At 57.1% G+C, this 275,695-nt stretch overlaps 6 protein-coding genes, 1 long non-coding RNA gene and 1 other non-coding gene across 32 annotated transcripts in view; 7 read left to right on the top strand and 1 right to left on the bottom strand.

Annotated features, from left to right (window-relative positions):
* Positions 1 to 19,273, top strand: part of MMP17 (matrix metallopeptidase 17) — a 19,858-nt gene extending 585 nt beyond the window's left edge. The window contains exons 2-10 of the mRNA XM_045886487.3: positions 8,795 to 8,927; positions 9,616 to 9,745; positions 10,230 to 10,513; positions 11,192 to 11,368; positions 12,706 to 12,805; positions 14,343 to 14,425; positions 14,540 to 14,692; positions 18,076 to 18,333; positions 18,948 to 19,273. Coding sequence (XP_045742443.3) covers positions 8,795 to 8,927; positions 9,616 to 9,745; positions 10,230 to 10,513; positions 11,192 to 11,368; positions 12,706 to 12,805; positions 14,343 to 14,425; positions 14,540 to 14,692; positions 18,076 to 18,333; positions 18,948 to 19,273 — 1,644 coding nt within the window. The remainder of the gene's footprint in view (positions 1 to 8,794; positions 8,928 to 9,615; positions 9,746 to 10,229; positions 10,514 to 11,191; positions 11,369 to 12,705; positions 12,806 to 14,342; positions 14,426 to 14,539; positions 14,693 to 18,075; positions 18,334 to 18,947) is intronic.
* A 22,980-nt stretch (positions 19,274 to 42,253) lies between these two features.
* On the top strand, positions 42,254 to 65,211 carry ULK1 (unc-51 like autophagy activating kinase 1). 7 transcript variants are annotated; one of them, XM_064578172.1, is made up of 29 exons: positions 42,254 to 42,581; positions 43,837 to 43,929; positions 44,013 to 44,054; positions 52,281 to 52,313; positions 52,612 to 52,648; positions 53,337 to 53,510; positions 53,593 to 53,666; positions 53,894 to 53,995; positions 55,023 to 55,081; positions 55,172 to 55,254; positions 55,682 to 55,732; positions 55,867 to 55,955; positions 56,661 to 56,814; positions 57,632 to 57,692; positions 57,792 to 57,881; positions 58,347 to 58,469; positions 58,956 to 59,163; positions 59,311 to 59,374; positions 59,696 to 59,964; positions 60,076 to 60,168; positions 60,437 to 60,627; positions 60,925 to 61,034; positions 61,113 to 61,256; positions 61,602 to 61,795; positions 61,884 to 62,056; positions 62,140 to 62,258; positions 62,464 to 62,621; positions 63,495 to 63,630; positions 63,715 to 65,211. In XM_064578172.1, the coding sequence occupies exons 1-29, from the start codon at positions 42,471 to 42,473 to the stop codon at positions 63,768 to 63,770; spliced, it is 3,291 nt and encodes a 1,096-aa protein (XP_064434242.1). In that variant the 5' UTR covers positions 42,254 to 42,470; the 3' UTR covers positions 63,771 to 65,211. The 7 variants fall into 7 exon arrangements, with proteins under 7 accessions (XP_064434242.1, XP_064434246.1, XP_064434244.1 ...); XM_064578173.1 differs by having other exon boundaries at positions 42,256 to 42,581; positions 59,015 to 59,163; positions 59,288 to 59,374; XM_064578176.1 differs by lacking the exon at positions 58,347 to 58,469 and having other exon boundaries at positions 42,255 to 42,581; positions 59,015 to 59,163; positions 59,288 to 59,374.
* A 2,622-nt stretch (positions 65,212 to 67,833) lies between these two features.
* Positions 67,834 to 79,218, top strand: PUS1 (pseudouridine synthase 1). Of its 4 annotated transcripts, XM_054510585.2 has the most exons (7): positions 67,834 to 67,950; positions 68,308 to 68,539; positions 70,147 to 70,284; positions 73,493 to 73,609; positions 74,202 to 74,304; positions 76,885 to 77,576; positions 78,919 to 79,218. In XM_054510585.2, exons 2-7 carry the CDS (start codon positions 68,318 to 68,320, stop codon positions 78,946 to 78,948), a joined length of 1,302 nt encoding a protein of 433 aa, XP_054366560.1. In that variant the 5' UTR covers positions 67,834 to 67,950; positions 68,308 to 68,317; the 3' UTR covers positions 78,949 to 79,218. The 4 variants fall into 4 exon arrangements, with proteins under 4 accessions (XP_054366560.1, XP_064434249.1, XP_064434250.1 ...); XM_064578179.1 differs by lacking the exon at positions 73,493 to 73,609 and having other exon boundaries at positions 67,835 to 67,950; XM_064578180.1 differs by lacking the exon at positions 67,834 to 67,950 and having other exon boundaries at positions 68,086 to 68,539.
* A 4,184-nt stretch (positions 79,219 to 83,402) lies between these two features.
* On the top strand, positions 83,403 to 181,648 carry EP400 (E1A binding protein p400). 14 transcript variants are annotated; one of them, XM_064578160.1, is made up of 55 exons: positions 83,403 to 83,537; positions 93,020 to 93,168; positions 96,263 to 97,629; positions 99,198 to 99,308; positions 109,902 to 109,989; positions 111,333 to 111,440; positions 111,906 to 112,291; positions 114,298 to 114,588; positions 115,325 to 115,510; positions 116,933 to 117,073; positions 117,498 to 117,576; positions 118,313 to 118,362; positions 118,746 to 118,803; positions 119,611 to 119,700; positions 121,962 to 122,069; positions 123,118 to 123,308; positions 123,564 to 123,741; positions 126,551 to 126,687; positions 127,631 to 127,800; positions 128,003 to 128,177; positions 128,259 to 128,395; positions 130,619 to 130,805; positions 132,648 to 132,814; positions 134,133 to 134,302; positions 135,037 to 135,255; positions 137,515 to 137,679; positions 139,127 to 139,282; positions 140,461 to 140,555; positions 141,015 to 141,286; positions 144,912 to 145,114; positions 145,201 to 145,370; positions 146,482 to 146,678; positions 149,252 to 149,363; positions 149,543 to 149,686; positions 152,940 to 153,080; positions 153,288 to 153,371; positions 153,658 to 153,792; positions 154,024 to 154,068; positions 154,149 to 154,302; positions 154,530 to 154,771; positions 154,900 to 155,073; positions 157,107 to 157,243; positions 157,388 to 157,444; positions 160,188 to 160,266; positions 160,351 to 160,602; positions 161,487 to 161,535; positions 161,611 to 161,720; positions 167,352 to 167,559; positions 167,664 to 167,836; positions 169,336 to 169,554; positions 171,395 to 171,590; positions 172,005 to 172,129; positions 174,622 to 174,768; positions 178,109 to 178,186; positions 178,965 to 181,648. In XM_064578160.1, the coding sequence occupies exons 3-55, from the start codon at positions 96,298 to 96,300 to the stop codon at positions 179,235 to 179,237; spliced, it is 9,351 nt and encodes a 3,116-aa protein (XP_064434230.1). In that variant the 5' UTR covers positions 83,403 to 83,537; positions 93,020 to 93,168; positions 96,263 to 96,297; the 3' UTR covers positions 179,238 to 181,648. The 14 variants fall into 14 exon arrangements, with proteins under 14 accessions (XP_064434230.1, XP_064434232.1, XP_064434229.1 ...); XM_064578162.1 differs by having other exon boundaries at positions 109,899 to 109,989; positions 154,536 to 154,771; XM_064578159.1 differs by having other exon boundaries at positions 109,899 to 109,989; positions 161,490 to 161,535.
* LOC123853340 (small nucleolar RNA SNORA49) lies at positions 146,164 to 146,293 on the top strand. The gene has a single exon (XR_006793113.1). It is a non-coding gene; the product is annotated as a small nucleolar RNA SNORA49 (small nucleolar RNA).
* An 11,628-nt stretch (positions 181,649 to 193,276) lies between the features above and the next one.
* On the bottom strand, positions 193,277 to 198,824 carry DDX51 (DEAD-box helicase 51). The gene is made up of 15 exons (XM_045870607.3): positions 198,107 to 198,824; positions 197,932 to 198,023; positions 196,844 to 196,994; positions 196,404 to 196,549; positions 196,239 to 196,310; positions 196,042 to 196,148; positions 195,806 to 195,914; positions 195,575 to 195,720; positions 195,184 to 195,376; positions 194,993 to 195,108; positions 194,779 to 194,895; positions 194,498 to 194,599; positions 194,330 to 194,393; positions 194,110 to 194,244; positions 193,277 to 193,893 (listed from the first exon to the last, which is right to left on the bottom strand). Exons 1-15 carry the CDS (start codon positions 198,822 to 198,824, stop codon positions 193,867 to 193,869), a joined length of 2,295 nt encoding a protein of 764 aa, XP_045726563.1. The 3' UTR covers positions 193,277 to 193,866.
* Positions 198,700 to 204,275, top strand: NOC4L (nucleolar complex associated 4 homolog). Of its 3 annotated transcripts, XM_045870609.3 has the most exons (15): positions 198,705 to 198,939; positions 199,053 to 199,173; positions 199,570 to 199,676; positions 199,925 to 200,032; positions 200,231 to 200,380; positions 200,457 to 200,556; positions 200,645 to 200,679; positions 201,076 to 201,126; positions 201,236 to 201,347; positions 201,540 to 201,600; positions 201,786 to 201,896; positions 201,984 to 202,144; positions 202,247 to 202,329; positions 202,438 to 202,551; positions 202,635 to 204,275. In XM_045870609.3, the coding sequence occupies exons 1-15, from the start codon at positions 198,823 to 198,825 to the stop codon at positions 202,752 to 202,754; spliced, it is 1,551 nt and encodes a 516-aa protein (XP_045726565.2). In that variant the 5' UTR covers positions 198,705 to 198,822; the 3' UTR covers positions 202,755 to 204,275. The 3 variants fall into 3 exon arrangements, with proteins under 3 accessions (XP_045726564.2, XP_045726565.2, XP_064434241.1); XM_045870608.3 differs by having other exon boundaries at positions 198,700 to 198,939; positions 201,984 to 202,329; XM_064578171.1 differs by lacking the exon at positions 199,053 to 199,173 and having other exon boundaries at positions 198,808 to 198,939.
* A 6,767-nt stretch (positions 204,276 to 211,042) lies between these two features.
* On the top strand, positions 211,043 to 250,116 carry LOC129045701 (uncharacterized). Its single transcript, XR_010407376.1, has 4 exons — positions 211,043 to 211,317; positions 241,595 to 241,715; positions 242,155 to 242,289; positions 243,186 to 250,116. It is a non-coding gene; the product is annotated as an uncharacterized LOC129045701 (long non-coding RNA).
* Positions 250,117 to 275,695: the final 25,579 nt, after the last annotated feature.

Genomic DNA, 275,695 nt, shown 5'->3' with positions numbered 1-275,695 from the left:
CAGCCGCCGGGGGCAGTGCGCCCCGCGTGCGTTCCCAGTGGGAGGGGCGGGGGGGGAGGGGCGCGCCCCACCACCCAGGAAAGGTTGGGGCTGCGGAGTGTGGGCGCCCGGAAAGCCGGTGGCTCTCGAGTTTGCTCCGTGTAGGGTGTTGGGGAGCAAGAGAGCCGGCCCCCTGCCCCCCGCTGGGCGTGAATCTTGGCCCTATTCCCTGGCCCCTTCCGCCGCCAGGGCGGCCAGCCTTGCTCTGCCTCCCGCTTGGCGCTGCCTGAGCTGGACGGGGGCCCCCTTCCATTCCCAGGCTCTGATGCAGCCCCACCGCCGTCCCCAGCGCCCCCTCCCGTAACACCAGCTGTCCCCCTGTTTTGGGAGCCGTCCCGGGAGCGGCGGCAGTGGCCTCGTCCCGCGCCCCTCCCCCATTCAGACTCCCCTGGACCTGGAGGGTTGGGATCAGACTTTATGGGTCGCCACCCCCAGGTTCGAGAGGCCAGGCGAGGGCGCGAGGGGCCTTTGGATTGGAACGATCTTCTGGGGCTTCCGCCCCTGCCGCTGCCCTCTCTCCCCGAGACGCGGGGATGCGGGCCGGGGGCCGCGGCCTCCCCACCCCCGCACACGGCCCCCGGCCGGCAGCGGTGCTGGCCGGACCCCTCCCCAGCGCCGTTGGCACTTGGAGGCTGCAGGCGGAGTTCAGGCAGACGGAGGTACTCGGATGGGGGCAGTTGGGCGGCATCCGCAGCTCCACAGACTTGGCAGGACTCGGCCACAGGTTCTGGCTGAGAAGCAGGCTGGGACCACCCCCGCCCAGCTGGCCCAGCCCTCGAAGCCATCTGGGAGGGCGCAGCCACGTCCCCGCTGACGGCATCCCGACGCCTGAGGGGCCCCACACTGGGCTTCCTCCCAGCCGAACTGCCCCTGAAATTGGGGTGCCTCAGTTCACCCCCTCGGGGCTCCTTTGGAGCTGGGGGCTTCCTGGACCCGCTCCTGGGGCACATGATCTGGGGGGCAGCGGGTCTCGGGGTCCACTCTCCCGCTCAGAGAGGCCCAGCTCCCGAGGCTAAGGAGGATCCTAAGGTGCAGTCAGGGGATGCTAGTCCCGGCCCAGTTCGTTTGTCAGACCTGGCCCAGTTCTCAAGTTTTTCTCTGCCTGCCCAGAGACAGCAGGCTGGGCACACTCCTCCCAGCGAGGGCCAGGGCACTGCCTCTTCTCCCTCCCCGGCTCCCCAGAGCCTCCTGGCGCGTGGCGGGCAGTCATGGGCCCAACTCTGTGGGATGCACTGGGGGGTGGGGGGGATGTGGCTCCTCAGCCTGGAGCCCCAGAGACAGCAGGGCCCTGGCATCTGGCCCCGTGGGGGAGTAGCGAAGGGTTCTGCCCCTGACCCTAGAGGCCCCCACCCAGGGAAGGCCAGGAGGTCCCTCCTGGTGTGGCCAAGCCTTCCTGACTCCTGCCCACGTTTGTGGGCGGAGGGCGGTCTCTGGTGGCCTTCTGGGGAATGACACCTCAGAGCCCCAGACCCAGAGGTGCAGGAAGTCTTGGAGACAGGATTTATGGGGAGGAGGGGGTTCCTTCCCACCCCGTCTGTAGACTGCCACCCGCCTCTGGGGCCCACTGACTCTGCATATTCAGATCTGGGGCTGCCAGGGAGGAGAAGGGCCCCTTTGTCAGTGTGACCCAGCTTCTGCCAGAGTTGAGCCCAGCGGGTCTGGAGCTCTGGCTGGTCCCCAGAGAGGCTGGCCCGGCCCAGCCCACCCCCAGCTTTAGTGAGAGGACAAAGCGCTGGATTGAGTCCTGCTGTGCCCAACTGCCGGTGGGCTTTCAGGCCGCGTGGAGCAGGACAAGAGAGTGCGCTGTGCCCTCCTGGGGCTGTCGGCCTCTCGGCCCTGAGCTTTTCATCATTTTATTTCTGGGTAGGTAATAACCGTAGCGAGCTATTCAGGCCATAGGGAAGGGCCTGCGGGAGAAATCCCATCTTCCCTGCCCTCCCCTCGCTTCCTGAGAATCCCTCTGGAGGTCGTCTGGGCACTCCAAAGGACATGGGGACCTGGGCCCCTTATCTCTGGGGACGAGGCCTGCTGCCTGCTGTGCGGTGCCCTGCTGTTTTCCCTTGGAAGTCCTGTCCTGGAGAGCGGTCCATACTGGAGCGTCTGGGTCTGCCTGGTGCTTGGTGCCCGCCCCAGCTCGCTTCTTTGCACGGACGTCACATCCTCCAGCCAGCCCTGGGCACGGACGAGCGGGCTGTTGCTAATATTTTGCTAAGCCAGCAGCAGGGCCAGGAGCACCTGGGACCCAGGCCCGGGAGCAGGGGGGCCTGGTGGCGGGCGTGAATGGGATGCGGTGCGTGTTAGCAGACCTGCCAGCTCGGCCCCTCGAGTTTCTGCTCGGGTTTCTGCTTCCAGCAACAAAGTGCTCGTGGCCCCGAACCACGCGGCATCTTGGCGGATCGTGTGATCTTTGACACCCAGAGAGGTGACTGGTGTGTGGCTGAGGATGGCCGGGAATGAGCAAGGCCCTCCAAAGACCCAGGAGGCCCCGCGGGGATGGGCAGGACGAGGCCGGATGGTGGCAAGGGTGGGTGCGAGCCAGGACCTCACTCGGAGCAAGCGTGAGCCCCGCGTCCCCCTCCTGGGCCAGGGGCAGGTCGCAGCAAGGGTGACAGTCACCCTCAGCCAGTGGCCTCTGGGTCCCTGCTCCTCGGTGCCAGCACACAGGGGAGCCTGTGGGCCCTGCGTGCCCTCGGGCCTGAGGTCACAGACCTGGCTTGGGGTCAGGACTGTCCCTTGCACCTCGAAGCTGCAGACACCCAGGCCAGGGCCAGACTGCATGCCCTCTGCTAGGACAGAGAGAGCGGGAATGGTGAACCTGGGCGTGCGTGCTTTTGTCCTGAGCCTTGGAGAGGGAAGGCTGCTGGGGTCGCCTCCCTGCACCTCTGTGGGAGGTTGAATTTAAATGTGAAGGACCTAAGACACCCCCCCAACCCTCCTGAGGCCCCCACCTTGAGGCATGCTGTCAGCGCTCAGTCCTTGTGCCGGAGCACCCACTGCCTTTGGGGCTGCAGGCCGGTCTGAAAGAAGTCTCTGTGGGGCTTTTGTCCTGCGAGCCAGTGTGGTGTGGGCAGGGCTGTGCTGGATGCCTGTGGTCTGAGCCCTGGGAGTGTGGCCCGGCTGGCCTGGGGGCTTAGGATGCGCTTGCTCTCACGGGGGCCCTTGACACAGATGGGGGTCCAGACCCAGCCTGCGGGCCCCAGGCTCCCGTTTGTAAAACAGGGCTGCTGGGACGTTCAGGTGAGGCCTCTGAAGTGTCTGGCAGGGAGTAAGCTGCCTGCGTGTTCCCAGGGGGAGGGAGGAATGGAGAGAAGGCTGTACAGGATTTGGGGTTTGGCAGGGGAGCTGACGCAGTGCCTTCCAAGGGTGTGTGCTTTTTGCCTGTCGGTGGTGATCTGTTTCTAGTGAGATGCTCTGGGTGTAGGGTCTGTGCTTGGCTCACGGAGGGTGATGCATCTGCCCCACATAAGCTGAGAGCCTGTCGGGTCTCCCGAGCATTGTCCATCTCTCGGGAGGGACAGGGCAGAAGCCCAGCTTCCCCACTCTCACAGACTCGGGTCCCACTCCTTACAGGCGGCTGGCTTCTGAATGCCTTCCTCCTGTACTCCGTGGAACTCCTTTCTCTATAGAACTTGCCAGGCTGCTTCCCGCCCCAGGGCCTTTGCATCTGCCATGCCCACCTCCATGAACTTTCGTAGGGCTTGTCACCTGACCAGCTCCTCATCTTTCCGGTCTCAACCTACTGTCACCCCCCCCCCAAGGACATCTTCCCTGGCCACCATTTAATTAGTCCCTGCACCCTGTCACTCACGTCTCCTCATAGCACAGAGGTTACAGGAATAGGCTCTGAAGCCAGACACCCCAGGCTCCCCAGCCCTGCCCCATGCTGGCTACGTGACTGTGGGTACATGTCCTAATCTCTCTAGGCCTCTGTGTCCCCATCTGTAAAATGGGGATAATCGTGCCCTCCTCATAGGATTAATTTAGCAGGTGCTCACTTGGTGTCTACCGTGTGCCAAGCATGGATTGAACACCACAGACCGTGCACCCTGGCCTCACGTAGCTCTGCCCTGAGGGTGCCGAGAGCATTAAGTGGGTTAGCGAACGGAAGAGTACTCGGTAACTGTTGGCTGTTGGGTCACTTCTGGTAACGACAGTCATGCATGACCCAGTCACGGTCTGGTGTCACTTGCTGTGTTCACTTGCTCATTGCTGTTCTTCCCCAGGACGCTGTCCGCACCGGGAGCCCTGCGTGCAGGGCAGGCTCTCCCAGGCCCCTGCTGCCCCAGGGTGCCCGGTACAGCGAGCGCTCAGCCTGGGAGTGTCAGGTGGATGGACAGGGAACAGCAGGCTGTCCAGGGGGGATCTAGGAGCGTTACCCCCCTCCCCGGGGAAGACACTGGGGCCAACACTGGGGCTTGGGGTCCCCGGCAGCCGCCCGCTGTCAGCTCCCAGAGGAAGACGAGCACGGGGGTCCTGCTCTGAGGACACCCCAGCTCATTTCCCTTCGGGGTCTTCAGCGGCCCCCGTGGCAGAGCAAGCTGGACAGGGACTGCCACCACACCACGGCCCCGCCACTGACTCCGGTCACACGTCTGGGGGCCTCAGTCTCCTGGGCGGTGAGTGGAGGTGGTGGTCACCCTGCCCTCTGAGTGAAGGCACACAGGGCGAGCAGTGAGCCGGCACCGCGTGGGTACGGCCGGGCTCTGCTCTCCTCACTGTGAGTGTTCGGGTCCTCAGGACCGCTCTGAAGCCACTGCCTGCCAGCTCCACGTCTCCCGAGCCACATCGCCGTGGCTGGGGGGTGACCGTCTGCACACGGCCCCACGGCAGCCTCTGAGCCTGGGTTCCCTCATCTGTGCAGCGGGGCTAATGCTAAAGACACCTGTTCTCCATGCCGCCCCCCACGAGGCTGGGGTTCCAGCTGGAGGTGGGTCGTGCAGGGGAAGGGCCCACGGGTCAGCCATCCATGGCCACGGTCCCTGGCAGAACTGCAGACACCCAGGCCAGGGCCAGTCCCAGGCACACGGTGGCCCCGCCAGCTCCGGGCGATTGTGTGTCTCCTGGTCACCACTTGCCACCTGTCCGTGGGGACGGCAGCGGCCACGTGGTGGGACAGCCTAGATAGAGGACTTCATGAGACCCTGCACACAGTAAGCACTTCTTGTTTGCCAGCTTGGAGAAGCACAGAACAGTGAGCCCCGTGCCATCCCTCCATTGGGCTGGGGTTGCAGTTTCCCGGTGCCCACCTGCTGGGGCCCCCCCACCTCCTGGAGCTGCCGTGGGGCCGGGGCCGCGCTTCCCTGTGGCTCTGAAGAGTAGGGAGGGGAGTTAGACCTGTGGGCGGTGTAACAAACTGTTGAGCACACGGGGTAAGACCTGAGGCCTCGTGGGCGAGCCGGGAAAGGCCCGCCGGATGCGCTGCCCTGGGTCCCGCCAGCGCCTGGCACCGGGCCCCGTGTCCCGGCCTCCGCTTCCCCCTCTGCGGTAATGGCCCAGCTCAGGGGTCGCTGGAAGGAGGCAGAGCTCATCTCCTCGGCTGCGGGGCATCCTCCTCGGCGGGGCGGCGGCTGCGGGGTTGGGCCGCCCCTGCTTCTCCCCTCCCCTCCCCTCCCCTCCCCGCGGCCTTCTGGAAGGTTCACCTCCGCCGCTGCAGCCTGGTTGCCCTGGAGACGCGGTCGCCATGACGACGGCGCAGGGGGGGCGGGATGGGCGCGCAGGGAGGGGCCGGCCTGGGTGTGCGCCCGGGGGGGGGGGGGGGGGGCGGGGACCCCCGGGGGCGGGCTTCCTGCGGCGGGCGCCCCGAGTGCGAGGCGGGGCACGTCTGGCCCGGGTTGGCGCCCCCGCCGCTCGCACCCACTGGTGTCCTCGGCAGCTTCAGAATGTCGTGCTGCCCGGGAAAAAGAGGAAGCCGGGCCATTTGGGAATTTGCCGGTGTCCTCCGAGATGGAGATGAGCTGGCAAGTGGGGAGAGCGCTGTCTTCTTAGCCGCCCCCTCCCTCTGCCGGCGGCCACTGTGCCTTCCCCGCGGGGATGGGGCCTTCGGGTTCCAGGCACTTGTTCCTCCACCGAAGACAGGCCTGGGCGGGGCCCCACGGCTTGTGGGCCCAGTGCCACCCCGAGGCCACCCGAGAGCCCCCACACCCGCCAGGGCTTGTCCTGTAGTCAGACCCCCCTTAGGGTTTTCCCCTGGCCAGCTGGTGGGGTGCTCCCACCCCCACCCACCCCCCCCGGGCTGTCCAGGAACGGACCCAGAAGCACCCCCAGGACTGCAGGGGCCCTGGGGAGGAGAAGCGGGGGCTTGAGAGGGGACTGCTTTGTGATGCTAATGTCATTGGGAGGAGTCCACATTGGGGGTAGGTGGGAAGTGTGATTGAGGACACAGACCCCTGCACCCCCAGCCCTTGCCTGCGGGTGGGGACCCCCTGGCCAACCCCGCAGATTCAGCCCTATCTCAGGCAGGGTCTGGGCAGGTGGGAGTGGCCACTGACCTTGGGGGCTGCAGTGCGGGTCCCAGGGCCGTGCCTGCACTCAGCTGCCCCTCCCTTCTGCAGGCTAACCCCGGCCGCCACTCAGACCCGAGGCTAAAGCCTGCTCTGCAGTGTGGCAAACATTGCAAAACCGCCAGGAGTGCCCTTGGCTTCTCCAAAGCCCAGAACGCGAGGGTCTCCAGGCCGGGCTTCCCTGGGGACCCCGGGGTTTGGGGGGCCAGGGCTCCTCCGTGAACCCCACAGAGCCCTGTGAGGGGTGGAGCGCGGGGCTGCTCAGTGCAGAGACCCAGCTGTTACCTCAGCCTGCAGGCCAGACTGCCAGGGGCGGGGGTCCTTCTGAAGCAGCCTGGGTGGGGGGATGCACCCGCTTGGATGGACCCTTCCCTGGTGAGGGGGGGGTGGCTCCCACGCCTCGCATCCTGTTTGTCAGGAGACTCCTGAGGGCATCCTGGAGGAGGCAGCCTCATGCTGCTGAGCAATAGGGCTTTGAAGTGTGTGTGTGTGTGTGTGTGTGTGTGTGTGTTGACATTCAGAGAGCAAACTGCAACATCAAAACTTTGTAAAACTTTTCCCCAAAACGTGTGTAGCCTCAAATGCACGTGTTTTGTGCTTGAGCATCTCCAGGGCCTAGCCGGGTACTCGCCGGGACAGGTCCCCTCGGTGCCTGAGATAGACACACTTTAACGTGTCCCCAGTGATGTGAAGGGAGGTCCTCGCTAAGGAAGAGGGGTGCCAGGGACAGCAAGGATCTTAACTCTGAAGAGGGCACAGTCCGGGGTGGGGAAGTGGGCCTGTCCCAGCCGATGCCCGCCTCATCCGAGCACAGGGCGTCACTCCTCAGGCCCCTCCAATCAGGAGTGTCCACTTGGAATGGTCTCCCGATGGCTGTCCATCGAGGACCAAGTTACTTCCACTGCCTCCGAGGGTCCTAGGTCCTCACACTCTCTCGGGGGGTCTTCTGTCAGGACTGGTGGTTCTGGGCCAGTAAGGGTTTGAGGGGTGGGGGTTGAAGGAACAGAGAAACCCCAGGAAAGACTCCATGTTTCCTGGAAAGAGAGGAATCTAGCTGGTTCTCTGCAGGTGTATGCAAATTGTATGCAAATCATGGAGGTGGCTCCTCCTGGTCAGTTGAAGCTCCTGAGAATTCCGGGAGGGTGGACTCTCTTCCACTGAGCACCTGCTGGGCCCCCTGTGGGGGCAGAGTCTCTGGGCAGGGGTCCTACTGGCAGGGGCCGCAAACTCAGAAGCTTCCGGAGAGTTTCTTCAGTGTCCACCAGAAAACAAATAGGCCTGCAGGTTGCTGCCTATGTTGGAGCCAGGCCTGGGAGGGGAGGGTCTCAGGGAATTCCTGCAACCTTGCCCCCCACCCACCTGCGGGGCCTCCCCCACTGGAGAGCCCACCGCTGTCCACACGGCCCAAGGCTTTCGTGTCACACCGGCCAGGACGTGGGCGTGACACCATTTGGTAGTTGAAGCTGAGAGTCCCCCCAAAGAATGACGTCAGCGCCTCCCTCTCTCCTCGGGCCCCCCACGGGGGTAAAGATGCTGGGACTTGGGAAGGGGGCTCTGTGCCCATGGGGAAGGGTCACCTGCCATTCCGGCTTCCTGTTTGGCTCGGGACCCCAGTGCCAGGGCATTTTCGGCAGACCTGTCCCCTGACAACACCACGTACACTTTGTATACCGAGCGTCTGCGTCAGGCACTGAGCGTTTCCGTGTTGTAACTCACGATGTCCTCACACCCACAGGCAAGGAGACCACCCAGAGGGCTTGAGGGACTTGTCCCAGGTGCCCGGCAAGGAGGTGGCCCAGTGGGATTTGCCCCCAGGCAGCCTGGCTTCAGAGTCCCGGCAGCTCGTGAGCGGATTCCTAAAACCGGAGTCTGAGACTCCTGCCCTCTCAGTGTGGGTTTCAGACCTTGGGTCCTAGGTTGCTGCTTCCCAAGGTGGCTCCGGGCCTGAATTTGGCACTTGCCACGTGTAATAACCTTTTTATATCTTCACCTTCTCAAGTGTGCCCTGGGCGTGTCCTGGCGCAGGAGAAGGGCGCTGCTTAAGCTCACCCCTTCTGAGGGGCATCAAGTTTATTAAGACGGTGCTCCAGAATCTGTCTATAAAGAGGGGGCCCGAGGTGCCCTGTGGGCTAATGGGGGCTGGGGCCGGTGGTGATCAGGGCAGAAGAGGCCTGCCCCTCACCTCAAGGGCAGGCAGCTCTTCTTGTGGGGCTGAGCCCGCCTCCTCCTCGCCTCACTCTGCTCTCTGCTCTCAGGAGTGGCTGAGCAAGTTCGGCTACCTGCTCCCTGCAGACCCCACAACAGGGCAGCTGCAGATACGGGAGGAGTTGACGAAGGCCATTGTGGCCATGCAACGGTTCGGAGGGCTGGAGGCCACCGGCATCCTGGGTCAGTCCTCCAGCGGTGGCAGGAGATGGGGTTTCCCCTAACTGCATCCCACCCCGCCCGCCACCCTTTGGGGCCCTTCGCCCTCTCCAGCCTGCCCGTGGGGGGTGGGCTTAGGGCTGGGCCCACTCTCCCTGGGGACATGGGATCCCGTCAGCACGCTCACCACCCCCAGATGCGGGCATGTTGTGGGGGGACTATGCACCAGCTGCGCCCAGACCCATCTGCACCCCGCCCAGCAGGGTCTCACGCACTTGCGCCATGGGGGCCAAGGGGGCCCGCTGTCGGGGTGGGATCTGCCCACCCATGGTCCCAGTTGATTCTTGTCCCCGGAAGTGGCAGATCTGTGCGGCCCAAACTTGCAGCTTTCCCCGGGAAGCCAGAAATCTGGGGTGTTTGTGGGAGCACCCCGGGTTTTACATATTGGCAACAAATCCCAGGCTTGGAGAGACCCTCCCGTGGGCTGATGGAGCGCATCTGTGCCCAGGCCCCGGAAGAGGGGTACACATCCGTGTCCCAGCAGAGCTGGTCAGGCGTGTGTGCTGCCGAAGTCAGTAAACGCTTCGCATGACCCCTGCCTGGCTGCGGAGCCGTGAGGCCTGGCACGCTGGAGCCCTGGGGCAGGGACTGGGGAATAGGGCCTGAGACTGCTGCCAGCCCCAGGGGACCTAACCCCCGGCCACCCCTGCAGACGAGGCCACCCTGGCGCTGATGAAGACCCCTCGGTGTTCCCTCCCTGACCTCCCAGCTGCGGCCCCGGCACAAAGGAGACGCCAGGCTCCAGCTCCCACCACGTGGAACAGGAGGAGCTTGTCCTGGAGGTGGGTGGGCTGCACCTGCCTGCCTCTCTGGGTCTCAGTGCCTGGGGGCTGCCCAAACAAGCGCCCCCGAGCCGAGCTTCGCGGGACCGGGACTGTGTCCTCAGTTCCCGAGGTCCAGGGCTCGCAGGGCTGGCTCCTTCTGAGGCTCCGTGGGGCAGGCGGGTGGGGGGAGTCCGTCCCCCACCTCCCTGCTCCGGGTGCTGCTGGCCACCTCCGACCCACTACCACAGTCCCCGCGTCTGCCGCCCTCGCGTGGCCCTCTCCCCGTCCCCGTGTCCCCTGCTGTGTCCTCTGAGGACACCTCACCCCATCCGGGAGGCCTCATCTCAAATCCTAACTACATCCGCAAAATCCCGTTTCCCAAGAAGGCCTGGATGGGCAACCCTGGGGAGGGATGTGCCCGGGAGCCCCCCGGGTGGGGGCTGGGGTGGGGGCAGGGCCTGCGCCTGGTGGGTAGACCCCGGGCTCTGACCCCACCACCTAGGGTCCGCACATTCCCGCGGGACTCGCCCCTGGGCCGCGACACGGTGCGTGCGCTCATGCACTATGCCCTCAAAGTCTGGAGCGACATCACGCCCCTCAACTTCCACGAGGTGGCGGGCAGCACTGCGGACATCCAGATCGACTTCTCCACGGCTGACCACGACGACGCCTACCCCTTCGACGGCCCCGGCGGCACGGTGGCCCATGCCTTCTTCCCCGGCGATCACCACACCGCGGGGGACGCCCACTTCGATGACGACGAGTCCTGGGCCTTCCGCTCGTCAGGTGCGTCGGGCTGAGGCTGAGTCCCAGGGACCCCCTGGCTTCTAGGGGCCGGTTCAGGCCTGCGGGGTGAAGAGCCCCCGTGGCCCCGAGCTCTGTGCATCTGTCCCGCCCGTGGAGCCCAGCCTCACCCCGCCGTCTCCGGCAGGGGCGCCTGCCCCGTGGATCTTGGGCTCACGGGCCTGGGATGCGGGCTCACACGGCTCAAGGTGTCTCCCCTCAACATGCTGAGCCGGGTTCGTCCTCACCCTGGTCCCAGCTTCCAAGAGGCAGCGGAAGCTTGCAAGGCCTCTGCAGGCCTTCACACCTTCGCCCCCTTGCTCGCTGAGCCCCACTGGTCTGGGAAGGCACAGGCCCCCAGGCTGCAGGGGGGCCGAGGGGCGCAGGGCACAGATGGGGGCCACTGTGGGTTCAGTCCATGCTCCAGCCCCGGGAGTGGAGCCCGTCCCAGCCTGAGGAACCAGCAGCGACCCCGCAGAGCCTCTGGGCCCTTTGCCATGGTGGGACTCTGGCCCGAGAAGCCCTTGTAGACCCCAGGAGGGCCTCGGCAGGAACTGGGTCGGTACCCCTCACATCACACCCCCTCCCCACGGGTGCCCCCGCCCCTGTGCACGAGCTTGCTCCATCCTGTGGCCGGTCCGGAAGTCCCTCCCCTGATCCACTGCTCGCTGTGGTTCCCAGATGCCCACGATATGGACCTGTTTGCGGTGGCTGTCCACGAGTTTGGCCACGCCATCGGGCTGAGCCACGTGGCGGCCACGAGCTCCATCATGCAGCCCTACTACCAGGGCCCGGTCGGCGACCCTCTGCATTACAGGCTCCCCTATGAGGACAGGGTGCGGATCTGGCAGCTGTACGGTGAGTCCTCCCCTCAGAGTCAGCCACAGGCTCCCCAGGGATGGGGACAGAAAGGCAGGGGACCCCCAGGGCACAGAACCCCCCGGGAGGAGGGTTTTTCTGTCTTGTTCGTCTTCGTGAGCTCAGCATGAAGACCCTGCGTGGCACGCCTTAGCTGCTCCCTCATGCGTGTGGGATGAGTAAACGGGGTCTGTCGCCAGGGTCCCTGGATGTGGGGCCTGCAGCCCTTGTAAGAGCTCGCCCCAGAGCCTCCGAGCCCCGGGCAAGATCCCAGGCCGGCGCCCACAGAGCTTCAGGCGGTGACCGCGGGCATGGCTGGTGCCCCTGGCCCTGTGCAAACCACGTGTGTGCCTGGCGGCACCTGGTCTTTACACTTATGACCGAGGGCCGGCCGCCCCCACTTAGAGGTGAGAGAACTGAGGCAGGATGGCCCGTGGTGGCCAACAGAGCCAGGACTGGACCCAGAGCCCTGCTCAGGGACCTGCTCTGCTGGGGACACATCAGGAACCAGCGCAGAAGGAGGCCCCATCCCGCATCGGGCATGGGCCTGGGCCAGAGGCAGTGGTCCCAGCCCCACGTGTGGCTCCGGTCTCCTGCCCCAACCCCAGTCTGCTCCGCACGGCGGCCAGACCCTGCCTCCCCTTCCTAAGCATGGCAGCCCCTCCCTTGCTCCCGCTCCCCTCGCCCACCGACCTCTGATGCCTCTGGGCTTTTCCTGCTAGAGTAAAATGTACCAGATTAACCACTCGGAGCATCCAGGTCAGTGGCATTTACCCCGTTCACAGTGTTGCCCATCTGCCACTTCACCTAGTTCCAGAACATTCCTCACCACCCCCTCCCCCCCCACCGAGCAGCCACTTACCTCTTTTCTGTTCGTCTCCACGGTGTGGGCTGCTCACGCCAACAGAATTGCACCCGAGTGGCCTTTTGTGTCCGGCTTCTCTCACTGAGCGCCCTGTTCCCGAGGCCACCCACGGCCCACCCACCGTGGCCAGCGATCTTACCTGTCCACTCGTGTTGGTGGACACCTGGGGCGTCTCCATGTTTTGGCTGCTGGGCACATTCACAGACGAGTTTTGGTTGGAAGCCCTGTGTTTTGTTCTTTGGGGTCTGCACCCACGGCGGTCTGGGGGGCAACTTCGTTTAAGCCCTGGAGGTCAAGGAGGGGTCGTGGGGACCCCCGTGTCTCCTCCTCCCACAGTGATGCTCTAGCAGCTGTGCCCGTGTGGGGACCTGCCACCCAGTGGCCGCAGTTCCGTACTGGGGGGTCCCCTGGAGGGGGTGGGGTCTGCAGGGAGGCGGGCCTACTTGTTCAGTGCAGCCTCCTGTCTCCGCAGGCGTGCGGGAGTCCGTGTCCCCCACGGCACAGCCACACACCCCGGAGCCCGAGGAGCCTCCGCGCCTGCCAGAGCCCCCCGACAATCGGTCCAGCACCCCGTAAGCGTGGGCCCCTGGTCTGCACACCATGGCCGGTGCCACCCCCAACAGAGGCTCAGAGCCTCCCGGCTCTTCTGAGAGAAGCACAGCTGTGGGGCCACGTCCCTTTCCTGAAGCCCCCCAGACGCGGAGGGGCACTTGCTCACCCCGGCCCGGGCTGCAGGGGTGGTGGCCCCTCACCCCTTGTCCCAGACATGTGCCCCACGATGCTCCCTGACGCTCTGCTCACGCCTCGCTCTGTCTCGGCCACTCTGGACTGCGGAAAAGGGACGCGGGCTCTGGATTTTTGTTTATTAATTGAAGTATAGTTGACACACAAGGGACTCCTGTTAATGCCCTTTTCTCTCCTGACGCACACCGTTGTCGTGCATCTGCGAGCCCGCGGGCAACGATGTGGGGTCTCCTTCCGGGTTTTGTGAAGCCCAGCTCCTCACAGTGGCTCAGGAAAGGGGGTCCAGCCCGCCCGGGTCTGTGCCCCAGCCGCGGCACCCCCCCTCCCCTGCCCACGCCCCTTCTCTCTCGCCCAGCCCACCCCGGCCCTCCCCTCCCCCGGCCCCCCTGGCCCCCCCAGCCCCCGTCTCTCTGCCCCCCAGGCCCACCCAGCCCCCCGTCTCTCGGCCCCCCGGCCCCCCCAGCCCCCCATCTCTCTGCCCCCCCGGCCCCACCCAGCCCCCCGGTTTCTCTGCCCCCCCAGCCCCCTGTCTCTCTGCCCCCACCAGCCCCCCCAGCCCCCCGGTCTCTCTGCCCCCCCGGCACCCCCAGCCCCCCGGTCTCTCTGCCCCCCCGGCCCCCCAGCCCCCCGTCTCTCTGTCCCACCAGCCCCCTGTCTCTCTGCCCCCGGCCCCCCAGCCCCCCAGTCTCTCTGGCCCCCCAGCCCCCCGTCTCTCTGCCCCCCCAGCCCCCCAGCCCCCCGGTCTCTCTGCCCCCCCGGCCCCCCAGCCCCCGTCTCTCTGCCCCCCCAGCCCCTGTCTCTCTGCCCCCACCAGCCCCCCCAGCCCCCCAGTCTCTCTGCCCCCCCCGGCCCCCCCCAGCCCCCCGTCTCTCTGTCCCCCGGCCCCCCAGCCCCCCGTCTCTCTGCCCCCCCAGCCCCCTGTCTCTCTGCCCCCACCAGCCCCCCAGCCCCCCAGTCTCTCTGCCCCCCCGGCCCCCCAGCCCCCCGTCTCTCTGCCCCCCCAGCCCCCTGTCTCTCTGCCCCCACCAGCCCCCCCAGCCCCCCAGTCTCTCTGCCCCCCCGGCCCCCCAACCCCCCGGTCTCTCTGCCCCCCCGGCCCCCCAGCCCCCCGTCTCTCTGGCCCCCCAGCCCCCGGTCTCTCTGCCCCCACCAGCCCCCCCAGCCCCCCAGTCTCTCTGCCCCCCCGGCCCCCCAACCCCCCGGTCTCTCTGCCCCCCCGGCCCCCCGTCTCTCTGGCCCCCCAGCCCCCGGTCTCTCTGCCCCCACCAGCCCCCCCAGCCCCCCGGTCTCTCTGCCCCCCCGGCCCCCCAACCCCCCGGTCTCTCTGCCCCCCCAGCCCCCCCAGCCCCGTCTCTCTGCCCCCAGGCCCAGGAAGGACGAGCCTCACCGTTGCAGAACCGACTTCGACGCCGTGGCCCAGATCCGCGGCGAGGCCTTTTTCTTCAAAGGTAACCCGGTCCCGGTCCCGCGGCCAGCGAGCGGCCATCGGCGGGAAGGGTGGCCCGCTCCGGCGGCCGGCCAGACCGGCACCCCACGGCCGCACGCCCTCTCTGGCCCCCCAGGCAGGTACTTCTGGCGGCTGACGAGGGACAGGCACCTGGTGTCGCTGCAGCCCGCGCAGACACACCGGTTCTGGCGGGGCCTGCCGCCGCACCTGGACAGCGTGGACGCCGTGTACGAGCGCGCCGGCGACCACAAGATCGTCTTCTTCAAAGGTGGGCGGGCCCCCCGGCGCAGCCCCCCGCGCTGCCTGCAGGGCCGCCGGGGCCTCGGCCGTGCCCCCGGGCCCGCGGTTTGCTCCGAGCCCGGGCGGGGCCAGCCCGCTCGCTGCGCCCGCGGCCGGTGTGTGTTTACTGAGCACCTCCTGTGTCCTCACGCCGTGGCCGCCGTGACAGGCACCCGGTGGGCAGCACGGGCGGAGACCCCGGCCCTCGTCCCCTCGAGGGCCGGCACTGGCCGCTGCGCGAGGCGAGGGCCTCGGTGACGGAGCAGCCGAGGGGCAGCGCTCCGGGCAGAGGGAGCGGCCAGCGGGAAGGCACAGGGCACGAGCCGTCCTGCCGAGCGCCCAGAGCCCCGAGGAGGGCGTGAGGCTGGGGTGGGGGCTCGGGAGCTGCACACCCCGGGAGGGAGCGCAGTGGGAGCCCCGGCCGGCTCCCACGTCTCCCGCATCTCCGTCGTCTGGGGGATGACGGATGACCGGCCCACCCTCCACACCCCGTTCCCTGGGCCGGGCCACGGCCGGACGCCGGGCCGCGGCACGAGCCCCGCAGGTCTGTGGGCGCCATCCCACTTCCCCAGAGTGGAGCCACCCTCCTGCCCTGACCCAGGCTTTCCAGTCCAGCCTCGTGCGGGCTCCACCCAGGGACGCCTGGAACCACAGGCATGGGGGTGGGACCCGCAGGGCACGGTCTTCTCGATTGGGGTTATTTCTCAACATCTGAATGTCAGGAGACCCCCATGGCACCGGCATCGGGCTCTCAGACGGTGTGGCCGCCTGGGGCCTGTGTTGAGTGCAGGTCAGCCACCCCGCCTCGTGCCCCCCGCTCCGGGGAAAGCCTGGCAGCCCTTGCCGTGTCCACGTCCATCACGTGGGGAGAGGAACAGCGGAGGCCCCTAGCCCCGGCCCTGCCTGCGTACCCGCCGGGCTCCGGCCCTCTGTGTCTCGCTGTGCATGTGTCCTCTCTGACGAGGACAGCAGTCAGCGGATGTCGGGCCCACTCGACTCCAGCACGACTTCACTCTTAACTAATTTCCCCTGCAAAGACCCCATTTCTACGTGAGTCTGATGCTGAGGTCCAAGTGGGTGTGAATTTGGGGGAGCGTTGTTCAACCCGCCACAGCAGCTCTTTGAGCCAAAACAGGGGGGACCCTATTTCTTTGAGGAGATAACGAATATTGTGCACGTTTCTCGTGCTCCTCCCCGTCCCCTGCCAGCGCCTGGTTGGGGTTGGACACCTGTCAGCTGTGGGCTGCCGGGGTGACCAGTCAATCACCACTGGCTCCAGTGGGTCCTGTCCCCACCCTGGGGCGAGTCAGGAGCCGGGCACAGGGGGGCTCCCTGTAGGTGGTACCTGTTATCTCAGCCCAAAAAAAGCAAAGCTAGAAGAATGGCGCACGTTCTAGCAGATACTTTCTTACGACTGTAATGCCGTTTGTACTTGATGTTCAGATGTTCACCCAGGGAGGGATGTTCGCCTCGCCGGACGGAGCACTGCCTTTCAAAGGGGGTGCGTGCGCGAGTGAGCCGCTGTGTGCACCTGCCCTCGCCTTCCTCCGCGCACACAGCAGCCTACTGCGCACCCTGGCCGTCCCCTCGTCTCTGGGCGCTCGAGAGGCTCGGAGGCGGTTGCACGTCTCTGCATAAAGAGCCTCCTCGTTCCTCAAACCTTTATTCTGAAAAGTCACTTCTGACTTCCGGGAACGTTGCAGAAACAGTACGTGAATGCCCGCGTGCCCGTCATCCAGCTTCGCTCCTTGTTCACATTTTGCCGTATTTGCAACGTGGACGGTTGGCTCTATGCCTGTGCTCCCCTGAACCCGTGAGGAGTCCGCTGTGCGCACGTGGGCCATCGTACCCGCCCGGGCCAGCACCCCCTCCCGTCGTGCGTGGAAGAGGCTCCGCTCTCCTGCCCTCCTCCCCTCTGCTGGAGGGGGGCCGCTCTGCGGGGGCGTGGGTCTGCTTCGTGCGCCCCCCCCAACTCAGGCATTCCGGTCGTCTGCTGTCTCTGGCTAAGGATTTTAAAAATTATGTTTACTTTTAATTGTGGTAAAAAAGAAAAAACACGTAAAAACTGGCCACCTTAGCCACGTCTACGTGCGCGGTTCGGGGGCGCGAAGCACCTTCCCACGGTGTGCAGCCACCGCCACCGTCTGCCTCCAGAAGGCTTCCGTCTTCCCTGAAACACCGGCCCCCCAGCCCCCCGCGCCCACCATCCACTTCCCGTCTGGATTGGGCGGGGCGCCTTGTAGACGTGGACCCTTGCCGTGCTTGTCCTTCTGTGATGGTCCACTTCCCCCAGCATCGTGTCCTCAGCGCTCATCCGTGCTGTGGCAGGTGTCCCGGCGTCCGTCCTTTTTAAGGCTGAGTAGTCTGTTGTGTGGATGGCCCACCTGGTGCGTATCCACCGCCCACCAGTGGACGCCCGGGGCGCTGCCCCCTTGGCTACGGTGGATGATGCTGCTGTGAACACGGTATGCAGGTACCCCCTTGAGACCCTGCCTTCGACTGTTCTGTGTATCTCCCCGGAAGTGGGATTATTGGAGCCTCTGAGAACCGTCCACACCGTTTCCCCCGTGGCCACCCCGTGTTACGTTCCCTCCAGCAGGGCACCGCTTCTCCGCATCCTCCCCAACACTCGGGCTTTTCAGGTTTTTTGATCGAGGCCATTCTAATGGCTGTGAGATGGTATCTCATGGGGGTTTTGATTTGCGTTTCCCTGATTAGTGACCTTGAGCATCTATTCGTGTTGCCTATTGGCCATTTCAGTATCTCCCTTGGAGAAATGCCTATTCCAATTCTTTGGCAAAAGACTTAAATGTTTTCCTCCTCTTACTTCCCCTCCTCCGTCCTCCCCTCCGCCCTCCTGCTCCCCGTATATGACCGGGCTGCTCATCACCATGCCAGAGGGAGAACTTAACTGGCAGAACAACGGAGTGATGTTTCCAGAGCACAGTCAAGGAGATAGCGCCCAAAATATCTTAAACCTTTTTTTTCAATTTTACATATGGATTTGAAGTTCTTGATGATTTCTAAACGTGTTCCTTCTGTATAAACCCTGAGAGAGGTGCACCCACACGTCAGGGCCTGTCTCTGCCCGTGAAGACGCTGCCGCCCGCCCGGTCGCAGCAGTGGGTGAGGCCGGACAGAGCACCGCGGCCTGCCGGGGGCCGGGCACTCCGTTCCCTGTCCGTCAGAACCCGGGCTCTCAGGCCGCCGGCAGGTGGGCCGACCCCCGGGCCGGGTACAGAGTGGGTGCTCAGTAAATACGCGCCAGGCCCCGGGGCGTGGTGGGGGTGATGGCGCGGGGAGGAGGGGCCAGAGCCTCCGCCCCACGGGGTGGGCTGAACTCTGGCCCACAGCGCTCTCTCTCACCCCCAGGAGACAGATACTGGGTATTTAAGGACAATAACGTAGAGGAAGGATACCCGCGGCCCGTCTCGGACTTCGGCCTCCCGCCGGGCGGCGTCGACGCTGCCTTCTCCTGGGCCCACAATGACAAGACTTATTTCTTTAAGGACCAGCTATACTGGCGCTTTGATGAGCACACACGGCGCATGGACCCTGGCCACCCCGCCCGGAGCCCCCCGTGGAGGGGCATCCCCAGCATGCTCGACGACGCCATGCGCTGGTCCGACGGTGAGCCCCACGCAGCCTCCATCTCCCCGCCTGTGGGATGGGGGTCGTGGCAGGCTCGTTGGGAGGACCCAGGAGCTGACGCATGCACCTGTGCCCCTCGCTGCCACCAGCCCGCCGGGGGCGCCACTCTGTGCAGCCTCCTGCTGCCTCACGTGCCCCAGGGCCTTTGCACCTGCCCTGCATCCCACGGACGCTGCCCAGACGCCTGCTTCAGGCCCACATGGTGCAGCCCCGCCTGGCCAAGGGGAGAGCACAACTCCCTCTCCACAGGACAGCTGACGGGGCCAGATGTTTCGGTTCCTTTCTGTTTTCAAAGCTACGTCCCCAACACCTAGAGCGGCCCGGCACATAGTAGGCCCTCAATAAGCACACCGTGAGAGAGAAACCGAGAGGGCCTCTCATCCATCCCCCTGCCTCCTGGCGGCTCCCCCAAGCTTTCCCGGGCCTGGGAGGCCCTGGGTGCCCACAGTCGGCCGCCGGGGCTGAGACAGACTGACCGTGCAGAGGCTGCTGTCCCACTTGCCCTGGCCCACGCTCTGCCCCCTCGTCCCCCTGCCGTCTGGCCTCACCCCTGCCTGCCGCAGTGCTGCACCTCACGCTCTCCTCTCCCCCAGGTGCTGCTTACTTCTTCCGCGGCAAGGAGTACTGGAAGGTGCTGGACAGCGAGCTGGAGGCCGCGCCCGGGTACCCACAGTCCACGGCGCGGGACTGGCTGGTCTGCAGAGACCCGCAGGCAGACCCGGAGGGTTCGGGCAGAGAGGCCGGGGCCCATGCCCGGCCAGGGCAGCATGGCCAGAGCCGCGCGGAGGACGCCTTCGAGGTCTGCTCCTGCACCTCCCCCGCCTCCCCTCCCCCGGGGGCCTCGGGCCCGCTGCTGGTGGCCTCAGTCTTGCTGACCCCCAGCGCCCTGTGGACAGCGGCCCGGGCCCTGGCGCTCTGACGGCCGCCGCCCGCGAGAGGGCAGGGGGGTCACAGCTGGGCCTCACAGGGCCAGGGCGGGCGCCCCCACCCCTCCGGTGCCCGGACCAAGAGCTCCTGCCACGCCACACGTGGCCTCGGGGCCCCCGCCGGGCGGAGAAGGACGCACTGCCGCCTGCTGGCGCCCCGCGGGCTGTGAGGAGGCCAGCAGGGGGCGCTGCCGCTCAGCCACCCGCCCGTCCTTTCCTGCCCCCACCGCCCGGGGGCCGACTGTCCAGCCGGGCTGGGGGGCTGGGGACCGGAGCCGTCCTTCCGGCCTGCGCACAGCTATCGCCAGAACTCTAGCGATGAGCCCGGGAGGCAGGGCTGGGAGGGCGCGGGGTGGCCCCTCTGCCCCCAGCCTCGCCAGCCCCCGGGACAGCCCCCCGGCCGGCGGCACCACCATCCCCGTCTCGCGCCCAGACTGCTGCCCCTGGTGCTTCCGCCCACCCCCGGGGGGCTCTTGTCCGCCCACCCCCGGGGGCCTGCGGTTGCCTGTCACAGGGCAGCCGCTAACCCGCAGATGAGTCCCCCTCCTGACGCATTTCAGACAAACACGACCTCTCCCTGCTTCCTGCTGGCTCAGCCTCGGCTCCCTGACGCCCTGCGGGCAGGCGGGGGCCACGGGTGAATGTCCTCGGGGGCCTGGAGGGGCCGTGCAGACCTGGCCCCAGACCCTCCTGCGCTTGGGAGGGGCGGGGGCTTCCAGGAAGAGGCTGGTGCCCCCCCGGGGTCCCCCGACCCCTTCCTGTCTGGCACCGGCTGACCCTGCCCGTGCCCCCGTCCTTCCACCCGTTTCCCAGGCAGGGGATGAGGCCCTAGCACGTTTGCCCAGTGCTCGCTGATGGCGCCCCTCCCTGCGTGCACACTCCCTGCCCGGAGTGTACGTGCGGAACGCACCAGTGCCCCTTCTCGGTGAGGCACCTGGGACCCCAGCTGCCAAAACCAGGCAGCCACCCAACAGGAAGCGCAGGGAGGCGGCTGGGAGGCCGGTCGAGGGACCGCCCTCCCACCCGGAGACACAGTGGGAGCCGCACCCCCAGTCAGGAGACGCGGCCTGTGCGGAAGCCGGGGTGGGTGGCCTACCCCCGGCTGCTGCGCCTTCCTCACCCAAGCCCACGCCCCCCTCTGCCCCCGTGGCAGGCCCGCCCCGTCCCCAGAGAGGGGTGGTGACCCCTGATTGCAGAGGTGCTCACAGGCCTGAAGGCGGTGCACAGAGGGCCTGCCGGGCCATGTTAGAGCAAGGGTCCCCAAGAGCCCCGGCATCCCCCCAACCCCCGGAGAATGCAGATTCTCGGCCCTGCCCCCGCGACCAGAGCACGGTGGGCGGGGCCGGCCGAGTGCGTCAACCCCAACCTCTGTATGTGCCGCGCTCTCTCCTGGGGCTCCAGAGAGCTGCCCCGAGCAGGATGGCCAAACCTGAGGGAGGAGTTGGTCATGCAATCAGATGGAAGAGGCAGGCCAGGGAAGGAGCAGCATGTGTGACTGTCAGGGCCGGGGGACCCGGGAGGCAGGCCCAGCCCATGGGGTCCCCCCTGCAAAACAAGGGTCATCCAGTCCCCACCACCCCTTCTCCACCCCTGGCTCTCAGAGGAGAGCATGGGTGCTGCAGCCCCAAGCTCCCCCCCACCCGACATGCAGACCGCAGAGGCGGGTGCGGAGCCCACCCTGGACGCAGATGCGTGGCAGCCCCCTCCGTCCGTCTGCCCTGTGACCTGCGGAGCTGGGAGGGGTCTCTGCCTGTCAGACGGACAAGAGAGGTCCTTCTGGGGAGCAGGCTGCCCAGCGTGGTCCCACTTTGTTCTCCAGCTTTGGGGGAGCCCCCCCAGGCCCTTGTGCAGGTGGGAAATAGCCCAGAGAGGGTCCCCAACCCCCAGGGTGCACAGCCCAGGGCTCTCAATGTGGGCAGTGGTCTTAGTGCTGGGTCAAAGCCAGATGCTCTTCCTTAAAACTTTCCCGCCGTTGCGTGCCACGTGAAGAAGTAAATAGCGGCAGTGTCCCAGAACGATGCTACCCACACGGTCCTTCAATTTAGCTGAGTCACCGTTTAGACACCCGGACATGCTGTGTTGAATTCGGGATTTTCGGGCGGTCTCCGTTTTTACCCCGGGCTGTGCTGGCTCTGCTGGGGGAAGCTGTGCCCCTGGGGGCCAGCAGCCCTGGGACAGTCCCAGAGACCCCTCCGAGAAAGGCCGGAGGACTGGCACCACGGTGGCGAGGACGCGGACCCCGCTCGCAGCACGCGCCGGGCCCAGGTGCTGACTGGCCTCCGCGTGCCCACCTTGTGAGCGGACTCGCACATCTCTGCATGCGTGGGTAGCAAGTTCACAAAACGGTGCACCGGTGACTTCAGGGTCCAGAACACAGCGGCTCTGGCCCCCCACCCCCTTGCAGGCGGGGAAACAGAGGCATGGCTTAGCTCAGGCTGTGCGGCAAGCGCCACGGACGGGGCCCAAACAGCAGACACGGCTCTGGAGCCTGGACGCCGGCCGACGGGGGCTGGTGGCTTCCGTCCCGCTGAGAGCCGCGTCCTGGCTCACAGACGGCGCGTTCCCGCTGTGTTCGTGTGGGAAAGAGCGAGTCCTGAGCTCTGCACGGGGATGCTGGTCCACGGGGGCCCCACCTCTGTGACCTCATCTAATCTCACCACCCAGAGCCCCCCCAAATGCATCCCGCTGGGGGTGGGGCTCCCACCAGCAGACTCGGGGGGACACAGACATTCAGTGGACACACGTGGGAGCGTAGGCCACAGCACCAAGCCTGCATCGTGGGTGCCACGAGGGCCAGACTCAGCCCTCGGCCACCCTGCGCCCTCTCCCGCCACTTTCCCTGGGAGCAGGCTGGGGGGCTTGGGGGGCTCTGGGGGGCTCATCACCCCAAAGAATAGTCACGATGGTACGGTTCTGGTCCTGTTCTGCACTTTACAAATACAAACTCATTGGATCCTCTCCATTTCGTGAAGGAGGGAACGTGGTTGCGTCTGTTTTCCAGAGGAGGAAACCAAGGCTCACAGAGGGGCCATGAGCCGCCAGGGCTGATGGGTGAGGGGCCTGGGGGCGGAACCCAGGTGGCCATGCTCCGAGGGTGGGCTAACCCGCGTGGCTCTCCCTGTGTCCGGTGGGAGTGAATGTGGGGGCGGCCATCTGATGTGCTCGGGCGTTCCTCCATGCCCGGGGAACGTAGCCCCCGCCCCCGCCCGCCGTGTGCCTGCAGCCGGGAATTGGGCCCTCGCGGGCTCTGCTGTCCCTCCCTGAGCCCACGAAGGGTGACAGGACCCTGGTGCGTCTGAACCCACAGCACACAGACGCTGGTGTCCACCACCCCCTCTCCCCGGCATCTGCTTGTGGCTTGCCACAGCGACACCCATTGACTCCAGGCCTGCGTCTGGACTTCCCCGGGCTCGGCCGAGCGATTCTCCCCTGGCGGCTGTCCGGTCTTGCAGCCGGGTGGTGGCCAAGCCCGGGGGGCAGTGGTGCCGGCTGCGGAGGGGCCTCCACGTGCCCATGCGTCCTCACGTGGCGGCCGGCGGGGGGACCACACCACTGCTGTGACCTCGTCTCTGAGGTCAGGTGGGCGCGCTCCTGCCGAGGTCTTGGGCCGGCCTGAGCCACGGGAGGGGACAGACCCCACCTCTTCAGGTGACCGAGCGTCAGTCCACATCCCGCGAAAACCACACGAGACTCAGGAGGTCTTGTGGTGCCCGGCTTGGAAAGTCCGACCGGCCCCACAGCCCCAGCTGCAAAGGGAAACAGCGGGCCCCGAGCCCTCCAGGCCACCAGTCCTGGACACAGACCCCATGCCACCTGCCACTTCCTCAGGCAGACACGTCCGCACCGTTTGGCCCAGTCCTGCCCCACCGTCCAGTTACATCCCAGCCAAGGCCCGTCTGCTCTGCCTGGACTGTTCCAGCAGCCCCCTGACCGGTCCCCTGCGCCCCACTGGCCCCTTTGGAGTGTTCTCCACGTGGCAGCCATGGGGCCCTGTGGAACGCCCCACCAGGCCACGAGTCCTCTCTGTGGCCCTCCGTCTCCCCTTCCCTCCCCGGCCTGCACCCTCCGCGCACACCCGTCTGTCTCCACCGTCGCCTGGTCAGCGACGCCCCTCCCACCGTCGCAACCACTAGTCCGTTGGTGGTTTTAGCCGATATTTCGTTGGGTGTCTCTCCTCCTCATGAGGGTCCAAAGATCTGGCCGCGCCCCAGCACCCAGAACTGTGCCCGGCTCAGCCAGCGTCTGTCGAGTGACTGGAGAGATGACCGACGCCCCGGGCACACTCAGCCGCGCACAGGGGTCTGGCCCAGGACGTGGCTTCACGGAGGGCAGCCGTTTCCTTAATTAATCGTTCGATTTGTCGTCCAGACCGGGACGGAGGGGAAGCAGGTGTTGGCTCTGCCGGGTGGCCCGGCACGGTGGCGTCAGACCTGTCCCCGCTGATTCCGGCGGGAGAGGTCAGCACCCCGTGGTCAGGGAGGTGAGGGGAGGGAACAGAGCTCGGCATGCGACCGGCCCCCCACGGCCCGCCTCGTTGGCCAGCTTCCCTGGGAATAGTGTTGCCCCCACGGGACAGCTGCGTGGTTCGTGAGACATACCGCTGCTTTCCACGAGCGGAGTCCCCGCCACGGAGCCCGAGCGTCCTCAGGGGGACGCAGGCGGGCCCGTGCTTGCCACGATGCTCGCTTCTCCGGCAGGGTGCCCCGCATGGCTGTGGGGACGGTGGCTAGACCGTGCTGACCATGTGCCGGAACCGGGCTCGGGATGCGTCCCGGAAGGAACAGAGCCCCCAAGGCTAGGAGCTGCGTCGGGGCGTCGCTGCCGGGGCGGTAGGCAGGGTCGGTCACCCCAGGAAGGCCTGGGGGTTCCAGGCCACAGCAGTATGGACCCCGATGCAATGCCCTACCATCCGCAGCCTGGACCCTGCCCTTCCAGGAGTCCACCCCCAAACTCCAGCCTCCAGCTGCCCCAACACCCCCCGTGTCCCCAGACAGCACCCCAAGTCACTCCCGCCTCTGAGCCTTCATTCCCCAAACAGCCCCGTGGGCTGGGCGAGCCAGGCCCCCGTTTGCACCCGCTCTTCACCTCTGAGCCGTGAGCCTCGGGGGCTCCCTCGCGGACCCAGCCCCCACCCGTCCCTGTGCACTCGCTCTGTCCAGGTACCGCAGCTCAGAGGAGACCCCGCGGCAGCGGTCATTTCCCATCTGCTGCTTCTTTCCGACGCGGCTGCGAGTCTCCTGAATCAGAGCTTCGTTCCCTGTTGGGGCTGAGCTGGCTCGGCCACGTCTTGTCCTTCCGCTCATCCGCTGACGGACAGCAGGGGGTTCCCGCCTTTTGGCCCCTAGTGTGGACACAGGAGGAGCCCTAGGGGACTCGTCATCGCGTGACCCTGCACCGTCCGCCGGGCGCAGCAGGGCGGGAGCTCAGGCAGGCCCCCCGGCCCCCCCATCCAGGCTGGAGCAGAGGAGTCACCCCCCACCCCCTGGACGCGTCTGTCACTCAAAAGCTTGAACCCATCTAACGCCTCTGCCTTTGCTTCTGAGTTACCCGCCCCCTGCGCTCGCCCTGGTCCTGCAGAGGCCCCTGCAGGCCTGTCTTGGTCCGGGTGGGGATGGGGGGGGCGCCAGGGCTCCCGCGAAAGCCCAGCGGGCGCGTCCTGGACTGTAAGTCCCAGGTGCGTCCAGGGTTGCCCAGGTGCGGGCTGGGCCCGGGGTCCGGGCGTGTGAGGGCTGCCCGCAGGAGGCGGGCTTGGCGGTCGCGGCTGTGGAAGCCACGTCTCCGCACGCTGATTCGGAGCATGTGCCAAAGCTGGCCCTCGTCACCCCATGAAAAGGGTGCTTCTGGGGGTTTGGAGCTTGGAAGGCCAGGCGCCTGCAAAAGCAGATGTCCGGTGTGGACTCGACTGACCTCATGCGGCCCTACAGCGGTTGGCAGGTGAGAGCAGCGCGGGGGCGACTCGGACCCCCTTCCCCAGATGCTGGAGTCAGAACGACACGAGCTCATCTGAGCAAGCCGGGCCCAGGCTGTGGAGCAGCCCCAGCAAGGAGGCGGGAGCCCCGGGCCCACTCAGCACAGTCTCCGGCCGGCCACCCAGCACCCCAAGCAGGAGATCGGGTTTCTAGCCTCCCATCCAAAACTGCAGCAACGGGCCTCTTGAGTGGCTCGTGGGCTCCGCCTCTGGGCACGACAGAAGGACGAGGCGAGGGTAGGACAGACCTCCGTCCTTGCATCCCCCACCCCACGCAGGGGACGTGCGTCGGCCCAGGGTCCCCTCAGCTTTCCTGTCCTACCCGCCCAGCACAGGGCAAAGGTCCCGCAGCCTCACGTGGAGTTGGCTGCCCACCTTGGGCATATACACCTCCACACGTTCATCCGCCTCGCAGGTGCTTGCGGAGCGCCCACTCCGTTCCAGAGGGTGCTGTTCCAGGCCGTCCTGTGGGCGGCTCCTCCCCCATCCGGGCCTGGCCGGCTGGGACACAGGAGCGGGTCTTCCCGAAGAGCAGCCATCCGGGGCTCTTTGAAATCAGCATCTGTCCTGCGTCAAGGACAGTCCCAGGCCAGTGCTGGGGGAGGGGCGGGTCAAGGGGGCTTTGGGGGGCACGCCCCTATCTGCACCCCTTGGGAACCTACATTGGCATATTTTGTAATGCCAAGTCCCCTGCAATCCCACCCCCAGATGTGTCCCAGAGAGACTCATGGGAGGAAAGAGGGGTGAGATGTTAACAGCAGAAGTCCGGACCCAGCCTGCGGGCCGTGGCCGGAACAGACGGCGCGTTCCCGGACAGAGCTGGGGGGGTGGGCAGCCCGGGCAGCAGCGGGGGGGGCGGCCGCGACATGCGCGGCCCAGAACGGAGCTCGTCCACACCACGGTGAATGAGGAAAGCATGCACGACACAGTCCCTGTGCTGTTGTTTAAAAGACGGTCAAAACGGGGAAAATTATGACTCACAGAGCTATAAAAATGAAGAGGTGTTAAAGATTTTGCTCAAGGAGGGAACCAGGCAGATGTTAGGAAGTTGGGAAAAAAATTGAAAGACACCCTTATGGATGAGAAATACTGAGATGAATAAGTGCATGGAGGAAAATCCGGGTTTTTCTGTGGGATGGAGGGGAGATCACGGGAGCCCGGCGGACAAGAAAGAGTTTGCTCGTCTGTCCGTTATGTACAACTCGCACAGAGGTTTGTAAGACAGATCGGCAGCACGGGAGGCCGAGGGGGGGCCTGGTGTGCCTACACCACTGGGACCCCCAGGGCAGCCCGCGGACTCCCCGAGTGCTTCTCTCCTGGGCCGTCCGTGCAGGCCCCGAGGCTCAGGAGGGTTCTAGCTGGCCGCTTGCAGTTAGTTGGGTCTGGGTATTTCTTCCTCCAGCCTCTCTAGGACTCCGGAGGCGTTTAATGGGTTTACGTTGATTGATCTATTACATTGATGGAAACGTAACCCGATCCTGCTCAGTGGCTGGTGGCGCAGGCCGATGGCCGTGGGGCGCTGTCTCTTCCTCTCGGTCTGTCTTCCTCATTTGCTGTCTTCCCTGCTTGTGAACATTGTTTCAACAGGGTTATGCTTTGATTCCTCTTTCTATAGGTATTTTTTGTGGTTACCCTCAGACCTACATATGACACCTTATAGTTACGGAAGTCTATTTTAGGGATGCCTGGGTGGCTCCAGTCGGTTAAGCGTCTGCCTTCGGCTCAGGTCATGGTCCCAGGGTCCTGGGATCGAGCCCCGTGTCGGGCTCCCTGCTCCGTGGGAAGCGTGCTTCTCCCTCTCCCACTCCCCCTGCTCGTGTTCCCTCTCTCGCTGTCTCTCTCTCTCTGTCAAATAAATAAATAAAATCTTAAAAAAAAAAAAAAAAGAAGTCTATTTTAAGTGGAAAACTTATGTTCAACCACACACGAAGCCCGTATGCTTTAGCTCCGGTCCCACACACACATTTTACGGTATTTTGGTCACAGTTTGTATCTCTTCCTACTGTGTATGTTTTAACATATTTATTAGTCATAGTTACTTTTAATACGTCTGTGTATAGCTTCTACACTAGAACTAAAAGTGGCTTACCACCGTCGTTGCAGGAATACAGTATTACCGATTTGTCTATAGATTCACCTGTACCGATGGGTTTCACACTTTCCTGCACTATTGTGTTGTCTTTTTCTACACAATAACACCAGTTTTGACAAATCCGTACGTGTACATATTACCTATGTGCTGGCATTGCTTTGCACAAGCCAGGGGATGGGCGCCTCTGACGGAGAGGATGCTTTCTGAAAGGGGCAGACACAGTGAGCTCTGTGTGACTCACTTTTCTCAAGTTCAAGACCAGCAGCTCTCCTCCGCGGAGAAACGGGCCAGGATGCTGGTTCTCCGGCCAGGAGTGCGGGGGGCACCCAACAGCTCCCGGGGTCTGGGAAAACCCTGCATCTTGCGCCCGGCAGGGGTTACGCAGCCCCACACGTTTGTAACAATTACCGTTAGGATGAGCGCACTGACCACGTGTCAGTGACGCCCGGTTAAGAGTTCCAACAAAGGAATGACGAACACGAAACGGAGGCCACGGCCACCTCCAGTTGAGGGGCTGAGACCGCGGGATGGCCCCCCGGCGGCTTTGAGGATTGCGGTACCCCGTTATGCCTTTTATATGCACTGCACTCGTTGTTTCATGGGTACTGAGTCGTAATAAGAGGGTCTTTAAAGTAAACATGGAGGAGTGCACAATAACAATCGGTATTTTTAAATTCCTCTCCTGCAGCATTTTTCCCTTTGTTATGAACATTTATAGGCTTTAGAGGAGTCTAAGTTGAAGCCATGTGTAGATCCAACGATCGGCAGCATTTCGCCACATTGTTTCCCTTATTTCAGTCTTTGCCAAAGCTGTTTTAAAGTAAAACACAGGGGCGCCTGGGTGGCTCAGTCGGTTGGGCGACTGCCTTCGGCTCAGTTCATGATCCTGGAGTCCCGGGATCGAGTCCCGCATCGGGCTCCATGCTCGGCAGGGAGTCTGCTTCTCCCTCTGACCCTCCCCCCTCTCATGTGCTCTCTCTCATTCTCTCTCTCTCTCAAATAAATAAATAAATAAATAAAATCTTAAAAAAAAATAAATAAAAAATATAAAAAATTGGTTTTTAAAAAAGAAAGAAATAGGGGCGCCTGGGTGGCTCAGTCGTTAAGCATCTGCCTTCGGCTCAGGTCATGATCCTGGAGTCCCGGGATCGAGTCCCACGTCGGGCTCCCTGCTCGGCGGGGAGTCTGCTTCTCCCTCTGCCCCTCCTCCTCTCATGCTCTCTGTCTCTCATTCTCTCTCTCGCAAATAAATAAATAAAATCTTTAAAAAATAAAAAATAAAAAATAAAGTAAAACACAGACACCACAACACGTTACTCCTCGGTACTTTGTACATCTCATGAAGAATAAGGACACTTTCCTACCAGACAACAACCTCACCGTCACATTTCATGAGATTAACCCGAGTGCCCTAATGTCATTTCACTCTCATCCCCAATCAAATCTGCCCCCTTTGTGCCTCCAAATGTCTCTGCAGTGGATTCGTTCAGCCCAGGACCCCGTCCAGAACCACGGGATATGTTTTTGTAAATCTTTTCATCTGTGACAGCCCCCTATTTCTCCCAGGCCTTTACCCTGATGACCAGCTGGGACCCACCCTCCTGTGACGGTCCTGCCGTCACAGGGCGGAGAGCAAGTGGCTCGGGTGGGAGGAGGGCGCCTGGGCTGAGTCCCCGGAGGCAGCCGGCAGAGCTGCCGGGGAGAGCGGGCCCGCAGGAGGGCCCAGAGGAGGACGGGGCCGGCATGGGCCGGGCGGGAGGGGCCGGGCAGCAGGTGAAGGCGGGGCGGGCGGCAGGGCCCGGGGCCCAAAGGAGCTGAGTGAACACATCAGGCGCAGACATTGGGGCTGGATGGCCGCCTGACTCCATGAATCATCTGTCAGGTATGCGCGTGTGCTGGGCGCTGTAGGCTCAGCTCCTGGATCCGCAGACGGCCTATGACTCCCTGCCTGTCCGGCGGGACGGGCCAGGTCACCCACAGTAACAAAGAGCTCCCCAGAGCTCAGCCGCTCAAATCCGTGGGGTGTGTTTCTTGCTCCCACTGCGTGCTCCCTGCCGGGCTGGGGGGGATGCTCACCGGTGTCCAGGTCCCTGATGAGCGTTTGGCTCTCACACTGCCAGAGTGAAGGGCTGGGGAGGAGCCTTTAGAGCTCCGTTCCAGAGGCAAACTGACAACTGGTCAGCCTGAACTGATTACGGGGCTCTAGCCCCCAGGAGGCAAGAGGCCCATGACCATGGGGCCCCCGGAGCTGGGAAGCTGGAAGCTCCGTAGTAGATTATGGACCCATTTTACACAGGAGAAACCAGTTTAAAAAGGATACAAGCAGGTTGCCCAAGGTGTCCCACCTGGTTCTTGGGAAGCAAGGAGGGCTGGTCCCAGGTGTGAGGAGGAGGAGGGGTGTGGTGGGTGTGGCCGTCCAGGGCCCGAGCTCCCACCCAGGACACCTGCACGAAGGCTTTGCCCTTCTGTGTCAGAAGGCTGCAATCTGCCGCTGGACACTTGCTCGCTAACCTGGAGGCCCCCGAGTCCCTGGGGGAGCAGTGCCATTGGTGATGCGGGGCCTGGACCAGGGACTCGGGGCCTCTGTCTAAGCCCCAGCTCTGCCCAGGGCCAAGGGGGGTCCTTTTACCCCCCAGCCTCCTTGTCCCCTGAGACAGATGTCCTGTGCCATCTCTGCCCCCCCACATCCAGACCTGTGAATGGCAGGCCAGGCTCAGGTTCCTGGAGGCTGGTCCCCTCTCCTGGGTTTGGCCAAGCGGAGGCCCCGGGCTGGGGGAGCCCCTAGTCCCCACTTCCACTGGCTCCCACCACTGAGTTCTACAACCAGGGCTCCTGCCCGGTGACCCCCCTCACCGCCCCCCAGCTCCAGCCCCACCCTGCAGGCCTTGCAAGGCCCCAGCTCCCTGCATGTAATCTCTTCATTAACGTCCAGGGAAGCCCTTTGGAGTAGAGCTGTTTCTCGCCAGGAAGCTGACCGATGCAGGGGACTAATAATGGCTACTTCATCGGGTCTGGGAGTGTAGGCAGGGACAGTGCCTGTGACCATTCACACAAGCATCCACTGAGGACTTCCTGAGGGCCGGGTACCAATTTAGGTTCTGGAGAATCCCTTATGTCTTAGAGTTCTCATTCCAGTGATGGAGACAGACAGTACATCGTAGTAAGTAAAACATAAGTTCCGTTAGATGGTGAAAGGTGCCCTGGGGGAGAGGGGCAGTCATGATTCTAAGTATGGAAGTCAGGACCTGGGGGAGAGGGGGAGCTGGGGCAGATCTGGGGGAGGACAGGTCCCTCCTGGCAGAGTAAACAGCTAGTGCAAAGGTCCTCATGCGGGAGGGATGCCCCATGCAATCGGGAAGAGCACCAAGGCCAGAGGAGGGAAGATGGTGTCCATGGGAGCACAGGGACCCATCTCCTACTCTGAGTGACGTGGGAGTTGCCGGGTTTGTTTAAGGAACCCTATGCCTGTCTCCCACCTGGGTTAGCTCTTGTGTTGGGCTGAATAGTATCCCCCCAAATTCATGGCAACCTGGAACCTCAGAATGTGACCTTATTTAGAAAAAAGGTTTTGGGGCGTCTGGGTGGCTCAGTCATTAAGCATCTGCCTTCAGCTCAGGTCATGGTCCCAGGGTCCTGGGATCGAGCCCCGTATCGGGCTCTCTGCTCAGCGGGGATCCTGCTTCTCCCTCTCCCACTCCCCCTGCTTGTATTCCTGCTCTCACTGTGTCTCTCTCTGTCAAATAAATAAATGAAATCTTAAAAAAAAAAAAAAAGAAAAGAAAAGAAAAAAGGTTTTGCAGATAAGCTAGTTAAGATGAGTCATGTTCAATCAGGGTGGTCCTAAGTCCAGTGGCTGCCGATCTTCTGAGAAGAAGAGAGACACAGAGAAGCTGCGTGAAGACAGAGGCACAGATAGGGGGATACAGTCACAGGAAAGGGACTCCCAGAGCCCCCAGAAGCTGGGCGAGGCAGGAAGGACCCTCCCCTTGAGCCCCCAGAGGGAGCACGGCCCTGCCACACCTTGATTTCAGACTTCTGGCTTCCAGGGCTGTGAGAGAATGCGTTTGTCCGAAGCCGCCCAGTTTGTGGTAACTTGCTAGGGCGGCCCAGGGAAACTCAGGTCAGTGGCGAGAAATGGCCAAATTCTGGGTCTGTTTGGAAGAGCCCACAGGGTCTCCAGAGGTGTCGGAAAGGATGGGTCAGGGATGCCTGCCTGCTTCCGGCCTGAGCAGCACAAAGGATGCAGCCGGAACCCCAGAGGTGGGGAAGATCCGGTGACTGGGACCCACAGCTGCTAAGCTGCCGGCCCTGCCTGAGTGACCAGCGGGGACCCGCCAAGACGCCCCGGGCAGGGGCCGTCCGACCAGAGGCCCAACAGTGGGTGGAAATCCCCATCTCCCGACCGGCCGGGACCCAGCCTAGCGACAGAGGGCCAGGCCTGGAGCAGGTGGGGAGCACAAGGGACAGAGAGAAACTGGGCCTCCCCTTGTGCTCCTGGGCCCTTTCTTCCTCCCCGAATAGAATCCCCCAGGCCTTTGCACTGGCCGGTCCCCCTGCCTGGGTCACTTTGCCACCAGCTCCCACGCACGTACTTTGGCTCTGCCTCCCCTCTTCTCCCCCGAAAACCAGAATGATGGGCCGTAGTAGTGATGAAGGATGGTCGGAAGAAAGGCCTGCAGGGACAAGGCCCCCACGCCCACCCGAAGAGGAATCTACTGTTAAAAGGACTTTACATCCTGGATGGAGCCCTCCACCCTTTCCCACTTGATAGAGAGGTGATAAGAACCTGATTGGATGACAGGTGCAGGGAGGGTTAATCAGATTAAAACAGCCAGCCATGGGCGCCCGGGTGGCTCAGTCGTTAAGCGTCTGCCTTCGGCTCAGGTCATGATGCCAGGGTCCTGGGATCGAGCCCCGCATCGGGCTCCCTGCTCGGCGGGAAGCCTGCTTCTCTCTCTCCCACTCCCCCTGCTTGTGTTCTCTCTCTGGCTGTCTCTCCCTGTCAAATAAATAAATAAAATCTTTAAAAAAATAAAAAATAAAATAAATAAATAAATAAATAAAACAGCTGGCCAACAGCCCATAAAAACCCGAAGACTTAGAAACGCCGATGGCAATCGTCTCCGGTCCCTCCCTCCTCGGGATCTTCGTACCGTCGCTTCACTATCACTCAGTAAACCTCGCTTTGCTGCCCACCGCTCATTCTTTGAAGTGGTGCAACCAAGAACCACGGGCACAGAGGGAAAGAAGTCCGGTCATTAGCATTTTTCATAGGGCCAAAGGAAGGAAAAAAACCCAAATACCCATCAACTGACAGTTAAAAGCAAGGGCTCTATCCACAAAGTGGAACGTTATTCAGTAACAAGGGGTGAGGCCAGACGCACCTACCGTGCAGAGGAACCCGTAAACATGCTGCACGAGATAAGCTGCAGAAGGCCGGGCAGTGTCCGATGAACAGGCAAATCCACAGACAGAAGGAAGCTTCAGGTTGTAGGGCGTGGGCGCGGGGTTGTCCATGCAGATGGGGGTCCTCCTACTGCGATGAAAACGTTCTAGAATGAGCAGTGGCGGCGATGGCTCTGAATATACCCAAAACCACTGAAATGGATGCTTTAAAATTGTGAATTTGATGGTATATGAACGATAAATTTTTTTTTTTTAAAGATTTTATTTATTTATTTGAGAGAGAAGGAGAGAGAGCACATGAGAGGGGGGAGGGTCAGAGGCAGAAGCAGGCTCCCCGCCGAGCAGGGAGCCCGATGCGGGACTCGATCCCGGGACTCCAGGATCATGACCTGAGCTGAAGGCAGTCGCTTAACCAACTGAGCCACCCAGGCGCCCCAATTTTTTTTTTTTAACCAAAAGAAAATGGAGTGCGGCCTCACCTGCCTGTGTCCGCATGGGGCGCGGCAGAAGCGTCTGGGGGCACCTGACAGGTGTGGGGTGGCTCCTGCCCCCGGCGCCCAGGCTGGGCTCGCATCCGAGCTCACACGCACCAGCGGGAGACCCTGGGCTGGTCTGGCCTCGGCTTTCTCAGCTGGGAAATGGGGAGAGTCGCCGGACCCCCCACTCAGAGCAGAGCCCGCAGAACCCTCCCCCAGCCCCTCGCAGCACCTCCCCACCCCAGCTAGGCCCTCACTCAGGCCACCCACTTGGTTGCAGGACATGCTCATCACCCCAAAATAAAGCCCTGGGCCCATTAGCAGGGGCTCCGCACTGGCCTCCTCCTCCAGGCCCTGGCAACCAGCAAGCAGCCTGTCTCTGCAGTTTCCCAGTCCCGGATACGCCGCTGCAGAAATGGACCATGCAACGTGCGACCCTTGACTCTGTAGTTGGAGACCACCAGTGCAGGAGAGAGTAAACATGCGTCCCGCGCGGGTACATAATGTCTCCCATGGAAAATCCTAACCGAGGGACGCCTGGGTGGCCCAGTCAGTTAAGCGTCTGCCTTCGGCTCAGGTCATGATCCCAGGGTCCTGGAATCGAGCCCCGCATCGGGCTCCTTGCCTAGCAGGGAACCTGCTTCTCCCTCTGCCTGACGCTTCCCCTGCTTGTGTGCTCTCTCTCTCTCTTTCTCTGATAAATAAATAAAACTCTTAAAAAAAAAAAAAAAAGGAAAACCTTAACCGAACTTCTAACGGCCCGCATGCTTCTTGATTTGCAGTACGTTGTCCTCATCAGCCTGGACCGATTTTATTTCTACTTTGAAAATCCGTGAATTCAGCAGCCCCTCAAGAGCCCGAGCAGGAACAGCAGCTGCCAGCTGCTTCTCTGCCCCCCACCCTCCTTGCCGCCCCTGCCCCCCTGCTTGGGGACGGAGGGCACCGCAGCACAAAGCAGGGGTACAGGAGGTGGCCGGCGAGAACGGGCAGGCACTGGGACACTGCCAGGCTCCCACCAGCATCCGGCTGGAGGGAAGGCAGGAGGGAGCGCAGCGTGGTCCGCGGAGACACACCTGGTGGCACTCAAGGCAGCGAGGACTAGAGGGAGGACAGCTTTGTCCGGTTGGAAGAGTTCTGGAGCTGGGGCCCAGGGCTTGGGTGGGGGGGGGCTCTGAGGAAGCCCCCGGCCCCGGCCCGGCCCTGTCCAAGCCCTGTGGTGACTCAGGCCACCAGGGCTTCTGCATGCCTTGAGGATGTCCTGCAAGGCTCGTGACTCTCTATCCTCCATCAGGACTGTGGCTATTGTCAGGCTGAGTCACCGTCAGCAGGGTGCAAACGCCCCGGGGCACTCTGCTAAGGCCTTCGGCAGGAGCCAGTCCCGGCCTCCCTCGGGAGCTGCTGAAGGACACGGACGGGAACCCTCTGCGGCTGGAAGATGCCAGATAAAGCCTGGGGTCCCTGGACCCAGCAGCCGCTCACTCCTTTCCCCTCCAGGCCCTGGGGGACGTTGGCACCAGACGTGCCCCGGAGGGTCCCGTCCACCAGCCCCCAGCGGGGTGGTGCCCACAGGCAGGGTGGAGACCCGCACCGCAGCAGGCCCTCGCCGTTCCCTCCTCCAGCCCCTGCCACCCACCACCCTGCTTCCGGGCTCTGGATTTGCCTGGTCGGGACATTTCACGTAAATGGAATCCTCCAAGGCGTGGCCCTTGGGATCCGGCTTCTCTCACCTCCCAGAATGCCTTCCAGGTTCATCCACACGCACTGTGTGTCAGTGCTTCCCTTTAAAGTGAGCTGCACGGGGTGTAATTCATTCACAATGAGATGCATGCAGTTCACTGCGTTTTTCTAATTTATTTGCGAGAGAGAGAGAGAGAGAGAGAGAGCATGAGGGCGGGAGGGGCAGAGGGAGGGAGAGAATCCCAAGCAAACTCCCCGCTGAGCACAGAGCTGGACACGGGACTTGATCCCAGGACCCCCCGAGATCACACCGGAGCTGAAGGCAGACGCCTCACCGAATGAGCCACCCAGGCGCCCCAGTTCAGTGCGTTTTGACAATTGTGTGAAGCCAAGTGTCTGGCATCACGCCAGTCAGCCCAGGACACTTCCATCAGCCCCAGGGTCCCCCCTCCTTTCCCACGGACCTTCCGGATCCCGAGCAGCAGTCGGGTTTCCGATGCCCGCACCCCGGATGGCTGAGCCTCGCCAGCCAGCCGATGCTGCCCTCGGCGGGGGCCTTTGCGTCTGGCTGCTCGCCTCTGCGTGGAGTGTTCGCTGGGCCAGGCCTCTGTCCAGTCCTTCTGGGTGCTGAGGAGTATTCCTGCAATTTGTTTCTTCTCTCCTGCCAATGGACATTTGTTTCCAGCTCTGCGCTATCGGCTGTCGTGAACATTTCCCGTTCAGGACTTTGTGTGAGTACCCTGGGGTGGACTGCTAGGTTGTAGGGTAAGTTTATGTTCTGAGTTACAAAACTACCAATTTTCTCTCCCTAGAGGGAGGCAGGTGTACTCTTCCCTCTGGGCTTGGGTTGAAACTGGCCCAGAGCCTCTTTGGAAGCCCTCAGGCTGTCACCCTTCCCACCTTTAGGGAGCCCAAGGGGCAAATTCTCACCCCACCCCCTCCCAGGGGCAAAGTGGGGCGAGGGCTTCCTTTGCTTAAACAAAGTCTGAAGGCCTGAGAGCTAGCCTGTGGCCTGAATTCCCCTGGAGGAAGACAAAGACCTTCCAGAATGAGCTCTAGCCTCAGCAGTGCCTTCTGGGGCAGCTCAAGGGCTGGAGTCAGCTTGGGCCCTGGGGGCAGGGAGGCACCCTGTCCTTCTGAAGGACTCCTCTAGAAGAAGCTGGCTCATCTACATTGTTCTACTTAAGTTTCTTTGGGACCTCTCTCCCATTTTCCAGGGAGGTAACCGAGGTGCCCAGCACAGTGGCGGGGGGAGGGGTCAGGGCTGGAAGAGGGGACGCTGTCCGCAGGCCCACCCCCCTGCCCACAGGCTTCAGTCACATCCAACGAGCAGATCGCCCCAGGTGTTGTGGTGACAGGGGCAGGAATTGAGTGGAGCTCCCGGGGTTCTCCTTGGACCCACTAACGCTGTTGGGGAAAATGACCCACAGCTGCTGAGGAAGGACAGGGGCATGCCCTTTCATTGTCATATACCCCAGGGTCCTTGACCAGGCCCATCCGAGGATTGCTTAGGGTTTCAAGGCGAGGTGGGCAGACGGCTTCCATAAAGCCAGGTGGAACTACGGCTTTGCAGACCACACAGACCGCCCAGCTCCTCTGCTCTGCAGGGGCCACAAGAAATCAGCAAGTGGACGTGGCTGGTTTTATCTAGAGCGTAAAAAGAACTACAACTCCAACAACCCAATTAAAAACTGGTCAAAGGCTTGAGCAGACATCTCTACGGAGAAGACAAACAAATGCTCAACACACATGAGAAGATGCTCAGCATCACCGATCACCAGGGAAATGCAAATCAACACCACAGCAAGAAACAACTTCACACCCACTCGGATGTCTATTTTTAAAAAATAAAAAAATCACAAGTGTTGGTGAGGACGTGGAGAACCTGGAACCCTCTTGCACCATTGGTGGGAAAGCAAACTGGGGCGGCCACTCTGGAAAACAGTACGGAGGTTCCTCAAACGATTTAAAAATAGAACTACCATATGATCCAACAATTCCACATCAGTGTATATGCCCCAAAGAGTCAAAAGCAGGATCTTGAGGAGCTATTTGCACACCTGTGTTCTTAACAGCATTGTTCATAGCAGCTAAAATGTGGAAGCAACCCCAGGGTCCATTAATGCATGAGTGGACAGTCAAAACGTGGTCCACCCCTATAATGGACTATCCTTCAGCCTCAGAAGGAAGGAAAGTCCGACACCTGCCACAACATGGATGAACCTCGAGGACCCGATGCTGAGGGAAATGAGCCGGTCATAATCAGACGCTGTGTGATCCCGCTAACCCGAGGGCCCCAGAGCAGTCGGGTTCCTAGAGACGGAGCAGGTGGTGGGAGCCAGGGGCTGGGGCGGGGTCCGTGTTTGGTGGGACAGAGCGTCAGTTTGGGAAAACGAGAACGTTCTGGAGGTGGACGCTGGCGGCGGCTGACAACGGTGTGAACGTGCTTGATAACCCTGAACTGTACACTTGAAATGGTTAAGATGCCAATTTTCAAGTTATGTTTATTTTACCACAATAAAAAAAAAAGGAAAAGAAAAAAATCAAGAGAAGGGCTGGATTTGGCCTTAGATGTGAGTTTGCCGATCCTCGATGGAGGGGTTCTGCAGGTGCATCTGCGTGTCTTTCTTTTTTTTTTTTTTAAGATTTTTTTTATTTATTTGACAGAGAGAGAGCACAAGCAGGGGGAGTAGCAGAGGGAGAGGGAGAAGCAGGCTTCCCGCTAAGCAGGGAGCCCGATGCGGGGCTCGATCCCAGGACCCTGGGATCATGACCGAAGCCGAAGGCAGACGCTTAACCTACCGAGCCACCCAGGTGCCCCGTGTCTGCGTTTCTGTTGACCATTGACTGAAGGCTCTGGGTCTGTGATATTATCTTCATGTAAACTTGTAGGGTTCTGTCAAGCAGAGGACAAATGATTCCTCCACAGGGGGAAAGATAATCGCAGGTTAAATGTTTGCCCTGGAGAACAAGAAACAGTTTTGTATCTGGCCAACAATCTACTCTAGCAGTCTTCAAATCTCTGCAAATAACCAACTCCTCAAATTCCCCCAGCAACCATCTTTTTTGTTCGTATTTTTTTTTAAAGATTTTATTTATTTATTTGAGAGAGAGAGAGAATGAGATACAGAGAGCACGAGAGGGAAGAGGGCAGAAGGGGAAGCAGACCCCCCGCTGAGCGGGGAGCCCGACGTGGGACTCGATCCTGGGACTCCAGGATCATGACCTGAGCCGAAGGCAGTTGCTTAACCAACTGAGCCACCCAGGCGCCCGCACAGTGCGCACTTTTTTTTTTTTTTTAAGATTTATTTATTTATTTGAGAGAGCGAGAATGAGAGAGAGAGAGTACATGAGAGGGGGGAGGGTCAGAGGGAGAAGCAGGCTCCCCGCCGAGCAGGGAGCCTGATGCGGGGCTCGATCCCGGGACTCCAGGATCATGACCTGAGCCGAAGGCAGTCGCTTAACCAACTGAGCCACCCAGGCGCCCCATGTTCGTATTTTTTTTGTTTTTATTTTAAGTAGACTCCACACCCAGTGGAGCCGGCCGGGGGCGGGGGGGGGGGGGCGGGCCACTCAGCAACCATCTCTACTATCCTCCTGGTTCCCTCGTTAATGAATTAAATAAACTTACAACCCCTGCTTCTTCCGTATTTGTAAGAAGGTTTTTAACTTTTTGGAAGTTTGACACCTTTGAAGTCACGGTGACACAAGAATGTGGCCTTCCGGGCACCCGGGTGGCTCAATTCATGATCCCTAGGGTCCTGGGATCAAGTCCCGTGTTGTCATCGGGATCCCTGCTCAGCGAGAGGGGAGTCCGCTTCTCCCTGTCTGCCCCTCCCCCCCGCTCATGCTCTTTCTCTCTCAAATGAATAAATAAATAAAAATCTTAAAAAAAATGAACAAGTTAAAAAAATGTGGACTTCCGTCTGTTTGAAGGCATGCAAACCACCCCACATTCCCAGCACGCGTGACAGACATTACTAAGTGATCACAGACCCCCCCCCCCCCCGGCCCAGCTCTCGCCTTAAGGCTCTGGGGAGCTGGGCCAGGCCCTTTGAAATGACACCAGTTGGCCATTCCTGATGTAGAAGGGGGCAGTGGCCTTGGAGCCTTGTGTGGGTGGGTAGCGTCTCCACAGCAGGTGGTGGGGTTTTGCAGGTTGAGTGAGGTGGGTCTTAAAGTTCATTCAACCTTCTTTCAAAGTTTCCTTACTATTTGCCGGGCCTTGGGCTGAACACCGGGGGTCGGAGATGGACAGCACTCAGTCCTTGCCTTGGGGCACCCGGGAGGACGAGGAGCACGTGGGTTCAGGGGAACCAGGCTTAAACCCGAGAGCCGCCACTCTAAAGAGCGCAGCCGACACACAGCCCAGCCAGTTCTCGGTCACAGTATTTGTACCCCGTTCACCCCCGTGAATGAGGAACAGGGAGTTAGCGGGACACCGCACTCCAGGGGAGATGCAGGGCTCCGTTTCTGCCGCCTCTGCTCACAACGTCTTTGTCAACCGTTCAGTACGTAATCTGTTTTATGTGTGTTTCTGCTTAAAGACAACTTATTTAACACATGCTGTTGATTCAACCACATCCAACTTACAGGGGCGGAGCCCCTCTGATGCATTTTCTCCCGGAGGCATGTTGCTCGCTGCCTCCTTGCGCTCAGGAACGCGGGACAGCTCTTCACCACGACCCTCAGGCGGCCGTTTTCAACAGCGAAATCACAACCAAAAAGCACAAAAGTGCAAACCGTGTGGCACTAAAGTGACCCAGAAGGTCACTTAGAGTAGTAAGCTGCGGGGCGCCTGGGTGGCTCAGTTGGTTAAGCGACTGCCTTCGGCTCAGGTCATGATCCTGGAGTCCCGGGATCGAGTCCCGCATCAGGCTCCCTGCTCGGCGAGGAGCCTGCTTCTCCCTCTGACCCTCCCCCCTCTCATGTACTCTCTCTCATTCTTGATCTCTCAAATAAATAAATAAATCTTAAAAAAAAAAAAAAACAGAGGGCGCCTGGGTGGCTCAGTTGGTTAAGCGACTGTCTTCGGCTCAGGTCATGATCCTGGAGTCCCTGGATCGAGTCCCGCATCGGGCTCCCTGCTTGGCGGGGAGTCTGCTTCTCCCTCTGACCCTCCCCCCTCTCATGTGTTCTCTCTCTCTCTCTCTTATTCTCTCTGTCTCAGATAAATAAATAAAATCTTTAAAAAAAAAAAAAAGAGTAGTAAGCTGCAACAGGGCAGAGGGTCAGGTGGCCCTCCCGCCTCAGCTGGGACTGTGCGCCCAGGGAAACACCCTGAGGACTGACTGGGAGGTTATAGAACAATTTAGTGAGTACACAGATTTGCAGATGTGAATAAGGAGGATATAAGCGTTGACCATGACAGAGGAGGGCAGGAGCCTGGCGGTGACCCACAGGGCCCACAGGGCGGGAACTGGGCGCTCTCAGCCTCCCTGGCGGGGTTGGGGGGGGCTCTCCTCCCCTGGGGGCCCAGTAACCTCTTCCAAATGCAAATCTCACCTCTACCCACCCCCTCCTAACTTCCCCGTCCTTCCTTGAGTTGAAGTTGAAGATCTCCTTCCCAGGGTGGGCTGGACTCCTGCCCCCAGGCACCAGCTGCATCCAGCAACCTTGCACCCCCTTGTCCCCCCCCACCCGGCCTGCTCTTCACACTTCCCTCAGGTGCAACTTCATGAGCTTTTGTGCAGTCACTGCCCCTCTTGTCTCCCTGCCCCCAACCACTCCTGAAGACAGGGACTCTCTGTGCTGTGTCAGCTCCAAGGACCTGGGCGAACACAGTTGGTGTTGGACAACTGAGGGAATGGAAAGTGACCCTAGGAGTGCTGTGGGCTGACCTCAAACTGGGGGACCTCTCCCCTGAAAAGCAAGGTGCTCGGCCAGGAGACCCCTTGTCCCTTCCAGCTCTGGTGGCCTCTGGCCTCAGTCCAGGGTCAGGAGCCTGCACGCACGTGCTGGGGCTTGGAGAAGGGCCGGGGGGGCAGGTGAAGGGGCTTCCGGAAGATCCTGGGTGGGGTTCCTCCCAGAGCAGCAGGAAGATTAGCCGCCAGGCGGCTCTGTGAAGGCAGCAGGGAGGGCCCTGACCCCAGAGCCTGCCCGTTGGACCCGTGGGCAGGCTGGTGCAACCATCCTGGGCTATTACGGCAGGCTGGCGGCCGAGAGGAGGATTGTTCATACTCTGCATTTACAGAAGCAGGACTCGAGCATGATAAGAATAATTCACGCCAGTACTCAAGGGAGACAGTGAAAAGCACCGACTCTTCCCCAAGCAGCCACTGTTAACAGTCTCTTGCGTGAGAATCTGGCTCTGCCTTGCTTGCCCCCGGTGACTTCAGGTACATTTCTCTGGGCCTCAGTTCTCTCATCTGTCAAATGGCCATAAAATAGCAAGTATCTCATGGAGTCATTGGGGGAATGGATGAGTTACTATATGGACACACTGGCATACAGCAAGGCTGGGTTAGCCGTTCCATCGTGTATGATGTATACATACGTGTATCATACACGTGTACCTACTCGTCTATGGCCATGTACACATCCCGTCCCGTGACTTTCTAAAATGACAAGTAGGAGCCCAGTTCACTGTTTTGCCTCTTGATTCTAAACTTCACTGTTTTGCCTCTTGATTCTGCCCTTTGCACCTGAGCACATGTCTATTTAACACTGTGTCTAAGAATCTGCTGTGTATCATCCCAGTGGAAGGACTTATGGAAACTTTCCCTCTGATTTCCCATGTTTTGGTTCAGTGTGGCAGACAATTTGTTACCGTTGAACACAGTTTAAAATGCATCACCTCAGGTGCCTGGGGGGCTCAGTCGGTTAAGCCTCCGACTCTGGATTTCCGCTCAGGTGGTGATCTCAGGGTCGTGAGATCAAGCCCCGCAGTTGGGCTCCGCCCTGGGGTGTGGAGCCTACTAAAATAATAATAATAATAATAATAATAATAATAATAATAATAATAATAATAATAATAATAAAAAATAAATAAAATGCAACAGCTCTAAAGCAGCCCGATTTATTCTTTGCGGTCCTTAGCCCTGGGGTACACAGGCCACGTCCGAGTATTAATGCGCCTGTGTAGAGACGAGGCAGCGGACAGGGGACGGGGGCACGGTCGCGGGGGGGGGTCCTCCCCTTCCCCCCTCTTCCCTCCCCTCCCCTCCCCGCACCCCCCACCCCGGCCTACCCCGGGGGCGAGTCGAGTGCTGGCCCCGCCCCACCCGCCATGGCCCCGCCCCCGCAGGCCCCGCCCCGCCGCCCCCAGAGCGCGGCCGCCCCGCCAGGCCCCGCCCCCAGCCCCGCCCCCCCGGCGCTCACTGCGCCTGCGCCGGCGTCTCTGGCTCTGGGGCCCGGCGGCCGCGGCTCTTTTGTTTCCCAGTCGGAGTCCGGGCCGGAGTCTGAACCCCAGCCGCAGTCGCAGCCGCGGAGGGATCCGGATCAGCAGCCCGGGCTGCCAGGGCGCCCCGAGCGGCCCGCGGGGCTGGAGGCGGGCCCGGCCTGCCCGATGGGGCGCGCCCCCCGCCCGCCGCCCCCGGCCCGAGCCGCCGCCTGAGCCGCCCGCCCGCGCCATGGAGCCCGGCCGCGGCGGCCTGGAGGCCGTGGGCAAGTTCGAGTTCTCGCGCAAGGACCTGATCGGGCACGGCGCCTTCGCCGTGGTCTTCAAGGGGCGCCACCGGGAGGTGAGGGGCGCCGGCGGGCCCGGACCGAGCCCCAGCGCGGGGGCGCCCCTCCGCCCCGCCGCACGCCCGGGGCGCCCCCGTCCCCCATCCCCGCCCCACCCCCGGGACCCCCGTCCCCCATCCCCGCCCCACCCCCGGGACCCCCGTCCCCCATCCCCGCCCCACACCCGGGGACCCCGTCCCCCATCCCCGCCCCACACCCGGGGACCCCTCTGTCCCCGCCCCACACCCGGGACCCCCATCCCCCGTCCCCGCCCCACACCCGGGACCCCCGTCCCCCATCCCCGCCCCACACCCGGGGACCCCGTCCCCCATCCCCGCCCCACACCCGGGGACCCCTCTGTCCCCGCCCCACACCCGGGACCCCCGTCCCCCATCCCCGCCTCACCCCCGGGACCCCCGTCCCCCATCCCCGCCCCACCCCCGGGACCCCCGTCCCCCATCCCCGCCCCACCCCCGGGACCCCCGTCCCCCATCCCCGCCCCACACCCGGGGACCCCGTCCCCCATCCCCGCCCCACACCCGGGGACCCCTCTGTCCCCGCCCCACACCCGGGACCCCCATCCCCCGTCCCCGCCCCACACCCGGGACCCCCGTCCCCCGTCCCCGCCCCACACCCGGGACCCCCGTCCCCCATCCCCGCCCCACACCCGGGACCCCCGTCCCCCATCCCCGCCCCACACCCGGGGACCCCGTCCCCCATCCCCGCCCCACACCCGGGGACCCCTCTGTCCCCGCCCCACACCCGGGACCCCCGTCCCCCATCCCCGCCTCACCCCCGGGACCCCCGTCCCCCATCCCCGCCCCACACCCGGGACCCCCGTCCCCCATCCCCGCCCCACACCCGGGGACCCCGTCCCCCATCCCCGCCCCACACCCGGGGACCCCGTCCCCCACCCCCGCCCCACACCCGGGGACCCCTCTGTCCCCGCCCCACACCCGGGACCCCCATCCCCCATCCCCGCCCCACACCCGGGACCCCCATCCCCCATCCCCTCCCCGCACCCGGGCCCCCCGTCCCCACCACACACCCCGGGGGTTTTCATGCCCACCCCCCCACGGGCCCTTCCTCCCCATCCCCACACCCCGGGGTCCCTCACCCTCACATCCGCGGACACCCCGTCTCTTCCACCCCCCACCTGGGGCCCTGCCACTGGCACCGGAATCCCTCCCCAGGCGCTTACCTGGCCTGGGGTGGCCCTGTACGGATTCCTGGGTTCCAGGCCCCTGAGGAGCATCCCTGCTTGGTTTTCAGAAGCACGACCTGGAGGTCGCAGTCAAGTGCATTAACAAGAAAAACCTCGCCAAGTCCCAGACCCTGCTGGGGAAGGAAATCAAGATCCTCAAGGTGAGCGGGCTTTGGAAGTGGTAGGGGGAGGGGGTGGTGGGTGAGCTAGCCTTGATCCTAAGAAACTTGGGTTTCTGTCCTAGGAATTGAAACATGAAAACATCGTGGCTTTGTATGACTTTCAGGTAAGGCCCGGGGCTGCATTGGCGGTGGGGAGGGGGTGCGTTACTCTCCCAGGCTGGCCAGTGCACAGCCTCAGGCCCCACGAGCTTGGGTCCCGGGCCAGCCAGGTGCTGAGACCCTGGTCGGTAGGGGAAGGTTCTAGGCCAGGATCTCGTGTTGGGAGGAGGACTGGGCACCCCTGGGTATAGATCGCTGTCTGGCCTGCCCAACTGCGAGGCCTGAGCAGGACCCTGGAGACTTCTCTCTCGCCGGCTTCCTCTGGATATGTGGGGAGAGTCCCGCCGGCCCCAGCAGGGCACCGTGGGTCGCGTCGCGTTCCTGGACTGACGGAGGTCTAGCTAGCTGCGGCGGGGGCCTCGGGGCTGTCTGACCCAGTGGCCCCGACCGTGGGTCCTGTCCCCCGTGCAGGCCCAGGGCAGGACGGTGCTGCCGGCCTGGCCCACCTGTCTGGGCCGGAGGCTTGTTTGTTGACATTGCTCCAACGGCCTGGCATTGGCCAGTCCCTCCCTGCGTCAGGCTGGGGGAGGGGAGGGGCCCCGCGGAGATTTCCTTCTAGCTGGCAGTCGGGGCCGTGTGGCCCCGGCTGCCTCCGTCGGCACGGGGAGGCGGTCCACCTCAGGCCCAGCCGGCTCGGGAGGCCCCCGCCGGGTCCCCTTAGCGCCCCCGGGGCCACAGGTGGAGCCTGGCTTCGGTGAGGGTCCGGGACCCTGGAGAGCCAGTTTGGGGACTGGGAACCTGAGGCGGATCTGCAGGCCAGAGTGCTGACTAATGGTTTTGAAACCTGTTTACTGAGGCCACGGGACCAGCCCCTGGCTGAGGGGAAGTTCCCAACCCAGCTGTCTGTGTTTGAGTGGCCTCCTCCCTCCCCCTTGAGAGCCAGGCCGTGGCCTCGGGGGACGTGAGGTGACATGGGAGGGCACGGGTCCAGTGTGCCGGCGAGTACCTGGAAGCTGGGCACTGGGCTACCGAGACGCGGTGTCCCGGGGCCAGGAGAGTGCCTGCCCCCCCTTGCCCTGTCCTCCCCCCTGGGAACCCAGCTCTCCCTCCTGCCCCATCCTGGCTGGGCCGCACACCTGGCCGTGAGCAGTGCTTCTTCCTGTAGTGTCGGCAGCGATTCGGCTTCCCCTGTTCGGAGGAAGTGCGTGGAGGCCGTGGCCTCTCCCCTCTGAGGCCCCGGCCTCCGCTGGGGCTCTGCGCCCTCACCCCCTGGGGTGTGCAGTGGCCCCCGAGTCCTTAGACTCCTCTGAGACACACAGGACCCTGGAAAAATGGCTTTTAAGGCTAGGTAATACAGGGGGTGCCTGGGTGGCTCAGTCGTTGGGTGTCTGCCTTCAGCTCGGGTCATGATCCCGGGGTCCTGGGATAGAGCCCCGCGTTGGGCTCCCTGCTCAGCGGGAAGCCTGCTTCTCCCTCTCCCACTCCCCCTGCTTGTGTTCCCTCTCTCACTGTGTCTGTCTCTGTCAAATACATAAAATCTTTTAAAAAAATAATAAAAATAAATTAGGAAGAGTCGGGGCGCCCTGCTCAGCGGGAAGCCTGCTTCTCCCTCTCCCACTCCCCCTGCTTGTGTTCTCTTTCTCGCTGTGTCTCTGTCAAATAAATAAAATCTTAAAAAAAATAAAAATAAAAATAAATTAGGAAGAGTTGGGGCGCCTGGGTAGCTCAGTCGTTAAGCGTCTGCCTTCGGCTCAGGTCATGATCTCAGGGTCCTGGGATCGAGCTCTCCACTGGGCTCCCTGCTCAGCGGGAAGCCTGCTTCTCCCTCTCCCACTCCCCCTGCTTGTGTTCCCTGTCTCGCTGTGTCTCTCTCTGTCAAATAAATAAAATCTTTTAAAAAAATAAAAATAAAAATAAATTAGGAAGAGTCGGGGCGCCTGGGTGGCTCAGTCGTTAAGCGTCTGCCTTCGGCTCAGGTCATGATTCCAGGGTCCTGGGATCGAGCCCCGCATGAGGCTCCCTGCTCAGCGGGAAGCCTGCTTCTCCCTCTCCCACTCCCCCTGCTTGTGTTCCCTCTCTCATGTGTCTCTCTCTCTCTGTCAACTAAATAAAATCTTAAACTAGGTAATACATAATTGGGCTAAAAAAATGATTATAAGAGGGGACCTGGGAAAAGGTAACCCCTCTCTCCCCCTGCTGGCCCCCACGCTGACATTGGTGGTTTCTGGATCTCTCCAGGGGCAGGAACACGTTCTTACGAATGGCTTTGCCATCACACCATCCACTTCTGCGCAGTCAGTGCCTTTTTCACTTGAGCCTGTATTTTGGGGAGGGATCTCTGTCTCCCTCTATGTGGGAGACATCCCACCCCTCTCCCGGCAAGGTTCCCAACCCTGAGCAGAGTGCTTCAGAGCCCAGACTCTGAAGCTAGATGACCTAGTTCCAATCCTGGCTCTAAACTCCTCTAACCCTAAACCAGCTGTGTGTCCCCGGATGGGTGTCTTAAGGTGTCTGTGTTTCCGTCTCTTTCTGTGGTAGAGACCCTGCAATTGTTGACTAGAAACAGCCACGGTGAGCCCTGTGTGCTTGTTAGCTGTTGTTACAACGTGGCGATGGGCGTTGTTTGCGGTTGTATTGGGTTCCATTGCCCCACATTCCATAGCTGACCTCGCCAGTCCCGCACTGACGGGACGTGGGTTTTTCTGGGGTTGTGACATGGCAGCAGTATGGTAGTGACTGTCCTGGCACTCAGTTTTGGCCAGGTGTGTAGACTCCTAGGAATCCCCGGGTAAGAGGGACGTGTGCTTCTAGTTTGGGACAGTTGCCAAATTGTGGTCCCCAAAGGCTGGATTGGACTTGCAGCAGGGCTGCGTACGGAAGGGCCAGTCTCCCCACATCCTTTCCAGGAGGTCGGTTATCAGACTTTGATCTTGGGGGAAAATGACATCTCAGTGTTTTTCACTTACTGTGAGTGAGGCTCAGCGTCTCAGTGTGTGAGTATTAGGAATGCCCCCTGCCTTTGGCATGATTCCTGTTGGTCTTTTTTTACTGAGGCTGGATGGCGCCATGGTGAGTGGAATGGGTCCTGAACCATACTGTCTTTCTCTTAGACCAGGTGCTCCATTCACTTACTCGAGTGACTGACCTTGGGCAAGCTCCTCAGTGTCACCTGTAAAGTGGGAGACAGTGACGGTACACCTGTGTGATAGGGTGGTTATGCTGAGAACTGCGTCTGCTGTATAATATATGCTGTGTAAATACTATTTATTGATTTGTAGGAGCTCTTTACATATTAAGGAAAGCTCTTTTGTGATGGCCTGCAAATAGTTCCTCTGAGATTGTTTACTTTTCTATTGTAGTTGTGTGACCCTACGGAATAGGGATGTTTATCAGGTGATGTGGATGCTGGGGGTGGGTTGTACTCTGCCCTGAGGAGGGCCCCCCACCCCGACCCGTGGAGAGGTGGCTGGAGCTTGTGGCCTTCTCTGTGGTAGATGGTATCTGGACATGCCCTTGCCCAGGGAGGGTGGCCCTTGCCCAGGGCAGGAATCAGGATTAGGACTGTGCCCGGCACGGCCCAGGAGAGGGGCTGATGCTCACAGTCCTCGCCGACAGTGACCCTCCCCCTCCCAAGGCCGGCTGTTCCCACAGCTGGACGTGACTCACTCGCAGCTGGCCCGGCCGCAGACAGAGCCAGCCTACCTCCTGCTGACTTACTCAAGGGCCTTTCTGGGCAGTGCCAGTCCTCCGCCTTGCCTTTCCTTGCTGAGAGGGGCCTTGGGCCTGGGGGGAAGGTGGGCAGGATGCGGACTGGGTCGCAGCCCCTCGGTACCAGGTTCCAAGCTGGGGGCCGATGAGTAGGCCTGACGGTCCAGGCAGTTCTGGAAATGCCCGCAAAGTTGCGTTACTGTTGTTTCATCTATCTTTTTTTTTTTTTTAAAGATTTTATTTATTTATTTGAGACAGAATGAGAGACAGAGAGCATGAGAGGGCGGAGGGTCAGAGGGAGAAGCAGACTCCCTGCCGAGCAGGGAGCCCGATGCGGGACTCGATCCTGGGACTCCAGGATCATGACCGGAGCCGAAGGCAGTCACTTAACCAACTGAGCCACCCAGGCGCCCCTCATCTATCTTTTTTAACTTAAAAATTTTTTTGACTTAGAATTTTTTTTTTTTTAAAGATTTTATTTATTTATTTGAGAGAGAGAATGAGAGACAGAGAGCACGAGAAGGAAGAGGGTCAGAGGGAGAAGCAGGCTCCCTGCTGAGCAGGGAGCCCGATGCGGGACTCGATCCCGGGACTCCAGGATCATGACCTGAGCCGAAGGCAGTCGCTTAACCAACTGAGCCACCCAGGCGCCCTGACTTAGAATTTTGAAGTATAACGTACACTGGGCGGTGGGAGACGCAGATCATGAAATGCTTCGTTAAGCACTTAGATGAGGAAAGAACTCCAACGTGGCTGGCCCCAGGAGCTCAGCCCCTGAGTTTCTCCGTGCGGGTGGGGTCCGTTGTGCTGCCTTTTGTGGGCACGTCTCTCTCCCGGTCCACCCGCCTCCGAGCCCTGGACCCCCCCAGCTTGCTGCCTGTCTGTGTGCTCTCGCCACGGCCTTGGGGGTGTGGGGGCTCTGTGGCCGTGTGGTGTCCCGTCGTCAGCCGTCTTGGTCAGTGCCCTAGAACGGAGCTGCTGTGGGCATCTGTGTGGGTCACGTCTGCCGTGTGACCGGTGTGTGGCGACCGGGGCTTGGTGTGTCTCTGGGAGGAGCACGTGGTTTCTGTTTTCCGAGGGATCGTACCGGCTCACGCCTCCCCTGCCCTGAGAGTCTCCCCTTGTGTCCCGAGTCGGGCCGGCCGAGTGTGCGGGCAGGAGGGTGCCGCAGAGGGCGGGCCAGCCTGCCGGCAGCTGCAGGAGGCTGCCCGAGGAAGGAGGGTGGGGCTGGGCACCCTTCCCTCTGGGAGCTGGCTGGAAGAGCCCCGCCTGGGGCGGGGAGCGGCCCTGCTCCTCTGGGCGGCTGTGTTATGGCCCCCACTGGAGCTTTTGCCACCTTCCCGAGCCAAGAGGGCCCACGTCCGAGGGGTTAACTAGGTCAGGGCCCGCCTGCCTACCAGGATCCTATTAGGCAAAGCACCTTAGCGCCCCATGGCGGGGCGGCCTCCTACGTGCCTGGATGCTCGTACCAGGCTGCCCAGCACACCTAGCCGTGACGCTCGGGCCAGCCCTGTCCCCAGGGCCTGTGGGCACCCTGCCAGGGGATGAAGAGGGCTCCATTTTATGTCCTTGTAAGGCTTTGCCTTGTTGTGCACGTCAGGTGCTCAGGCTGGGATTCATCACCCCCTTTCTTGGGGGCTGCACGGTGGGGTGGTCTGGACTGAGGGTTCCCGCCCCGCTCTGCCCCTCCCTTGCCCAACCTCCCGTGCCCCCGTGTGACCGTGTCCTGTTTCCTCCCCTGGGGTGGGCTGTGACACGGACGGGACCCGCCATGTCCCTAGGGCAGCAGGGCACTGCGGCGTGGGGGTAGCTGGCCGTGGGGCTGTGAGGACGGCCCTGGTGCGCTCCTCCTAGGTCACGGGGTCTGGAGGGCCCTTGCTTTGGCCACGTTCACGTTTCCATCTTAACATTATAATGAGCTTCTGAGAACCTGCCACCTGAGGGTGAGAGTAGGCCGCCAGTTCCCATCTGCCTCCTCCAGGAGGGAAGCGATCCTGGTCATTTCAAGTGTGTAGACTGAATCTAGACCGACCCCAGGGAGGGGGCTCGGTGCCTGGAGCCTATGTGGTCTCCGCTCACTCCCAAGGGAGCCAGTGCAAACCAAGTGTAGCTGTGTGGAGGCCAGCAGGAGTGGGACTGGAGGCCCAGTGGGGTTGTGGGTGGGCAGTGAGCTGGGCAGGGGCAGGTCAGCCGTGGCCACCGAGGGAGTGCTGGGGGGGGGCCCGGAGAGCTGGCTTCCCTGGGAGGGATGGGGGCTACCCAGCAGTGATGGACAGCGTGGCCCCAGGTGGATGGGGCAGCAGGCCCTGGGAGGGGCCTGGGCATGGAGCCTGTCTGGAAAGGTGCCCCACCCAGGGGCAGGGAGACATGCTGCCCGGGCCTTCTCCTGGTCCCTGTCAGGGCTGGCAGCCGTGCTGCCGGGCTCTCTTAGGACCTGGCTTGCTGTTGCCACAGGGGCAGGCTGAGGACACACTCGAGCTGGCTTCTCCTTCCCAGGCCTGGGCGTGCTTCCTGACCTCGCCTGGGAACTGGCCCGGGCTGTGCCCGCCAGTGGAGTTAGGGTGTCACAGGTGGGGCGAGAGAGGCCAGCAGGAAGGGGCTGGTCTGAAGCTGTCCTCTGGCTTGGGGTCATGGGAGACCCCAGTCTGGCTTCCCTGGGTCACCCCAAGCCTGAATGCCCCATGCGAGGTTGGCTTGGCTCCCCACCCTTGGCCCCAGCCCTGTTGTGTTCTTTCCCTGCTGGCCCTCTTGTGTTCCACGCCTGGGAGGGCCTGCTGGAGGTGAGGCTGATCCTAGGCCACAGGCGGAGGGACAGATCAGAGTGGGGAGGAGGAGGCTAGGTCCCCATAGCCCCGGTGGCCCTCTGGCCCACTGCTAACGGACTGTCCACTGAGGATCCACAAGCCTCAGGGAGGCTTCAGGGTGTTCTCAGGACAGGAGGCCTTTGGGGAGGCCTGTGGGGAGGAGGGAGGCCCTGGGGAGCACTAGGAACAGTGGGCCAGTGGGGCTGGGGGATGCGCAGGGGCGGGTAGGAGCCAGGGGCCTCTAGGGCCTGTGGGGTGGGGTCTTTGGAGGGAGGGTATCCACCATCCCCTTTGGAAGCCTGCTGTGGCTCAAGTGTGGGGGCAGGGGTGGGAGCAGGGCCTAGGCCCTGTTGGGGGTCCTGCGGGCTCTTGAGTACAAAGGGGGCTCTCGTCACTTCTGCTGTGGGGGCCTTCTTTTCAGGGGAGGCGGTTGTGGGGTCTAGGGCACTCCCACATTTGCGGGAGAGAGAGGCAGGCCAGGGGTCTGCTCTCACTGCTCCCACGCAGCCCTGGCATCTCTGCCAGTCCTGGTGGGTCACTCCCTGGGGACACTCTGTCTCTATATTGTCTGTCACTTTGTCCCTGCCTGTCCTGGCTCAGCGGGGTGAGTTTGGGGCTCTTCTGGACGTTCCTGGCCCTGACTCCCAGCTCTGCCCCTCTGCTGTGTGGCCCAGGGCAAGGGACTTAGCTTCTCTGGGCCACTTGGGACCAGAATGCTCATAGTGCTCCCCGGAGCTGATTGGTGAGGAGTAATTGTGGGGCGCGCCCAGCACAGAGGGCCGAGTGCTGCCCCTCCTAGGTCCTCACCTCCCGCCCGCCCTCTGCCCTCTCCTGGGTCCTCTGCCTGCCAGCGTCCCACTCCCCTCCGGCAGCCCCTCCCTCCCTCCGCGGTGCGCTCTCTGCGTCCCGCCCCTCTGGCCCAGGCCTGTGACCTGGGACTCTCCTGGAGTTGCTCCTGTGTTATCTCTGCCCTGCAGCTGGCCTGGAGGGACCAGTGGGGCGAGCCCGCCCCCTCCCAGTGACAGGCCTGGAACGCAGGGTGGGGGCGTGCTGGAGCAGGTCTGCCTGCCCCGGCCCTGAGAGTGCGCCCCGCCATTCCTGCTGCCCAGGTTGTCTTTGTCCTGGACTCACACCCTCTGCTGGTGGAGCTCTGGGGGGGGTGCTGACATTTAAACATGGGGTGTTCCCCCCCATGGCCTGGCTGGCGCTGCCCGCTGTAATCCTGTTGGCATCCTTGATCCTGGCGTCGGGGGTGGTTCTGAGATTGGTGGGTCAAGGGTTTCATACTTCGACTGTGTCCTTCCTGGGGACCTGGGTCCCCCACTGGGTGGGTAGAACGTGAAGCTGAGCCCTGTTGAAACTTCAGGGCTGGGCTGACCCTGATTTTGACTGGGACCTTGGAGGCAGTGTCCATGTCCACCCCAGACACCCCTCCCGGGACCTCAGCCTCTTCCCCAGACTTGGCAAATAAGAGTGCTCTGATCGGCTGCCGCTCTTGTCAGTCAAGCCCAGTGCAGAGGACCTCAAAAACAAATCACAGCCCAGGTCCTCGTCTTCTGGCCACTCCCCAAGGGGCCAAGCGCTGGTACAGCAGGCCCTGGGCCCAGCCAGCCGGCCGCTGCCCATGCTCCCTGGCCTCGCTCGCAGCCCAGGGGGCGTGTCGAGGGCGTGGGTGCCGAGTCCGTGGGTCACACTGAGGCCGAGAGAGGCTTCCTGGAGCACTGCTGGGGGCGGGGGGTGCTTCTCTCCACGTCTCATTGCTGTTTCTGTGTCCTGCAGGAGATGGCCAATTCTGTTTATCTGGTCATGGAGGTGAGTTCCTGCAGCCCCGGCTGGGAGGACAGGGAGGCCAGACACTCCTGGCTCCCAGTTCCTTGTCACCTGGGGGTTAGAGGTTGGGTGCATGTCCGTGGGCGTAGGGCCACCCCATCGGGAACCCTCGTGGCCGTGGCAGGTGCCTGAGGTGATCAAGCCCCCCACTGACCTCTTCAACTACGGATTGCAGGGGACACCTGCCCCAGGAAGGAGGCTGGGGGCAAGGGAGCAGGTGTGGGGTGGTGGGCGGTCCAGGAAGGGCCACTGACCAGGTTGTGCCAATGGTCTTTTCCAGTACTGTAACGGTGGGGACCTAGCTGACTACCTGCACAGTGAGTGGACACCCCTTGGCCAGGGGGCTGCATGCCCAGTCTCACCCTGACCCAGCCTGCAAGGCAGCCTGACGGAGGTGGAGGGTCTTCCCGTACCCCCAGCACTTGCTGTGGAAGGTGGAACAGCCTCTCAGGACAGATGGGTCTGGAAGGCCCCTTGGGAGCAGGGCCCTAGGTGCTTTGTGGGGATGCGGTGCCTTCTGATGGCCGCCTGGTCCTGCAGGGGGCCCGAAGCACCTGCCCGGCTGCCCGGCAGGGTGCTGGGCTGTCCTGAGCACCCTGGGCCCCCAGCAAGGCCTGGCTGACCACGGAGGGGTGGGCCTCCCCAGGACCCTGCCACGGTGGGGGGCAGGCACTCTCCTGGTCGCTGCCTCCGCATCCGTCTGTGCATCCCTCTGCTCAGGAGGGCGGGCCCTGGGGCTCACCTGCAGTGGGGGTGGGGGCGGCTCCGGAGAAGTAACGGGACCCGAGAGAAGGGGGTGTGACAGGGCAGCGGTGCGTGGCGGCGGGCGGCTCAGGGCCACGAGGACCCCCGGAGCCGGGCAGCCGCAGCAGAAGGGCTCGCGGCGGGCCGGGCGTGCGCCGTGGTGTGAGCGAGGGGCGGGGCCGGGGGCGCGGTGCGGCAGCGGTGGAGTAGGGAGTCCCCGAAGGGCTTGTGGCCCCTCACCCCAGTCGCCTGTCCCTGCAGCCATGCGGACGCTGAGCGAGGACACCATCCGGCTCTTCCTGCAGCAGATCGCGGGCGCCATGCACTTGCTGCACAGCAAGGGCATCATCCACCGTGACCTGAAGCCCCAGAACATCCTGCTGTCCAACCCCGGGGGGCGCCGCGCCAACCCCAACAGCATCCGCGTCAAGATCGGTAAGGCCGGGGCCGGCGGGGGAAGGCGTGCGGGGAGGCCCGGGGGCAGGGCCGCCCCCCTCACGCGCCCCCTCTCCCGCAGCCGACTTCGGCTTCGCTCGGTACCTGCAGAGCAACATGATGGCGGCCACGCTCTGCGGCTCGCCCATGTACATGGTAGGTGGCGCCCCAGCCGCGTGCCCGTGGGAGGCGCGAGTCGTGGGCTCCCCGCCGCATGTCGGCTGCAGCCGGCGAGGCCGCACTGTTCTCGACCACACCCGTGGCAGTCGGGCGGCGGGGGGCTCTGGTCTGTTCCGCTTGGCTGGTGTTGGCGCCCGAGCTCACTTGCCGCCCGACTGTCCCTTCCAGCCACAGGGCTGACTTGTTCGCTGGGTTCCCCGCAGGCCCCCGAGGTCATCATGTCGCAGCATTACGACGGGAAGGCAGACCTGTGGAGCATCGGCACCATCGTGTACCAGTGCCTGACGGGGAAGGCGCCCTTCCAGGTGAGCGAGCCCCAGGTCAGGCGTGGGCTGGCCGCCGCTTCGCACCCTGCACCCGACACTCGGCTCTGGGTCCCAGCGCAGCCACAGAGCACTGCAGGCCCGCGGCCTTCGCTCACGAGAGGCAGGTGGTCTCGTGGCTCCCCACCACGCGGTCACGTGGGGCCCCGTCCTGCCGCAGGCCAGGCTGGAGTCGGCGAGCTCCGGAGCGCATCCGTGTGTGCCCACGTGCATGTCTGAACCCAGCCTTGTGCCCTCCCTCCTGCCGTGCCCTGCCGGCGTGAGGCACTGAGTGGGTGTCAGGCCCCGGGGAGCACCACCTGTGAAAAGCAGCGGCCTGCTCAGCAGTGGGATTCCGGAGGGCTGGGGGCTCTGAGCCTTCCGTGCTGGGCTGCACACCCCGTCGGGACTTCCTGGCTTGACCACGCAGCGCTCAGCTGTTGCCAGCTGGCTCCTCGGCTTCTTGGCTGGCCCCTAGCTCCCTGCCCCCCTCCCTGTCTGCCGTTTCCTCCCTGCATGAGCATGCGGAGGGCTGTCCCTCACTGTCAACCCCGGGAAGGTGGGGCGCTCTCTTGCTCTTGGCTCTTCGCTGGTGCCGGGAACGGTGCCTGGAATGTGGCGGTGTGCGGTGAGCGCAGATGGCTGACCACACGCGTGCCCACCAGGTGCTCCCCAGGGCATGCGGTGCCCGCTGCGAGGGGAGAGCTCATGCTGCGGTCCTCTGCTGGGGGAGGTGCATGGACTCTTGTTTTATTTCAAGAAGCAAACATCCAGTCACACCGGACACCCAAGATCACCCTGACTGGTGTGCCCTGGGGGGCAGGGAGGCCTGGCCGCCTGGCTTCTGGCCCGACTGGCTGCCCTTTTGTGGTGCCTGTGGTTTACAGCCTGGACGGGGGCAGGGGGCATCCCTGGGAGCCTGGAGGGCCTGTGGTGCTTGGCCGAGGGCTCTGGCCTGCCGGCGTGGCTGGGGGGCCTCGTACAGGGCTTGGAGGCTCTGAGGGGCGCTCACGCTGCCGTCCCCCACCAGGCCAGCAGCCCCCAGGACCTTCGCCTCTTCTATGAGAGGAACAAGACACTGGTACCCACGTAAGTGCCCGGGTCCTGCCCGCCCCCGCCCCTCGCTGACCCTGGGTGGGCGGGCGGGCGGCGGGTCATGTTGTCTCTGGCCCCGCCCAGCATCCCCAGGGAGACGTCGGCCCCGCTGAGACAGCTGCTGCTGGCCCTGCTGCAGCGGAACCACAAGGACCGCATGGACTTTGGTGAGCGGCCCCCCGGTCACACCGTGGCCCACAGCGTGTAGCCCGATGTCGTGGCCCACAGCGTGTGTCCACTCCTGACGGCCCACTGGGTTGGCGTGCCGCATCCTGGCTGCATGCCCCCTGCTCTCAGCTCCCGGGTGCCCACAGCGCTTTCCCAGCAGCCCAGGCTGTGGAAACCCCGGTTTTGCAATGGGAAGTGCCGCCGCTGGGAAAACCCATGAGGCGGGGGGGCCCAGCCAGGGGAGGAGAGGAGCTCCCAGCTGGGGCCGTCTCCCTGCACGCCTGGTGCGGTGCCGGCCGGGGCGGGCGCCGAGGCCTGCTGGGGCTCAGGCCCCAGCGGCAGTTGGGGGGGCGGGACAGCATCTTTGCCCCAGGGAGCCCTGGGGTCAGGGCTCTGCTCAGGCCTCTGCTGTCCTCCCTCCCGCAGACGAGTTCTTCCGGCACCCTTTCCTCGATGCCAGCGCCACCGTGAAGAAGTGTGAGTCCCCTGGGGCTCCTGGGGCCCCGCGGCCACGGTGGGGCCCACGGGGGGTGAGGGGCCGCCCCTGCTGCTGCTGGGCTGGCCCGGCTGGGGGTGGGGGCCTCCCGCGCGCTGACTTGTGCCCCCTCCAGCCCCCCCCGTGCCTGTGCCCTCGTACCCAAGTTCGGGGTCCGGCAGCAGCTCCAGCAGCAGCTCTACCTCGCACTTGGCCTCCCCTCCGGTGAGTCTCCGCCGGGCCGGGCCCCGGGCTGCTCCCCCCGGGGCTTGGCGCTGCGTGCAAGTCATGCGGAGGGCTGTCCCTTGCTGTCAACCCCAGGAAGGTGGGTGCTCTCCTGCTCTTGGCCGCCCCACCAGCTGCGGACAGACACGTCCAGACCCTCAGGGTGAGCAGGGGCTGGGGTGGGAAACGTTGGAGCCTGACGAGTTGGCAAAAGCTCTCGTGGCCCCCCACGCCAGCGCTCGCATCCCGGAGGCCGACCTGCCTGGCGCGGGTCTGTGTGTGCTGTGCACGTGTGGGCAGGGCAGCGGGGTGGCCCTGCGTCCGGGAGCCCGCCCCCCAGCTCGTGTCCCCAGCCCCTCGGCAGGGGTTGGGCGAGGCCTGCTGGGGGTGCACACAGAGCTGGGGTGCCAGGGCCCGTGGTAGGGAGGACCGCCGTTGCCCACGCCGAGGGCAGACGTTGGATGCCCTATGTCCTGAGCGCAGAGCGGCCCCCCTTTCAGGCCTTCGCGGGACTGATGGAGCCCGGTGGGAGCTGGGTGGCTGCATCTGGTGACTCGCTGTGGGGCCCAGCCCGGGCCTGGCGGGCGGCAGGCCACGCAGAACCTGATGGGGAGGAGGGCACGCTGAGCCCTTGGTCAGCACCCAGCAGCCCCGTTTCCCCCGACCCCGGGGCCGAGTCTCAGTGGCCTCCCCTCTGACCCCCAGTCCCTGGGAGAGATGCAGCAGCAGCTCCAGAAGACGCTGACTTCCCCGGCCGACGCCGCCGGCTTCCTGCAGGGCTCCCGGGGCTCCGGCGGCAGCAGTAAGGACTCGTCCTGCGACACGGATGACTTCGTCATGGTCCCGGCCCAGTTTCCAGGTCGGGGGTTAGGGGTTGCTTTGGCTGTGAGCTCTGTGTGTGTGTGTGTGTGCGCGTGCTCGCGAAATTCTCCGCCTGTGTGCCCTCAGGGTGGTTCTGGCAGCTCCCATGCCAGGTCAGCTTGCCTGTGGAGTCAAAGCCACATCGTCCCAGTTATCTGTGGCTGGTCTGTGGACTGAGTCCCTGTGCTCGGGCCTGCCCTCTGCACCCTCTGGAGCGTCTGCTCCCAGGGAGGGCGTTGCTGCCAGCTTTGTATTTGTTGAGCACTGCTTCTCAGGCCTCAGGGACAGGCCCAGCACCACCCAAAACTCCGTCCTGGGCTCTAAAGTTTCTCTCGTGACCCTGGGCTTTGATAGTTCCTTTTGCTGCCTGTGGCCATCCCATGACTCCTGGGACTCAGGGCTGAGTTGGAGTGGCCCTGGACCCCCAGGGCAGGGGCAGGAGGGCAGTGAGCGGGAGACAGGGCCGTGAGAGAGGTTGATGGGGCAGGTGTGGGACCCAGGGTCCCAGAGCAGAGGTCAGGCCCAGACTGGGAGCCCTGGGCGCCCGGCCTGGAGGTGGCTGAAGGCTGGGGTATGGAGAGCTCACTCAGGGTCTCCTTCAGAGCCCTGAGGTCCGGTCAGGTTGGGGGACAGAGGTGGGGACTTGGGAGCGCTGCCTTCTCCCCTCCTTGCCTGGAGCCTCCCCCCACTGTCTGGAATTGAGTGTGGGGCCATCAGGGAGCCATGGTGGGTGAGGTGGCCTAGGAGCGTGGAGTGGACGCTTGTCCTGATGTGACAGGTACCCAGGCCGAGCCTCACTCATCTCTCGTCCACAGGTGACCTGGTGGCCGAGGCGGCTGGTGCCAAGCCCCCCCCGGACAGTCTGATGTGTAGCGGGTGAGCCCCCTGCCCTGCCCGCTCCTGGTTTGGGGAGAGGGAAATGCTGGTCCTTGCCGGTTGTCCCTTTGCCTTGTCTATGTTATCTGTCCCTGCCAGGAGCTCACTGGTGGCCTCCGCTGGCCTGGAGAGCCGTGGCCGGACCCCATCTCCTTCCCCACCCTGCAGCAGTTCTCCCAGCCCCTCAGGGTGAGCAGGGGCTGGGGTGGGACAGGGCCGTGCAGGGCCCCAAGCTAGGGTCAGGGCTCTGAGCCCCAGGTTGGGCTTTGCAGGCGGTACTGTGTCCGCAGGTCCTGTCCTGGTTCAGGCCTTGCAGGACACTGGGCTTCTCGTGGGTGGCCCAGGAGGGGGGGGCTGTGGCGGGAGGGATGTAGACCTGGGGGTGGGGTGGGGGGGAGCTGCGGGGCCGGGTGGGCTCGGGTCCCCGGAGCCGAGCGGGGGAGCAGCCCCAGCCTGGCCTTCTACCACACGTCCCTGTGGCCCGGGGTGCGTGGGGCGGGCGTGGACAGTCCCGGCTGCCTACATGGTGGCGGTGGCCTGTGCAGAGCTGAGGAAGCAGGTGGCCTCGGGGGTGTGTCCTGCACTGTGTCTGGGGCTGGGCCTCCGCTCAGTGCTCTGTTTCCATTGACCCCCCCGCCTCTCCTCCCACCGCAGCCGGGCCGGCCCCTCCAGCAGCAGGTGCGGCGTGTCCGTCCCCATCCCGGTCCCCACGCAGGTGCGCAACTACCAGCGCATTGAGCAGAACCTGCAGTCGCCCACCCAGTGCCAGACCACACGGTCAGCATGGTCCCCCTCACCTCTGGTCCCCCCGTGAATGTAGGGGTCCCCTGGGGCCAAAGGGCATGCCCTGGAGAGCTGTAGTGAGAAGCCCCTGCAGCCTCCTTGGAGTGGTACAGGGTTGTCCCACATGCACAGTTGTGCAGGCTGTGCACTGTGTAAGTCTCACCGCCCCTGCTCACGGATGTGCGGAGGTCTTAGGTTTATTAGGACAACTATCTGGTAGATGTTAGTAAAGTATCATGAATTTACAAAACCCAGTGTTGATTTTTGATGAGTTTCAACAAACATAGCAGGAGGAGAAGCCTCCCTTTTCTTTTCGTAATTTACAGAAGATCCTGTGGGCTAGTGGTTGTGACCTCAGGCCAGAGGATGCCCAGGGGGAACACTGGGGTCTTCACTTCTTAGTTATCACTCTAGGCAGGAGGGTGAGTGGTCCAATCTTCCTGGAGGCTCCTGAGTGAGACCCGTTATTTGAACGGATAGGGACGAGCCGTCTGGCGTGGCCGTGACCCTCATCTCCTCGTGCCTGCTCCTGTCCCCAGGTCCTCCGCCATCTGCAGGTCGGGCAGCACCAGCCCCCTGGGCTTTGCCCGGGCCAGTCCGTCACCCCCATCCCACGCCGAGCACGGAGCTGCCCTGGCCAGGAAGCTCTCCCTGGGTGGGGGCCGGCCCTACACACCGTCTCCACAAGGTGAACCTGAAGGCCCTTGGTGGGAGCTTCTGACGAGGGACTGGGCATCTCCCCGGGCTGGGCTGGCAGGGGAGGGGACTTGGCTCTGTCGGGGCGTGACCCTGGTGACTCCTCTCTCCTCAAGTTGGAATCCTCCCTGAACGGCAGGGCTGGAGCGGGGCACCCTCCCCCCAAGGAGCCGAGATGCGGGGTGGCAGATCCCCTCGTGCGGGTAGGTGTGGGCATGGGCCAGGGGCAGGGGCCAGCTTCCTGCTCACGACGGTCACTCGTATGGGGAAGGGAGGGTCGGGTCCTGGGGCACTGTTGACAAGCTCAGGCCTTGGGCTGTGGAGCGGCACTTGGGCCTCAGTGTCTGCATCCGCCGTGCGGTATGACCTGCGCCCGTTTGCTCAGGCGCACCGCCGAGCAGCCGGGGTGGGGGGAGGAGCCCAGACTCGAGGGCCTCACACACACGCTCCTCTTGCTGCTGGTGGCGGCTGGGCTGGGCAGGCCCCACGAGGTAGTGACCAGGCCTTGTCCTGTCCTGCTCCAGGCTCCTCTGCGCCCGAGCACTCCCCGCACGCCGCTGGGCTGGGCTATCGCCTGCACAGTGCTCCCAACCTGTCCGACCTGCACGTCGTCCGCCCTAAGTTGCCCAAGCCCCCCACGGACCCCCTGGGGGCGGCGTTCGGCCACCCTCAGTCCAGCCCCCCGCAGCCAGCCCACGGGCTGCAGTCCTGCCGGCCCCTGCGAGGCTCGCCCAAGCTGCCTGACTTCCTGCAGCGCAACCCCCTGCCCCCCATCCTGGGCTCCCCCACCAAGGTAACGGGGCCACAGAGCTGGGGGGGGGGGCAGGGAGGAAGTGACCGGTCCTGGGAAAAGCCCTCAGAGTGTGGCTCTGTGCCGAGGACCCCTTCCCATCCACCTGCCCAGGCTGTCGGCCACCCTCCTGGCAGGATTCCCGTGCGACACGCTTCGGGCCCCGGAAACGCAGAAGGTGCCCCACAGGCTCCAGCACCGCTCCGGGCAAGACACTTAGCTCAGTCCTTGCTGTGGCGTCCTTGCTGGTGAAGCGGGGCCGGGCCCGTTAGCGACACAGGCGGCGTTTCCGAGGGCGCCCGTGTGCCTGGGGGTTGGCATGTGCGGGGCCTGTATTGCTTTCCTGCAGCCAACAAGGCCTCGTGCCTTCGCTGCAGAGACCGGGTGATGGAAGCGTGGGGCCGCAGAGGTGCCAGCATTGGGCTGCTAGCGCCCTCATGGTGGTCTGTCTGAGCACCCCACCTGCTCCTCCTAGGCCATGCCTGCCTTCGACTTCCCCAAGACCCCCAGCTCCCAGAACTTGCTGACCCTCCTGGCCCGGCAGGGTGTGGTCATGACACCCCCCCGGAACCGGACGCTGCCGGACCTCTCCGAGGCAGGACCCTTCCAGGGGCAGCAGCTGGGCCCCGGCCTGCGGCCCACTGAGGACAAGAGCCCCTTCGGCAGGTGCGTGGGAAGGGGCTCTCCCGACACGCTTGCTGGCTCGCTGTCTGGGAGGAGAAGCCGGGAGTAGACCTGCGTGTGGGTAGGGGCCCCGTCTGCGCCTCCTCCCTGTGTGACCCTATCTGGGCGCACTTGGCCTGTGTGATAACGGGGAACACTACCTGCGGCCAGGGTGGGCAGGAGACGGCCAGCCGATGTGAGGCCCTGTGTGTGCCTGGCGTTTGGTGAGATGGGGCAGGCGGGCTGGGCGATGCGGGGCGGGGGCCCCGGGCCGGCTCCTCACGGCTCCTCACCCTGCAGGTCCCTCAGTACCGGCCGCCTCACTGATCTGCTCCTCAAGGCTGCGTTTGGGACCCAGGCCCCTGACTCGGGGAGCACGGACAGCCTGCAGGAGAAGCCTATGGAGATCGGTGGGCCGGCGGGCTCCCGGCGGGGCGGGGGGCGGGCGCCAACCACCGGGCCCTGAGCCGCTCGTCCCGCTCTTGCAGCGCCCTCTGCTGGCCTCGGAGGGAACCTGCACCCGGGAGCCCGCTCTGGGGGGGCCAGCAGCCCGTCTCCCGTGGTGTTCACCGTGGGCTCACCCCCCAGCGGGACCACGCCGCCCCAGGGTCCCCGTGCCAGGATGTTGTCAGGTGAGGACTGCACGGTGCTCCTCCAGGCCGCAGGGTGTAAACGGCGCTGCAGAGGGGCCCGGACAGGTCAGGGGCGTGAGGTGGCCTCGTTCTTACACGTGGGGCGTGGGTAGTGCTCACAGCAACCGTGTCTGCAGCCGCCCCGGGCAGGCTGTCCTCGTCGGGTCGGGGTCCCAGGCTCAGGGCTCGGATGCGCCCACGGCTCCCGCCTCTGGACCGGAGGGCCCCCAGCGGGGGGGCAGGGCGTCCGCGGTGGGTGGCAGGGGAGGAGTGTAGACCGAGGCATCCAGACCTGGCGGGAAGGGGTTTGCGTCCTGAATCGCTGCCCCCGGCCTCTGCCTGCAGTGGGCTCCTCGAGCTCTCTTGGCTCGGTCAACTCCCCCTCTGCCCGTCACCTGGCCCCCGGGGCCTGTAGTGAGGCCGCCCCGGAGGTCCCGGCCCCCGGACACTGCTGCAGCTTCGCCGACCCCGTCACCGCCAACCTAGAGGGGGCTGTGACCTTCGAGGCCCCTGACCTCCCTGAGGAGACACTGATGGAGGTGAGGGCCCCCGGCTGTGGGCGGCAGGTCCTGGGGCGGGGAGGGCGGGGGGCCACGGCCGCCGCCTCAGCAGCCCGTTTCTCTGCAGCAAGAGCACACGGAGATCCTGCATAGCCTGCGCTTCACGCTCGTCTTCGTCCAGCACGTCCTGGAGATCGCGGCCCTGAGGGGCAGCGCCAGCGACGCGGCCGGGGGGCCCGAGTACCAGCTGCAGGAGAGCGTGGTGGCTGACCAGATCAGCCTGCTGAGCCGGGAGTGGGGGTGCGCGGGCCCTGCGGGGCCGGGGGGGAGGCGGCCTGGGGCCCGGGGCCTTGGCGTCGCCTCACGCGTCCGCCGCCCTCCAGCTTCGCGGAGCAGCTGGTGCTCTACCTGAAGGTGGCCGAGCTGCTCTCCTCGGGCCTGCAGACCGCCATCGACCAAATCCGGGCCGGCAAGCTGTGTCTGTCGTCCACCGTGAAGCAGGGTGAGTGCCGCGCCCCCAGGGGCAGCGACGGAGGCTGGAGAGCGTGGACAGGCAGGGGTGGGAGGGGGCCGAGGAAGGCCCTTCCTGGGGGTCGCCTGGAGCAGGGCCGACCCAGCTCCCGGCGACGTGAGGGTGGCCGGTGGCCCCGGGGGGCGGGGGTCCTGCGCTGATGGAGGCTGCCCTCGTCCCCGGCCCCTGCCCGCAGTGGTGCGGAAGTTGAACGAGCTGTATAAGGCGAGCGTGGTGTCCTGCCAAGGCCTGAGCCTGCGGCTGCAGCGCTTCTTCCTGGACAAGCAGCGGCTCCTGGACCGCATCCAGAGTGTCACTGCCGAGAAGCTCATCTTCAGCCACGCGGTGCAGACGGTAGGCCCGCGTGGCGTGTGGCACGGCGGTGGTGGGGGCCGTGGGGGGCCGTTGACGTCCACGGCTTGCTGGACTGCGGGCGGGGGTGTGATTTCATGCTGCCCGGCGGTCAGCGCTGACCCCCGGCCTCCACAGGCCCAGCCCGGTGCTGGACGCCTGTCTGGCTGCTGGGTCCAGGCAGGAGGCCTGGTTCTCAAGCCTTGTAGTGGGTGAGTGTTCTCCAGGAGAGGCCGGCGCAGGCGGCCCCTCCGGAAGCATGCAGCTCGCGGGCGGCGAGGCCGCAGGGGGCCCCGGCTTTCCGCTTCCATGTCTTTGGGGACTTTGTGCCTAAGAAGCGTTGGCTCTGAGGTGGTGGCTGTTTTTTTTTTTTTTTTAAAGATTTTATTTATTTGAGAGAGAGAGAATGAGAGAGAGAGAGAGCATGAGAGGGGGGAGGGTCAGAGGGAGAAGCAGATTCCCCGTGGAGCAGGGAGCCCGATGCGGGACTCGATCCCGGGACTCCAGGACCATGACCTGAGCCGAAGGCAGTTGTTTAACCAACTGAGCCACCCAGGCGCCCGGTGGTGGCTGTTTTTGAGAACGTTCATTTGTGTAGCATAAATGTGCAGTCTGCACAAAGGTCTGGGGGAGAGCTTGTCTCCTCCTGCCCAGCGGTGACCGTTGTCTGCCCGGGGCTGCTGGTCCCCCTGGGGCAGTGTCGGCCAGCTGGCTGCCCAAGGCCGCATGAGTCCCTGTTGAGGCCCGCGGCAGTGTTCCCGCGTGCCACACCCCCGATGTGTGTGCCGCGACGGCCGGCCCCCCGGCCCCCCGGCCCCCTGTGCCTGGTGTGGGCTTCGGGGCAGCTGGCCTCAGCCCCTGGCCTCCCTCGAGCAGGTGCAGTCGGCCGCCTTGGACGAGATGTTCCACCGCCGGGAGGACTGTGTCCAGCGCTACCACAAGGCTCTGCTGCTGATGGAGGGCTTGCAACACATCCTCACTGACCAGGCGGACGTGGAGAACATTGCCAAGTGTGAGTGCCGCCGGGCCAGCCAGGGGACGGCTCAAGGGAGAGGCGGGTGGCAGGGTCCTGCTCACAGTGCCGTTCTCGTTGCAGGCAAGCTGTGCATTGAGCGGAGGCTCTCGGCGTTGCTGACCGGCATCTGTGCCTGAGCTGTGGGGTGCCTGGCTCACTGTGCCCAGGGGGCTGGATCTCCTCTGCCGATCCCCCAGGCTGGGGGTGGCCAGCTGGCCAGGCTCGAAGGGACAGGCCTGTAGCCTTGGTGCTGCTTGCTGGTGTCAGGGAGGGAGCGGGGCTCCCGAGCTGCAGGCCTGAGCTTCGGGGCGCTGGGAGGGCTCCACACAACCCGAATCCGGCCGGTCGCCCTGCCTCACCGATGGGCTGAGCTCCTGGCCTCCTTGAAGGCGGGTGGGCACCTGTGGCCGGCCCCCAACCCCAGCCAGACCCCGGGGCAGCCCTGATGCCGGCCGCCGTGCTGAGGACAGGAAGAGGCCCCGAGAGCCGCTCTGCCCAGGAAACGGTGTGGCCTCCTGGCCCCCCTCCTTCCCCGAGACCACCCACCCAGCTTTGTGAATCACGGAGCACTTTATGCAGGCGCAGTCCCCTGCCGCACTAGGAGGCGCGTGTGCATACCTACATACAGACGCACGTATATGAACTGACAGGCTCGCGTGTGCGTGGGGCCTGCTGCCTGGGATCCCCCGGGGAGACACAGACATCTTATTTAAATGTTCTTTTAGGGACGGACAGTACGAAGCACCAAGCTTTCTGAACCCAGAACAGACGTTGAAGTCTATTACACTTTACTCCTGAAACGTGTCTTATTTTTCTGCAGCTTTTTTTTTAACAAAAGAAGAAAATTTGTAGGAGTTTAGGATGTTTGTTTAGGAAGGGTGGGGCAGGGCCAGGTGGGTGCTCAGCGTTATGTGGATGTGGGTGGAGGCAGGGGTGCCTGTGAGGGCAGCCCTCCCCCCCCGCCCCCCTTCCCACCTGGAGGCAGTGGGTGGGCAAGGGGGCGGTTCCTGCAGAGCCTCCTATCCAGCCTTCACGGTGGGTTTGATGCCAAAGTCAAAGTCGTGTGTTCCCCCCTCCCCCCCCCCCCCCCCCCCACCGCAGGCTGGGTCCTGGCTGCTCTGGGGGGAGACTGGTGGGGAGAGGGCAGAGGAAGCCCGCCTGAGTCCAGGCGCCCTGGGCGAGGGGTTTAAGGTCTTAACATCAAGACGTGGGCATCTTTGTGTTTCTTTCTTTGCAATACTTGAAATATTGCCCCTGTGCTTGGATTTCGTAGCAGCCCTGTGAGTCGTTGCCTCGTCCGCCAGTGACTTGGTTCCTTGCTGCACGGAACCTGTGCATATTTATTGCTTTACGGTCGGCTGGGACCCAGGCCACCGGGAGGCTGGTGCCACGGGAGGGGGCTCGTGCAGCGGGCCACCACGTGCCTGCCTCCAGCGTGTGTGCTGCCAGCTGGTCTTGTCCTCCACGAATCCGCACCCGACCCTTGGTCTACTTTACAGGAGTTTTGTGTGATTCCCCCCCCCCCCATTTGCATTACATCGTGTAATACCATTGAAGGAAATAAACCTTTGGAATTGAGCAGGCGTAGCTGACGCGGGTTTGTCAGCATCTCTAACGTCACGCACTGCGTCCGGGGACGTGCAGCGGCCTGCGTGTGCCCCCCAGACCGCCCACCCAGGGCACACTGGGTGCTCCAACGTGCATTCACGGCTGCGTCCACCCCCGCCACCAGGGTCGCAGTCTCAGTCCCGGGGGTACACCTGGGAGGAGGGTGTGGGTTGAGAGGGGAACCAGCTCCACGTCCACCCCATCTGGGGTGCAGGAGGGCCTGCTTCCTCCACATCCTCCCTGACGCGTGGTTCTGTCTGGATTCTGGCTGCTCTGGGGTTTGATGCATGATCTCCAGCATCCTCTCGTGCTTACTGGCCATTTCTAGGTCGGTTGAGTTGTAGGATTTGCATTTTTAAAACTACATACTGTTTCTGCGAGTTATTTCCTTACCAGAAAGGCTAACCGCAGTATTACATGGAAGCGTGCGGGAGGTAGCCTTAGAGGCAGTGGAGTGTGGGGCCTGGGAAGGCGGGGCCCGGGGGGTCAGGCCCATGCCTGGCTTCCTGCGGTGTGCAGGTGGCGTCTGCAGACAGGAAGGGCTGTGCTGGTGGGGAATGGGGCTGGGAGGCGGAGCCCCTTCCACTCAGTGGGGCTCCTGGTCTATCAGTAACTGGAAGAAATGCCCTGAGGATTAGGACAATCATGGCATTTTGTTGCTAAATTAATAGGCTTCAGAGTTCCATATCCTCCTTTCCCCTGCCCTCCCTCCGTCTCTCTGAACACCTTGCGTTGGTGGGGGACATGAGCCTACATGGACACATGCCATCAGCCTGGTCCGTAGTTGCTGCTGTCCATTCTTTGGGCTGGACACCTGTATGATGTTACGTGTCCACCATCATGGTGTCACACGGAGTAGATCACTGTCCCCAATCATCTGTTCTGCCCATTCCTTTGCTCCCCCAACCCCTGGCAAACACTGGTCTTTTTATTGCCTCCATAATTTTGACTTTTCTAGAATGTCCTAGAGTTGGAATCAGTGTGTAGCCTTTTCAGACTGGCTTCTTTCACGTAAGACACATCTGAGGTTTTCCGTGTCTTGGCGTAGCTCATTTCCTTCTGGCTTTGAATAATACTGTATTATTTGGATGGGATGGGTCACTTTATTTATCCAGTCACCAACTGAAGGACGCCTTGGTGCTTCCAGATTTGGGCAATTACGGCTGAAACTGCTAGAAAGGTACCTGTGCAGGAACTTGGTGGTAAGCGGTGGGCCCAGGAGGGCTGGGCCTGGGGTGTGGCAACTGCAGGAAGGGCTGGCTCCTGCCTTTCTGTCCGAGGACCTCCGATTCCCCAGCACATTCCAGGCATGTTCACAGGTGCCCAGGCCTACAGGGGCCCTTGGCCAGGAGGACCAGGCTTAGGCTGGCCACTGTAGCTGGCGGGGTCTGAGGAGGGAGCAGGAGTGGTGGTCTGCTCCCCACACGACAGGTCACAGGGAGCCTCTATCCCCTGACAGTGGAGCAGTTTTAACCTAGCACAGTGCTTACCTTCCTGCCCGTTTCACTCCTACCAGGATCCTGGGGCAGGCTCCTGCAGGGACACGTGCCTCCATCCTTTCTGCCTGATGTGGCCTGGCTGGGGGCTCCCCAGCAAGGGGCTGCACGTGGCACAGCCTGGGGTCCCATGTCCATTTCCTTGTACCAGGGTGGGGCCCATGCCCTCAGAGCTGCTAGGGCCCGGAGGGAGAATTCCCCACAGAGGGAATCTCCCGGAAGAGGGTGGTGGTGCCCTGTGTGAAGATTGGTGCTCTCTGTGGAGATGGCTCAATGCTTCCTAAAGCTGCTGAGCCCCCAGAGCTCCCCAGGTCACCCGTGACCATGCCCTTTTGTCAGCCCTGGCACATGGGGGCTGTGCTCTACCCTTCTGCAGAGGGGAGGGCTGTCCTGGGGGTCGTTCAGCACAGGTGAGCTGTCCCCTCCCACCTGCATGATCTCCTCAACCCATCCTCACTTTTGAGCTCAGAGGAGTGTGGTGTGGTGTGCGGAGACCCTTGTCAGCAACACCAACCCACTTTCTGTGTCTGGGCCTGCCTGTCGTGGATGTTGCGTATGAATGAGACCCTACACTCCTGGCCCTTTGCGTCTGGTTTCTTCCACTGCGGGAAGACTCACATCGTGGGCGCACCAGTACTTCGGTTCCCTCTGTACGTGGCGTTCAGTACTTTGTGATGCCCTATCTGTTCTTCTGCTTGGTTGGTCCCCGGGCGTCCCCGCACGAGAACGGGAGCTTCCGAGGCATAGTTTTGTCTTTGCGCTTCCTGCCGCCTCCCAAGCCCTCCCGCGAGGTTTTCCCGAGGACCGCGCCGTCCAAGAGTGTCGCGTGAGCAGACGCCTGGCCACCACGGATGTGGGAGACGCGGAGTCTGGGGAGGCGCTGGCGTGCTCGCCCCGGTAAGGCCGGGCCCGCGGCGCTCGGCGTGCGGAGCACCGGCGCGCACCTGCTCGCTCCCGGGAGCCGCGCCCCGCCCCGCGCCCCGCCCCGCGCCCCGCCCCAGGCTCCAAGCCCCGCCCCAGGCTCCAAGCCCCGCCCCAGGCTCCAAGCCCCGCCCCAGGCCCCAAGCCCCGCGCCCCGCCCCAGGCCCCAAGCCCCGCCCCAGGCCCCAAGCCCCGCCCCGCGGGGCTTCTGTCCTCGCCCGGCCGCCGTCGGGCGCGCGTCCCACTTCCGCCTTCGCCCACGTGGTCCGGCTGCGGCTCAGTCCGTGGCGCCGTGAGTGGGGCCGGGTGGGAGCGCGCCCCTCCAGTTCCGGCGAGCGTGGCCGGAACCTCCCGGACGCCCGAGGGGGAGCCGGGCGGGGCGGGAGGGCGCGGAGGGGCAGGGGCCGCTGCGGAGGTCGGCCGCCGGCCGCGAGGGCGCCCGGGGGCGGGGGCCGGGCCGTGCCTCCCCGCCGCGCATGGCGGCCTCCGGCCTGCGGGCGGCGGCCGGGGCCCTGCGGAGGGCCTGCGGGGGAGCGTGGGGCCCGCGCCCGGGACGGCGTCTGTCCCGGCAACGCGGCGCGGCGCCCGGGCCCCCGCCGTGCAGGCCGCGCGCGCCAGCGCGGCGCTCACTCGGGCCGTGTCCTTGCAGCTCGCCCCCCATGGCCGGGAACGCGCAGACGCCCGCCCCCGTGGGCGCGGCGCGGGAGCAGCGCCGCCAGGCCCGGAGCGGCTGGCCGGGCGGGGCCCGGGGCTGGGAGGACGCCGAGCAGCGGGCCAAGAAGCCCAGGAGCAGCCCGGACGGGGAGCCGCACAGGAAGCTGCCCAAGCGCAAGATCGTGCTGCTCGTGGCCTACTCCGGGAAGGGCTACCACGGCATGCAGGTGAGGGCCCGCCGCTGCCTTCTCCGGCCGGCTGCAGGCGGGGCCTCCGGGCGGCAGCTGCCCGGCTGGGGCGCCCGCTCCCGCCGCTGCCTTCTCCGGGCGGCAGCTGCCCGGCTGGGCCGCTCCGGACACGGGGCCGCGCTCTTCACCCGGAGTTCCGCGGCGCGGTGCGTCCGCCGGGGCAGGGGTTGCGCTGGAGCCCCGGCTGCCCCGAGCCCTGCTCTGGCCCCGGTGTGTGCGGCGCCGGAGCCCCGCGCCGCTGGCCAGCCTGGGGCCGCAGCACCCGGGACGGGCTCCCTGTGCTCTCCCTCCCGGAGGCCGAGGGGCGGGGAGGGCCCGCCGCCCGCGTCTGCCCTGCGCTGGAGCTCGGGCTGGGGGGTAGAATGGGAACTCCGGAGAGCCGGGCGCACGTACTCGGGGCCCCTGCGGGCTCCGCGTCGCGGGCGCTGTGTCCTGTGAGCCTGCTGAACGAAGCTCGTCTCAGAGGACGGAGTTGGGTGCCGAGCCGGAGCGCCTGGCCAGGGCGCTCACCGGGGGCTGCAGCAGTTCTCACCGGGAGCCGCGGGAGAACTGGGGGTCTTCGGGTCTCCTTTTAGGGAAGAGAGTAGGTCACACGGGGGAAACTGATGTCGCGGTGTGGGGTGGACCGACTCCTCAGGAAGGGACGGACCAGCCCTGTTGCTCTGCGTGGGCGACGGAAGGCTTTTGTGACTGATTTTGAGGAGGTGCGTTTTTGCTTTAGGCGCCGCCTGGAGAACTTTGCTGTGTCTCGACAGCTTCTGTGTGCCTCAGTTTCCCCGTTAGGGAAGTGGGGGGTTGGAGAGTGACGGGCTCACCGTGCTGATGGGAGGACGCATTGGGAGCCTGGCACTCGGCCGCCTTCCCCGCTGCTGCAGCCCTGCCCCTGCGTGGGGGTGTTTGAGCAGCATTTATTTATGACCTGATGCTTGCAGTGGGGACCGTAGGGTAGACCTTGGGAAGACCTTCCCCTGGGGTGATCTTGGCAGATGCTCATCCGCCCTCGTGTCCCTGGTGTGGGGGGGGTTTTCTCTGAGAAGCGCCGGAGGGGGTCCGTGACCTCATTGATGTGCGGGGTCCTGCAGGCCCTGGGTTGTGCTTAGGGCACCCTGAGAGGATAGCGTTAGGACGCTCTAGAAGCAGTGGGTGTCGTACAGGCTGGTCTCATGAGCTGAAGGGATACCAAATCCAGCTCTGGCATCCTGGGGTGGGTTTCCTGCTTTGAGTCAAGGGGTCTGCCTCCCCGTGTGATAAGGGGGGTGTCCCTCTGCAGCCCGCTGCTGCCGACAGATGGGTCTCTGGCCAGAGGGGCGCTGGTTTCAGACCTGACCAGGTGGGAGGAAACTGTTGGGTGATGCTCTCTGTGGGCTGTTTGACCTGGCTGCCCAGGGTGGGCTGTTTCTAGAGACTGGGTACTCTCAGGTGACCATCCCAGTTGCCACGGGACGGGGAAGAGCCACGGTGTATTCCCAGGGCCGCAGATGTGGGCCCAGGACCCAGGCACCCTGCGGGGAGCAGCTCAGGCCCAGGGTTCCCATCTGTGGGCAGCGACTAAGTGAAGAAAACTGGTTTTCTATCTGTTCCTTCAGAGGAATGTTGGGTCCTCACAATTCAAGACCATCGAAGATGACTTGGTGTCTGCCCTGGTCCAGTCGGGTTGTATTCCTGAAAATCACGGCGAAGATATGAAGAAGATGTCCTTCCAGCGGTGCGCCCGGACAGATAAGGTAGGCGCCATCTCTGCCCCCCCCCCCCCCCCCAGCAGGTTCGAGCGGCACCTGAAGCTCCTGATCTGTACGTCCTTCACACCACACGTCAGCGTCTTTATTCGTCAAGACTCTTGGCTGTGAATGACAGATGCACAGACCGAACTAGCCAAAATGGGAAGAAAGCCGTCACCTCGTGTCACCAGGAAGTTCTCAAGCATTTCCAGTCCAGGTGTGGCTGGACCTGGGTGCTCGCTGCGGGCCAGACTTCGTGTCCGTGCATTCTCCTGCGTGGCCCCTGTAGGTGGCCGCACGGTGGTCACGATATCCACGCAGCTCAAGCTTGCCAGTACACAGAGGATTGAATGTCCCGTTTTCCAAGAGGGGAAAGGAAAGAGGTGACCCGGGTGTGAGTCATCTGTTTCAGCTTAGTTTGAGAACAGTCTTTCGTCACAGTGTAATGGGAACACAGGTCCCGTTGTGTGTGCGCGTGCACGTGTGTGCGTGTCCCGGCTTGGCAGTCCGCTACGTACTCCACACTCATGGTGCGTCACCACCACACTGGCCGCGGCTCGTGGACCAGGGAGCCCCAGTGGCTGTGGCCCCGTGCTGTCCACTCGGTCCCAAGATTGGGTCTCAGCACACTTACTCACTGCCTCACACGTGTGTCCTGGGCTCAGTCTTGCCCTGTCGTGTTCCTGGGTGTCGGTCTGGCATGGGCAGCAGCTCCCCAAGGAGAGTGGAGGGGAGCTGGGCAGGCGGGTAGGGCAGAGGCACAGACCTCAAGCTCTTCTCCGGTAGGTATGAAATGCAGAGTGCACTGCATGCCTTTTGCCCCCGCTCTGCAGCCCTGACCCTGGGATGCTTCTGTGGCCACCTGAGGTCCCTGGGGATGTGACACAGACACGGGCTGGTCAGCGTCCTGAGCAGCCAAACAACGCCCAGGTCCACAGGTAGCAGATCCCCTGGGTTCACGCGCCAGGTGGGGACCACAGAACTGGTGCGTCGTACAGATAGCGGAGAACAGACGCGGGACTGTGGGTTTGCGTCTCGTAGGTGACGCGGTAACGTTTCCCACGGCTCAGGCGCGAGTCCTGTGGTTCCTACAGTTTCCTTTTTTTTTTAATTGGCCTAGTGACAGTTTTCTGCTAGTTTTCAAGGCAGAAGGCAAGCAGATAACTAACGGAGAGAGCGTTTCAGAGCGAGGTGCTTAACCCAGTGTTGTTGGAGATTGTTCTGTTCAGATGTTTTTCCCTCTTACGGTTTGGGGAACCTGAAGAAACCCGACACTTCCGACACTAACATCCCAGCTCATCTCTCCACTTGTGCATCCAGCCCTGTGGATGAGGAAATGATAGCATTTTCTTAGTTTTTATTAGATTCTTTAAAAAGCAGCTTTATTTTTTATTTTTTTTTAAAGATTTTATTTATTTATTTGAGACAAGATGAGAGAGAGAGAGAGCACATGAGAGGGGGGAGGGTCAGAGGGAGAAGCAGACTCCCCGCCGAGCAGGGAGCCCGATGCGGGACTCGATCCAGGGACTCCAGGATCATGACCTGAGCCGAAGGCAGTCGCTTAACCGACTGAGCCACCCAGGTGCCCCATAAAAGCAGCTTTATTGAGATACAGTTTACTCCTTGCAGTTTGCCTGCCCAGTGTGTGTGAGTCAGGGGATTCTAGTATGTTCGCAGAGTTGTGCGGCCGTCCCTGCAGCTGGTCTGGGGACACTTTCATCTCTCCAGCAAGGACCCCAGGCCCCTTAGCCATCTCTCCCGCCCCAGAATGTTTTCATTTACACACATGATTGATACAAAAACAGCGGTGTTATTCATCTCCGTTCCTTTTTTTTTTTTTTTTTTAATTTTGCTTTTTAAAGTAATCTCCACACCCAGCATGGGGCTTGAACCCACAACCCTGAAATCAAGAGTTGCACGCTTCACCAACTGAGCCAGCCAGGCATCCCCATCTCCCCAGTTTTTTACTGGGAAAAATGTCAGTCCTGCAGATGTGTGGGGAGTATCGCAGTGGACGCCGGACCAGCCCTCCCCTCGATTCAGCAGTGATACCGTTTTGCCACATTTGTTTCCTCTTTACGCCCTTTCTTCCCCTTAAACCGTTTGAGAGTCCGTTGCGGACCTCATTCACTCCGGAAGCCGCAGGCCTGAACGTGCAGGGATGGCAGCGCCCCTGGGAGTTCCCCTCGGGCGGTCCAGCGCTGCCGGGGTGCGGCTACCACAAGCCTCGGTCTGTTACTGACCCAGCACCTGAGCCGCGGTCGGCCTGCGTGCTTGCTCCCGTCCTTGGCGCTCCCTTTGATCTAAGATGGTCTCCTTGTCGCTTTTTTTTTTTTTTTTTTTTTGGTTTTTCCATGATGTTTTTGGACAGGTGAGGCCAGTAGTTTTTTGTTTTTGTTTTTGTTTTTTAGATTTTTTTTATGTGAGAGAGAGCGACAGATAGAGCACAAGGGGGGAGGAGAAGGAGAAGCAGGCTTCCCACCGAGCAGGGAGCCCGACGCGGGGCTCGATCCCAGGACCCTGGGATCACGACCTGAGCTGAAGGCAGACGCTTAACGACTGAGCCACCCAGGCACCCGAGGCCAGTAGTTTTTGTTTTTTGTTTTTTTTTTATATGATATCTTTTTTTTTAAGATTTTATTTATTTGCGAGAGAGAGAATGAGAGACAGAGAGCATGAGAGGGAGGAGGGTCAGAGGGAGAAGCAGACTCCGTGCCGAGCAGGGAGCCCGACGCGGGACTCGATCCCGGGACTCCAGGATCATGACCCAAGCCGAAGGCAGTCGCTCAACCAACTGAGCCACCCAGGCGCCCCCCGAGGCCAGTAGTTTTGACAAATGTTCTCAGTCAAGATTTGTCCGATTGTTGTCATGACTGGATTTGGATAAAGTTTTGGGCAGGGATGTTAGGTGTGGTTCAGTCCATTTCTTGGCACGGGTTTGTGGAGCGTCTTCCGATGATGCGTGTGCGGTGATGTGGGTGGTGCTGAGCCGCACGTCTGCGCGTCTGCGCCCAGGACGGCACCCTGCCCCCCAGGAGCCATCCTGTCCACTTCCTTGTCCCCACACGGTCCTGTCATGCTGACCGTCCACACAGCTGGCTTTTAGACAAAGGCCTGGCGTCAGGGTGGGGAAGCGTGCTCACCCCGCTGGGAGTTGCCTGTGTAACCAGCTCCCCTTCGCTGTCCACGCCGTCCCCCCGTCCCTGTTCCACAGGCTAACTGCTGTCCTGACTTAGATGGCACAGTGGTCCCCCCCCGGTTTGTGGGGGACGCGTTCCAGGACCCCTGGTGGATGCCTGGCCTGTCGCTGGTGCCGAAGCGCTGTGATACGGTGAGCTCGTAAACGCGGCCCGGGAGAGATGGGCAGTGGTCGCTCGGGGCAAATCAGGATGATTACAGCTGGGCGCTGGCCTGGAAGTTGGGCGAGCGTGGGCTCTCAGAAGGCCCCTGGGCTGCACCCGTTGTCCGCACGACGAGGGGAGACGAGATGGGGGATGTGGATGGTGTGGGCTTGTGCTGGAGCGCGAGGTGGAGCGTCAGGGGCGCGGGTGAGCGGGCAGCTGGAGCAGGGGCAGCGACACCGTGGGCGAGGTGGGGCGACCGCTCTTCCTTGCCCGGCCTCCCATTCTCCTAAGGAATCGCTTGCTCTTTTCCCCACATCGTGCGGAGTCCGGGCCGAGGGGGCCTTCGTTTCCTACCTGCATGACGTGTGTTTCGCAGGGCCCCGAGGCCATCGGTGATCCTTCCCCGGTTGTGCTCGCCTGGCTCTTTGGCGGACTGAGTGCCATCCTCGGGTCTCACCAGCCCCTCAAATGCGTTTCTAAAGCCAGAACTTGTACAGGAAACGGTGCAGCGGTGGCTGGTCCTTGGTCCAGGAGACCATCTTTCGGAGGGTGTGCCTGACCCTTCTGCTTCCTTTGCAGGGTGTGTCTGCGGCCGGCCAGGTCGTGTCCCTGAAGGTGTGGCTGATTGACGACATTTTAGAGAAGATCAACAGCCACCTTCCGCCTCACATTCGGATACTGGGTAAGCGCAGCAGGGCAGGGCCACGTGCCGCGTGGTGGCTGGTCTCGCAGGGATGTGAAGCCTCACCAGATTTGTCTGGTGTGGAATCAGGACGCCGGGGCGGTTGCTGAGCGGTTGGTAGGAGAGGTGGTGAGTCAGCTCAGAGGTCGCTGTCCCCTCCTCCGGAAGGCATGAGCTGGACACACGCTTGGGAGCTCCCTTCATGGCAGCGCCTTGTTTGAACCAAACACTGGACGCAAAAGTCCCGATTCGGTAAAGCTGAAAACGGGTGAGGATTCCCTTTTATAACAAGCCTGACAAACAGGATTTTTAAGTCTTTGTTAAAACGATTCCATCTGACTCTCTTCTTTTGAGTGGCGTGCACGGGCCGGTTGTTTCCTGTGTTCTCGGGTTGGTTGGTTGGCGTAGACATCGCCGTCTGTTGCTTTTTGTCTCTTCTGTGCTCTTCTTTTCTTCTGTTTATTCTTTTGGATTAATGAACGTTTTTCATACTTCCATTTGATTATCACCTCGGTTGCCTTGTAGGTGTAACAGGCTGTGGTTTTTTTAGTGGTTGCTTGGGGGGGTTAAAGCAGGAATTGGCAGACCCTCTGTAGCAGGCCAGGCCGTGTGGCTAGCTGACCTTGATCTCGGCCCCACGCGCCCCTTGACTTTAACTGTGCCCTGCCACCCCGTCTTTGCAGACGGGCTCTTTGGTGGCCTTGGTGGCCGTCTCTGTTAGAACGTCTTTCTTACCTCGCGTTTTGTAGCATTCGAAGACGACGGCAGCGTCCCGCCTCCATCCCCCCGGCCTTGCAGCTGATGGGGGCCTATTGTACGACCACGTGTGGTACCAACCACGCTGCGTTGTTTCCTTTAAGCAGCCAATTGAAAAAATCTTTTGAGATGTAACTGATGTATAATGAAGCCCGTATTTAAGCGCACAGCTTTGACGTGCGCACGTATGTGCACCCACGCCTGGGGAACCATCCCGGGTAGGACCGTGAGCCCCTCCGCCCCACCCCCTCCTCACGGGCCACCACTGATCTGCGTCTGTCGCCGTAGGTTAGTTCACGCTCTTAGCGCTTTACTGAACAGAATCAGGTCACACGTCTGGCTGCTTTCACGGAGCTGGTGTTGTGTGGACCCCGTCACGCGGGCCTGCTGCTCGCGGTTTCTTCATGTGCCCCCGAGGGCACTGGGCTTCTGCATCGCCACGGACAAAGCTGCCGTGGGCATCTGGCGCAAGTAAACGGAGATTGTTACCGTGAAGTCGGTAACGCTTCCTAATTACTTTGTCTGCTACTGGACATCTGTGTTCGCACGTGACGTGGCTTTTGTTTGCTCTGCTGGGGTCTTTCTCTGCCTGCAGGGAGGGTCCCCTCCCGGGACACTCCTCTTTGAGTAAACTCCCCTGAAGGCCCCTTGATGTGTTTGCACCAGAAGGTCTTCCATGTAGTCCACAGATCGGGCCCCAGTTTTGCTAAAACAACACCGAATCCTGTACAGTTACTGCGGCGTCGGCGCTCGTCATGCAACCTGGCATGCGGGGTGGTTTCCCTCGTTGCGGCCCCAGAGCGCGGCCATCAGGCAGCCCGGGTGCTGATCCCGGCAGACGGCCACCTGCACGACGCATCCTGGCGATGCTCGGCGCAGACAAAAGTGAATTTTCAATGCCAGGCGACAAGGAAAACCTGAAATTACCCCCAGATGAAACACGACAGCAGAGTGAGAGCAAGGAGGGCAGGAGCCCTGGGGCGGGGCCGGCTGCAGCTGCCCGTGGGGCCCTGGTGCAGCTCTGGCAGCACCCCTGGTTCCGGGTCCTCGCCCGTAGCTGTGTGTCGTCGGGGAGATTCTCTATGCACACGTACACTTCTGTGCTTCTCACGCACGAGTAGAGCCCTGCGTGCTTCGTTCTGTCTTTATTCTTTCTTTTTTTTTTAAAGATTTTATTTATTTATTTGAGACAGAGAGAATGAGAGAGAACATGAGAGGGGGGAGGGTCAGAGGGAGAAGCAGACTCCCCGCCGAGCAGGGAGCCCGATGCGGGACTCGATCCCGGGACTCCAGGATCATGACCTGAGCCTAAGGCAGTCGCTTAACCAACTGAGCCACCCAGGCGCCCTGTCTTTATTCTTTCACTTCCTGGTTAGTGTGTTTGCTGAGCACCTGCTGGGTCTGTCCGCTCTCAGGGTGCAGGGCCTCTGGCATTCGGGGGCTGCCTGCTGCTTCGTCCTGCCGACGATCTGGAACGTGTGTGATCGTGTTTCTCTCGCTGGACTTCTAAGTTGTCTGTAGTAGTTGTTGTTCTTAGCCCTGCTGCTGCCTGGTGGCCTCGCGTAGGACAACCCATAGGGCATGCTTTTGGGTCCGCAGTGGATTCCGTGGAGAGCTGTGCAGGGCCTGAGCATACGCTTCCCTGCCCCTCCGTGAACCCCAGGTTTTAATAAGCCGCCGGTGTTTCTGATGAGTTGGTTTGCGTAACTCTGCCGTTGAGCGTCAGGCGCGTGCGGGCTCGGTGCATGGAGGCCGGGCCCGCGTCTGGTGCAGGTGCTCGTGGGCAGGGAAGCGTTGTCCTCACTTGCCTCCTCTCCCCCCAAGGGCTGAAGAGGGTCACGGGCGGCTTCAACTCCAAGAACAAGTGTGACGCCAGGACGTACTTCTACATGCTGCCCACGTTTGCCTTCGCCCACAAGGACCACGACGTGCAGGACGAGAGCTACCGGCTGAGCGTGGAGACGCTGCGGCGCGTCAACGGGCTCCTCGCCTGCTACAAGGGCACGCACAGCTTCCACAACTTCACCTCGCAGAAGGGGCCCCGCGAGGCCAGCGCTCGGCGCTACATCCTGGACATGTTCTGTGAGGAGCCTTTCGTGCGGGAGGGCATGGAGTTCGCGGTGATCAAGGTGAAGGGGCAGAGCTTCATGACGCACCAGATCAGGAAGATGGTCGGCCTGGTGGTGGCCATCGTCAAGGGCTACGCCCCCGAGAGCGTGCTGGAGCGCAGCTGGGGGGAGGCGAAGGTGGACGTGCCCAAGGCGCCGGGGCTTGGCCTGGTCCTGGAGCGCGTGCACTTCGAGAAGTACAACCAGCGCTTCGGCAACGACGGGCTGCACGAGCCGCTGGACTGGACGCGGGAGGAGGCGGGGGTCACGGCGTTCAAGGAGCAGCACATCTACCCCACCATCATCAGCACCGAGCGCCACGAGCGGTCCATGGCCCAGTGGCTGAGCACCCTGCCCGTGCATGACTTCAACGCCAGTGCCCACGCGGCCGCCGGCCCAGGCACCAAGGTGGGCGCTGGGGCCGTGGGGCTGGAGGCCGGGGCTCCCTTTCAGGCTCTCGGCCAAGCTTCTCACCTGCCCTACACTGGTGTCCTTGTGTCCATTGTGCAGACGAGCAAGCTGAGGCGCAGAGAGGTGCGTCAGGCTCTTGGGGTCACACAGCACGGATGAGCAGGGCCAGGGCGTTGGAACGGGTGGCTGGCGACCCCACAGTGCTGCTTTGTGTTTGCTCCCCACTCTGTGCCTAGTGACCTCGGACAGAGGCTGCGCTCGGGGGCCTGCCTTCCCGACCGTGGGACAGAGGTGTGAGGACGAACACTGTGAGGTCCTCAGCGTGTGTCTGTTGTCACACCTGCTCTGGAACATGGGGTCCCTTGAGAGGCACGTGGCGTGCTTGGCGCCCGCTCCAGGTGGTTGCTGTCTGATGTGCCCTCCTGCTAGGGCCATGGCTCCCGGCGGCTCGTCCCTGCCAGGGGAGCGTGTTAGGAGGAGGGCACGTGTGTGAGGCCCTGGAGCTAACCGTAGTCTGCAGCTGGAGTCTTTCCCTGGGGTGGGAGACGTCCCTGAGCCTGGGTTCTCTGCTGGCCCAGCAGCTCTCCACGGGCGCAATCCCACCTGGAGCGCTGGGAGAGCGCTTCCCGTCGCCTTCGCACCCAGAAAAGCATGCTCCTTCCCGCACACTTGGGGTTGTAAACCCACCCACGCAGGTAGGGTAAGCTGGCCAGGTGGGCCAGGTGTGGAAGAGCAGGTGTGCAGGTGCGACGACGAGGGGCCGTGGCGTCAGGGAGGTGATGGGGATCGGACCCCGGCAGGCGCGAGCACTCCTGCCCCGTCTCACGGCCACGTCGAGGGGAGGGCCACGCCGGGAGAGCTGAAGCTTTCCCAGGAGACACAGGCATTCCGGGATTTTATGTGGAATCTTCTAGTCTGTGAGTGTTGATGGTGCCGAGTTCTCCCAGGCACTGTGAGGCCGGGTGGAGTGTGTGTGCAGATTGGAGCTGGGGGCCAGACGTGCCCTCTGCTGGACTCCCGCTGGGACAGGCTCCCGCCTCCTGCTGTCTTCACACCTGAGGGAGGGCCTGCACTCGTCCCGCTGGGAGTAGCCCCGTTTTGTGTCCCCTGAGGGGATCTGACAGAGCCCCGTGATGACCCCCTTGTCCCCAGCCTTGGCTTTCCCTGAGCAGGTCAGGTTCTGGAGCTGTTGGTGTGGGGGCCAGGAGTCGGGCTGAGACCAAGTGCTTGCCCGTGTGCCTGATGACTGGCCGGGCCGGGGGGGGGGTGGCCCCGATCCCAGCCCCTCGCGGACAGCCCCCCAGGGGGGAAGCACCCACACTTTGCTCTTGTTCTGCAGGTGCCTGGCCCCCCAGGAGACAGTGACTGAGGTGGTGGCCACCCGCTGGAGCGCCTTCAGGCAGGCTCAACGTGTGCCGGGAGCTTTCGCCGCCGCCGCAGGCCGACCTCCCGACATGGGGGAGCCGCACTGCCGCCACGCAACCTCAGGGTCTTGAGACCCGCGTCACGTTGGGTTTCCTCACAGGGAGGACCTGCTGCGAATCCGTTCTCAGCTCACGCATTAACCGTGTACACCTCAGCATGTAAAGACACTATTTTTTTAAAGGTTTCTTACTAAATGAGTACAAACTTTGCTAAAGTCACGCCGTTTTTTACCTTTACTTGGTCTTTGCTATGCTTGTAGCCTCCAGAGAGGGGAGGGAGGGAGGGAGTGCTGCGTGCTGTTAGGGACAGAGGGGCGTTGGTGGGCGGAGGCCAGAGCAGGTGGGCGCAAGAGGCTCCTACGGGACTGGCCGTCAGGCCCTCAGGACCGGGCTTGGTGGCTTGGCTGCGTAGCCCTTGCTCCTGGTCACATCCACCCCAGCCTTGCCCACGTCCCAGGTGGGAGGAGGGGGACAGACGAGAGGACAGACGTGGCCCTCGGCGAGCTCTCCCAACAGAAGACCCACCAGTAGCTTCTTCCCCTCATTGTCCAGGGCATGTCATGGGGTCCGGTCTAGCTGCAAGGGATGCTGGGAGATGCCTTTTACCCAACGCTGTAGCACAGCCCAGAAGTGACCTGTCAGCGAGGAAGGGGGATTGGGTGACGGGCAGGCCCTGGGCATGTCTGCAGAAGGCACGGGCGGTGTCCCGTGGGGAAGTGGTGTGTTCTGTGTGTGCGTGCTGGTGTTCATGCGTGGGCATGTGAGCACATACCTAATGATGCGTGCACGCACGAGACGTACGGCGTCCATACCCTGGGTACGCGCGTGTGCTTGTGAGTACACGGTGCCTGTATGCACAGCTGTGTGCACGCATGTGGCGTGTGGGGGCATGCGTGGGCACACCCATGTGTGCCCGGAACCGGGCAGATCTCTTCCAGGGCTTCTTCCGGACGGACAGACAGGATGGCGTGAGTATCATCAGGAAGACCACTGAGGATGCTGGTGGTGGCCGGGGTGAAGGGGGGGGCTGTGTGTGCAGAGGGTGAGTGAGGTGTGTGGGGCCAGAAAAGCAGCTGGGCTTCCTGCTGCCAAGGGGATGGAGGTGAGCACAGGAGGGAGGACAGAAGGCTGCCTTGGGCTTCAGGTTTAAGGGACTGAGGACCTGGGGCCGTTAGCAGATGGGGCCGCTGGGGAAAGGCAGTCTGGAGGAGGTGCGGAGATTGGCATTAGGTGTGGTAATGGGCTCCGGGATAACCAAGGCTCTTTGCTAAGTCATTTCCAAGGGCAGAAAATCAGCCCAGATAACTGCTGGGACCACCGCTTCTCCCATGAAAGGCTGCAAGAGCTTGGTTTGAGCATCAGTCAAACCTCTAGAATACATAACTCCCAACTGTGACTCCAGGTAGTGAATGGATGACCTGTGTAGCCACCTTGGAGGATCCCTGGGAGGGCAGCATTTTTAAGTAACGAATATGCTTGCAGTAACAGTACAGAAGAGAGAAGCCCTTCCCTCACTGGTTCTAGGGCCTCTCGCAGAGAGCTCTGTGCATAGATGAGCTCATCTGATCCGTCTCTTCACACAGATGGTGGCTTACAACGCACTTGACTCTTGCTTGTCCCAACGTAGCATGGCTTTGCGGCCGTGAAAGTCTGCATTGTTCTTGCTGGTGGCTCACTATCCATGCTGCCCCGCGTGCTGCCGGGCCTTTGTCCGGACCATCCCTGTACGTCCTTGTTCATGTGTGTGAGTAGCTGTGGATGCAGAATCAGTGGTCTGATGGGTTTCTAGTGGCCACTTGGCTTTGATGGCTCCTCCCCTCCATAGAGCCCTGCCGACATCACATGACGGTACCTGCCCCTCACTCTCTCCAGAACCTCAGGGGAGCAAGCCTGACCTTGGGGCCAGCCTTTTCCTGGGTTGCATGATCCTTCCCTGGGCATGGAAGGCGCAGAAAGTTAGGGCCGGGATCTGCATAGTCAGGGGGTCACATGCCAGAACGCAGTGTTACCCCAAGGACACAGGAGAGCAAGAACCCTCACCTTCTTTCCCTGCCCAGCTGCCTGCCGGGTCCCCATATTGGCCAGCATGTAAGATGGGCACGAGAGTCAGCACCTGGGAAGCGACGGGAAATCTCGTGAGCTGCTCTCATCTGTGTGTTTGGGACCACGCAGGTGTCTGGGAGGGAAGACCTCACTGGTTCTGTGTGTGGTTGGGCAGATGTTTTCTTCAGCAATTTTGGGGTTTACAGATTGCTGGGGGTGGGGGGGCTCAAGGACCTGGTTTTGGACTGGACCAGATCCCCTGGAATGTTTCCCAGAACAATACAGAACCGGCCCATTGAGGCACCTGCTCCTCATGCTGCCTCTGGAGCTGGGGGGACCAGAGGACCCCCCCCCACCACGGCCACACACCTGGAGCAGCTGAGAAGCTGCTCAGAGCTGTGGCCCAGGGGGAGGGGCTCATGTCAGGAAGCCACCAGAGTGTCCATGGCTCCATGTTGACGGCCACCCAGCACTGGGCCTCCCTTGCAGGAGAGACGTTTGTCAGCCCTGCTTTTGGGCAGCAAGTGCAGCAGGAAGGAGGTGGCCTCCTCCCTCCACTGCCAGTGTTGCACAAGTGCAGTGAACAGAAGGGCCTCACTCAGCTGGGACTCTGGCAGATCGAGTTTTTAACTTCTGGCTTCACCAAGTAGGAGGGTGGCACGAGGGTTCAGAGCCAGCCCCCACCCAGGCGATTCAATTGGACAGAGAATGTTCTTTTGACCATGGCTCTGGAACAACTGCTCAGTGCAACTGCCCACTCCTGCCTCCTTTTTACTTTTTATTTATTTTATTTATTTTTTGACAGAGGACACAGTGAGAGAGGGAACACAAGCAGGGGGAGTGGGAGAGGGAGAAGCAGGCTTCCTGCTGAGCAGGGAGCCCGATGCGGGGCTCGGGGATCATGACCTGAGCCGAAGGCAGACGCTTAACGACTGAGCCACCCAGGCGCCCCTCCTGTCTCCTTTTTATAGCCAGGGTTTGTTTTTCTAAAATTTTCAGTTTAACATCAGAGGGCATTTGCACCTGCACTTTGCTGATGTGCTTTATTGCATTAGTCTTCTAATTTTTCTTTTTTTAATTTTTAAGATTTTTTAATTTTATTTTTAAAGATTTTATTTATTAATTTGAGAGAGAGAATGAGAGACAGAGAGCATGAGAGGGAGGAGGGTCAGAGGGAGAAGCAGACCCCCCGCCGAGCAGGGAGCCCGATGCGGGATCTCAACCCTGAGATCGTGACCTGAGCCAAACGCAGACACTTCACAGGCTGAACCTTACCCAGGCACCTCCCCTTTATACTTTTTTTTTTTTTAAAGATTTTATTTATTTATTTATTTGAGAGAGAATGAGAGACAGAGAGCATGAGAGGGAAGAGGGCAGAGGGAGAAGCACACCCCCTGCTGAGCAGGGAGCCCGATGCGGGACTCGATCCCGGGACTCCAGGATCACGACCTGAGCCGAAGGCAGTCGCGTAACCAAGTGAGCCATCCAGGCGCCCCTAGTTTTATTTTTAAAGTAATCTTCACACCCACTGTGGGCCTCGACCCCACAGCCCCAAGATCAAGAGTCCCACACCCCACCGGACTGAGCCGGCCAGGGGTCCCTACGCTTCATTTTTTTTAGATGAGTTTTGTGTTGAGACGTAATTCACATGCCATAAACGCATCCTTTCAAAGTGCACAGTTCCCTGGTTTTTGGCACATGCACGAAGGTGGGCAACCACCGGCGCTACCTAACTCCGCAGCACCTTCCCCAGCCCCAAGGGCAGTCCCGCACGCAGCCAGTCAGTCCCCACCCGCCCCCAGCCCCCGGGCCGCGGCTAACCTACCGTCCCCTCTAGGGCTCTGCCTAGTCTGCCCATTTTACGTCCGTGGGACCCCACGGCGCGCGGCCTGCTGCGTCCGCTCGCGCCCGCCGAGCGCCGCGTCTTCAAGGTGTCCACACGCAGCGCCCTGGGGCCGCCCTTCAGCCGGCGGGTGGACAGCGGGGCCCCTCCGCCGCGAGCCGGGCCGTGTGCGGCAGGCGGTGGCCGCGTCGCGGGTTCGCGCCCCCGCGGGCCGCGCGGCCGGCCGGGACAGGAGACCTCCGTGCGGACCCCAAGTCCCTCATCCATCCTCCCGCCGGCCCGTGGCCCGGGGTCTGGTCCGCAGACGTCTCCTCCCGTCCGGGGCCCGTCTTTCCCCGGCGGCGTCCCCCGCGCCAGCGCTCTCCAGGCCGACGCTGTCCGCGGGCCCGGGAGCGCGCAGCCCCGCCGCCCTCCGCGGCCGCCGCCTCGCCCCCGCACGGCCCGGCCCGTCGGCCCGCCCCGCCCGGCCGCTCTAGCCCTCCGCCCGTCTCGACGCCTCCCGCCGCGCGACGTCACTTCCGGCTGCCGTAGCGGGCGCGCCGCCGCTTCCTCCGCTCGCGGCCCCGGATGCGCCGAGCGGAGCGGCGCCGCCTCGCCTCCGGCCCGCGGCTCTCGGCCGGACGCGGCGGGAGTGCGGCCCAGGCCCCGGTAGGTGAGGGCGCGGCGTGGCCGGGGCGGCGGGGGCAGGGTCCGGAGTCGTCTGGTGCGCGCCCCGGCCTTTCTGGAGCCCTCGCCCCCCGCCCCGGGCCGTGAGGTCGGGGGCCCGCCGGGGTGGGGGGGCGCTGCCGGGCGTGGGGGTTGGCGGTACCGGGGGTGGAGGGGGCGCCTGCGCGGCGCGGAGACGCGCACGCGAAGACGGGAGCGCCGGGACTCAGGGGTCGGCCGGGGGTGGGTGGGGGGCGTTGGGGCTGTGGAGGGGGCGCTGGCGCGGCGCGGAGCCGGGGCCCGCGGAGCCGGGGCGCCGGGGCTATGAGGAGCGCTGATGCGGAGACGCTACCCATCGGGACGGGGCGCCGGCGGTGGGTGGGGGGCGCCGGCGCGGAGACGCGGCCCTTGGTGATGGGGCGCCCGCGGTGGGTGGGGGGCGCCGGCGCGGAGACGCGGCCCGCGGTGATGCGGCGCGGAGGTTGGGTGGGGGGCCCGCGGTGGGTGGGGGGCGCCGGCGCGGAGACGCGGCCCGCCGTGACGGGGCGCCGGGGTTGGGTGGGGGGCCCGCGGTGACGGGGCGCCGGGGGTGGGTCGGGCTCAGGCGCAGCGCAGAGACCCCCCGCGGCGCGGCGGCCCGCCGTGACCCGGGCGCCGGGCGGGGGCAGCTCTCCAACTCCCAGTGCGGGCCCGGCTCTTCATTTTGGTTTGGTTCTTGGGTCTGTGTGGCCAACGCCTTCAGCAGGATAGGCGTCCCCGCTGCCTTGGTCCCCTGGCGCGAGGCGTGCCGCCTCCGCAGGTGTGCAGAGCGAAGGTGACTTGTCCAAGCCCTTCAGTGGGGGACAGCTGGGTGAATTCAAACCCAGCTCATTTTAGCGCTGCTGCGCTCTGTGCCACACCGGGGTCAGAACGAGCGGGGCTCACAGTCTCTCTGCGTAGCCTGCTCGGCGCTCCCCGGAGGGCTCAGCCTTCTTACCGCCAGGCCTTTGCGCTGGCTGTCCCCTCTGCCCTCGGCACTTTGCCACGGAAATCTGCAGCCCTCGGGTCTCTGCTGGGATGTCGCGTCGTTAGTAGAGAAGGACAGCGCAGCCCAGTGCCGGTGGAGCTTTTCCCTGCGATTGTACGTGTTGGAGTCTTTGTGTACCTTGGGATGGATTGTTGAAGTGATGTATACAATAAAATGGTTTTGGTAACTTTTTTTAGTGGAACCAGTAAAACAAATATGCTTTCTGAATGGTTTCAAAAGATGTAAAAGTATATGTACATATATATATATATTTTAAGATTTTTTATTTATTTATTTGACAGAGAGACAGCGAGAGAGGGAACTCAAGCAGGGGGAGTGGGAGAGGGAGAAGCAGGCTTCCCGCCAAGCAGGGAGCCCGATGCGGGGCTCGATCCCAGGACCCCGGGATCATGACCTGAGCCGAAGGCAGACGCGTAACGACTGAGCCACCCAGGCGCCCCTGTAAAAATATATTTTGAAACTAAGTCATCCTACCACCCAAAGATGAGCACAGTTAATGTTTTCATGGCCCCTTGTTTTATCCATGTAGTTTTTTTTATTATTGAGATTGTACAATGTAATTTTTTGTGCTTTTATTTTTTTAATTAATTTATTTATTTAAAAGATTTTATTTACTTATTTGACAGAGAGACACAATGAGAGAGGGAACACCAGCAGGGGGAGTGGGAGAGGGAGAAGCAGGCTTCCCGCGGAGCTGGGAGCCCGATGCGGGGCTCGATCCCAGGACCCTGGGATCATGACCCGAGCCGAAGGCAGATGCTTAATGACTGAGCCACCCAGGCACCCAATTTTATGTGCTTTTAAAAACAGCTTGATCACGTGCTGTTAGGCCCTGTAAGTAATTGCTGCTAGTGCTGTAGTATCCACAAAACATTATTTACTCTTTTGTATTGGATCCACCGTATCTTGTCTACTCTAGGCCGTGGCTTTAGCATTCTTGTTTTATCTTCAGTTTATTTTCTCTCCAAAGTACGCTTATCGACATTAAATTTTCCAGCTACTCTTTCTAGGTCTTAGCTTCCTTTTATACCACAGTTAGAAAAAAAAAAAACCATGTACTCCCTGTCAGCCTTTTCTCTTCTCATTTCTTTGGACCAACTTCAGTTAAGCTTGTGGTCCTCCCGCCCCCCCTCTTCTCTGACACCGCAGCCTCTGACCTGGTGGCCCGTGGTTTCCTTGAAACACTGTCTCCTCATGGCACAGACATGCCACTCTGTTGGTTCTCCTTTTACCTTGCTGGTTGCTTCTCATCTCCTTCACCTGTAAATATTCTGATGCCTCGGGGCAGTCCTCAGACCTCCTCTCTGGTCTGTACACCCAGGTGATCTCATCTTGTGTCAGGACTGTCCGTCATATGTCAGCATGTCCTGAATGTGTATCTCCTGGCTGGATCTTCCTGTTCCACTTGTGTGAGGCCTGCAGCTTAAACACTGTTGCATTTCACTTGCGGGCAGCTCCCCATTCGTAGTTGCTCAGGTCAGAACTCTCCTGTGATCTCTGCTTTTCTTCCACATCCTAAATCTGATCTGTCCCCACTTTCAAAATCGAATTCAAACCTGACTGCTGCTCACTGTCTTCTTGACTACAGCTGTCCTTCAACTGCCGCCCCCCCCATCTGTTACCTGGGTTATTCCAGTGCCCTCCTCCCTGCTCCACCTGCTCACGTGAGCTGTTCTGCACCTGAATCTCAGCACAGCAGCTGAGTGATGTTTTTAAAACAGAAATCAGATTGTGCACTTCTTTGCTCAAAGCTCTCCATGGTTCTCATCTCAGAAAAAAAGCCAATGTCCTTCAGGCGGTTTATGAAGCCCCTCGTGAACAGGTCCTTACTGCCCCTGTTGCCTCCTGTCACTACCCCGCGCTCCTGGTCCCCTGGCTCAGTCACACCTGGCTGGGGGCCCAGGCACACACTGGCTCTGTGTGCAGTGTTGGGGCCTTACATGCCGTGGTCTGACTCTCTCTTTTCAGAAGCCCCTCTGCAGAGAGGCTGCTGTGGAACTCAGCACCTTGCCCACGTAGCTCACTGTCTCCGTCCCTCACCTTGCGAGAGCTCTGCCGTTGCCCCCTTGTCTGCCATGCACTGCTGTGTGTGCCTGGCTGCCCCCTTCTGGGGGCGGGGACTACGCCGTGTTTGCGGTCGTATCCCCAGTGCTTCAAAATAACGCTCGGTGGAGTACACCTTCAGTAAGTGTTTATTGAGTAAATATAATAACCAATTCTTTTCTAAAGCAGATGGATTTGGTAGGAACCTAGGCGTACAGGGGTAATGAATGATTCCAGGGGATGCTGAGGAATAGAATTCACGTGCTTAGAAGAGGGAAGCTGGCTCTTCCAAGAGGACAGACGCATGCAGGGGGCGAGGTTGATGTGGGTAGAGATGAAAGGGAGTCAGCTTGGAGGTGGGAGGGCGTGAGGCCATTCAAGGAAGGAGTCAGTCACCTGACCTTGCATTCAACATGAGGTTGGGCATGGCATCTCTTCAGGTGGACCGTCTGTGTAGCCTGCCCTGAGTGATGGCAGTGAATTCTGTCTGTCCCCCGCCCCCCCGTATGTCTCGTTGCTCCTCGTGCATAGGAGGGAAGCTCTCCTTTTCTGTCAGGGGGTTTGTGGCTGCCCATCTTGGCCTCTGGGGTCCACCCCTGGAACCGGGTCTTCCAGTTCCTGAGGTTCTGCAGTCCCCGTGTGGAGGTGGTTTCTGCTTGGCTAGTCTGCTCCTTTCCTTGGAGCCTAGGGCAAGCCGCTGGTTGTGGCTGCAGCCTGTGGCAACTCGAGCCTCTTTTCACAGGTGGACGAGCAGGGTCTTGCTCAGGGAGCCCGGCTCTGCTCCTTAGCCACTTGGAGAGGAACCATGTGCCCGTTGCCTGCAGGAATCCAGCCTGGCCCTCACTGTTTTCTTCTGGGCAGAGCCTCTGTCCTTTGGGCCTCTGTTCTCAGCCCCGCCCCCTTGTGGTTCCTGCTTTCTTTCTAGTCAGTGGAAATTTTTATCTTGTTTTGGTGCATTATTGTGGAAATAAATTTAAAAAATCATTTATGTACTGAGTGAAGGGCAGGCCTTTGTATGACCTCACGTTCCTATTTTACCTAGCTTTTTTTTTTTTTTAAATATACTTTACACATCGTACTATTCCCTTTTCTTGGTGTAGAATTCTGAGAATTTTGATAGATGTGTAATTTCCAGGACAGTCAGGATTCAGAACAGTTTCTGGGGCACCTGAGTGGCTCATTCAGTTGAGCGTCTGACTGTTGATTTCGGATCAGGTCATGCTGAGCCCCGTGTTGGGCTCCACGCTCCGTGTGGAGTCTGCTTGAGATTCTGTCTCTCTCTCTGCCCCTCTTCCCGTTGGTGCGCATGTGTGCGCTTTCTCTCTCTCTAAAGTAAATAAATCTTAAAAAAAAACCCTAAAAAACAGCTTCTTCACCCCAAAGAATTCCCTAGCACTGGCCACTCTCCTGAGCTCCTCCCCCTCGGCAGCCACTGACCTGTCACTGTGTTTTCTGTCCTTTCTGGGATGTCAGTTAAAGGAACTCCGTGTGGAGCCTCTTGAGTCTGGCTTCTTTCATGGAGCATAATGCTTTTGAGGTTCATCCAGGTTGTTGTGAGACCAAAAGCTTGTTTCCTTCTGCTGCCGGGTGGGCTGGACGCATGGATGTGCCACACTTGATCCAGTTCCCTGCTGTTGCTGGTCTGCTGATGTGAGCGGTACCCAAGCGATTCACGTTGTGTGCTGTTCAGGTGATACACAAGGACGTGCAGGATGACAGAGTTCCTCTTCGCTCTTTCTCCCCATTCCTGACTTTCTCCCTGGGACTAGCTGATTTGGTTTGCACTTTTCCAGGTCTCTTTCTACACAGTAGAAGCTGCGCTCTCCATGATGGTGCTATTTCTCACGAGGGGCTGGAAATTGGTTCTTGGGAGGAGGGTGAAAAAAATCTTAGATATGACAGTGGTTTGTGGCCTCACAAAGGGCCACAGTGCATCCAGAGATCTATGCTATGGCTGTGGTATTAAAATTTCACAGGGTGTCGGGAGGGATAAGGAGAGAAAGGTCGAAACAGGCCCCTCAGGAGCTGTGGGTAAAAAGTTGAGAAACAGCAGCGAGCGGTACGGTGAGTTGGGGGCTTGCAGCTTTATGGCTTGTCTCTGAGGAAGGACTTCTTCAGTTTCTCTTGACTCCCTCCCAGGCTGAGATCGATCCTGCCTATCTGGGGAGTGCGGGGCTCTCTCTGTCCCGTCGGGTTAAGGACCTGCCCCCACCGCCATGACTGTAAGCTCCTGGTATCGTAGCCTGTTAAGTCAGGAGGGACATGGGGACCTCAGTCCCCGTTTCCCCACCTTGGCACTGTGATGTGGCGCAGTGAAGCCCACAGGGTTTTAAAGCTCCGTGTGGCCCGGTTTATGTCCCTTGGGATTTACATATTTTAGGGATGAGTGTGGAGCCTTCCTAATCTGCTATGAGGGGAGGAGAGTGCACGTTTTTTAGTATTTGGGACTTTTGTTATAGCCTTGGCTTTGTTTTTATTTTTTATTTATTTTATTTATTTATTTCTTTTAAAGATTTTATTTATGTATTTCACAGAGAGAGACACAGCGAGAGAGGGAACACAAGCAGTGGGAGTGGGAGAGGGAGAAGCAGGCTTCCCGCTGAGCGGGGAGCCCCATGTGGGGGCTCGATCCCCTCGTGACCTGAGCCGAAGGCAGACGCTTAACGACTGAGCCACCCAGGCGCCCCCAGCTTTGACTTTGTTGAGCGATATCTGGTATTGCTATCCTATGTGGAAAGTCTTTTTCCTGTAACGTTTTACTATGAAAAATTTCAACAATACACAAAGGTTGAGAGGATTTTACAGTAAACTACCTATGTACCCATGACCTAGTTTCTGTTTTTCAGTATTTTGCTGTATCTGCTTTATCAACCATCCATTTATCCATCTTGTAAGGTTTTGGGAAGCATTTCAAGGTAAGTGAAAGCAGTGTTTAAGCTTCACGCCCTCTTTTTTTCTTTTCTTTTCCCTCAGGCAGAGGTACTTCTTCCATTTTTTTGGTGTTTATCACATTGCTTAGGGGGGTGCAAGACCCCTCCTAGAAAGGGCTGGAGCGCAGGCTTACCAGGGAGGAGAGGGCAGAGAGCATTCTCTGCAGAAAGACGTTTGGGAGGGTGGCAGTGTTTTCCAGGAAAAGAGGGAGGTTTCATGTGGCTCGACATGGGTGTTTGTGGGGAAGGTCCTTGTGTAGCCGCCACTGCTGGGGACAGACTTCAGTCTCCATCCCAGCCCTGGCTCTCCCCGAGCTGCTTCCTCACAGAACCGAAACGTGGTAGTGGCTGGACCCCACAGGCCTCAGACTCGACTTGGCCAACACCGAATGCGTTCCAGCCGCGTGTGGGACGCCTCAGCAGCATCCCTCACCCTGGTCTGTCTCACCCACCTGTGGCCCTTTCCTAGGCCTGCCAGGCTTACCTGTTTGCTGGTTTTCAGGAGTGTGAGTTGGGTGTGCGTCAGCATCTCTGTTTGTAGAGAGTCTGAGTTGAAAGGAGAAGCTTTGCTTTAGTCTTACTCCCTTGACTTGTTTTTAGCCTCAACCTTAACTTCAGGTTGAAATTCAAATAGCATTAAGTGATGGCATGACTGTTTTTTCAAAGATGGATAAGGTTAAAACAGTTGGGAGCCACTGTCCTGAGATCTCCTAGTCTTCTTTCCCTCTGTCCTCCGCTGAGGCGAGGCTGCCTACTTGCTTGTCATCGTGTCTTGGCCCCACTGCCCCCAGGGTCCTCCGTTCTGCTAGGATGTCATTGCCTGTAGGCTATTTCGGGAAGCAGAAGTAGGAGATGTGTTTTAAGGGAAAAATCCATAAGTTCATACTCCTAGTTCTCATCCAGCAGCATGACGTTGTTCCCTTGTCCCTTCCTCCCCTGTTCCATTGGTGACTATGTTGTCCTTCCTGGAGTTCGATTGTTTGCTTCTTTGTACATCGGGTTTTAGGGAGTTTTTTGTCCTTATCGATTTAGTTGTGTTTTTGACTATGTGACTCTTTAAGATGATTCTAAAAATCAAAGTGTTAACAAGCTGGTGTGCTCAGGAGTGTCACTTTCTTCATCGCCCTGTCACTCTACTCACACCACCCCGAGTAGGTCATCAGCCTCATTCGTTTCTGACTTCTTCATGAGTTCCGTTTTTGCAAAGGGAGGCAGACATTTATGGGATGTCAGTGCTTATAGGCTGTTGTAGTGAGCATAACTAGGAAATACGTTTTTCGAGAGAAAAATATATGCAGATTTTTTTTTTTGTAGGAAAGAATGCAGGCAAGATGTATCTATTTGTACATCTGTCTGTCTTTTCCCCTTGTGTAAGGGTAGGGTCCCACGTACAGTCTTTTGCACTTTGTTTATTTTACTTAATTTTAGAATTCTGGAAATCACTCTGTACGAGTTTGCAGAGGGCTTTCTCATTCGTCTGTACAGCTGCGTGGTGCTCCATTGAATGGATGCACCAGGTGGAGTCCCTAGTCTCTGAAATGTGGACGTGTCGTTCATGTCCAGCGTTTTGTGTTTACAAAGAATGCTGTAGTGACTGAACCTCATGTCTCTGCACTGGGGGCGGCTATTCAGGGTGCATTTGTGGTGGGACTACTGGATCCAGCGTGTGTAGGAGCGCGTGCAGTTTCGTGAGGTCATGCCAGACCCCCGTGCGGCGTCGGACAGCTCCCATAGCAGGGCTGAGCCGCACGCTTCCCCGTGGCCTCACCAGCAGTATGGTGTCTGGCTTCTGAATTCTTCCATCTGGGAGATAAGAAATGGCATTTCAGCTTAGTTTTAATTGCAGTTCTTTTATTACAAGAGACAATTTACAAGTTAATGTCCTTGAAAAATTCAGCTTCAATTCTTCTCGGAGTTCTACTTTGTTTTACTGATTTCTGTAATAGGAAATGTCATTTCGTAAGTAAGGGCTGCGAGTGAGTGATTGAGTCAGACATTTAGCTCGTTACTTGTGAGCATCCTTGTAGAGATACTGAGTGTTTTGATGGATCACGAGGGCCAAGTCTAGGCCCTGGTTTTTGCATTTGGAGTCATGGACTGGTCCTTACTTTTATTTATTTATTTTTAAAGATTTTATTTATTTATTTGGCAGAGAGAGAGCCCAAACAGGGGGAGCGGCAGGCAGGGGAGAAGCAGGCTCCTCGCTGAGCAGGGAGCCCGATGTGGGGCTCCATCCCAGGACTCCGAGATCGTTACCTGAGCCGAAGGCAGACGCTTCACCGACTGAGCCGCCCAGGCGCCCGGTCCTTATTTTTAGCAGGCTGGCCTGTCTCTGACAGCTCCGTGTTCGCCAGTGGGGGTGTTTGCTCACAGCCTGCTCTTTGGCTCGTGCTCTGTGTGCTGGACTTGGGTGGTGTCATGGACGTGCAGAAACACTTCCCCACGGTAACGGCAGTGCTCCCTGTGTGACGAGCCGTGCCCGGGTCCTGGCTTTGGCCTGGGGTGTGCACCGTGACCATGGTGACAGTATTGCAGAACTACCTGAAGTAGGGGCCCCTGGCTGGATCTGGGAAAATGTTGGGGCAGAGAGGGAGGTGGGCTTGGGAAAGGAGCCAGGCTCATGGCTGCTTGTTGAAGGGGAAGAAGAGGGTTCCTGATCACTAGCTGCCTGGACTCTGGCTGCTCGCAGACGGGAAGCTGGGAATGGAGGGTGGGCAGCGGGAGCGATTCCAGGCTTCAGCAGGGGGCCCGGGAGCAGCTGCCGGAAGTAGCCAGTCTCTCGAGCCCTCTCCTGGGTTCTGGCCTGGGGACCCCTGCCCTACACTGCCAGCAGGGTGCACGTAGTGTTCCTTAGAGTGGCATTTTCCTGGTGTCTAGATGGGCGTCTTTATGATGTCATTGTCGTCCTGACAGTGCAGCAGGCGCAGGCGGTGGCCTGCGGCCTGCATCCCACCAGCGACACCGGTGAGCGCGGCATGCGGTGACCCGAGGGCTCGCGCCCCGCTCCCTGCCGGGCCGTGGCCTGCTCTAACCTCGTGCGGCCGACGGGGGCCTCGGCCTGCGCAGTGCCCGTGCGGGGCGGTGAGCTGAACGGTTGGCTCCGGCTCGTTCAGACCGCGAACGTAGAAACAGCTACTACCGAGAAAAAGTTGTTTCGCTGTTGGTGGTAGCTTTGCTCGCCATCGGGGTGACTGTGGCACATTTTTGGGGAAGGCTGCTTCAGATAAGCAGTTTCTTCATATCGTCGTCGATTGGGCGTGTTTCTCTAACTTGACTATAAGCTCAAGGAAGTCGGGAAGTTGAGGTATAATTTACATGTAGCTAAGGTCACGCTTTAGTGTGTGGCCCTGTGACGCTGGGCAAAGACGTGCGTGACCATCCCCACGATCAAGTGGAGAAACGGGGCCACAGCCCTCGACGCCCTCCCCGACCTTCAGCCCTCGGGGTCTGTCTAACCTCTGGCTCTGTGGTTTTGCCTGTTGCAGAAGATCCTGTCATGCCCGTGACCAGCGCTGCGTGACCCCTGGGTCTGGCTGGCTCTGCGCCTGGCGTCTCGCGACTCGTGGGTCTGTCGGTACTTCGGCCCTCGTAGCACCGAGGCCGCCCCGCGGTTGGGTCCCTTCGCCGGGTGCAGGTCAGTATTCATGGCTTCGTGTGTCTCGTGGATATAGCTCTTTCATCCCGTCTTTAACAGAGTAGAGCTTGTATCACATAACTGGTGTCCTGCTTTTTTCACCTAATATGTCTGTGCGTTTTTCATTTTTTTTAGAGTCTCTGTCTAGAACTCGGACACTGGGTATTTCTGGCTACTTTTGCTTTTACTGTATTCTGCAGTGCACGTTCTTATGCACAATTTAGAAAAATGGGCAGGTGAATTTCCTCAGGAGAGACTTCCAGAGAGACTAGGACTAGGTCAAAGGTCATGGGGCGAGACGGGGTCGCTTCTGCTTTCCCAGCCCTGCCGCCCACCCCGTCAGGCATGTTCTGGGCTCGAGCCCTTTGAGATCTCTGCTCTGTGTCCCCGTCTGCCTCCCACACCCCCATAGCGGGGTTGGCAGGGCATCAGCTGTGTGACGTAGCATCTTGGCCAAGTGGATCTGGGAGATGCTTATTTCAGTCTGTGTTGCTTTTATTAGTGCTGAGGTTGGACGTTTTCCTTCAAGCTGGTTAAGTAGATGCTTTTTTTTTGTAGACTGTCTCTCGTCCTTATTCCACTTTTCTGTGGGATTGCAGGGATTTCCAGTTTGTATGAGTGCTTTCTCTAGTATTAGTGGTAGCTCCCCGTCATAACTACCCCAGATATTCAGGATTTTGATGATTTACTTTTGAGTTGTTTTTTTTTTTTTAAAGATTTTATTTATTTATTTGAGAGAGAGAATGAGATAGAGAGAGCATGAGAGGGAGGAGGGTCAGAGGGAGAAGCAGGCTCCCCACCGAGCAGGGAGCCCGATGCGGGACTCGATCCCAGGACTCCAGGATCATGACCTGAGCCGAAGGCAGTAGCTCAACCAACTGAGCCACCAGGTGCCCTTTTCTTTTTTTTTTTTTAATTTTTTTTAAGATTTATTTATTTGAGAGAGAGAGAGAGAATGAGAGACAGAGAGCACGAGAGGGAAGCGGGTCAGAGGGAGAAGCAGACCCCCCGCTGAGCAGGGAGCCCGATGCGGGACTCGATCCCGGGACTCCAGGATCATGACCGGAGCCGAAGGCAGTCGCTTAAGCAACTGAGCCACCCAGGCGCCCTTACTTTTGAGTTTTAAACATTTTTAAATTTTGCATGTCTTCAAATCCATCTGTCTTTTCAGATACAACTTTACTGTTTTAAGTTTAGGAACTTGAATTCCCTTCAGAGCTTTAGTAAGTATTCATTTTTGTATTCTCTTTGTATTTCTGTTTTCACATTTCTATAATTGGTATAAAACTTGGGATGTTACCTTATAAGATGCTTCGTTTGTTTTGGTGAGTGACTTGTGGTGAGGATTTAAACAGGATTTTCAGTCTGTGTCTTTGCTCGTGCGGTGCTCGTACATTCCCCCGGTTCTGTGAATTGTTGTATGTGGGAGAGCTGGTTTCTGGCCTTTGTTCTCTCTCCTTGCGCACCTTTGATGTTCTGGGAACGTATTCTAAGGAAATAATCCTCAATACGCCCTCGTGCGTGTGTGTGTCACGTGTGCTTGTTTACAAGGATCAGGAGCAGAAGCTCGTTCTGAAGGCAGTGGGCGTGCTGGGCCCCCGGCCCTGAGCCGCTGTGCTGCTCGGGGGCGAGGGTGGGAGGGCGCTGGTGGGCTGCCCACGACGGCCGTTCCTCCCCTGACTTCCTGCTAGACGTGTGTGCTGCAGCTTGCCACGATCCTGGGACTCTGTCTTCAGAGGTAGCCTTTAGATCAGACAGCGCCTATTCTGCTGCGTAGATAGGCACTGATTTGTGTACCCCCAGTACCCCTCCGTTCTGTAGCTTCTGATGCCACGTATCCATCTGTCTCAGGACTGGTTCCATGTGTATATGTATTTTCGCACTGTAACTTTTGTAACTTCTGGTTTCTGATGTTTTTATCCCTGTCTTCTGTGAGATAGCTTGTGATGCCCTGAGGATGACAGGGCCAGCTGTCTTGCTTGTTTTGGGGGCAGGGTGGCAGGAACACCAGGACATGGGGAGTGAGGTGTGTCAGTTGACTTGAGACTTTCCAGTGGAGGAAGGATATTTCTGTCCCTGTGACCCTGCCTCAGTGGGGAGTAGACAGCCCCCGGGGCCTGCAGGGAACCTGTCCCTCGCAGACACCGAGACTAGTTGGGTCTGACTTGGGGAACGTTCCGGGGCCCCACCTCAGAACTGGCCTCCCCCTGCTCAGCCCCATCCTGAGAGCTGACCCCCAGCACGTCTTCCACTCCCCCCAGCACCTCCCTAGGCCTCTGCACAAAGCACTGTTTGGGCTGGGAGCCTCTTTGAAGCTATGGTACCAGCTCCAGAGAGTTTGCAGACCTCTCAGGGAGACTCTCCCAGAGCGTGGGCCCGAGTCCTGGCCATTCTCCCTCTCTGTCTGAGGTTCGAGACGCCTTCCTGTTTTGTCCTGGCTCTTACTGCAGGTCTAAGGCGAGGCTTTGGCGCCCAGGCCCGGGCTCTCTCCCTCAGGAGCTTAGGGTCTGACACGTAATGGTTGCTCTGTGTGTGTTTGCAGTTGGTGTAGCCCAGAGGTTGGTGGGGTGTTCTGTTCTGGTGATGGGTGATGGCAGCATACAGCCTGTGCCTGCATTTGGCAGCAGTCACTGACTGCCTCCTGGTGCCTGGCGGCGAGTAGGGTGCTGTCCCTCCCCCAGGACAGACAGGCAAACAGCCCCCCTGCATGTGGGAATGGAGCGGGGCCACTAGGCTAGGAGAAGGCTTCTGGGAAGAAACGTACTGGTCACAAGTGCCAGTGCTCAGTTCAGATCCTGCTTGGCCTTGAGCTAGCGATGCTGGTTACCTTTCACGGTAGCTGGCCGGGATGACGCACCTACGGGTCCCAGCAGTGACCCAGAAGGACCTGTTGCTCATGTGTGTTGAGGGGCATCGTGTCCAGTGCCATCTCTTTCATGGCTCGATAAGAATTCATGACTCATTTGCGTCAGATGCCGGTCGGAACGTACCTTCAGCCTCTCTCTCCAGTGCTGCTAAATGGTACTCGTAGTAAGTGCTGATCAGATGCTTACAATTGTCTTCAAGTAACTTGATTTTAACTTTGATTTTTCAGGAGAACATTAAGTTGGATTAAAAAGGGGGGCGATAATGCACCATGGCAGCGGCCCTCAGAGTGTCCAGCACCAGCTGCAGAGGTCCAGGGCCTTCGCCAGCAGCGAAGGAGAAGAGCAGGCCCACCCAAATCCACCCCAGTCCCCTGCCACGCCCTTCGCGCCGTCGGCCAGCCCATCCGCACCTCAGTCTCCTGGTTACCAAGTTCAGCAGCTGATGAATAGGAGTCCCGTGACCGGGCAGAACGTGAACATCGCCCTTCAGAGCGTTGGCCCAGTGGTGGGAGGAAACCCGCAGATCACGCTCGCCCCTCTGCCGCTCCCCAGCCCCACTTCTCCAGGTTTCCAGTTCAGTGCCCAGCAGAGGCGCTTTGAGCATGGATCTCCGTCGTACATCCAGGTCACCTCGCCTCTACCCCAACAGGTGCAGACTCAGAGTCCCACCCAGCCCAGTCCCGGGCCGGGGCCGGGCCTGCAGAGCGTGCGGGCGGGCACCCCTGGCCCTGGCCTGGGCCTTTGCAGCAGCAGTCCCACCGGGGGCTTCGTGGACGCCAGCGTGTTAGTGAGGCAGATGAGCCTGAGCCCGTCTAGTGGCGGGCACTTTGTGTTTCAAGACAGCTCGGGCCTTGCTCAGATGGCTCCGGGCACCCAGGTGCAGTTGCAGCATGCAGGGGCTCCCATCGCGGTCCGAGAACGGAGACTGTCACAGCCCCACGCACAGTCTGGGGGCACTGTCCACCACCTGGGGCCCCAGAGCCCCGCGGCTGCGGGTGCGGCCAGCCTGCAGCCCCTGGCCAGTCCCGGCCACATCACCACGGCAAGCTTGCCACCCCAGATCAGCAGCATCATCCAGGGGCAGCTGATCCAGCAGCAGCAGGTGCTGCAGGGGCCGCCGCTGACCAGACCCCTGCTCCCTGGGGTCGGGGTCGGGGTCGGGGGGGCTTCGGCCTTTGGGATGACCTCCCCACCGCCCCCTACCAGCCCCTCCAGGACTGCGGTGCCCCCGGGCCTCTCCAGTCTTCCTCTCACGTCTGCGGGGAGTGCAGGGGTGAGGAAGGCCCCCAAGAAGTTGGAGGAGATCCCCCCGGCCTCTCAGGAGCTGGCCCAGATGAGGAAGCAGTGCCTGGACTACCACTACAGAGAGATGGAGGCGCTGAAGGAGGCCTTCAAGGAGTACTTGATTGAGCTGTTCTTCTTGCAACACCTTCAAGGGAACATGATGGATTTCTTGGCTTTCAAGAAGAAGCATTATGCCCCGTTGCAAGCTTATCTTAGGCAGAATGATTTGGACCTGGAGGAGGAGGAGGATGAGGAGGAGGAGGAGGAGGAGGAGGAGGAGGAAGAAAAGTCTGAGGTTATCAATGACGAGGTGAGAAACAGCAGTTTAATAATTAGAGGACCATGCTTTGCAGATTTGAGTCTAGGCAACCGTAAATAAAACATAACCTAACCTATGAGCCTGGGGTGTTTCTAGGACGTGGTTTCATAAGGATTTGATCCAGGAGTAAGATTGAAGATGTATTTTGGTCTTTTCCTGCACGGAGGGGAGGAGCTGCTCTGGATGTCGGGAGGAAGGTGCAGGACAGCCCTGTGAGCAGTGCTGGTCCAGGACTGAGCACTTTGATCCAGAGCAAGGCCATCCAGTTTCCAGAGGCTGGCCTGGCGTGACCCAGCCTTGCCCGTAGTCAGATGGGGCTGTGGGTCTCGTCCAGCTCTGAGGTTGGAGGTGTGGACACCTTATGGCTGCTTGTGTAGACTTCCCATTTTACTTAACACTGGTCCACCACTAAAAACACCACACATGTGGTTTTTAAACAGGGATTGGAGTCACTAGCTTTTTGTAGTGTATCAGTCATGACTCCACATCACTAGGCATGTCTTTGTGGTGTCTTCATGATGGAAATACAGTTGTTACGGCAAAAACTGGGAGAATTTTTGCATTTTTAGATATACTCTCCAATTTGAGGTATTTTGAACTCACATGTGTGCAAATACCTACTGAGTGATATTTAACGTAGAATCTTTTTTAGATAGTGAAATTTTGGGGTGCCTGGAATGGGTGCTTCATACATCCCGCATTTGAGATTTTTCAATACTGTAGTGATTCCTAAGATCCTTCTACTTGTGTTTCCTGAAAAAGGAGCCACTCAGCCAGGGCAGTGGTGAGGGACACCGTAACGCACTGTATTTTGTGCCTTTGTGTCGTGTAGTCTGCAGTATGTTGGTGGAGCTTACTTTGTTGTACGGTACAGCTAAAGCAATCTGACTCTTCGTCAGCTCTTCTCCTGCAAAGAAATCAGCCTTTGCTGAGCAAAAGCTGGTCTCTTTGCTCTGCCGTCCTCATTGAGATTTATGGACGTATCTGTGTGGCTTTGCCATTTTGTGTTTTCTTTAACACCCTTTCCAGAAAGGATCATTTTTATTTTCCAAAAAGTTTATGTGATTATTTTGAGGATTACACCTCTGTTGCCATGAAATAGTGAAATTCAGTTCTCTCTCTGTTTGTACACAGTTTTGTCTGTAGGCTCAGTCCCCCTCATCTGTGCTAATGAGGAGACCTGACTCCCCTTTTTTGCACCTTCCTGCTGAGATAGACCCACACACGGCAGGCAGTGGGGTGGCTGCCGTGCAGATGGCCTGTGAGGGCGTGAGGGCTTTGCTGCTCAGAGACTGCCTGCCGTTCCCTTGTTTATAGTTGGAAGTTGCAGAATCTAAGCTCACGTTGGAGTTCCTGCAGGATGCGCACTGGAGTTAGGTCGTTAGGTTGTAAATCCACCATAAGTCAGTTCGGTGTCCTTTTACAGGATTTCATGCAAAAAAAAGCTTTCCATTTTTAAACACCAGACGTCACTGAGCTATCAGCATTAAAATTCTGACAAAATTTCGAGCAGTCTTAAAAATTATGTTGCCTTTTTTTCTCAAAATATTTCCTCTCAGGTAAAAGTTGTGACAGGAAAGGATGGGCAGACTGGTACTCCTGTTGCTATAGCAACCCAGCTTCCGCCAAATGTTTCTGCTGCTTTTTCATCCCAGCAGCAACCGCTTCAGGTACTTTTCGATGGTTCTCAAATGTAGCCTCATCCCAAACTTTCCTTCATCCAGATATTTTAACCTTCAATTTTACTATTTGCTCTCCAGCATTTTTTTCCAGAGCCCATTCCTTATTTTTAAAAAATGAAAAAGTCTTCCTGCATATAAGATGATAAAATTAAGTTGCATGAGTAAATGACAACACGGATTTTAATGCATTCTTACTTTTTGTGTTGAGTGTGATGCAGTGTAGCCTTCGCATGCCTGTCACCTAATACTTAGAGTCCTGTTGAATGTGTACTCAGGATTCCTTGTGTGCTGTGTTTTAAATGTTGGTTCTTTCCTGTGTCTTCTATCTGTATTTTTAAGAACAGTGCAACACGAAAACGAAAAAAAAAAAAAGATCTAAGCAGGTGGTAACTTGATATTTTCCGCAGCTGGAAGAAACGCCGAAGTCAGGACCTTAGGCTCCAGCCGGGTGTCCACTGAGTGCAGACTGAGTAGCGTTAATTGTTTGGAAACGAAATCATTCAGTGTTACATCAGTGATGCCAAGAACCTGAAAGGACAGGTCAGATTCTCCCAAGAGGGAATGGATGGTTCTTGCTTTGGAGAGTAGTTTCATCTCATGGTGATACATTTATTTTTTTAAACTCTTTTATTTTTAATTTTGCTGTAATTTCAAACATATGTGAAAGTTGCAAAAAGAGTTTTCCAAAGAACTCCCTTTGTGCCCTTTACCCAGGTTCACCAGATGTGCACTTTTTGCCCCCCTGTATTGTGTTCACTCTGCTGTATGTGTATACACACGTCTCCCCCAAACTGGGCGACAGGCTGTTGCAGATACCGCGTCACGCACTTTTATCCGATGCTCCGCGTGCCTTAGGTGAGAGTATTCTCTTACCTGACGCGATTCAAGTCACGTCAGGACCACGACTAAGCCAGAGCTCATACGGAGTTTTTGTGTCTTGACCTGATGGTGTCCTTTATAGAGTTGACCCTTACGGAGTGCAGGGGCACTGTCCCCACACACGCCACGTACAACTTTTGACTCCCCAAAAACTTAACTCCTGTTAGCCTGCTGTTGACTGGAAGCCTTACCGATAACCTAGTCGATTAGCACATATGTTGTCTGTTAATATGTTTTATATACTGTATTCTTCCAGTAAAGTAAGCTGGAGGGAAGGAAATCATAAGGAAGAAGAGAAAATACATTTACTGTTCCGTATGGAAAAAAATCTGCGTGTAAGTGGACCTGTGCGGTTCAAACTGGGATCGCCTGCTGTACATAGTTGTCACGCCTCCTCAGTCTTCTTTAATCTGGGCCGGCTCCTCAGTCTTTCATGACCTTCACGGTTTTGAGTTTAGGCTAGTTATTTGATAGAATGTCCTCTGATACTGGATTGTCTGACGTTTCCTTGTGTCTGACTTGGGCCCTGTATCTTTGAGCGAATACCACAGAAGTGACGCTGTGCACGGCTCGTGCTGCCATATTAGGAGGCCATGAGGTCAGTGTCCTGTGACTGGTGATGCTCACTTTGACCACTTGGTGAGGCTGGTGTCCAGCAGGCTTTTGCCGTGGAAGGTTCTTAGTTTTTCTTTGGCAAATGATAAATAATTTGGGGAAGATACTTTGAGACTCTGTAAATATCCTGTATCTCATTAAACTTTCAGCCACTAATTCCACCATCTGGCCAGAATCCGTTTTCAGAATGGATTTTCTAGCTCAGTTGTCCCTAATGCATTGATTGGTTGGCATCTTGCTGTTACCAGTGCGCTTTCCTTTTCCTCCACTTACATAGTCATATGTGGATTTTTATTTCAATCATTGGGTTATGTCACTAATAGTATTTATTTAGACTTAATTCGGTAAAACTCCCTCTTTTTCGTCTGTAGTTCTGTTGAGTTTTGCCAGCCCGACAGTTGTGTAGCCACCATTGTGGTCCAGAAACAGCTCTGTCCGCCTCCCGGAGCCTTTGCTCTCTGCCTCTGTGAGTGTGCCTTTCCCAGAATGTGAGGAGTCTAGATGGAGTCGCACCACATGTGGCGTCTGTCGCCATGCCGTGTGCCGAGCGGTGTTCGGCGGCCTGGGTGTGCCTGGTCGGTCTCCGCTCACCCGTTGAAGGTCAGATGTTGTTTACTTAGGAGTAAAGCTGTGTCAGTGTTCCGGAGAGGTTTGTGTGTGTGAACCTAGGCCTTTGTTTCATCTGGGGACACACCTCGGCAGCAGATTGCTGGCTGGTGTAGGAGGTGTAGGTTCGAGGTGACAAGAAACCGCCAAACCCGCCCTGGCTGTGCCCTGCTGCGCTCTGCTGCCCCCAGTGGAGGGGAGGCCCCGGTGCGTCCTCCCTGCTCATCTCTGGTCTGCGACCCGTTGCGGAGGTTGCTGTTTGCGTATCCTCTTTGGGAAGGTCTGAATCCTGTGTGTCACTGTTAGATTTGAGAGCCCTTCGTATGATGTGAATGCAAGCTCCTTGTCACATACAGATTTGCAGATGTTTTTTTCCCATTCTAAAGCTTGTCCTTCTCTCTCTCTATGTTTTGATGCGGTCTATTTTATCATTTTTTTGGTTTTATAGATTGTGCTTTTGACATCCTGTCTAAGAGCTCTTGGCTCAGCCCGAGGTCACAGAAACCTGTATTTTCTCCTGGAACTTGTATGGTTCTGTGTTTCACATGTATGTCCACGATCCCCTTTGAGTCAGGTTCTGTATTACATGGCAGACATACGTGGAGGTTTGCTTTTCCGCATGTTGATTTCCAGTTGTTCCAGCACCATTTCTTAAAAAGACCGTTCTGTTTCCATATATTGGTCTTGCATCTTTGCTGAAAATGAGCTGATTCCTGTCTCTGTGGGTCTCTTTCTAGACTCTCCGGAATTCCCTTCATCTGTTTGTCTTGCTAATGCCACACGGTCTGGGCCACTGTAGCTTTGTAGTAAGTCTTGAAATCAGTGTGAGTTCAACCTTTTTCTTTTCTTTCTTTTTCTTTTTTTTTCTTTTTAATTGTTTTGATCATTCTAGTTCCTTTCCATTTTCATAGAGATTTTAGAATCTGCTCTGTCGATATCTGCGGAATTTTGATTTGGATTGCATTGAATCTGTTGACCACTTTTGGGGAGGAGTGATATCTTGACAATATTGAATCTTCCAGTCCGGGAATATGGCATATCTCTCCCTTTATTTTGGTTGTCTTTGATTTGTTTCATCAGTGTTTTGTAGTTTTCAGTATGCCAATTCTGTACATATTTTGTTAGATTTATACTCAGGTATTTTCCAGTTTTTCTGTGGTATTGTAAATGGTAGTTAAATAAAAAAAATTGAGATGTTCATTGCAGGTATGTAAGAATACAGGTGATTATTTGAACCTATATTCTGCAACCTTGGTAAACTCGTTTGTTAGTTTTTGGAGCTTTTTCGTAGATTTTATGGGATTTTCTACATAGAGAATCATGTCTGCCAAGAAAAGCAAGATTTTTTTTTTCCCCCTATCTATATACCTTTTATTTATTTTTGTCTTTTTGCCTTATTGCCCTGCCAAGGACTTCCAAGTGCGCTAAGTGGAATGGTCAGAATACTTATTCTTACCTTCTTCCTAATGTTTGGGGGAAGCATTTAGTGTTTCGCTGTCAGTCAGGTATGATAGTAGCTGCCCTTTACCAGGTGAAGGAGATTTCTTTATTTCTAGTATTTATCATGAATGGATATTGAATTTTGTCCATTGGTATTTCTGCATCTGTTCGCATGATCATGTGATTTTTCTTCTTGGGTCTGTGAAGAAGGTGAGTTTTATCACATCGAGGTATAATTTATTGGTGGGGAAGGCACAGATCCTAAGTGTTACAGCTTGTGGACTTTGTCAAGTGCCAGTGTAGCCCACTCCCATCAGGTCTCCTTGTGCCCCCTCCATCATCTGCTGCCCAGCGCCCCCCCTTCTGTTACCATGTGTTTTGACCCAGTGGAGGCCTTCAGTCTGGTCCTCATGCACTGTTGACATATCCTGGTCACTCTCTGAGCCCTTCCTTACTTGCTGGCACAAAATATTTAAGGTTCGTCTTGTGTTTTCCTTGATCTAGCCCAGAATCAGTCGGTTCTGCAAGGGGCCTGGTCCCCTTTGGTGGGGAAGAATAATTTGAGCCTGATATTTAGTTGCTTCTTGTGATGAGTTTGACACAATTGAAGATAAGATCCTTTACATTTGAGATTGTGAGAACATGTATTGGCGGGGCATCTCTCCTGTTAATGCTTCATGGAATGTGATGTATTATTGTGTTTCTAGACCATGTCGGTAAGTATCTGCCTAAGGACAGTGGGACAGTGGAAGACAAGGGGTACCTGTCAGCTTATGAAACAGATGTGTGGCCTCCATGGTGACACAGATTAAACCACTGTGACTTGCCATCACACTCACCAGATCACCAGAAATTAAACTGGACAGAATCTGCAGATTTAGGTCAGTGGGATTCTCATCTACTTTCGATGGGAGGGTAGTGCGGAGATGTTTGGAAACGTTCTGCCTGACCTGGAAGAGGTGAGCACGGGCAGGCCCTTTGTCCCGACAGCATGCTGTAAGAAGTTCTTGAGTGTCTCTGCCGGAAACCAGCCATAGTAGTCTTCCTGGCAGCACTGCTTGTAATAGTGTTACTGGAAAGAGCCGGATGTCCGCTGGCAGGGAGAACAGATCAGTGGATCGTGCACATTCGTACAGAGGGATGTCGACGAGAGCCATCAGTAGGGAAGGGGCTGGCCACAGTGCCAGCGCGTGGCTGTGTGCGGGGCTCGGCCAGACTTGGGGGAGCAGAGGGGCGTGCGGGGAGTTGTCTAGGAAGCAAAGCCAGAGGAGATACGGTGTGGAGATGAGTCTGCAAGTGACAGCATCCCCAGATGTTCACACACAGCTCAGGAAGTGGGTGCCTTCGTGGCGCCCAGGGTCTGAGGCACGGGCAGCAGTCTGTTTCCTGAGCCTGTGACGAGTACACAGGCAGCTGCTTTATTTTTATTTTGTTAAATTATTTATTAGAGAGAGTACAAGTGGGAGGGACAGAAAGAGCGGGAGAAGCAGGCTCCCCGCCGAGCAGGGAGCCCGACGCGGGGCTCGATCCCAGGACCCTGGGACCATGACCTGAGCCGAAGGCAGACGCTTAATGACTGAGCCGCCCAGGTGCCCCTGTTATCACTCTTTTAAACTTTGTGTATTTTTCTACTTTTCTTCTCCACAGTTTATTATGAAGAATTTCAAACAGAAAAGTTGAACAGTGTTCAGTGACAGCTTTGTTCCACTATTTAAATTCTAATAATTTTACTGTGCATTTAAAATCACATCCATATGTTTTATAATTTCTTTTGTATGTATGATATATTTCATAATCAGATATTTAAGAGGCTAATAGAGGAAGACCAAGGGTCTCCAGTTTGAATTACAGATCTTGGAGGCAAACACTAGTGGGTTTCTCAGGAAATAGGAGAATGGAGTCTGTCAGAAAAGAGTTGAAAACATGTCCTGGGACGCCTGGGTGGCTCAGTTGGTTAAGCGTCTGCGATCGGCTCGGGTCATGGTCCCAGGGTCCTGGGATCGAGTCCCGCATCGGGCTCCCTGCTCAGTGGGAAGCCTGCTTCTCCCTCTGCCTGCCATTCCCCCTGCTTGTGCTCTCTTTCTCTTTCCGACAAATAAATAAATAAAATCTTTAAAAAAATATTTTTTTAAAAAAGAAAGAAAACATGTCCCTTGTTTTCCTTGGAAAAAACATCTCAGTGTGAGTTTTATTTACAACCCGTTGTAGAATTTTTAAATTGACCAATCTGTATTGACTAATGAAATGCTAGAAGTAAGGTCAGAACTTTCTGTATTTCTGTCTGCTTCCAGAAGATTTTGAGGGAGTACTATTGAGTGCAGGTGTTCTAGGTAAAGTAACGTGTATGCAGATACACATGTATGTATGTGTGTTCATTTATAAGAAAATCCATCATAAGTAGCGCCTTGCCGTGATTTTTCTGTTAGAGAAAATGAGTAGTTACCCATGATTCCATCCTTCTAATGCAGAAGTTTTTGTTGGCTTGGTTTGTTTTGTTTTTAAGTAATCTGCACACCCAGTGTGGGGCCTGAACTTACAACCCTGAAATCAAGAGTCACGGGCTCCACCGACTGAGCCAGCCGGGTGCCCCAAATATCTTTTATTTTTTATTTTTTTATTTTTATTTTTTTTAAAGATTTTATTTATTTATTTGAGACAGAGAGAATGAGAGACAGCATGAGAGGGAGAAGCAGACTCCCCGCCGAGCAGGGAGCCCGATGCGGGACTCGATCCCGGGACTCCAGGATCATGACCTGAGCCGAAGGCAGTCGCTTAACCAACTGAGCCACCCAGGCACCCCCAAATATCTTTTATATTACATCTGTACCAGTTGACCGAGTGTATTTATACTTTTTGAAAATGTTATTTCATTTAACAAATAGTCCTTAGGTATTACTCACTTTTAATAATTCTCATTCTAGCAGCTCCTAATATGCCATAATTTTGAGGAACTGCAATTCAGTAAATTACTTTTCTAATTTTAAGTTATATCTTTTTTATTTAGGAAAAACTCACAGGAGCGGCATTAGTGAATCAGGAAAGTCTCAGTATCTTTACGGTACTTACTATATATTGTCACTTTGTTTTTAGGTAAAAGCGCTGCTAGAAATACGCAGATGGTCCCGGTGTTATTTTGGCCTGGTCAGCACCGTTGTGCCTTCTGAACAAGAGTTTAAGACCTATTCTCAGGATGAATTTCATTATTTGTAACTAGTTAAAGGACTTTTTTTTTTTTAGATTTTATTTTTTAGAGAGCAAGAGAGCGAGAAACAGCATGAGAGGGGAGAGGGTCAGAGGGAGAAGCAGGCTCCCCGCTGAGATGGGAGCCCGATGTGGGACTCGATCCCAGGACCCTGGGATCATGACCTGAGCCGAAGGCAGATGCTTAACCATCTGAGCCACCCAGGCGCCCGTTAAAGGACTTTTAATAGTAATCTAATCAGTTGCTAATTAAGCTCTACAAATAAATATAGAGTTCTCAGTTCATGTGTGTATTACTTCATTTCTTTTTTTTTAATTTTTTTAATTTTTTAAATTTTTTTTAAAGATTTTATTTAAAGATTTTTTTTTTTTTTTTTTTTTTTTTTTTTATTCATGAGAGACAGAACGAGAGAGAAAGGCAGAGGGAGAAGCAGGCTCCCAAGGAGCAGGGAGCCCGATGTGGGACTCGATCCCAGGACCCTGAGATCATGACCTGAGCCGAAGGCAGACACTTAACCATCTGAGCCACCCAGGCGCCCCGATTTTATTTATTTATTTGAGACAGAGAGAATGAGAGACAGAGAGCATGAGAGGGAGGAGGGTCAGAGGGAGAAGCAGACTCCCCGCCGAGCAGGGAGCCCGATGCGGGACTCGATCCCGGGACTCCAGGATCATGACCTGAGCCGAAGGCAGTCGCTCAACCAACTGAGCCACCCAGGCGCCCTCTTTTTTTTTTAAAGATTTTATTTATTTATTTGACAGAAAGAGAGAGAGAGAACATGAGAGGGGGGAGGGGCAGAGGGAGAAGCAGACTCCCCGCTGAGCAGGGAGCCCGATGCGGGACTCGATCCCAGGACTCCGGGATCATGACCTGAGCCGAAGGCAGTCGCTTAACCAGATGAGCCACCCAGGCGCCCTATTACTTCATTTCTAAAAGCCTTTGAGGTTGTATTCTGCTAGAGTGCAGTTGTATACAAAAAAATACTATTTTATTTGTTATTTAGATTTTAAACAACCATCCTCATTGGAGATTACTTTTCAGTGCTTATGATGTTAGAGAAAATGGATAATTGTAGCTCTTTGACCTTACCCTACTAATGCTATCTTTTTTTTTTTTTTAAGATTTTATTTATTTGGGAGAAAGAGAGAGAGAGACAGAAGGAGCAGTGGGGAAGGGCAGAGGGAGGGAGAAGCAGGCTTCCTGCTGAGCAGAGAGCCCAAATGCGGGACTCGATCCCAGGACTCTGGGATCATGACCTGAGCCGAAGGCAGATGCTTAACGACTGAGCCACCCAGGCGCCCTCAAGTTTATACTTTAAAGACTGCAGTATGTTTCCCAGTAGAATACTCAGGAAGACAGTGTAAGAGAAAGCAGAGTCATTCTGAAGGCAAGAGTCCGGGGGCGGGGGGTGTTGGGGTGGGGGGTGGACCACAGCGAGGAAGGCGGGAGAAGAGAGTCCGGCCCTCCCTGCCCGTGTCTGTGATGAGCATAAGTTGTTTATTTCAGTGACATCCAGTGTTTCGACCTTTTCCTGTGGACGCCTAGTCCCCTGGCACCGTTTTTGGGAAGACTTTCCATCCCCTTTGGGAGCTGTGCAGCCTGGAGGGGATGACTGGGCAGTGTGAGTGTGCGTCCCCTGGGCTCGGCCTGGCTCTTGTCATCTTCCCACCCGTACACGGCGCGACACCGCCCCAATGGCCCAGCTCCGTCCAGGGATGCCGAGTCTGCCCCTCCTCGTCCTCTCTCGACACTGTGCTTTCAGTTCACGGACTTTGTATTCCAGATAGTTTATTTTTCAGTTCTGGCATCTCTATTTGGTTCTCTTTCTTAATAGTTTCTTCTTTCTCTTGTTCTTCTTGCAGTATGTTTTCTTTATGTCCTTGGGCATACTTCTTTTTTTTTTTTTTTTTTAAAGATTTTATTTATTTATTTGAGAGAGAGAATGAGAGGGGGGAGGGTCAGAGAGAGAGACAGACTCCCCGCCGAGCAGGGAGCCCGATGCGGGACTCGATCCCGGGACTCCAGGATCATGACCTGAGCCGAAGGCAGTCGCTTACCCGACTGAGCCACCCAGGCGCCCTTGGGCATACTTCTTAAAGCCACTGTCAGATCCTTGCTGCTAAGTCCAGCATTTGCGTTGCGTGGGGTTCGCGTGCATGAACTGTACTCTGAGTGTGGCTCATGTTTTCTTGTGTCTTTGTGTTTGGGAGAGATTTTGGATGTCATGAATGAGAGGCTGTAGGGACTCCGGTTTTTGTTAGTCTTCTGAAGAGTATTGATCATTTCTGCTTTCGTAGTTAACGTTGCTGAATTTTAGTTCCCCTGAGGTGGAGCACCTGAAATCTTGGTATGCTTCTGTTGGCCTGTGCTTGGAGTCTGTGTGCCCGCTTTAGGGGCCAGCCAGAGATTCGGGAGAGAACTTGGGGCCTCCCTGTGCCCAGCTGTCTCCTGGGGTGATTCCCCCTTCCTTCGGGGTGGTTTCGTGCTCTCTGTCCTAGTGGTCTTCAAGCCAGTGAGGCTCTGTGTGTCTGGTTCTGGGCCAGTCCACACAGCACAGGCTGGGGCCTGCCGTCACGCCAAATGCCGTGAAGCTGTAAACCTCTCCTCTTTCCATTCCTTTCTTTCAGGCGTCCAGTCCCATTCTCCAGAGCTCATGTCTGTCTGGAATATATGCAGTCTAATAGGAATCACTTGGCCATTACTGGACACAGAACCCTTTATCAGTTTCTTTTATTTAAAAAAAAACAACAAAACCTTCTTTTGATTATAAAAGTATGTGTTCATTGTAGGATATTTGGAAGATCTAGAGAAGTGTACACACGCAAATTATAAATTATCTATAATCCTATCCCCAGAGATAACCACTATTCACATACCGTGTGTTTTTCAAATCATTCTTTTCTTTCCTCCCTCCTTTCCCCTCCCTCTCTTCTTTCCTGCCCTCATCTTCACTAAACATAGATAGGGGTGCTTGCTTTCCCCCTCAGTCAGTCACTGCACCTGTCCCCACGGGGGGCCCTGACCTGCGGTGTGGCTGGGGTGCTGGCGGAGAGGCACCCCCCCGGGGGGCGCTTACCTGGTGTTGGCGTGTGTAACTTCGGCACTTAGAGTGCCTGGCTAAGTAGAGCGGACAGAATGGGACCCTGAAAACAGTTAGCAACTAGTGCTTGGCAAACGTCATCCTTAGCACCTAGCAGCCCCTCAAGGATGGTACAGAGATGCGAAGGCGTGGGGCGCCCCGACTCGGCCACTTCCTGTGTGTGCCAGAAGCTTTCCGTGTCAGCAGAGTGCACGTCACCTGGATGCGTGTGACCCAGCATCACCCAGCTAGGTGGGGTGCTCGCTTGTCACAGGTGACAAGTTCATCAGATCGCTGTCTGCCAAGTAGGGCTTTCGTGTCATTTTCCAGGAGGAAGAAATTGTCCACCTTTCTTTTTCTTACTCAGCTTTTGTGTCTTGGGGGGCAAGTGATGACAGGCAGCGTGACTGACAGGGAGGCTCAGCTGTCAGATTGAGGACTGGTGTTTCCCGACACTGGCCAGTCCCGTGCCGTCTCTGTTCATTTCTGAGGGAATGTAGATCTGCACTGATAGGGAGGGACTCCATTTAAAACCAGAGTAAGATCTTTCACGAGTCCTTTTTTCTTCCAGAGGTAAGTTAGAACTTCAAGTTCTTTATTGTGTATAAACATACATCACACGCATTGGGCAGATCACATTTCTCCAGTTAGAGAGTAGGGAGGCCAGTGTGTGGAATAATTACGATAGTTTAGTTCATACCCATTCTTGTAAGGCACCTACACGATCAGAGTCTCATGTTTTCGTTTTCTCTTTCAGCAGCCAGCTCTGGCAGGGGCCCTTGTGGCGGGGGCCGGCAGTGTGGGAGAGACGGACCCCTTTAAGAGGCAGCAGGCGGGGACCCCGGCAGGTACGTCCTGGAGCACCGGCCCGAGTGGCCTGAGGGGACGTACAGCGTAGCGGCCACATGAACGCTGACGTGCTTAGTTTGGGTGACTTTCTTTCCACTTTGAGAATTAATTGTTTTGTGCTGATTATCAGCTGAAGAGAACATGTGAGTGGCTGTATGTGTGTGTCCTGAAGGTGGAAGTTTGCCCACTGAGTGCGGTTTTCTGTGCGCTGGTGGGCTCTTAGTCCTCATGGGTCCTCATGGTAGGATTGAGGGTAAAACTGCCTTATTTTCCAAGTTGTCACTCGTATTTTTTAAACTGAATTTTTTCTTCAAATCATAAAAACACACATTTTATGTGAAAGACGTGGGCAGTCGAGGAAGGTGTGAGTCGAGTCTCCCTCTGCTTTGGTGTTCCCTTCCTGTTCCCCAGCCACAGAGGTAGCTGCTGCTGACGTCTGCGTGCCGGACCTCCTGCCCGCAGGCTTGCGTTGTTCCACACGGTCATTCTGAGGGAATGGGAGTGCGCTTCCTGTGCCCTGTTCTGTCGCCAGCAGTAACTTCCTAGGCCGCCTGCTCAGGACCACAGTCTTCCTGACGGCTGTGCATTCCCCGAGCACATGGGGGTCCTTCCCTCATCACACCCTCGGTAGTCCTTTCTGTTACCACCTTTTTCCGTGAACACGGGATTGAATTCCTACTCCTAGATTTTTTTTGACGTGTTTGTCACCGTATCTAAGGGAGAAGCTCCTAGAAATGGAAGTGCTCAGTCAGAGCACATGGGGGACGCACGTGGCCCCTCAGCAGGGCCAGCCCTTCTTCAGTCCCATCTACGGTTTCTGGTGCTCCCGTGCTTTGGCCAGTTTATGAGGCACGATCACTCTTCTGGTCTTTGTTGATCCGCTGGGTAAACACGAGTCTTCTGTTGTGCTGTGGAGCTCTTCAGTTTGGATGAGGTTGCTCGGTCCCTTGCCGTGTCATTAACTCTCTGTGACTCTGTCCCTCTGCTCAGCCGTTTCTGCTCTTTGCCCGTTCTGTGTTTCTGGTTGCTGGCACTTCTCACGTGAACTTGGAAGAGCTTTCCACGTGGCAGCCCGCCGGGCTCTCGCCCACACGTGTGCTGCAGACACGGCGGTCGCCTGGGGTGTCACTCGCCCTTGCTTTTGTATGAGGCTGCTGCTTACAGGGCGAAATTTTAATGGAGAGAAATGACCAGCCTTGGCTTTTCTGGCTTCTGGATTTTGGTTCACATATGGAAGGGCCTCCCTGTTCAAAGACTATAAAGACACTGACACGTGTTTTTTCTACTACTTCTGTGGTTTTGTTTTTACATCAAACTGCACCTTTTCTGAAAATTATTCCAGAGCAGTCTAAGCGGCCTCGGCTTGAAGTGGGCCACCAGGGGGCAGTTTTCCAGCACCCGGGGGCGAATGCAGGGGTTCCTCTTCAGCAGCTAATGCCGACAGCTCAAGGTAAGGCCCAGCGCGGCACTGACCCTTCTAGCTCAGAAAGAGCGCGTGCAGGGAGAGGCCTCGTGGCCCGGCATCTGGCCGGCACCGGCACGGTCGCGGCAGGCGGTGAAAGTGGCTTCTGGGGCTGGGGCCTGGCTCTGAGCTCCGGTGCGGGCAGGGAGAGGGCCTCTCCTTGTCCTTGGGCTCCCCTCCTCCGCTCGCTGCCGCGCTCGGGGTGCTGGTTGCCGTGCCTGCCCTGCTTGGTGCGGGCTTGCAGGGGCCGAGCGCCTTCCTTTCCTTCTCTGTGTGCTCATCCGTAACATCAGAGGTAACGTAAGAGAAGTTTCCGCCGGCAGAATTTCCCGTTGGAGTGCGTGATGGCTCTGAGTAACGGGTCTGTGACGAGCACTGGGACGTGAGGTCGCCGCGCGGTAAGGTGCTGCGGGCTCCAAACTCAGCGCTGCTGGGGCTATTCCTGTCTTGTAGGAGGAATGCCTCCTGCCCCCCAGGCCGCTCAGCTCGCCGGACAGAAGCCAAGCCAGCAGCAGTACGACCCGTCCACGGGGCCCCCGGTGCAGAACGCCGCCAGCCTGCACACCCCGCCGCCGCAGCTCCCCGGCAGGCTGCCCCCGGCCGGCCTCCCCGCCGCCCCCCTGCCGCCAGCACTGCACTTCCCTCAGCAGCCGCAGGTGGTGGAGCCTCACGCGCAGCTCCAGGTCCCGGCGAAGACGCAGCAGCCAAGTGCCCCTGTCCCCGTGCCCCCACCCAGCCAGCTGCCCGCTCCGCCACCGCAGCCCATGCCGCAGGCCCTGCACGCGCCGATGCCTGGGAAGGCGCAGATGCAGGCCGCTCAGCTCTCGTCCCAGCCGCAGGTACTTGGTGGGCGCCTGTCCCGTTGGTTAGAGACAGAAGAAAAGCCAGGTGTAGGCTGCACGCCGCCCCGCCCTCCAGGTGGCTTGCTGTCCGCTTGGAACCGGCCCGTCGCCCAGCGTTCTTTTGTCCGGCTCTGTAGCCGCCGTTACGTTGTGGAGACACCAGCGAACAGCACAGTTTACTTGCTGCTCGTGGTGTGGCGGCCGTGCAGAGGGCGTCGCGGCCGTTGTCCCAGCTGATGCGTCCAGGGATGCGGGGCGGGTGGCAGGCGCCCGCCCACCAGTGTGCGAGGGGGGCTGTGGGAGTGCGGGGCTGCTCCAGGCTGCATGGCTAAGCGAGCCAGTGGGGACGCTTGTCCAGGCCTGGCCGGCTGCTGGGCCCCCCACGGACGCCTCCCCCTCCTGGGCGCTGTGCGACGCCCCTCCTTCCCTACTGAGTGCTGGGAAAGTGTACGGGGAACTGCTCGCCGCTCCTAAGGAGCGGTGAGTCCCCGAAAGTGAGTGCGAACCACCGGGAGCCCCCAGGGACGGCAGGTGGCGCTCTCAGAGAATTGTCTTGGCCTGTGTGATTGAGTCAGCTGGGAAGGCTTTCCCTCTCCCTTGCCGTTTCCCTCATGAACACGGGGCTTTCCTAGGGGGGCTTTCAGGTCAGGGGCTTTATGGCTATTTGAGATTGATGGCGAGCTTTGACCTTGTGTGGTGGTGGGGTAACCGCATACTTGCCCTGTGCGCACCACATACGGGGCCGCGGGCACTGTGGGGAGACTTCATTGGCATCGTTTTATTTTCTCTGCCCGGCAAGCCTAGGGTGTAGAATCTTTATTATCCCCGTTTTACCGTAAAAAGACCCGAGTGGCTTAAGTAACTTGGCAGGATCATGCAGCCCGTGGCTGGTGGAGCTAACTGCGCCCTGACGGATTCTGGATCCTTCTGTGCAGGCCTGCGTGGCCGCTCTGTGCGTACCCCGGGGACCCACCACCGCTTTGGTTACATTTTTATGGAAACAGTCTGTTTCCAGTACTTTGTCTCATTGAGCCGCACAGCTGACTTCAGGCAGCATCGGCGTTTTGCCTGGGTTCCTTTACTTGCCTTTGTTGTTGAAAGGATCAGCTCCTTACAAAACCCATGGAAACCTGTCCCTCCTAGATTGGGTAGGGCTGGCAGACGTTTCCTGGGAAGGGCCCCAAAGAGGGGACGTGAAAACACGTCAGGCCTGCGGGCCACGAGGTCTCCGCTGCCCTCACTGAGCTCTGCTGTGGATGGCGAGCAGCCCCAGAGGACAGAGGTGAGGGCTCTGGCCGGGTGCCACTGGAGCTTTCTCCCAAGAGCGGGAGGCTGGCCGCGGTCGGAGGAGACTAGGTGAGGGGGAGGCAGAAATGGCACACTGCCTGGGTACAGAGAGTGTTTCTGTCGGTGTCCTCCCCAGGTTCCAGGTTACAGACGTGCCTCTTGTGTTGTGGGTAGCACCTTGCCTTCTCTGCTCTCTGCCCCCCCGCCCAGCATTCCTGTAGGAGCTCAGCTTTGTCCACAGTCAGGGTGGAAGGCAGTCCCCTGCTGTACACAGAGTTTTAACCTGACGGACTGCCTGCTGTGAGAGGGGCACGCGGAATCGGTGTTCACTTTTCAAGGGAAAGGTACAAGATGAACACTCGGTATTTTTCAGTTAAGAAGAAGCTTACGCAGTTAAAAATTCTAAAAAATAATTTAAACAGGAGAAACAGCTACAAAAAGCAAAAAACAAGAAAAGGCTTCCATGGGATAAGACGGCGTATGAAAGCCGGGTTTGTGACGCACCCCTCGTGCCGCTTTGTGGAGTGAAGGGACACGTTACACTCGCGGGCATGGTCGGGCGGGTGCTCGTGCGCTGTGTGCGCCTAACTCCTTTGCTCCGCTGCGGCAGGGGCTCCCCTGTGCGCACCTCTGTGGGCGACGCGGTCTCTGGCGTGTGGCTGCACGAGGGGGGCTGAGGTCTCCTGTTCACTGCCGGCCTGTTTTCTGCCTGCCAGACGGTGGCGTCGACAAGAGCCCCCGTGGACCCTGCCCAGCCCTGTCAGCGGCCCCCGCCAGCGGCCTCTTCTACCTCGTCCGCAGCTCCTGCCGGCGGCTCGGGCCCGTCACCCGCACGGGTCTCTGCAGGGAATAGACCCTCCTCGGCAGCCAGCAAGTCACTGTCTCCGGTCACCTCCCGGTCCCCGGGGGCAGCCGTGTCAGCACCCCCAAAACCACAGAGCCCAGCTCAGAATGCCGCTCCGCCCCAAGACAGCTCTCAGGATAAGGTGGCAGAACAGATAGCGTTGGTAAGCGCACGTAGAATGCCGAGAAGGTTGTCAAACGTGCTGTAGTTCGTGAAGCTTACTTGATTTCAGTTTCTGCAAAGCATGCGGTAGTTTAATACCGAGCACTCGGTAATGAGGACAGTCAGACATGGTTTCTGACCACTTAGAAACCAGGGTTACAGCCGGGAAGCCTCTCCCGTCCTGGTGGAAGTGGGCTTGTTGGGGGCACATGCTTTCTGTGCCGCCCTCACAGGCAGTGAGGCCCGGGCTGCAGGGCGGGGCCGGGAGGACCGCCGAGGCCGGTGTGGCCGTGGCCCGGCACCCCAGTTAGCGCTTGCCGTTTGTGGGGTGACTAAGCAGTTGTTTAAGTTTCATGGGGGGAATTGAACATAGCAAGACCGGTGTTGCAACCCTAGTGCTCCCTGCTGTCCAGTGCTCACTCAGGGATAGTGTGTGGCCTGTCCCTGCCCTTCCCAGTGGTTTTGGAGCAAGGGCCAGGCCTGTGTGGTTCCCCTTGCAAGTGCTCTGGTGTGGACAGTGGCCTGTGTGTTCTGTCTGTGTTTTGGAGACGGGGTGTGGCCATTGCCTCCCCTGCTTCTGGGGAGGGGGGCATGCCTGCTGACCTCTCTAGGGCCACTTTCGAGCTTTGCGTCCAGTCCTGTCTTTGCTACCGAGGCTTCCCGAATTTGGGGTCTGAACTAGCGGAATGCACTTACTAATCCCGTGGGGACGCACCCCACCCCTGCGCTCCTTGCAGGAAAACCAGATCCATCAGCGAATAGCAGATTTGAGGAAAGAAGGCCTGTGGTCCCTCAGGCGGTTGCCCAAACTGCAGGAGGCCCCGCGCCCCAAATCGCACTGGGACTACCTGCTGGAGGAGATGCAGTGGATGGCCACAGACTTTGCCCAGGAGAGGAGGTGGAAGATGGCCGCGGCCAGGAAGGTGGGTGAGGCACGCGCGGTGGCACTTGTGGGCGGGCGCTCGTTCACACTGCCGGACGTGGGAGCGTCCAGGCCCGCTCGGAGGGGTCTGGCCCCGAAACGCGAAGAGTGCTCTGGCACTGTTAGGAAGTCAGTGTGCGGTGCGGTTTGCTTGTGAGGGGCTGTCTGCAGAGCTCCGGCGTGCACACTGGGGGGCAGACACGTCCTGCATTTCGGTGCCGCGTCTTGCCAGCCTCTCCTGGCGGTTGGAAAGCCTGCAGCCCCCAGGCCCAGGCTGGTGCTGGGGATGTTATCATGCAGGAGCCGAGGAGGCGCAGGGTTGGGAGGGAGCAGAGAGTCTGGTCGGCTGGTGGGCAGCTTGGGGGCCCGTCCTGGTCCCAAAGCAGACGCCCAGTGCTGGGGAGTCTCTAGCAGATGGTGCTGCCGCTACTAGGAATGCGGAAAGGGACAGAGTTCCAGAAACCTTAGGTCTCAGAGTACGAAGCAGCTGTCCTCGCGTGCGTGTAGATGGCTCTGGGCCCTGCTTCTCTCACGTCACTGCACCACCGTCTGTTCCTCGGGGCGGAGCTGCTTTCTTTTCATTTCCCTTGCTCTCAGGCCTGGGGAGAGGTCCCGTGTGCCCTGCTGACCACCTCCCTCTCTGAACTCTGCTTTCCCTACGTAGGCGGGGGTCTCAAATCAGATGCATGGAATCCAGAAAAACCCGATTGCTCCTGAGGCATGCTTTCTTTGTAAAGGAGGATGGTCCTGAGCGTGTGGGCACCAGGTGGACGGGGCTCAGCAGCGGTGCTGCCCTCTCTGGGAGAGACTGCAGACCCCGAGCAGGAGGCTCTGTGCCGGGGCTGTGGTTGGGCCAGGATGAGGCCCTGAGGAGTCTGTGGGAGGGGGGCCGGCCACAGTGTCCAACAGGCCCCCCCAGCGAGCCTCTCCCCCGGCGTGGGGGGCCCACGCCAGGCATGCTCAGGCTCACAGCGTGTCTGTTTCCAAGTCCTTCTCAGCACCTGTCTGAGGACTGCTGGTAGGATGTAGGAGCATGGGTCCCGGAAATCGGATTTAAAGGAAAAGCCTTGGAAACCACGACTCGTCCCACCCGACACTTTGCACGCCTAGCGGGTCAGTGCGTCGCACTGCTTCATGCAGTGCAGGGGATGCCTGTTGGAAGAGTTACCCTGCTTGATGGAAAGGTGTTAGTCGTACGTCAGATGAGGAGAGACGATTGTAACACAGTATGGTACGCTCTTTGGAGAAAAACAAGCGTACTTAGTAAAATAACCCTTTGTAGAAAGTCAAGCCGGGTGTTGGTGCTGCAGTGGGCGTGTGTCCTGCGCCCGCCAGGCGGACGAAGGCGCAGCCCCTGCGCATCTGTGCACTTGCGTCCACCTGCCGCGGCAAGGTGCCAAGTCCGCGACCTTTGGTTCACTAGCTCATCAGGACCGCGGTGCGCCACCACGAGGAAAAGAAGCTTCGTGAGGAGAGGGGAAGGAAAGAGGAGCAGAACCGACTGAGACGAATCGCCGCCTCAACTGCCAGAGAAATAGAGTGTTTTTGGTCAAATATTGAACAGGTAAATCCTGGAATTTGCACGGGGTCCTGAAAACCTAGGCTGTGCCTTCTGCCCGTGCCTGACCGAGAGACGCGCTAGCCCAGGCAGGCCGCGCCCGCGGCGGCAACTGGGAGAGGAGCGTGTGCCCGAGGTTCTTCTGTGCTCGTGTTGCACGCCGTGGCCGCGAGCTCCGTGCGGTTGGCGAGGGGCCGTCCAGTGTTTCCTTCGGTGTGAGCGCTAGGCACGGAGGGCGGCTGGTTTCCTGCCGCGCGTGTCCTGGTGCAGAGCACGCCCCCCCCCCCCAGCCCCCGTGGGACTCGGGTGGCACGTGGCTGCACAACACCTGACTACCTGCCAAACCGAGAGTTTCATCTGAAGTGACTTGAAGCGACGTGTCCGTGACGTCCGTCCTCAGTGACGTCTTTATTCCACTCTTTGTACTCAGGTTGTGGAGATAAAACTACAAGTAGAACTGGAAGAAAAAAGGAAAAAGGCCTTAACCTTACAGAAGGTTCCCAGGAGAGGTAGGATACGTTTTTAAAAGCCGTCATGTTCCCGACGGCTCTTTGGCCTCCCTGCTCGCCCGCAGCTACCCAGGGGTGGCACCGGGGCGCTTGCTCGCCCCACCGGGCTCGTGCTCTGCCCGACGCCACGCTCCCCACGCAGCTGCTCAAGCTGTGTGCCTCAGCTCGCTGAGGTTTGCTGGCGGGAGTCGGCACCCCAGGTTCTCTGATCGGCTCTGGGGCCGTCTTGGGACTGGGGCTCCTGTCCCCTGTGGCCAGTGCCGGACACTGAGATGAACTCCCGCAGGCGTCTGCCCCCGTGGGGCACTTCGGTGGTCGGAGCACAGCCTCGGCAGCGCCTCCCCATCACCGGACACCGTGATGCGTGCCAGGCACCGGCGGGAGCGGCTGTCACGGGGCGGGGGGCATGGGGTGTCTCCGTCTGTCGGTGAGGAGGTGGGGGCGGAGCGGTGGGCTCTGCCCAGACTCATACACCCGTGAGATGTAGAGCGCATACGAGATGCACGTTGCCGGTTAGCTCCCCGGTCCCTCTCCAGATCAGAGACGTGTGGGGAGCTGCCAGAGAACTCTGTAGGCTCGGGGCTGGCGGCTGGCGGTTGGCTGTGTGTTGCCATCCCGGTTCCCGGAGGAAGGAGGCGGAGCTCACGCTTGCTGTCTTCCTCCCGTGAGGAGGTGCCCGTGGGGCGCGGCCTACACAGGAGCTCCGGTGAAACTGAATCATGTTCCTTGTCTCTAGGAAAAGAGTCGAGGCCTAAGGGGCTTGATGTGTTGCCAGAAGCTTTCCTGGTAAGTTGAGGACTACCGTACTAGGTAAGAGGGAAACCGTGGAGAAGACACGGTGCCTGATAAAGCAGGGTCCCTTTCTTTGTCTGGAGAAGCGTGAACGTCGTCCGTAGCGTTCTCCTCCGTTACAGAGTCGGTTTACTCTGGGGAAGAAGCTTGGTTCTTAGTGTTAGGCTCCCATAGGGTGTTGATCTGGGGGCAAGGGAAGACATGGTGACTGGATGGAGTCCTACCTGCCCGCTGCCCAGCGCCTCTCCTGTACCCGGCGGCAGTGGGGGCTGGCGTGTTTGTCCCGGGCTTGCCACTGCCTTCCCGGGAGCGTGTGAAATAGACGTTTCTGCTTTGGTTTCCCATTCTGTGTTTGCGAGTTTTGTTCTCTGTTTCAGGAGTCGGGGTTTTCTGGAAGGAAGAGGAAAGCTAGCACGTCTCTGACTGATGACGAAGGTCTGTCTCCTGGTACTCTGTTGCCATCTGCAGGGCGGGCTCTCTGAGACTGCAGGCCCAGTGCTTGCTCCATGCTGTCACGGTGCCTGGTGGCCCAGTGACTTGTGTCATCGGGGGCCAGGCGCCTTGGGGGTTGGGAGGGGGTCTGCAGAAACGAGCCAGACTGTGGAGGAGGGAGAGCACAGGGCTGCTCGTGGACGTTTTGTTTGTGTGGAGGAGTCAGCAGGGAAGGGTGGAGGCAGGCAGGAGAAAAGGCGTGGTCTGGTGGCAGGGCCCCCGGGGGCAAGCGCTTGTGCTCAGATGGGGGGCAGGCCGTAGCTGGGCTGGCTCTGCCGTAGGTTGCCGGTGGGTTCTTCTCACCCAGAGCCACGTCTCTGCTGGAGGTGAGGTACGGGGTGTGGGGCCAACCTAGGTGGAGGTGGTGGTTGCACGGGACGGGAGCCAAGCTGAGGGAACGGCATGCCGCGCAGGTGGCTGGGGCCCCTGACGGCGATGACAAGAGTCCTCGTGACCCCGGACAGCCTGCTCCTGGGTTTTTCTGCTGTGGTGTCAGCAGGTGGATGAGAAGTTTGACATCACTCCGTGTTTTGCTGGAGTAGGTCCGTCGTGTAAGGAAGAGCCAGGCTGTGTTTCACACCCTGCTCACTTAGTACACCCGCACTTCCAAATTTAACCGGAGAAACAAAAAGGTCTCGTTGAGCTCTCTCGTAGCTGTGCAAGTCAGTCTGGAGCCTGATAGTGTTTCATGAGCAGTTGAGAAGGCGCAGTGAGGTCTGTGTCCCTGACGTCTGGTGGTGACCGTTTCAGTGGAAGACGAGGAGGAGACCATAGAGGAGGAAGAAGCTAACGAGGGGCCCGTGGACCACCAGGCAGAGCTGTCCAACTTAGCCAAAGAAGGTAGGCTCTGAGCGTCTCACTGGAGATGCTCTTAGGAAACGAGCGTGCACACAAGAACGTGTGACATCTAAAAGCCCGATAGAATCCTCGAGCACTGGCGTCAGGCGCACACCAGCGGTGCAGGACAGAGTGCATGAGCGCCGCGTGCTGGCCGGTGACCTGCCCTGGGGGCTCATCGTTCCGCTCTGGCTGCCTGCCACTTAGCACGGCCCGGCGCGCCGCTGGGCTCGCCTGGGGACACGGCGTCTAAACGGCATCACGCCCTGGCCTTGCCGCTCCTTCCCTCGGCTCTCCTGGCCCCGAGCTTCGTCCGGCGGTAGTCGCTGCAGCTTTGCCTGCCCTCGCTGCTGAGCTGCGTTCCAGATGTGAGCGTGTCACAGACTCCGTCTTGGGCTGCTGCTGGGCTTTCGGTTGTCCCCTGTTGCGCCCTCAGTGCAGCAGGAGCATTCCTGTGGCCAGTGCCCGCGGACGTGTGCGTGTGCCGGAGCGGAGGGCTGGGTCGGCGCACACGCGGTCCGCTGGGCCAGGCTGGCCAGGCTGCAGGGCTCGCTCCAAGCCCCCCATGTCGGGGCACTGCTGCCCACCCGGTGAGGGGACACGGCGTCTCCGCGTGCCTGTGGGCGGCGCCTCTCTGAGAGCTGACGAGGTGTGCCTCTTTTCCATTATGGTCTGTCTTTTCCACGTCAGCTTGCAGGCGTGCGTTGTGTGTCCCACAGGGGGCTTCTCTGTGGTCACATGCATCACAGCGGCCCCCTCCCGGCACGTGCCGTGTGTTTCCAGTCTCTCTGTGGGGCCTTCTGGGGAACGGGCGTTCTTAATTTTAGCGTAGTTGGATTTATCAGTCTTATTTTAAAAAATCCCTTTTTACCCCAAGGTCATGAGGTGGTTTTCCTGTTTGTCCACAGATTTTTAATTTTACTCGCATATCGATGTCTCCGATCCATCAAGAATAGCTTTTGTCTGTTGTGTGGAATAAGAGTGCAGTTTTTTTTCTTTTCTTTTTCTTTCTCCAAAACGGATCCCAGTCGTCCTGGCACCATTTGAAAGGCCGGTCTTTGCCCCAGCTGGTCCTGGCCAGCTCAGATGGCAGGCAAGTTTGTGGAGCGTAGGCTCTTTCCCGAGCTCTGTGGTGCAGCCGGTCCGCCTGTGTGTCCCTGGGCTCCGTGGTCGTTCCCGAGAGCTGGCTAGGGGGTCCTTGTACCTGAGTCTTCTCAGGACGGCCTTGGCCGCCTCGGGTCTCTTCCCGGTGCGCCTCAGGATCCACTCATCCAGTTTCAGATAGACATCCGTGGGGACTGGTGGCCTGGAGTCAGGGTGATCGCTGACACGTGCATCTTGACGAAGCTGAGCTTTTCTGGTCCCTGATCGCAGCATACCTGCCCGTCCGTCCACGCAGGTCGCCTTCAAGAGCCTCCAGGGACATTTTATGATTATGTGTATTTTTTTGTGAGATTAATATCTAAGTGCCTCGTCTGTTTCAAAGTTGTAGTGAGTGGTGTGTTTGCTGAGTTTGGGAGTGCAGCTCCCGCGGAGCTCACCCCCCCGTGGGCGTGGCCTCTTGGCCTCCGGAGAGCCGCTCTGCCTGTCTAACCGGGGCCCTCTTGCTGCGCTCCTTGCAGGGACGGATGGATTTAGACGTTCTGCTGCGGGCGCCCCGCATGTTTGTGCTCTGGAAGGGAGCACCTCCTCCTGCGGCGGCTGCTCCCTCCACGGCTCCGGCGCTCCTCGGGGCCTCCTCGGGGGCCCTGTCTGTGTTCTTGCTGCTGCGGCTTTCCAAGGACAGTGTGGGCCTCCGGCGGGTCGGAGCCCGTGGGCGGAAACGGAGGAGCCCGGCTGGGAGTCTGCTCGGGCAAGCTCTTTCTGCAGAAGGGATCGCAGCCTTTTTACATGCTTTTTACAGCATTTTTCTGCTTTATTTTTGTTTGACTTTTATTTGATGTTTCCTATTTTTCATATTACCAATTATTTCCCGTTGATGGTGTTTTTATTGTTATATTTATGAGGTTATAGTTTTTACTTTTCATTTATGAGATTATTTTAGAAATCTTAAAAATTCTTTTATGAGTAAAAATTGAGTTTTTTCATGCCCTGTCCAAGATTCTCATATTTATAAAGAAAGTGCCTTAGACCCAGTATCAGTAACGGGCAATAGTTACTTTTGGAAAAAACTAACTGCAGGAGTGCTGCAGCTTTGTTTTCTTCCCAGCTGGTTGCCACTGCTGGTGTGAGCTAACCCCCTTTCTTCCCGCGATCCTTTCCAGCTGAATTGCCCCTAATCGATTTGATGAAGTTGTACGAAGGAGCTTTTCTGCCCAGTTTCCAGTGGCCGCAACCTAAGCCTGACAGTGAGGAGGCGAGTGAAGAAGAAGGTCTGTGTTGACATCTTTCAAGAACTCACCCATAAAGCAAAAGCCAAAATACGCAGAGGAAGGGTGTTCTTACAACAGGATTTAAGTCACCTTCATTTCCTTTTAGTCTGAAGGAAGAAAAACATGCGAGCGATTATGTGGGGGCACCTGGGTGGCTCTGTAGGTTGAGCATCTGACTCTTGATCTCAGCTCAGGTCTTGATCTCAGGGTTGTGAGATGGAGCCCACGTTGGGCTCCATGCTCGGCGTGGACCCTACTTAAAAAAACAAAAAATAAATAAAATGAAATAAAAACATGCAAGTACGTTTAACGTGTAATTTTGTATTGCTAGGGTTTGGTTAAATTCTGTGCTTTTTATTTTCATTTATTAGTTTGGCATAATTATAAGAGCACTTGACTTGTAAACGATGTGGAAATATTTTTCTCCGCATTTATAAAAGTCATTGTTTTACAGACTTAGATCTTTATTATATATATTCAGGGTAGGCTATGTTTGTTTAATGTGCTAGTTTTGAGGAGTTTATTTTACTTTGATTGGATGATCTAAACAAGTACACACCAAAAAAAGTCTATTTTTCCTTGTTTTCGTTCCACTTGTTCTGATCATTAGACACAGATTCCTGTGAGCAGAGAAGCTAGGGGCTGGCAGGGCCAGAGGATGGGCTGGTGGCCTCCTTGCTTCCTGGTCCTTAGAGACGCTTGTGACTTTCCCCTTTCCTGGTGTTGGAGGGGTGGTCACTAAGCCCTTAGATGCCCATCCGTCTACAGGCGGTAGCAGCTCCTGGTTCGCTACAGGTTCTCCATCTTCACCTGAGGGCTTTCCAGAATGCTCCTACGTGTGATAGTTTTGTGGGAGTTCATACCCATTGATCTGGGGAGTATTCTTAGGTACATAAAGTGGATTAAAAACAAAACAAGATGAAAATACTCCATTTGAAATATTTGGACTCTGTCGACTTTTTCCCTTTTATTTCTTTTCATAAATGATAAGTAGGCTCATAGAACTGTTGCATCCACTGCAAATCTCTTGTTTCTCTCTTGTTCACAGATGTGGAAGACGCCCCGGGTGATCGAGAGAGCCGGAAGGATGTGGTTCTCATAGAATCGCTGTTCATCATGGACCAGTTCAAAGCTGCAGAGAGAATGACTATTGGGAACCCTCATACAAAGGACATCGCGGAGGTGACCGCTGTGGCCGAAGCTGTCCTGCCCAAGGGCAGTGCCCGGGTCAGCCCCACGGTGAGGCACCGAGCTGCCACGTGGGGGGCGGTGTCTTTGTGAGGCTGAGAAAAGGCTTGGTACTTCCCCAGAGCTCTGTCCCAGCTGCAGAAGTTGTCAGGAAAAGCAAATACTGGCCTTGCTGCTTCTTTCATCTCTAGATCTTTTCTGTGGTGCTCTAGTAGGCTCGCCATTTGACTGATTCGACTTCGCGTTGCAGAAAAATTTCGGGTGATTATTTTGAGAAGTGCGTATTTGGCCCGTGTGTTGCTGCAGGTGAAATTGAATGCCCCATCTCTGTTGTACGGTGCGCTCAGAGATTACCAGAAGATTGGCCTGGACTGGCTGGCCAAACTCTACCGGAAGAACCTCAATGGCATATTGGCAGATGAAGCTGGGCTTGGTAAAACAGTGCAGATCATTGCTTTTTTTGCCCACCTAGCTTGCAATGAAGGTAAGAGCTTGTCTTTTTGAGGAGTACGTACTTGCTAAGACTGCCTGCCGGCAGTGCATCTGGCGTGAGGGTGGAAAGTGGCCTTTCTTCTTGCTCCTTTGCCCTGTGGAGGGCTCCTTTACCCAGGAGAACAGAGCTCAGGAATACTCATTGCATGAACAAGTGAAAAACTTGTTGGCAGTTAACACTGGATCGAGCAACTCACTGTTACCCAAAATCCAGCACACTGTGAGGCCCACCAGGCTGTGACCGGGCTGTGTGACTCCAGTGTCCCCTGCCAGCCAACACCTGTGTGCCGAGCAGCTCTGGCCACATGTCAGCCTTCCCCGTGCAGCAGTGACATGCACCCCTTGCCTCCCGGCCGGGCTCCACCACCCACAGCACTTCTGCCCCACTGCTGGGGTTCCTTAGTGGGTGCTGTCTGGGCCTTGCTCGGGCCCGGCAGCTGGACCGCAGCAGACGGAGTGCCTGCCTCCCCTGCAACGGGCTGTCCACCCCGGACTCTCTGAGCTCACGTGACATTGGTCCAGGCCCCGTGGCCTCTGTATTGGCATGTTCAGGGATCTGCCCCCGCACGTGCCCTCCTCTGTCTGTGGGCCAGGTGCCTGCCTTGTTTCCTGCTCTGTGCCTTTGAGGGTTGTAGAAGGGCGTGTGCCTGTGTCTCTGACACAGGACAGGTCTTACGTACAGGCGACCCTGGAACAACGTGGTGGTCATGGGCACTGACCTCCCATGGAGATAACAGTCCACGTATAACGCATGCCTTGCCCGTAGCTTAACTACTGATAGTTAACTGTTGACCAGAAGCTGTCCTGATAACACAAACAGGTGACTAATACGTATTTTGTATGTTCTATGCGTTATGTAGCGTGTTCTTACAGGAAAGTCAGGGTAAAGAAAATGTCATTAGGAGTATCATAAGGAAGAGAACATACGGTACTGTACATATTGAAAAAAATCTGCGGGGGCTTGCGTTGCCCCGTGTGGTTCATACTCATGTTGTTCATGGGTCAGCTATAGTGTTTCTCTTGCAAAGGGAGTGTTCCAGATGCAGCCTGAGCGGGCTCCTGGATAGCCGACCAGAAGAGCATACGCGTTCTCTTCCCCTTTGGGGAGTTTCACAAGCCAGGAGGGGACTTTTTAAATTAGGGAGGTGGCATCCTTCCACAGGCCTCATGGAAACCACCGACATTCAGCAGACCTATGAGATGGGGTGTGCAGAAGGTCATGAGCGCCCCCCCGCCCCCGACCCAGGGAAGCTTCTTCCTCCCTCTCCCCTGGCTCGCTGCGCCTCTCCCTCACCATCACTAGCTAGCAGCGCCTCCTTTTGCCCTCTGTGTGAAAAGCTTCATCAATCTCAGTCAGTTTTTATTTTCTTTTACTTTTTGTGTTTTTTTTTAGAAGATTTTATTTATTTGAGCAAGAGAGAGCATGAGTGGGCAGGCAGAGGGAGAAGCAGACTCTCCGTGGAGCAGGGAGCCCGATGCGGGGCTCAATTCCAGGACCCTGGGATCATGACCTGAGCCGAAGGCAGACGCTTAACGACTGAGCCACCCAGGCGCCTCCTCAGTTTTTAAATACAAATGGATTGACATCACGGCTCCTCATTTTCTTGCATTAATTTGTTTCTGTTTTCTGACCCAGTGTCATGAAATTTTCAGAGTAGCACTTTAAAATCTGTTTTAATAGATACAGTTACTTCACACTACCACCTGGCCTTACTGTCTTATTGTTTAGGTGGAAAAGTTGTCCATTACTGTATTTAGAATAGTAAGAAATTGGAAGCAGCCTACACTTGCAAAAACAGGGGCTCTGAGTTCATCAGTTGAACAAGTGAATGCGTGAGTCCCTCCAAGTCTAGGTACTGCCTGGCGCTCGTGCTGCCCCAGGCACCGGCCTGGGCACGAGGGTGAGGCTGTGAACAGAGCAGAGCCCCTCCCTCAGGAGGCCCACGCTGGGCCCCGACAGTGTCAGGGATAAGGGGCCTTGCAGAAAACCAAACGTGGAACAGTGTTCTAAATGCTGGTTTTTAAAAAATCGGGGTTCTCCTTGGGGGGGGAAGGGCATCTGGGGTTGATTTGCATCTCTCTTCTCATGGTGTGCGCCTGCTAAAGAGTTTTTGTCCTCTTGGATCTGTTTACATCCTCGTTCTCGTCCCTCCTGGGTGGTTCTTCTGTAAGCCCCGGAGGCCGTGCTCTGCACACGAGCGGTATTGGCCACGGCCGCGTGTCCTGCGTGTGGCCTTTCCAAGTCTGCCATCTCTGTCTCTCAACGTGGTGTCCGTCTCATTTACGGCACTGAAGTGGAGATTTGTCTTGTGTGTATTCTAACAATTTGAAACATTATTTCTTGGAATACTGAAGGTGAAACTGTCCACTTTGGGGTGGCTTGGGTGTGTTCTGACTGGAGACTGAGCCAAGTGCCTCACTTGGCGGCCGCCCTGGGGGAGGGCTCCAGGCCGGGTCCGAACGCCCAGTCGGCATGCTTCCTTCGCTTTCTAGGCACTGTTCTCATAGATGCGCGTTCTTCCCTGAGCTCGCTGTGGGATTCACTGTGCGTTTGAATAAATGCTCACTTTCCTCAGTCCCCCTCGGCAGCTCTTTGTTGAGCAGCACCTGTGCGTCAGGCCTCCACCCCTCGGCCGCAGGTCTGGTGGTTGCGTGGTAGGGAGGAGGACGCCTCTGCGTCATGCCTGAGGCCTTCCCATGTGCACCTGCCGCGCGTCTCTGGTCAGCATAGCGCCGGTTGTCCGGACTTGTCAGGTGGTTTTGGTTAAAGAGGAAGGTTCTGTCTTTTCTCTCCTTTGTAGGTAACTGGGGCCCTCATCTTGTGGTCGTGAGAGGCTGTAACATCCTCAAATGGGAGCTCGAGCTGAAGCGTTGGTGCCCTGGGCTCAAAACCCTCTTATATGTTGGCAGCCACAGAGAACTGAAAGCCAAGAGACAGGTATTTTATCTTAAACGTGAAATAAAACTGGACAGGAGTGATCTTCTCTGTATGGAAGGCAGGTTTCAGAATGTCGAGATGGGTCTGTTTGTGTACTTGTCACAAAGCCCTGGTTGGCGAGACACTGGGCCGTCAGGGCGTCCTGGTTGGCGTCCTAGGTGTGGAGCCCCTTGAAAGCACAGCCCGCCCTGCAAGGAGAGCCCCGTGCACGGCGCTCCCCCCACGCCCGGCCGTGGCCGCTCTCCTTCCAGAGCCATCCCTCCCACCCGCAGGCCCAGTGAGCGCCACAGGCGTGGACGGGAACTCGTGGTGTGCCCCGAGTTCTGAGCTGGGGTCTCGTGAGGTGCCTCCCACGGGAACACCCCGTAGGGCTACAGGTGACGCGCAGGCCGGCCACGGGAGCAGAGCTGCCCGGGGTTTCTTCTTTCCGCCCTGTTCTGTCCAGCACCAGATTCTGAGTGAAAGTGTATCAGAGGCCACAGTTTTCCATTGAAGATAAACGTTTGCCTCATCGTTAGACCATTGTGTTGAGTAGTAGTTACTGGAGAAGCGAGTACCTTGGGATGTAGTTTCTGTTTCCTTGTTTCTGAAAAGCTTACAGAGCAGTCTGTTGCAGCGCGGATGCTCCTGCTTGTCGTCCCCTTCTCAGTAGTTTCCTTGCTCGGGTTGCATCCCGTGAAAGCTGGTTCCCCTTCATGACGCTCTGGTGACCTGTTTTCCAGAAACCATAGTTCATGCCCCAGAGCAGCTTCTCGGTTTGTGTTCACGAGCCCTGTAGACTCCCTGCAGGACAGGGTCCTGAGAACACGAGCTCTGCTGTCCGATGCGCGGCCGGGAGCAGGCCGTGGCGGGCGGCGCGGTCAGGGGCGGCGCAGGGTAAGCGGCGGCGGGCCGTGTGCCCGGAGGGGGCGCTGCCGCAGGTGAAGCCTGGTCTGTGCTGCAGGAGTGGACGGAGCCCAACAGCTTCAACGTATGCATCGCGCCCTACAAGCAGTTCTTCCGGGGCTACGCGGCCTTCACGCGCGTGCGGTGGCGCTGCCTGGTCATCGACGAGATGCAGCGTGTCCGCGGCATGACCGAGAGGCACTGGGAGGCCGTGTTCTCCCTGAGGAGGTCTGACCCGCACGCCCTGCTCGGGGTCCTGGGTGTGGCTGGCGGAGGGGTGCGTGTGGTCGCTCAGTGTGTGGGGGCCACAGGTCCCTTCCCGGAGGCCCTGTGAGCCCGTCGTTCCTGTCCTTGAATGTCTGCACGGGAAGCGCGCCTGTGGCCGGCTTCCCGGGGTGCCATGGGTGCGTCGCCTCTCGCTCTCCCACAGCCAGCAGCGCCTGCTCCTGATCGACGCGCCCCTGCACAACACCTTCCTGGAGCTCTGGACCATGGTGCACTTCCTCATCCCCGGCATCTCCAGGCCCTACCTGCACCTGCCCCTGAAGGCCCCGAACGACGAGAACCAGGACTACTACCACAAAGTGGTCATCCGGCTGCACCGGGTACGTGCGGGCGGCGGCCGCGGGCTGGGTGTGGCAATGTCATCTGGGAAAGGGGACGACGCACGCCGGTGTTCTTCTCAGGTGACACAGCCCTTTATCTTGAGGAGGACTAAGAGAGACGTGGAGAAGCAGCTGACGAAGAAGTACGAGCACGTGCTGAAGTGCCGCCTGTCGAGTCGGCAGAAGGCCTTGTATGAGGACGTGATCCTGCAGCCCGGGTAAGCCGGCTTCGCGCCTGCGGGTCCTGCCCGGCTGGGGGCGCTGGGCCTCTGTCCTCGCACGGCCCCCTGCGGGGACGGCGTCTGGAACCTGCGCTCGCCTGGGCTCCGTGAGCCTGCCCGCCTTCCCAGGGCTCTGCCCCTGCCCAGCTGACCCAGCCCCGGCCTGGCTCCCGGCCCGCTCCCTGAATTCACGGGTGAGGCTCGTGGTGTTTCAGTCGGGGCTCACGCGGGCCGTACGTGCCGCCTGAGTGGCTGGGTCTCTCCTCCCGGGGTGGCTGCCCTGAGGCTGCACGGGCTGGTCTTGCTGGGCCCCCTGGGCGCCGTCCCCCCCGGGCATCGCATCCTCATGCTCATAACATCGTCGGGACCGTGTCTGCGTTGGTTTTGCCCTTCACGTTGGTTTTTTTGGGTTAGGTTTGGAGAATTTTGGGACAGAACCTAAGTGTGCATTCTTACTCCCTGGTTTGGTGTCTCGGTCCCTGAGAAATGGCATCAGTGGCGCCGCAGTGGCCGAGTGTTTCCACGGGCAGTAGGATCCGCGGAGCCCTCCGCGCCGGGCCGGGCCCGCGTGTGGTGCGAGCAGCCTGCAGCGCGGGCGGGGCAGGCTGTGGGTGCTGGCTGGAGGTTAGGAAGGGCCGGGTCGGTGGAGGGCGCTGCTCTCCTGCGGGAGGAGCCCCGTGCTCATCCGTCGGGCTCCCCTTGCGTTCCTTCGCCAGGAGCGGACGGCGTTCTCAGGATCTCCGGGCCGTCGCTCTTCAGGGCTGGGCCATGGGCACGCTGGGCTTGCCTCAGGAGCGGGCAGGTGCTGACGTCAGTCCTGCCTGTGGATGTGGGGTGCTGGTGACCGCACACCTAGGCTGTCGTGTGGCTTCTGCTCCCAATGGAGCAGCAGGAAGTGACTGTTCCTCTTTGTGTCTCTGGGCCTCTTTTCCCCTGAGCCTGTCAAGTCCAACGGGAAGTGTTGAGCTCATCTCTCCCTGAGCTCACGTTAGCTCCTGATGACGGGTGTCTCTCGCTGCGTGTTGATGTGATGGTCTGGGGTCTTCAAGGGGGCTCTGAGCTTCACTTTGGTCACTGTGTGGTGGCCGCGTCTCATGTTCCTGCCGTCGGGAGGTGCACCCTCTTCTCGGCAGACCTCGTCTCCCCCTCCCTCCTGGGGGCCCCACAGACCTGCTGTGTGAGCCTCTTCCTCTCCGGGGCTTCTCTCGGGGTCCTGGGGCTCACTTGTGCTTCAGCCTTTTGTTCGGAAGCGTGTCCTTGTGCAGACAGGTGTGACTTTAGATACCCTCCTCCCCCCCACCCCGCTCTCCAGAGCCGAGCTTGCGGCCTGTGTGCACATCTCCCTCCCGCTTAGCCCCTGTGCCGTGGCTGAGAACTGCCTGTGTGGGCTTCTGCTGGCTTCTGGCACAGCCTGCCTACCGCCGTGCTCCCGAGGGGCCCACACTCTCCCATGGCTGCCGGGGCTGCCCCTGGAGCGTTGTAGACCTGCTCTCACCAGGGCGTCCCCAGAGCCCTTGCTCCTCTCTAGACTGTCCTGTCCTCGAGCACAGTAGCCCGTCACCCTGCTGCTCCCTCGGAAGGCTGGCTGTTCTCTCTGCCACCGCCTGTCCCTCCATCCCACTGCCTCTGCCCCCAGGTCTCTGTGGATCAGCCTGTCTCCCATCCTGTGCTGCATGGCTCCTTTCCCTAACTTGCTGGGGACACTGTGCCCTCCTCCTCACCCGGAGACCCTGGAGGTCTCTGCTTAGACTGTGTTTCCTGCGTGGTCCTGGTCCGCACGCGGTTAGCCTGTGTGTCTGCCTTCTTCATGGCTGCAGGGCCGGGGCTGGCGTCCCACCTGAGGGCCCTTTCCTTCCCCTGGGTCAGGTGCTCTCGCCCTGGTGCCCTCCCCCGCTCCACGGCACTCAGCACCGTGGGGCAGAAATCCGTCACTGCTGTCCACGCCGAGTGTCGTCCTCCGCTGGGAGGGGAAGCTCGGAGGGAGAGCTCCGTGCCCATCTGACCCCCACTCCTGGCTCCCTGGTCCCCCAGCCTGTTTCGGGGGGACAGTGAGTGACTCGGAGAGTCAGAGCCACGTGGAGAGCAGTTGGGACCTGAGTGTTGTGAGGGAACGCGTTACTAAGCAGAGCCGGGGAGAGCCAGGCAGTTGTGTGTTCTGGACTCAGGAGCACACGCGGGACACACGCCGATGGCCGTGCTGGTGTTTCTTCCCGAGAGCAGAACGCAGGAGGCGCTGAAGAGCGGGCACTTTGTGGACGTGCTGAGCATCCTGCTGCGGCTGCAGAGGATCTGTAACCACCCTGGGCTGGTGGAGCCCCGGCTCCCGGAGTCGTCCTACACGGCGGGGCCGCTGCAATACCGCTCTGCCTCGCTCATCCTCAAGGCGCTCGACGGAGACTCCTGGAAGGTATGTGTCCACCCGACGTCGGTTCCCCACGCGTCGCAGCTACCGTGGTTCCGGGAGGTTGCTTTCCACGCGCTCATCCTGCGTTTTGGAATCGCCTGGTGCTGGGCGGCCTTCGGCTGACGCGGGGTCTGCATCTGCAGTTGGCCCGAGGGGGACAGGCCCTGGCTCGGAAATAGCAGGAGAGGGGTTCCTAGTATCGCGCGTGCTGTCGGAGCGTGGGAAACGGCATGGCGTGCGGGATGTCTGGGGGGGAGCTTGGTCCCCACCACGGTGAGGCCTGTTGAGGACACGTGGGTGTCTCAGCGAGCGCCGTCATGGGCCGCTCTCGTGTCTTCGGTGAGGTCCTCTTCCTGAGTTGTGCGCATTTGCGGGGCCCTGCTGTGTGCTCTGGGCCTAGAGTCCTCGTGCCCCCCATCCTGCGCACTGGTTGGGGGGCTTCGGGCTGAGTGCCCTCAGGACGGGGATAATCATGCACTTCCATGGCTGTGGTGTGTGTCGAATCCATGGGAAGAACCTTATGTGTGCCTGGCTTCCGAGAACTGAGCGTGTGTTATGTTGTGGTGTTTATTCTCATTTGTTCGGCAAGCCTTGAGGCGTGCTCGGTGTCTGGTAGTTTTCCAGCCACTGGGACAGCAGCGAGTAAGACAGCGGAAACTGCCTGCATTCATCACCGCTGATTCCGGAATATTCGTCATTGCCAAGAGAGAACCCACAGACATGAGCCATCCCTCCCGTTCCCCCCACCCCGCCCCAGGCAGCCCCGTACCTGACCTGCCTCGTGAGTCCACCTGTTCTGGACTTTGCGTACGGATGGAATCCCTCACCACGTGGTCCTCGTGTCTGGCTTACTTCACAGAGCGTAGTGCTTTCAGAGTTCATCCGGGTGGTGGCGTGTGTCCCGATCTCCCTCCTTTCTAAGGCTGACTCGTGTTCCCCGGTGTGGAAGGATCGTGTTGATCTGGTCATCAGTCAACAAACTTGGGTTGCTTCCACATTTTGGCTGTTGTGAGTGGTGTCGCTGCGGACGTTGACGGACTAGCTCTGTGGGGATGTAGGTTCCCTGTTTCTCACGCATTTGTCAGGTGTGGAATTGCAGGGTCGTGTGCCTACTCCGTGTTTAAGCTTTTGAAGATGGGTCGGGCGGTTTTCACACCCCCACACGTGTACAAGGACGTGGGAGGGCTCTTCAGCACCTGCCGTCGTCCTCTTTGATGCTCGACGTCGCGGCGGGAGTGCGACTGTGCTTTCTCGTTAGAGAAGCACGTGGGGGTGCTGGGCACGTGGGGCGTGTGCCCCAGCTGGGGATTCAGGCAGTGTGTCCGGCCCCTCGCCCTCCTAAGGACAGCCTGGCGGTGCTGCAGAAGCAGCCCCGGGATGCGGGAGGTGTGGGAGGGGTCTGTGTGGGCAGGAGGTCCGGCTGCTCTGCCCGGCGCATGCTCAGGGTGTCCTGCCCGTTGGAATGCGCGTCCCCACGGCTCTGGACCGAGTGACATGACGCGTGCCCACCTCTGCTTCCCCGTTACGCATGGGTCTCTGCCCCAAGGTGCCCCTTGTTGACGTGGCCTGGCTCTCACGCTGTCCGGACCCCCCTCCCTCTCTTCCGAGTCCAGTCTCTTTCTAAGCATTGCCTTCTCCATTCACACTGCCACGTGGGGGTGCTCCTAACGATGGGGACACTGAGACTTGCTGCGGTCCAGTAGCCTGCCCGAGCCCCGGAATGGTGTCAGGACGCGTCCCGGGGGGGCAAAGGCTGTGCGGGCCTGGCCGTCCTACCAGGGATGTGCTTGGGTTCCCATTTTCCTCCGGTCTCCCAGAGCAAAACTTTGCTGTTTTTCTCTTTAGGAAACAGATCTCTCTATATTTGATCTTATCGGCTTAGAGAATAAAATGACTCGCCACGAAGCAGAATTGCTGTGTAAGAAGAAGGTGACACGGAAACTCATGGACGAGCTGTTCACGGCGCCAGCCCCGTCGGGCAGGCCGGCGGCCCTGAGACTGAAGCCCAGCAGGTGCGTGGCCTGGAGCGTTGCCTCCTGCTCACCAGAGTCCCCAGCTGGGTCCTCGCTGGCCCTGAATCAGCCGTGGGGTCGGTGATGTTCCCCTCCCTGGAAGGACCCGCCCCACAGCCCCTCACGGAGAGCTGGGATGTGTGGCGGGAGCTCACACGAGGACCCGGCTCTGGCCGGGGGGAAGAAACGGCCATCCTCTCACTGGGTTGCCTCCTTCTGGAGTCTCTGCTGGTGTCCCTGGTGTCTGTGGGGCAGCTCATTGCATGGGGCCTGTGTGGACAGTCTGCACCCCGGGTGGGACGGTGCAGCCCCTCGCCCTCCTAAGGACAGCCTGGCGGTGCTGCGGAAGCAGCCCCGGGATGTGGGAGGTGTGGGAGGGGTCTGTGTGGGCAGGAGGTCCGGCTGCTCTGCCCGGCGCATGCTCTGGTGACCGCTGTCTCGGGGCGAGGGTGCACTGTGGGTGGTGGGCGGAGGGCTCCACCCCGACAGCAGCATGGGGACTTCTGAAGGACGCCGGAGTTTGTAGGTGCCACCTGGCTGGGAGGGGCAGAACGCATTAACTGATTGAGTGGAAATAAATGACTTAGTAAGATGGGTTAAATCCGGCAAGTTGGAAATACACAACATCTCACGGTCGGGTTGAAAATGAGAGAGAAAAAGCAAATAGGGGTTTAGAGGGAAGGGGCCAGCTGTGCAGATTGGTGCCCATTGCCGTTGCCTGTTCTGCCCGGGCCCTCCCCACCGCCGTCAGCCTGGTGCTCGCGGGGGCCTGCGGCGCCCCGTTAGGTCCACACGTGGGCCGGTGGGGCTGCGGTTCTCTCGGGCTGGCCCGGCTCCAGGTCGTCGGCTTTCTCCTGGCTGTCTCTGGCTGGTGCCCTGCACGGGGGATTTGAAAATAGACAGTTCCCGCCATTACGGTTTTCCAGGTAAAAGGGTTCCAAGAGCGTGTGTGGTAACACCTGAAACGGCAGCCACGGGCGTGGGTCCCCGTTTGCGGTGTTAGCCCGTCGCCTTCAAGGCACCGGTTCCGCTTCCGGCCACCGTGACCTGTCTTGTCACTTGGTTGTTGGACGTGGCTTCCCGCCCACTCCCCTTGCGCTCCACGGGAGCGCCGTGTCCGCCAGCCTCGGGGTAGATGTTGCCACTTCGTGTCCCGAGCGTGGTCACTGGGGTGCTCCTCCCCTGGACCCGTGCTGAGCTTCTCGGTGCCCGTGTGGAGCCCCAGCCCCTCCCTGAGCTGCACCGGGAGTCAGGACCCTCACCGCCTCTGGCAGCCCGAGCCCCCCGTGTCTCAGTGGCGCACACGCCTTCTTGCCAGGTTGTTTCAGCCCGTGCAGTACGGACAGAAGCCCGAGGGTCGCACCGTGGCTTTCCCCAGCACACACCCGGCCCGGACAGCAGCCTCTGCCACAGCCGCCGCCACTCCGCAGGGCCACGTGCGAGGACGGCCACCGATTGCCACGTTCTCTGCAAATCCAGATGCAAAAGGTAGGCCTCACGTGCCGGCGTGCCCTCGGGGTTACCGAGGGTGTGTGTGGACGGAGCCTGGCACTTCCCCGCCCCTCGGGACGGGCTGCCTGCTCCAGGCTCTGCTGAACACACCTCACGTGGCTCGCCCAGGAGTTTCAGGCCTTCTGCTTTCTTGAAACTGGAGTTTTTCCCCGAACAAGACGCTGCGGTCTTGGTCGAGTCGCTGTTGGCGTGCTGCTGACGGCGGGCCTCGGCGAAGGCCCTGTTACGCAGGGACGCGCGTGTCCGACTGTGCACGGCAGCTCAGGAAGGCTGCTCTCGAGTTTGGGGCCCCACTTGCACGTAGCCCGACTGTCACTGAAGACGGGTAGGGTTGACGGGCAGAAGGTAACGGGACGGTGTTCCAGCCTCCGCCACTGGGTCCTCCGCGTCCGCCCCGCATGCACGGCAGCGCTGCCCTGGGCACGCGGGTGGGGCGCGGCCCCGTCGGACCGGCTGGCTGCCCGCACTGCGTGCCCTGCGGAAGCGGACCACGTGGCCTGCCGATGAACTCGGAGAACACCGCGCAGCAGATAGAAAGTTCCACTTCACCCCATGAACCACCCCCCTACCCCTTTTCCTAAGAGAGGGCTTCTCATCTGAGAGACTTTAATGAAATGTTTGTTTTGTTTCTTTGAAATTCGGGTTTAAAATAACTGCATTTCGTGAAGAACCTCTAACAGCTTTGCACAAACAAACCTTATCGATTGCAGTGGCGGCAGCCCCGTTTCAGACCTCCCAGGCCTCCACCGGCGCTCCCGCTCCGAGACAGCCGCCCGCCTCGACCTCCAGCGCAGCACCTAGCCCAGCCCATCCTGCGAAACCGCGGGCCCCGCCCCCGCCCCCGCCCCAGGCCCCCTCGCACCCGGCGGGGCAGAGCGCGCTGCCTCAGGGGCTGGTGCTCACCTCGCAGGCTCAGGCGCGCCTGCCCAGTAAGTGGCCTCGCCCCTCCCGGTTCTGCCACGTCTCTGCCACGGGAAGTTGTGTTCCGATCAGCGTGTGTGAAGAGCCTTGCTGTCCACTCCCTTTGTCTCCCTAAACCCACGCCTGGGCTCTGCCTTTCGCCACGCTGTCGTTTCGGCCCTAGGTGTGCAGAGGGATGCCCTCTGCAGGGCCAGCGTCCAGGGCCCTGTCCTCCTCTGTCCTTTCTCCTGATCCCCGGACATCAGCTCTGCTTTCCTCCTGCGCATGCTCTGCTGGTGTGCTGACCGCCTCACTTCTCCTTAGCATCAGCCAGAGGCTTGTTCCGTCGGCCCCGGGACTCAGCCCGGGGAGCAGGTGGTACTCAGGCGAGAGCACGTAATGCCCTCGCCAGCGAGGGAACCGGTGCCGGTTGTTAAAAAGCACGACTTGTTTTGACTCTTCCGCTTATGATCACATTTAAGCCTGGAGTGAATTCCTGTTCAGCTGAGACGTCTCCTAATAACTTGGTGATGGAAACGTCACAATATTACTACGTTTCTTTAGGCCTTTTTACCGTGACCAGTGTCGTTAGCGAATTTCCACATCTTTCCTGTGCCCCTGCTGATTGTGCTGTAGGAAGTGCCCTTACGCAGACGGCCGTAGGCACCGCTGTTTCTCACACGTGCCCTCGAGCACTTCGCCTGTGGCCGTGACCAGCGTGTGGAGGTCTCTCTGGGAAGCTGGGGGACGGATGTCACGAGGAGACCCCGAGTTCGGGCTCGTCTCTTGTGACGAGGCCGTGCGGCTTCCACTGCCAGGGAGTGAAGAGTTACAGTCCTGCTGGCTGCCTGGGGGAGGGAACCCCTGCATGGGTGACATTTCTGTGTGCCAGGGACAGGTGTCGCGGGGGCCGTGCCACGGGAGCTGAGCTCGGGCAGAGCCCCCCGCTGCCCTTCGCTCTGTGTGGATGGAGCAGGGCCGGGGTGTCCTGTCCACACACACTTCTCTGCGCCTCCTCCTGTCGTCCCTCCCGTTCACAGCTTCTGGGGGCAGGACCTCTGGATTTTTTCCTGGTCTTCTGCTGACTGTTCTCTGTATGGTGTCACTAATCATTCTGGCATGGGTTTCTTTGGGGGGAGCGTTTAGGTTCCATTATCAGCCACTGGGGGGCAGAACCCTGTACCCCTGGCGCTCACTCAGAGCCTGCAGGTAGTTAGTACCTTTCTGAGTCAAGTGCACAGGACTCGATCCGAGTTACGTTTTCACAAACGATGTGTTAAGCCATGTCGAGTCTGGCATTCCTTCAGTCAACGTTCTAGATCGAATCCTACAGTCTAGTCCGAGTTAGTGGGAACCTTTATGTCTTACAGCTACGTTTGTGTGATGTGTTTATACTAGTGACCCGTTCTCACACTCACAGGGTGTGATCTTGCAAACCTCTGTGCACTGAATTGGACACGTACTTTTTCACATTTGGAAGTTTTCTAAAGAGGTTGATATTAGAAGGGCACCTGGGTGGCTCAGTTGGGTAAGCGACTGCCTTCGGCTCAGGTCATGATCCCAGGGTCCTGGGATCGAGTCCCGCATCGGGCTCCATGCTCAGCGAGGAGCCTGCTTCTCCCTCTGACCCTCCTCCCCCTCATGCTCTCTGTTTCCCATTCTCTCTCTCAGATAAATAAATAAAATCTTTAAAAAAAAAAAAAAAAGAATTGACGGGGGTGCCTGGGTGGCTCAGTCAGTTAAGCGACTGCCTTCGGCTCAGGTCATGATCCTGGAGTCCCGGTATCGAGTCCCACATCGGGCTCCCTGCTCGGCGGGGAGCCTGCTTCTCCCTCTGACCCTCCTCCTCTCATGTGCGCTCTCTCATTCTCTCTCTCTCATTCTCTCTCTCTCAAATAAATAAAATCTTAAAAAAAACTTAAAAAAAAAGGTTGATATTAGAGTTCCAAAGCGTATTACAAATAGATTTCTGCTGTATTTGACGTTTGCTGGTTTTTCATTGGTTGGAGAGAAAAGTAAAATGTTGGTAGTTTGGTTAATTAAGATCTGATATCGAAAATCTCTACCAGTTTTGATTAAGTAAATTAACTGTTAAGATCCAATATTAATTTTCTCTTTTTGTTAAGATAATTATTTTCTGAAAGCGTTAGGAAGCAATACCTAAGAAACGTTTCCATGACGCTTCCGTTTACCACAGACGGTCATTCTGGACGACAAATGGTCGTCAGTAGAACAGCTGCAGACTTCTCCCAGAGGTTTTAATCCCGTCTTCCTCTGCATTTCCGCAGGTGGGGAGGTGGTCAAAATAGCCCAGCTGGCTTCCCTGGCGGGGCCGCAGAGCCGGGTCGCCCAGCCAGAGACCCCGGTGACGCTGCAGTTCCAGGGGAACAAGTTCACCTTGTCGCACAGCCAGCTTCGGCAGCTCACCGCCGGCCAGCCCCTGCAGCTGCAAGGTAGGGGACAGCGCCCCGTGCCCTGCCGTCGGCCCGGCCTCTCCCCTGCCGCTGCCCCTCGGGCGCACCGGGCAGCCCCTGGGAGCTCAGGTGCCTCACCTGGAGACGGCCTGCATGCCTTCCCTTGTGGGGTGTCGAGGGGGCCGGCCGGGCAGCAAGCAAAAGCACCCACTTGCCTGTGGTGGATGCGTGCTGCGTAGCTGACACTGTTTTTTGATAAAATAGGCTCTTTGGGGATGTCGCTCATTTTTTTATTTTTTTACTCTTACACTCTTTTTAAGTAAGTTCTCTGCCCGGTGTGGGGCTTGAAGTCATGACCCCGAGATCAGGAGTCACAGCTCCAGTGGCTAAGCCAGCCAGGTGCCCCAAATATTTCCTATTTTTAAAATCAAAATAGAGATATTTGCTACTTTTTAAATTTTAGTGAGAAATAAATTGTCCTAAGAACACCACAGTGCTAGCAAATTACGTAGAAGCTGTTGTGTTCTTTCATGTACGGGTTTTACAGCGTTGACTCCTAGATCAGAGCCTCACAGGGCTTTGTCTGCGCACGACGTATTCCTGTGGTAACCGCCTTTAACTGCTTTGTCAGGAGATGAGCGGTGCGAGGGGCACGCTGGCATTAGCCCTAAGTGACGGGGTGGCAGCGGCTTAGAGCTTGAGCCCCCGCTGGCTGCGGGCCCAGGCCACCCTTGGCACCCACAGCAGCCTCCCTGGGACGGGCTGTGTGCTGCGCTTCTGAGCCCGCGCTGGGACGCTCCGTACGGGCGCTGCAAGGCCACTCGCAGCAGAGTGGAGGCCCCAGGAAGCCTGCAGCAGAGACAGCTTGTAATTTGGCCTAGTTCCCTGTTCCTTCAGTTTTCTGGCCACGGGGGCAAGGCCATCTGTCTGCACCTCCGGCAGGCTCTGCTTTGCGCGGAACCCAGCATGGGGACGTCCCTCCAGAGCGAACGATGTCAGACTTCATCACACAAAAGGCGGAATGTGGCAGGCTCCTTAAACCAAGTGCGAGGAGAGCTGCAGCTTTGAGGCCAGAGGGTGTTTTTAGATGTTTCTTCATCGGGCTTTACGGGTCAGCGGGCACCCACGTGTGACCCAGAGCTGGGACTCTCACCCTGGCACTGGCTTGGGGCCTCAGGCAGGCCTGACAGACCCGTCCTGGGTGCCCCCCACATTGCCCGAAGTCAGGAATGGCAAAGAGTAGATGAGCGTTTTCTTGACTTTAAGTAGAAGTGACTGTGTTCCTTAGTTTTTCACTCACTGTCAATGAAATACTCTCATGTTTTTCAAGTAACTGAACTCTGCGCTGCCTTGTTGGAGTAAATTCGAATTTGGATTTCTGGTTTGTTGCTTCATTTGTTCCCGTACGTGTGGACATGCGTGTAGCAGGTAGGAGGAGGCGCACGCAGCCCGTGAGTGACGCCTCTTGGTGCTCGTGTGATTGCAGGCAGCGTCCTTCAGATCGTATCCGCCCCGGGGCAGTCCTACCTGCGCCCGCCGGGCCCCGTGGTGATGCAGACCATGTCTCAGGCGGGCGCCCTCAACGCCCTGGGAAGCAAGCCCCCGGCCGGCGGCCCGGGCCCGGCCCCTGTGACGGCGCCAGGTAGAGTGTCCTGAGCGGGAACACTGAGGCGTTGAAGCTTCTTTCTATGTGACTTTGCTTCTGAGGTAACGGGGAGCTGTTGATGATCTGTGCCCATGGAGTCTCAGAAGCTGCAAGTCCCGCTCTGACGGTCTCTGCTCTCCGCAGACGGGCCGGTCAGCCTGCTCTGTTTTCTTTGTCCTTTCCCTCGGAGAGGTATCTGGGATACAACTAGTCTCCACTTGCCTAGATTTTTTTCCTTTTGTTCTGACAAGAAGCTTGGAATCATGAGGAATTTGGTTTGCTAAGGTCACAGGGACATTTAGTGAGTGTGCTAGAATTCCCCCTGGGACAGGTACTGGAGCAGGATTTGGGCCCTTCTCCGACGTCTGGCCCGTCCGTGGCCTCCTTCCCACCAGGGTCCGGCCCTCCCAGACATGCCCAGCCTCGTGTGGTCTGCTGAGGAGGTTGGGCGGGGCGGGCGGGCGGGTGGGTGGGGTTCGTGGGTGGAAGCAGCAGGGGGACCCCCCCCGACCTGAAGCCCCTGTCCCTGCTCAGCCCCGGTCTCTGTCTTGTCTGTGGTGACACTGGGTGGGGCCGTGCCGTGGGGTCTGGAGGGCAGCATTTCTGTGTCCCAGCTGTGGCACGGGATTCCCCCTATGGCTGGTTCTGTTCTCCAGGCCTCCTCCCACCCACCAGAGCCCGCTGCTGGCGCCCGTCCCCCAAGGCAGTAGCCACCCCCCCCGCCACCGTCCTTGAAGGGGCTCTCACCCCAGGCCCCTTCAGTCCTCAGTGCCTCCCGTGCAGTCTGTCAGGACACGCGGCTGGCCGCTGGGGCGCGGCGACGGCCCCTCCTGCTTTGGAGGGCGAGGGCAGCGCTGACCCTGCTGGAGGGGGGGCCAGGCGGGAGGAGTCCAGGTCATGGGGGGGTGTGTGTGCGTGGCCACGTGGCTGCAGCGCTGTGCGGTGGCATGGAGGAGGACCTCGGGCCTCAGGTGTGCATGCCTCCTCTGAGCGCACAGGGCACCCACCAGCGGAGAGAGACGGGCCCGTGGCTCGGACGACGGCCAGGGGGCGGAGTGCTTTGCGGGCGGTCCTGAACGATTAGGGCTCGAGTCAGTGCGTTGTGAGAGCGAGCTGCCCGAGGACGGGTCTGCAGAGCCACGTAGCTTTGCGTTCCGTCTCCTCCCTCTTTGCAGTTGGTGTGCCTGGGCGAGTGGCGGTCAATCCCCTGCTGGCTGGAGAACCTGGAATGGCCCCCAAACCAGCCTCCCCTGTCGGAGGGCCAACCCAGGTATGGCCCCCACCCACACCGGCACCGTGTGGGGCCCGGGCCCCTCCTTCGCCCTAGGAAGTTGTTTTTCAGAAGCTGCTTGTTGGGGGGACGGTTGTGGTATTTAATGGTGGTGTCGACGTACACGCTTTGAAAGCACATCATCCCTCTGAATCCCAGAATTTGACTTTAAAAACACATTTCACAGCAAAGGAGGTCGGGTTTCACGATTGCAGAAATCCTCTTCCACGTTTTATGTTCTCGTATCTGTCTCCCGGACGTTAGAAATCTCACCGTGTCTGGAGAAACGCTCTTCAGTCAGAGACGCACTCCGAGGCACACAGACGCCTCCTTCCTGTGGCGGTCTGCCGTAGAAGGGGACGCGGGTGTCTCGGTCGCCATGTGCGAGGGACACCACGGGGCTTGGCGAGACCAGGCCTTGGGCCTCAGTGACCATTTTTAACACTGTTTCCCACGAAGGAGGAGAAGAGCAGACTTCTGAAAGAGCGACTGGACCAGATCTACTTTGTCAACGAGCGGCGCTGCTCGCGAGCCCCCGTCTACGGCAGAGATTTGCTGCGGATTTGTTCCGTGGTCGGCCGAGAACAGACAGCTTGGCCTGGGGCTTCTGACAGCAGTCAGCGGAGGGGGGCCGGGCCAGCGAGCGCTTACACGTCTCCCTCAAATGGTCAGAAGGACCTGATCTTGACGCTGGCCCAACGGCAAGCCTGCCTGCAGGATGTCATCGACAGGTAGGCAGCCTGCGTGGGTCCCTGTGCTTCGCCCCCCTCCGTGGGCTCCCGCGGGCCTCCAGCACCGCTTGTCCTCCTGCGTGGAGTCTGTTCCCTTCAGCTTCTCCGCGAGCTAGTCTCAGACGTCTGCCTTGAATCATTTTCTGGGTCTTCATCTTTGGCACCGACAGGTCTCTCCACCCTCCGGGAAGGCTGTGTGTCCTCGGGTGGCTTTCTTTTCCCCGGGACAGCACTTGGGTGAACGTTGGCTGGCCTGGGTGCATTCTGGGTGCGTGGAACAGACCACTCTGTGGTTGATGAGTTTCTCCATGTTGTTCTTTTAAAGTAACGTTTTATTTAAAAACCACATGGACGGGGCGCCTGGGCGGCTCAGTCGTTAAGCGTCTGCCTTCGGCTCGGGTCATGGTCCCAGGGTCCTGGGATCGAGCCCCGCGTCGGGCTCCCTGCTCCGCGGGAGGCCTGCTTCTCCCTCTCCCACTCCCCCTGCTTGTGTTCCCTCTCTCGCTGTGTCTCTCTCTCTCTGTCAAATAAATAAATAAAATCTTTAAAAACCACATGGGAAACTTCACATTGCACGATGAGAAACATGTATTTAAGAGCTAAACTCAGAAACTAGCTTTAGGTGAGAAAACAAAAACGGAGATGCCACTGGGCCAGCCCCGCCCCCTGCCCCGCGTGCATCTTGGCTTCCTCTTTGCCCCACCTGGAGTGTCGGCGCTGTTTGTGCTCTGTTCCCTGCTTTGGGCGCAGGTCAGGTCCAGCCTGAGGATGGGTCTTCGTCCCTCCTCTGCTCCATGCACGTGGCCGAGTGTCTACCGTGGGGACCGGGAGTGCTCCTGTGGCCCAGCTTGCATCCACCGCCTTAGCGCGCAGAGCCCGCCTGCTGCCCTAAAGCTCTGTGCTCCGCCAGGTCGCCCCTCCCCACGGAACCCTGGTAACCAGCCACCTCTTCGCATCCCCGTAGCGGTGCCTTTTCCAGAGCCATATAGGCTGCGGACTCTTCGGATGGGCTTCCTTCTCTTAGCGAGGGCGGTGAAGGTTCCTGCACAGCTCTCTGTGGCGTGACAGCCATTTCTTTTTAGCTCCCAGTAGTGCTTCCCTGTCTGGATGGGCCAGTCTGTCCATCACGTACTGGAGAACATCTTGGTTCCTTCCAAGTTTCGGCAGTCACGGATGAAGCTGCTGTAAACGTCCACGTGTAGGTGTTCGTGTGAACGTAAATTTCAGTTCATTTGAATAAAAGCCAGAAGCGTGATTGTCAGATCATCTGGTGCAAGTGTGTTTCGCTTTGTAAGAGAAGGTCAAGCAGACCAGCCGAGCGGCTGTGCCCCTCTGCGTTCCCAGCAGCAGTGAGCGAGAGCCCCTGTGGCCCCTCGTCCTCGTCACGTCTCTGCGGTCCGTGCTGTGGGTTCTGGCCGTTCTGACGCATGTGCAGTGGTGTCCCGTGGCTGTTGTAATCTGCATTTCCCTGAGGACGTACCACGCGGAGCCTGTTTCCGTAGCTTTTGCCACGTGCGTCTCTTCTTTGGAGAGGTGTCCGCTAGGGTCTTTGGCCCATTTTTTAAATGGGTTTTCTCATCGTTGTGTTTTAAGAGTTCTTTGTGTGTTTTGGATGGCAGTCCTTTGTCAGAGGTGTCTTTCACACTTTCTCCTCATCTGTGGCTTGTCTTCTCGTGTCATTGGCTTTCACACGGCGAAGTGTTTAGGTTTGGTGAAGTCCAGCTCTCCGTCCTCCCACGGGCCGTGCCATCGGGGTTGGGCCTGGAAAGTCATCTTTGACTGTCCCTCTCTCCGGGCCCTGGTCACCCGGGCTCGCCCTGCGTCCTCTTCCAGGGCTCCCTTGTCTGCATTTCACTTTAGATCTACGGTCCAGTCTGAGCTGATGTTTGTGAAGGGACTAGGTCTATGTCTAGATTCATTTTTCCCCCATTTAAAGAATCTCGTATTTCAGAAAATCTTCAGATGTACACAGGCAGAATGATGCAGTGAGCCCCAGGGCACCCAGAGCACCTTCAGCACTCACGGTCTTGTTTCACCTGTTGACTGCCCCGAAGCACAGACTGTTTGCAACAAGTTCCGGACAAACACGAGTTCCTGTATCAGATTTCGTTGTGCTCTGAAAGGAACACAGTCAGTGTACCATTATCACACCTAAAAAAAGAACAGTTTTTAATACCGTTAAGTGTCTGTCCCGCACGCACAGTTTTGGTCGTCTCTTGAACGTTTCTGTGGTTCACGTCAAAATCACATGAAGTGAATACGTAGCAGTTGCTGGTACATGTCGTGTAGCTCCTAATCTGTAGGTTGTGCTTCTAGCTCGCCTTTTTTTTTCCTCTTGCAATTTATTTGTTGAGGAAACCTGGTGGTTTTCCCTGTAGAATTTCCCAGAATCTGGATTTGCTGAATCGGTTGCTCAAGGTATAATCTGACATGTTCCTTTGTCCCCTGTGTTGTCTGTAAATTGCTGGATTCAGAGGCTTGATCAAATTTATGTTGGTTGGTGGTTATTTGGGGTTTCTTGTGTAGCGCCGTTAGGAAGCCGGGATGTCTGGCTGAGTCTTTCACGTTCGCGTGTTTGCGTGTGGGTGTCCACTTGCCCCAGCACCGTTTGTTGAGAGATCGTCTCTGCTCTGTGGGGAGAGCTGACGTGACTGTCCCTGTCTCCGGGCCTCCGTCCTGTCTGCTGGCCTGTTCCCTCACCAGCACCGCGTTGTCTCGATGATCCCTGGGCCTTTGCAGCGAGACTCAGTGCTGGGCAGTGTCCCTCCTCCAGCTTTGTTCTCGTTCAGTACTGTGTGGGTTCTCGTTCTGGCCTGTGGCTTTTCCATGTTAGCCTTAGGTTCAGCGTGTTGGTAATCTACGGAGTAATTGGCTGAGGTTTGGATTAGGATTACACCAAATGTTTAGGTCAGGTCAGGGAGAACGGACATGTTGGCCGTGTAGACTCTTCACATCAGTGAACGTGGACTTGCTCTCCATTTACTTAGTGCTTTGATTTTGTCCACCCACGTTTTGGGGCTAGATGGCCTTGTTGTTTGCATGTGGTGGGGAGCAAGTCAGGGAAAGGCAGCTTGAGCTGACCTCCAGAGCGAGGCTGTCCTGGCGTGGGTGGCGTCCAGAGGTCTGGAGGGCGTGTGTCATGTGCTGTAATGGCCCGTCCGAGTCGTCCTTGTGCTGCTCTCAGCAGGGCCCTTCCTGCTAAGTCTGGCTTCCCTGCTGGTGGCACGTGGCTGTACCAGCTCTGGGGTTCGTATTTTCCCCCCAGGCCATCCTGGAGACACAGCACCTGCACCCCCGATTCCCATCAGAGCACTCGAGTAGCGTGGGGGACGCGCCGTCTCTGTGCCCTTCCCTGCAGCCTCGGGGCACCCTGCGCTGGTTGTTTCCGTCTGGGTGGTGGTCGTTGGCCAGGACTGGCGGGACCCCCTCCCGCGGTTGCTGTGACGGGTGGTGTGGGCCAGCAGCCATGCCACCCCGGTGGTGGCTGTAATCAGGCACCCGGCTTTTCTGACCGCTCGCCGTTGGAAGGTTCTGCCCGCTTCCTTCTTGAGCTGTCGTTCCTGAGACGGGCTGCTGGTGCAGATGCGTGGGCGGCGCGTGTGACATGGAGCTTTCTGCTTCCCAGGGTGGTCTGTGTGATCCCCCCGGTGGTGGCTGCGCCCCCGTCCTTGTGGGTGGCGAGGCCGCCGTCCCTCTACAGCCGCAGGCTGAGGACCCTGCGGCACTGCCTGAGAGAGCACACGGCTCCCTACGCGCAGCAGCTGCGGCGGATGACGGCCCTGCGCTCCCTCCGGTTTCCTGAGCTCAGATTGGTGCAGTTTGACTCAGGTACGGCGGGGTTCCCGTCCGCGCTGGCCTGGAGGTGGGCCTGCCTGGCCCTGGGTTTTGAGAGACCCGATGTTGTTCCCCCGTAGGGAAGCTCGAAGCTTTGGCCATCTTACTTCAGAAGCTGAAGTCTGAGGGGCGTCGAGTGCTGATCTTGTCACAGATGGTTCTCATGCTGGACATTTTAGAAATGTTCTTGAACTTCCATTACCTCACCTACATCAGGATCGATGAAAACGCCAATAGCGAGCAACGGCAGGTAAGGAAGAGGGGGTTTGCCCTGGTCCCGTGGACGGTGCGGTGTTGTTCGCGTGCATCTGCTCTCTCTGCCCTGGCTTCTCAGAGCCGTGTGAGCGCTGGGCCGTGTTCGGCCCTTCCGAACGAGGGGAGCGGCCGCTCCACGTCCTTGGGCACGAACAGGTCTGCAGCTCGTGCGTCCTGTGACGGGGCGACCTGCGGCCGTGGGGGGGCCGGTCGGGGCGCTGCAGGCGCGGCCAGGGGGTGAGAGCGTGGGCGCAGCCCCCACGAGGCACGCTGCGAGAAACGCAGGGCACGTGGCGTGCCCCCCGTCACTTGTCAGGTTGGCCAAGGTGTGTCGCTTGGGTCAGCAGCGCGAGATGGGTGATCTCACGCCCTCCCGGCCGGGGCAAAGCCGCACAGCCTTCTCGGAGCCAGGCGGACGGTGCGGGGCTCCACCGCTCCCCCTGGAGCCGCACGCTGGGTCGCTGGGTCGTGCGGGCGCCGTGCTGCTGGGCGGCGCCGTCCTGAGCGGCCGTGGGCTGGACTGCACGGTGCCCGTGAGCGCGCTCAGGACGGGATGTGGCGGCACAAGCAGACGGCCCGCCGGAAGCAGGCTGCTGGCCCGTGCGAGCCCACGCGCGCACCGAGAGGGCCCGGAAGGAGGTGCAGCGTGGGGCTGGCGGACGGGCTTCCTGGGCAGTGATGCAGCGGATCACACGCGGACTCCCCGGGACAGTCGGGTTTGGTGCTGAGATCGCCGCAGAGAGCAGCGCTCCCAGGAGGCTGAGAGCCTCTCTCGGGCCTGTTCCCTGCTCCCTCAGCCTTACTCCCGGGCCTTTTGCTGTGAAGGCCCCGGCATTGCCTGAGGGTACAGGACCGAGCACACGTCCCTCCCCAGGAAGACTCTGTGTTCTCCTGGGGCCTACGGGTTGAGCTGACAGTCCACGTCCGGTGGGAGCTGACGTCTTCCTCTCGTCAGCGAGGCCTGGCGAGTGCAGAGTGGGGGGCGTCTGTGATCAGTGAGCGAGAGACGGCCAGACGTGTGCTCCTGGCTGGTAGGCGTCAGAATATGCCCCAGCTGTGCCCGCTTCGACCAGGGGGGCCAACCCGAGAGCTTTGCTTCGTCTTAGGAGCTGATGAGGAGTTTCAACAGAGACCGGAGGATTTTCTGCGCGATTCTGTCGACGCACAGCCGCGCCACAGGAGTGAGCCTGGTGGAGGCCGACGCGGTCGTGTTCTACGACAACGACCTGAACCCCGTGATGGACGCCAAGGCCCAGGAGTGGTGCGAGCGGATCGGGAGGCGCAAGGACGTCCACATCTACAGGTGAGGGTGGCGGGCGCGACACGGGGTCCGTGGAGGCGTGGGGACGGGAGGTGCTGCTGGAGCTCAAGTGCACGCTGCAGCTTGTTCCAGAAGTTTCTGCTGCGTCGTTTGTTTTTTCTGAGGCAGACTGCTTGCTGCTCTCTCTGTTCTTTCTTTAGGCCCGACATTTGCTCAGTTTATAATTAGTTTGCTTGAAACTGATCGAATTACGTTGCTTAGACCCAGCTTGCTGTGCACTCGACACGTGTCTGTCGTACTTCTTCTGCGGCACCGGACCCTCAGAAGGGCGGCTTGTATTTCAGTGTTTCAGTTGCTCTCTGGCGTGAGTTGTCTGTCAGTAAAATAACGACTGAAAGACCTCAAATCTGTGGGCGCTGCCTCTGGACACAGAGGACCGCTGGCCCCGCACATAACCGGGGAAAGCGGAGGAGCCTCTCCCGGGTATTTCTGAACTTGCTGAAGCATCTGGCATGGTGGTGTGATAACAGCGGGTCTCCGATATGTGCCAGCACCCGACGGCCCTGCCCCCCGTGCGTGCTGGCGTGTGTGCGGCGGGCACCGTGGGCGAGGCCCCCACCTGTGTAGGTGACCACTTGCTCCTTCCATCGAGGCTGAATTTAAGTAGCTGTGTTACTGTGTCTCTGAGGTTCGGGGAGAAGTATTCCTCAGAGACAGAAGTTGGTAACGTTTGCTGTATGTCTTCCCACGCGTCCTTCTGATTGTTCAGTGGCTCACGCGACAGTCTCGTTAATGCCCTCTTCTCCCAGCGGCACATCGCCAGTTTGTCTCCGTGCTGGTAAACTTCAGTCTGTGCACCGTGTATGTTGTGTGAGCAGTGTTTTCCTGAGTGATGCTTTCAGCAGTTACTGAAATCGTTGACCCTTTAGCGGTTACTCGCCAAAAATGGGAAAACTATTTTACTCTTAGTAACCATAATCCACAACTCAGGAACAGTCTTGGCAGTGAAGGTGCAGGACGTGTAGGAAACGAGAATCAAATTGTGCAAAACGTGGTAAGATGTGAGTTGGAGACTGAGCTGTGTTCTGGGACAGGAAGACCTGGTGCGTTAAGTGTCCTCCCCCTGAAGCGATGTTAACATGCGGAAGAGTTTTCAGGAAAGCTGTCATGGGGGTTTGTGTACGTGCGTGCATGTGTACCCGTGAGTGGATAAAGTGGGTTTTATTCTTGCTTATTTTCAAAGATTTTATTTATTTGAGAGGGAGACAGAGTGCACACACATACATGCACGAGTGGGAGGAGGAACAGAGGGAGAAGCAGGGAGCCCGACGTGGGGCTTGATCCCAGGACCCTGCAATCATGACCTGAGCCGAAGGCAGATGCTTAACCAACTGAGCCACCCAGGCGCCCCTCCAAATACCCTTTAAAAACCACTTTATCCAGGGGCGCCTGGGTGGCTCAGTCGGTTAAACATCTGCCTTCAGCTCAGGTCGTGATCCCAGGGTCCTGGGATCGAGCCCCTCATCGGGCTCCCTGCTCGGTGGGAAGCCTGCTTCTCCCTCTCCCACTCCCCCTGCTTGTGTTCCTTCTCTCACTGTGTCTCTCTCTGCCAAATAAATAAATCAAATCTTTAAAAAAAAAAAGTGTATTTGGAGTGAAGGGTAGCTGATAACGGCCAACAGACATGCTGACAGGGTTGCAGCGGAGAGGCGTGGGGGAAGGCTCGTCGTCGGGGGCGAGCAGTGAACAGCGCGAGCGTGAGCCAGCAGGGTGCAGGTCGTTTAATGCTTGTTGCTGACACCGTGGACCGTGAGGAAGAGCTGGGGTCGGAGTGCTGTGCCCGCTTTACGGCCCGAACCCCGGCCCCCAGGGTTGGGCACGCAGGTGTGGAAACAAAGCAGCGGTCTCAGCGTAGTATTGAGGAGATGGTACCTGTGGCTTGAAGGCATTACCTTAGCCAAACAGAAAAGCTTGGAGGGAAGGAAAGGCAGACATACCTGACTGCAGTAAAATGAGAACTTAAGTTTTGGTTTTGCAAGAAAATTCCATAAACAAAGCTAACGCACAAATAATAGTTTGGGGCAATTATTAGCAATTCTCACAACAGACAGAGGGTTAGATAGCTCTTAGAAGTTGAGAAGAAAGGTAAATGAGCCCTTCTTTGAGAAAGGGGGGAGGCACCCGAGCGTCCGAACGGGCCAGTCCAGCTGCCCCCACGTTTGGTGGGACGCCCAGGCGCGGAGGCGGAGAGGAGGGAGCTGCGTGTGTGATGGCCTTCGTTACGCGCCCAGACGGGCCGAGGGAGCGCCTACCCCCGACCGGGGCCGTGGGGTGGTTGCACTGTTTTGACATCAGGTTGTCAGGGTCTGCTGAACTGGAGATGGTGCGTGCCCTTTGTCCCCGGCATTTCCCTCCAGGGAGCCCGGCCCGTGGCGTCACTAGCTTGTTCACCCGGCACAGCGGGAGCCAGAGAACGCCCGTGCTTGGGGTGCAGCCGTACCTGGGCATCGAGCAGCCGCTGGAACCGTGCCGCCAGGCCCCCCGCACCCCGACTGCCCGTGGTGGCGTGCTTCCAGGTGCCCGTTCGTTACCGTGTGCATGTCTGTGTTTTGTAGGCTTGTGAGCGGGAACTCCATCGAAGAGAAGCTGTTGAAAAACGGAACCAAAGACTTGATCCGGGAAGTGGCCGCTCAGGGCAATGACTACTCCATGGCCTTCCTGACGCAGGTACCCGCCGGAGGCCTGCAGTCCTCCTGGTTGCTGCGTGGTGACGGGGGCGGGGGGGGGGGGGGGGCTGGCGCGTGCGGATGAGGAGTTGCTCGGCGGTTTCCCTGGGATGCAGTCTGATGCTCAGGTCAGGCGCTGGCCCGTTTTCAGCTGAACACTAATGTGCGTTTTGTGTGCAGCGGACCATCCAGGAGCTGTTTGAGGTATGTTCTCCCACCGACGACGCCGGCTTCCCAGTGAAGGCAGAGGAATTCGTGGTCCTCTCTCAGGAGCCTTCTGCTACAGAAATCATCGCACCCAAAATTGCAAGACCTTTCATTGAGGTGAGGACAGATCGCCTGCCCTGGAGGTCACAGAGGATTTGCCGCACCTGCTGTGGGCCCTGAGCACCCTGCCCGCTCTGCAGGCCCCCCTCGCCCAGCCCTGGCACACCCTGCCTGCCCACTTTCTTTCTCTTATGGGCATTTTCGTCTGGAAAAGCAGGTAAGCAGAGTGGAGAGTCTGAGGGCCTCAGGCACCTGCTGCCCAGCGCAGCGGCCATCCCTGTCCTACCGGCTCTTCCCGAGCTACACTGCCTCCCCTGAGCCGTAGCGAGCGGCTGGTGGCGTGGAGCGCCTCGCCTGTCCTGTCTGCCCGGCCCGGCCCGGCCCCGCAGCCTGCTGTCTCGGCTCCTGTCTGAGAGGCGCCCTGTGTGCGAGTGCAGGTGCACACCCGCGTCTGAGGACAGTGCAGAGGAGGACGTGAACGATCTGGTTAAATAAAATACTGCCTCTTACACGTTCAGCGTGGGAGCTAGAGGTGCTAGATTACGTGGCTCGTGCAGTTCCGCTTTCGGGTAGCGCTGCCGTGTAGACGCACCGTAGAGCCGCTCTTGGGGCCACGTGCCCTCCTGCCCTGCCTCGTGGAGTAGCCTGGCTACGGCTCCCCCCAGGACTCCGCCTGCCCCTTGGCCTGCCTCAGGGCGGCGGCTTCCCCCTCCTTCCTGGGTGTCGGTTTCCGGGCTCTTGGCCTTGTAGGGACCCCAGTGTCCTGGGCTTCTTCCCGCGCCCTTGCCCGTGGTAGGAGGCTGCACTAGGTCCCCTGTGGCGCCTCTCCACCCCCGTCCCCGTCCCCGCGCCCTTGGTGAGGAGGACTTGCCGCAGCCTTGGCTGATTTGAAAGTTCTCATTTGGTTGAGAAGTAATAAATGTGTGAGGTAAAGCCTTTGAGAATTTATCATGGAAAGCAAGTGTCCCTCACCAGACCCTCCCTCTCTGCTTAGCGATGACCACTTGATGCGGTTCCTCCTGGAGTTTCCCGTGTACGATGACCCCACACACAGACACCTTGTGACTCCCTCTGCATCCGGAGGGACAGATAGATCAACCCTGTTCTTTTAAAAATAGGTGTTATGTGTGCGAGGTTAAAAAGAAAAAGTCCGTTGTCTCCCAGAAATGATGATCTCTCCACTGAAAGTCTCGCACGTGTCCTGGGAGAGAGAGGGTGGCAGGAGGATGTGTTCTTGCGGAACGTGGTGTTCTGCGTGCGGTTGTCTTGGGGACACGTGCGTACCACCAGCTCAACACACAGCTGCTGTCCACGTGTGTTTGTTGAATGTCCTGCCGTGTGTCGGGCATGTTCTAGGCAGGAGGGACCTAGTGTTGACTAAAACACGCAGTGTGGCCCCGTCGCCCCCACTGTGAAGCCTACGCTCTAGTAAGAGGAGAGACTGGAGGCCAGTGGACGAGTAGAACACGGGCTGTCCTTGCTGCGGTGGCGAGCAGTGCTGAAGGCCCCCGCACACAGCGCACGATGTCCCGGGAGGGGCGGCAGGGGTCAGCAGGGGATGGGGGGTAAGGGCGGTGGGGCCTGGCCGCGTTCTTAAAAACGGCCCTCTGGCTCTGTGCCGTCTGGAATGTGGGGGCCGGAGCAGAGGGCCGTGGCGGGCGTGGGCAGAGCCGCCACGCACGGAGCAGCGGTACCAGGATGGCGTCCCGACGTCCGGGGCGCCGGGGACGTCTCCAGCAGGGGTGATGCTCTTGAGAGGATTCGTGCATGAAAATGGCTTCTGGTGAAAGTTTCGCTGAAGCACAAGAACCTCCTGAGAAGCACCCGCGTCACAGAGAATCAGCTAGAGAGGGCGCCCCAGGGAAAGCCCCCAGAAACCGCCTGCCCCCTCACCACTCCCGTCCGCCAGGGCTGCTCTTCTGCCTCCTGACCACCAGCATGGGGCTGCCCGTGCGGGTCTGGCTTCTGGCTGAGCCTCCGCTCCTTGGGTCATCGTTTTCCTCCTCTGGCCCACCATCTGTGTTTGAGCCGTGTGTCTGTGAATATCTTCTGTGTGTCTCTTGGCAGACGCACCAATGCGTCTCTGCTAACTTTTGGGTAGTGCACCTTAGGGTGGGGCCCTGGGGTCATCAGGGAGCGTGCGTGTGACCCACCGGGGCTGCCAGGCCATTTTCCAAGCTGGCCAAGCCTCTCCATCCTCTCTCAGCCGCATAGGACTTGAGACGTGGGGTGTCGTTCCCAGCAGTGTGTTGGCGGACGTCCCCGTGTCTCTGGTTGGATTTGCCTTTGCTGTCGGCCCATGAATTTGTGTCTCTGCACGTTTGTAGCAGAAGTGTGTGCTCACGTCTTTTCCCCTTGTTTGGTTAACCGAGCTGTTGCTTTGCCTCAGCGGTTTGTTGGCGTTCTTTCTGTGTTCTGGACGGATATGTGTAGGATACCTTCCTGTGTTCTGCAGTCTGCCTTTTGGAATGCTTTCAGGGAGCAGGGGCTCTGGATTCTGAAGGTTGCTGAGAGACGTTCTCCTGGCCCCGGGTCGTCAGGACGTCCTCGCTTCTTTTCCTCCGGGTGCTTCAGTGGTGAACCTTTGTACTTAGACATGCAGTCTGTGTGTAGCGTGAGGTCGGGTTACATTTTAAGATTGCCGATTTTGCCAGGTCGCCAAGAAAAGAGGTTGTGCAGCTCGTAATCGACACCTGGTAACCGGAGACGGTGGAGTTGTGCCCGATGCGTGAGTGTGCGCTCCACACCCACCCGCGCCTGTCAGGCCTGAGCCCCGGGCTGTGGGAAGGCGCCTCCTTCCTTCCACTGGTGTTTCTTGATCCGCGGTGGTGCCGACTGTCACACAACGCCTGTCGTCTGCGGGCTCGGCTTTGGCAGCCGTGGCGTGGGGTCGTTTGTCTCCTGTTAATGCCGCGGACAGCGGCCTGTGTCTCGTGCACCGTGAGACTCGTTCTCATCCGTCAGAGCCGTGGCTGCGACGCGTGTTGGTTTGAGGTTGAACGAGGTGCCCCGTCCTGCTCTGTCCTCGGGGTTGGGAGCTTCGTGGGATGGCAGCACGTGGCTCTTTCCCCGGGCTTGCTGTCCAGCGTGGCCATGAGCTGCTCACACTCATTCTCTGCACCGCCCCCCCCCCCCCCCCCCCCCCGGTGCTTCCTTGTCCGGGCCAAGCAGGGCGTGAACGAGAGCGCGTTACCGCTGGGGGCTGCGCGTCGAGTGACGTGGGTCTCGCTGGTGCTACGTAGGGCAGCTCCTTCTCAAAACCCCGTAATTTAAAAATATGTGAAAGTAATATGAATATGTAATCTCTTAGGCCCTCAAGAGCATCGAGTACCTGGAGGAGGACGCCCAGAAACCCGAGGGGGAAGCCGTGCTGGGGTCGTCCGGCTCTGACAGCCCGAGGTGGAGCGAAGAGCCGACGCAGCTGGAGGAGTTAGCGGACTTTATGGAACAGGTGTGGGAGCTTTCGGTTCTGTGCTTCAGCTTCGTTTTTTTCCATACACCTTGATGCTTTAAACATTTATTCCTTCTGTGAAATTTTGCTTGGTTGCTGAGTAAGAACGATCACTTTCTTGATTCAAGTGTTGGCGGGGGTCATACGAGGACCTTAACTTTCGTTAACTTGCTGTTAACCCTGTTCAAACAATGATTTCTGAAACAGCTTACACCCATTGAGAAATATGCTCTGAATTACCTGGAATTGTTCCACACGCCTACTGGCCCCGAGAAAGAGGGGAACAGCGAGGTAAGGGCGGGCTCAGCTTTCAGAGTCAAATTTGGCCTGAAGTAAATGTGACTTGCGTGGAGTTAGAGGCATAAAAACCAAACCCACCAGTGTAGAAGCAGATTGAAAGTGGAGCAGTTCGGCGCTTGATGGAGGGTTATGTGTTGGGGGCGGGCAGGGGTCCAGGGCACGTGGACCCGTAGCTGGGACGGCTCGTGACAGCGCGAGCCAGGGGCAGGCTGGGTCGCGGCGGGTGGGGCCTGCTGCGGCCGAGTCTCAGGGCCCCTCTCCGTGGCCTTGCCGCCAGGATGCCGTACTGACTGCCGTGAGGGAGTGGGAGGCCCGGAACGCCAGGGCCCTGCGGGAGAGGGAGACGCAGGCGCTGCAGGAACGGGAGCAGGAGCAGCTTCTCACCTACACGCGGGAGGACGCCTACAATGCGGTATGCGGGGCCCAGCATCCCGTGCGTTTCCACGGGACGAAGCTCTTCTCCAGGTCTGACAGCCATCGTGTGATGCTTGACCCTTGGTTGCACATTTCTGGTCACACTTGGGCTTCTCCCTGAATGTGGTTAAATGGTGTCGTAGGTACTTTGAAGACCTACTAAGCACACAGGTAGATAGCTGGTGCATCTGAGGTCATGCCGCACTGAAACGCTGCCCCTCCCCTGCAGGAGTACGTGTGTGAAGGTGCCGACGGGCAGATGGAAGTCATGCCGGTGAGTGCCCGTCTGCCTGAGTGTCGGGGTGGCTGCCCTCCCTGAGGTGCACAGCTCACGGCTCTCCCTTCTCCACGCAGCTCTGGACACCGCCCACGCCCCCCCAGGATGACAACGACATCTACGTGGACCCGGTCCTGTGTCTCACGTACGAAACCACGCCCATCCCAGAGTCCAAGCTGCCTCCCGTGTACGTGAGGAAGGAGCGCAGGCGGCACCGCACGGACCCCTCAGGTGCGCACCCTGCGGCCAGGCTTGCGGTCCGCTCGCTTTGTGCTCACGGGCGGGGGGAGCTTTAGGCTTACGGTCCGCTTGGCGTCAAAGCAGGAGAGTAGGTGTGTGTCCACTGAGGCTCCTTGGTGACCGGCCTCCTCGGGTGTCCTCCTTGTCCTCGTTTCCTCGCTCGCGAAGGCAGAGTCCTCGTTCATTGACAGCCTCGCTGAGAAAGGCTCTCTGTCCAGTTGCAGGCAGGAAGAAGAAGCAGCGTCACGGGGAGCCGGTCGTCCCTCCTCGCTCGCTGTTTGACCGTGCAACACCCGGCATGTTGAAAATGCGACGGGAGGGGAAGGAGCAGAAGAAGAACATCCTGTTAAAGCAGCAAACACAGTTTGCCAAGCCTTTGCCGACTTTCGCCAAACCAACGGCTGAGTCGGGCCCAGACAACCCTGAGTGGCTCATCAGCGAGGACTGGGCGCTGCTGCAGGTGAGCACGGCCCACAGTCCACGTCCTGTGCCCTCCCGTCCACGTCCTGTGGTCGCAGTCCTCGGGAGAGTGTGTGCACTTGCGGATGCAGCTGGTTGACCCGTGGTACCTGAAACCCGGTCCCGTAGGCCGTGAAGCAGCTCCTGGAACTGCCTCTGAACCTCACCATCATGTCCCCGGCCCACACGCCCAACTGGGACCTCGTCAGCGACGTCGTCAACTCCTGCAGCCGCATCTACCGCTCTTCCAAGCAGTGCCGGAGCCGCTACGAGAACGTGCTCATTCCCAGGGAGGAGGGGAAGGTGAGGGCAGACCCCTTCCACTCGCGCGACCGCAGATCTCCAGCCCCCAGGGCCCGGTGGAGGCTGGCGAAGGAGTGGCCCCAGGCCTGAGATGCTGCCCGACGTGCCTGGAAAATTCCGGGTGCCGTCTGGAGGCTCCCGTGCCACCTGAGGGCTTGTTCCTACCTTCATTTCATTTTTCTTCCTTTTGTTTCTTAAGACGGTGTCGGGTGAATGAAAGGGTCTTTGTTTGGCTCCCTTGGCTTATTTGGAGAGAAGTCCTGTGCCGTTGTTCTGGGCTCCCACCAGGCCCGTCGGCTGCCACGGTGCTGGGACCAGCTCTGGACCCTGGTCCCGGTTGACTGTGCGCATTGCATAGGCCGAGTGCACAGAGGCTGGGTACTCGGTGTCTTTCCCAGGAAGCCCGCGGTGGCAGCAGCCTGACCCCGCGAGAGCCAGCCCCGCGGACAAGTGCATCTGCTGCGCGGTTTCCACCCGCGAGCCTCTTGCTCCTCTTCGTCTGAGAGGGTCTGTTTCTGTTTGTCCCTCTGCTGTCCTCACCGCTTCCCTTTCTCGCCACTTGCCCATCTGCCTGTTCTCCGGAGAATGTCCGAGTCCTGTGCACAGAAGGGGTGCGTGCATGGCGGGCTGCTAGCGTCGACAAGGGTCCCCGGAGCCCCCTGCCTATGACAGACGGCGCAGGGCAGATGCGGCAGAAGCGCACACGCGGGGCCCAAATGCGAAAATGACCGCTTTTGTCATCATCTGTTTTCGTGTTCCTAAAAACGTTTGTCTTAAAGCATTTATTGGCTTTTTGTTTAAGAACAAAAAAAGCAAGTGTTCCTCACGGTACCACTTGTGGTGCCTTCACCAGCGAGGCTCCGTGGAATCTTCCGTCTGGTCTGTTGCGTGTTGGAAGCACGTGTAGCAGGAGCCATAACGCTAATGTCTAAAAACATGAAGTTGAAGCTCCGTCTTCCGTCATAGCTCAGGGAGAAGCTGATCCAGAGAGAAAGGCAGAAGCGTGTTTATTAGCTGCAAAGGGGACGTAGTGGATGAGTCGGCAAGCAGCCGTGCAGAAGGCCACGTGATGGGGTCAGAGCCAGCCGGGAGGTTGGCGTTTGCAGACACGTGCTGGCTGCCGCGTGTGGGGTGGGACAAGGCAGGAGCCCCCTCCCCGCCGACCATGACCTGGGCTCACCGTCGGGCAGTTGTGTGACCTGCCTGCTCTTGCTCTTGCTCTGCCTTCTCTCCATCACTTTTCTGGGCCACGGGAGTGCTCACAGACGCGGTCCCCTGTTCGTGACCCACCCGTGCCGGTCTCGGTCTGAGTCTCCTCTGACGTGCTGTCCTTGATAGGAAGCCTTCACTTAGCGCAGACGACGTAGGAAGGCGCGTACGCACAGCCCTCCCGTGCGCGGTTCCGACTGTGGAGCAGTTTCCGTCCCGCACGCTGTTTGAGTCCCCGTTCCAGGGCAGTCAGGGCCTGGAGATGCAGGGGAGGGTCCCGGGGAGCACTGTGGCCCAGCTGGGACTCGGTGGCTGACCAGCACGCTTTACGCACAGCGCCGCGGGACTGGAGTGCTGTCGCTGAAGTTCTGTGGGGCACTGAGGTGTCCTGGGAGTGAGCAGGTGCTTGGCCTAGCTGTAGGATTTCGGCTGCAGAAATTACTCAGCTCGGGGGACACCATGACGCCCCGAGAACGAGCTCCCTGCCACCCGGCGCTTCTCCCTTTCCCTGTGCCCTGTGGGCGGAGGCCTGTGGGAGGGCAGCCGCGGCTTGCTCCCGGGCTCTGTCGCTGCCGGAGGTGCGCTGGCTCGGCCCCACTGCCGTGCGACCGTGGGCAATGTGCCTGCGCAGGCGGGGAGTCCTGCTCTGGGCGAGCGCGGGGCTCACACGAGGCGACGTGTGGGGAGGAGCGGTGTCTGCAGGCGGTGTGCGGCAGTGACGCCGCGGCTCGGGAGGAGGCCGCCGGGGTCAGTTGGGACGTTTGAGGTCAGGCCTGCACACAAGCCGCCGTCTGGCTGACACGCTGCCTTGGGTTTTGTCTCAGAGTAAGAACAACCGGCCCTTGCGCACAGGCCAGATGTACGCCCAGGACGAGAACGCCACGCACACGCAGCTGTACACGAGCCACTTCGACCTGATGAAGATGACGGCCGGCAAGAGAAGCCCCCCCATCAAGCCTCTGTATGCTTCCCGCGTCCTCCCCGCCCCTCCCCCGAGACGAGCTGGCGCTGGTCCGCCGGCCGCTCGCACGGCGGGTCCGTCACGCGGCCTTCTGCGGCAGCGCTTTCTGGTCTGCTAACGGTTGTCTCCTCTCCCGCGCTGCAGGCTCGGCATGAATCCCTTTCAGAAGAACCCCAAGCACGCCTCCGTGTTGGCAGAAAGGTAGTTCTGTATTTTCCACCATTGGAAACGATCTCATTTTAGTGTGGTCCGCGAGTCGTGCAGTCTGCGTCCAGGCTGGGCCAGCGGGGGGCCGGCGAGTGCCATGTGTCGTTGCCATGACGAGGGTCTGTCCCTGCCTGCAGGCCGCAGGGGACACGGGCGGACGTGACAGGACTGTGGGAGAGGCTTTGTCCTTTCTCGGCCGTGCCCACCTCTATAATCTGCCGTGTGTTTTATTGGTTCTGCCTTAAAATTAAATCCAGTACGTGGGTGAGCGTACTCGCTTTGAGACTGAGTGAGAGCGAGAAGAGGACCGACGAGAGGATGGGCAGGGAGACGCTGGGTGTGTGAGCAGGTGCCGTGGGCCGACTTGGGAGCTGAGCGTGGGGTGTGCGGGTGTTTGCCGCACATTCTCTGTGCTTTCGGGTGTTTGCTTCACGATGAGGTGGTGGGAACTGCATGTCTAGATGAAGCCCCGGCGCTCATCTGGCTCAAGCCTTCATGGTTGCCCAAGGGAGGGTCTGCAGTAGACCGAGGGCCCTGCTTTCTCCTTACTTGCTCTCAGTGTGGCCCCCAGCAGGGCGCATCTCTGCTGAGACCCCCGACCGCCTCTCCCGGCCACCCTGAGGTGGCCCAAGGCCTGTGCTGCCCATCCGACTCTGGGGGCCTGGACTCCACAGGATGCTCCCTGCCTCACGGCCATGCCCTGCCACTCAGGCCTGGGACGGTCTTCCTGGACGTCTGCGTGGCTCGGGCCCAGGGCCCCCTCACATGTCCCGTCCCCCACCTTGTGGACAGTTGCACCTTGGCCCTGTGTTTCTCTTCACAGCATGGATCGTCTTCGCGTTCTTTGCTCGAGTTGTGTGGTGTCTGGCTGCCTCTGGGTGTAGGGGCTCTGGGTCCTGGAGTATGGGGTGGGCGATGGTGTGTGTTTGTGGATGAAATCAGCGGATTGTTTCACCCAGCTGGCATTTATTGGCAGGCTTCGTGCCTGCCGCCCTGCTGAGCCCAGCGGTTGAGCAGAGAGCAGAAGGCCGTGTTCTTGTTTTCATACCTCCGAGACGCAAACTCAGAGTAATCTTACAGAGGTCGAGGATCCATCCTGCAGGTGGATGGAACAGTCTGGCGGAACCCAGGGCGAGCGGGGCCTGGGGGGAGGAGATGGGGTGTTCCTGCTGGATGTCACCCCAACGTGAGGGGATGTTGGGTTGGCCGTCATGGGTTTGCAGTGTGTGGGGCCAAGGAAGAGGGGTTACAAAGCAGGTCCACAGGACAAGCATAAGGGGGCCTGGGGTTACACCTCCAAGGTGGGGGAGCAGGCAAGCAGGGAGGCAGGTACACTGGGGGCACCGTACTGAGGAGGCTGAGGGCCTCAGTGGGAACAGGTTCAGTGTGAAGGCCAGCTGGGGTGAGGTGGACAGAGACTGTGAGGTGAGCGCAGGCCTGCGGCGTCCTGGGGGCTCAGGTTGGTTTCTGTGTTTGGCTCAGATTGGAGGGATGAATCCACATGGGCTGGTGGACATGACTAGAAGGTGGGGAGACGAGGGGAGAAGAGAACTGGGCATGTGGGTCCACAGCTGGGTTGGGGGCTCAGCCTTCTGCGGTCTGGGTGTCCTCTGAGGGTCTCGAGGTGGCAGCCAAGGGTGAGGGTGTGAGGGTCCATGAGGAGTCGGGGGCCAGGCCGTGCACCAAGGAGGAAGAAGTGACGCCGGGTGGCCCAGGTGGGGGGCCTTGCTGTGCATGGGGTGGGCTTTTCTCTCATCAGTGGAGACACTTGGGCCCCTTGTGGAACTGGCAGACCAGGGGAGCCTGGGTGTAGCTTTGCCGAGTGCGATGGAGTGAAGGTAGCATTGGTGCAGGAAGGCCTGGATATTCATGTGGGAGCGGGGGCGCGGTGGGGCATCTGGGCAGACGGACGTGGTTGATGTCAGAGAATGGTGAGAAGCCAACCAAGCGAGCTGGGATGAGCAGTGGGGGGCGGCGGGGCGGCTGACGTGCAGTAGCAGTAGACAGGTATGGTGCCCAGGGCAGGCCCGGAAATGGGGATGGTGTGCACGAGGTTTTAAGCAAAGCCAGGCTCTCCGGTAGAAGTCAGAGCGCTGGGTAGGTCACAGTAATCTGGGGGGTGGGGTGGGTGCGGGAGCAAGGGTTCTGTGAAGGGTGCGGAGGCCTGTGGGGACTTCATGGCACTGGGCTGGGAGGGGGCCCGCTCTACCCCTGGGCTTTGCTGGTCAGCCTCTGCGCTTGGGGAGCCTGGTGCCGCAGGAGGCGGCCTGGGCCCTGACATCAGTCCTCACGGACACGGGGGCATCTGGCAGGCCGGAGTGGGACCTGGGGACACGGGGCTATGGACCGCTGCTGGGAAAAGGACTGCTGCTCCACTGGGGAGGGAGGGGAGGCCCGGCTTGGAGCAGGTGGTCAGTTTGGTGGGCTGGGTGGGAGGGGGCGGGTGGTTTGCTGCGAGGTGCACCCACACACATTTTGGGGCACCTGATACCCCAGGCACTGTCCTGGGTGCTCCTGTGGTGGACCAGGCCCAGGCCTGCTTTCTGGAAGGTTCTATGTCGAAAGGAAATGGGAGACATGGTCTTGGACGACCTGGACAGCTTTTGTCTTCGTGGAGAGGCTTGATGGGAACTAATTCCTAGCACCTGGTAGCTGGGGGGCGAGAGCTTTGGGTTTCTGGAGCGTTCCGTCCCTCAGAGCGCGTCCATTTATTTTTGTCTCTGCTGTTGTCTTTCAGCGGGATCAACTACGACAAGCCGCTGCCTCCCATTCAGGTCGCGTCTCTCCGAGCAGAGCGAATCGCCAAAGAGAAAAAGGTGTGGGCGCCGGGCCTGGACGTGGCCGGGGTGGCAGGCTCGGCGGGCTCCTCCCCACGGCGCCTCTCCTCTCTGCTCCTGCAGGCGCTGGCCGATCAGCAGAAGGCACAGCAGCCGCCCGTGGCGCAGCCCCCGCCGCCCCCACCGCAGCCGCAGCCCCCGCCACCCCAGCAGCCGCCCCCGCCTCTGCCCCAGCCCCAGGCGGCCGGCAGCCAGCCGCCTGCGGGGCCGCCAGCCGTCCAGCCGCAGGCCCAGGTGCAGCCGCAGGCGCAGCCCGCGCCGCCCCCACCGAAGGTGCCCCCGGCGATCACGACGGTGGGCAGCGCCGCCGTGCTGGTGAGAAGGCGTCCCTCCCTGGCGCGGGCGCCTGTGGGCACGCGGGGCAGGGCGGTCTGTTCAGACGCAGCACGTCTTCCGCAGCAGCAGCGGCGACGGGCCCTGCCTCTCCCGGGCGGGAGGGCGCCTCACCACGCTCTGCCCGCTCCGGGCTCTTGCCGCCTGGGTCGGTTAGTGGCAGTTTGGGCAGTGGAGGTGCCCGGGGAGTTCGGAGCTCGGTGGGGTTTGTGGGGTGTCATTGTCAAGTCACCCTGCAGAGCGAGTCCTGTCCGCACCGGTGTGCAAGCTTCCCTCACAGCTGGTGCATGCATGCTCTTGCACACACGTGTGCATGGATCTTTGGTGCCTGTTGGAGAAGGCAGTAAACCGAGCGCACAGGAAAGGGGCAGAAAGGCAGACTCGTGACGTCACGTGGCCTCTGCTGCGTGCGCCCGTGTCCGTGTGACACGGACCTCGGAGTCCCCGTAGGGAGGACGCCTGGGGCCTGCAAGGGGAAGCCCGCTGCCAGCCGGCCGGGGGCATGGTCCGTCCTCGCTTGCGGTTCCGTCTGCCGCAGCGGGATGGCCGTGGGGCCTGGGCAGCCTGGCTCTGCGGTCAGAAAGCCGCTCCCTCAGCCCCTGCTTCCGTGGCCCCAAGGGCACCGTGGTGGACGGCCAGGGAGGGATTCTGCGTGGAGGCCCATTGCCCCGGGCGGCAGCCTGAGTGACGGGAGTCCGTGGGCAGAGAGCAGGCCACAGCGAGCACACAGGCCCCAAGCCTGGCGGTGGGGGGGTCAGGAGAGCCCGTGCGGGGCGTGGGGGCGGGAGTCGGTGGGGGTCGGGACACTTGGAGGTTTTGTGAAGGGGAGAGCCTGCGCTCCAGTTCACACGGCGTTCTGTGTTCAGCAGGCCGGAGCCATGAAAACGTCCGTCCCGGGGACGAGCATGCCGACGGGTAAGAAGCCCGAGATGCCCCCCGTCAGGAGCCATGCTTCCCCCGGGCTCCTGCCTCACAATTCTCTCCCCGTAGGCACGGTGAGCGGGAATGTCATTGTGAACACCATCGCAGGGGTCCCTGCCGCCACCTTCCAGTCCATCAACAAGCGCCTTGCTTCGCCCGTGGCGCCGGGAGCCTTGACCGTGAGTTGTCCCAGCTCCTGTGGCCTAGGGCCCCGTGAGAGTCGTTTGTCTGGTGTTAGGGTTTTTGTTTGGTTTCGTTTTTACTTTGTTTCGCCTTGACACCCAGTGTGGGGCTTGAGCTCGTGATCCTAAGATCAAGAGTCGTGTGCTCCCCCGACCGAGCCTCGCGGGCGCCTTGAAAGTTGTTTGCGTTGTGAAGAGATAGGCCAGCAGTGCTGAGAGTACAGGTCGACTTTCCTGAGACAACGTGCACGTTCAGGAGCACGGTGCGCTCGTGGGGGTGTGTGTGTTGAGACCCCTGCCCACGGCGGTTCTCGGAGGAGGAAGGCAGGGTGTGAGGGGCGTCACGGCCTGCGTGGCCGGGTGCTGTACATGCCACATGACAGGTTTGCTTGTGGGGGACGTGGGGATGCAGAGATGGGCGCCCCTGGGGGGGCACCGCATGGGGGGGTGGCATGGCGTCCACAGGGGCCGGGGTGCTGTTGCGTGCATCGCCAGAGCGCGCGGGGGCCGGATGAGGCGCGTCCAGACCCGTGTGCAGGAAGCAGGGAGGTGCCCAGCCTGGGCAGAGCCATCCGACCCTCTGAGCGCAGAACCAGAGCAGGCCTTGCCACTCACTGAGAGGCGCACCCCATGTCCAGCCACCTCCTTGTCTTTGGTGTTCCCCATAAATGACAAAAATAAACAGCTGAGGTTAAGGAGACGAAACATACATCTCCTTTTCCAGTTTAGTTACGTATCTGAAGGCAACACGTGCCCTGTGTCCCTCCCTGCTGGGCTCTGGAAAGTGTCTTTTCTACAAAGGTGGTGTTGTAGTAATCTAGACAGGGTGGCATCGGCAAGAGGACGGGCACAGCTTCATGGAATAGGATACGGGGTCCAGCAGTAAACCCCCAGGTACGTAGTTAGCTGACTTTTCGTTAAGAGTGCTGAAGGAGTGCCAGGAGAAAGGATTGTCTTCCAACAAGCAGTGCTGGAAGGACGACGTCGCCACCCGCGGGACTGGTAACTGTGGTCCGTAACCGGCACTGGGCATGAAGAGTTCCTCAAGGTGGATCGTAGACCTAAGTGTAAAACCCAGAACTACAAGACTTTTAGAAGAAAATCGCAGTAGAACATCTTTGCTTCCTTGGTTCAGGCAGAGATTTTCTAGGATCCCAAAGCCCTTGAATCGTGAAAGAAAAATTGGTAGGTTAGTCTTCATCAAAATCAACGACATCTGCTGTTTGAAAAATAGGAAGAAAATGGAAAGCATGGAACATGTTTGTAGGATACATGTGACAAAGGCCCAGTTTGCCGATTCATTGGGGATTCTTCAATAATAAGAAAACGTTATAAAACACGGACAAAAGATTTGCGCAGTTACTTCACCAAAGAAGCAATAGGGATGACAAATGTGAAAAGATATTCGACATTATTAGTCATCAGGGGAACCCCGTGAAAACCACAGTGAGATGGGGCTCCTGGGGGCTCAGTCACTTGCATGTCCGACTCTTGGTTTTGGCTCAGGTTGTGATCTCAGGGTCGTGGGATCGGGCTCCACACTGGGCGTGGTGCCTGCTTCAGATTCTCTCCCTCTGCCCCTGCCGCCACTGAAAAAAAACAGACAAAAGACCCACAGTGAGAAGCCACCACGTATCTCTGGGAGCGGCTTTAGGAACAGAAGCGTGGCCGTGGCAGACGCCGGCAAGGAGGCAGCACGGCTGGGGCGCACGTTGCGGACGGCTCGAAAAATCTTAGAGTCACGTGGGAAGTCGGCCACTTATGATAAATGTACACTTACTGGACAGCCTAGCACTTCCACGCCTGGGCTTCCCCCCAAGGGAAGCAAAAACATACCTCTGCACAAGGAAACAACGTGAGTGTGCCTGGTGGCTTTATTTATAATTACTAAGAAAGGAAACAGCCCAGAGGGCCTTCCGTGGCCATGTGGACACCATCTAGGACTACCCAGCTGTACGAGGGACTGAGCTGCTGGGCTGAGCAATAGGGTGGGCGACTCTCAAACACACTTGGCTGTGATGAGAGTTTCAGAAGGCCTCGTATGCTGCATGATTCTGTTTAATGTGGAAAAGGCAAGATCATGAGGACAGGAAACGAGTATGTTCTGTATCTGGATCGTGGTATCTACCTTGGCCATCTGCGTTTGTGAACATTCATAGGTCCGTATACCTGAAGTGGGTGAATTGTACTGTATGTAGATTATACTTTAATAAATCTTGCTTTAAAAATTAGAATATTCCTGGGTAATGCAGCATATATGAGAAGTTTTTCTAGTGTGTGATTTAGGATTATTTTTCTTTGCACTTTGCAATAAACCACTTTTGATTCAGCCGTCTTAATAACAGCAGCTCTTAGGTAGGCCTGTGACGTTATAAACGTTCTCTGTGACCGACACCATTCCTTGGGTGGGAGTGAAACGCCCAAATCATTGCACGTGGTGTTTTATTTTGAAAAAGACCTATTTCCGTGTATGATATTTTTGGAAGATAAAGTAACTCATCCATGATGTATCTTTTGAGTAGCTCTTAGAGACAAGATACTCTAGCTGGTGATGTGGGCCTAGAAACTGGACTCAGACACTCAGCCGGCTTCCGCAGGGCTCTTGTAGTCCCGGGGCTGGACCGGGAGAGGAGAGGTCCTGTACAGGGCGGGCTTTCTGGGCTTCCGCAGGACAGGACGACGTCATCCACACAAGGCTCTTTGGCGCGGGGGAGGGTGTGGGCTGTCCGAGGCACAGCGAGCAGGTCTGTTTAGAGAGGCACAGACAAGCGTGTTAGCAAAGTAGCGGTGGTTCCTGCACCCACCGGGAGGCTCTGCGCCGCTCTGTGTGCTCAGCTCCGGGAGATGCCGAGGCTAGCTGGTTGTAGAGTTTGGGTATGCAGCTAAAGAGAATGGATTTTGTTTGCTAGGCAGCTGGGAGCCCTTGATAGTCTCTGAGCGGATTCAAGCAGAAAAGGGCAGAGTGAAAACCATTTTGGAAGTCCAGGAACAGATTTCTGTTTCTGATGGTGAGGTGAGTTATACTACTTTCTTAATGAAACCAACTAAAATTATTGGATAGAAAAATTTTAATCTTCTTAAAAGTTTTAAGGAGCTGACACAAAAGAATACATAAGGATTAGGGCAAAATCTAAGGGAAGAAACCCAGAGAGAAAAATGGTGCACTGAGGCGGGGTCTGCCCTGGAGCACCTTTTACCTCATCTGGCTGGAGACTCCGGCTTGAGCTGAGAGCCCTGCAGCTGAGCCCTTGGGGCAGGGCTGAAGCAGAAGGGAAACCTGCCTGCCCTCCACCCTGGCGCTGAGCAGAGGGGACGGACTCCCCCTGCAAAGCTGTAGCCACACGTCAGCCTTCTGTCAGTTCACAGCTGGAGCAGGCGTGGCCTCGAGTGGGCGGTGTTCCCGGGTGGGCGGCCAGAAGCAGGTGCAGGTGCTCTGGAGGAGCTCGCCTTCGACCTGGACTCCTCAGAACACCACGAGTGGTTTTCCAGCGTAGTGAGCGGCACAGAGCAGAAAACAGCCAAACACAGGAGGAAAGCGTGACACCAGCCTGCCTCCACTTGAGATAGTGGAGTTCATGGGCACGGACCATAAAGCAGCTGTGCTTCCTGTTTTGTTTATTTTTAAGAAGTCTCCGTGCCAGTGTGGAGCCCAGCGTAGGGCTCGAACTCACGACCCCAAGGCCAGGAGCCGCACGATCCTCTGACTTGAGTGCCAGGTGCCCCCCTTAGGGTCTTCCTAACATTTTTTTTGTCTGGCTGAACTTACTGTAAGGATGAAGCGTATGACACACACAACATACAAAGTATGTTTTCGTCGACTGTGCTGTCAGCCTCTCTGGCCAGCAGTCGGCTGTTAGCGGTTAAATTCTGGTCAAGAAACTTGTACTTGGATTTCCAACTGTGCGGGGGTTTGGCGCCTGTAACCCCCACATGGTTCAAGGGTCGACCGAAGAGAACTTGTGAAAATGAAAACTGGTTATCAGAATTGGAGAACATCCCTGGTACTGGGCTGTCCGTTGAGGAGAGAATTAGTGAACCGGAAGAGAAGTCAGGGCACGTTTTCCCGAATGCAGCGCAGGGCGACAGCAGGGGCCGCACGGAAGAGCACTGTGAGGTCACGGAGGGCCGACTGGGACGATGGAGTGTGTGGTCACTGAGTTCAGATGGGGAGGAGGGCGGGCAAAGGCAGCGTTGGAAGATGGGAGTTTTCCAGAACTGAGCAGTGACACGAGCCGTATATACAGCAGTCCCCACTGAGCCCAATCCCGGACAGTGCCAACAGCAGAGGTCCGAGAGCAGCGGGGGGCACGGCAGCTTCCTCCTTGGGGCCGGTGAAGCCGGGAGCCTCTGGGACGGCATCTGTGCTGAATGAAAGCAAATCACTGCTGACCCTGCTCCGCCTCTTTCGGAAATAGCTTGAAGAACGCGGGTACAAAAGAACACTTCGAAGCAAACATGGGGCGGGCTGGCGGCAGGTGGGCCGTGCGAAAGGACACGCTTGAGGCAGAAGGTCTGAGAAGTGTGCACAGAGGCAGGGACGGCGGACAGTCGACATGGAGACTGACCTCACAGCAGCTGCGAGGGGCTCCCTGCGGGACCGACAGCAGGAAAGTGCCGCACGGGTCGGGCGTGTAAGCCCGCCAAGGGCCACGAAGCGGAGACGCTCCGCACTCTTGTTCAGGAAAAGTGCGAGACTTTGACAAGTACTCATGGTATAATGTTTTTTAAATCATTTATTTGAGAAAGCACATGCGTGTGCACGAGCAGGGGGAGAGGTAGAGGGAGAAGCTGAGCAGGGAGCCCAACGTGGGGCTTGATCCCAGGACCCTGGGATCATGACCTGAACCGAAGGCAGACGCTTAACGACTGAGCCACCCAGGTGCCTCTCATGGTATAATTTTTAGGTGAGCCATGAAAAGTGTAAAAAGAATGTAACTTACAAACTTTGGGAGGGAAAAGTGAGGTGAAAAAAAAAATGCTGTGAGTGAAAGCAAGGAAGGCGATTGAAGATGCGTGGAGCCAGAGGGTTGAATGGGAAGCACAGAGTGCGACGCGGGAGTTAGTTGACCGCGGGAGTAGGGACGCGCAGAAGGGCTGGGGGTGAACCAACCACAGTCTTGAAGAACGTCCCGGCCGCCCGCACGGAGGGGCCAGCCGAGGCAGGTGGCATGCACACCAGCCGTCTCGGAGGTGGAACCGGTGGGGTCCATGGTTGGAGTGCGACGGCGCAGCTGGCTGTAGCTCAAGGGTCGGCGTGGGGCGCGGGGGGCAGCGGGGCTGCTCTGAGACGCCACGAGACCTGTGCAGGCGGGAGAAGGGGTGGCCGAGAGTGGGAGCCTACACTGTATGTTTGAGGGGCAAGCACAGGGGTCTGCAGTATAGTCAGAACCTCACGGCGTTCCTGGGGCCCAGACCGCCTCTCTCGTGAGGACAGGGAGGCAGGGCAGCGTTTCAGAACGGGAATGGGAGCATTGCCGTCTGAAACGGTTTTCTTCTGTGGTGACTGACCCACTCTGAAGCTCTTCCGTTCCTTGGGTTCAGAGACGCGTGTCCTCTTAGCTGGTGCGTGTGGAAGCCTTGAAGGATGGTGCGGAGTAACCTGACGAATTCCCCCGTTTCCTCTTGCAGACCTCTGGAGGCTCTGCTCCTGCCCAGGTGGTCCACACCCAGCCTCGCGCGGTTGGCTCGCCGGCCACGGCCACGTCCGACCTCGTGTCCCTGGCACCGACCCAGGGCGTTCGCGCGGTTACCTCCGTGACAGCCTCGGCTGTGGTCACTACCAGCCTGACCCCAGTGCAGACTCCGACCCGGTCTTTGGTGACTCAGGTGTCCCAAGGTAAAGGCAGGTGGTGTTTCCGGGTGAGGACACGGGCATGTGTCTGTCGTGGGAGGGCGGGCGGGCCATGTGCGTGCGCAGCGTGACGGCGTCCCCTCTCCCAGCCACAGGGGTGCAGCTGCCCGGGAAGGCCATCACGCCCGCACACTTCCAGCTGCTCCGGCAGCAGCCGCCGCCGCCGCCGCCGCCGCCGCCGCCCTCTCAGGTGCAGGTTCCGCAGATCCAGGGCCAGGCCCCGTCGCCGGCACAGATCAAGGCTGTCGGCAAGCTGACCCCGGTGAGTATATCGTAGGAAACCGCACACCCGCTGCGCGAGGCCCCCGTGTCACTTACTTGGAAGCACAGGTCTGCTGCTCGTGCTGCCCCTAAACACAGCTTTCCGCACGGTGGCACGTCCGTGGCCGCGTGGCCAGCCTGCTGGCAGTGCTCTGGAGACCTGTCTTCCCGCTTGCTGTCTGGTGCCCTGTGCAGCTCAGGCTCCGCTTGGGTCCGTTCCCAGCCGGAGAACGTGCCGGCGGGAAGTGCTGCGGACGGTCCCAGAGACGCGGTGCTGGGTACTTGGTTTCTTCACGCCTAGCTCCTTCGTGGGGTTGAGTACTGATAACCCTGACTCGTGCCACCCGGTGTACCGGCCGTGCAGCTGCGTATGTGAATGCATTCGTTTTGAAAGGAAGCGCTGTATTCCTGCCAAGACGGAGACGTGCTCTTGCTTGGCATGGAGAGACATGTACTAGAAACAAGACAGTGTCTTAGAGCTGCAGCTAGTTGCCAGGCCTGCCACAGTAAGTACCTGACCTTGGGCCTGCCCCTTCCTGTTACGGAGGGACAGGCGGGCGTGCTGGAGGGCTGTGGAGCACGCACAAGCCCTGAGCCCCAGCTTCGCTAGCACGGCCCAGGACGTGCGCCACTGAGCTCCTTGGTCGCGCCCGCCCCGTTTCGGGGGTGCAGTGGGCGCGTGTGGCCGTGGCCGGCATATTGGACGGCCCAGATCTAGAACGTGGCCGCCACCGCGGGAGGCTGGGGGTGGCGCTAAATCAGAAAGTTGCTGGGCCCAGCACCCCCCACGCCTGCCCCTCCGCCCCCGCGGCCTTTCCTTCTCCCCTTCCTGCTTCTCCCCAGGACACGAGGGCCCTCCTGTACCCCTGCACTCCCTCCTTCGGCTGCCAGAGCCCCGCTTACCTGCTCGTTTGCCTGTGTCTGGATTCTCCACTCTGCCCCGTCCTGAGTCCATTTCAGAGTCGTTGTCATTTTCAGATAGTTACGAACTACACACTAGAACTTTTCTGAAAAGAAAATTGATTTCTGAAAATATTTTTGGGGCTGTTTGGACATCTTGATGTTTTCATTTCTTTTAAAGACTTGGGATTTATTTATCAATTTATTCATTTGCAAACAATTGGGATAAAAAGTTGAGAGGTGATATACATCTTACAAGTTTAAAAGTTCAAGAAGGACCATGATTTTAAGACTTTATAAAAATTTCATAGTACTACGGGTTTAAGTTGACGTATTTGCGAGTGAGAAAAACCGAGAGATTTTGCTATGAATTTACTCCTCTGTCAGAATCACCGTTTCTGGTTATCATCAGTGATACGCGAGTTGTTAACAAAGGGACATTTAAAAAACGTCAGCCCCCGGAGGATGGTTTGCATACTGTGTGTTAGCCGCTGTCTGCCTTGGTGTTTAATGGATAGTACAACAGTAACTTAAAACCGAGCTTTGTAACAAATGGAATGCAGTTAATATTGATGAAAAGCTACTTTATCTGGGTTTTAGGAACATCTGATCAAAATGCAGAAGCAGAAACTGCAGCTGCCCCAGCAGGCCCCCCCACCGCAGGCCCCGCCAGGGCCCCCACAGCCCGCTACACAAGTGCAAGTGCAGGCCCCGCCACCCACGCCGCAGCAGAGCCCCCAGCTGGCCACGGTCACGGCCCCGCGGCCCGGAGCCCTGCTCACGGGCACCACCGTGGCCAACCTCCAGGTGGCCCGGCTCGTAAGTTCCAGTTGATACGTTTGTTTTTCCAAAGCTTTGTCTTGTAACATTTAATTGCACTGTTACTGCTTGCTGAGGACCACGTCAGGTGTGCAGGACCTACGAGTAAAGTAGAAGACGTGCGCTTCCCCCAAGAGCTTAAGTTGTCCTCGGAGAGGATGAAATACGGCCCGTGGAGGCACTTAAGTCGTCCTGCTTCCCAGGACCTGAGCATCACAGAGCTCACGGCAGGCTGGGCGGCTGGAGGAGGCGGGGGGCACGCTGGGCTACGCAGGGAGGGCGAGGTTTCTGTTGGGGACGAGGCCCTTGTGGTTGGAGCCGAGGTTACGGGGGAATGAGACCCATGTGGGGAGGTGGGCGAGGCCGGAACACCGGGCTCTGGTGTCCCTGGGCTTTGTCGGCACAGACTCTGGAGGTTTCTGAAGAGGAGCAGAATGTCACGGTGAAAATAGTGTCTGGGAAGGTCAGTTAAATTCAACAAACATCCGTCGAATGTCCTGTGGGACGGACACTGTCCCATCAGGCAAGCCACTGCCCTGCTGGGGGAGCACCCATCCTGGGCCAGGCACCACCCTCGGCTCTGTACCTCTCACGTGGTCAGTGCCCACAGACCGCTGCCGAGGCCAGGGTGGGTGTTTTCACGTGAACTCCTCTCTGCAGGTGAGAAACTAAGGCCCTCAGCTTCAGGAAGTAACTTAACCCAAGTCCGATAGCTCGTCACCCACAACTCACACGGCGCTCAGGCCCCGCTTCCCGCGTGCCTCGCCCTGACCTTACGTCTGCGAGAAGTGGGGTAGACGTGGACTAAAACTGGGAAAGCACACGTGGTCTCGCCTGTGGTCACAAGAAGTACAAATCCAGAGGAGAAGGGCGGTGACCCCGCGTGCCGGCCGCGACTGGCCAGATGGGTCGGCATCCGCTCTGGGAGGGCTTCTCGTCCCCGAGCTACGGAGTGCGCTCACCGTTTTAGGTAGTGGCCCTGTTTCTGTTCTCGCGGAAAGTGGTAGCGAGTGAGCACAGCGTGCCGGACGCGCAGTCTTGCTGTTTGAGTCGTGTTAGAGGAGACAGGTCCCCATTAACTGGGGAGTTTTCTGACAGCGGCGAGCGTCCCCACGCTGGGGTAGCACGCAACTTCGGAAAGGATTTGCCGTGAGAGGCAGAGAGGCAGACTACGAGGTATTTGTAAGCTGGCCCACTTTGCACATTCCACAGCAAGCCACGCAGGTAAGAACGGCGTCTGACGGGCCGAGTACTGGCTTTCACGTTCAGATGTGGGTAGGTTTAGGGCCAGGGGTGCTTTTTACTTCTTTATGTTTTCTCAGGTAGTCTGAGTGCTCGTACAGGTAAGACGGATCTGTGGTCCTTTCTGAAGATGTAACTTCAGGAAACGAGCGCTTGGTGGCAGCGTGGAGACCGAGTAGCAGGAGGCGTGTCCGCAGGCGGGCTCTCCGGGAGAGGGTGGGGTGGTGGGCCGACCTTCAGTCGTAGCCGCAGGAGTGGGAGACGAGGGTCTACAGGAGTCGGGGCAGGATGGGGCTCCCCCGAGTTCAGGAGCCGGAAGGAGGAGCGGCAGAGACCAGGGCCACGTGGCAGGGCCTGAACGTCACAGTGAGCGAGCAGCTGTGGGTCCTGCTGAACCCCCTTCCCTGCATCGGTCGGTGATGGGGTAGGAAGCGTAGAGCTGCGGCCCTCAGTGAAATGTGTCCCTTCAGCTGACAGCCACTTGTCACCTTTGTGGATCTGTAAATTTCTCATCGCTTGACCTCTTGTGGGGAAATACTTGCGAAGACACATGGTATCCCGAATATCTCTGGACTCTCCCATTATTTTCACTGTTTAGACCCGGGTTCCCCCTTCGCAGCTGCAGGCGCAAGGGCAGATGCAGGCTCAGGCGCCCCAGCCCGCTCAGGTGGCGCTGGCGAAGCCTCCCGTCGTGTCCGTGCCCGCGGCCGTGGTCTCCTCGCCAGGTGTGACGACCCTGCCCATGAATGTCGCCGGGATCAGCGTGGCCATCGGGCAGCCGCAGAAAGCCGCAGGTACCTCACGGGCAGCGCCTCCTCTCCAGCCCTTGTCCCGCCGAGGGCCTCGAGCGGGGCTGACGGGTCTTCTGCCGGCTTCTGTGCGGACACGCATTTCGAGTGTGTCAGGGCACCGTCTGGCCAGCGTGCCTCTCAGAGGCGCCCACGTACGAGTTTCAGCCCTTGACCTAACCCGTTGCTGTTCGGAACTTGGCACCTTTATTTGGATGTCGTTGCGGGTCCACAAACATTTTAAGTATAGCTGCGGGGCGGCTGTTCTGTGTCGGCCTGGTTCAGCGTGGGGTGTTCTGTCCGGAAAGCGGTCAGTGGGGACAACTCGGTGGCTCGGGGAGTTGGAGGGAGCTTCAGGGAGGTTGTGAGACCCTTGTGCCCACTGAGCACTGTGACTGAGGCCTCGGTGGCTGTTCGCAGGACAGACCGTCGTGGCCCAGCCCGTGCACGTCCAGCAGCTGCTGAAGCTCAAGCAGCAAGCCGTGCAGCAGCAGAAGGCCATCCAGCCACAGGCTGCCCCGGGCCCAGCGGCCGTCCAGCAGAAGGTACCGGGTTCCTGCGGGGGGCTCTCCCGTCATCCTGTCTTGACGCTGGGCACGGGTCGCACGGACAGCAGGAGTGCCCCACGTGGACCTTGCCTCGCTGCCCGGCAGCCACGTACACAGAAGGCCCTGTGCTCAGAGGTCTCGGGGTGGGAGCTGCGATGAGGCCCTGCAGGGAGAAGGTGATGACGGGAGCCCATGGGGAACCGTGAAGCCGGCCGTGGAATCGCATGGCTAGAAGGGGCCGGAGGGGCCCAGGGCGCAGGTGTGGCTCACCGTGCGTGACTGCTTGGGCTTCTCGTGTGCAGAGGGGCTGGGACCTGGCCAGGAGCCAGGCGGGGACCGCGTCCTTGCCCCTGTGTGTGCTTGCGGGGGGTGGGGCCGATGCGAAGGAGTCCTGTCGGCGTCTCACGGACTCAGACGTTTGAGAGTCGGCTCTGAGCTGACGCGGGTGCCCGGGCTGAGCCGTCCGGAGGCCGGCGTGTGGAAGCCATGCCCCATGCAGGCACCGCCCCGACCTGCTCCGCGTGCTTCCTGGTAGCGTGCAGCCCAGGGTGCAGATGGTGGTGTGTCGCTACTTGCCCTGGCCATTGTCCCTGCTGCTTTCTGAGCTGGAGCTAGCACGCACGGGCCGAGGGCGGGGCAGCTGGAGGCAGCGTTCGGAGCAGGGCCGCACGTTACTTGGAGGAAACTGAGGCTCAGAGAAAGGAAGCGACTTGCCTGGAGTCGCGGGGCTGATCACCGGACGCGGGGCCCTGCAGAGTCCTGGTCCTCCGCTGGGCAGCTCTTCCCAGAGCATCGCTCCTCCCACCGGCAGGAGCCCAGCTCCAATCTGGTCGGGGCTGAGATGCTGCCCGTCTAGGTGCCGCTGTGGTTTGTGGGGACGGCAGAGCAGAGTCAGAAGTCGAGCAGTCCTTGGCAGCCGTGGGCGAGGTGACAAGCTAGGGGGGCACAGCAGCAGAGAGGGGCCACACCGGCTGGGCATCTCCCAGGGGCACCGGGCTGTCGGTGGAGCGGCGTGAGAAGGGCCCCAGGGAAGAGCTGCCCCGGCAGCAGCCCGCCGTGTCGGGTGCGTGCCCTTCGACAGCCTCCTCCTGCCGTCCGGGGAGAGCGGGGCCTGGAAGTGAGGTTGTCTGCTCTGACGGGAGAGAGAACACCCGCCTCCGGGCGCTGCCTGCTGCCCGCTGCTGGACGGTTCCGGGAGGGGTGCCGCGCCGCTCAGTCATCTCCCCAGTCCGCTCCGGCCGTCCCTGGGCCCGGCTGCTCGGGCGTGGGCCCTGCTGGAGACACTGAAGAGGGGAGGACCAGGGCACCGGCAGTTGGGCCTGGGTAACCGAGTAGGCTTGGCTGGCCGCTGAGCGAGAGGTGGCTGTAGTCTTGGTTGATGTTCACGTGACTTGAAAGAAAAGTTCTGAGACGTTGGAGAAATGTGTGTAGTCGTAGTTTTGTAAACCACAGGCTGTGTGTGTGCACGGTTTTCTGAGCAGGATTCACGTTGTTCTGGCAGAGAAAACTTAGAGATTAATCAGGCAAAGATTGTGCATGTAGGTTTGTGATTCCTTGTGCTAAATATTTTATTTTTTTATTATTTTTTTAAGAATTTATTTATTTGACAGAGAGAGGTAGCAGGAGAGGGAACACAAGCAGGGGGAGTGGGAGAGGGAGAAGCAGGCTTCCCACGGAGCAGGGCGCCCGATGCGGGGCTCGATCCCAGGACCCTGGGATCATGACCTGAGCCGAAGGCAGACGCTTAATGACTGAGCCACCCAGGCGCCCTGTGCTAAATATTTTAGAGTACGTTCCCAAACCTTCAAATTAGATTCAGGAAAGCGTATGTGCATGTGTTTTTTGTCGTGGTCAAGTTTACTCAAGTGATGAGCACACGGAGGGTATAAAGACAAACCCCGGGGCGCCTGGGTGGCTCAGTCGGTTAAGCGACTGCCTTCGGCTCAGGTCATTATCCCAGGGTCCTGGGATCGAGTCCCGCATTGGGCTCCCTGATGGCGAGGAGCCTGCTTCTCCCTCTAACCCTCCCCCCTGTCATGTACTCTTTTTTTTTTTTCTTTTTTTTTATTCTTATGTTAATCACCATACATTACATCATTAGTTTTTGATGTAGTGTTCCATGATTCATTGTTTGTGCATAACACCCAGTGCTCCATGCAGAACGTGCCCTCTTTAATACCCATCACCAGGCTAACCCATCCTCCCACCCCCCCCCGTCATGTACTCTTTCTCATTCTCGCTCTCTCAAATAAATAACTAAATCTTAAAAAAAAAAAAAAAAAAAAAAGACAAAGCCCGGCCCGGTCTCTGAGGGCACTTCTGGACGGAGGAGGCCGGGCACGCCGGCTGGGCGGAAGGCAGGCAGGGCTGGGGCGTGGGGCGGTCGTGCTGTGGCTGTTGGGGCAGCGGGGTCCCGCGGGGAGGCCCTGACGTTCTGAGAGGACGCAGCCCCGCCTGGCTCTAACGTGGGGCGGCCTCTCTTCCTTCAGATCGCCGCCCAGCAGATGGCTGCTCAGGGCCAAGCGCAGAAGGTCACGTATGCTGCCCCACCAGCCCTGAAAACCCAGTTCCTCACCACACCCATCTCCCAGGCCCAGAAACTGGCTGGGACCCAGCAGGTGCAGACCCAGATCCAGGTGAGCGTGAGTGAGCACAAGGTGGCTCGCAGGACAACAGGTGCCCAGGAAAGAGAGTGCTCAACGGAGGGCGTCCGGAGAATGAGGAAACCAGCACCCCGTTACGGAGCGTCGGGGCCCTCCTCTGCTCCTCAGTGGCGGCCGGCCCCCTGACACTCCTCGCTGGCTTTGCCGCCTCTGGGGTCGGGGGGTGTGGCTTGGGGGCCATGCCGAGGTCACGCTCCGGGGGTGGTTCTTCGCGTGTCGGGGGGTTCCTCCCGGAGTCAGGGAGTCAGCACTCTCCGTTGCTCGCTGCCGACGGCCGAGGGGGCTGCTCCCAGCCTGGCGCTGCTTACGGAGGGTGGAGGGAGCAGCGGAGGCCCGAGCGCAGCAGCAGTGTGACCGCTTCCGTGTGTGGGTGCCGCACGTGGCTGCCTGGGGTCGGGGAGCCGCGCTGTGGGCGTGTGCACGCCTGTCAGGCTTCTGCAGTGGTCCCAGCCCCGCAAGCCTCCGCTCAGCCTCGCCCTGCTCCTGCGTCTCTGCCGTTGGTGACTCTGTTAGCAGTCAGTGCCCCCCTTCTGCTGAGTGCTGGCTACGTGTCGACCCGGCACTGTTCCCTTTCTGCTGTAGCCGTCAGGTCTCCATCCCGTTTGTGGCTCATCTTCGCACTTAACTGCACGGTGTCTTTGCGGGAACAGAAGTCCTTAGTTCTAACGCGTTGGAATTTTTTTTTTTTAAGATTTTATTTATTTATTTGACAGAGCGAGATACAGTGGGAGAGAGCGCACAAGCGGGGGAACAGGAGGGAGGAGAAGCAGACTCCCCGTTGAGCAGGGAGCCCGACGCGGGGCTCGATCCCAGGACCCTGGGATCATGACCTGAGCCGAAGGCAGACACTTAACGACTGAGCCACCCAGGCGCCCCTCTAACGCGTTGGAATTTATCAGTCTTTTTCTTTCTGAACATTGTGTGTCTTAAGAGATTCTTCCCAGAGGTCACGATGTTACTTTCCCGTATCATCTTCTGAAAACCTTGTATTTTTTCTCTTACACTCAGGTTTCTGACCTTCCTGGAATGGGCCTTTCCAGACAGTATAAAACTGGGAATTCAGTTTAATTTTCCCATTAGAAGACCCTGTTGTTTTCAGCAGCACTTTCCTTCTGATCCATAGTGCAACGCTGGCGTAAATCGTGCGTGGTCGTGGCCTCTGTGTGTCCGTCCCTCTGGCCACGCAGTGAGCCTTGGCTCCTGGGGACAGACCCTCCCTCCTGTCGGGAATATCCTGCTGTCTGTGGCTCTCCTCACTTCCCTGTTGGTTTCAAGTCAGCGTGTTAAGTTCACACAGCACGAGCAGAACTGTTGGGACTCTCACAGGATTACGTTCGTGCACGTCACCGGGGCCGCGTGCGTGCTTGCAGGGGGTGCGGAGCTGCATTCGCTCTAGAGGACTCTGGGGGGGGAAGCGACGTCTTTGCCGTCTTAACTAGACTCACCCACACGATGCATCTTCTGCTGCCTGGCCTATTCAGTGCCCTTTAACTAGGTTTTCTGAACTTTTTCCAGGAAGGTCTTATCGCTTGGATTGGATTTGTTCCTAAGTAATTAGTGTTTTCTGATGCTTCTGTAATCATGTGTTTCTCAGTTTCTGTTTTCTGTCTGTGCCTTTCTCTTGAATCTGGGCTGCCTTGATCGAGCCTGTTCCTTGGACAGTTCGTCTATGGCCTCTGGCGCTTCCTTTGTCCCCAGGCAGGTGGCCTGTGCCGAGTGGCGGCCGGCGTCTTCCTCTTCCCCTGCCCGTTTCTTCCTGCTTTGCTGTGCTGGCGCGGCCCACAGCCTCCCTGGCGGGTGGTACATCCGGAAGCTCAGCTGTATCGCTGTTAATGTGATCGTTTTGCAAGGTCTGATTTTTGAGGTCATCCTTCAGTAGAGTAAGAAAATTCTCTTCACCTAGTTTGCTGGAAGATTTTGTTCTTTTTTATGGCGGTTTTTGTCTCCCCCAGTGTCGAGGCCTCTGTCTGTCTCTGGGCCGATGACCCCAGGTTCACAGCTGCAGTTGATGGCTAGCCCCGTTGCAGACTCTCAGTCCTGGCTGCCTCTGGACAGGTCCCCAAAGCTGCGTGACCTCTCGGGCGCCTTGGCCCGCACCTGTGTGCACCCGAACTTCTCCAGCTCGAGGGCGATGGTGCTGTCCCCCGTGACTGAGGCCTCTCTTGGGCCAGACCCTCCGGGTGATGGACACAGCTGCGGGGCCGGCAGGCGGCCCTGCTCTGGCTCCTCGCTGACAGTGGGTTTGAACTTGGCCTCTCGCCTGCTGCAGCCTGCATGACCCTGAGCGTCTTGCGCGCTTGGGGTGAAAGGTGCTATCACGCCTTGGCTCCTTGCTCTGGGTTCCCACCTCTGCTTAGCCTTGGAACTGGGCGTTCTCCACAGGCGGCGGTGCCGCTGGCCCGCCGTGTGCAGGTGGGGCCCTGCTGCAGCTCAGCGAGTCTTGCTTTCCCGCCAGGGCTGAGAGCACTCAGGCAGGGGCTCTTGGTCTTAGCAGATCCTGTTTACAACTTTGACTTCAGTTACAGTGAACTAGTAAGCGCTTTCCGGTGATCTCAGGTTTTACAGTGAGAACTCGCACTGACTTGGAATCGGTCATTTACAAGGACGTCATGTCCTTTCACCTTTCCTCTAGAATTATCTTGGACACACTTACTTTCATCCCTGTTCTACCAGTTAGACACCCAGGCGGGGGTGTCCCAGCCCCCAGCAGCTGCCTCCTTAGGAGCCTGTTCTCCTGCAGAACCGACACCCCGCCAGGGTAGACGCGAGTGGCCCAAATTGTCTTCCTGCACAGAGGCAGACACATACACACGGGATGACTTGTTTGCCGAAGGCAGGCAGGGCGGAGAGTTTCATCAGGAACAAAGATCTCAGTCGCAATGGAGGAAGATATAGCAAGATGATATGATAACTACTTTAAAATGTTGGGCATCTCATCTCATCCCTCGCGGAGCAGCGCCCAGACTTGAAGAAGGGACTCTCGTGAGCACTCTGTGCTCAGTTTAGTTCTCTTACATAAACTTGGAACGGTTGTTGGTAAAAGGGAAACCGTGACTGAAGCGTGAGGGCAGGTAACTTGCTAGTCCCAGCTGCCTGCAGACAAGGAAGGCGGGCGTTACTCTGCAGGAGGGATGAGTGGCTCCCGGCCAGCAAACGGAGGGTCGCTCTTGGGTGGCATCTGGCCCCCGATCTGTTTTTGCTTTTGCATTAAGAACTGAGAAGGAAACAGAGGGGCAAGAATCTTCTCGTGCACACGTTCGTTTGAATTCTACATTTGGCTTGTTTTGTTTTGTTTTGTTTTGTTTTGTCAAAGGTTGCCAAACTCCCTCAAGTTGTCCAACAGCAGACGCCCGTGCCCAGCATCCAGCAGGTCGCCTCTGCGTCCCAGCAGGTAGGACCTGCAGACACACAGCCCTCCGGGGAGTCCCACACGGACTTTGCAGTAACCTTCACATTTCCTGTTAGGGGAGTTCTTGGTTTTCACTCTGAGAAAGTAGAATCTCAACTATCAGAGAATCACTTTTGATGTTGATAATTCAGAAAAGATTAATTTTGGGGACAGCACTTAATCCTTAGGCTAGCAGGACACAAACCGAACAGCCAGTTCAAACTCAGTGTCACGTGTACTAAAGGAGCCCGTCCACCTGTGGGATCATTCCTTCAGCCGGCAGTTTCAGATGCGTCCTCCAAGCCGAAGCCCCCATACCTTAGTTTTAGGGAAACAAAACACGGTCTGCCCGCAGCGACCTTGGTCCTCAAGTGTCAGTACTGCTGGGGACAGCAGTGACCACTGTCACTGGACCGGCAGGCTCCTGCCTTTGTATTTACTGCTCAAACCGTGGCCGTGGAAAGCAGTGCTTTAACAAAACACTGTTTTGTTCAAAATCACGTGGCGTGTAGATGTCAAGGAACCAAACAGCACTAAAAGCTGAATGCCGCCACCAGGCCCCAGCTGTCAGCCTTTCCCAAAAGCAACCGTGATTCCGTTCAGGGGCTCTTTCTTTCTTCTGTGTGGCTGGAAACCAGAGGTCACACCGTGATGCGGCACATAGTTCTCACGTTTCACAAGAGCGTTTGTGCTGACGGGGTTCCTAAAACCCCCTCCCGTCCCCAGGAACGTCTAATCGGCCGTGTCACTAGATCTGTGTTTTCTAACCGTTCTGGCCCAGGCTTCCCCACAGACCGTGACCCTGACCCAGGCGACGGCGGCCGGGCAGCAGGTGCAGATGATCCCCACGGTGACGGCGACGGCGCAGGTGGTGCAGCAGAAGCTCATGCCACAGCAGGTGGTGCCGACCGCCGCGAGCCAGCTGCAGAGCCCCGGCATGCCCACCCCCGGCCCGGTGCCGGCCAGCTCCGACAGCCCCAGCCAGCAGCCCAAGCTCCAGATGAGAGTGCCTGCCGTCAGGCTGAAGACGCCCACCAAGCCTCCGTGCCCCTAGTCACAGGGGCGGCGCGGCCTCAGGGCCACCGTGCCCCCCCACCTGCCAGGAGCGGGCACAGTTCATTGCGGGACCGTGGCGGTGTTGGTTGAGGCATCGGGAGGTTACAGTGGAACCAAGTGGCGTGTCCTCATTTTATCACCCTGCCTCCAACACCGCGGGGGTGGCGAGCCGCGGTACGCGCCCCCGTTTCCGTATCCGGTGACCGGGGAGCAAGTGCTGGTGGTGGCGTCGGCCTCCAACTGCTGCAGAGCGGCGGTGCTGGCTCTTGAAAGCCGTGTGGACTCTGTGTGCGGTGTTCTGCACGTGGCCACGCGGAGCATGCAGCGAGGCATAAAGCAGACTTCCTGAAGCTACGGCGTGGTCCTGGATGGCGTCCGCCTCTGCTCGGGTCCGTATCCCTAACTAAACACTCGTTCTGGTCCTTGGAGAGGAGAGAGGCTGGCTGAGGGAGAGCCTCTCCGGTCCGAGGAAGCCAGCGTGGTTTCTTCTTTCCCTCCTAAGCGGGATTTCCAGGCACATTCATGACCGGCTCCTGGCCGTGGTGAAGGGTTACCATCCCCGACTGAGTTTTCATTCCAAAGAGCAGCCAGTGGGGCTGCCCCCGGGCCCTCCCCGCCGTGTGCAGGTGTCCAGCCCAGCACATCCAGGGTGCTCCCCCAGCGTGCAGACGAAGCTCATGTTTGAACACAGCACACTGAAGCAGGCCCAGACCGCTTTGCGGGGGGGTGGGGTGGGGGGATGCCTGTCCCCACCCCCTCGCGCCCCTGCCCAGCGCAGGCAGGATCTGCTGACGGTAGAGAAGCTCCGCGGACCGAGTGCAGGTGTTACCTAAAGAAACGGGCGTCGTGAGCCCTTCATCGTGGGCTGGTAGCACCAGACTTCTGTGGCTCGCGGTGCCGGGGTCTTGCACGGGAGCAGATGCACTCCCGCGTGGTTCCGGGTAAAGCAGAGAACCTTCTGTGCAGTATTTGGGGGTGCAGTTGAGGGACAAAGAGGAGGCCACGTGTTTGCTTCTGTTTTACTTTTTTACGACGGCAAGCTAATAGAAGTGTTTGCGGTGGGCTTGATTGGCCGAACGATGTCTGTTTCCTGGATGCTTTCGCCCAGGCCAGTGTGCGTGCCGGCTCACCCCTCTGCTCTGGCTCCGCGGCTCTCTTCTGTTACTGGGCCCAGAAAATCAGGCCGTGTCGGGTGTGTGTGGGCACTCTGAGAGATTCTCACTCTTCATTTTCTCCGTCCTTCCCCATGTACCACTTGAAGTGACACGGAGGAATGTGGACTGTAGTTTTGGTTTCCCATCGATTTGTGTGGACAGGAACGTGGCGGCATTTACTGAAGCAGCTAGGCAGCCTATTATTGAGCTCTGGGTGAGAAATTTGGAGAAAACTAAAAATCAAGTGTTGAAAACGTGGAAGGGACTGAATGTTTTAGTTCACTTGAATACGGGGAAGCCGTCCTGTGGTCTGTGTTCTCGCGTCCACACTGGCTGGTTCTGGTGTGGCCGGAGCTACTGGGAGAGGACACAGCGTGCAGGGGGCTCCGGCTCTCTTACCCCAGACATGCATGCCGAGCTCGGTGTGTTTCAGCTTCTTGGGATTTGTGCGCCCGGTTCATCTGCCCCTCGCCCTTCCTGGGGCGCCAGCAGGTGGCTCGGGGAGGAAGAGGCCCCGGCCGGGCCTTCTGTGGCGCACCCTGCTCAGGGCTGCCCGGACGGAACGGTGGGAGAGTGCAGAGCATCTCTCAGAACTGAGCTGGGGTGCGAGCGCGGGGGGCGGGGGGCTCCTGCCTTCCTTAGTGCACCAGTGAGAGTCCCTCGTGGGCGAGGGCGCGTCCTTCACTGGCTCCTGACGCAGAACGCAGAGCAGACGGTTGCCTTTCGTCCTACTTAGACGCACTAGCGGCCTCGCCGGCTTCGCTAGTTGCTCCAGGAAGCATCCTCCTCCCCGTGCGTGGTTTTCTCGGTCTTCTGTTGTCAGGGGTACACTGTCCACGTTTCTGAGCTCAGTACAAGTGTGGGGGTGGTTCTGTCCGCGGACTCCCACATCGCCGAGGACTGGCGTCCTGGCCGGGACAGCGCGCGATGCCCAGAAGTCACACCTGCCGCCGGAATGCTGTCCGAGCCGTCCTTCTGCACTGACAGCCGTTGGCCCTAAGGCCAGGCTGTTTCCCAGGAAGCCGGGCCTGCGCCTGTTCCTGCGCGGTGCCTCCCGAGGCTCGCCTGTGTGCAGTCCTCACCGCTTTCTATTCCCTGTGTAACCACGCAGCTGTTGCGTTTGAAATATAAAGGAAGAAGACTGAGATTGTAAATACTTTGTAAACATACCCATTTGTACTTGAATAGTAGGGTTTTAAAAAGGGCACTGATATCCTGCCAAACAAAAGGTATAATAAAATGACCTTTTTCTATGCTTTCTCGTTTTCGCTCTCATAGAAAACTGGTATTCAAGTTAAAGTAAGACGCTAATTGTGTTTCTTTGGTGTGAAGAAAACACAAAGGGAAAACACGCAGGGTTGGAGGCAGGGGCCCCCACACCATGGAAGGAGTGGAGCATGCTGGGCGGTTCTCAGGGAAAGCTGCTCTCTCGCTGGGGAGACGGCCTTCGCGCTCCAAACATACGTGTGGAGGAAAACCTGGTACGTGTGGACGCCACCGCCGCTCTGTCCTCGTGTGACCTGCCGCCCACAGGCACCCCGTCTGGTGGAGGGCCGGGTGCAGCTTCGCACGTGCTCTACTCAGCACCCCTCTAAGCAGGCGGCCTGCACGTGTTACTTTTATTTATCATCTCTCTTGCTTTTAGATTACTTTTCCTTTTGTTAAGAAGTTGCCTAGGCGGCTCAGTCGGTTGAACATCCGACTCTTGGTTTCGGCTCATACCATGATCTAAGGGTCCTGGGATCCAGCCCCGCATTGGGCTCTGCACTCAGCATGGAGCCTGGTGGAGATTCTCTCTCCCTCTCCCTGTGCTCATCCCCTGCTCACTCCCTCGCTTGCTTACTCTCAAATAAAACCTTAAAAAAAAAAAAAAGTTGCTGATAACAAAAAATACCAACCTTTTAATTAAAAATGCGCAACTTCATACGATGCTAAGAAGCACCGCAAGTAACCTGTGGTTGTTTTTATCTTCCACTGCAGAAATGCAGGCCCAGGAACCACATGCACCTGTAGCCTCGGGCTCCCATTTCATGTCCCCCCACCCCACCTCGGAGCCAAGTGTGCAGACTCTCGTGTGCATCACCTGCGTGCACAGACCTGGCTGGGGCAGTCATGGGGCACCTCACTTATGACCCTTTGCCAAGTGCCTGCCGGGTGCTTGGTGTGGAGAGGGTGGGGTGCTCCGTGGGTGTGTGGCTCTGCACTCTGGTACCTGCCTACCATGTGACGGGGCCCTGGCTTCCTCCTGTGTATCCTTCTCCCAAGGCGGCTGTGACATTTGCAAAGCTCTCAGCCTCTGCACTTGGTAGATTATTTCATCTGATTATTCTCAACGGAGAAGATCGTGTGTTTTCCGAACCCTTCTGTCACCATGACTGTATGGGCACGTCCTTGCCAACTGTATGTGGCCAGGAGGCCGAGGGTGAGCTCATCTGGCCCCACGCTGTATTTGTGTGTGTGCATTCGAGGTGGGGCGGGTCGCTAAGTGCAGTGATGCTGCTGTCTGAGCCCAGGGGGTCCATTTGCCATCACCTCCAGCATGATTCCGTGTAACGTAAAACACGCCCAGTGGGCTTGCGCAGGCCACTTGCCTACAACCAGCTTTCGAGGTCTCACTTAGGTCTGTTAAGCAACCTCGTCTCTGCTGCTCGGGTCCCGTGTCAGCCTCGGCCAGGGTGCTTTCCACGCTCCAGATTAGGGGTTGTGGCTTGGGGAGAGAAGAGGGGGACTTCTGCCGTAGGTCTGGGCAGTGGTTCTTCCCTTCTCTGTCCTTGGCCCGCATTGTCTGTACCCTAAAATAATCTTCCAAAGGTCTCACCTTAATGGATAATTAGGGTACGTACATTCAGTGAAATAGAGTGCAGCTACTTTTTAAAAAGATTTTTTATTTATTCATTTGGGGGAGACAGAGAGAGAAGGAGCAGTGGGGAAAGGCAGAGGGAGAAGCAGGCTTCCCGCTGAACAGGGAGCCCCATGTGGGGCTCGTTCCCATGACTTGAGCTGAAGGCAGACGCTTCACCAACTGAGATGCCCCTAGAGCGTAGCTATTAAGAACAAGGCAGAGCTATATAGTCTGGAATGGAAAGGTCCCGCTAAGGTTCAGTAAGCAGGAAGGTGCAGAACCGTGTGGGACGCTGTCAGAATGGAGCTACGCGTCTGCCTGGCTGTGCGCAGAATATCCTGGAAGGGTGTGTCTGCCTCTGGGGAGGGAGACGGGGTGGGGGGGTGCTCACGGATAAAGGGGTGTTCACTTTGCACTGTGTGGCATGCCCTTTTAATTATTTAGGCGGTTTGCCAAGTGCATGAAGTATCCAGGCTCTAACAATAGCGTTTCATCATGTGCTGGCCCTGCTCGGGAACCTTCACGGGGCAGGTTCCAGCTTCCGCGAAGCTACCACTCACTAGTGCCAGGCCTACCCTTCTGCTCTCCGACCGCCTCCATCCCTCCAGCCCCGCCTTTCACTGCGGTTTTGTTCGGCCCTCGTCGCCAAGCGCTCTTCTCTGAGGACCAGCCTACCCAGCAGAGCGCGCGCTGGCTCGTGGCTCTTGTCCTAATGCCGTGACCCCGGCCCCCGAGAGGGCAGTCCCTCTTTCCCCAGCTGCGGGGCGCTGTCTTCTCTCCGTTCCGTGAGCGTTTATTGAAACACACGTACCCGTGCCAACTTGGTCGCTGGGGGGAGGCATGTTTTAAATGTTTTTTATTTATTTATTTATTTTTTATTTATTCATGAAAGTCAGAGAGAGAGAGGCAGAGGCAGAGGGAGAAGCCGGCCTCCCGCCGAGCGGGGAGCCCGACGCGGGGCCCGATCCCAGGACCCTGGGATCGTGACCTGAGCCGAAGGCCGACGCTTAACCATCTGAGCCACCCAGGCGCCCCGGGGGAGGCAGGTTTTAAAACACGGTCGACACTTGACCCTTCCCTTTACCTTAAGGCAGTACCGGTTCGTTGGCGTGGTGACTGTGGAGTCTAGGAACGGAGCTGCAGCGCTGAGCAAAGCACAGGAGGGCCAGACGGGGCCCCTCCGAAGGGGACAAGTACGGGGGGCGGGGGGGGTCCCGATGACGCGCAGTGCGGCCCCCATCCCGGGGGCGGGGGGCCACCTCCCCGCTCCGGGAGCAGCCCCCACGCTTCGGGGCTTCCGATCCCAGCTTAAGAGCCTCCCGGGCACTTTCTGACCCCCTCCCCCGTCCGCGGCGGGCACTGGACCCCCCTCTCCCCGCGCGGCCGCCGCCGCCTCTCACTGGGCGTCTGTGTCCTGCGCGTGACCGCCCCCCGCCCACGCTCACGACGTGCGTGCTCCGTGGGGCAGACGGTGCCGGTGGGGGCACCCGGCGGGGACGGGGGCGGGGGCACGGGCACGGCCCGGAGGACCCCACGCAGGCGGGAAGCCGGACGCGCGGACGCCGCCGGAGTGCGCAGGCGCCGGCTGTGAGCCGCGCCGGCCCCGCCCTTCCCCCCGGGGCCTGCGATTGGCCCGCGCCGCGCCTGCGCGCTGGGCCCTGCGGCCCGCGGCCGGCCCGGCGGGGGGCGACGGCCGCGTGTCCCCTGCGGGCCTGGGGCCGCGGGCGAGGGAGCGGCGCGCGGCCGATCGCTCCGGGGACGCCCCCTCCCGGGGAGGTGACCCGTGACCCCCGACCCGCGACAGGTCGGGGGCCGCGGGCCGCAGGCAGGGGTTGGCACCCCTGGGTTCTAGAAAGTAGCCTCTGTTGTTACAGTATCTTTTGAATCCGCTGCTTGGAGACCTTTTAGAAGAGACGCAACGGCGGTGCCTGCTCGGCGATCGTGTTGGAACAACTCCGGTGTTTTTCTTCCCGTGTTTTAAGCGCGCAGCTCGGCGGCTTCGAGCCACTCACACGGGGGTGCACCCATCCCCGCCACCCGTCTCCGGAGCTTTCCGTCTTCCCGCGCTGGAGCCCTGTCCCCACGAAGCGCCACCTCCCCCCCCCGCCGGCCCCCCAGCCCTGCTCTCTGAGTTTGCGGGCTCCGCGGGCCTCCCGAAATGGGACCCCGGTATCTGTCCTCCTGCGCCGGCTTATTTCCTTCGCCGCCTGTCCTCACGCCGGCCGTCGCGGGGCAGGTGTCAGGACTCCCGCCCTTTGAGGGAGCGATACTGGGTTGTGTGTGGCGTTCATCCATCACCTGTCGGGGACACGGGGGAACGTGATCCAGTTTGGGGAGCAGCGAGATCCCTCACCGATACGTCCTGAAATGTGGAGGGTTGCGGTTTGGTTTCTCGTGGTTGCAGGAGGAAATTCTCCTGCCCCTCAGGCCGCTCAGCTGCGGACAGAGGCACAGCCAGCAGCAGTAGGACCCGCCCACGGGGCCTCGGGGCAGAAGCCCCGGCCCGCACACCCCACCGGCCCGCACACCCCACCGCCACAGCTCCCCGCAGGCTGCCCCGGCCGGCCTCCCTGCTGCGCCCCTGCTGCCCGGCGGCCCCAGCAGTGCGTGCAGCCAGCCATCTGCTTCCTGGGCTGGGGACAGCCAGCCCCGCGGGTGTTGGGCGGGGCTCCCTCGGCCCCGGCAGGCCAGCCCTCACCAGGTCCCACCTGCCACCAGGCCCGCCTGCCCGCTGGTCGTGCCGTGGGCGCCTCTGTGGGCATCCTGAGGACCAGATCGCGTCTGTGAGACGTTTCTCGCTCACTGAGCACGGACGCGGTTAGGGCCGCATGGCAACATGCAAGCGGAGCAGGAGAGACCATGGGCTGAGCGGCAGAGTCTGCAGACTCACCGGCTCTTCCTGGGCAGGTGCTGGCACCGACTCGGCCACCGCTGGACGCCACCATGCCGCTCTGCATCCTTCTCGCTGGCCTGCTGTCTGTCTCCTCCACCCTCAGTGCCCCGTCTGTCTGTCCCGTGCAGACCGGCCACACCTGCCCCCCAGCCAGCAACATGCTGGCGACACTGCGGCGTGCGGCCTGTGGGCCAGGTGGGCGTCCGTGCGCAGAGTTTGGGGCGCCCCCCCCCCCCACGGCTCCCAGGACGGACTTGCAGAGCAGGCAAGCTGGTAAGATTCCGTGTCGGCCCAAGGACCTGTGATGACACCGTTTAGAGAGGATCGGAAATGGAAGCGTTCGCATGTATTTGTCAGCACGGCGGACCGCGATTGGAGGGATCTTTCGAGAAGTCATCCTGTCTGTGTGTGTGTCTGTGTCACAGCCCGCTCAGTGTCCAAGGCAGGGAGGTAGTTCTCTGTGTCCTCCTGTCTGTCCAGCCCTCCTGGGCTTGGCTGTCGGCCCTCTTCCCTTCCTCCTGCGGCTTTCCCTCTGTTCTGTGTCTTGTTCGACGCGCCCACTGGTGGTTGTGCTCAGTTTTAAGCCTGGGAGCAGGGGTGAGATGCGGGGGGGAGGGGGGGCGCAGAGGCTTCAGGGGCTCAGGATGATCTTTTTGGTGCTTGGACGGGAACTGTATTGTTAGTTTTCTCTTTGGGGTGTACTTCCTTAATTCGAGTAAATACAACTGCAGAGGTGAGTCTGCTTGGCTAGGGGGCGCGGGGAGGACTCTGCGCTGCAGGGCAGGTGGGGGGCGGGCCGGCCAACGGGGGAGGGGGGAAGCGGGGGGAGAGGATCCACTTAGTCGTGAGGGAGGTAACACACAACGCAGTGGGTACAACATGGCATCCCGCACGGGGTGGCCGCACCTGTCGGGGATGCAGAGCCCCACAGCGGGTTCTCGAGGCCAGAGACAGGGCGGAGTCACCAAATAGATTTCGTCAGAAAAGAGAAGTGGGGTGGTTACAGTCTTGGAAATTTTGAGATAATGTTAAACAATTAAGATGGTCTTTCTGATTCCCTTATTTGAACAAGTTGAAAGCTGCTCCGGTTCTAAGCGATTTATCCCAGGTCATGTGGACAGTTGGAGGAAAAGCTGGGATTTAAACCCAACTGTCAGCACAGTCAGGGTCTGACCCTAAATGTCCGCCCTCCCTCCAGGGCCTCCTACACGGCCTGGTTTCCTTTTGTCAGCCGGGAGAGCCCCCTGCGCGACTCGGCACTGAACAACGTCTAACGTCTCACTGGACTCTGGATACACGGATGTGCCCTGTCCTGTATTTAGGAAAACGGAAATGTCTGCACAATAAAGGATGACGGGAAGGAGTGTGTACTCTGAGGGGGTTGTTGTAACATCGCTCCTACGGACGAGTGACAGAATGAATCAGCTTGCGGACGCTACAGATCGACGTCGCTTTTATCCAGATTTCAACATGAGAAAAGATGCGTTTGGCAGAGTACTCTGGGGTTTCACTGTCTCGGAGGCTTTGTGCGTCTCTTGAAGGTGTCGAATTATGACCCCTTGTCTGTTCTGAGACACTGTGTGTACATGGAATTTCTGTCAAACGTTTTACGCGCTTTAAAGATTTTATTTAACACTTACTTTCAAGTATTTGGGGGGTGTTCCAGATATCTATTCGTTATGATCAAAACAGATCTCAATTTTATTTATTTATTTTTTTAAAGATTTTATTTATCCACTCAACTGAGAGAGACACAGCGAGAGAGGGAACACAAGCAGGGGGAGCGGGAGAGGGAGAAGCAGGCTTCCCGCGGAGCAGGGAGCCCGATGCGGGGCTCGATCCCAGGACCTGAGCCGAAGGCAGATGCCCAACGACTGAGCCACCCAGGCGCCCCACAGATCTCAATTTTATTTATTTTTTTAAAGATTTTATTTATTTATTTGACAGAGAGACACAGCGAGAGAGGGAACACAAGCAGGGGGAGCGGGAGAGGGAGAAGCAGGCCTCCCGCAGAGCAGGGAGCCCGATGCGGGGCTCGATCCCAGGACCTGAGCCGAAGGCAGATGCCCAATGACTGAGCCACCCAGGCGCCCCACAGATCTCAATTTTATTTATTTTTTTTAAGATTTTATTTATTTATTTGACAGAGAGACACAGCGAGAGAGGGAACACAAGCAGGGGGAGCGGGAGAGGGAGAAGCAGGCCTCCCGCAGAGCAGGGAGCCCGATGCGGGGCTCGATCCCAGGACCTGAGCCGAAGGCAGATGCCCAATGACTGAGCCACCCAGGCGCCCCACAGATCTCAATTTTATTTATTTTTTTTAAGATTTTATTTATTTATTTGACAGAGAGACACAGCGAGAGAGGGAACACAAACAGGGGGAGCGGGAGAGGGAGAAGCAGGCTTCCCGCGGAGCAGGGAGCCCGATGCGGGGCTCGATCCCAGGACCCTGGGATCATGACCTGAGCCGAAGGCAGACGCTTAATGACTGAGCCACCCAGGCACCCCTTCACTTGGAAATTTTGATGCTTATTTTAAATAGCTTATTTCAAGTGACTACTTTTAATACCACTTACACTAGACAACAAAGAGATACATTAAAGAGCTTTATTAAACGACTTTTTTTTTTTTTAAAGATTTTATTTATTTATTTGACAGAAAAAGACACGGTAAGAGAGGGAACACAAGCAGGGGGAGCGGGAGAGGGAGAAGCAGGCTTCCCGCTGAGCAGGGAGCCCGATGCGGGGCTCGATCCCAGGACCCTGGGATCATGACCTGAGCCGAAGGCAGACGCTTAACGACTGAGCCACCCAGGCGCCCCACAGATCTCGATTTTAAAATTTTTTCTTTGTTCTACAGCTTGGGACGTAGCGTTAGCGACGATTCCGTGTGCGCCTTAGAAGAACCGCGAGCCTTGGGCTGGTTGTGCGGCGGGCCTCGTGCTTCCGCTGATCGTCCGTCTTCCTCCGCGGTGCGTGGGTGGGGGGTGTGGGCCGTGCGGGGCGCCCGAGGGCGGGGACCAAGGACAGCGGGCAGGCGGGCGCTGGGGGGCACCCTCCCTCTCCGAGGGCTGCGCGCACGGTGTCGGTCTTCCCGCCTGGCCCGCTCGCCTGCGTCGGGTTCAGCAGCGGCCACCGCAGACGTGGGCGCGGCCCGCCGGAGGCGCGCCGTGGGCCCCCAGCAGCCTGTAAGGTCTGCGGCCGGGTGGTTTGGAGCACGGCCTGTGAGCACTCCCCATCTTGCTAGGTTTTGTTGTTTTTCAGGAGCCTTTTATCACAGCTACCCGAAAATTGGCTGGCATCTGCCCTAAGAATTTGTAACCTTAAGCAGAAATTAAAAATGCCTTAGGAGGTTCCTCTAGGGCAGAGGAGTCTGTGAAAGAAAGTTGGGCACGTAATTTGTCTTTAATTCTTAGTTAACCCTTCAGGGGTGTACCCAGTAACTACTCACTGACATTTTGGTGGTTAAGCGAAGGTAAACTGGTCTGAAGAATGCGTGGAATTATGAAGAGGCTGGTTTCGCGGCTTCCTGGGAGAACCGGCCCAGGGGAAGCAGCGTGAACATGGACTCGGGCGCACCGTCCTGGTGTGAAGCCGAGGGCCGGTCTGGGTTGTGAGGTTACGTTGGAATTCGTCGTACCGTTATTCCATGGAAGTGCGGCCCGCGGCTGGAAGGCTGGATGTGCTTCTGTCCTACGGGCTTTAGCAGACCAGTGTTTGTCGTCCCAAGATTGACCTGCTTTATTGAAGGGTTTTAAAATTTAATCGAAGAGACAAATTTGAGGAAATGTTTAACAGAAGGAGACTTACCTGTTTGTGGTTAAGGAAGGTACAAGTATGAAAGTAAATAAAAATATCCTTTAGATGAGTAACAGATCTGTTTAAACCCAAAGAAAATTATCGAAAGACTCGATGTTGAAAGAGGTGCAGGAGCACTTCCGAGTGTTTCCACTTCCGTGAGCGTTTGCTGTAGGGACCGTGGGGCCTGCAGGACGAGGGGTTTTTGGGAGACCTGCTCCGGACACGTGTGCACACACTCGGTTTTCGAATCCCGTGAGCATTCCGAGTTTGCGCTCGGAGGAGGTCCTCGTCCGGAGCCCCCGAGTGCCTCCTGAGAACGGTCACACGTTTCCCGGACCACCGCGCCGACGCAAAATGAGCGAACCTTCCAGGGTGTCTTAAAAACAAGGACAAGCGTTGATTCGAGCCCAGGTGAGGACGGCTGCCCGGGATGGCGACCTTCACAGATGAGAGAGAGCGTGGAAGGAATGTGTAACGCGGGGCCGTGTTGCTTCCGTGGCGTCGGGAGTGACAAATCACAGTGACCGAGGACGTTCCAGAAAATGACACGCTCGACCTTGTGCTTTTAGCGCCTGCAAGTTTGCAGGCTTCGGACGGATGGGCGCTCGGGGAGGTTTTGACTCTTATCTTCAGTTTGACGTGTTTCTCGCAGGCTGTTTGCTCACGACGCAGACGGACAGCGTGAGCTCGGGGCAGAAATGGAGCCCTGCTCTGAAGGGTCGGGGAGCCCCTCCGACCGCGGCCGCGGCGTAGCCTCCCTGGGGGCGCGGGCGCAGGGCCGGGCAGCGGGGTCACAAGCAGCCCCCGCAAATGCAGACCTCTTGCAGGTCATTGGCCTTTCACAACAAGAGGCTCCAGGGATGGCAAGCGTGGGCTCGCCTGAGGGCCATGGACGCGGAGACGCGGACACGGAGACGCAGCCAGCAGTGGCTGCCTGACCCAGGGGCCTGCACAACTCACACCGCGGGGCTCCAGGCCCTCTTGGGCTTCCTGGTGGAAGCAGCCACGAGGACTAGGACTCCTGCCGCAAACTCGTGATTGGGCTGCACCAAGGGCGTCGCTGTCCCCGAGGTCTCGAGGAGACTTCACACTGCTGTGGTCAGCAGGTTGCTCACACTGTGCACTGATTTCCCCAACGTCCGCTGGTATCGCTCCACCTTCCCCCATCACTAAGTACCTGGCCGTAGCTGAAAGAGTAGAGGAGGACAGGTCTTCCTCCCTGTTTCCGCCTCACTCACTGGCACCGGGGTCCACTGGGTCAGCGTCCACACATCTGAGAAACCCAAACTTCAGTTGTCACAGGTGCGTTTACCCCGTTTCCTGCAGGAACATTTGATGGCAAGATGTGGCCTCACGGAGATCAAGGGACATCTGCTGGTTGGGTGTTTTCTGGTCCAGGAGGGGTTCGCGAAGACGCCCTCTGTGGGAGAACACTGGTTCATCCGGGCCACTGAGTGTGGACGCAGGGGGGAGTGGCACTTACATGGGCACCGTGTTTAAGTCCACAGTGATGGTTGAGAACGCTCAGTGTCCATGAGCCCGTGGGACGCCATGACGGACCTACGAATCCACACTTGTTCTGAGAGCACAGATCTCATTATCCTATCACCTGAAGCATAACAGGTCCCAGGTTAATGACGACGAACATCATTAACGTTGAGATCCAAACCTAACGTTGAGAAGCAGGTGGCTGAGCAACGTGGATGTGTCAAAACGTCATCTTTCCACCATCAGGCTTTGGGGAAGATGCTGGACAGGTGACGCTCTAGAACACCGTGCGGGACCAGTGAACTGGTGCTTTTGGTCCTCAGCTTGGAAAGCGCGAATGTGTTTGTGTCCGTTATCTGTAAATATTGCTAAGACTGCACTTGAGGATTGCCCGTTTGAAGAGGAAGGAATGTGACTGTCACCTGGTGAGTAGGTTATTTAAAACAATGAAACATACCCACAGATACAACAGTAGGGATCCGAAGGGTACGCACACCCCGATGTTTATAGCAGCAATGTTCACAATAGCCAAACTGTGGAAAGAGCCCAGATGTCCATTGACAGATGATGGATAAAGATGTGGTTCATATGTACAATGGAATATTATGCAGCCATCAAAAAGTGAAATCTTGCCTTTTGCAAGGATACGGATGGAACTAGAGGATATTATGCTGAGTGAAGTAAGTCAGAGAAAGACAAAAATTGTATGATTTCACTGATACGCGGAATTTAAGAAACAAAACAGATGAATATAGAAGATGGGAAGGAAAAATAAGACAAAATCAGAAGGGAGACAAACCGTAAGAGACTCTTAACTCTAGGAAGCTGAGGCTTGCTGGAGGGGAGGTGGGCAGGGGGCTGGGGTCACTGGGGGATGGGCATGAAGGAGGGCACGTGATGGAATGAGCACTGGGTGTTCTATGCAACTGATGAATCACTGACCTCTACCTCTGAAACTAGTAATACAGTATATGTTAATTAAGTGAATTTAAAGACATTTAAAAAATTCCTGAAATGTTAAAATATAGAATGAATGAGAAAAGAAAAAAGTATATTAATGATGATCAAGTATATGAAGGACTCGCGTTGACCAGGATCGTTATTTCCCTGCAGACCGAGAGAAGATGTAGGTACAATTGCAATAAACACAACGGACTCAGGAGGCCAAATAAATAAAACAACGAAGCAACACGGGGTAGAGATTAGCCGTCCGACTGGAAACCTGTCGCCGAGTCCGGAAGTGGGAGCAGGCGTGCGAGCTGCCCATGCGTGCGCATCTGTGTCTGGTATCCGTGTTTCTGAGCCGGAGCGTGTTGTATCCATGTCTCCCCGTGCCCGGCACCGATTCCAGTCATCACACATGCGCCAAGGCAAACAGTGACCAAGAAACTCGTAAGCACACACCTCGCTGCGTAGAGAGGGAGAGCGTGTCGGTAGGAGACAGGCCCTCCCGGTCAGCCTGGCCTCGGTTTCCAGGGAGTCGGGGGGACGTCCCTCGCACAGGCGGTTCGGTGTCTCCGTGGCGGAGCCGCCCCCACAGACGTCGAGCCGGCCAGGCTCCAGGGGCCAGCAAGGCCCCAGCGAGGGGGCGGGAAGTGGGTCCCATGCGGCTCCCAGGCCACCCCGCCCTGTCCCTGTCCTGGGGCTCCTCCACCTTTGTGTTCCTGGCTCCAGCCAGGTGGGCCGTGCGCGGCCCCCGTGTATGGAGAAGCTGGTTTCCATCCCTAAGAAAGAAGCCTGTACCTGTTTCCTGTACCCTCCCGCAGCCCCATGAGCAACCACGCAGCCGGGTTCCCCAGTGTTACCTGGCCGCAGCGAAGAGCACGCTTTTAGGACAGACAGAAAAACCACAGCCTGATCTGGCTTTTTAAAGTTTGTTTTAATAGCAGCATATGATTCTGAAAACAAAACCTTTACGCCAACAGCGGGTCAGCGCTCCTGAAGCCTGTTTTCCGTTACGCTCCCGACGCACGTTCTGGTGTGCAGTGAGGTTGGCCTCGGCCCCGTGTGGAGACCCCCGCTGCGCGGTCGGGGCTGTGCCCACGCCGTGTGGGCGGAGACACTTCGCACTGGGACGGCGCCCGGAACGGCTCACGATGTGCAGGACGGAGGGCGGCAGACGTCCTGAGGACACCCAGGGTCCCCTAACGGGCCCAAGGCTACGCCCCAGACGCTGCCCGTCAGGTCTGCAGTAACCTGAGCGGCTTCCTCCGGGCCCGAGCTTGCCTGGCGCCAGGCCTGCTGCAGCGACCATGTCCAGAGCCTGGCAGGAGGAGGCCCTTTCCGCTGGCTGTTCCTTCCGAAACCCAAGGAATCAGGTCTTTTGCTCACGTATCCAGCAGCCACTGCTCAAGATTTTTCCGGAAAGGAGGTGGCTAGGCCCAGCAGGAGGCACGGGCTGAGAAGGGTCTGCTCTGTGGTGGGCTCAGCCCGCCTGTTCCCCGAGCCCGTCAGGGCGCCTTCTGCCTTCGCTCTTCCTGCGGAAGGGAGGCCAGAGGCTCACGTGGCGCCACCTGCTGCCTCCCCCCAAGCGGCAGCACCCGGCACTCGCTCAGGAAGTGCAGATCTGGCCCTGGCCCCCTCCCAGGGCCGTGTGCCCCCTTCCCGCCCTGCCACCCTCTCCCCGTCCTGCACACGTTGTCCGGTCTTCCCAGACACCAGACGTGGGTCACCAGAATGCCTCGGCCCCTCACCTTGATGGCTTGTTCCAGCTGGAACAAGGCCGCCTCGTACCGCGGGACCAGCGGCTGCAGGAGCTCGCCAGGGATGTCGTGCCGCGCCGTCTCCGGCACCCCAGCTTCGGCTAGCATGCGGAGGAACCTCCTCTCCTGCGGGAAAGCAAGGGGCCCTGTTTTCCGCGAGCGGTGCTGCCGGCAGAGGTCCCGGGCCCTGGGTCGACTCCAGCAGACGCACCTGCACTTTGAGGAGCAGCGTGAAGGCCTGTCCAGTTTTTCCAGCGCGGGCGGTTCTTCCGACCCTGAAACCAAGCACAGCTACCTCCAGGACGGTGGCCCCCAGGGGCCCGATGGGACAGGGCTTCCCTCCAGGGACCCTCCCTCCAAGAGCGCGGGATGGCCTTACCGATGGACGTAGGTACGCAGGTACTGGGGGGCGTCATAGTTGACCACCAGCTGCACGCCCTGCACGTCAATGCCTCGAGCGGTGGCGTCTGTGCTGATGAGGCTGGGGAGCACCAGGGGCTGTGGGCCCTGCCCGAGGCCGGGAGCCCCCCTCCGCCCCCCGCCCGGCCCTGCTGGGGAAGCCACCACACTGAGGAGGCGAGTCTCCCGCAGGAAAACGCCCTCAGAGGGCCCAGGCTGTACCTGGCGGGAGCATTCCCCTCCTCCTTTCCAGGTACTCACAGCTGAACCTTGCCCTGCTCAAACTGCTTCAAGACCGCCTTCCTCTGGCCGGGCCCGCAGCGGGAGGAGAATTCAGCCGCGCTCACACCTCCGAAAGCCTGGACGAGCAGGAAGAGCCTGGGTGGGAAGAGCCGGAAGGAGCTGGGTGGGCAGGGCCTGGAGCCTACCCCCATCCTGTTCCCCTCTCCTCCCCCTCCGCCCACTTGGGCCTCACCTGTGTGAGTTCTCGCGGGAGTTGGTGAAGCAGAGGACCCTGGAGAAATCCTTCTCCAGGATCAGATGCAGGATGGCCAGTGGCTTAGTGCGGAGGCTGCAGGGCACGTAGTGGTGCTGTGGGGACAGCACAGGGTCGGCCAGGCCCAAGCGCCTGAGGCACCCCCTCCCCACCCCTGCACGCCCGCTCACCGAGAGCCCTACGGGGAAGGTGTACTTCCCGCCGGAATCCCCATCTTCGTCAGTGTCTCTGGGGCCCTTGTACGTCAGCCCCGTGGAGAAGAGCCGGGGCTGGTAGAGGCCCAGCTGCTGCAGCTTCTCAGGATTCTGCGTCAGGGTGGCCGAAAAGAGCAGCTTCTGCAGTGGCATCTGAGGACAAGAAATACTGAAAGGGGAGCGGGGGATGGGACAGCAGTCTTGGTCTAGCCAGCCAACCTGCAGAGCCCCGGCCACCCCAGAACAGACCAGACCAGACCAGACCAGACCAGACTGGGGCCGAGGGGTCTCAGAGCCAGAGGGGAAGCACGACGGGGCTGTCCGCAGGCGGCCACACTGAGTGCAGGGCAGGCTCAGTGTCAGGTACCTGGCGGCCGTCGTGGCCCGGGGTTGCCGCCTCTGGAGCAGAGCGAAGGGCTCCTTGGCCCCGTCCCTCGGGAAGGCTGCCTCCACCACCCGGGGCAGCCAGGACTGGTGCATGCTGTCTACCATGCGGTCGGCCTCATCGATGACCTAGGGGAAGCGAGAAGCCTGGTGTCTGGTGGCCGAGGTCTGCATTGGCTCCAAACCCCAGCCATCCTCCAGGGGTGGGATTTACCAGGAAGCGGAGGTGCTGGAGGCTGAATCCTGGGGTCTGGTCGATGTGGTCCACCAGGCGGCCAGGAGTGGCCACCACCACGTCAGCCAAGCAGCGGAAGCCGTCTGCTCTGAGGAGTGGAGTGGCTCAGCAAAAGGCCCCACGCTGACCCCCCCCAATACCACAGGGAACCTGCAGACAGGGTTCAGAGAGCCACTCCCTGTTCCCCGAGGAGCCCCCAGCCCCGCAGGACCTACGTCTTCTGGACAAGACTCTCCTGCTCTTTGATCAGCGACTTCTGCCCAGTGATCAGGGCGACACGCAGAGGAGTGGCATCTGTGTAGATGTTGAACACTTTGCTCACCTGGAGAAAGAGCGGCCGTCACCAACCTGGTACAGAGCACCACAGCGAAACAGAGCCTAGGTCTGACCTGGGGACGTGGGGTACACGTACCTGCTGGGCCAGCTCCTTGGTGGGCAGCACAACCAAAGCACGGACCTGGCAAACAGCTCGACGTAATAGGGCCTGGGGGGTGGGGAACACGACAACCACCCGAGTCAGCAGAGCTGGCTCCCTGCCTGCAGAGCCCACCTGGAGGGTGGGGGTCCTTATACTCACCTGTACCACTGGAATGACAAAGGCCAAAGTCTTCCCACTGCCCGTTGGGGCAGAGACACAAAGGTCACTGGGCCGGTAGCCACCTCTGGCCACGAGAAACCCGTTGGCCGTGCTCTCCAGGAGGGCAGGAATCACTGCTGCCTGGACTGGACAAAGAAGGACGAGACACAGGTCACATCTGCGCGGGAACACCCAGAATCAGCACAGGCACTGGAGTGCAAAGTAACCTTACCCTTCACCTCCGACTTCTAGACCAGGCTGTTCTCGCTCAACGATGGCACCAGGCCCAGGCGGCCCAAAGATGCCAAAAGCCCAGATGGCACTTGGTGCTGGACGTGCCCAGGGGCCTGTGTTCACAGCTATTACGCTGTGGCCTCGTGTGGCTCTCGGTGAGAAGGCTCTTGAAAGCGTGCCAGTCCCCCCCCCCCCCCCCGCCGCACCTGGGAAGTAGGACGATATGCCATGAGCCCGCAGTTTCTTCTGCATGTCAGGGTGGACTTCAGGGATGTCCTCGATAGGCACCAAACCTTCAGTGACACTCTTTCCAACGCAGCTCGGCTCAGCCAACCATGACGGCAGGAAAGGCTGGACCTACCGTAAAGAGGGGCCAAGTGAACACTCCGGGGTCCGTGGGGCTAGGGGAGCAAGACCCGCAGAAACAAAGGACTCAGGTACTCAGGCTGAAGAGGCCACAGCAAGGCAGGCCGACTACCCTATTTCCCAGCTTCTCCCGTCCCCCACTGTCCACACAACTTTTAAAGGAATTAAGAAACGCACACCAGAAAGTGACGCTCCCCTGAGGAGAACCACCCTGGGGGGCTTCCTCCCACACCCCAGGTGCGCCTGCAGAGCCATCCATGACCCGGCACTCACCTGCCCCCAACCTCATTTCCCACCACTGGCTGTACCTTAGCCACGTAAGCTCTGTTCCCGCACACCGAAGCTCGCTGCTGCCTCAGGGCCTTTGCGGAACCCTGCCTTCCGCCAGACGCTCACCTCCCCTGCCCATCTCACCCGGGCTGATCCCAACCCAGTGTGGCCCTCCCCACGGGCACAGACACGAAGGGGCGCCCACGCACCCTGGCAAGCCTGCCGTCTCCTTGCTGGCAGCTCGGTACTCACTGAAAACCTCCACCAAGATAAAAAGACTAGCTTAAAAGCCCCCGGGGGGGTGAGCCCTGCACAGACGCGCCTTAAACACGCCAAGTAGGCGAGACGAGTTTTAAGACCCAACTGCGACACCCACAAACCCACTTACTACCCCACAAGATTTTTTTTACGACCCAAGCAAAACCCCGAGTTCGCACGAGACTCGAACACCCCGAAGGAAACGCACGAGCCACGCGAGCGAGGTCGGAAGACGTCCGCGCACCGAACACCTGAGGACGCCCGCCAGGCGCAGGCGCGGCCCACGGGCGGCCCCACGAGCGGCCCCACGAGCGGCCCCAGCCCTGGCCGCAAGCGCCCCACGCAGCGCCCGGCGGAAGCAAAGCCGTCGAAGGCTCCCCGCCGCCGGCCGCTCGCTCACCTTGGGCGCCCTGCTCCTCCCGAGGCCCCCGAGCAGCGGGGCCTGGCCGGGGGGCCCCGCGCCGCTCTCCCGGCGCGCCTCTTCGCGGCTCCCTGCGGGGCGGAAGCGGGCAGGGCGGCGCGTCAGCCCCGCGGCCCCGGCTCCCACGGCCGCGCCCCGCCCGGCCCGGCCCCACCTGCGCTCTCGTCCTCGCCGTCCACTCGCCGCCGCTTCCCCCGCGGCGCGCGCGGGCTCCCCGGGGCCCCGCCGCCCTCGCGCCTGCGCGCTCTGCGCGGCCGCCGCCGCCGCCGCCCCGCCGCCCGCGCGGCCTGCTGCTGTTGCGGCTGCTTTCGCTGCTGCCGCTCTCGGGCACGGCGCTGCAGCCGCTCCAGCAGCGCGCGCGCCCGGCCGTCGGCCTCGGCGCCCGCCCCCGCCGCCTCGGGGCCCGCGTACCGCGCGACGTGGAAGAGCGCCATGCCGCCAGCCGCCAGCCGCATGGCCCCGGCCAGACGCGCCGCGACGACGGCAGGGGCGCGGGGAGGTGACGTCACGGCGGGGCCGGGCGGCGGCCGCCGCGCGCGCGAGGCCCCGGCGCGGGGAGGTGACGTCGCGGCGGGGCCGGGCGGCGGCCGCCGCGCGCGCGAGGCCCCGGCGCGGGGAGGTGACGTCGCGGCGGGGCCGGGCGTAGGCCGCCGCGTGCGAGAGGCCCCGGGCGCGGGGAGGTGACGTCGCGGCGGGGCCGGGCGGCGGCCGCCGCGCGCGCGAGGCCCCGGCGCGGGGAGGTGACGTCGCGGCGGGGCCGGGCGTAGGCCGCCGCGCGCGCGAGGCCCCGGCGCGGGGAGGTGACGTCGCGGCGCCGGGCGGCGGCGCGTGCGGCGGGTGTGTGTCGCGTGGGGCGGCGGCGGCGGCGGCATGGAGCGGGACCCCGGCCCCGAGGGCGCGCGCCGGGCGCTGGGCCGCCTGCTGGAGGCGGTGCTGGCGAGCCGCGGCCAGGCCAACGCCGTGTTCGACGTCCTGGCCGCGCTGCAGGTGGGGGCGCGCGGGGCGCGGCGGCCGGGGCCCCGGGTCGGAGGCCGGGGGCTCGGGTGGGCGGGTGGCGGGCCGGGCGTGGGGCAGCCCCCGCGACCAGCCTGTTCCCTCAGTCCGAGGACCGCGAGGAGACCCAGGAGGCGGTGCGCGCGTGCAGCCGCCTTTTCGGGGCCCTGCTGCAGCGGGGAGAGCTGTTTGTGGGCCGGCTGCCGTCCGAGGGCTCGGTCATGGCAGGTGAGCGTCCCCGGGGCGCCGCGCTGTCCTCTGGCTGCGGGCCCGCGGGTCAGTAGAGGGGCACAGAGCCCGCGGTGGGGGCGGGGAGGATGGTGCTGGGGGCGGGCGGGGGGGGCGCAGAGACAGCCCCGCGGCCCGGTTACCACGGGGTCTGGTCGTGGCGTCTGGCGCTGTCCGATCTGTGCGCTCAGCGTCCCAGGAAGCTGGGGTCACGCGTCCCCACCCCCGGTCGCTTAGGTTTTGGGGTAAAGTGAGGGGCGAGGGGCTGTGCCCTGGGGGTAGGAGGTTCTTTCGTCCCGCCCCAGGTTTGGGGCCACGGTGACTGCACCCCTTTCCCTGGTGGGGCTGGGTGGAGAGTAGCGGGCACGCGTGGGCTGACCCTGTTGCTCCCCGCAGGGTCTCAGGGGGCCACGCGCAAATACAAGGTGTGGATGAGACATCGCTACCACAGCTGTTGTAACCGCCTGCAGGAGCTGCTGGCTCACCCCTCCTTTGAGGTCAAGGTGAGTCACGCGGACCGCCTCCAGCGTTCTCCGCACCCCCGGCCGCAGGCTGTCCACACGCACGGAGGTGGGGCTGAGGATGCCCGCGTCTGCGTTCCGGACCCCCTGAGGCCGCGTGGTCCTGTCTGGTTGGCGTTCTGGCGTCCCGGTACTTGTGGGAATGCTGGGGGGGGGCTCTGTGGCCAGGCCTGCGGTGGGCGTGGCCTGTGGTTAGGCGCCTGGGTCACTCTGCTACCCGCTGTCCCCAGGAGCTGGCTCTCAGCACGCTCATGAAGTTTGTGCAGCTGGAAGGAGCTCACCCCCTGGAGAAACCTAAGTGGGACGGCTACTACCTGTTTCCTCGGCAGCTCTTCAAGGTGGGGTGCACGGGGGTGGGGGACAGAGCCTCCGGCCAGAGCTGGGACGGGCCCTGGCGCAGGTGGCTAGTGAGTGCCGTGCGTTTGCCGTACCCTCCCCTGCGGGAGGGGAGAGGCTGCCGGCTCGGTGGTCTCCTTGGGCGGTCCCTTGGGCGTGGGGCTGACGCACTGAGGCCCGCCTCCCTGCTCGGCCCCCAGGCGGTGGTGGAAGGCCTGCTCTCTCCGGAGGACGACTGCTCGCTGCTCCTGTCCCGCTTCCAGGAGTACTTGGAACACGACGACATCCGTTACCACACGATGCAGGCAGCCACGGCCGTCGTGGGCCGCGTCGCTGACGGGGACCCAGAGGTGAGCCGGCTGGGTCCTGTGGCTGGGGGATGGGTGGGCGGCGGCCATGCCCGTGCTCAGGTTAGGCTTTGTGCAGGTGCCGCTCACGTTCTGGAACAACGCCTTCACGCTGTTGTCGGCTGTGAGCCTCCCCCGCCAAGAGTGTAGTTCCTCCAGCTTCTACGTGAAGCACATGGGTGAGCGTCCTGGGCAGGCGGTTGGGCAGGGGCACCCGGTGGGCTGCCTCCTCTCCCGCATGCCCGCTGATCCTTGCCTTCTGTGCAGAGCTGTCGCGCACGTGGAAGGTGGTTCATCTGAAGGTGAGGTGCTGCGGAGGGGTTGGTGGCCTCCCTGGGAGGGGGGTCCTTTCAGAAGGAGGCACGCGTGTGAGACAGGAAGAGAACTAGCTGCCCCTTCCTGGCTTAGGCAGGCGCGGGGTGCCACACAGGGACCCCTCATAGGGACCGGGAGCAGCGTGGGGGAGGCGCACAGGTACCCGGTTCCCAGGCTCTCTGCGGGCCCTTGTTACTGTGGGCGGTCACGGACGCGACGTTCCTCTGCTCCCGTACGGCTAGGATCCACGCGAGGCGTTTTCTCTTGTCTAGTAGGGGGTTCTCGGATTTGGGGTTTCGAGCTCCTCCTCCCACAGGGCAGCGGGGAGGCCGTGTGTCTGGTGTCCCCTCCTGGGGGCAGCTCTGACACCATATCTGCCCTAGGAGCACAGGAAGGCATTCCAGCTGATGTGGCTCGGCTTTCTCAGGCACAAGGTAGGGGCGGGGTGGGGCGGGCGGGGAGCAGGCACCCCGTCTGGCTCCGTATGGCCCACGGGGTTCTTGGAGTGGGGCAGGTGCACCCACACCTGCGGCTTCCCGGCAGCTGCCTCTGAGCCTCTACAAGAAGGTGCTGGTGGTCATGCACGACTCCATCTTGCCGCACCTGGCCCAGCCCAGCCTCATGATCGACTTCCTGACCCGCGCCTATGACGTGGGTGAGTGCTGAGCCCCGGGCGGGCTGGTGTGTGCCCGCGGGCTGGGCTCCTGCGGCCGTGAGGCTGGTGGGCCGTCCTCAGGAGTCTCCTTCCCCCCTCCCCCCAGCCTGGCGGCCTGCAGCTTTGTTGGACTCCCCCTGGGCTGGAGGGGTGGGGTGGGCTGGGGCTTCACAGCTGCACATGTGTCTGCAGGGGGAGCCATCAGTCTCTTGGCCTTGAATGGACTTTTTGTCCTGATTCACCAGCACAACCTGTGAGTACTCACCCGGGAGGTGTCCGCCCCGGGCCGGGGAGCTGGCTGGGCTGTGCCCAGGGTGGTGGGGTGGGAGTTGGGCTGGACAAGGGCCGGGGCGGGGACAGAGCCCCTGGAAGCCGCCACCGGTCTCTTCGTTGCTCCACCCCCGTGCCTGCTGCTCAGTCACACCTCCCCTCCCCTAGCGAGTACCCCGATTTCTACCGCAAGCTCTACGGTCTATTGGACCCCTCAGTTTTTCACGTCAAGTACCGGGCCCGGTTTTTCCATCTGGCCGACCTCTTCCTGTCATCCTCGTGAGTGCCAGAGGCGGGACTGAGACCCAGAGCTGGGACTGGGGTGCTGGGCGAGGGGGTCTCACTCACACCTACCGTCCCGCCCAGCCATCTGCCTGCCTATCTGGTGGCTGCCTTCGCCAAGCGCTTGTCCCGCCTGGCCCTGACGGCGCCCCCCGAGGCCTTGCTCATGGTCCTGCCCTTCATCTGCAATCTGCTGCGCCGGCACCCCGCCTGCCGCGTCCTTGTGCACCGCCCCCTGGGCCCTGGTGAGTGCGGCTGGGGGCGCTGGGGGACCTGGGGGCCTGCCCTCCCCCAGCAGCCAGTACACCGGGGATCGGTCGTGGAGCAGGGCCTGGTCTCGTTCCTAGAGCTGGATGCCGACCCCTATGACCCCGAAGAGGAGGACCCCGCCAAGAGCCGAGCTCTGGAGAGTTCGCTGTGGGAGCTGCAGGTGAGCACGCCGGGCACGTCACCCATCTCCTGGCCCACCTGGGTGTGTGCGGCATGCGGGTTTCCTGGCTGCCCGGCGGGGGGTGGTGATGTCATACGTGCTCTGCAGGCCCTGCAGCGGCATTACCACCCCGAGGTGTCCCAGGCCGCCAGCGTTATCAACCAGGCGCTGTCCATGCCTGAGGTCAGCATCGCACCGCTGCTGGATCTCACGGCGTTTGAGGTGAGGGGGTGACGCTGAAGCCTGGGTGGCCGGGGTGCAGGGACCGCGCAGTGTGGGAGCGTCCATCTGTCCGTCCCTTGCAGGTCTTCGAGCGGGACCTGAAGAAGAAGGGCCAGGAGTCAGTGCCACTGGAGTTCATCCCCGCCCAGGGTCTGTTGGGCCGGCAGGACGACCTCTGCGCCCAGCACTTCACGCTTAGCTGACCCTGTGACCTCCCCTCTCTCCTCGGCCCCCATAAGTGGTTTTGTGGGAGAGCCACTGGGGTGGGCTGTGGGTAGCTAGGAGGACTCTGGGGAGGTGCTGAACCCGTCTCCTGGCTCCCGTGGTGGCCGTGTCTACAGGCCGACGTCCACAGTGCTGGCCATGCTGTGTCCACCTGCAGCAACCCCCGCCCCGGAACGTGGTGTCCAGGGGTCTCTCCCTCCACTGAAGCCTGTGGGGAGGGCGGCTGCAGAAGTGGCTTCTGCCACGGGGCTCTGGGTGCACGGGTGTGGCTGTTGCCAGCCCTACAAGCTTCCCCAGGCACCCCACACTCCTCGGGGCCCTCGTATCCAGGGAGGGTCTGGGCCACGCCCCCCACCTGTCCAGTGCGGTTGGACTCCGTGACCCAGGAGCGACAGTGAGGGCTCTGTCCTGGTTAGTCTTGGGTGCACAGGGAGCGCACACGCCCATTCCTGGCTAGGGCCAGAGGAGGACACCTTTGTCCCCTGACCCCCAGGGTGCCGGGCTGTGTGTGCCCGGTCAGGGAGTTAGCTGGAGGTCGCTTCACCCTTCCATCCTGTCCCCGAGCAGAGTGGGCACCGGCAGCCACGGGCCAGTGGCTTATTTTGTGCCAGGATGTTTGTTCCTTCGAGGCCCCGTTTCTGCCAGGCGAGCCTGCTCCTTGAGTCTGGGTTTTGTCTCTAAAAACCTGGTTGTCTGGGGACGGAGGAGTTGGTGTGACGGCAGCTCACGTAGGCTGGGGGGGCTGGCGGAGGCACAGGTGGGGGTGGAGAGCCTGCGAGGGAGAGACCCCCGTTGCCCTGCAGCCTCCTGAGTTCCCAGGACACCCCCACCCCCCAGGAGCGCCCTGGGGTCACAGAGGGCAGTCGTTTGGCCACTTTGGTCTCTGGGAGCTGCTCCTGTGGCCCAAGACCCTGGTGTGCCTGGTGGGGGCTTTGCCCAAGGAGTGAAGGGGCGCTTCTTCTCCGTACAGGGTTGTGTGAGTCAGGGACACTAGCGCCCCACCCCCTAGCTGAACTGCCCTGGCTCCCTCCCAAGCTGGTTCCTGCCCCAGGGCCTTTGCACTGCTGTTGCCACAGCTTTCCCCTGATCTTCAGACCCCAGGCTGAGTGAGGCCTTGTGGAGGCCTCTGCCGAGCATCCTGTGTATAACAGCGTTTTGTGCGTCCCACCTGGCACCCACTTATCTTCATGGCCCGGCTGCCCTGCAGCAGTCCACCGACTGTCCCTGCCCGCCTTCCCAGGGACCGAGGAAGGCTCGTTACTGACCGGCCTCGTCCCCTGGCCCAGGACTTGCCTGGCTCGGAGGAGGGGCTCATGCACATTTGTGGGGACAGTCTCGAGGCTCCTGAGTGGCCTGCTACCAGAGGTCACCAGTGCCCCACCTGAGCCTCGGTGTGGGGACACCAGGGGGCAGATGGGTGGGCTGAGGCCTCACTGATTAAAAAATGCCATTGATTTTTAAAGTTAAATTATAAAAGGCTTAAGCAGGTTTTATTTTTTTCCAAATTCAGCATCGTGTGTTCTGTGTAGACTTTCTCATTCTGGCAGATACGGGGACTCCCACGCCCTGGACACCTCAGTCCACTACACCCCCTGACCCCCAGGGCTGGGCAGCTGCATTTTGCCACATTGGTATTGGGTTGGTGTTTCTTTTTTATTTTACTTTATTTTATTTAATTTTTTCCAAAGATTTTGTTGAGTAAGAGAGTAAGCGTGGAGGGGGGGCAGAGGCAGAAGGACAAGCAGACTCCCTGCTGAGCTTAGAGCCCAATGGGGGGCTGGATCCCAGTACCCCGAGATCATGACCTGGGCTGAAGCTGAGTCGGACGCTCAGCCCACTGAGCCACCTAGGCCCCCAGGTTGGTGTTTCTCCATCTCCGGGCCTGGTTGCCCTTTGGGTGGTCGGCTGAGCGGATGCGGGGTGGGGGCAGGGATGGAGGAGACGGCAGCCCCGCTGGGGTGGCCGGGACAGCCTCTGAGGCTTCAGGGCTGGGGGCCTGACACCTGACGGGCGTCAGGGCTTCTGGTCCAGGGGATATTAGAGCTAGATGGTCAGGGGCTCTGGGACCCTCTGGGATCTGAGTGAAAGTGCTGGGGTGGGGCCTGGGGTCTACACGTGTAGACCCTCTCTTGCCAGGTAGTCACTGTCCTAGGAGATTTGAACATTCTGGGGAGAGTACAGGACACTGCTGGGTGAGAGCGTCTGCGTGGAGGACTCTTCATACCGTTCGTGGCTCCCAGCCCACCTGCCACGGCAGACCCAGGGTCAGACTTGGGGGGGGGGTCTCAGGGATCCTGGACCGGCCATGGGCGTCAGACGTCGGGGGGGTCTCAGGGGCCTCAGACTGGCTGTGGGGGTCAGACGGGGGTGTCTCAGGGACCCTGGACCGGCTGTGGGGGTCAGACGTCGGGGGGTCTGGGGACCTCGGACTGGCCGTGGGGGTCAGACGGCGGGGTCTCGGGGACCCCGGACTGGCCGTGGGGGTCAGACGTCAGGGGGGTCTCAGGGACCTCAGACTGGCTGTGGGGGTCAGACGGGGGGTCTCAGGGACCCTGGACCAGCTGTGGGGGTCAGACGTCGGGGGGTCTGGGGACCTCGGACTGGCCGTGGGGGTCACACGGGGGCGTCTCAGGGACCTCGGACTGGCCGTGGGGGTCACATGGGGGGTCTCGGGGACCCTGGACCGGCCATGGGGGTCAGACGTTGGGGGATCTCGGGGACCTCGGACTGGCCGTGGGGGTCACATGGGGGGTCTCGGGGACCCCGGACTGGCCGTGGGGGTCAGGCGTCGGGGGGGTCTCAGGGGCCTCAGACTGGCTGTGGGGGTCAGACGGGGGTGTCTCAGGGACCCTGGACCGGCTGTGGGGGTCAGACGTCGGGGGGTCTGGGGACCTCGGACTGGCCGTGGGGGTCAGACTGGGGGGTCTCGGGGACCTCGGACTGGCCGTGGGAGTCAGACGGGGGGTCTCGGACCCCTCGGACTGGCTGTGGGGGTCAGATGTGGGGGATCTCACGGACACCGGACTGGCTGTGGGGGTCATGTGGGGGGTCTCGGAGACCCCAGACTGGCCATGGGTGTCAGAAGGGGGGCTCTCGGGGAAATGGGTGTGTATGAAGTTGAGAAACCCCTGAGAAGGCATCCTTGCAGCTGCTCCCCCACCAGGCAGTAAGTGGGACAAAACCCCCATGATGGGAGCTCATAGGTCATCAGGCAGAGCAGGGCGAGGGATGCCTCCGGAGTAGAAAACATCAGTGGAGGCCGCCTTGGATGGAGCGTCCAGAACCGACGTCCAGGCCCCGGGGGCAGCAGGGGCAGTCAGGAGCCTCCCGGGTAAGGGAGGATAGGTGGCATAGGTGGGATGACGGACCTTTCAGGGTGTGGGGAGGGCACGTAGTGAAGAGGGGGCACATGGGGATCCCCAGTGCCGCGGTGTGTGTGACCCCGACCAGGGTCGGTGCCCATGGATGGCCCGGCCCTTCCCTTCTCCCTTCCGCTTGGGGTAGCAGTGGCCTCCTTGTCCACTCGGTTCGTCAGCCCCCATCACTGTATATCCACCCCCCAGTGCCAAATGCTGCTTCTCTCTTCCCGGCCCATACGTCCCTCCCTGACACCACCCAACCCAGGGGAGAGGGGGACCCTGACCAGCGGAGACCCCACTCCTGTCATATCCAGAACCGGAGCTGAGAACAGAATGCGTATCGGTTTGCAGAAGCTCAGGGGTGTGGCGTTTCCTGCCCCGCGAGGAGGTTCGCGGGGAGCTGGCCCTCTTGTTCAGGGGGCCAGGGACACAGGGCCCCTTCCTGTGCCCGTGAGCAGCTCCCGGCTCACTGCCCCCCTCCCGGCGCGGAGGCTCCAGTGTAGACTGAGCACCTACTGTGCGCGGGAGCGTCCTTCCGCACACGCCTGGCCAAGCCTCTCCAGGGAGCCTCTCCCTCCCTCCCTTGGTCTCCCATGCCCTGTCCCCTCCAGGAGGTGAATGGGGCTGGGGGGCAATGAGGTCACGGTCGGCCAGGTCACGCAGCCGGGCCACGCGATGAGGCGTGTCCGTCCTCATGATAAGGAGCGTTCGCCCCTGCCTGGCATTCAGCAGATTAGCTGCAGACAATTCGATGTCAGCAGGCGTCCTCCTGAGAGGTCAGTCGGCGAGAGGAGCTCGCGACGACCCGTCCCCCATAAGCGCTCTCCCGCTGCACTGCACCCCTGCGCCCCGTCCGCTCGCCTCTGCGGGGGAGGAGATGGTCCGTTACCGGAAGCCGCCAGCCTCACTGCCACTTTCAGGAGCGGGGTGGTGGAGGTTGTGGCTTCGGCCTGCACCCCCAGCCTCAGCTGTCTCAAGGGGGCTGTGCCCGGTGCCGGGACTGCTCCGAATTACTCCAGAGCTTAGCGGCTCGAGCCCAGGTCTCTGCAAAGGGCCAGAGTGGCTGGTGTGGCTTCGGGGCCCCACACAGCGGCTCACCTGCAGCACCGTGGAGCGTGCGGGCACAGGGCACGCGTGGGCCCCAACGGCTGCCCGCAAGGGCAGGCGGGGGGCTCGGCCTTTGGGTCGTGGCCGGCCATGCCCCGGCCTGGTGACCTCTCCTCCCTTTAGAAGCCAGGCCGTGTGCCCGACTGGGCGTCTGGACACGGCTCCCGTCCACGGACATGCAGATGAACCTGGCCTCCGGGCAGGACCAGTGACGTCCCCTGCCCGTGGAGGGGTCAGTTTGCGTTTGGGGAATTCCTTCGGGGCTTCCTGCCAGGCCCGCGCCTGGGGTTCCCCTCGGGGACGCTGGACTGTCTGACAGGTCGCCTTCGCCTCGTTACCCAGCGGTTGGACAGACGCTTTGACGACGTTCCCTGTACGTCTGCATAAGATCCCCGTGACCTCAGTCCCAGGCGTGGCCATGCTTACCACGTTGGCGCCCATTCCGCTTCGCCACAAGTCCCAGTATGCCGCCGGCCCCCTGCCTTGGAGGCGTGACAACCCAGCGTGCGCTCACCCCCCTTCTCTGCTGACACCAGAGCATCCTGTGCCCTGTGTGTCCCTGGAGTTGCGATACTAAATCGTCTGTCAGTCAGTGTCGATTGCTTTTGCTTTGACCACGGAGAACGTTTGCTGGTATTTCTGTGCTTAATTTTGTTAATTGGACACAACCAATTCTTGGAAATTGGATCAAATACTGGATGTGCAGCAAGGTCTGGGACCCTGCAGGCACCCACCAACCCCTCCCTCTCCACCCCTCTCCTCCCCTGGCCCACGGCACCCAGCCTGTCCCGGAGGGTGGGGATGGTCGCCAGTGGCCCACTGTGTGAGCGCAGGGAGCTGAGCGCCCCCCCCTGGAGATCTGGACTTCGAAGAAGCGGAGATGGGTGCACAGCGGCCAAAGAGCAGATGCCCTGACCCCGTCCTCAGAGGGGCCGCCCACCGTGGGGTCTTCGCGACTGCTTCTCCCACAGAGCATGATGTGGTCACGGTCCATCCACACTGTAGTGTGTCCGCCGGTCCACTCCTTTCGTGGCCAAATAGCATTCCTTCGTGTGTTGGGGCGCCTGAGTGGCTCAGTCGTTAAGCGTCTGCCTTCGGCTCAGGTCATGATCCCAGGGTCCTGGGATCGAGCCCCACATCACTTCTCCTTCTCCCTCTGTCTACCACTCTGCCTACTTGTGCTCTCTCTCTGTCAAATAAATAAATAAAATCTTAAAAAAAAAAAACCAAAACATTCCTTCGTGTGGATGGACACGTCGGGTTTGCCCAGTCGTCGGTGTGGGGACTGGCCGGCCCTGGAGCCGTCCCCCAGGCAGGGGCAGACCCGAGGACGTCTGGGACAACATGTGCATTTCCCGCAGCACGCGGGTCGATTTCTCAGGCAGGGCTCCCGCCCCTCCGTTCGCATTACCGTGTAACAAAGGACCCCAAACGCAGGGGCATCAACAGCATTTGTGTCCCCAAGCCCTGCGGTCAGGGTGCAGACGGGGCTCCATCCGGCGGCTGGACCAGCTGTGTGATGCTTGGCAGCTCCGGCGGGGACAGCAGCGCCACCGCATTCTGACAAGTGCGTGGGGAAATGCAGGTGAACTGCTCTGGGGCCGTCCTCACACAGAGCCAAGACCCGGGTGCTGCAAGCAACCGAGGTGTGGTCTCTGCAGGTCTGAAGGCCAGACGTCCTAATGCAGGTGATTCAGGGCCGAGCTGTCTCTGGAGGCTGCAAGGGAGGGTCCTCCCTGGTCTCTCCAGCCTCCGGTCGTGGCTGAGGATCCCATCCTGTGGCTGCATTCCTCCCACCCCTGCCTCCATCCCTGCCCGTCCCCTTTATCCACTCCCTGAAGCTGGGCATTGTCCACGGGGACATCAGGGCACCCTGCAATCCCGTCCCTGTGCACCTAGACCCAGCTGGGGAGGGCCTTGCTCCCACCACTGCAGCCTGGGCCACGAGGAGTCAGTCTGGCCCTAGGGGATGAGCGCGTGGCGGCCCAGGGCCCATCAGGCTCCTGGTTTACGAAAAACTGTGCAGCCAGTTTTAGGCAGACTCCTTGAAGGACTTCCCAAAGGGAAGCACTCTCCGCCCTGGGGGTGTGCATGTCTGGGGGGCTGGCCCCGCCCAATAGGCCACAAGGGGAACCCACAGACCAAGGTGGGGGTACCCGGACCTAAATGGGCAGCGGGTGCCGAACCCGGGCCTGGGAGCTGGTGCTCAGAGACGCTTGGCATCGGTGGATCCAAGTCGTATCCCGCATGACGGCGCCTATGGGCCCCGAAGCCCGAGCTGGACAATCTGGACTGCTGCTCGGCGAGGGTCGAGAGGGACTGTTGGGCTGCCCTCCAGAGGGACACCTGGGAGCCCCCTTGGCTGGAGAGGCCGGGAGCCCATCGGGCAGGCAGTCCACCTGGGGGGTTCAATGTACCACCTCAGAGACCGTCCCGGGTGGGGTCCCTCCACTCTGAGGCCGGTCAGGTGCTCTGCGGGGGACCCGGAGCTCCACGGAACTGGGGTGCCTGCCCCCTGGAGCTCAAGGTGGGCTGGCAAGGGGCAGAGGGCACAGTGCAGGCCGCGCAGGGGGAGCAGCGGCGGGACCAGGAAAAGCACAGCTGTGGGAAGAGGCCGGATCACAGGAGGGAGGAGGCTATTTGGGGTCACTGGAATCGGCCCCGTTCAAAGCCTCTGACACAGAGGCACATATGCCCCCTGAAGGCCCATCTAGAGGCAAGTGCACTACCTTTCCAGCGATGGGTGGAGGCTGGAGGGCCGATGAATCCTCCCGCAAAAGACCCCGGGAGGCCTTGAAGGCTGGGGAAGCCGGGGACCCATGGGGCCGACAGGCCGGAGGGAGACCGACGGCGGCCGCATGCAAGCCGCCAGCTCAGAAGGAGCCTCGGGGTTGGGATCCCTCCGCGCGGAAGGCTCGCGGGTGGTTCTGGTGCGGGCCGAGATCCACCTGCAGAGACACCGCACAGGTGAGGGCGCCTAGCGCGCATGCGTGAGCCGCGCAGGTGCGGGCAGCCAGGGACCCAGAAGAGCGCGAGCGTGCAGCGCGGCTGGGGAGGGGGCGGGCCCCCGGGGGCCCAATCCTCTGCCCAATTCCGCGCCCTCGGCTGCACACCTGTGCCTACTTCGGCCCCAGAGGCGAAGCTGGAGGAGCGGGGTCTGCCTTGGTCGCAGGGGCCGGGGAGGCTGGCGGGGTGTTTTCCAGCCACAGGCACCCGGGACCCCGTCGGGCAGGCAGCCGGTTGCAGGGGGGCTGCCTGTACCGTTGCAAGCTGTCCCCTGACAAAGGGCGTGGGCTGCCCGTTTTATTCCGGAGGCTGTTGGGGTGATCCCGGCTATGCCGCGTCTCCACCGGTTTCCAGGGCCTCGGCGGGCCGACAGGTGCGTATGGCGCTTTTAGGAGCTGCCCGTGTCGGGGGAGCCCGGGGCGCGGCTGGTGCGGGGTGTGGCAGCGACCCCAGGCTCGGGGGGCGCGGCCCACACGCTCGACCTACTCGCAGGCCTGCACCTGCGCGCGTGGGCGTGTGTTTCCCTTTCAGCGGGAGCTGGGGGCCCCGAGTCCCCTGACTGCGCTGTCCTTCTGTAAGAGACCCCTGAGGGCCCTGAGCTCGGGAGAAGGCGCGGGCTTCATCAGGCAGCCAGTGCAGATGGGGCCGGAGCTGGGCCCCTGGAAAGGTGCCTCTAAGGAAGACTCTTTGGGGGTGGGCTCCCTCCAGCCTGGAGGCGGTGCGTGTGCTTCCAGACCCACCGGAGCTGGGCAGGCTCAGATGACCCCAGCCGCCCTCTGCGGGCTGGCGCGGTGCTTGCTGAGCATGCTCCAGCCGCGCAGGTGCGTGGAGCCAAGGTCCCCGGCGAGGGTCTGGAGGGGCTGCTTGCTTCAGGCAGTAGCCTGGTGGGATCCATGGCATCGGCCTGTTTCCAAGGGCCAATCCACACAAATGCGTATGTTCCCCCTGAAGGCAGCGCCGAGGGACCTGGGAGCCTTGCGAGGCCTGACTGCCGCGCCCTGACCATGGTATCCTCAACGAGCGGCACCTGGGAGCCTTGCTGGCTGCAGAAACCCGGGCCTTCCGAACAGTGAGTGCACCTGGGGACTGACTCGCCCCCATTGCCGGGGCTGCCTCCAACGGAGTTTCAGGGGTGGGCTCCCTCCATGGTGGACACAACGCAGAGGTGGCCGGAGATGGGTCCTGGCTCCCAGGGCAGTGACAGGGGACAGTACGGTGCAGGTGTGAGCCTCCCAGGTCAGGGGAGCCCGGGCCGGGAACAGGGGAGGTCGGGCGAGGTCGGGACACAGGAGCAGCTGCCCAAGTCCAAGCCCAGACCTGCACAAACACACCTGTGCCCCTGAGGTCTGTGGGGTTTCGGGGGCCAGCAATGCTCAGACTGATTGTCTTTTTGTTGTTGCTCTTGTTTGCTTGATACGTTTTTGAAAGATTTTAATTCCAGTGTCATTAACATGCAACGTTGTATTAGTTTCGGGCGTGCAGTGTAGGGATTCAACACTCCTACACATCACTCCGTGCTCCTCACGGTAAGTGTACGCCTGGTCCCCTGGACCTGGTTCACTCCTCCCCACCCTCCTCCCCTCTGCTAAACACCAGTGCTCTGTAGTTAAGTCTGTTTCTTGGACTGTTTCTTGTTTTGTTCCGACGTTTCCACATATGAGTGAGATCCTATGGTATTTGTCTTTCTCTGACTTACTTCACTTAGCATTATACTCTCTAGGTCCATCCATGTTACAAATGGCAAGATTCCTTCTTCTATATGGCTGAGTAACAGTCCATTGTGTGTACACATCACATCTTTATCCATTGGTCAGTCCGTGGACACTTGGGCTGCTTCTCTAATTAAGCTATTGTAGATAATGCTGCTGTAACAGGGGTGCATGTATCCTTTGAAGTATTGATTTTGTATCTTTGGGCAAATACCCAGTAGCCCAATCCCTGATGATGAGTGATGTTGAGCATCTGCTCTTGTGTCTGTTGGCCATCTGGATGTCTTCTCTGGAAAGGTGTCTGTTCATGTCTTTGCCCATTTTGAAAATGGATTATTTGTTTTTTTGGAGTGTTGAATTGTATCAGTTTTTAATACTTTGGATAGTAAGCCTTTATCAGATATGTCATTTGCAAATTTCTTACCAATTCTGTAGGTTGTCTTTTAGTTTTGTTGACTGTTTGCTGTGCAAAAGCTTTTTATTTTCATGAAGTCCTAATAGTGCATTTTTGCTTTTGTTTCACCTTGTCTTTGGAGACGGTGTCTTGAAAGAAGTTGCTGTGGCCAATATCGAAGAGGTTGCTGCCTGTGTTCTCCTCCAGGATTTTGAAGGATTCCTATCTCCCATTTAGGTCTTTCATCCATTTTGAGTCTATTTTTGTGTGTGGTGTAAGGAAATGGTCCAGTGTCATTCTTCTGCATGTGGCTGTCCAATTTTCCCAACACCATTTATTGAAGAGACTTTTTTCCATTGGATATTCTTTTCTGGTTTGTCGAAGATTAGCTGACCATACAGTTGAGGGTCCATTTCTGGACTTTCCTGTTCCATTGATCTACGTGTCTGTTTTTGTGCCAATACCATGCTGTCTTGATGATTACAGTTTTGTAATAGAGCTTGAGGTCCAGAATTGTGATGCCTCCAGTTTTGGTTTTCTTTTACAACGTTCCTTTGGCTGCTCAAGGTCTTCTGTGGTTCCATACACATTTTAGGATTGGTTGTTTTAGCCCTGTGAAAACTGTTGTTGGTAGTTTGATAGGGTTTGCATTACATGTGTAGATGGCCTTGAGGAGAGATTAATATATAATGTATTATTTGTTTCAGGGGTACGGGTCTGTGATTAAACAGTCTTACACAATTCACAGCACTCACCATAGCACATACCCTCCCCAATGTCCATCACCCAGCCACCCCATCCCCCCCACCCCCTCCACTCCAGCAACCCTCAGTTTGTTTCCTGAGATTAAGAGTCTCTTAAAAAAAAAAAAAAAAAGTCTCTTATCGTTTGTCTCCCTCTCTGGTTTTGTCTTGTTTCATTTTTTCCTCTCTTCCCCTGTGATCCTCTGCCTTGTTTCTCAAATTCCACATATTAGTGAGATCATATGATAATTGTCTTTGATGGACTTATTTCGCTTAGCATAATATCCTCTAGTTCCATCCACATCATTGCAAATGGCAAAATTTCATTTTTTGATGGCTGCATAATATTCCATTGTATATATAAACCATATCTTCTTTATCCATTCATCTGTCGATGGACATCTGGGCTCTTTCCACAGTTTGGTTATGGTGAACATTGCTGCTATAAACATTGGGGTGCATGTGCCCCTTTGGATCACTACATTTGTACTTTTGGGGTAAATATCCAGTAGTGCAATTGCTGGGTCATAGAGTAGCTCTATTTTCAAATTTTGAGGAACCTCCATACTGTTTTCCAGAGTGGTTGCACCAGCTTGCATTCCCACCGACAGTGTAGGAGGGTTCCCCTTTCTCCACATCCCCGCCAACATCTGTCCTTTCCTGACTTGTTCATTTTAGCCATTCTGACTGGTGTGAGGTGGTATCTCATTGAGGTTTTGATTTGGATTTCCCTGATGCCCAGTGATGTTGAGATCCTTTCATGTGTCTGTTGGCCATTTGTATGTCTTCTTTGGAGAAGTGTCTGTTCATGTCCTCTGCCCATTTTTTGACTTGATTATTTGTTTTTTGGGTGTTGAGTTGTATCAGTTCTTGATAGATTTGGGATACTAGCCCTTTATCTGATATGTCATTTGCAAATATCTTCTTCCATTCTGTCAGCTGTCTTTTGGTTTTGTCAACTGTTTCCTTTGTTGTGCAAAAGCTTTTTATCTTGATGAAGTCCCAGTAGTTCATTTTTGCCCTTGCTTCCCTTGCCTTTGGAGACGTGTCTAGCAAGAAGTGGCTGCGGCCAAGGCCAAAGAGGTTACTGCCTGTGTTCTGTAGGATTCATGGATTCCTGTCTCACATTTAGGTCTTTCATCCATTTTGAGTCTATTTTTGTGTGTGGTGTAAGGAAATGGTCCAGTGTCATTCTTCTGCATGTGACTGTCCAATTTTCCCAACACTATTTGTTGAAGAGACTGTCTTTGTTCCATTGGACATTCTTTCCTGCTTTGTTGAAGATTAGTTGACCATAGAGTTGAGGGTCCATTTCTGGGCTCTCTATTCTGTTCCATTGATCTATGTGTCTGTTTTTGTGCCAGTACCAGACTGTCTTGATGATGACAGCTTTGTAATGAGCTTAAAGTCCGGAATTGTGATGTCACCAGTTTTGGTTTTCTTTTTCAACATTCCTCTGGCTATTCGAGGTCTTTTCTGGTTCCATACAAATTTTAGGATTATTTGTTCCATTTCTTTGAAAAAAGTTGATGGCATTTTGATAGGGATTGCTTTGAATGTGTAGATTGCTCTAGGTAGCATTGACATCTTCACAATATTTGTTCTTCCAATCCATGAGCATGGAACGTTTTTCCATTTCTTTTTGTCTTCCTCAATTTCTTTCATGAGTATTCTATAGTTTTCTGAGTACGGATCATTTTCCTCTTTGGATTATTCCTAGGTATCTTATGGTTTTTGGTGCAATTGTAAATGGGATTGACTCCTTAATTTCTCTTTCTTCTGTCTTATTGTTAGTGTATAGGAATGCCACTGATTTCTGTGCATTGATTTTATATCCTGCCACTTTACTGAATTCCTGTCTGAGTTCTAGCAGTTTTGGAGTAGAGTCTTTTGGGTTTTCCACATAAAGTATCATATCATTTGCGAAGAGTGAGAGTTTGACTTTTTCTTTGCTGATTTAGACGAATTTTATTTCTTTTTGTTTTCTGATTGCTGAGCCGAGGACTTCTAGTACAATGTTGAATAGCAGTGGTGATAGTGGACATCCCTGTCATGTTCCTGACCTTAGAGGAAAAGCTTTCAGTTTTTCCCCATTGAGAATGATATTCGCTGTGGGTTTTTCATAGATGGCTTTTATCGTATTGAGGTATGTTCCCTCTATCTCTACACTGTGAAGAGTTTTAATCAAGAAAGGATGCTGTACTTTGTCAAATGCTTTTTCTGCATCTATTGAGAGGATCATATGATTCTTGTTCTTTCTTTTGTTAATGTATTGTATCACGTTGATTGATTTGCGGATGTTGAACCAAACTTGCAGCTCAGGAATAAATCCCACTTGGTTGTGGTGAATAATCCTTTTAATGTACTGTTGGATCCTACTGGCTAGTATTTTGGTGAAAATTTTTGCATTCATGTTCATCAGGGATATTGGTCTGTAATTCTCCTTTTTGATGGGGTCTCTGTCTGGTTTGGGGATCAAGGTAATGCTGGCCTCATAAAATGAGTTTGGAAGTTTTCCTCCCATTTCTCTTTTTTGGAACAGTTTCAGAAGATTGGTATTAACTCTTCCTTAAATGTTTGGTAGAATTCCCCTGGGAAGCCATCTGGCCCTGGGCTCTTGTTTGTTGGGAGATTTTTGATTACTGCTTTAATTTCCTTGCTGGTTATGGTCTATTCAGGTTTTCTACTTCTTCCTGGTTCAGCTTTGGTAGCTTATATGTCTCTAGGAATGCATCCATTTCTTCCAGATTGTCTAATTTGCTGGCGTATAGTTGCTCATAATATGTTCTTGTAATTGTATTTCTTCGTTATTGGTTGTGATCTCTCCTCTTTCATTCATGATTTTTTTATTTGGGTTCTTTCTCTTTTTGATAAGTCTGGCCAGGGGTTTATCAATCTTATTAATTCTCTCAAAGAACCAGATTCTAGTTTCACTGATCTGTTCTACGTTCTTTTGGTTTCTATTTCATTGATTTCTGCTCTGATCTTTATTATTTCTCTTTTTCTGCTGGGTTTAGGCTTTATTTGCTTTTCTTTCTCCAGCTCTTTTAGGTTTAGAGTTAGGTTGTATATGTGAGATCTTTATGTGTTTCTTAAGAAAGGCTTGTATTGCTATATACTTCCCTCTTAGAACCCCTTTCCTGCATCCCAGAGATTTTGAACAGTTGTGTTTTCATTTTCATTTGTTTCCATGAATTTTTAAAATTCTTCCTCAATTTCCTGGTTGACCCATTCATTCTTTAGTAGGATGCTCTTTAGCCTCCATGTATCTGAGTTCTTTGAGACTTTCCTCTTGTGATTGAGTTTGTTCGAGTTTCAAACTATTGTGGTCCAAAAATATGCAGGGAATGATCCTAATCTTTTGGTACCAGTTGAGACCTGATTTGTGACCCAGGATGTGATCTATTCTGGAGAATGTTCCATATGCACCAGAGAAGAATGTGTATTCTGTTGCTTTGGAATGTTCTGCATATATCTGTGAAGTCCATCTGGTCCAGTGTGTCATTTAAAGCCTTTATTTCCTTGTTGATCTTTTGTTTAGACGATCTGTCCATTTCAGTGAGGGTGGTGTTAAATCCCCTACTATTATTGTATTATTGTCGATGTGTTTCTTTGATATTTGTTATTAATTGGCTTATATAATTGGCTGCTCCCATGTTAGGGGCATAAATATTTCCAATTGTTAGATCTTCTTGTTGGAAAGACCCTTTAAGTATGATAGAGTGTCCTTCCTCATCTCTTACAGTCTTCAGTTTAAAATCTAATTTGTCTGCTCTAAGGATTGCCACCCCACCTTTCTTTTGATGTCCATTAGCATGATCAGTGGCTTTCTACCCCCTCACTTTAAATCTAGAGGCGTCTTTGGGTCTAAAATGAGTCTCTTGCAGACAACATATTGATGGGTCTTGCTTTTTTATCCACTCTGATGCCCTGTGACTTTTTATTGGGGCATTTAGCCCATTTACGATTGGGATAATTATTGAAAGATGTGAATTTAGTGCCATTGTATTGCCTGTAAGGTGACTGTTACTGTATATTGTCTGTGTTCCTTTCTGGTCTATGTTACTTTTACACTCTGTCCTTTCAATATTTCTTGTAGGGCTGGTTTGGTGTTTGCAAATTCTTTTAGTTTTTGTTTGTCCTGGAAGCTTTTCCTCTCTCCTTCTATTTTCAGTGACAGCCTAGCTGGATATGGTATTCTTGGCTGCATATTTTTCTCGTTTAGTGCTCTGAATATATCATGCGAGTCCTTTCTGGCTGGCCAGGTGACTGTGGATAGGTCTGCTGCCAATCTAATGTTTCTACCATTGTAGGTTACAGACCTCTAGGAGAGACATTTTAGTAATATTTGTTCTTCCACCTCATGAGCAGGGAAAGTCTTTCTACTTAACTGCATTGTCTTGAATTTCTTTCATCAGTGTTTTATGGTTTTCAAAGTATAGGTCTTTCCCCCCTTCAGTTAAATTTATTCCTAGATGTTTTATTGTTTTTTTTGTGCAATTTTAAAGAGTACTGTTTCTTAATTTCATTTCCTGCTCCTTCATTATTGGTGTATAGGAAAGCAACAGGTTTCTGTGTGTTTATTTTGTATCCTGCAACTTCACTGAATTCATGTATCAGTTCTAGTCATGTTTTGGTGGAGTCTAAGGTGTCCCCTTTCTGTCAAAGTCTGGACATAGTGTCCATGGATCGATGGTTAATGATCTAATCAGTGACTTATGGTCTGCAAGCTCCTTGGGAGCTTCTCAGATGTAATGTGAACTTGGCCACTGGTCTGAGAACAGGGAGAGGCCAAAGAAAGGGACAGGCCACTGCAGATCAGTAGGTGGCAGTTTGGAGAAGCAAGGGAACTCACATCCGTGGCTTGTCTTGGGCAGCAGCAAGAGGAGTAGATCTCCACACCCACCTGCCACCTCTTAGAGGTTTATATGGAGGCCATAACTGGGCTCAGTCACGTAGACCATCCAGATGGCCTCAACACCACATCACTGTCTCAAGACCACATTCCTGGAGCAGCCTCTGGGAGCAGGGAAGGCAAGGGAAACCCACATTCCAAGGACAGGGGAGGGTGGGGAGCCTCTGATTGCCTGGGTCCAGGTCACGGCAAGTGGTGGTCATGGCCTCTCATCCATCTTCTCCAGCACCCCACCCCTCGTGCCCGGCTCTTACAACCTCCCGTGAACCTCTGTTCTGCGTGTGCCCTGAGGGGTCAGGAAGGGGTTTCACTAGCCCGGAGATGCCCCTGTGGCGGTCGTCCCGCTGTGCTGGAGGCAGAGGCCACAGCGGTGACACAGGTGTGTACAAGAGAAAGCACAGGTTAAGACAACAGTTGCCCAGATGAGCAGCAACTCTTTCCACCAAGAGGCCCATGATCCCAACCACTGATTTATGAAATCCCCAAGGCTGGGGGTCGGATCACTCAGGGTGCTCCCCGCGTCCTCCCGAGACCCGAGAAACATGATACAGTAGCAGGCTTGTCCGGTACGGACACACAGTTCTGGCTGGATAATGGCACACGTGCCTCCTTGTGAGGCAGCAGGTGCCCAAGGCCATCGTGTTCTGGAGGACAGCTGGTCTCATTGAAGACACTGGGTGTTCATAGGGACAGACTTTTTGGCCATCCCTCAAGGCTCCCTGAGTGAATCCAGCCAGGGCTGCAAGGGCTGCAAACCGATGGAGCGAACAGAGAGCAGCCAGACCACCGTGCCGACAAAGACAGAGTGTGTCCATCTGGCCTTCAGGAGAGGGAGCTTGTCAACTGTTGTTCCCACAGGACAGGTTCTCCCCTGGGCCCAGGGAAACCCCAGGGCCCAACCACCCAGGTGGGAGCCACGACCAAAGGTTTGTGCCACAAAACCATGGAGACCCACTGAGGTTGCCCACTAAATACCCGAGTGGTGGGACCAGTCCCTGCCAACCAATGACTCTCCCTTCATGTGACAGGATGGACAGTGCCAGGGGTGTCCATCCCCCCTTTCTGGTACAATTGGGTTGGTTTTGTTTAGAGTGACTCTTCTGTTCCCAACATAGGGGTGACTGGGTGGGCAAATGTCCATCACCCAGAGTAAGCCCCACAAGTCCGTTCCAATTCTGAGTACAGCGAACCAAGACTCTGATGGAGGACTTTCTAGAACCTTCCAGTGAGCTATTTGATGGGATGCCTCTATACTGTGTTTGACAGCAAAACCATACCCATGCTGGCATTATGGACATGCTATTGGCAATATCAGACAAACAGAGTACTGTCCTTGCTTGTTCTGAATGCCTTCCAACTTCTCCCCTGGAGGGGCGATACCCACCATTATCATCCTGACCATCTGGAGAGGGCAGCCCACATACCCAACAGTGGGACAGATTTCCTTGCTGGGATAGGATGGGGCCACAGTAGGAAGGTCCATCCTGCAGGTGCCCGTCCTGTGACTGGACACCACAGGGGCAGCAGAGCCTCAGGTCAGGAGGACAGAGAGGAGTAGGAACTTGCCTGGGGAGGTCTTCCCCTTCTACAAGAATGATCCCGAGACCCGCACTTTAGATGTAAGTGTGGTTGCATCTTTAGGAATGTGACCAGGGTGTGCATCCTGACCATGTTGGCCCTGGGAGGCAGCCCTGTCAGGCGTGAGGAGGGGGACTGTGGTGGGATATGGCGACCAGGACCCCCACCCTCTCCCCTCTTTCGATGGTGTGTGTTCCATGCCAGGTATCGTGTGTTTCAGTTGGTCCGACTGCAGCAGAACAGTGGGATCCCAGTGCAGACTGAGTCGTTTCCCGTCACCCAGGGCTGGGAAGTGACTCGTCAACGCCAGTGCAAATTCCAGTCCCTCACCCCTGTCCCAGGTGTGATGGGGCTTGCTGTCCTCAGCAGCAGAGCACATTGATCCTCAGTGGGAGTCAGGGCATTGACCGTGTCTTGCAACTTCCATAGGGTTACAGAACTGGGTGCCTCAGTGGGGATTCCCATCTGAAATATGGGGCAAGAGGCCCTACTGGTTGACCATTGAAATGTATTAAAGCCTGGACAGTACTGTAGTCCACCCGGGCAAGGTGGTTTTACCTGCTAGTGATTTAATCTGCTGCTTTACTCTTGCCCTGTTCCTTTCTACCAGCCCTGCTGCTGTGGTTCTAGGAGTGATGGATGCTCCATGCACTCCACGTTCCTTCCCCCACCCTCGCACAGTATGATCTTTGGAGTGTGAACCCCCGATCACTGTCCGATCAGCGAGGTCCCTGTCCATGGCGCTCAGCTTCCCTAGTGGTGGCAGCCTGGTTTGCATGGTGACAGGGAAGGCTTGGGTTAGGCCAGATGCAGTGTCCATGCAAACCAAGGCACATTTAGAACCCTGACTCAGAGGGAGGGGCCAGGAGAATGCATTTGCCAATTCTACCCTGGGTGGGAACTTCATGGATGGTCCCGGAATCCCTTGGCACTTGCCTTGGGCATTGTTGAGAACATGCAGGACTTGATGATAGTGCATGAACCTGGTCACTGGTCTTGTACACAGGGCAGTCTGCATCTGTGGCTCTAGGCCACCCCATCCAGCCCCGGAGGTGGCCACTCTGTCTATGCTCCCAATCTGCTGTCTCTTCTGAAGAGTCCATAGCCAGGGCTGAGCCTCAGCTGGGGCATCGCTGCCTGATGGCCCGGAGCTGTCAGCCTTCTTAGCCGGTATATGAAAAACAGTGAGGACCACTCCAGGCTCTTGCAGATGGACCTAAATGTCCTTCCACATATCCTGGCCTCTCAAGGACTTACTGGTGATCATTCTCCCCTCGGCTTCCCATTGTCCAAGCCGCAGGGTTCATCCCTCTAGAGCAGTGGGGCACCGGCCAGGGCTCATGAGTGACCAGCAGCCTAGCAGCCCTGGGTCTAGCCCTGGCTGAGCACACTGGTGTGGGTTATTCCTCTTTCTTGCAATTCCATTTTAAACTTTCTCACATCTTGTCTGGTGTAAGCCCTGTGTTCGGTCACTCTGGTTCCACATTATTATTTGTTGTAACTCTGGTTATTTCATAGGCATGGATTCCAGTAAGTTCAGGTTCCCAGGGTCTGAGGGGCTAAAATAATCATCCACCTCAAAGTGCTTGTTGTTGACCCCAGGTGCATAAGGTGATTTTCCTCCTCCTCTGGAGGTTACTCTCCTCACCAGCACTTTTTCTCTCTACCTGTCAGCATTGATGTCAGCTAATTTTGCTGATGAGAGGGGTGGATTGTCGTCCTTCATTGCTCTGTTAAGTATAGGATACACCTCACTGAGTTATCAGGGCAACGTGAGAATTACCTAAATTTTAAGTTTTTCCAGACTATGTTCAGTAGGTCTCCATGTCTCCTCAGACATTAATATATAATCTATCTCCCCCAAAACCTCATCTCCAGTAATCTTGGTAAGAGTACTCAGGAGGCATATTTGCTACTCTCATCCTGCCTTTTATAACTATGTTCAAAATATGTTTTATTGTAGAGGCCTGCTGATGTTTTATTATAGTGCATGTGTGGGCCACACTGGTCACAGTAGCCAGTGCCAGATACAGGGAAAGTGTCAGGAGAAGCCTGGTCCAGGGAATGTGCTGTTGGGGGCACAAGGCACCCATCTAATTCCAAGCTTGAATGTACACTAATGTGCATATTCAACCTGAAGGCTGAGTGGAGGAAAGTGCCGTGCCTAGCCGTGGTGGGGCAAGACTGGCATATAGGCAGACTGTGCAGGGTGTCCTCCTAGAAGGGACACCTGGCAGCCTTGGTGGCTGGAGAACCTTGGGACACCATCAGGCAGCCACTCCAAATGGAAAATGATGTCATTACTTTATTATTTTTAAATTTTATTGTTTTAAAAGAATTTATCTGAGAGAGTGAGAGAGAACATGAGTGGGGGTGGGGCAGAGGCAGAGGGAGAAGCAGGCTCCCCGCTGAGCAGGGAGCCTGATGCGGGGCTCGATCCCAGGACTCTGGGATCGTGACCTGAGGCAAAGGCAGATGCTTAACTGACTGAGTCACCCTGGTGCCCCTGATGTCATTACTTTAAAGCTGTTGCCTCGGTAAGATATTGTGAGTGGGTTCCGTTCTTTCTGGAGGCATTCAGAGTAGCTGGGGACTGGCCAGAGTTCTCCAGGCCTGGACACCCCAGATGCTCAATGGCAACTAAAAGGCTGTGTATTGTGTATGTGTGGGCTGGGGAGCCAGGGACCTAGAACAGGACATGTGTCTAGAGTCCAGGTGTCACAGTGGACTTTTGGGGCTCCATGGCATCTGCTTAAATGTAAGCCCTGACCTACACAAATGTGCATATTCCTCCTGAAGGCAAAGCTGGAAGAATCTACAATCTTGCAGGGGTGCTTTTCATTAGGTGACACCAAGGAGCCTTGACTACTGGTTCAGGGGAGGAAAATATTTTCTCTATCTTTCACGATTCTTCTAGCTGGTTTAAGAATTAACTTGACATTAACAGGAGAAAAAACCCAAAGTTTTATTGCATGTGTAAGGCGGTCCAATGATGAAATTGAGACACAGAGAATGACCAAAGCAGGCAGATTTTGTACGTTTTAGACAAAGAAGCATAAATCTGTGAGAAATTTGCAGGACAATTAATCAAGTAACCAGGTATTAAATATGTGGTATTTCTATGGAAACAAAACCAGTGGTTAATGAGTGGAGCCAATGATACACCACCTTCTGAGTTCTGAGGGTGGCAGTCGAGAGGATTTCTAGACATCAGGGTCAAAGCATCTTTAGATGGAGTGAAGGCAGCCGGTGGCAATTGGAGAGATTTCCCCAGTTTGCAGCCGGAATGTCTCTGGTGATCTCTGTGAGTGGCCCACACAGCAACAGGCTCAGAGATTGTCTGCATATGAGCTATTGTAGTGGTTTCTCTGAAGTATACATCCAGTCGTTCATATTCAGTTTTCAAGGCTTCAGGAAAAGGGGCAGTTTCAGTGTTCAGTGATTTCAAGTCAAAAAGATGGAAGAAAATTGGCAATGTTAGTTTGGAGAGTTTTAGTCTGACATTGGAGGAATCTGGAAGAATTCAGGATCCAGAGTAGTTTATAGATAGAATTCAAAACCTCAAAACAATGAACAGAACTAAAATCTAATACCCCAAATCATGTATTATAGTTACAGGGGAATCATAATGTTTCTCTCAACAATCACTCCCATTTCTATCAACAGTAACCAGAGTAAGACTAATTTGTTTGCAGATTAGATCAAGTTTCCATAAACTTGGCTTCATTATTCACGTCAGTGCAGCAAGAATAGCAGTTGATCGCATAGGCTCTTTTAAATCTGCTTTGCTGGAACTTTTCATAAATAGTCTCAGATATAAAAAGTCTTAAAATTTTTTATTGTAGCTAACACACAATGTTATGTTAAATTTAGGTGTACAACATAGTGATTGGACAGTTCTGTACATTACTTGGTGCTCACCACGATCAGTGTAGTTATCATCTGCCACCATAAACATTACAGCATCATTAACTATATTGCCTCTGCTGTACTTTTCATCCTTGTGACTTACTTGTAACTGTAGGTTTGTACCTCTTATCCTTTCCCCCTAGTTCTCCCATCCCTCTAATCCCCTCCCCTTTGGCTACCACCAGTTTCCTGTCTGTATTTATGAGTTTGTTTCTGTTTTATTCTTTTTTGGTTTGTTTGATTCCACAATAAGTTAAAATATATGGTATTTGTCTTTTTCTGTCTGACTTATTTCACTTAACACCTTCCAGTTTCATCCACATTGTTACAAATGACAGGATTTCATTCATTTTTAAGACTGTGTAGTATTCCATTGTGTGTGTGTGTGTGTGTATAATATATATTATATATAATATACACACACCATATCTTCTTCCATTCATCTCTCAAGGGACACTTAGGCTGCTTCAATAATTTGCCTATTGGAAATAATGCTGTAATAAACATGGGGGGGTGCATGTATCTTTTCAAATTCGTGTTTTCATTTTCTTTGGGTAAATACCCAGCAGTGCAATTACTGGATCATATGATATTTCTGTTTTTGGTTTTTGGAGGACTCTCCATACTGTTCTCCAGAGTGGCTGCACTGTTTTTTTTTTTTTTTTTTTTTGCTTATTTCTGTTTAAAGATCTAATGGTCCGTTATGCAGATTCAGCAGCTGCTCTTCCACAATGAAATGCTAGCACACAACGTAAGTCAGGAATTAAACTGCATTCCTACCAGTAGTGCAAGAGGGTTCCTTTTTCTCCACATCCTCACCAACATTGGTTATTTCTTGTCTTTTTGATACTAGCCATTCTGACAGGTGTGAGCTGATACCTCATTGTGGTTTTGATTTGCATTTCCCTGATGATGAGTGATGTTGAACATCTTTTCATGTGTCTGTTGGCCATCTGGATGTCTTCTTTGGAAAAATATCTGTTCGTGTCTTCTGCCCATTTTTAAATTGGATTATTTGTTTTTTGGGTGTTGAGTTTTATAAGTTCTTTATATATTTTGGATACTAACCCTTTATTGGATATGTCATTTGCAAATATCTTCTCAGGTTTTCTTTTAATTTTGTTGATGATTTCCTTTCCTCTGCAGAACCTTGTTACTTCCGTGTAGTCCCAATAGGTTAGTTTTCTGTTTTCCTTGTTTGAAGATACTGATCTAGAAAAATATTGCTAAGGTTGATGTCTAAGAAATTACTGCCTATGTTTTCTTTTAGAGTTTTATGGTGTCAGGGCTCACACTTAGGTCTTTAATCCACTGGAGTCTATTTCGGTGGATGGCATAAGAAAGTGTTGCACTTTCAATCTTCGGCACGTGGCTGTCCACTTTTCCCAGCACCCTGTATTGAAGAGACTGTCTTCTCCCCACTACATATTCTGGCCTCCTTTGTCATAGATAAATTGACCATAAAAGCCTGGGTGTATTTCTGGGCTGTCTGCCCTGCTCCATTGATCTAGGTCTGTTTTTGTGTCAGCCCCATACTGCTTTGATCACTACAGCTTCATGATATATCTTGAAATCTGGGATTGCTTTGGCTGTGCAGGGTCTTTGTGGTTCCATACACATTTTAGGATTACTTGTTCTCGTTCTGTGAAAAATACTAGAGATATTTTCATAGGGATTGCATTGAATGTGGAGACTCCTTTGGGTAGTGTGGACATTTTAACAACATTAGTTCTTCTATTCCATGAGCTTCGTGTAGCTTTCCATTTGTGTTGTCTTCAATTTTTTTCATCCATATTTCATAGTTTTCAGAGTAGGAACATGTTTCCCTTCTGTCATAAGGAGGCTCTCTGTGGCCTGTAGGCTTGCTCTGCACTCTCTTCTCATATTGGGGAACCGCAAAAGTGTGGTGAGCCAGTGTCATGTTTCCTCCAGGAAGTGCCATTAGTCTAATTTCACAGGATCCCAAGGAATCCCGACTCGAGGATGTGTGGTGTCTCCTTCACTTCTGGCTGGGTTGTCTAGCATCTGGACAACCAGGATTGCCCCCAAGATTATAGCTGTTCTAAGAATATTCCCTGTATTAACCCAACTTATTGCAACAACTGTCAGTCTACAGTCAGAGAAATACCTTTCATGTCATTTTTTAGTGTGTTGTTACTTCTAGTGATTTCTCCAATGGCTTCATGTCGAATTTCCATTGCCCTGTTTATTTCAGTGTGAAATTCATTTCTGTTCTGTGATACATGGCTAGTTTTGTCCATCTGTGTGCCCAGCGATGACCAAGCTGCCATGGTCTGTGTTTGTACTGAGATTTGGTTTCAAAAAATTTTAAAGTGTGATTTGAATGATTTGGTGTAGAGAAAAAGCAGCTGCTAATATTCCTCCAATTGAAACTCCTACCACTGAACAGGAACTGTTTCCTTCCTTTTGGCAAATCTGTTTTTTAAAAATATTTTTTAAAAAATATTTGAGAGAGAGAGAGAATGAGTGGTGGGGAGGGGTAGAGGGAGAGAGAGAAGCAGACTTTCCGCTGAGCAGGAAGCCCAATACGGGTCTTAGTCCGAGGACCCGGAGATCATGATCTGAGCCAAAGGCAGCTGCTTAACCGACTGAACCACCCAGGCGCCCCTGCAAGTCTGTTTTTGATACAGGTTTTAAGTTAGGCACAGAGAAAGATGGAAAACACTGAGCACCACCTGGGGACCTATATCTGGTCTGAAAGTCCTGTGTGTGAAGTTTCGAGGCATGGCCCATATTGTAGGTTCTAATATGTCTGTGAGGGGTTTTATTAACATAGGTTCCCATGTTCTTGGGGTAGAAATCTGTGGTGTGAGATTGAACCCTGAGGCACACCAGTGGGGATGGTGATGGGTGTTGTACGTTTCCATGTGTCCTCTATGCACCTTACAAGGTGTCCCTGTTCTTTTAAAGTCTGGACTTCTTGTCCATGGATCTATTATGAATGTTGTAATTGGTGACTATGGATTAAATGTTGCCAGTTGGGAGTGTAATAGATGATCAAAAAAAATTTTTTTTTTTTTGCTTATTTCTGTTTAAAGATCTAATGGTCCGTTATGCAGATTCAGCAGCTGCTCTTCCACAATGAAATGCTAGCACACAACGTAAGTCAGGAATTAAATTGGGGCTGTTTGCAGAGTCTCTGCCTTGTGCCCACTGCTACACTGAATTCGGTCGGATAAGACAAGGGAAAAGGACAGAAGTCGGTACCTGGGTGTCTTGGCACATTCGCGGGGTTCGGATACCAAGTGCCAGTTAGTGGCTCAGGCCAGTCTTCGCCCTGCAGGTCCGTGTGTAAGACAGGGCTGCTCTGGAGCTTCACTGGTCCTGGTGGAGAGTCAAGGGGAGGGTTCGGCTGACGCACCCCTGCCTAGCCCGTTTCTCCAGCGATTGGGGGTTTCCCAGGGAGCAGACGGTCCCCAGTACGGACTGCTCGAGCGTGGACACGCGCCCCGCCGGCAAGTTCCCACAGGTCCGCTATTGGCACAGCTGGGATTTCCTCCGCTAATGCCGAGGGCCGACCCCCCCGCCCCCATCTCTGTGTCCTGCTCAGAAATGTACCGTTTCCCTGGTGGGACTTCTGGTCGAGGTCGTTCCCCTCTGTCAGGGCTCTGCTCTGCTTGCTCCAGAATAGGCCCCTGGAGTTGACGGATCATGGTTTATTTTCTGTTAGTGGCCCTGCTGTTCGTAGGGCCTCAGAGAGCCCAGCTGAGCCTTTCAGGCAGTTGGTATCTGTTCTCAGAACACGGGAACGTCTCAGTCCAAAACCCACTCTGGTGCAACTTGGGGCCCTGCAGTTTTTTAGTCCCTGGTGACCATGTCGCAAACCCTTGTGAGTGAAGACACTCTCGTGTGTGTTCAGAGTCCTCATTAGCTGCTGCCAACGTATCACAGGTTCTGACGGCGTTTTCCCAATAGGTCAAGGCTGCACCTTGAGTCTCTGTTCTCGTATGGTCCCTACTCTTCCTAGTTATTTCACAAGTGCGTTTTAATATGATCCCCATATGTGGTTTGGACTGTGTTTCTGACATTCTTCCTCTGTGGTAGGGTCGGTATGCAAGCTATGATGTCTGGGAGGCCGTGTGGTATTTTTCTGCCTTCAGAAGACCACGTCAGGCCTAGAAATTTTATTGTAGTGTGAGATGTGGGGCCTTTATTTGGGTCGATTATCTATCCCCTGAATGTGAGGAGTTGAATGAACGCTATGGGGACGTTAGTCTATTCTCCAAGTTGTCACCAGAAATAAGGGTGTCATTGTAGGAAATGCGAGTGTGTGTGTCTATGAAAGGCCTGGATGTCTTGGGCTAGAAGGTTGTGGGGTCTTTCTGGGCTGCTAAGGTAGCTCTGTGGTTACCTGGTGAACTGAAAATGTCTGCCTTCCCGTGTGAATGTGGTCATGGGTTGGCTCTCTGTATCTGTGGGAAGAGCAAAGAACAGGTCAGATGAGTTGACCAGTGTGTACTGAGTGTCAGATCCAGGGGGATACTATGATGGTGCCCGTATTCAGGAAAACCATCTTGATTTTTGGGCGTGTTTGTTTCAATTCCTATAACCTACTATAAGTCTACGGGACCTGCCTGCCCTCTTAACAGTCCAGGCAGAGTTGTTATTACTGTAAAGTTTTCTAAATCAGTAGCACACACGTGTGTCACTGTTACCTGGGACCGTGTACCTGAAAACACAGTGGTTGTGTAGTATTTTTATTTTCCAAAGGCGTTTTTATTGATATAACCAGTGTGACCCAAGTGTGATTGTCTCTGACGTGGGACCAGTGATGGAGACTGTCGAGTCCCTTCGGGGGCCTCGTGGGGTTTCCTCTTGTTCGGGTATCGGTGGCTTTTTATTTTTATTATTTTTTTAAAGTTTTATTTATTTGCCAGAGAGAGGGAGAGTACAAGCCGGGGGGGTGGCAGGCAGAGGGGGAAGCAGGCTTCCCGCCGAGCAGGGAGCCCGATGCGGGACTCGATCCCAGGACCCTGAGATCATGACCTGAGCCGAAGGCAGATTCTTAATGATCTGAGCCACCCAGGGGTCCCTCGGCGGCTTGTTTATTAGTGGGATTATGTTTTATAAAGAGGTGAATATTTACAGCGAATGATTCAGTGCGGTCTGTGTGTGGGTTTCCTTCCTGTAGGTACATTGACTCTAGAAGGTGGGTGGCTTCTGTTTCTCTGCCAGTCTGAGGGTTTCTGGGGTTTCTGTCTGGGTTCTGTTGTTAAACTAGTTTACAGAGTGGTGGTGTGAGCAGCTTAGGGGGCCAGCAGGGCTGTGCCGATTTAGGTCTCCGTGGTCCACGGGGATTGGGTCCATTCACACCAGGGGCCGGCCTGTTGTGCCTTCCACGTGAGTGTTGTCTGATCATTTCCTCAGAAGCTCTTAGCAAGTCAGCCAGTTCTCCTGTGTCCCATCACCTGCAAATACTGAACGTAATACTGTTCCGTCCTGTGGGGGCGCAGCTTGGCGGATGACCTTCTGAATTTTTGGTGGCTTCTGCGTGTACCAGCGAGGTGTCTGTCCCCATGACAGATGACCATGAAGCGTTCTTACTCCGTTATCAGAGCGTGCCCTGCTGTTCTCCGTGGAGATGTTTTACAGGATGCTATGTCAGCCACAGGCCCTCTGAGTGTCCAGGTGGCTGCCAGCCAGGCAAACAAGGATGTTGGTCGGTGAGAATGATTTTCTCCACGTGCTCTAAGGTTTTAAGTTGAGGCGGTCATGGACCCGAGCTGCACAGTCTCTGCTCCTGGAGGATCAGATGTGTTCCTCCTTTGGTCCGTCCATCTAATAGCCACTGGGTTTCTGTGTCCACATCAGTTTGTTGGAATTCTATTCCAATTTTTGGCCTTTCCGTTCGGTGTCAGTTCTCACTTCAGGGACAGACTGGTTCCATATTTGTTGGTTTCTCCCATGGGTGTACCTTGGAGATAGGGCAGGTTTGGCTCCAGACCACGGCAGCAACGCAAACACCACAGCCGCGCGAGTCGAGTGAGCGTTTGGATTCCCCGCACAGAAATGTGTCTCCTCTGTTGTAGTCTACTGAGTGTGCAGCATGTCTATGAAAACAGTGTTCACACCTTAATTTGCAAATGCTTCGTTGTAAAATATGCTAGCCGTCATCCAAGTTTTCAGTGAGTTGTGATCTGTGTTCTGGTGGAGGGTCTCCCCTCGATGCCGATGGCTGCTGGCCACCAGGATGGCGCTTGTGGAAGGCGGGGGCGGCCGTGCCAGTTCCTTCAGCTAAGACAAGAATGACGTTTGTCCCGTCCATGGACCGTTCCTGTCACACGTGATTTCTCTGCAGCAGGTGGTGCTGTTTGATCGCATTTTACCCACAGCAGACCGTCTCTCCATATTGGAGTCCATCCTCTCAAACCTGCCACTACGTCTATGTGATGTTCTAAGTCCCCTGTGTCACTCCACGAGTCTTCAGCACCTTCACCAGGAGTAGATTCCATCTCAAGAACCCACGCTCTTTGCTCCCCCACAAGAAGCACCTCCTCGTCCCTTCGAGTTTTATCCTGAGATGCAGGGAGTCGGCCCCATCTTCAGGCTCCACCTCTCATTCTGGTTCTCTTGCCATTTCCACCCCATCTGTGGTGACTTCCTCCACTGGTCTCCACCTCCTCACCATCATGCATGAGGGTTGGAGTCAACCTCTTCCAATTCCTGTTCATGTTGATAGTCTGACCTCTCCCCGTGAATCAGGAATGTTCCTATGGCATCTGCGATGGTGAATCCCTTCCTGTTGACTTTGTCCAGGTCCCTCAGAGGAATCACCATCTATGGCAGCTGCAGCCTTACAAAACGTATTTCTTTAAAAAGACGACGTGAAAGTCTAAAAGACTCCTTGCTCCATGGGCTGCAGAATGGATGTTGTGTTAGCTGCCATGAGAACATGGGTCTCGTTGTTCATCCCCATCAGAGCTCCTGGGTGATCAGGTGTGTTTTCAGTGAGAAATAACATTTTGAAAGGAATCTTTTTTTCTCAGCAGTAGGTTCAAGAGTGGGCTTAAATTACTCAGCCAACCATGTTATAAGGAGATGAGCTGTCATCCAGGCTCCGTTGTTCCGTTGCTAGAGCACAGAGTAGATGGAGCACGATTCTCAAGGGCCCTGGGATTTTCAGGATGGTCAATGAGCCTTGGCTTCAACTTGGAATCACCAGCTGCTTTAGCCCCTGAGAGAGAGTCCGCCTGTCCCCTGAAGCTCTGAAGCCAGGCACTGACTTCTCCTCTCTGACTGTGAAGGTCCTAGACAGCATCTTCCAACAGAGGGCTGTTGCGTCTACACTGAAAACCTGCTGTTTAGTGGAACCACCTCCAATGAGCTCAGCTATGTGTCTTAGATCACGTGCTGCTTCACCTTGTGCCTTGATGTTATGGAGACGGCGTCCTGCCTTAAACCTCATGACCAGCCTCTGCTGGTCTCAGACTTGTCTTCTGCAGCTTCCTCCCCTCCCTCAGCCTCACAGAGTTGAACAGAGTCAGGGCCTTGCTCTGGGCGAGGCTTTGGCTGAAGGGAACGTTTGTGGCTGGTTTGAGCTTCCATCCAGACCACTCAGACTTTGTCCATATCAGTAGTAAGGCTGTTTCGTTTCTCCTTCGTGTGCTCACTGGAGAGCTCTTTTCAGTTCCTTCCAGAACGTTCCTTTGCATTCACCACTGGTCTGTTTGGCATGAGAGGCGTAGCTTTCAACACGCCTTCCTTGCTGAGCTTCATCATTTCCAGCTTCTGATTTACATCAGCAGGGGTGTGCATGCCTAGAGGCCACTGTAGGGTTAGGAGCTGCGCTGGCTTCACCATTGTTGTGTCTCAGGGGCGAGGGAGGCCCGAGGAGAGGGAGGGAGACGGGGGCGCCGGTCGATGGATCAGTCACAACACATACAACATGTACTGAGAAGCTCACCAGCGTCGGTCCTGGTGCCCCAAACGATTACAGCGGTAACATCGAAGATCTAACAGCCATAGCGGAAACATCTGGCACAAGCTGAGGATTACTGAAACGGGACCAGAGACAAGAAGTGGTAAATGCTGTAGGAATAATGTCCCCGATGGCCTTGGTGCTACAGGGTCGCCCCAAACCTTCAATATGCAGAAAACGCAGTATCTACAAAGCAGAATAACACACACTATGCCTGTTGTTCTGTGTTACATTGAGGTCTGTGTTCCAGTTAGAGTTAATTTTGTAAAGGGAGTAAGGTCTCTGTCTTGGTGATTTTTAATTTTTTTGCCCGTGGATGCCCTGTTGTCCCGGCGCTGTTGATGGAAGAGCCCGTCTTTGTTGTAGGGTCTTTACTCCTTTGGTGGTGATCAATGGACTCTGTTGATGTGGGTCATTTTCTGTCCCATTGACCAGTTCTTTCAGCAGGACCTCGCTGTCTCCATCCCTGTGGCTTCCCAGCGGGTCTGGACGTTGGGTGGGGTCATAGGGCCAGTCCTCTTGCTTTGTTCTTGTCCTTCAGAGTTGAGCTGGCGAGGGGCACTTGGGTGGCTGAGTTGGTTAAGCGTCCGATTCTTGGTTTCGGCTCAGGTCGTGATCTCGTGGTGGTTGGATCGAGCCCCATGTGGGGCTCTGTGCTCGGTGTGGAATCTGCTTCTGATTCTCTCTCCATCTCCCCCCACTCATTGGCATATGCTGTCTCTCAAATAAATGAATAAAATCTTAAACTTTAGAATCCATTTGTTGATATCCACCAATTAACCTGCTGAGAATTTGGGATTTTCTTGTCTAGCTGTAGTAGCTGGGGCTTTCTCTCCACTGAGTCAGTTATCACCTGCCCACTTTCCCTCTTCCAAGATGTCCTCTCTCATTTTGCTGAAAAGCAATGGCAACAGGGGACATCTTTGCCTTGTTCCTGATCCTAGTGAGAAAAGGTTGAGTTTCTCACCATCAAGTATAATGTTAGCTGCTGTTTATTAAGTTGAGGGAGTTTCCCCTTATTCCCAGATTGCTGGGTTTTTATCATGAATTGGTGTTGAATTTTGTCTCATGTTTTATCTGCATCTCCTGCCCTGGAACGGGGCAAGTGCCAGGAGAAGCTGGGTCATGGGTCCTGGCGTTTGGGGTAAGAGACATCTGTGTCTCCCAAGCCTTATCCTCCACAGGCGCCAGTCTTCCGCTGAGGGTAAAGGGGAGGAGCCTGGGCTGTCAGGCCAGGAAGGGGCCTGTCTGGCTGCTGGGGTTCCCTTCACGAAGAGACACCGGAGGCCTGATGAGCGCTAAGCCCAGGACCCCATCAAACGGCCACTTGAAAGGGTGGCTGACTTTTCCCAGTTTAAAGCTAATGCCTCAGAAAGATTTGGGGGGCTGTGCTCCCTCCACCCTGGGGCCATGCATGTCCCAGTTGCCTGTGATTGGCCAACACTTGCATGGACACTTGAGGTGGCCAGGGACCTGCTACGGTGGGAGCCGGGTCCTGGGAGCCGGCTCCTGGCGGCACGAGGCCTCTGCCTGTTTCAAGCCCGAACCCCACAAATGTGCATATTCCCCGTGCAGGCAGAGCTGGAGGAAATGGTCCTGGAGGCTACCCTCCAAAAAGACGCCCGGGACCCCGCAGGCCGTCCGTCCACATGGGGGATGACGGTCATCAATTTACAGTTGCCGTGTCAGGCAGATTTTCTGGCGTCTCCCCCACCTTGGAGTCCGTGCCATTGGTGGGAACTGGCATGAGCTCCACAGGCTGGGGTGTCCCGGCTGCCGAGGGTGGCGGCACCAGGGAGGGCCTGGCCGATCTGTGCAGCCAGCAACCTGCGACGGGGCCAGTGTCTTGAGAGGCTGGGACCGGAAGGGGCCATCGTGGGTCCAAGGAATCCGGATATTTCCAGGCTTTCACCGGCATCAATGCCTATTGGGGGGCAGGGCCCCCTAAATGTGCCACATTGGGATATTGATTACTTTTTAAAAAAAATTTTATGATGTTATGTTAGTCACCATACAATACATCATTAGTTTTTGATGTGGTGATCCACGATCCATTGTTTTCGTATAACACCCAGTGCTCCATGCAGTACGTGCCCTCCTTAATACCCATCACCAGGCTAACCAATCCCCCCCCCCCCTCTAAAACCCTGTTTGTTTCTCAGGCCCATAGTCTCTCATGGTTCATCTCTCCCTCCGATTCCCCCCGCCCATTTTTCCCTTCCTTCTCCTAATGTCCTCCATGTTATTCCTTATGTTCCACAAATAAGTGAAACCATATGCTAATTGACTTTCTCTGCTTGACTTACTTCACTTAGCATAATCTCCAGTCCCATCCATGTTGATGTAAAAGTTGGGTATTCATCTTTTCTGATGTCTGAGTAATATTCCATTGTCTATATGGACCACATCTTCTTTATCCATTCATCTGTTGAAGGGCATCTCGGCTCTTTCCACAGTTTGGCTTTTGTGGACATTGCTGCTATGAACATTGGGGTGCATATGGCCCTTCTTTTCACTACATCTGTGTCTTTGGGGTAAATACCCAGGAGTGCAGTTGCTGGGTCATAGGGTAGCTCTATTTTTAACTTTTTGAGGAACCTCCACACTGTTTTCCAAAGTGGCTGTAACAACTTGCATTCCCACCAACAGTGTAAGAGGGTTCCCCTTTCTCCACAACCTCTCCAACATTTGTTTCTTGCCCTGTCCGTTTTTGCCATTCTAACTGGGGTAAGGTGGTATCTCAGTGTGGTTTTGATTTGGATTTCCCTGATGGCTAATGATGATGAACATTTTTTCATGGGTCTGTTAGCCATTTGTATGTCTTCTTCAGAGAAGTGTCTGTTCATCTCTTCTGCCCACTTTTTGACTTGATTATTTCTTTTTTGGGTGTTGAGTTTGAGAAGTTCTTTATAGATTTTGGATACCAGCCCTTTATCTGTAGTGTCATTTGCAAATATCTTCTCCCATTCTATGGGTTGCCTCTTTGTTTTGTTGACTGTTTCCTTTGCTGTGCAGAAGCTTTTTATCTTGATGAAGTCCCAAAAGTTCATTTTTGCTTTTGTTTCACTAGCTTTTGGAGATGTGTCTTGAAAGAAGTTGCTGTGGGCGATGTCAAAGAGGTTACTGCCTATGTTCTCCTCTAGGATTTGGATGGATTCCTGTCTCACATTGAGGTCTTTCATCCACTTTGAGTTTATCTTTGTGAATGGTGTTAGAGAATAGTCGAGTTTCATTCTTCTGCATATGGCTGTCCAATTTTCCCAGCACCATTTATTGAAGAGACTGTCTTCTTTCCATTGCATGTTTTTTCCTGCTTTGTCGAAGACTATTTGACCATAGAGTTGAGGGTCCATACCTGGGTTCTCTATTCTGTTCCATTGGTCTATATGTCTGTTTTTGTGCCAGTACCACGCTGTCTTGGTGATCACAGCTTTGTAATATAGCTTGAAATCGGGCAACGTGATGCCCCCAGCTTTGTTTTTCTTTTTCAACATCTCCTTGGCTATTCGGGGCCTTTTCTGATTCCATACAAATTTTAGGATTGTTTGTTCCAGCACTTTGAAAAATGTCATTGGAATTTTGATCGGGATGGCACTGAAGGTATAAATTGCTCTGGGTAGCATAGACATTTTAACAATGTTTATTCTTCTGATCCATGAGCCTGGAATATTCTTCCATCTTTTTGTGTCTTCTTCAATTTCTTTCATGAGTGTTTTGTAGTTCCTAGAGTATAGATCCTTTGCCTCTTTGGTTGGGTTTATTCCGAGGTATCTTATGGTTTTTGGTGCTATTGTAAATGGAATCGTTTCTTTAATTTCTCTTTCTATAGTTGCGTTGTTAGTGTATAAGAAAGCAACTGATTTCTGTGCCTTGATTTTGTGTCCTGCCACATCACTGAATTGCTGGATAAGTTCTAGTAATTTGGGGGTGGAGTTTTTTGGGTTTTCCACATGAAGTATCATGTCGTCTGCGAAGAGAGAGAGTTTGACTTCTTCTTTGCCAATTTGAATACCTTTTGTTTCTTTTTGTTGTCTGATTGCTGTTGCTAGGACTTCTAGTACTATGTTGAACAACAGTGGTGTGAGTGGGCACCCTTGACGTGTTCCTGATCTTAAGGGAAAGGCTCTCAGCTTTTCCCCATTGAGGATGATATTCGCTGTGGGTTTTTCATAGATGGATTTTATGAGCTTGAGGAATGTTCCCTCTATCCCTATACTCTGGAGAGTTTTAATCAGGAAAGGATGTATTTTGTCAAATGCTTTTTCTGCATCGAGAGGACCATATGGTTCTTCTCCCTCCTCCTATTAATGTGTTCTATCACATTGATTGATTTGCGAATGTTGAACCACCCTTGCATCCCGGGGATAAATCCCACTTGGTCGTGGTGGATGATCCTTTTAATGTATTGTTGGATCCTGTTAGCTAGGATTTTGTTGAGGATTTTGGAATCCATATTCATCAGGGATATTGGTCTGAAATTTTCCTTTTTGATGGGGTCTTTGCCTGGTTTGGGGATTAAGGTAATGCTGGCCTCATAGAATGAGTTTGGAAGTTTTCCTTCTGTTTCTATTTTTTGAAACAGCTTCAGTAGAATAGGTATTATTTCTTCTTTGAATGTTTGGTAGAATTCCCCAGGGAATCCATCAGGCCCTGGACTCTTGTTTTTTGGGAGGTTTTTGATCACTGCTTCAGTCTCGTTACTGGTTATTGGCCTATTCAGGCTGTCAATTTCTTCCTGTTTCAGTCTTGGCAGCTTATAGGTTTCCAGGAAGGCCTCCATTTCATCCAGATTGCTCAGTTTATTGGCATATAGTTGTTGATAATAATTTCTAATAATTGTTTCTATGTCCTTGGAGTTAGTCGTGATCTCTCCCCTTTCATTCATAATTTTATTAATTTGTGTCCTTTCTCTTTTCTTTTGGATAAGTCTGGCCAGTGGTTTATCAATCTCATTAATTCTTTCAAAGAACCAACTTCTAGTTTCATTGATCTGATCTACTGTGTTTCTGGTTTCTAATTCATTGATTTCTGCTCTAATTTTAATTCTCTTTCTTCTAATTGTAGCTTAGGTGTCGTTTGTTGCTTTTTCTCTAATTCTTTAAGGTGTAGAGTTAGTTGGTGAATTTGGGATTTTTCTATTTTTTTGAGTGAGGCTTGGATGGCTATGTATTTCCCCCTTAGGACCGCCTTTGCAGTATCCTATAGGTTTTGGACCGATGTGTTTTCGTTCTCATTGATTTCCATGAATTGTTTAAGTTCTTCTTTGATTTCTTGGTTGACCCAAACATTCTTGAGCAGAGTGGTCTTTAGCTTCCAAGTGTTTGAATTTCTGCCAAATTTTTTCTTGTGCTTGAGTTCCAGTTTTAGAGCATTGTGGTCTGAGAATATGTGGGGAATAATCTCAATCGTTTGGTATCGGTTGAGACCTGATTTATGACCCAGTATATGGTCTATTCTGGAGAAAGTTCCATGTGCGCTCGAGAAGAATGAGTATTCTGTTGTTTTAGGGTGGAATGTTCTGTAAATATCTATGAGGTCCATCTGGTCCAATGTATCATTCAAAGCTCTTGTTTCCTTGTTGATTTTCTGCTTAGATGATCTGTCCATTGCTGAGAGTGGAGTATTGAGGTCTCCTACAATTAACGTATTGTTATCAATATGACTCTTTATTTTGGTTAACTGTTGGCTTATGTAGATGGCTGCTTCCATGTTGGGGGCATAGATATTTACAATTGTTAGATCTTCTTGTTGGATAGACCCTTTAAGAATGATATAGTGTCCTTCTGGGTCTCTTATTACAGACTTTAGTTTAAAATCTAATTTGTCTGATATAAGAATTGCTACCCCAGCTTTCTTTTGAGGTCCGCTGGCATGGAAGATAGATCTCCATCCCTTCACTTTCAGTCTGGATGTATCTTTAGGTTCAAAATGAGTCTCTTGTAGACAGCATATGGATGGGTCCTGTCTTTTTATCCAATCTGCAACCCTGTGCCATTTTATGGGAGCGTTTAGGCCATTCATGGTGAGAGTGATTATTGAAAGATATGAATTAATTGTCATCATGTTGCCTGTGAAGACGTTGTTTTTATAGATTGTAAATTTCTGTTGTAGATCACTCTTGGGGTCTTTCTCCTTTTATAGAACCCCCCCCTTAATATTTCTTGCAGGGCCGGCTTAGTGGTCACATATTGTTTCAACTTCTGCCAGTCGTGGAAGCTCTGCATCTCTCCATCCATTCTAAATGAAAGCCTTTCCAGATAAAGTATTCTTGGCTGCATGTTCTTCTCATTTAGTACCCTGAATATGGCTGGCCAGGTCTCTGTGGATAGGTCTGATGTTATTCTGATGTTCCTCCCTCTGTACGTAAGGAATCTCTTCCCCCTAACTGCCCTTAAGATGGTTTCCTTGGTTCTAAGATTTGCAAGTTTTACTATTACATGCTGGGGTGTTGGCTTGTTTTCCTTGATCTTAGGAGGGGTCCTCTCTGCCTCTAGGACTCGAATGTTTATTTCATTCCCCAGATTAGGGAAGTTCTCAGCTACGATTTGCTCAAATACATCTTCTAGTCCTCTCTTTCTCCACTCCCTCCGGGATTCCAATGATTCTGACATTGGAACGCCTCATGGTGTCACTTATTTCTCTGATTCTATTTTCATGGATTCTGAGTTGTTTTTCCCTGGCCGCCTCTTTTCCCTTTTTATCTGTTATATTGTCTTCCAGGTCGCTTATTCTCTCTTCTGTCTCAGTTACCCTAGCTGTTAGATTATCTAGATTGGATTGGATCTCATTGATAGCATTTTTAAATTCTGCCAATTCACCTTTTATTTCTGCCCTTAGAGACTCTGTTGCCATTAATTGATTTCTCCATTCTAGCCATTGTCTTCACAATGGCTAGCCTGAATTCCATCTCTGACATCTTGGTTATACCTGCATCCATTTATAATCTCTAAGTCTTTTCTGTTTTGGGGGCTGCTCCTCCTAGTCATTCTGTTGATGGGTGTTTGAGGGAATGTATAGAGTCCAAATTATTGACCAGAACCCAAGCAAGATGCACCTGTTTTCTTGGGACCTTAGGGTTGCTGGCCTCTTGTTTTCCCAGCCTGTCTTCTGCGGGAGGGGCCTGCCAAGCTGTTACTCAGGCAACCCTGTTTGGGCGGAGTTGCCCTGCGCCCCTGTGGTGGGGGATGGGCTCAGTGGGAAGCAGTCTTTGGGGCTTCTGTTGTCTGGCACCTTTCCCTGGAGGCTTTCCGCGTCTCTTCCGCGCGAGTCAGAGCAGAAGAGACCGTTTCCAACCCTCTGCCTCAGAGCAGAGAGACCTCAGTCTGTTCTTCAGTGAGCTCTCCAGGCCACACCGTCTCCGTTTCTGTCCGTGCTGCTAGAAACTGCAGCAGCCTGGGTTGTGCGCCCCTCCGCAGCGCCCCCAGTCCTGCCTCCAGGTCGGGGCACGTCTCTGCCCTTTGTGCTTCTAAAACCGCCAGCCGCTCCCAGTTCGCCTGCGCGCGCCCCCGCTGGTCTGGTCCTCCACCCCGGGGGCTGCCCTAAAGTCCTTTCCCGACGCTACCGGTCTGCGAGTCTGTGCCCCCGTCCCCAGCGCAGGAGGCTGTCGCTCACCGGCGGTGTAGGATCCCCACGGCCAGGCTCCCTCCCGCTGCCATTTATGCTGATATCTGCCCACAGAATCATGGCTCCCCGCTTCGTACCTTGGAACCAACCGCCTGCGATACTCTGTTTGTAGAGATCCAGATCTTCTTACATCTCAGGCTGGTTTCATGGGTGCTCAGAGTGGTCTGGTAGATATCCAGCTCAATTCCGGGGACCAGTTGAAATAGGGTCCCCTACTCCTCCGCCATCTTTCCCCGTCCTACTGTGGATATTGATTACTTTCAATTAACCTGACTCACGACGCAGCCGGTGCGAGAATCCTTCCCGAGTCAGCCTCTGGGTCGGATGGGAGCAAGAGTGTGAGTCCCTTTTCTCACGTTCTAAACTCAGATCAGCGGGAGAAAATACTTGCCGAACCAGTTCCTTGGGCTTAGCGAGTCTGGTGAATTTGGTAGATTCTCATGGCCGATTCACCCATTTCCTCCCAGGGATGGTGGCCGTTTGTCTTTTGTCATAAAGAGGACTCACCTCAGGGAGAACACACCCTTGGACCTGCAAGCCTGCGGTTTGAGCCGGCCTCGAAGGGTGCGTTCACACTGTGCTGTGGGTCCCCCGCGTGGAATCCGGGCGAGGCGTGTGCTTTCATGTTCTTGTGTCCTGAGCGCCTGGCTTCGTGAGTGGTGAGGATCTTCTCTGCCTTCGCTGTGGTAGGGGGCGCTTCCGGGGTGACCGTCGGTGGCCCGTCACAGAACCCGCGGACCGGGGTCCGGCAACACGGAACCCTCCAGCTCTCTGTGGGGTCTGGCATGAGAGGCACTCACATTTGTGGGAGACGGGAAACCCCGCGCTCAGCACCCGTCCTCACTCCCTGTGTACGAAGGCCCTTTCTTAGACTGTTTTGGGGAGTAAATGGGGGCTGCATCACCTGTGTTCACGGTGATTGCCTCTGCGTCTTTCCATAAAGAACCTTATTGCTTTGAGTCCCTGTTCAGATGAATAAGCTCCTACTCATCACTGGCCCCATGATGGACTCTTTAAATTGGCTCTGAGAGAGAACGACTTCTCTGTAGCGAGTTCCCTGTTGTCTGAGGAGTACAAGAGTTAGCCTCAGGGACTGCCTGGACAAGACAACAGAAATTAGAATTAAGACAGAAGTGAATGTCCTCCAAGCTAAGCTCCCGTTCTCAGAATGTGGCCCCCCTCGGCCTCTTGGGACTTGCCGTTCCCTACACGGTTTGCAGAGAGCACTCTGGCCTAATCTCTGGGCCCCAGGTCGACAGGGTAGCCGTGTCCACACTCGGAGCTAGGCAGTGAGGTTTGCAACTCCTGGCTCGGTCCAGGCTCTGCCGGCCTCAGCAGACCTGTGCAGTGTCCTCTACAGATGGACCCTAGACCACCCCTCCCCACCGCGCCAAGGTCAGATCCCCAGGACAGCAGCAGATCCTTTAAATTATAAAGCCCGTCTACCTCCGCTTCCAGATCCTCCCAACTGTGGGGAGAAATGAGGGAGGAGTGTCCCTCGACACCCACTGTCCCCCATAGGGGAAGCAGAGGACCAGCGTCCCTCCGAGGCCTTCCTACAAGTGACCGGCTAAAGGTCGGTATCCCAGTGCTGATCGGAGCCAAGGTTGAATTTGAACTCAGAAAACTTTATACAGACTTGATTCGCGGCTTGGCTGGCGTTCGTCCTGATGTGAGGAAGCCAAGCAAGGTTAGGAAGGCGGGCAGCTGGGCCCGAGACACCCAGCTCCTCGGGGGTGCAGATACCACCGTCTTGGTCTCCCAAGCCCCTACAAAACCAGAAATGCAAATCTAGAAGCAAGTCAAAGCCCGCCTACCTTTACCAATCCAGACACCTCACCTGTTCCTCTCAGAGGTTTGTAGATAATAAGAAATAGGAGGACACGGGAACAAAATCACGCTGTCAGAAAGGAAGGAAAATCTGAAAAACAATTACACCAAAATGTTTAGAACCATAAAACTTACATTCATTCTCTGTCCCTTAAAGTTATAAATCTTACCATGTCTCTGAAGTGTGAACACAGCCCACACCTGCCTGAGAGAATCAAAGGAGGGAAAGAGACCTTTTTAAACACTGAAACCTGCAGAGGGGCTCTGCCCCCCTCCAGACCCCAGCCTTCCTAGGATTGTGTCCAGGGACAAACCTTACAATCTTGTCCACAAACCCTGAAAGGCTTTAAGCCATCGGGGCCAGTAATTTCAATTGATTCCAACGGTTATTTTGAAACAAGCTACAAGAGCTCCGTGTTCGTCTATATGAATGTGTAGGTATGTGACAGATAAGGTATTATTGCCAAAATTAATTTGTAAAAGGGCTCTAGAAAATTGGGCATTTACATACACTCAGTATTCATAAAAATTCTCAAAAATAAAATAGAAACTAAATCCAAATGAATTTCCAGTTCACATGACCTGGGAAAATATTTGATAGTAAGACCAATTTAAGGTTGTGGGTTTAATAGAGTTATGAGCCTTAGAATTAAACTCATTGGACTTCCAGTAAACCCAGGAACAATAAGAGTTTTATGTTATCTAGGTTCCAGAATTTCTCACCACCACCACCGCTGGAGAGAATGGTGGACTTTGCTGGACAGACGGCTCGTGCAGTGTGCGTGGCTGATGGACACAGGGCTGTTGAGAGCACATTACCTGCATAGGTAGGTGGAAATAATTCCCCTGAATCTTTTTGGTGACCTGAAACGTTGACATTTTGCTAAGTGACGAGTTAAATCTGTCGAAAGCCTAGGAGACAGATCAGGGACTAGACTCGGGCCCCCAGCCCCAGCACCCCGGATCGGCAGCGCCCCTGAGTGGTGGGGCTCCCAGGAGAGCCAGAATGCTGTGCCCTTGGACGGCACATCCTGCAGGGGACGGAGGGACTCCGAAGGCTGGTGAGGACGGGACCAAACCAGCCTGCGCCAAGATGGAGCCCGGTGCCCCACTCTACCTACCTCCCCCCGGTTCTCCTAGTAAATCACACCCAGGGGTCGAACATGCCAACGAGGCACGTGATGTATGCAGAAGCATGTTCTGTGCACTGTGCCCCCGGCCTCTCCCTGCCCCCACGTGCTCAGGCGTCACCCTTCCCTGGCCTAGGACACCGGCGCTCTGTGCTGGCTCCCTGGCGCATGGGCGTCAGCCCCATAGAAGCCGTGTCTGGAATTCCTGCTGGACGTCTAGTGCTTGGAGAGCCCGAGGACCTAGCTGTGCACCTAGGTCACTCCAAATAAGGTAAAATCACAACGTATTGGTCTCTTAGGTTGACTACTGTGGGGTTCCTTATTACAGAGAAACTAAAGATACATTTGGGTCTGTTAGTAAACCTTTCTCAGGCCCTATGGAAACACAGGTTTGTAGGAATTATGAAATGTGGTCATCACTTTGCCAACAGGAAGAACGCCGGCCGAACAGTTCACAAGCCCGCTACTTAGTATCTTTAACCACTATATTAAGTAGAACGGTGAACCAATAGGACCTGCATGTCCAGGGGGCACTAAAGATATTAAGGGGAGCATTTCTGTATGCAAGAAAAGTAGGGGGCGCCTGGGTGGCTCAGTTGGTTAAGCAACTGCCTTCGGCTCAGGTCATGATCCTGGAGCCCCAGGATCGAGTCCCACATCGGGCTCCCTGCTTCTCCCTCTGACCCTCCTCCCTCTCGTGCTCTCTCTCGCAAAAAAAAAAGGATATGTGCTTTTGGTAAAAAATGTATTTTTTGTGTTGAGGAAAAGTAATTTTGTCCTAATGTAAGACTGGTTATTTTAGGGGGAAAACTTAGGACAAAATCTGATTGGGAGGCTTGATGAGTGAGTCCCGCATCAGGCTCCTTGCTCAGCGGGGAGCCTGCTTCTCCTTCTGCCTGCCACTCCCCCTGCTCATGCTCTTTCTGTCAAATAAATGAATAAAAAATCTAAAAAGAAAATCTGATTGGGCAAAATTTTAAAATGTGTGATCAACTGGCTTGGATAAATTTAAAAACAAGTTTTAATATCAAAAGCAAGCTCACGCAAAATTAAAATTTGGTTTTTCTCCTTTTCTAGGATTACTGGTCTGCTTTTTATAAGGAATTATAAACATTTTACTTTACCTTTCATGTCATCTGCCTCCCTGCCTCCTTTTCTCACTGACAGGTGGTTATCGTGTCATTCTGAAGCTTTTGCACAAGTGCTCCCTCCTCAAGGGGACTCAGGTGAGGACAGACCCAGACTCCAGGATACGGATCTCCAATGATTGGAGACCGTTGACCTGCGTGCGGATTCACAGAGCTCTGAGGGAGAGCCTGACGGCTTCAGGAAACCATGACAAAGAGCAAGAGCGACTACACTTCCTTACCTGGGCCTAATGCGTCCAGAGTCAGCAGCTCTGAGTATTCTTCTTGGCCACGTATTTGCAGAAGTCCATGGAGAATCTGTTCTGCTTGTAACGGACACAGTGGGCAACACGGACGACGTTACCAAGGCTTTGACTAGAATGATCTGCATCAACTCAGAACTGAGGTGGACTTTACGGAGCCAGTAAAGCCCCTGGGAAATGTCAGCCTGATGCCTTGCTTACAGAGTCCCAGGGCCTTACCAGGGGATCAGTGGGGATGGGTAGGGTGGAGGGACTGGGAGCAGATTCATCCAACCAGGGCACAGAAAACAAGCCACGGTGTAAAGCTAGATTAGAAGGGAATGATCCTAGAGCACCTGCCCAATGGTGGGGGACCTGCTGTAATGCTCTCTGGAGTCAGAGGTGCTGGCCCTCACCATGGTTTCCATTCTCCCTTCACCTTGCTAATGCAGATGGGGGGGGGGGGCGCTGGGCTTCCTTGCCAGCCTGCTGCCTTAGCAAGCCCTGGGCCCCTAGCTGACCCCAGCCAAGCCAGCAAGGCAACCCCAGGCAGCACACAGCAGACACTCCCCAATACAGCTCCAGCTGTCTCTCCAGGGTGACACGGGCACAAAGCACCCTGGGAGCTGCCTGTACCTGTCTCCACTCCACACAACTTTCCAGGAAACCCCCTATGTGGAGTACCCCAGGACATCCGGGTCCACACCCGCTTTGGCTCGTGCCATCCATCCCATCATGAAAGCCCCTGTGCAGCACCTTGGGTCCCCATGCAGCCCATGGCACTTCAGCTCCAGGCGTCCTGCTAGGGTGCCCCCTGCACTGAATGTACTGGGACTTCCTGGGCTGTAGCAACCTTACCTCTACCTGTTGACAGCAGAGCACCTTCTGCATGGAGCACCCAGGGATCCCCTGGCCCACTCCCACTTCAGCTCCAGCTGTCCCAGCAGGGTGGCCCTGGGTTGGAGTGCACTGAGACCCACAGCCTCTACCCACCATGGTCCCAGCCAGCTAGCCAGCCAAAGCCACCAGGCACAGGCAGTCCACACAGGGAATGTTCCTATATAAGACCATTCCTTCAAGATAAGGAGATACAGCTGTTCCACCTACTTTACAGAAACACAAAATGAGGAGACAGGAATATGCTCCCAATGAAAGAACAAGACAAAGCTTCAGAAAAACCACCATGTGAAACAGAGATAAGCAATCTACCCGATAAAGACTTCAAAGTAGAGGTCATAAGGTGCTCACTGGACTTGAGAGAACTAGATGAGCTCAGTGAGAATTTCCAGAGAGAGAGCAAATATAAGAAAGAATCAGAGTTGAATACAGTAACTGCAATGAAGAGTACATGTGAGGGAATCAACAGATTAGAGGATACAGAAGGATCAATAATCTGGAAGACAGGGTCATGGAAAGCACTCTGAGCAGCAGAGAGGGAAGGAAGGAAGATGTGCATAAATAAAAAGATAGGTTAAGAAAGGTCTGGGACAACATCAAATATACCAACATTCATATTATAAGGGTCCCAGAAGAAGAGGAGAAAGGGGCAGAAAAGTTACTTGAAAAGATAATAGCCAAAAACTTCCCTAACCTGGGAAAAGAGACAGAGATCCAAGATCAAGAAGCAGAGAGAGCCCCAAAGAAGATGAACCCTAGGAAGTCCAACCAAGACAGATAATAATCCAGATGTCAAAGATTAAAGATAATGACAATCTTAAAAGCAGCAGAAGGAAAACAACTAGTTGCCCACAAGGGAAACCCCAAAAGGCAATCAGCCAGTTTTTCAGCAGAAACTTTGAATAGATCACCACTCCCTCTTGCCTGCAAAGTGCTGAAGGGAAAAACTTATAACCAAGTATACTATATCACTTAGAACTGAAGAAAAGAGAAAGCATATCCCAGACAAGCAAAAGTTGAAGGAGTTCATCACCACTGAACTAGAGTTACAAGAAATGTCAACAGGACTTCCTGAAGTAGCAAAGGAAAGGCTATAATTAGAAGGAAATTATGAAAGGCAAATTGTCAGGAAAAGCAAACATACACTAAAGGCAGTGAATCAAGCACTTATAAAGCTAGTATGAAAGTTAAAAGATAAAGAACTCACAAAATCAAAGATGTGAAACATGACATCATAGACATATAACATGAAAGGGGGAACAAAAATGTAGGGCTCTCAGAATGTGTTTGAACTTAAGCGACCACCAGCTTTATATAGATTGCTGTATAGTTAGGATGTTATATATGAACTTCATGGTAGCCACAAACCAAAAACCTGTAACTGATACACAAAAAATGAACGGAAAGGTCCAAGCATAACACTAAACAAAGTCATCAATTGTAAAGGACGAGAACAAGAAGAAAGGAAAAGAACCACAAACCCAACCAGAGGGAATTTAACAAGATGGCAATAAGCACATACGTATCACTAATTACCTTAAATGCAAATGGCATAAATACTCCAAAAAAGAGAGGGTGACTGAATGGATTAAAAAACAAGACCCATCCATGTGCTGTTTACAAGAGACTCACTTCAGACCTAAAGACACATGCAGACTGAAAGTAAAAGGATGGAAAGAGATCTATGCAAAGAGAAGCGCGCGCACACACACACACACACAAATCCAGCGTAGCAATCCTTCTGTCAGAAAAAAAAGACTTAAAATCTGTAACCAGAGACTTAGAAAGGCATTACCTAGTGATAAAGGGATCAATCCAACAAGAGAATAGGACAGTTTCTAAGTTATCTGTGCACCCGGCACAGAAACACCCAAGTACACAAGTTATTCACTGATATTAGCAGGCATAAAGGGAGATGTCCACGGTGATACGGTAGCAGGAGAGGATTGTAACACCCCACTTACCTCTGTGGACAGATCAGCCAGACAGGAAGATGCATTGACCTTGACAACACACGAGTCCAGATGGACATAACAGATACACACAGAACAATCTGTCCCAGACAGCAGAATACACATTCATCTCAAGTGCATGTGGAGCGTTCTCTGGAGTTGATCACAGGTTGGGCCACAAACCAAGTCTCAGCAAACTGAAGACTGAAATCTCATCAAGCATCTTTTTAAACCACATGAAACTAGAAATTGGTGACAAGAAAAAAATGGAAAAAACACATGTGGAGGCTAAACACATGCTACTAAATAACAAATGTATCTTCAAAGAATAAACTTAAATACCTGGAGACAAATGAAAATGCAAACACAACATCGTAAAATCTTTGGGAAGCAGCAGAAGTTGTAAGAGGGAAGTGTGTAGTGATACCAGCCTCCCTCTAGAAACAAGAAAAATCTCAAATAATCTAACCTCATGCCTCAAGGAACTAGAAGAACAACAACAAACAAGGCCCAAAGTTGGCAGAAGGGAGGAAATAGTAAAGATCAGAGTGAAAAGAAATTAAATAGAGACTAAAAAACCAGAAAAGATAAATAAAATGAAGAGCTGGTTCTTTGAAAAGAAACAAAATTGATAAACATTTAGCTAGACTCATTATGAAAAAAAATTCAAATAAAATTAGAAATAAGAGAAATAACAGCACAGAAACACAAAAGATTATGAGAGACTGTCATGAAAAATTACACACCAACAAACTAGATAACCCAGAAGAAATAGATAAATTGCTAGAAACATCCCATCTTCCAAAACTGAATCAGGAAGAATTAGCAAATCTGAACAGACCAATTACTAGTAACAAAATTGAATCAGTAACCAAAAAAACCAAAAAAACCTCCCAACAAACAAAAGTCCAGGACCAGATGGTTTCACAGGTGAGTTTTACCAAACCTTGAAACAAGAGTTAAGAACTATTCTTCTCAAACCAATTCAAAAGCAGAAAAAGAAGGAAAACTTTCAGATTCATTCTATGAGGCCAGCATTACCATTTTACCAAAACCAGAAAAAGACACTACAAAAAAGGAGAACTACAGGCCAGTATCCCTGATGAACATAGATGCAAAAATACCCCTCAACAAACTATTTGCAAACCAAGTTCAACAATACATTAGAAGGATTATTCACCAGAGTGAAGTGGGATTCATTCCAGAGATGAAAGATGGTTCAATGCTGGAATCATGGTGACACATCACATTAACAAAATGAAGGATAAAAACCATGTGTTCATCTCAACAGATGCAGAAAAAGCATTTGACAACATCTGTTCATAATAAAACCCTCAACAAAGTGGCAATGGAGGAAACATACCTCAAATGATAAAGGCCATATTGCAGCAACCCTGAGCGCCCATCAGAGTCAACGGTGAAAAACCGAGAATTTTCCTCTAAGATCAGGGACAAGACAAGGATGCCCACTGGTGCCACTTTTGTTCACCATGGTACTGGAAGACCTAGCCCTGGTAACCAGACAAGAAAAAGAGATAAAAGGCATCTAGATTGGTAAGGAAGAGGTAAAACTGTCCCTATTTGCAAACAGCATGATATTACAAGTAGAAAACCTTGAAGACTCCACCAAGAATCTATTACAACCAATAAATGAAGTCAGGAAAATCATAGGATACTAAGTTAATATACAGAAGTGTGTTGTTTCTATACACTGATATCAAAGTAGCAGAAAGAGAAATTAAGAAAACAATCCCATTTGTGATTGTATCCAAAGGAATAAAATACCTAGGAATAAATTTAACCAGGGAAATGAAACACTTGTACTCTGAAAACTATAAAATATGGATGAAAGACATTGAAGACGACACTAACAGATAGAAAGCTACACTAAGCTCATGGAATGGAAGAATTAATGTTGTTAAAATGTCCACACTACTCCAAGGAGTCTCCACATTCAATGCAATCCCTATGAAAATATCTCTAGTATTTTTCACAGAACGAGAACAAGTAATCCTAAAATGTGTATGGAACCACAAAGACCCTGCACAGCCAAAGCAATCCCAGATTTCAAGATATATCATGAAGCTGTAGTGATCAAAGCAGTATGGGGCTGACACAAAAACAGACCTAGATCAATGGAGCAGGACAGAGAGCCCAGAAATACACCCAGGCTTTTATGGTCAATTTATCTATGACAAAGGAGGCCAGGATATGCAGTGGGGAGAAGACAGTCTCTTCGATACAGGGTGCTGGGAAAAGTGGACAGCCACATGCAAAAGACTGAAATGGGACCATGTGCTTACACCATCCACAAAAATGAACTCAAAATGGATTAAAGACCCCAGTGTGAGGGCGCCTGGGTGGTTCAGTTGGTTAAGCAACTGCCTTCGGCTCAGGTCATGATCCTGGAGTCCCTGTATCGAGTCCCGCATCGGGCTCCCTGCTCGGCAGGGAGTCTGCTTCTCCCTCTGACCCTACCCCCTCTCATGTGCTCGCTCTCATTCTCTCTCTCTCAAATAAATAAATAAAATCTTAAAAAAAAAAAAAAAAGACCCAGGTGTGAGCCCTAAAGCCATAAAACTCCTAAGAAAAAAGAGGTAAAACCTTGCACATCAGCCTTAGCAACACCCTTCTCATGTGTAAAATAAACAAAAGCAAAATAGACTATAGAGACTACACCAAACTGGAAAGGTTTGCTCAGTGAAGGAAACCATCAACAAAATAAAAATGAATGGGAGAAGATATTTGCAGATGACATATCCATAAAGGGTTAGTATCCAAATATACAAAGAACTACAACTACACACACACACACACACACAGAAATCCCACCAAATAATCACCCAATTTTTAAAAAGGTAAAGGCCCTGAGTAGACACTTTTCCCAAAGAAGACACAGAGAAATGGCCAACAGCCACATGAAAAAAACACTCAACATCACTCATCATCATCAGGAAAACTGAAATCAAAAGCATAATGAGATATCACCTCCTACCTCTCAGAATGGATAGTGTCAGACAGACAAGAGATGGCAAGTGTTGGCGGGGATGCGGAGAAAGGGGAACCCTTGTGCACTGTTGGTGGGAATGCAAACTGGTGCAACCACTGAGGAACACAGTATGGAGGTTCCTCAAAAAGTTAAAAATAGAACTACTGGATCGTATGGAATTTCTGCGATGGTATTTACCCAAAGAAAAAGAAAACACTAATTCAAAAAGATATATGAACCCCTATGCTCATTGCAACACTATTTACAATAGCCAAGATATAAAAGTGACCTACACGTCCAATGACAGATGAATGGATAAAGATGTAATATATATACACAATGAAATAGTACTCTGCCATAAAAAAGAAAGAAATCTTGCGATTTGTAACAACACAGATAGACCTACAGGGCTTTATGCTAAGTGAAATAAGTTGGATAGAGGAAAACAAAACCATACAGATTTACTTGTATATGGTATCTAAAACACAAAAGAAAATAAACCCAAACCCAAATCAGACTCATAAAGAGAATAAACTGTTGCATGCAGAAGGAAGGGGGTGGGACTATATGCCAAATAGGGGAAGAGGATTAAGAGGTACAACGTTCCAGTTATAAAATAAGTGAGTCGTAGGGAGGAAAGGTACAGCATAGAGAATATAGTCAGTGACATTGTAATAATAGTATATGGTGACAGATGTTAATGACACTTATCATGGTATTGCATATTGTGTAGACTTGTTGAATCACTATATTGTACAACAGAAACTAAAGTAATATTGTGTATCAACTGTACTTCAAAAATAAAATTTTCAATAACTTCAATCTGTGATTCCTTATGAAAAGTTCCAGCAAAACAGATTTAAAAGATTCTATATGGTCAATTGCTATTCTTACTGCACTGATGTGAATAATGAAGCCAAGTTTATTGAAACTTCATCTAATTAGCAAACAAATTAGTCTTACTGTGGTTACTGTTGCTAGAAATGGGAGTAATTGTTGAGAGAAACATTAGGATTCCACTGTAACTACAATACGTACTTTTGGGTATTAGATTCTAGTTCTGTTCATTGTTTTGAGGTTTTCTATCTATAAACTACTCTGGTTCCTGAATTCTTCCAGATTCCTCCAATGTCAGACTACAACTCTCCAAACTAACATTTCCAATTTTCTTCCATCTCTTTGACTTGAAATCACTGAACACTGAAACTGCCCCTTTTCCTGAAGCCTTGACAACTGAATATGAACGACTGGATGTATACTTCAGAGAAACCACTACATTAGCTCATATGCAGACAATCTCTGAGCCTGTTGCTGTGTGGGCCACTCACAGAGATCAGCAGAGACATTCCAGCTGCAAACCGGGAAAGCTCTCCAATTGCCACAGCCTTCCTTCACTCCATCTAAAGATGCTTCAACCCTGATGTCTAGAAATCCTCTCGACTGCCACCCTCAGAACTCAGAAACTGACGTATCATTTGCTTCACTCATTAACCACTTTTTTTTTTCTTTACATAGAAATGCCTCTTATTTAATACCTGGTTACTTGATTAATTGTCCTGCAAATTTCTCACAGATTTATGCTTCTTTATCTAAAATATACAAAATCTGCCTACCTTGGTCATTCTCCATGTCTCAATTTCATCATTAGGCCTTCATGCACATGCAATAAAACTTTGTGTGTTTGTGTTTTTTTTTTTCCTCCTGTTAATCACATCAAGTTGGGAAGGCTAAGTGGCTCTCTAGTTGTTTTTGTCTGCCTTCTGCTCAGGTCATGATCTCAGGGTCCTGGGACAAAGTCCCACATTGATCTCCTTGCTCTGCAAGGAGCCTGTTTCTTCCTCTGCCTGCCACTCCCCCTGCTTGTGCTTGCACGTGCTCTCTGACAAATAAATAAAATCTTTAAAAAAAGGCAAGTTAAACCAGCTAGAAGAACCTTAAAATACAGAGAAAATGTTTTCCTCCCCTGAACCGGGTGTCACTTAATGAAACTTACCCCGGAAAGACAGTGTAGGTTTCTCTAGCTATATGTTCAGGAGGAATAAGTACATCTGTGTAGGAGGGGACAAATTTAGGCAGATATGTGGACCCCCAAGACCTCACCCCTGGCACCTGGACTCTCAGACACCTTTAGGTCTAGGTCCCTGGCTTCCTTGACCTGCACACCTCACACCCAGAGTACACAGCCCATCAACTGCCCTTGAGCATCTGGGGCCTCCAGGACTGGAGTGCTCTGGCCAGTCCCCAACAACCTGCATAGCCTCCAGGGCAGAGGAATCCCACCCCAAATATCTTTCTGACATGGCAGCTATTTAAAGGATTATGAGGAAAATTAAGCCCAGGGACATGGGTAACTAGATTCCTAACAGTTGGTGAGAGACCAGCCATTAAGGGAAGTAATGGGTGCCTGGGTGGCTTAGTTGGTTAAGCGTCTGCTTTCGGCTCAGTCATGATCCCAGGGTCCTGGGATCGAGTCCCACGTTGGGCTCCCTGCTCAGCAGGGAGTCTGCTTCTCTGCCCCTCCCCGGCTTGTGCTCTCACTCTCTCTCAAATAAATAAATAAAATCTTAAAAAAATAAATAATTTTTTAAAAGGGTAAGTACCTTAAATGTCCCCATTGGGAAAACATTCTTGGAATGGATGAAATAGGACCTATTCAAATTAGGGAAAAAATTAAAAAACTCCTAAAGGAACAAATTATTGTACTATTTCACATAATAGACCAATCTGGCGGGTTGAAAGTGACACAAGTCCTATAGATTTATAACAGGTTATAGGAATTTAAACTAAGACTGCAGAAAATTGAGGGAATACTTTCAGATAGAAGCACTATCGTAAGCCATATCATCAGTGAATCTGAAACTCAGTACATGCTGGTCGACTCATCTGACCTGTTCTTTGCTCTTCCCACAGATACAGAGAGCCAACCCATGACCACATTCACACGGGAAGGCAGACATTTTCAGTTCACCAGGTAACCACAGAGCTACCTTAGCAGCCCAGAAAGACTCCACAACCTTCTAGCCCAAGACATCCAGGCCTTTCATTGACACACTACATATACACACACACGCACGCATGCACGTGCGCGCACACACACACACTCACATTTCCTACAGTGACGACACCCTTATTTCTGGTAACAACTTGGAGAATAGGCTAACGTCCTCATAGCGTTCATTGAACTCCTCACATTCAGGGGATGGACAATCGACCCAAATAAAGGCCCCACATCTCACACTACAATAAAATTTCTAGGCCTGACGTGGTCTTCTGAAGGCAGAAAAATACCACACGGCCTCCCAGACATCATAGCTTGCATACCGACCCTACCACAGAGGAAGAATGTCAGAAACACAGTCCAAACCACATACGGGGATCATATTAAAACACACTTGTGAAATAACTAGGAAGAGTAGGGACCATACGAGAACAGAGACTCAAGGTGCAGCCTTGACCTATTGGGAAAACGCCGTCAGAACCTGAGATACATTGGCAGCAGCTAATGAGGACTCTGAACACACACGAGAGTGTCTTCACTCACAAGGGTTTGCGACATGGTCACCAGGGACTAAAAAACTGCAGGGCCCCAAGTTGCACCAGAGTGGGTGTTGGACTGAGACGTTCCCATGTTCTGAGAACAGATACCAACTGCCTGAAAGGCTCAGCTGGGCTCTCTGAGGCCCTACGAACAGCAGGGCCACTAACAGAAAATAAACCATGATCCGTCAACTCCAGGGGCCTATTCTGGAGCAAGCAGAGCAGAGCCCTGACAGAGGGGAACGACCTCGACCAGAAGTCCCACCAGGGAAACGGTACATTTCTGAGCAGGACACAGAGATGGGGGCGGGGGGGTCGGCCCTCGGCATTAGCGGAGGAAATCCCAGCTGTGCCAATAGCGGGCCTGTGGGAACTTGCCGGCGGGGCGCGTGTCCACGCTCGAGCAGTCCGTACTGGGGACCACTCTGGTGCATGGAACACAGCACATCCTTTCCAAACAGATTCACCTCCGTGGCACCATCCACAGTACGTGCCAAGCTGCTGCCCTGACAGCCGATGATGGTCTAACCCTGGCAGCCTCAGGAACAGGAGAATCAGCACAATGTGCTGAACAAAGAGCCATGAAATTGGCGATGGAAGAGTCTGCTAAAGGAAACCAGAATCGGTACGTCTGTTCTCAGACTCACGGGCAAGAGCTGGGGACACAGCTCTTTGGTACAGAACACGGCAGGGAAATGACCGCACAACGGGAAATAAATGTGGGGTGAGGACATACGGCAGGACATACGGGCTGTCATCCCCAGCTTCATCACACACGTCCTTGCACATCGGAAGGACGACTGGGAGCACGCATGGGCGCCTCAGCCACAGGTCACGTGGGATGCACAGCAGGAGAAAGTGCTGAGAGAACAGGGACGTGTGTATCCCCACCAGACACCTCCACTCTCATAAAGACATGAGAGAACGGGCAGAGTTAAAGCTCAGAGGTCACTAATGAACACTCCAGACAAGGTCAAAGCTGACAGCCTCTCCCAAGTTACACACATGGGGCATAAGAGACCCCTGCCTATATGAGAGTACAGACTATATGCATGGACCACTGTAGACACATGGTCAGGAACAGGCTTCCCCTAACCATGCCAGAAAATGATTTTACACCATCCACCATCTGAGCACTGGAAATCTGGGTTGTTTGCTACGGTACCCCAACTACCATCGAATTGGATCAGGGCACCCACGTCGCAGGGAAGCAAACACAAGAATGGGCTAAGGAACAAGCCAGAATGTGCATCTCCCCCTAACCCTACAACCCAACTGCCTCTGCTTGAACTGAAAGGCTTGGAGGCTCGCTCCAGCCAAAATCTAGGTTGCTTACTAACCATCTAGATATTAAAGCTTGGGCTAACCCGACCTGGGAGACAGCAAGATCTCTAAACCACATATACGGAAAGGGTGGACAAACTTCCACTGAATGATTACCGCAGGTACCCACAGAGATAAGAATTAGCAGAACAGCACCCCAGAATCTAAATGAAAAGGAAACGTGTTAATCGAAAGTATAGTGATAATGACCCATACACACCCTACTGGGGAAACCACAGCACCTGCCGCTACGGCGACCGAAGTAAAAGGCGTCTTACATCAAAGTAAAGAAAATAACAGGATTAGAGCTTGTAACACAGCCTCGCGCTGTCCGGCCCCGAACACAAAGGACACAGAAGCGGCACATCCGCGCCCCCAGCCAGTGGGCAGCATGGCACTGGAGGGCGTTCGTGAGGACAGAACACACTGCCATTGAGCTCGTTAGGGTAGCTGCCACGTTCCAGCAAAAGGCCAGGAATACCCAGGGGTGGCGTGTGCAGCCGTGGGACACGGGGAGGGGGGCGGTGGCGTTTCTCCGACTGGACAGGAGGCCCAGAGAATGAGCAACAGCACCACATACCCTGCCCTCCGGCCACTCCTGTGTGGCGCTGGGGGCCAAGGGACTCAGTCCCTTCTGGATCGGATCACCCCGTCCTGCAGGAGAACCTCCGTGGACAGCCGGGATGCTGGAAATCTACGGAGGAGGTATAGCAAATTCTGAGGGAGTGGGGAATGAGGCGGATGTCCTCCATTCCTGTGTCTGAAGGTCCTGAGAGTCGCACTCGCTGCAGGAATGAAAGCCGACACCATCCAGCCCGCCCACGGGACCTGCCATGGGCTGCTGATATCCACGCCAAGCCAGCTGTGGAGAGGACGTTTACCACGTTGTGCAAGGCATTGCTGATCTGGAGGATCGGACAAATCCCAGGAATGGGTACACGCCATGGGAAGACCGGACATGGAAAAGAGGCTCAAAAAGCCAAAAGTCTATACCAGTTGGTTGTAAAGCATCTTGAAGAAATAACCCGGAAGTAAGTGTGGCTTGACCACATCGCTGCAGGGACCCTTTCCCTCCAGGATGGACAGACTGACACTCAACAGGGCTGGTCAGCCTTGGAAACCCTCAAAAACTGTACAGTTCAGACTTGCCCCACCTTCCCTGACGCCTTGCCTCCTCCAGGAAGGCCTCAGGGGTGCGGTGCTATGCAGGGTGAATGCCCTCCTTCCCTGGGTACAGGATGCAGCCCAAGACTGCCTCCAGGTGAGGACCATGGGGGGCCATCAGAGCTGAGCTCACTGTTCACCGGTCCTCCAGAAATCAACACTGGGGTCCACTCTGGTGAGCACTGAGGCTGAATGGTGGCCCTCACGAGTTTCCTGACCCCTCAGGGCCACCGATGGTGATGGAGGGCAAGCAGTTATTGTCAGGAAGACCCTCTGAAGCTGCCGTCGTGGCCTTCCCCACCAAGCCTGAGAACACGGCATTTTTCTCTAAGACCAGAGAACATATGAGCATCGATCTCCTCCAGGGCCAAACTCTGCAAATCTGTGTGTGGATTCCGCCTCCGGGTTACAGTGATCAAAGCCATAGACAGAGGGGACACGGGAACCGGGAACAAGTAAGCGTGGAGACCGTCCCACAACAGAAGTTGCCTGGGGGTCCCGGGGAGATTGGGGAAGCCGTCCTAGGACTGCGTGGAGGGGCTACCGAAAGCCCTGCTCACAGTAGTTTCAGTAGCCTGGTGTGGCCGCTAAAGAGCCAGTTGGCTCGTGGCGGATGATGGCGGACAAGGTATTGCCCCCCACCCATGAGGCTCTGCCCTACAGTGCCGCCATCTTGGATACCTTGCCCTTGGTCCTAGCAGCGTACCGTGCTCAGCTGCACTCAGCAAGGCTTTTTTGGCGTACTGCAGGTTACACAGTCACACGGTCAATTTTGCTTTATGTGGGAGGGGCACCCATGTACCTTTCGAGGGCTTCTGCAGGTTACTTCCAGTCATACCACATGTCAGCCCGAGACCTGCCCCTCTTTCCTGCCCACCTGCCCATTATCCTGACGAAAAAGCGTTAACACGTGGAACTCTGTCTCTGCTGCAGGACAGCCTGTAAGCCTCCCGGGGCATCTGCAGGGCAGAGGATGGGCAGTGGGCACAGAAAGTCCAAAGCCTATGCGGCCATAGCTTTTGGGAGCTGTCTGGTCGAGTAAGTCTTTGTTGTCCTAAAAGGTGTGACTGAGGACGTGCAAGGCTACCCAACCATTAAGAATGTGGACAGGACACAGGACTTCATAGGGATTTGGGGGCTTTGGAGGACTTTTGTCCCTCACTGGCACAGTGCTTGGACCCTCAGATCACCTGGGAGAGAAAGGGTACCTGGGGGACTGCGGATCAGGCAGCAAGCACCTTTCAGAAGCAAAACTACTAGTGAAGCAGGTTATTGCCTTGGGCGTCTCCCACACAGGGTTACATCTGAATTAGACGTGTCTGAGACTCCAGATGACATGGGCTGGCCATGCGGCAGAAACAAGAAAAACAGAGAGTCCCCGTGCACTTTGGTCTCAGATCTGGAAGGAGCAGAAAGCAGACATCCTCCCACAGATCACCAGCTCCTAGCAGGGCAGACAGTGCTCCTCCAAGTAGAGCCTCTCACTAAGGAACAGCGCATTGTGCAAGAACTTCCCTGCCCGTCAATGAGCGGGGTGAGGGTATGTCCGCTCGACCCACCCCTGCCGTGGCTGAAACCCCACTGTAATGAAGGGTCACGCCCATTTGCAGCAGAGGGGCACCCCGTCCACCAGCCTACCATGGGCGCTACTGGGCCCCGTGGACTGTGTAGAGGCTCCAGATATCCTGGCCCCTCTCCCTGGGACATCCCTGTAGCCTGTGGAGAGGGAGCAGGGAAATACTGGCTGATGCCCAAAAAATGGGTCTGATCAATGCAGTCCACCATCTGGACAGTAGTCACCACTCAGCCAACAACAGGAATGAGTCAGCACAGTCCACTCAGCCAGGGCTAGACACAGGGATGCTGGGCTGCTGGTCACTCACGAGCCCTGGCCGGGGCCACACTGCTCTAGAGGGATGAACCCTGCTGCTTGGACAATGGGAAGCCAAGGGGAGAATGATCACCGATAAGTCCTTGAGGGGCCAGGATAGGTGGAAGGACATTTAGGTCCGTCTGTAAGAGCCTGGGGTGGTCCTCACTGTTTTTCATATCCTGGCTCAGAAGGCTCTGACAGCTCCTGGCCAACAGGGAGTAGATGCCCCAGCTGAGGCTCAGCCTGGCTATGGACTCTTCAGAAGAGACAGCAGATTGGGAGCATAGACAGAGTGGCCACCTCCGGGGCTGGATGGGGTGGCCTAGAGCCACAGATGCAGACTGCCCTGTGTACAAGACCAGTGACCAGGTTCATGCACTATCATCAAGTCCTGTGTGTTCTCAACAATGCCCAAGGCAAGTGCCAAGGGATTCCGGGACCATCCATGAAGTTCCCACCCAGGGTAGAATTGGCAAATGGATTCTCCTGGCCCCTCCCTCTGAGTCAGGGTTCTAAATGTGCCTTGGTTTGCATGGACACTGCATCTGGCCTAACCCAAGCCTTCCCTGTCACCGTGCAAACCAGGCTGCCACCACTAGGGAAGCTGAGCGCCATGGACAGGGACCTCGCTGATCGGACAGTGATCGGGGGTTCACACTCCAAAGATCATACTGTGCGAGGGTGGGGGAAGGAACGTGGAGTGCATGGAGCATCCATCACTCCTAGAACCACAGCAGCATGGCTGGTAGAAAGGAACAGTGCAAGAGTAAAGCAGCAGATTAAATCACTAGCAGGTAAAACCACCTTGCCCGGGTGGACTACAGTACTGTCCAGGCTTTAATACATTTCAATGGTCAACCAGTAGGGCCTCTTGCCCCATATCTCAGACGGGAATCCCCACTGAGGCGCCCAGTTCTGTAACCCTATGGAAGTTGCAAGACGCGGTCAATGCCCTGACTCCCACTGAGGATCAATGTGCTCTGCTGCTGAGGACAGCAAGCCCCATCACACCTGGGACAGGGGTGAGGGACTGGAATTTGCACTGGGAAGTCCCAAGGCGTTGACGAGTCACTTCCCAGCCCTGGGTGACGGGAAACGACTCAGTCTGCACTGGGATCCCACTGTTCTGCTGCAGTCGGACCAACTGAAACACACGATACCTGGCATGGAACACACACCATCGAAAGAGGGGAGAGGGTGGGGGTCCTGGTCCGCCATATCCCACCACAGTCCCCCTCCTCACGCCTGACAGGGCTGCCTCCCAGGGCCAACATGGTCGGGATGCACACCCTGGTCACATTCCTAAAGATGCAGCCACACTTACATCTAAAGTGCGGGTTTCGGGATCATTCTTGTAGAAGGGGAAGACCTCCCCAGGCAAGTTCCTACTCCTCTCTGTCCTCCTGACCTGAGGCTCTGCTGCCCCTGTGGTGTCCAGTCACAGGACGGGCACCTGCAGGATGGACCTTCCTACTGTGGCCCCATCCTATCCCAGCAAGGAAATCTGTCCCACTGTTGGGTATGTGGGCTGCCCTCTCCAGATGGTCAGGATGATAATGGTGGGTATCGCCCCTCCAGGGGAGAAGTTGGAAGGCATTCAGAACAAGCAAGGACAGTACTCTGTTTGTCTGATATTGCCAATAGCATGTCCATAACGCCCGCATGGGTATGGTTTTGCTATCAAACACAGTATAGAGGCATCCCATCAAGTAGCTCACTGGAAGGTTCTAGAAAGTCCTCCATCAGAGTCTTGGTTCGCTGTACTCAGAATTGGAACGGACTTGTGGGGCTTACTCTGGGTGATGGACATTTGCCCACCCAGTCACCCCTATGTTGGGAACAGAAGAGTCACTCTAAACAAAACCAACCCAGTTGTACCAGAAAGGTGGGATGGACACCCCTGGGACTGCATCCATCCTGTCACATGAAGGGAGAGTCACTGGTTGGCAGGGACTGGTCCCACCACTCGGGTATTTAGTGGGCGACCCCAGTGGGCCTCCATGGTTTTGTGGCACAAACCTTTGGTCGTGGCTCCCACCTGGGTGGTTGGGCCGCTGTACCCTGCGGTTCCCCTGGGCCCAGGGGAGAACCTGTCCTGTGGGAACAACAGTTGACAAGCTCCCTCTCCTGAAGGCCAGATGGACACACTCTGTCTTTCTCAGCACGGTGGTCTGGCTGCTCTCTGTTCGCTCCATCGGTTTGCAGCCCTTGCAGCCCTGGCTGGATTCACTCAGGGAGCCTTGAGGGATGGCCAAAAAGTCTGTCCCTATGAACACCCAGTGTCTTCAATGAGACCAGCTGTCCTCCAGAACACGATGGCCTTGGGCACCTGCTGCCTCACAAGGAGGCACGTGTGCCATTATCCAGCCAGAACTGTGTGTCCGTACCTGACGAGCCTGCTACTGTATCATGTTTCTCGGGTCTCGGGAGGACGCGGGGAGCGCCCTGAGTGATCTGACCCCCAGCCTTGGGGATTTCATAAATCAGTGATTGGGATCATGGGCCTCTTGGTGGAAAGAGTTGCTGCTCATCTGGGCAACTGTTGTCTTAACCTGTGCTTTCTCTTGTACACACCTGTGTCACCGCTGTGGCCTCTGCCTCCAGCACAGTGGGACGACCGCCACAGGGGCATCTCCGGGCTAGTGAAACCCCTTCCTGACCCCTCAGGGCACACGCAGAACAGAGGTTCACGGGAGGTTGTAAGAGCCGGGCACGAGGGGTGGGGTGCTGGAGAAGGTGGATGAGAGGCCATGACCACCACTTGCCGTGACCTGGACCCAGGCAATCAGAGGCTCCCCACCCTCCCCTGTCCTTGGAATGTGGGTTTCCCTTGCCTTCCCTGCTCCCAGAGGCTGCTCCAGGAATGTGGTCTTGAGACAGTGATGTGGTGTTGAGGCCATCTGGATGGTCTACGTGACTGAGCCCAGTTATGGCCTCCATATAAACCTCTAAGAGGTGGCAGGTGGGTGTGGAGATCTACTCCTCTTGCTGCTGCCCAAGACAAGCCACGGATGTGAGTTCCCTTGCTTCTCCAAACTGCCACCTACTGATCTGCAGTGGCCTGTCCCTTTCTTTGGCCTCTCCCTGTTCTCAGACCAGTGGCCAAGTTCACATTACATCTGAGAAGCTCCCAAGGAGCTTGCAGACCATAAGTCACTGATTAGATCATTAACCATCGATCCATGGACACTATGTCCAGACTTTGACAGAAAGGGGACACCTTAGACTCCACCAAAACATGACTAGAACTGATACATGAATTCAGTGAAGTTGCAGGATACAAAATAAACACACAGAAACCTGTTGCTTTCCTATACACCAATAATGAAGGAGCAGGAAATGAAATTAAGAAACAGTACTCTTTAAAATTGCACAAAAAAAACAATAAAACATCTAGGAATAAATTTAACTGAAGGGGGGAAAGACCTATACTCTGAAAACCATAAAACACTGATGAAAGAAATTCAAGACAATGCAGTTAAGTAGAAAGACTTTCCATGCTATGAGGTGGAAGAACAAATATTACTAAAATGTCTCTCCTAGAGGTCTGTAACCTACAATGGTAGAAACATTAGATTGGCAGCAGACCTATCCACAGTCACCTGGCCAGCCAGAAAGGACTCTCATGATATATTCAGAGCACTAAACGAGAAAAATATGCAGCGAAGAATACCATATCCAGCTAGGCTGTCACTGAAAATAGAAGGAGAGAGAAAAAGCTTCCAGGACAAACAGAAACTAAAAGAATTTGCGAACACCAAACCAGCCCTACAAGAAATACTGAAAGGAGAGAGTGTAAAAGTAACATAGACCAGAAAGGAACACAGACAATATACAGTAACAGTCACCTTACAGGCAATACAATGGCACTAAATTCACATCTTTCAATAATTATCCCAATCGTAAATGGGCTAAATGCCCCAATAAAAAGTCACAGGGCATCAGAGTGGATAAAAAAGCAAGACCCATCAATATGCTGTCTGCAAGAGACTCATTTTAGACCCAAAGACGCCTCCAGATTTAAAGTGAGGGGGTAGAAAGCCATTGATCATGCTAATGGACATCAAAAGAAAGGTGGGGTGGCAATCCTTAGAGCAGACAAATTAGATTTTAAACTGAAGACTGTAAGAGATGAGGAAGGACACTCTATCATACTTAAAGGGTCTTTCCAACAAGAAGATCTAACAATTGGAAATATTTATGCCCCTAACATGGGAGCAGCCAATTATATAAGCCAATTAATAACAAATATCAAAGAAACACATCAACAATAATACAATAATAGTAGGGGATTTAACACCACCCTCACTGAAATGGACAGATCATCTAAACAAAAGATCAACAAGGAAATAAAGGCTTTAAATGACACACTGGACCAGATGGACTTCACAGATATATGCAGAACATTCCAAAGCAACAGAATACACATTCTTCTCTGGTGCATATGGAACATTCTCCAGAATAGATCACATCCTGGGTCACAAATCAGGTCTCAACTGGTACCAAAAGATTAGGATCATTCCCTGCATATTTTTGGACCACAATAGTTTGAAACTCGAACAAACTCAATCACAAGGGGAAAGTCTCAAAGAACTCAGATACATGGAGGCTAAAGAGCATCCTACTAAAGAATGAATGGGTCAACCAGGAAATTGAGGAAGAATTTTAAAAATTCATGGAAACAAATGAAAATGAAAACACAACTGTTCAAAATCTCTGGGATGCAGGAAAGGCGGTTCTAAGAGGGAAGTATATAGCAATACAAGCCTTTCTTAAGAAACAAGAAAGGTCTCACATATACAACTTAACCCTAAACCTAAAAGAGCTGGAGAAAGAACAGCAAATAAAGCCCAAACCCAGCAGGAAGAGAGAAATAATAAAGATCAGAGCAGAAACCAATGAAATAGAAACCAAAAGAACGTAGAACAGATCAGTGAAACTAGAATCTGGTTCTTTGAGAGAATTAATAAGATTGATAAACCCCTGGCCAGACTTATCAAAAAGAAAAGAGAAAGAACCCAAATAAAAAAATCATGAATGAAAGAGGAGAGATCACAACCAATAACGAAGAAATACAATTACAAGAACATATTATGAGCAACTATATGCCAGCAAATTAGACAATCTGGAAGAAATGGATGCATTCCTAGAGACATATAAGCTACCAAAGCTGAACCAGGAAGAAGTAGAAAACCTGAACAGACCCATAACCAGCAAGGAAATTAAAGCAGTAATCAAAAATCTCCCAAAAAACAAGAGCCCAGGGCCAGATGGCTTCCCAGGGGAATTCTACCAAACATTTAAAGAAGAGTTAATACCAATCTTCTGAAACTGTTCCGAAAAAGAGAAATGGGAGGAAAACTTCCAAACTCATTTTATGAGGCCAGCATTACCTTGATCCCCAAACCAGACAGAGACCCCATCAAAAAGGAGAATTACAGACCAATATCCCTGATGAACATGGATGCAAAAATTCTCACCAAAATACTAGCCAGTAGGATCCAACAGTCCATTAAAAGGATTATTCACCACAACCAAGTGGGATTTATTCCTGAGCTGCAAGTTTGGTTCAACATCTGCAAATCAATCAACGTGATACAATACATTAACAAAAGAAAGAACAAGAATCATATGATCCTCTCAATAGATGCAGAAAAAGCATTTGACAAAGTACAGCATCCTTTCTTGATTAAAACTCTTCACAGTGTAGAGATAGAGGGAACATACCTCAATACGATAAAAGCCATCTATGAAAAACCCACAGCGAATATCATTCTCAATGGGGAAAAACTGAAAGCTTTTCCTCTAAGGTCAGGAACATGACAGGGATGCCCACTCTCACCATTATTGTTCAACATTGTACTAGAAGTCCTCGGCTCAGCAATCAGAAAACAAAAAGAAATAAAATTCGTCTAAATCAGCAAAGAAAAAGTCAAACTCTCACTCTTTGCAAATGACATGATACTTTATGTGGAAAACCCAAAAGACTCTACCCCAAAACTGCTAGAACTCATACAGGAATTCAGTAAAGTGGCAGGATATAAAATCAATGCACAGAAATCAGTGGCATTCCTATACACTAAGACAGAAGAAAGAGAAATTAAGGAGTCAATCCCATTTACAATTGCACCCAAAACCATAAGATACCTAGGAATAAACCAAAGAGGAAAAGGATCTGTACTCAGAAAACTATAGAATACTCATGAAAGAAATTGAGGAAGACACAAAGAAATGGAAAATTGTTCCATGCTCATGGAATGGAAGAACAAATATTGTGAAGATGTCAATGCTACCCAGGGCAATCTACACATTCAAAGCAATCCTTATCAAAATGCCATCAACTTTTTTCAAAGAAATGGAACAAATAATCCTAAAATTTGTATGGAACCAGAAAAGACCCCGAATAGCCAGAGGAATGTTGAAAAAGAAAAGCAAAGCTGGCGGCATCACAATTCCGGACTTCCAGCTCTATTACAAAGCTGTCATCATCAAGACAGTCTGGTACTGGCACAAAAACAGACACATAGATCAATTGAACAGAATAGTGAGCCCAGAAATGGACCCTCAACTCTATGGTCAACTAATCTTTGACAAAGCAGGAAAGAATGTCCAATGGAAAAAAGACAGTCTCTTCAACAAATGGTGTTGGGAAAACTGGACAGCCACATGCAGAAGAATGACACTGGACCATTTCCTTACACCACACACAAAAATAGACTCAAAATGGATGAAAGACCTAAATGTGAGACAGGAATCCATCAAAGTCCTTGAGGAGAACACAGACAGCAACCTCTTTGACTTTGGCCGCAGGAAATTCTTCCTAGACACGTCTCCAAAGGCAAGGGAAGCAAGGGCAAAAATGAACTACTGGGACTTCACCAAGATAAAAAGCTTTTGCACAACAAAGGAAACAGTTGACAAAACCAAAAGACAGCTGACAGAATGGAAGAAGATATTTGCAAATGACATATCAGATAAAGGGCTAGTATCCCAAATCTATCAAGAACTGATACAACTCAACACCCAAAAAACAAATAATCAAGTCAAAAAATGGGCAGAGGACATGAACAGACACTTCTCCAAAGAAGACATACAAATGGCCAACAGACACATGAAAGGATCTCAACATCACTGGGCATCAGGGAAATCCAAATCAAAACCTCAATGAGATACCACCTCACACCAGTCAGAATGGCTAAAATGAACAAGTCAGGAAAGGACAGATGTTGGCGGGGATGCGGAGAAAGGGGAACCCTCCTACACAGTCGGTGGGAATGCAAGCTGGTGCAGCCACTTTGGGAAACAGTATAGAGGTTCCTCAAAATTTGAAAATAGAGCTACTCTATGACCCAGCAATTGCACTATTGGATATTTACCCCAAAAGTACAAATGTAGTGATCCAAAGGGGTACATGCACCCCAATGTTTATAGCAGCAATGTTCACCATAACCAAACTGTGGAAAGAGCCCAGATGTCCATCGACAGATGAATGGATAAAGAAGATATGGTTTATATATACAATGAAATATTATGCAGCCATCAAAAAATGAAATTTTGCCATTTGTAATGATGTGGATGGAACTAGAGGATATTATGCTAAGCGAAATAAGTCCATCAAAGACAATTATCATATGATCTCACTAACATGTGGAATTTGAGAAACAAGGCAGAGGATCACAGGGGAAGAGAGGATAAAATGAAACAAGACGAAACCAGAGAGGGAGACAAACAATAAGAGACTCTTAATCTCAGGAAACAAACTGAGGGTTGCTGGAGTGGAGGGGGTGGGGGGGATGGGGTGGCTGGGTGATGGACATTGGGGAGGGTATTTTCTATGGTGAGTGCTGTGAATTGTGTAAGACTGATGAATCACACACCTGTGCCCCTGAAAGAAATAATACATTATATATTAATAATAAAAATTAAAAAAAGTCTCTCCTACTCAAGGCCATCTACACATGTAATGCAAACCCTATCAAACTACCAACAACAGTTTTCACAGGGCTAAAACAACCAATCCTAAAATGTGTATGGAACCACAGAAGACCTTGAGCAGCCAAAGGAACGTTGTAAAAGAAAACCAAAACTGGAGGCAACACAATTCTGGACCTCAAGCTCTATTACAAAACTGTAATCATCAAGATAGCATGGTATTGGCACAAAAACAGACACATAGATCAATGGAACAAGAAAGTCCAGAAATGGACCCTCAACTGTATGGTGAGCTAATCTTTGACAAAGCAGGAAAGAATATCCAATGGAAAAAAGACAGTCTCTTCAATAAATGGTGTTGGGAAAATTGGACAGCCACATGCAGAAGAATGACACTGGACCATTTCCTTACACCACACACAAAAATAGACTCAAAATGGATGAAAGACCTAAATGGGAGATAGGAATCCTTCAAAATCCTAGAGGAGAACACAGGCAGCAACCTCTTCGATATTGGCCACAGCAACTTCTTTCAAGACACCGTCTCCAAAGACAAGGTGAAACAAAAGCAAAAATGCACTATTAGGACTTCATGAAAATAAAAAGCTTTTGCACAGCAAACAGTCAACAAAACTAAAAGACAACCTACAGAATTGGTAAGAAATTTGCAAATGACATATCTGATAAAGGCTTACTATCCAAAGTATTAAAAACTGATACAATTCAACACTCCAAAAAAACAAATAATCCATTTTCAAAATGGGCAAAGACATGAACAGACACCTTTCCAGAGAAGACATCCAGATGGCCAACAGACACAAGAGCAGATGCTCAACATCACTCATCATCAGGGATTGGGCTACTGGGTATTTGCCCAAAGATACAAAATCAATACTTCAAAGGATACATGCACCCCTGTGACAGGAGCATTATCTACAACAGCCAAGATCCGGAAGCAGCCAGAATGCCCACTGACTTACGCATGGATAAAGATGTGGTGTGTACACACAATGGACTGTTACTCAGCCATATAGAAGAAGGAATCTTGCCATTTGTAACATGGATGGACCTAGAGAGTATAATGCTAAGTGAAGTAAGTCAGAGAAAGACAAATACCATAGGATCTCACTCATATGTGGAAATGTCGGAACAAAGCAAGAAACAGTCCAAGAAACAGACTTAACTACAGAGCACTGGTGTTTAGCAGAGGGGAGGAGGGTGGGGAGGAGTGAACCAGGTCCAGGGGACCAGGCGTACACTTACCGTGAGGAGCACGGAGTGATGTGTGGGAGTGTTGAATCCCTACACTGCACGCCCGAAACTAATACAACGTTGCATGTTAATGACACTGGAATTAAAATCTTTCAAAAACGTATCAAGCAAACAAGAGCAACAACAAAAAGACAATCAGTCTGAGCATTGCTGGCCCCCGAAACCCCACAGACCTCAGGGGCACAGGTGTGTTTGTGCAGGTCTGGGCTTGGACTTGGGCAGCTGCTCCTGTGTCCCGACCTCGCCCGACCTCCCCTGTTCCCGGCCCGGGCTCCCCTGACCTGGGAGGCTCACACCTGCACCGTACTGTCCCCTGTCACTGCCCTGGGAGCCAGGACCCATCTCCGGCCACCTCTGCGTTGTGTCCACCATGGAGGGAGCCCACCCCTGAAACTCCGTTGGAGGCAGCCCCGGCAATGGGGGCGAGTCAGTCCCCAGGTGCACTCACTGTTCGGAAGGCCCGGGTTTCTGCAGCCAGCAAGGCTCCCAGGTGCCGCTCGTTGAGGATACCATGGTCAGGGCGCGGCAGTCAGGCCTCGCAAGGCTCCCAGGTCCCTCGGCGCTGCCTTCAGGGGGAACATACGCATTTGTGTGGATTGGCCCTTGGAAACAGGCCGATGCCATGGATCCCACCAGGCTACTGCCTGAAGCAAGCAGCCCCTCCAGACCCTCGCCGGGGACCTTGGCTCCACGCACCTGCGCGGCTGGAGCATGCTCAGCAAGCACCGCGCCAGCCCGCAGAGGGCGGCTGGGGTCATCTGAGCCTGCCCAGCTCCGGTGGGTCTGGAAGCACACGCACAGCCTCCAGGCTGGAGGGAGCCCACCCCCAAAGAGTCTTCCTTAGAGGCACCTTTCCAGGGGCCCAGCTCCGGCCCCATCTGGACTGGCTGCCTGATGAAGCCCGCGCCTTCTCCCGAGCTCAGGGCCCTCAGGGGTCTCTTACAGAAGGACAGCGCAGTCAGGGGACTCGGGGCCCCCAGCTCCCGCTGAAAGGGAAACACACGCCCACGCGCGCAGGTGCAGGCCTGCGAGTAGGTCGAGCGTGTGGGCCGCGCCCCCCGAGCCTGGGGTCGCTGCCACACCCCGCACCAGCCGCGCCCCGGGCTCCCCCGACACGGGCAGCTCCTAAAAGCGCCATACGCACCTGTCGGCCCGCCGAGGCCCTGGAAACCGGTGGAGACGCGGCATAGCCGGGATCACCCCAACAGCCTCCGGAATAAAACGGGCAGCCCACGCCCTTTGTCAGGGGACAGCTTGCAACGGTACAGGCAGCCCCCCTGCAACCGGCTGCCTGCCCGACGGGGTCCCGGGTGCCTGTGGCTGGAAAACACCCCGCCAGCCTCCCCGGCCCCTGCGACCAAGGCAGACCCCGCTCCTCCAGCTTCGCCTCTGGGGCCGAAGTAGGCACAGGTGTGCAGCCGAGGGCGCGGAATTGGGCAGAGGATTGGGCCCCCGGGGGCCCGCCCCCTCCCCAGCCGCGCTGCACGCTCGCGCTCTTCTGGGTCCCTGGCTGCCCGCACCTGCGCGGCTCACGCATGCGCGCTAGGCGCCCTCACCTGTGCGGTGTCTCTGCAGGTGGATCTCGGCCCGCACCAGAAGCAGCCGGACACCCCCCAGGGAGCCCTCCCCCCACAAAATGTTTCGGGGCGACAGTGAGTCCGTGTTGCGACTGGCTGCCTGCCGAGGGGGCCCCTGAGCGCCACACATGGGCCCCCCGTTTCAGCCTCGGGCCTCCGCTCCCCTCTCCGCAGCCTGAACAGGTGCAGCGGGTCCTCTGCGGGGCCCCCTTTCTCACGCCGCCTGTGTCTGCCGGCCCCCTCGTGGCCTGTGGGGCTCAGGGTGCTCCCCAAATGCACACGCCCAGGCTGTCGAGTACTCACGCCCCAAATTCGGAGGCAGCCGCTTGACCCTGGGGCCCGACAGTGCCTTTTCCACCCGGATGCCCGGTGGGCCCCGGGGTCTGGAGCAACCAGGGCTCTATGAGGTCTGCGTGGGGTCTGACGGGGCCCCGCTCCGGGCGCAGGCTCTCCCTCCGACTCCCTGGTTCCCCTGCACGCCCCCCCTGGGTTCTGGGCTGCCTGTGGGTGCTCCGCGGCCCCGACAGTCACTCCGACTCTCTTGGACCTTCTCTCCTGGCCCGTGTGGCTCGCGCTCCCACATGTGCACCCCCAGGGTGCAGACGCTTCCTCCCGAACTTCTCTCAAAGGTGGCCTCGTGAACCGCTCATGGGCAGGCCGTCTCTGATCTGGGGACCTGAGGGGTCCTGGGGTTCCCCAGCCGCAGGGCGCCTGGGGTGTGTGTGAGCCCCGACAGGCCGCTGGGTCCCCTGCTCCAGGTCCCGGGCTCTCCCCGCACCTTCCCTGTTTGGGTCCCCGCCTCCCCCCGTGCCTGGCTGCCCTGCAGGCCAGCTCCCTCCCGGCCTGTCTCCGGCTGGTCCACACGGGCCTACACAGAGCTCAGGGTGGACGGAGCCCCGCCCACAGTCTTTCTGAGGAGGCAGCTTCACCTGCCCACGGTCACTCGGCATTCCCGCAGGCGGCCCCAGGGCTGCCGGGTGTCCATGCTCGCTGCTCTCCACACCAGTGTGGGCCCTGACCTGGAAGGGCGATCCGTGTCCTGCTGCCCTGGGCAGAATGGACCCGATGGCGGGTTAAGGTGGACGCCAGGTACCCCCGAGCCCCCCTCCTGTTGCCCAGCCTCGTCGGCCGGACCCTGCCCTGCCCCAGGTCCCCGGCTCCCCTGAGCTGCACGTGTGCGGTCCACACCCTGGGAGCCGGTCTCGGGCTGCAGGGGGCACTGCAGTCCATGGAGACAGGGCCTTTCCTCAGCCACAGGCAAGGCCTTCAGGGGGGACGGTGCCTTCCCCATCGCCCCGACCACGAGCACACCCAGAATAGAACTCCGAAGCTCCCACAGGTGGATCCCCTCCCAGTCGCAGAATTCATCACTTTCTGAGCCCACAATCCCCACGACAGAGCCTAGGACACCACCCAGATTTCGCAAAAACCTGGGACATCGGTCCCACATGTTAGCGTCGTTGCCCCTGGTGCCTGGCCCTGTACTCAGGCCCCACCACCCACCCCAGCTGCAGGGACTCGGGGTGCTGATGAGGTGACAGCCTGCCCCTTCCTCCAGCTCCAACAAACACAGATGACCTCGTCAGAGGGGTGAGGCCCCAGGTCCCAGGAAGACGGCAGAACATGGCGATGGAGACTGTGGAGTGCCAGGCCCTGCCCATCCCCATGCCTGGACCCCGGGGAGGAGGAGCTCAGCCCCCACACCTGGACACCAGGAGGAGGTAATCGGTCTCTAGTCCTGGCAATCCAGGGACAGAGGTCATGGTCCCCATACCTGGACTCTGAGAAGGATGAATGTGTCGCCCCTGCACAGAACTCTGAAGTGATGTGTCCTCCACAGGTGAGTGGGTGCCAAGTGAGAGGCTGCTGTGTGAACCGGGGCCACGTGAGCAGGTGCCACTTGGACCAAGGCCATGTGAGTGGGCACCACATGGACCAACGCCACATGGACCTAGCCACCACTTGAGCTGGGGGTCCCATGACCCAAGGCCACATGGGCTAAGGCCACTTATGTGGATGATGAGTGTGATGAACACGTGGGGTGAGGCCACGTGAGTAAGTGCCATGTGGTCCAGTTTCTCTGGAGGACCCTAACAGAGTAGTCAATAGGAACAATACATAGCAGGACACACGGGCCGCCCAGCCTTCACGGGGTGTCCTAAACCACAGGTATCTACTTCTCATGGTCTGGAGGCCTCTCCTCTTGTGCATGTCTGCGTCCTGCTCTCCCCTTCTTAGAAGGACACCTGTTCTATTGGGTTAGATTCACCCTCGTGACCTCATTTCACCTCTGGCACCTCCTTGAAGACCCTGTGTCCACACAGAGCAATGTCCTAGGTCCTGGGGTTGGGGCTTCAATGTGTGGATTGAGCCTGTAACACCCTCCAGGTTGTTCTGGAAACACCTGGAACAGGCATGAAGAGCCGCTGGACCCAGGCCCACAGGGAAGCAGAGGGTCTGATCACAGGGGAGCCTGGCGTGTGGGTCTCATCCGTCCCCTTGAAGGCCAGCTCGAGGCCACCTCCCTCCATCCCCACACCCCACGCTGACCTCTTGACTGGCCTGGTTGCCCTATTTGGTTACAGACTGAGAGCCCCTCGGAGGAGGGGACCCGCCAGGGTCCACCCCTGTGTGGGCCCTGTGAGCAGGAGGAGGTGGTGCTGGATGAGAAGCGTGTGTGAGTGAGGGGCTTTGCCAGGAGGTGGGGCGAGGCTGCAGGCCCCCTTAAGCGGGAGGCTTGGCGGTCAGCCTGAGCCAGGCGCGTGGCACTGACAAGTGGCTGGGAACCCCTCTCCTGTGTGCCACACGCTGGCCATGGCTCTACTCCACTGTATGTCACTGAGGCCCCAGCTGGTGGGGGGTCCCACGGGGACAGCGCCGTGGTTCCAGTGGGGATGGGGGGAAAGCTGCCAATGCCGGCCTCGGACATGTCTGCTCAGAAGGGCCTCGGATCGACGCCACCCCCATTTCTGTATCTGGAACAATTCCCACACCAGCCCTGGTGTCACGGGAGCGTCGCCCCCCCACCCCACTGGGAGTAATCAGCACGTGCTGATGCGGCCCCGAGTGCCCAGGGACCCCAAGACCCCGGCAATGGGGGTGCATGCCTGTGTGCCTTTTGGGGGGAAGTGATCTGTCCTTTCCCTGGACTTTTTTTTTCCTGGCTAAACTGTAAGTCATAGCAAGCAATTAAAACATTGTGATAAAGTAGAACATAGCGCCCCTTAGCCACTTTGTGGGTGCAGCTCAGGGGCATTAAGTGACTCACACCATGTGAAGCTGTCACCACCGTGCAGAGTGTCCTTCACTTTCCCAAACGGACGCCACGTCCCCATCAAGCTCCTGACATCGAAGAGGGGTTCCTGGACCCAGAAAGGCCAAAGGCCATGGTCCCGAGTGTGGGCCCCCAGCCTGTGCCCGTCTCCTGCCCCCACCCGTGACAAAGTCACCCTAGGGGGAAGGGTAAAGCCGCTGCCCTCTGCGCACAATATTCCTATCAGAGGTCGTGCACGGCATGTTCATTTTTCGCGAGTCAGCTCCAGCTGAAGCCAAGTGGATCCTAAAACTAACAATTCTCCATGATGTGAGGTCAAGATGGAAGGCATTGTCAGGGGAGGGCCGGAAGGGGGTGCTCCACTGAGACCTGGGTCCCCTGGTTTGGGAAGATGTTCTGCACAGGGACCTGGCACTCGGGGTGCATGGCGTCCCTTCCTCCCCGAGAGCGCGGGGCGAGCGGCGCGGGGTCGGGGTGCAGGAGCTTCTAGGAACCTACACCCGTGGTCTCTCCTCCCAGAACAAACCACTGAGAAATAACAAGAGGTGTCAGCCCCTGGTTAGTACTGTTTAGATGCAGCTGTCCCTCCATGTGGCCCCTCCCGGGGGTGCCGTCAGCTCAGGGCAGCCGCACCCCGGAAAGAGCTTTATGGCTTTAATACTGTGGTGGTGGTGGGAGGCGGGCGCGCTGCACACGTATTGTTCTCTGGGAAAGGGGAGCGTCTGCAGTGGAGAGGCAACCAGAGCTCCAGCGGAACCCCCTGGTTGGCGCTGGCCCCGCGGGAGCCCCTCGGCGAGGGGGCGTCTGGAGCCAGAGCAGGAGGGACGCTGGGTGGGGCGCTGGGCCCAGCAACCTGGCTCCTCCCTGGGACCTGGAGAGAGGAGGAAACCCAGACGTGTGGCTTCTGCAACACGGAATGACATGGACAGAGGCGCCAGGGATGTCACAGCTGTGCCGGCGACATCACACCCGGAAACGCGCTAGGATAGACAGCATCTTACAGCATGCTCTGGGAGCTGATGTGTTCACATTTTCCAGAAAGATCTAAATTGCCCGAATCGTTTCTAGAACAGGGAGTGACGCGGCCAAGAGACTGGTTATCTTTGGAACCCAGAGCCAGTGCCCAGGCCTGCGCTCGCCCCGTGCTCGGGCTCACGGGCTTCCTGGGCTCCCACCAGACCACCCCGTGAAGCTGGTGTCCCCATGTATGGAGGCCAGACCGGGGGAGAACAGCCCAGAAACGCTGCCCCCCAATTCCTCGGGCAAACACGCGAGATCCTCAGAAAGATTAGCAAAGTCAGGTATGGTGTTGACTCGGGAGAACGGAGTCCCCGTTTCCTCCTCGGGATTTGGGGCCGTGGAGTGAAGTTTGTTTGCTTCAAGTGGGCAAGACCACAACTTTTAAAATCATTTCCCAAGTAAGAGTGTCTGAATCAAGGCGGTTGACTGCTGGTCACAGTGACCAAGTGGGCAATGACATAAACACGTGGACGAACGAATCCACAGCGGACCAGCACCAGAACGCCCATCAGCACACCACCGGGGACAAAGACGCTGAACACGTGACATCAAACCCCTGTGTCTGATTTTTACCATTACTGGGAAAGGGGAGCGTCTGCAGTGGAGAGGCAACCAGAGCTCGATTCTCCCCAAAGCACCACGCGACCCACTCATTTCTCTAGGTGTCCTTTTCTGTTGTCTGGTAAAGGGTTGAATTCCCCACGTAGGGCTTGCAGCGTCTTGTGACCCGTATTCCTGTGTGTTTTATGCTTTTAATAATGTTGTGTGTTCGCACTGGTTATTAGGATCGCACAGAATGGCCCCGGGGCCGTATGGAGGAAGCTGAAATTAAAGAAGATCTAGTACCTGGGTATCAAACTCCCCATCCTGCAAATGTCCGGAACTGTGGGGCCTTAGAGTGGCCCCCGGCACAGGCAGGAACAAAGGCAGGGTCCCTGCCTGCGGCCAGCCCCGTGGTCCCCGTGGCAGCCCAGGTGCGCACCGTGAAGGAGGGACAGCCGGCTGTCCGAATAGGACCTCCGCCTGGGAAGTAAGGAAATCACCCGAAAACTGGTGGGACAGGGGGAGGGGTTAGTAGATGTGTATCAGGCCAGGTGAGGTTGTGCGGCCCTGATGAGCAGCCCAATTTCGGGGGCTCACTTCCTGCCCGCACTGCACGCTCCACGCGGCTCAGCCAACACTGGGCCGTGTTCTCCCCACGAGCGCGACAGAGCGGCCACCCTTGGGAACAGTCCTGGATGCTGGCAGTTTGGAGGGGGTGTTCACACTGGCGGTTAAATGCACCCCAGCTGGGAAGCAACACAAGGACTTGCCCAGAGCGAGTCCCGCCCCTGACCACAAAGGGCCAGGAGCGCGGTCCCTCTGTGCCCTCAGAAGGCGCTGCAGGAGGAGTGCGGTAACTAGCGCGGACGTCCGCCCGGCTCCGTTTGCGGCAAGTACATACGGCCCCGGGCCATTCTGTGCGATCCTAATAACCAGTGCGAACAGACAACATTATTAAAAGCATAAAACACACAGGAATACGGGTCACAAGACGCTGCAAGCCCTACGTGGGGAATTCAACCCTTTACCAGACAACAGAAAAGGACACCTAGAGAAATGAGTGGGTCGCGTGGTGCTTTGGGGAGAATCGATGCTGTAAACATGTCAGTTCTTCCCCCAAATCAACCTGTGAATCCAGGGCTATCCCAACATAAAGGTCCCAGAGGAAAATGAACAAAAGCCTGACCAGCTAATTCTGGCGTCCACATGGAGAGAATGGCGGGGCTGATGGCACGACCCGGGCGCGGGAGGGCTCGCCGGCCTGCGGCACAGACGCTGTCCTGGGTCTTCCCTCCGCGGCCCCCCTCATGTGGGTTCTTCTGTTGGTTTACAACCTTAGTTTGAGATTTTCCTCTGGTAGCTTCCAAAGAGAGGACACAGGGAATAAACACATGTCTGAAAATGTCTTTATTCTTGACTGGCGGGCTGCTTTTCATATCACTTCCTTTAAATGCCCCCCCAGCCCCACCTCCTGTTAATGTTTTTTCCTGAAAATTCTATGCGTCAGATGATGGGCATCCTGGGAAGGCCCTCTATGTATTTTATTTTTTCTCAACTTCTCAACTCACTGTCTTCTTGTTTTACCTTCTAGGAGATTTTACAAATTTTATAAACTCATATCTTTTAATCCTTTTATAGAAAATCTTTATTTGACAACCATTTATTCTGATTTTAAAGACGCTTCCTAGGGAGTGATGTTCCAGTGTGGACCCTGGGTCCCTGGACTCTGGTGCTGCATTACAGATAACAGTCCCTTATAGGCCACTCTTGTAGACTAGGGCCTTTCTTTAGTGGGGAGTGCTCCACCAGAGTGCTCCCAGGAGGTGCCCACCAGAGTGCTCCCAGGAGGACGCTCCCCCAGAGTGCTCCCAGGAGGTGCCCACCAGTCCCAGGAGGTGCCCACCACAGAGTGCTCCCAGGACACTCCCCCAGAGTGCTCCCAGGAGGTGCCCACCAGAGAGTGCTCCCAGGACACTCCCCCAGAGTGCTCCCAGGAGGCGCCCACCAGTGTTCCTAGGAGGCGCCCACCAGAGTGCTCCCAGGAGGACATTCCCTCAGAATGCTCCCAGGAGGACGCTCCCCCAGAGAGCTCCCCAGGGGCCAGAATTTCACTATGGATTTTGCTCCATCATGAGTCATCCTCCTCAAGGATAACATTCCATTAGAGAGAGTAACCCCTTGAAAATGACATCCCTCGAGGATGGGACAGCCTGCCCCAGTGCAGATACCAACACTCTCTCCCATGGGTGACATTCCACCAGGGGGCCTTCCCTGGGACAGGAGTGAGAAGTACTGGCCTACTCCCCTCCACCCCGTGGTTCAATGCGGACTGTGTCCTCTGGCTTTTAGCTCAAATATTTTATTCCTTTACGTGATATCCCTGGACTCCCAGGTGGTCTCAGTCAAGGGGAGAGCCTGATTGGCATCCATGGGCCCACTACACCTATGGGGAGCTTCCCAGGGCCCTGGGGGCTGGTGGACTTCCCAGGCGGAGGTCCTATTCAGATAGCCGGCTGTCCCTCCTTCACGGTGCGCACCTGGGCTGCCACGGGGACCACGGGGCTGGCCGCGGGCCTGCCCTGAGAGCTGGGTGGGGTTTAGCGTGGGCCACTGGGCACAGTGGGCTCCATGTGGGGTACCCCAACCCTCCATAGGGGGGCCCTTCTTAGGCTCAGGACAGTTCCAGGCCTGGCTGCTCACCTAAATCCACTCAGAGCCCCCATTTCCAAACCAAGGATGGGGTAGGGATAACGGCCCCTTGCCCTTCTCCTCCTGAGAGTAGAGGTGGCCAGTTCTGCCTCTGCCCCCTCCCTCCCTGAGCCCTCATTTGTCCACAAAAGGCTCACCTGGCTCTGTGTGGGGCCAGGCCAGTGCGGGCAGGAGGAAGGCCAGCCCTACACGGATGTGAGCCTCCACCCAGTGCACAGAGAGGACAAGGCTGAGCAGGCTGACAGG

This window comes from Mirounga angustirostris, unplaced genomic scaffold, assembly GCF_029215605.1.
Source record: "Mirounga angustirostris isolate CCGP_5_RB_7025 unplaced genomic scaffold, mMirAng1.0.hap1 SCAF_14, whole genome shotgun sequence".
Classification (NCBI taxonomy): domain Eukaryota; kingdom Metazoa; phylum Chordata; class Mammalia; order Carnivora; family Phocidae; genus Mirounga; species Mirounga angustirostris.
This window is presented reverse-complemented; position numbering and strand designations above follow the sequence as displayed.

What these genes read in the sequence shown, in the direction of transcription:
- ULK1 (XM_064578172.1), top strand. Translation starts at nt 42,471, where the DNA reads ATGGAGCCCGGCCGCGGCGGCCTGGAGGCCGTGGGCAAGTTCGAGTTC. An exon ending in GACAGTCTGATGTGTAGCGG is followed by an intron (nt 57,693 to 57,791) that starts GTGAGCCCCCTG and finishes TGTCCCTGCCAG; the next exon opens with GAGCTCACTGGTGGCCTCCG. An exon ending in TGGCAGATCCCCTCGTGCGG is followed by an intron (nt 59,375 to 59,695) that starts GTAGGTGTGGGC and finishes GTCCTGCTCCAG; the next exon opens with GCTCCTCTGCGCCCGAGCAC.
- PUS1 (XM_064578180.1), top strand. Translation starts at nt 68,135, where the DNA reads ATGGCGGCCTCCGGCCTGCGGGCGGCGGCCGGGGCCCTGCGGAGGGCC. An exon ending in AGGGCTACCACGGCATGCAG is followed by an intron (nt 68,540 to 70,146) that starts GTGAGGGCCCGC and finishes CTGTTCCTTCAG; the next exon opens with AGGAATGTTGGGTCCTCACA. An exon ending in GCCTCACATTCGGATACTGG is followed by an intron (nt 74,305 to 76,884) that starts GTAAGCGCAGCA and finishes TCTCCCCCCAAG; the next exon opens with GGCTGAAGAGGGTCACGGGC.
- EP400 (XM_064578156.1), top strand. Translation starts at nt 96,298, where the DNA reads ATGCACCATGGCAGCGGCCCTCAGAGTGTCCAGCACCAGCTGCAGAGG. An exon ending in GTCCAACTTAGCCAAAGAAG is followed by an intron (nt 119,701 to 121,961) that starts GTAGGCTCTGAG and finishes GATCCTTTCCAG; the next exon opens with CTGAATTGCCCCTAATCGAT. An exon ending in GCACCGCACGGACCCCTCAG is followed by an intron (nt 154,303 to 154,529) that starts GTGCGCACCCTG and finishes CTCTCTGTCCAG; the next exon opens with TTGCAGGCAGGAAGAAGAAG.
- NOC4L (XM_045870608.3), top strand. Translation starts at nt 198,823, where the DNA reads ATGGAGCGGGACCCCGGCCCCGAGGGCGCGCGCCGGGCGCTGGGCCGC. An exon ending in ACCCCTCCTTTGAGGTCAAG is followed by an intron (nt 199,677 to 199,924) that starts GTGAGTCACGCG and finishes CGCTGTCCCCAG; the next exon opens with GAGCTGGCTCTCAGCACGCT. An exon ending in TTCCTCGGCAGCTCTTCAAG is followed by an intron (nt 200,033 to 200,230) that starts GTGGGGTGCACG and finishes CTCGGCCCCCAG; the next exon opens with GCGGTGGTGGAAGGCCTGCT.
- DDX51 (XM_045870607.3), bottom strand. Translation starts at nt 198,824, where the DNA reads ATGCCGCCGCCGCCGCCGCCCCACGCGACACACACCCGCCGCACGCGC. An exon ending in CATATCGTCCTACTTCCCAG is followed by an intron (nt 196,550 to 196,843) that starts GTGCGGCGGGGG and finishes TTCTTTGTCCAG; the next exon opens with TCCAGGCAGCAGTGATTCCT. An exon ending in TCCCGCGAGAACTCACACAG is followed by an intron (nt 194,896 to 194,992) that starts GTGAGGCCCAAG and finishes CTTCCCACCCAG; the next exon opens with GCTCTTCCTGCTCGTCCAGG.